Genomic DNA, 224204 nt, shown 5'->3' on the forward strand with positions numbered 1-224204 from the left:
AAAAGACTTTGTATTGTAGGTGGGGGGAGGAAAGAAGACCGGCCGGAAGACCAAGGGGTGTCTGTGTGTGCATGTGTGTGGCTCTTGCAGTTTACTAGGCCACACGCACCACTAGTAAGCGCCCCTTCCATTGCCTGGCCTGGGATAGCTGGAGCTGCCTAGGTGAAGCCTTTCATTACATTGCGAAGACCTGGTGTGGGGCTGAGCCTGGGCATTCTCCAGCTTTCCCAGGCAAAGACATCTTCTCCCCCTGCCTGAAGACCACCCACAGAGACTTTATTTATTTTTCCATCGGGGAGTGCACCCCCTGCCGACACCCACCCACCTACCATCCTGAGTGGCGCCCCTGCCTTTGCGGCTTCCCTCCTTCCCACCAGCCCCCCTCTCCCTCTCTTTGTCTCTCTCTCTGTCTCTCAGGAGGCACCTCTTTTTCAAACTTTTTACTAATTGCCACTTGAGCAGAGGGGAGAAGGCCCCTCTCCCAATTCCAATCAACAAGGGGAGAGGTGGGCCTTTAGTTTAACAGCTCCCTCTGCTCAAGGGAAGACTTTAATTTTCCGGAGGCCATTAAAATCGTAAGGCCTGTGACTTGGGGTGGGTGTAGCTTTTTCTTTTAAAAAGAACCACCCCATAATGGCGACTACATCTTCGCCGGTGGCGGGGTCAGCCAGGACTTATGCGGGAGTGGCAGCCACAGCCACAGCTGCTCCCGCTTCTTCTGCTGCCCCGTCACCTTTTAGATTAATTACAAAAAAGCTTGGGGTGAAGAGCTACACCCACCCCACCATGACAATTGAGGCGTGCGTAAAGGCCATGGCTGGGGTTGTCGGCCCTTCAGCCATCCTCGCCGCCTCAAAAATGTACGGGAAGGCTGTGTTCTTCCTGGGGTCGGAGCGGGCGGTGTCCCTGGCCGTCACCAAGGGGCTCACTGTGGGCGGGACCTTCCTGCCGGTGGATCCTCTTGAGGCCAACGCGCGGAGGATTGTTATCTCCAACGTCGCGCCCTATATTTCTGGTGAGCTCCTCCTCCCCCACTTGCGCCAACTTGGGGAGGTGAGGTCGGGGATTGCAGCTATCCCGCTCAGCTGCCGGGAAGCCAGCCTTCGACACGTCTTCTCCTTCCGGCGCCAGGTCTACATTCAGCTGGCGCGGGAGGAGGACACCAACGGGGCTTTTGTCGTCCTTCATGAGGGGACCGCCTACCGCGCCTTCTGGACGTCGGATGGTGTGCGGTGCCACGCCTGTAAGGAGGTGGGGCACATCCGAAAGAACTGCCCCGCCTCCAAGGCCGCCAGATCGTCTGGTGCGGCCGAGGCTGGCGCCGCCGCCGCCCCCCCCGGATCTGTCCGTGCGTCGGGTACCACTGATGCGCGGTCGACGTCGGAGGCCGATGCCACCGGGGCCTCCGGCGGGGGGGAGGGAGCCCGTCCGGGCGGAAAGAAGTCGCGGCGCAAAACCAAACATCTCAGGGTGGGTCCCCCCATGGAGGGCGAGCCCTTGGACCTAGAGCCCCTGACACCCGTGCTCATCGCGGAGTTGTTCGGGGCAGACGAGGGTGGGAGGGGCCTCGTGCCCGAGCCTGTGGCCGCCGCCGCCGTGGCGGAAGCTCCGATACTTGCGGCCGGGCTCGGGCCCGAGGAACCCGACGAACCTGCTCCGCCGGAGGGAGCGGAGGAGGAGGCCCCTGCAGGCATGGAGGTCTCCCTCGCTCCCTCTGCGCTAAAAAGAAGGCGCGACCCCCTGGAAGAGGAGGAGGACCGGGAGGAGGAAGGTCCCTCCGATCAGGGGGAGTCATCGCCCGCCGCGGGTACTGTGCCCCCCCCACCGCTGTCACCATCACCTGCGATCGGCAGGGGTCGCCTGTCCCTCGGGAGGCTGAGGCAGATGTGTCTGTCCAGCACGTGCCTCCCGGGGATGGGGACGAGACCCTGCCCGGGGGGGGGGTCGCGGAACAACCCGCGGCAGAAATAGACGTTCTTTCAGTGCCATTACCCCTCGACGGGTCGGGCGGCCTGGGGCCTGGGTCGGGCGAGTTCGAGGACAGTAAGCTCGCCCAAAGCGACCCGGACATTTCCCAGGGGCTGCTCGACCTGGTTGAGGTTTTAGCTGAGGACACCCCATCTGCTGGGTCGGAGGCCGGTGGCGGGGAAGAGGAAGGCCCTCTGACTATGTCTCTGGCGCCGGACGTCTTGGAGGTATTCGGTTTTGTTTTTTCTCCGATTTCTCCGGTCGTCCCGGCGTCTGGGGCGGAGGGGGGCTCCGAACCGCCGCCATCTTCTGGCCCGGCGCCCCCAGAGGAGCCCAGGGAGGATTCCTCTGCCACCGATCCTGGGGGTGGGATCCGGGCAGAGGCGGGGCCGGCTGTTGCGGCCGAGCCGTTCGCTGCGCACTGCGCGACGGACGGGTCGGTTGCCGGTGACGACCCCCCGGAGGAGGACGGGGACTCGGTGATGGGCGCGGAGGATGAGTTGGATTCCATCGCCGACGAGGCGATGGATGGCCTCGTGCCCCTCGCCGAGTCTCCCCTCATTTCCGTCAGGGAACTCCGGGATTTTGTGGCCGTGTGCCAGGGTCGTCCAAACAAGACCCGGCTGGCCCTCGCCAGGTGGTCGGAGCTGGCGCTGCTCATCGGGTCGGTCCACGCCGACATCAAGACCATGGGCGCGGACGCGGACGTGAGCCCGCTCGAGCTGCGTCGGCTCAGGTCGTTCCTCACTGGGCTGCTGAGGGAGTGGCGGTCGACTAGCGGCTGCGCTCCCTCCCCCCGTTAGTTGTAGGTAGAGGTTGCACTATGCTTCTGAGATGAAGATAACCATAGCCAGCCTCAACATCAATGGCAGCAGGGAGGCTCGCCGCAGATTTAATAGTCTTTCGGTCCTTCGGGACGGGAAGTATGTGGTGTGCTTCCTGCAAGAAACCCACACCGTTCCGGGAGACGAGGCCACGTGGCTCCTGGAGTGGCAAGGAGGGGTCAGCATGAGTCACCTCTCCAGCGTTTCCAGCGGGGTGGCTATCTTGCTGGCCCCGCATTTTCAGCCGGAGATCTTGGGGGTCAAGGAGCTCGTGCCGGGCCGCTTGCTCCAGGTCACTGTTCACCTGGGGGGCGTGCCGCTCCATCTAGTGAACGTGTACGCCCCTCAGGCCGGTGCACAGCAAGTGCGCTTCTTTGAAGAAGTGTCCGCTCTTCTGGGCTCCATCAACGCGGGCGAGTGCGTCATCCTCGGGGGGGATTTTAACTGCACCATCGAGGCGAGGGACCGTTCGGCCCCCCAGCGATGCCCGGCGGTGATGGAGAAGTTGAGGGACCTGGTCGGGTCCTTCGACTTGGTGGACGTCTGGCGACATCTCCACCCCGACTCCAGCGCCTTCACTTGCGTGAGGTCTGGAGGAGGATGGTCCAGAATCGACCGCCTTTATATTTCCCGGGCGTACGTCTCCTGCGTTCCGGCGGCTTCCATGCGGCCGGTGCCGTGCATGGACCACCACCTGGTGTGGGCGGAGCTCGTTCCGCTGCGCGCGCGGATGGTGTCCGCGTACTGGCATTTTAACAACCTGCTGCTGGAGGACGCGCGGTTCCAGGATTCGTTTTGTCGGTTCTGGGCCGACTGGAGAAGGAAGCGGGGGGGGCTTCCCCTCCTTGAGGCTATGGTGGGACGTGGGCAAGGCTCACGTCCGTCTCTTCTGTCAGGAGTACGCGAAGGGGTCGACTAAGAGGCGGGAGGCCCGGGTCGGGCGGCTGGAGAAGGAGGTGCTCGACCTGGAGTCCCGTCTCGGTCAAGTCGTCAAGGACCCGGCCCTGCGGAAGGTGTACGAAGAGAAGAAGGGCGCGCTGAAGGGCCTGCAGCTCGTCGGGTCCCGAGGCGCGTACGTGAGGTCGCGGATCCAGTTCCTGCGGGACCTGGACCGCGGCTCCCCCTTCTTCTACTCGCTGGAAAAAAGACAGTGGGTCTGTAAGCAGCTCTTGGGGCTGCTGGCCGATGACGGATCTCTGTCCTCGGATCCGGAGGGAATCAGCGCGGAGGCCCACGCCTATTACGGGGCTCTGTTCTCTCCGGATCCGTCCAGCGAGGATGCGCGCAGAGTTTTGTGGGAGGACCTGCCGAAGGTCGGCCTGGAGGGCGCCGAAAAATTGGACGCTCCTCTGAGTCTGGAGGCGCTGACCGGCGCCCTCCGCCAGCTCTCCAGGGGAAAGTCCCCGGGGCTGGACGGGCTGACCGTGGAGTTCCACAGGGCGTTCTGGGACGTCTTGGGGGGCGACTACGCGCGGGTCCTGGGGGAAAGTTTGGTGACCGGGGAGATGCCCCTCTCTTGGCGCAGGGCGGTTATTGTCCTGCTGCCTAAGAAGGGTGATCTCCGCCTCCTTAAGAACTGGCGCCCGGTCTCCCTCCTCAGCACGGACTATAAAATTTTTGCCAGGGCCATGTCTGCTCGCCTTGGCGCTGTGCTGGCCCACATGATCCACCCCGACCAGTCCTACACGGTCCCGGGCTGGTCTATTCACGATAACATCCATCTGGTCCGGGACCTGGTCCACCATTCCCAGAGGGCTGGTCTGTCGGTCGCCTTCCTTTCCCTGGATCAGGAGAAGGCATTCGACAGGGTGGATCACGAGTATCTCTTCGGGACTCTGCGCGCATTTGGGTTCGGGACGCATTTTGTCGCCCGGATCCGACTTCTGTACGCTGCCGCAGAGTGTCTGATTAAAGTTAACGGGTCCTTGACGGCGCCCCTTCGCTTTGGGAGTTGGGTGCGTCAGGGATGCCCCATGTCCGGTCAGTTATACGCCATTTGTGTAGAGCCTTTCCTGCGCCTCTTGCGGAAGAGGTTGACGGGACTGGCTCTGCAAGGGCCGGGCGTGGAGGTGGTCCTCTCGGCTTACGCCGATGACGTGCTCCTCACGGTCACGGATCCCGCTGACTTGCGGAGGATGCGGGAATGCCAGCAGATTTACTCGGACGCATCCTCCGCCAAGATCAACTGGGAGAAATGTTCCGGACTCCTGGTGGGTCAGTGGCGGGTGGACTCCCTGCCGGAGGAGTTCAGGCCCTTCGCCTGGAGCACCACGCACCTCCTCTACTTGGGAGTCTACCTCTGCCCTGCCGAGGACGCCTGGCCGGCGAACTGGCACGAGTTGGAGGCCAAAGTCGGCACTCGCTTAGGACGCTGGACAGGACTGCTCCGAGTGTTGTCCTACAGGGGTCGAGCGTTGGTCATAAACCAACTGGTGGCCGCCATGTTGTGGTACCGGTTGGTCACTCTGATCCCTCCCCCTGCTTTTGTCGCCAAGATACAGAAGAAGCTCATCGACTTCTTCTGGGACAAAAGGAGGCACTGGGTCTCTGCCGCGGTTCTGAGTCTCCCGCTTAGGGAGGGCAGTCAGGCGCTGGTGTGCCTTCACACCCAGGCTGCGACTTTCCGTCTTCAGACGCTGCAGAGATACCTATACGTCGAGAATCCTCCGAGATGGTGTGCGCTGGCGACGTATTTTTTCCGCCAGCTGCACGGCCTCAATTACGACATGCAGCTCCTGTTTGTGAAAGTGGGCGGCACGCGTGCCAGCCTGCGGGTGCTGCCTGTCTTCTACCAGGAACTGCTATGGGTTTGAAACTACGTCGCTTCCAGGCGGAGCTCTCCCCCGTCAGGAATGGCGGCTGTCCTTCGGGAGCCACTGTTCAGGAATCCGCACCTCCACGTCCGCGGGTTCGAGTGGCTGGCGGAACGCAGGGCTGTGCCTGGCAAGGTGACTAGAGTCGGGGACCTGCTCGATGGCGGAGGAGCGGGCTGGATGGCGCCGGGGAAGTTGGCGCGGCGCATGTCTTGGGCCAACGTCCGGCTCGCGGTCAATGCCATCGAGTCGGTGAAAGCGATGCTGCACCCCGGCGCCACGAGGTGTATCGAGGCAGCTCAAGCGCGTGGGGCGATCCCGTCCGAGCTTTCCCCCGTTCGGACGGAATTCCTTATCGGCGCCCAGCCCCGAAACCCCCCTCGGGAACCGGCGCCTCACAACTTGAGCCGCCTCGAGGATATACCCTCCGTGCCTTTTCATTCTGCGCGGAGGGGTTTCATGTACGGGCTGCTCCTGCACACTTTCCACTTTGTCATCTTCGCCTGCTGTCCGGACATGCCGTGGTGTGCCGTTTTGCCTTCCGGCGGAGGCGGAGGTCCCCAATGGAGGGCTCTCTATGTGGGAGTCCTCCCTTGTTCTATTGGGGACTTGGCCTGGAGGGTGTTGCACGGAGCAGTCCCGTGCAATATATTGTTAAGCAGGTTCACGGACTCCCAGACCGCCTGTTCGTTCTGCGGTCTGGAGGAGTCCGTGTTTCACGTGTATGTTGAATGTGAGAGGTTGCAGCCCCTCTTCCATTATTTGAAGGGACTGCGCCTCGATTTTTGGTTGCACTTCAGTCCCACGCTCTTGATCTACGGTCACCCAGTGCGGAGGGGAGCGGGCAGGTTGGGGGACCTCCTCGTGGGTCTGCTCCTGGGCCTGGCTAAGAAAGCCATCAATTGGTCCAGGCAGTGGGCGGTCGAGGGGGTCGTCCAGCCAGATTGTCTTCCTCTCTTCCGCAGCCATGTTCGCGCCCGGATGGCCCTAGAAATGGAGCACGCGGTGTCCGCCGGCGCGCTCGAGCACTTCCGTGACCGGTGGGCACCGCGGGGACTGGAGTGCATAGTTGGATTGGATTACCAAATTTTAATTTGATTTTGCTAAGGGTTATTAAAGTCTTAGAGGTTTAGTTACAGTTTGTTTATTTGTTTTAATTTACTTGGTCTTTTAAAAGAGGGACAAAACTGAACAACTTTATTAACTAGCCTAATTACTCTGATGAGATCAATTACTCAAGAAACAGGTGAGGAGAGGGGCCCAGAAGGCACAGCAGCAGCGCACCGAAGCCTCAAAAACCACCCTCAGACGGCGAGCAGAGGGAAGTGCCGCTGAAGCCGTTACAATTTTAGTTAATCAGCAAAGTGAAATGGAAGGACTAAGCACAATTCGCATGATTAATAGAGCTCAGAATTTCAGTGACGATGACAGCACACTCCTCAATGAGGTTGAGGCGAAGCACCCGCGGTTCCTTGGGAATGAGAAGTCCAGGACGCCACGCAAAGGGCAGATGACAGCTTGGTCAGAAGTTGCCCAGGCTGTCAGCGCGAACTCCACCATTTCACGGACAGCGGAACAATGCATTACTTTGACTCCCGCAGAACTGCCCTTACCTGCTCCCAGTGCAGAAACAGTGCAGGCCCACGAGACAGCAGCTCCGCCAGTCCTGATGCAAGCAAATGTTGTTTTTCAGTAGCAGCAGTGGCAGCAGCAGCAGCAACCCTGTCACAAGGCAATTGCTGAAGGGCAAGAGATGGCACACAGAGGCCTTTCAATTGGCAGCAGAGGGCTCCGGTCACGGGGAAGGGGAAAGCGCAGGAGACAGTAGGTTGTCACCTTTTGCACAATCCACCTCCTTTGACCCTCAGGCACAGATGCGAGGGGGCAAATCCTTCAATTCTTTAATGTTTCATTTTATTTCAATGTTAAATGTTGTCATTGTTTTTTTCATATATTGTAAATATATATTGTAAGCGGTTTTGATCCTAGCTCAATTGCTAGACGGACGGCTCGACTCGCCCCCGCCTTACGAAAGTTCTATACCCGGGAATTATTATTCAGAGTGTAAATGGAATAATCATGGTGAAAAATCAGACTTATATTTATTTGGTCGGACATACACTGGCTAAAACATGCACTACTAAACAAAATCACTGTCTCCGTGGAGAATAAGATCCAGGTTACAAACAACATACATACAGTGCACAACTGGGGACTATAACATGCAGTAATTCCCTTGTTGCTATGGTGGACTCTAACTCCACCCCTACCAACAAATTACAGAGTCGCATTAGCCCCTTCGCCAGGCTGAACCAAACAAAGCTTCTACCCCGGAATAGCCCAAAAACTTCACTTCTGAGAAAAACTCTGAGCCCTTACAGCTAACCCAGCTCACCAGGGATATCTGGTTACCGGCTTGGGACACTCGAGACCATGCTTACCACCACACACAGTCGGTCTCGATCGCTCTGCTCAGCGGCATCTTCCTCTGGTACTTCTTGTTAGGTAGATCTTGGTGGAGCGGGAGCGAGTGAGAGAAAGAATGGTGGAAAAGGATCTATATTTATAGGAGTCTGGCTACCCCTATCTTTCCCGCCAATCTTTAAAATCCTTTTGTTTCTAAGCACTCCGGTGCTTAATCAGTGATGGGTCATCAGCGGACCCATGAGTATTCCGTGATTGGACTAATGGCCCTAAGTCTGGGACATATCTTTTGGTCTTTGTGTTGGGAAAAACTGGCTCCTCTTCGGCTGGCTAGACTAGTGGGTTCATTGTTCTGCTTCTCTTCTGAGATGGCGGTGAGGAGTGCTTTTGCATATTAGAGTGGCTTTCTAATAGGTTCAAGTTCAACGGGTGCCTCAGGGCCCTCAGCCCCTTCGTCAATGGCCCCCTTCCTTTTTCCAGGACTGTCGGGCGAACCCAAATATTCTGGATGACTGACAGTTCTTTTGTCACAGCCAACTGCCATGCATTCTCTGGAGTTTTAACAAACCAGTCCCCCACGCATCTGCACAGGGCGATCCCACCACAGGGAAAATGCCCTCAGAAAAATCCCATAAAGTCCACAAAATATTCTCAACTGAGTCCATTCTTCAAACAGAGATTTTGCGATCTCTTCAGTTCCCCGTTTGAGCATCTGGCTCCGTCGCCTGCAGCTGGTGTAAAACAAGTAGCTTACAAGCAACAATTGTATGATAACTAATGCATGGGAACAGATGCGGATCCAGGGAGGAATCTCTATACTCAGACTGATGTTGCACCATGGTGACGAGACAATCCCCTTGATCCCCTCCCCCACTTCTACTGTCTTTTGCTCTAAAGTGTAAAAATGTTTCTGGGAGAGCTCAACGGTCTTTATTAACTCAGTGAGGTGTTCCGGCAGAAAAGGAATCGGGTACCCGAAATGCTCCACATAGCCCTGGAGACACGTGAAGGTGTTATTCACAGTGGGGTGAATGGTCGAGGATTCGGGGATGGGAGTAATTCGCTCTTGTGCCACTTGAACCTCAGCCTTGGGTTTGAAGTAAAAACTGCTCTCGCTCACCAGACAGCACATGTCCTGGCTGTACTGGTAGCGGAGCGCACTTGTGGTGACACAGTATGTCCCACTCCCTACGTATACTACCTGTGGAGGTACGTGATCTGGTGCCATCACTTCCATAGTGCAATTGATAGGCTCCGCGTCTGCAGAAGCAAACCCACATTCTGGTCGCGCAAAAGCATTCAAGTGCTGGGGACACAGTATTACGTGTGCACCCCGGCTCTGGCATCCGGAGAGATCAGTGCCTGTCATAGCATGCTCCCACTTTATGACATACGGCGGGACCGTTTTAAAACGAACATGTGCTCCTCCACGAATGACCCCGATATTCACAAACCTGTATACTGGTGCCGGCCGGGATGACCCGCCCATTACCAGCATCCTCACTACAATTCCCATCACTGTATGGTTGGGCTGCCCGCAATCTACAGGGATAGGGTAGGCTTCAGAGGCTAAGCAAAGCTGGCATGGGCTCAACGAATTGCTATACAGGTGCAGCGCGGCAAGATGCTTGTTGTTTAAACATGAAGGGACGCGACCTTGCCTCAGGTCCTCCAAGTTACTGCGGCCCTCGCCCAGCAACCATGCTCCATACTATACACACACCTCATTCCGTGCAGCCTGCTCCAAGGCATTCCTGTCCTCCCGTATCAAATCATTAACAGTTTTTGTGTACCTCTCCAGCTCCGCAATGACCTCCTTTAAATGAACGGTCATTGCCTGGTCCTCATGAAGCTCTGAACCCACCACTGTATTCTCTTCCCCTAGAATCTTACGCAGTTGGTTCTTTAACCCAGTGATCTGCATCTGGAGTTGTGCATCATCCATACTATTAACAATACCCGTTCCTATACTGAACGCTGTGGCTACATCATTCCAGGTCCCTCTTCTCTGCCTCCCGGACCCCACACTATCCCCAACATTCTTTCTCTACATTTCCATAGTCCAGTTCATAAAATTCCTGAAACATCACTTTTAACGGAGCTTCATAAAGCTTCTCCGTTGCAGAAAGCGGGGGGTATATATATACTGGGGTTATTGTCTCTGGCCAGACAGAAGCATCTGAGCTGCTCCAGAGGCCCATGCGGTTTCGAATCGCTCCCCTTTTCTTGGTTCTGACCGCCGGACTTATTCAGTAGCGATGTAGACAAAACGAGACTCGTGGTTGGGTGCAAAGAAGACCAGTATTTATTGAAATAAAAGAAATAAATTGAAAATAACCAATACAGCACACCTATGCTTAATACAGTACACTTTTGCTTACTACAGCACTCTTTTGCTTAGTACAACACTCTTTTACTTAATACAGCACTTTTACCTAGTGCGGCACACTTTTACTTAATACAGCAGACTTTTCTTAGTACAGCACTTTTACTTAATACAGTACACTTTTGCTTACTACAGCACTATTACTTAATACAGTACACTTTTGCTTACTACAGCACTCTTTTGCTTAGTACAACACTCTTTTACTTAATACAGCACTTTTACCTAGTGCAGCACACTTTTACTTAATACAGCAGACTTTTCTTAGTACAGCACTTTTACTTAATACAGTATACTTTTGCTTACTACTGCACTTTTACTTAATACAGTACACTTTTGCTTACTACAGCACTCTTGTGCTTAATACAACACTCTTTTACTTAATACAGCACCTTTACCTAGTGCAGCACACTTTTGCTTACGACAGCACTCTTTTGCTTAGTACAACACTCTTTTACTTAATACAGCACTTTTACCTAGTGCGGCACACTTTTACTTAATACAGCAGACCTTTCTTAGTACAGCACTTTTACTTAATAGGGGAGAGGAAATGGACACATCGAGGGAAAATTGACTAAAATTACAATTTAACAAAAATTCCCCTTAATTCCCACCCCTAATACCTATCTAGGTTGCCTTGTAATGGGCCAGAAAATCTATGCTCACAGCCTGCTCTGTGCTCTTGCGGTCTTAGATTCTTCACCGCCCCGAAGTAGAGATACCCCAGTATTTAAAAGTAACTGCTGGTATTCCACTTCCTTGGGCGGGCTGTAGAGTTGTTCTTCTTGCAGGCAGAGCATGGAGGTGAGGCGGCAGAGAGAGAGAGATGGCTTCCTGAGAGGCTATTTTATACCCATTGGGAACCATAATCTTCGTGCCCAAATCTCAATGTATCTGGGCTATACAAAAGGGAATCAATCTGTCCCCATTGACTGTGATGGGTTTTAATGTATTACCCCATTCATTGACTGGTTTGAATAAAGCTGTCTTAGTTTGAAAAAAACATGTCAGTTTCCTTAAGTGCTGAGTAAACAGCCCTTGGATGTTAGTGTAAACAAATCCATTGTCCTGCGGTCACGCCCAACCGCAATTGATTGACAGTTTCAAGTACTTAATCTCTTGAGTCAACATTGTAAAGAGTTCATGTAAACAAAGTTCATTGTTCATGTTGCAGCTTCCCAAACCGTATTTGATTGACAGTTTAAATACCTCATTACTTCAGAGGCTGGGTTTTTTTTTCAAATCCTTTATCAGCCATCTTTGATTTTCCTTCCACATACACATAGGCTGTGTTGTGTCTTTTGCCACGAGACTGGACAGCCATCTTTGATTTTCCTTTTCACATACACACAGGCTGCCTTTTTTTCTTCTGCCACGAGGCCTGACAGCCATTTTTGATGCCCTGGATTTTTAAGGTATGTTCTACCCAGGTTTTCTTTAATCAAAAATATAATCTTCGGGGCTGTAGAAATTTTGGAAATTCTTGCGAAACCTTACACCGTCTTCCTTGGACACCACACAGGCAGATGGACTTCAGTCAGTTTCAGGATCACGGATGCCACGGCATAGTGCACGTTCTGAAACAACACTTTGTCAGTAGGGATTAACACCAACCCATTCTCTGGACCCCTGGTGGTGGTGGGACACCCATCTACAGTCATCTGTACCATCGGGGCTCTGGGCGGGGGCTTCCTGGTGTATGAGCTGAGCTGGTGCGAGGTGAGGCCCGATCAGAGCATCAGACCTGTGAGGGGGCAGTGACCAGCGGCAGAGCTTAAATACCGGCAGTTTGAAAGCGGCGGCAGTTGCGAGGTGAGGTCCGATCAGAGCATCGGACCTGTGAGGGGGCAGTGACCAGTGGCAGAGCTTAAATACCGGCAGTTTGAAAGCGGCGGCAGTTGCGAGGTGAGGCCCGATCAGAGCATCGGACCTGTGAGGGGGCAGTGACCAGCGGCAGAGCTTAAATACCAGCAGTTTGAAAGCGGCGGCAGTTGCGAGGTGAGGCCCGATCAGAGCATCGGACCTGTGAGGGGGCAGTGACCAGCGGCAGAGCTTAAATACCGGCAGTTTGAAAGCGGCGGCAGTTGCGAGGTGAGGTCCGATCAGAGCATCGGACCTGTGAGGGGGCAGTGACCAGTGGCAGAGCTTAAATACCGGCAGTTTGAAAGCGGCGGCAGTTGCGAGGTGAGGCCCGATCAGAGCATCGGACCTGTGAGGGGGCAGTGACCAGCGGCAGAGCTTAAATACCAGCAGTTTGAAAGCGGCGGCAGTTGCGAGGTGAGGCCCGATCAGAGCATCGGACCTGTGAGGGGGCAGTGATCAGCGGCAGAGCTTAAATACCGGCAGTTTGAAATCGGCGGCAGTTGCGAGGTGAGGCCCGATCAGAGCATCGGACCTGTGAGGGGGCAGTGACCGGCAGAGCTTAAAAGCGGCGGCAGTTTCAAACCGGCGGCAGTTGCGAGGTGAGGCATACCAATTCAACAGCAGAGGAGAGAAGTAAAAAGTAATCCAAGTGTGACGTCACCAGGAAGCAGGTAAGTGATTGGTTGGTGAGTATTTCTTTTATTACAAGCTTAAATTCTGCGGTTTATATTTTCTTGGATCTCTGGTGTAGTGGGGACAGTTGGTAAATAAGCACCCTAGAGTATATCTTTAACTGGTGGTATTGAATTAATTTAAATTAATTAAAGGGGTAAGTCATGCCAGGAGAGCCCAGCCCCGTGTTGTGCTCCTCTTGCTCTATGTGGGAATTCAGGGACGCTGCCAGTGTCCCTGATGACCGCGTGTGCCAGAAATGCATCCAGCTGCAGCTACTAACGGGCCGTATTGAGACGTTGGAGCTGCGGATGGATGGGTTGTGGAGCATTCACGATGCTGAGAGGGTCATGGATTACACGTTTGATGAGTTGGTCACGCCGCAGGGTAGGGCTGCACAGGCAGGAGGGAAATGGGTGAACACCAGGCGGCGCAGTCGAAGCAGGCAGGTAGTGCAGGAGACCCCTGTGGCCATCCCCCTTTCAAACAGGTATACCAATTTGGATACTGTTGAGGGGGATGACTCACCAGAGGAAGGCAGCAGCAGCCAACTTCCTGGCACCGGGGGTGTTGCTGCTGCTCAGGAAGGGAGGAAAAAGAGTGGGAGAGCAATAGTGGTAGGGGATTCTATCGTAAGGGGAACAGATAGATGGTTCTGTGGCCGTAGACGTGACTCCAGGATGGTTTGTTGCCTCCCTGGTGCCAGGGTCAAGGATGTCACTGAACGGCTGCAGGGCATTCTGAAGGGGGAGGGTGAACAGGCAGAGGTCGTGGTTCACATTGGGACCAACGACATAGGTAGGAAAAGGGATGAGGTCCTGCAACAAGAATTTAGGGAGCTAGGTAGCAGATTAAAGAGCAGGACCTCAAGGGTTGTAATCTCTGGATTACTCCCGGTGCCACGTGCTAGTGAGTATAGGAATAGGAGGATAGAGCAGATGAATGCGTGGCTAAAGAGTTGGTGCAGGAGGGAGGGCTTTAGTTTCCTGGATCACTGGGCCTGCTTCTGGGAAAGGTGGGACTTGTACAAGTCGGACGGGTTGCACCTGAACCAGAGCGGGATAAATATCCTTGCGGGGAGGTTTGCTAGCACTGTTCGGGGGGGTTTAAACTAAAATGGCAGGGGGTTGGGAACCTGAGCAGGGAGACAGAGGAAAGGAAAACAGGGATAAAAGCAAAAGATAGGAAGGAGAAAAACAAAAGTGGCAGTCAGAGAAATCAACGGTTTAAATCAAACGTGGCCACAGTAAATAATAATTCTAATAGGTCTAAGAGCGTTAAAAAAACAAGCCTGAAGGCTTTGGCTTTGTGTCTTATTGCGAGGAGCATTTGTAATAAGGTGGATGAATTGGCTGCGCAAATAGAGGTAAACGAATACGATTTGGTTGGGATTACAGAAACGTGGCTCAAGGATGGCCAAGACTGGGAACTCAACATCCAGGGGTATTTGATATTCAGGAAAGATAGGCAAAAAGGAAAGGGAGGTGGGGTAGCATTACTGGTTAAAGAAGGGATTAATACAATTGTAATGAAGGATATTAGCTCTGATGATGTGGAATCTGTATGGGTAGAATTGAGAAATACTAAGGGGAAAAAAACATTAGTGGGAGTGGTATATAGACCTCCAAACAGTAAGGTGGAGGTTGGGGATGGCATTAAAAGGGAAATTAAAGAAGCATGCAATAAGGGCACAGCAGTCATCATGGGTGACTTTAACCTACATATAGATTGGGCCAACCAAATTAGTAACAATACTGTGGAGGAGTAATTCCTGGAGTGTTTACGGGATGGTTTCCTGGACCAATATGTCGAGGAACCAACCAGAGATCAGGTCATCTTAGACTGGGTATTATGCAACGAGAAAGGATTAATTAGCAATCTTGTTGTACGAGGCCCCTTGGGTCGGAGCGATCATAATATGATCGAATTCTTCATTAAGATGGAGAATGAAGTAATTGACTCAGAGACAAGGGTCCTCAATTTAAATAAGGGAAACTACGATGGTCTGAGGAGCGAGTTGGGTAGGATTGAGTGGGGAATGGCACTCAAAGGGTTGACGGTGGATAGGCAATGGCAAACATTCAAAGACCGAATGGATGAGCTACAGAATTTGTTCATCCCAGTTTGGCGTAAAAATAAAACAAAAAAGGTGACTCAACCGTGGCTAACAAGGGAAATTAGGGATAGCATAAGATCCAAGGAGAGGACATATAAATTGGCTAGAAAAAGCAATAATCCTGAGGATTGGGAGCAGTTTAGGAGTCAACAAAGGAGGACAAAGGGATTAATTAAGAAAGGGAAAATAGAATATGAGAGTAAGCTATCAGGGAACATAAAAACTGACTGTAAAAGCTTTTATAGATATGTGAAGAGAAAAAGATTAGTGAAGTCAAGCGTAGGTCCCTTACAGTCAGAATCAGGGGAATTTATGATGGGAAACAAGGAAATGGCAGACCAACTAAATGCATACTTTGGTTCTGTCTTCACAAAGGAGGACACAAATAACCTCCCAGAGATGCCGGGGAACATAGGGTCTGATGAAAGCGAGGAACTGAAAGAAATCAGTATTTGTAGGAAAGTGGTGTTAGGAAAATTGATGGGACTGAAGGCCGATAAATCCCCAGGGCCTGATGGTCTACATCCCAGGGTACTTAAGGAAGTGGCCCTAGAGATAGTAGATGCATTACTGATCATCTTCCAGAACTCGATAGACTCTGGAACGGTACCCATGGATTGGAGGGTAGCTAATGTTACCCCACTATTCAAAAAAGGTGGTAGAGAAAAAGCAGGGAATTATAGACCGGTAAGCCTAACATCGGTAGTGGGGAAAATGCTAGAGTCTATTATAAAAGATGTAATAGCAGAGCACTTGGAAAGCAGTGACAGGATCGGACAAAGTCAACATGGATTTACAAAAGGTAAATCATGCTTGACTAATCTACTGGAATTTTTTGAGGATGTAACTGGTAAAATAAATAGATAAGGGAGAACCAGTGGATGTGGTATTTGGACTTTCAGAAGGCTTTCGATAAGGTCCCACACAAGAGATTAGCGTGCAAAATTAAGGCACATGGGATTGGGGGCAAGGTATTGACTTGGATAGAGAACTGGTTGGCGGACAGGAAGCAAAGAGTTGGAATAAACGGGTCATTTTCCGAGTGGCAGGCAGTGACTAGTGGGGTACCGCAAGGATCGGCCCTAGGACCCCAGCTGTTCACAATATACATTAATGATCTGGACGAGGGAATAGGATGTAATATCTCCAAATTTGCAGACGACACAAAGCTGGGCGGGAGGGTAAGCTGCGAGGAGGATGTCGGGAAACTCCAGTACGATTTGGACAGGTTGGGTGATTGGGCAGAAACATGGCAAATGCACTATAATGTGGATAAATGTGAGGTTATCCACTTTCGTGGCAAAAACAGGAAGGCAGATTATTATTTGAATGGCAATAGATTGGGAGAAGGGGAAGTGCAAAGAGACCTGGGTGTCCTTGTGCACCAGTCGCTGAAGGTAAGCATGCAGGTGCAGCAGGCGGTTAAGAAGGCAAATGGTATGTTGGCCTTCGTAGCAAGAGGGTTCGAGTACAGGAACAAGGATGTCTTGCTGCAGTTGTACAGGGCCTTGGTGAGACCACACCTTGAGTATTGTGTGCAGTTTTGGTCACCATACCTGAGGAAGGACGTTCTTGCCATGGAGGGAGTGCAGCGAAGATTCACCAGGCTGATACCTGGGATGGCAGGAATGACGTATGAGGAGAGATTGTGTCGATTGGGCTTATACTCACTGGAGTTTAGAAGATTGAGAGGGGATCTCATCGAAACCTATAAAATTCTGTCAGGTCTGGACAGACTAGATGCAGGAAGGATGTTTCTGATGGCCCGGGAGTCCAGAACCAGGGGTCATAGTCTAAGGATAAGGGGTAAGCCATTTAGGACTGAAATGAGGAGGAATTTCTTCACCCAGAGAGTGGTGAACCTGTGGAATTCTCTGCCACAGAGGGCGGTGGAGGCCAGTTCATTAAATATATTCAAGAAAGAGTTGGATATGTTTCTTGAGGCTGAAGGGATCAAGGGATATGGGGAAAAGGCAGGGACAGGGTACTGAATTTGGATGATCAGCCATGATCACAATGGGCCAGAAATTCCAGGCCAGAAGCGTGAGTACAGTCGGCTTACTCACGCTTCTGGCCGTTGGAAATGCCGGCGTTCAGCATGAACAGCGCATGCGGGGAACGCCGGCATTTCCAGACCTCGAGCGCGTGCGACTGCACAGGCAGCGCTTGCGCAGTGAACTTCGTGGATTTCATTCATGAAATCCGTGAGGTTAAGCCCTTAGAAGTTACACTTGAAAAAAGCAAGTGTAAAGTTGTTCATTGGCTGCGGAGGAAGATATATTTTATCGTGGAGCTTTTGAAATGCAATATTTTTGTTTGGGAAAGGGAGGGAAGTTATTTTAAGAAATTTTAAGTAAGTTTAAAAGTTTAAATTTTTTTTTAAAAGGGTTTTCAGAACGGTAGGTAGAAGGAGCAATTGTGGCTGTGTGAATGGAATGTGAGAATGAGTTATGTATGTATGTCCACATATATTCCTTTACGTATATGTATGTATGTTTTATATTCCTTTACTAATGTGTATGAATGTATGTTTTTAATTATGATTTTCCAATAAGTTACTTTCTCTGAAAGTCATAATTAAATAATACATTCATACACACAAGTAAAGGAATATATACATAACACGCAAAGGAATATATACAGACATACATACTTTCAGAAGCTCCACGATAAGAAATATCTTCCTCCGCAGCCTCTGTAGCAACTGTACCCATGCTTTTTTCATGTGTAAGTTGTAATGACTGGACCTCACTGAAAGCATTAATGAAAGTGGCAAATTATACTGCGCACGCGCTGCCTTTGCAGTCGCACGCGTTCTGCCTCTCAACCCCTTCGTTCAGAGGACAGGAAATGCCGGTTTTCCCCACATGCACTGTGCATGCTGAAAACCGGCATTTCATCCGGCCAGATGCGTAAGTACCCCGACCGTACTAGCGCATTTGGAAGGGAATTATTGGGCCAACATTTTACATGTCAATCAAATAAAAAATTTAACAATTGCACGACTTGCCCCCTCGCATCTGCGACTGAGGATCCAAGGAGGTGCATTGCGCAAGAGGTCATCATCGCTGGATGTCCACCCAGACTTTAAAGTTGGAGCTCCGACTCCACTTGCCGGGACTGTCTGGAGTGGGGCTCAAAACCCTACTCCTTCTGGCCCAGCGGCGGGGATGCTTACTGTTACGCAAAAGGCCCACTCCGCACAAAAGGTGACACCCATACGTTTCCTGCGCCTTTTCCCTCCCCGTGACTGGAGCCCTATGCAGCCATTTCACGTTGCTAATCGGATTGGGCCTTTGTCATAGCGGTAGGATCCCCGCCGCTGGGCCAGATCAGGGTAGGGTTTCGAACCCCGCTCCAGACAGTCCCGGCAAGTGGAGTCGGAGCTCCGGCTCTAAATTCTGGGTTGACATCCAGTGGGATATTTGCGTCCGTGGGTGTGGGTGGCCCCCCCTCCTTGTATAGCTTGTGGGAGCCCGTAAAACCCTCCCGCCATAGGACTAACCGCCCTAATGGCTGGTTCAAAGATGGTTACGGTCACGGAATGAGCGTTAATCACGGCCATAAATCCTTCCATCACTTCATACAGTTCCCCAAAGGGAACAGTGTGAAGACACGTATGACGACGACATTGCTAAATAAATAAATGGAATTTAAAAAATTCTTTTAGGGCTTTTAAAAGTCTTTAAATTGCTTTAATTCTCTTTAAAACTACTTCAGATTACTCAAAATAATGTAAACATTTTAAAAAGTTTATAAAAGTTACCAAAATCTTCAAAAAACTTCCAAAAACCTATTTAAACTGCTGCTTTGCATGTAAAAAAGCAAAGCAGCTTGACAGAAACATTGGGGGCGTGTCCAGTGAAACTGAGACCTCAAGGGGCGTGTCTCACTTACACTGCACGCTCCTGGATCCGCGCTGGCTGCACTCCTGGGCGGCGTGACGTCATATGCTGCCCGGGATTCTTCTTTCAGTTTCTGCAAGTGCAGGCGTCCCTGGAGCTGATCGGCAGGAGCGCGGGGTAAGTGCAAATATGGGGCTTGCACGCGCTGCAAGCCCCGTTCTGGAATTTCTGGCCCATTGAATGGCGGAGTAGGCTCGAAGGGCCGAATGGCCTACTCCTGCTCCTATCTTCTATGTTTCTATGATGGTGTTCGGGGGTTTTGGGATCACACAGGAGTCCACACTCCGATCCCAACCGATCCCACCCCCGGCGTCCTGCCATCGCCTGCTAAACACGATCGACACACCCGCGGGGCAGATCTTTTCTGACCCCCAAATACACACATAAATCCCTTCCTTGGATTCCCACCACTTATCCCAACACACATTCACTCCTCCCTGAGAACCCATGATTGTCCGGTACGTGTCATTACTTAGTCTTTCCGAGTCAGCATGTTTGGTCCCCTGTATCCATGCTCAGTTTCCTGAACCACCACCACCTTCCCAATGGAATGTGTCCCCTACAGCTAAGGCACACCCGTTTACCCTCTATTACACTAATCCGGGAGGTGCGAACTGCTATTCTCAGGCATAGGATGGATGCTTCACCATAGGTGAACTTGTCATGGCTGGAATACCGGGTGGAATTCAACCCCAGATATCCAGGCCATCTTCCCTCATGGAGATAGACGCTCGTCCCATCCTTCGAGCCACCTCCAGTGGTCACGGTTGGTCCGTCTCCGCCGGTGCAGCCAAAGACAACCAATTCCTCGGTGTCGCCCCTGTGACTCGTGCTGGCTTCAATCATGGCGATCAGGACTACCATGGCTGACCTCATCTTGTTCTTAGGCGTTCCCTGAAAACACATAGGCCTAGAAATTCAGTTGTTTGCGCCAGCCGCTAGCGCCTTAGGAGGAGGAGAAGTGGGGCGCTAAGCGGCTAGCGCCCGGGCGCAGCGCGATCTGCGCCTCTCGCGAAATTCAGTTAAGATTTAGCGGCGGTGCAAAACCTTTGCGCGCGCTCAGCTGCGCGCGAAAATCCTGACGTCATTTCATGGTGCAACGCCCTTTGTGTGCCCCAAACCGGAAATTCAGTGGTGCCGGCCTATTGTGCGCCTGGCGCCCCCTGCGACTGGTAGAGGGGAACGGTTCCCAGTCGCTGCTGGGTGTGGGGGCCGCTAATTAAAGGGGATTCCTCCTGCAGTATAAATGGCAGCCATTTTGCTCCACTCCTTCTTTGTGAGAGATGGATATTTGGAGAGAGACAAAGGTAGAGAGCTTTCTGGTTTGGCTCAACACTCGCACAGGTACTTGTGGCTTCAGGCCAGAGCTTTGCACTTGTCTTTAACTTCAGTGTCATAGCATTGATTGGAAACATATAATGGGGGCTGCAATGGGTGGAAACGTTGGGCTTCTCCATTGCATTCAAAGGGCTCCGAGACGCCGTGAGAGTGCCAGTCATGGCCAGACGGAGAAGGGCCAACAGGCGTCGGCAAAGGAGGCCTTACCCACCCAGGGTATACCGGCAGCAGTTCTCATATCTGAACATATCTGAGGAGCAGTGTGTTCGGAGGCTGCGATTCAGAAGGGCGGTGGTCATTGAGATCTGCCACCTGCTTCGCGGAGATCTGCAGCCACAGCTGAGGAGCAGGACATCTCTGTCGGTGGCAGTGAAGGTGACGGTGGCTCTCAACTTCTATGCCACCGGCTCCTTCCAATCCGCTACTGGGGACATTTCCAACATCTCCCAGTTCGCGGTACATTGCTGCATCCACCAGGTGACCAATGCCCTTTTCAGAAGGAGACGTCAGTTCATCTCCTTCCCCATGACCGTGGACAAGCAGCAAGAGCGTGCAATGGGCTTTGCAGTATTAGCGGGCTTCCCCATGGTGAAGGGCACCATTGACTGCACGCATGTGGCTTTGCGGGCACCTCTAGAGAATGCTGAGGATTACCGCAACCGGAAGGGCTACCATTCACTCAACATGCGGTTGGTGTGTGACCACAGGCAGCTCATCCTAGCTGTCAGGGCCCGCTTTCCAGGCAGCAGCCACGATGCCTTCATCCTGCGCCAGACTTCTGTGGCAGACATGTTCGAGGCCCAGCCTCACCCACGAGGATGGCTTCTCGGGGACAAAGGCTATCCTTTGTGCTCCTGGCTGATGACCCCACTCCGTGCGCCCAGCACCCCTGCTGAATAGCGATACAATGACAGCCATCAAGCAACCAGGAACATCATTGAGCAAACAATTGGCATCCTGAAGCAACGGTTCCGCTGTCTGGATCACTCCGGGGGAGCCCTACAGTACTCGCCTGAGCGAGTCTCCCATTTCGTTGTCGTGTGCTGCATGCTGCACAACCTGGCTATCCGCAGGACTCAGGCACTGCCAGTAGACATTGGAGGACCACCAGAGGAGGAGGAGGAGGACCAGCACGGGAGGGAGGCAGAAAGTGCAAGGGCCGCCCGTCGGCAGCTTATTGCAACTCGGTTCTAGGCCCCCTCTCAGGGAATGGCTTCTGCCAATGGCAGAAGATGAATGTAGCTACTCCACAAGCCCTCAGCTGAGCAGGGCAACCAGAACTTCCAAAAGAAAACATGGACAGTGCGATTTAAGAATTTTTTTTACTGTGATAGCTTTGTGCCCTTCCCACATGACAAACTAATGGAGAGAAACCCCCCCCCCCCAAAACACAAATACACCAGTCTCTGCCTTTATATATAAAAGAAATACACCAGTCTCGGCCTTTATAAATAAAACAGATATACCAGTCTCGGCCTTTAAATATAAAACAAATATACCAGTCTTGGCCTTTAAATATAAAAGAAATATACCAGTCTCGGCCTTTAAATATAAAAGAAATATACCAGTCTCTGCCTTTATAAATAAAACAAAATATTTGGCCACACCTTCGACTTTTTCGCCTGCGAGGGTGATCCGTCTCGCTTCCGTGGCTGGCCCCTACCCGCCCTGCAGCTCCTCCTCAATGGGACCCCAGTGGCTGCAGCAAGGCTGGTGGTAGGCTGCTGAGGGTCAGATGGTGAGATGGCAGATGCCCTTGGGGGTCGGCCTGGAACAGCTCTGGGCCTGGAGGGGCCAGCTGCTGACTGCTCCAACTCTGCTTGGGCGGCATCAGTCTGTCCAATGGCTGGTGGCAGCTGCAATGGAGGAGTGACAGTGTTGGCTGCAGGAATGCTGCCAACCTGACAGAACACAGGCACTCCCTGGTCAGCTGATACATTGGCACTCGCACGGGCCAGCACTGCAGCATGCGCAGCAATCTGCTGAAGCACAGACTGCTGGGCTACTGCGGCGCGGCGAGTGCCCCGGCGATGCCTGGCCAATCCAGCGAGGGTGGCAGCAGTTAGTGCCCGTGTGGCCCTGGTCTGTGTCTGCATGACACCAGCCAGTGAATGCACGGCATGACTGAGCACTTGGCTAGAAGCCGTCTGTGCTGCCGCGAAGTCCTGCAGACTCCTGGCCTGTGCTGCACTGAATTGTTGCTGACTCCTGGCCTGTGCTGCCCCGACTTCCTGCACACTCCTTGCCAGTGACTCTATGGAGTCAGGCATCCTTGCCACTGCAGCCATGAGCTCAGTGTGCCTGTGCTCAGCCTGGGTGCCCATTTCTGCTAGGAGCTGCACCTCCTCTGCGCTCACCGTAGCAGGACTGGAGGCCGCACTCACCCTCCGGGGAGAAGGCCGCCGAGCTTCCCCACCCCTCCCACGTTGCTGCAGCCCGCTGGTCCCCGGAGCTTCACTCTCCTCCGACCCATCCCCACTGCTCCCCTCCAGGGAAGACGTGTCACCATCATGGCCATGGGCTGCCTCGGCTGAGGGTGTCCCTGATGGGCCGGCTTCCTCTTTCTCCTCCTCTATGTCTGACTCGGACACAGTGCCAGCTTGAGGGGCTGCCTCCTCACCTGGCAAATCACCATCTGAAAGCAGGGAGGCACAAGAGTTGCTTTAGAGTGAGGACAGGGTGGCAGCGAGGCAGGCATGAGTGCTGCTATGCACTGCATTGGTTCGATATTGGCAAAGGATGCTGGTGTGAGGCGCAAGTGGAAAGAGAGAGGTCAAAAAGGTGATGACCTTACCATTGGTGCCCAGAACAGAGTCAGTATCTCCAGTGGCGACGGGGCCACTCAGCCGGCCTGCCATGATCCGCTCCACTCGCTGCTCGAGGTCGCTCAGCTGTTTCAGGTCAGGACGGCCTTCCCCAGTCTGTCGCTGCTGTCTTCTGTTATGCGCCAGCTTGCCCTGCAAGAGAAAGGACGGCCTCTAAGTAAAGCGCCGAGCCCTGATCTTGCCCGCACTGCCTCCCATGGTTGAATAGCCCTGACAGTGTCAAGCCCTGATCTCGCCTGCACTGCCTCCCATGGTCGAATAGCCCTGACATTGCCAAGCCCTGATCTTGCCCGCTACTGCCTCCCATGGTCGAATAGCCCTGACATTGCCAAGCCCTGATCTTGCCTGCACTGCCTCCCATGGTCGAATAGCCCTGACAGTGTCTAAAGTCCTGAATGTGCAAGTGCTTTTCATGACAGTCCCAAAGCTGCTGGATGAGGGCTGGCCATTAGGGCTTTCAGGCCCCTTTGGCCATAAAGTGAGATGCACATGCAGGGATGAGGAGGATACTGGAAAGGGTACTCACCCTGACAACCCGAGTGAGGTCGTTGAATTTTTTTCGGCATTGGGTTGGTGTCCTGCCAACCACGCTGTTGGACGTGACCCTGTTTGCCACCTCCCTCCATGCTTTCCGATATTCGGCGGGCAGCGGCCTCCTGCCACCCTCAGGGAAGAGGATATGGCACCTGCGGTCCATTGCGTCAACCAGCAGCCTCAGGTCACCCTCGCCGAAGTGCTGCGCTTTCTCCCTGGCCTTCTCCATTCTCCTGGGCGTGGAGCAGTTCCAGGAGCAGTGTTCAGGTCTTGCCTTAGGGTTGCAGTGTGCAGGGCGTGGCAGCCAAACAATTCCACCCTCCCCCTTTAAGTGCTGACCGGCGCCTGACTGTCTGCCCTCAATGAGCAACTCGCCGCACCTGCGCTGCGCCCGCCTTCGGTGTTTGCGCCCCGGATCGCCGGCTTAGCGCCTAATGATAGTCGTGCATCACCTGCTTTAGCGCAGCAGCAACCTCTTGGGGCGATGCAGCTGAATATTGGCGAAGGTGGTGCTAAGTTGCGCCGGGTGCAAAAGTTAGCGAACGCCATGCTATAGCGCCCCAAACGTGGCTATACTGAATTTCTAGGCCATAGAATGCAACGTTGCCCTTGGGTGATGCCTCACCTTTCCAGACGCAGCTACACACGATTACATTTGGTATCCACAGCATACATGTAAATCCAAACTATACAGACAAGCTAAGACAACAGACAGGAGAGAAAGAAGTTATGTGCAGCGCCACCCGTCTCCGGGTGGCCAAACTAGGTCTCCTCGACACTGGGCCTCTTACGACTCCGGCTTCCTTCGTTCACCAGTGTGTAAGGAGGCATCCACGGCACCCTCGGCCGTGGGATCCTGGCACTCCTTCTCACTCCTGCCCCCACAGGCGGAACGACTGGTCCCTCTATGGGCTTCTCACAGTCCCAGATTAGGGGCTGGAGACCCACACCTGTAGTGCAGCTCACCACTCCCTGCTGTTTCCTCCTCTTATCAGCTCTTTCCCCAGGGTTGAAAAACTTGCACTGATTGATATGGAACCACTTAGTGCGTCGGGGCATTTTGACCGCATATACCATTGGACTTGCCCTATCCACGATACTGTACAGTCCCATGTATAGCGGTTCAAAAGTCCCTACCCTGGCGAAGTTTCTAACCATTACTTGATCTCCGACCTTCCACTCGTGGTGCCTCTGAGGCTCAAGCAATAAACGATTTCTATGATGTTGCTTCCCCATGTTACTGGCAGCCTGCCAATGGATCTGTCTGAGATGCTCAAGCAAATTCTTAACAGACCTGTCCCGGTTTACCTCTCTCAACTGACCTTCCGTGAGAACCGGGGCCAGTACATGGCTGGGCATTCTCATGACCCTACCAGTCACAAGCTCATGCGGGGAATGTTGTGTCCGTGTATAATAAGACACAGACTGCAGGAGAATGGTACAACAGGTGTTTACTCAACGTGGCTCACACTGGAACTGGTCTGTACAGTTTACTACTCAGTGCTATATACAGGTGTGGTCACTGCCGGTACTGCAGTATACATGAGCTGTAAAAGATAGTACCCCCTTAAAGGTATATACATTACAATTCCTCCCCTTTTAGATTAACAGTACCACAACACTCATTTAACAATTAAATATCAAACTAATTACAATTAACACTTTTAACATGCAACATTAGTTGAAAATAGTCTATTTATATATTCAGTCTTTGGGGAGGCTTCCTGATCCTTTCTGGATAGCGCCTTTCCCGAGTGTCTTGCTCTTGGTGCGGAGGCGATTCTGGCCCCCTGTTGTCGGTTGGTTCATCAGCTTCCGATGCTACTGTTTCTGGGGTAGATGCTACCTGTACGTCGGGTTCATCACCAGGTACGTATGGGCGAGGCATGGGGTTGACTTGTTCCTGTGACTCTAGGATCTGGTCAGCATGGTGTCTCACGATGCTCTCCCCAACGTCCACTGTGTACATTAGTGGGCCCTGCCGTGTGCATATCGTTCCTGGCTGCCATTTTTCTGTTCGGTAGTCGCGGGCCAAGACTGGTTGCCCTACATTGAAGCTCCTTGTTGGCTTCTCATGGATGTGCTGGAATTGCTTACTCTCAACATCTCTTCGTATGTTTGGTCTGAGCAAATCCAGGCGAGATCTTAACCTTCGGTTAAAGAACATCATGGCTGGGGCCTGGTTGGTGACTGCATGTGTCGCATTCCGGTAGGCGAACAGGAAATTGTCCACCTTGTGCTGCAGCGGAATGTTGTCATTGTACATAGCCTTTATTGCCTTCTTAAAGGTTTGTACGAACCTCTCAGCCAATCCATTTGTGGCTGGATGATACGGGGCGGATGTGTAATGCCTTACCCCATTCTTTTTCAAGAACCTCCGGAACTCTTCGGACACAAACTGTGGTCCGTTGTCGGAGCAAATCTGTTCTGGCAAGTCATTCCTGACAAAAATGGTCCATAGGACTGCAATAGTTTTCTCCGTGGTGGTGGAGGACATTTTGATGACCTCAGGCCATTTCGAGTGGGCATCCACGGCTATTAAAAACATTGAGTCCATGAATGGACCAGCAAAATCAATATGCACCCATTGCCATGGAGATGAGGGCCACTCCCATGGGTGTAGAGGGGCCTGTGGTGGTGCATTTTGGACTTTCTGGCATCCTGAGCAGCTCTTGGTCAGGTCCTCGATTTGTTTATCGATTCCCGGCCACCACACATAAGCCCTGGCTAGGCTTTTCATTTTTACCCCTCCCAGATGACCCTCATGAAGCTCATTGAGCACTCTATCCCTTAACTTGGGTGGAATTACCACTCGGGATCCACATATCAAGGTCCCCTGGCACACTGACAGCTGTTCTCTCCTTGTCGAGAATGCTGGCAACAGTGAGTCGCCATGTGCTGGCCATCCCTTCACCGTCAAATCATATACCCGAGACAGTGTCGGGTGATTTCGGGTTTCCTTTTCGATACAAGCGTTAGTTACCGGTAGGTATTCAACTATAGTCGAATGGAATATTTCGACAGGATCCACTGCTGGTGCTTCCTCCGCAGTAGGCAGTGACAGGCGTGATAGCCCATCAGCATTTCCATGCTGTTTCATGCCCTTATATTCAATCTCATAGTGGTGCGCCCCTAGAAAATTTGACCATCTTTGTAGTCGTTGCGCAGTCATCACCGGAACGCCCTTCTTTGGATTAAAAATGGAGACAAGAGGCTGGTGATCAGTCAGCAAGGTGAATTTCTGCCCGTGCAGATAGTGATTGAACTTTTTCACTCCCCACACTAGGCTGAGGGCCTCCCTGTCAATCTGGGCATAGTTACGCTCGGCTGAGGTTGGTGATCGTGACGCAAAGCCTATTGGCCTCTCTGAGCCGTCCGAGAATTTGTGCGACAGCACCGCTCCAATGCCGTAGGGTGACGCATCACATGCCAACCGAATTGGTAATGCTGGGTTGTAATGGGCCAATACCTCTTTTGATGTGATTAGTGTTTTGCTCTTCTGGAAATCTCGTCTACATTCGTCACTCCACTTCCATGGCATCCCAGTTTGCAGTAGGGTGTTCAGTGGGTGTAGTATTGTAGACAAATTTGGCAAGAAGTTATGGTAGTAGTTTACCAGCCCGAGGAACGACCTCAGTTGTGACACATTTTCCGGTGCTGGAGCCTTGACTACTGCCTCAATCTTCTTTGGGGACTTATGTAAACCCTCTTTATCGATAACGTGGCCACAATACGAGATCTGTTTTCTAAAAAACTCGCATTTGGGGTGGTTAGCTCCGAGCCCATAGCCCTGCAATCTAGTGAGCACCTGTTCCAGGTTGGCAAGGTGATCACTGTCATTTTCGTCCGTGACCAGGATGTCGTCCAAATAACACTGGGTCCCTGGGATCCCTTGCAGGACTTGTTCCATTGCCCTCTGCCAAATAGCCGGAGCTGATGCTACCCCGAATACCAGCCAGTTGTATTGGTAGAGACCTTTGTGAGTGTTTATCGTGAGGTATTTCCTAGATGCTTCTTCCACCTCCATTTGTCGATACGCCTGGGCCAGATCAATCTTAGTGAAGCGTTTCCCTCCAGATAGTGAGGCGAAAATATCTTCAATCCGCCGAAGTGGATATTGTACGGTGTGAAGGACCGGGTTCACTGTTACCTTAAAGTCCCCACAGATGCGAACCTTCCTTGGTTTCCCAGGCGTGCTGCTCAACGACTTTTTCATCACAGGGACGATGGGTGTAGCCCACTCGCTCCAGCCTATCTTGGACAGTACACCTGAACGTTCCAGACTCTCCAGCTCTGCTTCGACGGCTGGGCAGATCGCATAAGGTACCGGTCTGGCCTTAAAAAATTTTGGGCTTGCGTTTTCTTCAATTTTAATCGTCGCTGTCATGCCTTTTAGTGTTCCGAGTCCTTGCTGGAACACTTCTTTCCCGTCAGTTAGGATCTTTGACAGCTGGCCAGGTGTGACGTCGTCATCCTTTTTGTCAGCCACAGTCAGTGCCTGTATGGAATGCCAATCCAGTTGTATTTTCCGGATCCATTCACGTCCCAGTAATGGTGGTCCTCCATCTTGCAATACATACAGGTCTAGTTTTGGTGTTTCCTTACCGTTATATATAACGGTCACCCTTATTTTTCCTTTGGGGTAGACTTTTTGCCCCGTGTATGTCTTCAAAATAATTTTTGTGTCTCTCAAGGGTATGTGTGAGAATAGCCGCTCATAGTCCCGTCAGTTTATGACTGTTAGGGCTGATCCTGTGTCCAATTCCATCTTTACCTGGACTCCTGCTATCTTGAGAGTGACCCAAATGGTTCGGTGATCCTCCGTTGTGATCACATTATGTAGTTTCAGACAGCTCAGTTCCCTGCTTTCGGAGTCGTTATCACTCTTTTGTTCGTCTGAACTATTCTCCGTCATCTTGTGTACCTTCTTGTACTTTTCTTTGGTAGGTTTCTTGTTGCTGGTTTTCTTTCCCGACCTGCAGACTCGTGCTATGTGTCCTACTTTTCCACACTGTCTGCACACGGCCTAGAAATTCACTGGCCTTAGCGCCGCTTTTGAGGCGCTAGAGGGCCTAGCGCCGAAGTTATGGCCAGTTTAGAACTTGACAGGGGCCCTAAATCGGCGTTAGGCCGGTAGCGCTGCGCCGGCACCGATGACGTCATCGGTGTGCGCAGCGTCCCGGTTGCCATGGTAACCCGCCCGAACTCGGAAATTGGGTTGCGGCCACCTCGCCCGTGGCAGCCGCAAGCAACGTTCTGGCAGAGGTGCCTTACAGAACTTTGCGCCGGCGCATTAAAGGCCCCGCGGCGGCCGGCCGCTTTCCCGCCGGCCGCCTGGCCGCAGCTCCCTCCCCGGACTCACCCCCCCCCCCCCCCGCCGGAACAGAAGCAAGCCCGGCACTTGTCCGAGGTGCCGGGCTCATTTTTAAAAAGATTATCGCGGGCCGCGGCCGGGTGCAGGCAGCTCCTCCTTAACGGAAGGAGGAGGCCTGCACTTCCCGAGCCTGCCGCACCGCAGCGGGCGCCGTAGCGCCGCAATGCGGCGCGTGGCACCAGTTTTGAGGCACTGAGACCCCTCAGTAGCGCCAGCAGCCGTTTGGGCGCGGCGCTACTGAATTTTTGGCGGGCGCAGGGGGACTTAGCGCCGGCACTAACTTCCGGCGCTAAAGCCCTCGCTGCGCCAAAACCGAATTTCTAGGCCAGAACCAGCAATCATTCTTGTCGTGTGTTGTTCTGCCGCAGAGATAGCACTTCTCTGTTCCATATGACATTTCGTTTGTGCCATATTCTTGCGGTCTCTGTTGTATCTCTGCAGTGCCCCGTGCTGCTGCTTCATATGATACCGCAATGCTGAAAGCCTTTTCCAGCATAAGGTCCTTTTCAGATAAAAGCCGTTTCTGGGTTCCTTCACTTTGAAGCCCACACACAAACTTGTCCCTTAAGGTATCTGCCAGTCCCGCTCCAAACTGGCAGTGTTTCGATAGTTTGCGCAGTTCTGTTAAATAGTCAGCATTGCTTTCATCCTTATGCTGGTTCCGTTTGTGAAACTTGAATCTTTCTGCAATCAGCAGCGGTGTGGGGTTTAAATGTTCCTGTAGTATCGTTACTATGTCTTCAAAACTCTTTTCCATTGGCTTCGTTGGGGTTACTAGATTTCGTAATAAACCATACACCTTTGCACCCATTAAATTTAACAATACCGACGCTTTCTTGTCATCTGACACCTCATTTGCCGTGCAGTACACCTCTATTCGTTCGACATATGTAGTCCAATCTTCAACTTCATTGTCAAATGCGGTGATACTGCCACTCTTCGGCATTTTGGGTGTGGTTTAAAATGGCGTCTCCCAATGGCTTAAAATGGCGTCTCCTGTGCTTTCCTTCCTCCCCCGCTGCTGCCAACGCCGCTCTCGGCGGTCCTCGTGGCAATGGTGGCACCCTGTAGGTTTCGCGCGCTTCTCCTGCGCTGCTGCCAACGCCGCTCTCGGCGGTCCGCGTGGCAATGGCGGCGCCTCGCGGGTTTCTGCGCATCTCTCTCCCCCTCTCTTCGACGCTGCTCGGCCCCTGAACACCGGCTGCGCCCTGTGCGCTCTGCCCTGTCTCTCTCTCCCCCGTCGATGCTGCTCGGCCCTTTGCTGTGCCGCTCGGTCGGGCTCTAGCCCGCCGCTGTCCGGGAAGGGTCTGCGCACTACCTGTTGCCAGCCCGTTTCGCTGGACCACCTCGACTGGAAAACCAAGCCTGGCTCTCGACAGCCTCCCCCGCAATTCTCGAGTCTCTGCTGGATGACTGGGCGGTTGCCCGTGGTCGACGCCCGAGTCTCTGGCCTTGACCTCCAATCCACTGATCTCCAGGAACGAATCCCCGGGAGGTGATGCAGAGTTGCAGGTAGGTTCGAACTTGCCTTGCCTCCAATGTTGTGTCCGTGTATAATAAGACACAGACTGCAGGAGAACGGTACAACAGGTGTTTACTCAACGTGGCTCACACTGGAACTGGTCTGTACAGATTACTACTCAGTGCTATATACAGGTGTGGTCACTGCCGGTACTGCAGTGTACATGAGCTGTAAAAGATAGTTCCACCCTTAAAGGTATATACATTACAGGGAATACCCTGTGCTTCTGGACGGGCTGGCTCAGACCCCCATCAGAACTAACGGCAAGACCTCCGCCCATTTTCTAGGCGAGTCTCCCGTCTCCTTCCGTAACCTTTCCTTGATGGTCCTATGCATCCGCTCCACAATCTCCGATGACTGCGGGTTGTGTGCAACGTGCCATTTACCCTCTACACCTAGCATCTTCAGAGTCGCCTGCATGACTGCCCCTGTGAAGTGACTCCCCTGATCGGACTGCACATACTGTGGTAGCCCCCACCTAGAGAACACTTCTCTCACTAGAATCCTTGCGGTCCCCAAAGCTGTGGCTGTTCGGCATGGGAAGGCTTCTTCCTTTACCGTAATACCTGCCACTCCGTATGGACCCTCTACCTTATCATCCTTAGCCAGCGTCTCCAGAACAGTCTTTAGGGCGGGATCCCGTGCCTGGACCATCTTTAGTTCCCAGGCCAATGCTACCCCTGCACTCCCTTGGGTCCCACCTCTGTCTCTGATCGCTGCTATCAGACTCGACCCATATGGATCCCAAAACGTGCCCGTTCGAGCACCCTCTTTGGCCAGCACGTCGGCCTGCTGATTGCCCTCCGCACGGGGTTCTGTCTTAGAATGGGCCTTGACTTTGTGGATATAGAAATCCCCCTGGGTTCCTACCGATGTTATGATCTGTCATAACAATGGCTTGGTTGCTAGGGGTTTCCCGTCTGCAGATGTGAACCAGCGACGAGACCAAATGGCTAAATATTCTGTACACGAATTGCAAGTGAACATGCTGTCCGAGCAAATCATGTAGGGTGTAGGGAACTCTTCGGGGTGGGTAACCACATACACCACCGCCGACAGTTCAGCGTGCTGGGCGCTCATGGTGCTCAGGAGTTTAATGGCCTTGGCAATGCCTGCCTTTGGGTCAAAAATCCCACATCCAGTGAGTGGCTCCCCGGCCACCACTGTACTGGACCCGTCTACATAGATCTCACAGCCCGTGGGATGGATCCCAGCCCGAAACCCTGTCTACGTCCCATACCCCTTCAACAGAACATTTGTGGGCCACCCCTGGGTAGATCAAATTTGCGGCGAGCTTGGGCTCACAGAGGCCTTTCACACTCAAATTTGTCTGAGAGAGCAATAAAGTCCAGTGAGCAATGCGTGCACTGCTCACCGTGCCGTCCTTTATCCTCCCATCCAGAAGCATCTGAGTGGGAGTATGATGGGTTAAGAGAGTTATCGGGGATGCCCCCGTGAAGATTTGTGATCTCCTCACGGCCCAATGTGTGGCAAGCAGGTGCCTCTCACAATTGGATTACCCCCTCTCTACATCTGTGAGGATTCTTGATGAGTATACCACAGGCCTCAGCTTGCCATGCCGCTCCTGGAGCAGCACTGCGCTCAAACTGTCCCCTGTGGCAGCTACCTCCAAAAATAACTCCTTTCCCCCATCAATTGCTCCTAAAGCCAGTGCGGTCTGCAGATCTCTCTTCAGATGACTAAAAGCTGCCATGCAGTCCTCATCCCACTCCCAGCCCACTCCCTTGTGGAGGAGCCAGAGTAGAGGGGCTGCCGACCATGCCGGCATAGTCCTCTATGAAATCCCTGCAGTACCGTGTGAGTCCCAGGAAGGATCTTACCCCTGTTACCGTGGTCGGGGCAGGTAGCTCCTGTACCGCCTTCCTCCTCGCCTCATCGATGCCCCTCTCCCCAGCACGCACGGTCAGCCTGAGGAATTTTACTTCCTGCTGGCTGATCTGTGCTTTCTTGAGATTAACCTTGAGCCCAGCTTCCTTTAACAGACTCAGCAGCTCAGCCAGCAGTGGGCCGTGCTCCTCCCCCTCATTGAAGAACAAAAGCAGGTCGTCCACGTACTGCACAAGCCGCTGCGGTCTGCTGAACCCTTTTAAACAGTTGGCCATACATTGGTGGAAAATAGAAGGACTGTTGTGAAACCCTTGGGGAAGGCAGGTCCATGTGTACTGCTGACCCTTGAAAGTGAATGCGAACTTATACTGGTCCTCACTTTTGAGAGGGATGGACCAGAATCCGTTCGAAATATCCAGCACCGTGAATGTTTTCGCGGATGCTGGGATACTCCTGATCAGGTGGGCTACGGCTGCAACAGTGGGGGCACAGGCCGGGATGCTCTTGTTAAGAACCCGATAGTCCACAGTGGCTCTCCATGAATTGTCCAGTTTCCTAACCGGCCAAGTTGGAGTGTTCACATGGGTCGCTATGGGTCTCAACACACCCTGCTCAACCAGTGATCCCAATGCCGTCTCTAAATCCGTCTCTGCCTCTCTGGGGAAGTTGTACTGTTTCTGTGGTCGGGCCATGGGGTCTCCTTCTACTCTGACCTCCACCCCTATTACCCTCCCACAGTCATGCTTGTGTGTAGCGAATGCCGCGAAGTTGGCTCGCATATCCGCTATGTACTCCGCCGGGGTAGAAGTGACCAAAAGTTCAAGGTCATAACTACCCTTGGGCTTCATCGTACACACGGTACCCTTGCCTTGCTTCCCTGGTATAACTACCACCTCCTTCTCCTTTCCCGTGCATACTGCCCCCCAAAGACAGTGATTCCGGAAATCCACCAATATCTTGTGGGCCAGTATGAAGTCTGCCCCCAAAATGCCTATTCACTCCCACTCCCACCGCATCAGGACACATTTCCACTCTGTATGGAGTGTACCCAGATCGATGGCTAGCGGGATGGAGAAAGACCCAGCCTGTTTGTTCCCGGTGAACCCTACTAAGTTATATGGGACCCCGCTCAATAGAAGTGATGTGGTCGGGTTATCTGCATAGACAATGGTGCTTGAAGCTCCAGTGTCCAGCAGATAGGTCCCTTGCACCTTCTCCACCCCCGTCGTCACGCATGGTCTCTTCCAAGCATCATAACTTAGTGGGCACAGGTAAACGGGCTGAGAAGCCCCTAGTCATGGGTCGGGATTGTTCAGGATGGATGGGCATACGCTGCCCGCTGCCGCGTCCACCCTACGCTGCCCTGCCGGAAAGACTGCGCGGAGAGCAGCCACTAATACCGCGAACGGATCATTGCTGCTTCCTGCCACAGCTGCGGCTTTCTGCACTGGCGCTGGAGGATCCCCTTTCCCGCTCCTTTTGTCAGAGACTGGGCAGCCTTTCCTCAAGTGCCCTTTGCTCCCGCACCCATAACAGCCCTGCTTCTTCCCTGAGCTACCCCCTTCCTGGCGCCACTCTCTTCTAACGTTGCCTCCACTAGGCTTTAACTCGTGTACTCTGCCCTTTGGTTTGTCATCCTCACCACTCCCATTCTTAAAAGAGAGAGTTAACTGCTGGATCACACTCTCTCTTCTGTGGTCTGGGCTCCCTGGAATCGAACCAACCCTCTGCTTTGGCCTTGATTCTAGGCAGGCTGTTCGCCACCAGGGTCCTCAGCCAATGAGCCCTAGGCTCCCCCTGCAGCTGCGCCCGGTTGGGCACCCCGACACAGGCACTCCGGTAGACAGGCCAAAGCCTGTCCGCGAAAGCCTGCAGTGCCTCCACAGCTCTCTGCAGTGTCCTTTCCACTCGGGAGAAAGAACTTCCATCATTGAGGCCCATAGCCTCTAGGATATCATCCTTTATCCCCTCTAACGTACCCTGCCCCCTTTTGCTACCCGCTGAGAGTGACTGGTACAACCTACTATCCAGGGAAAATAAAAGTAATTTGGCTGTCTGTAGGGGGGTGGCGGGTGTGGCGCGTGCGCCCAGTCAGTTATGCCCCTGACTGTTTGTGAGCGGTTCGAATCGCTCCCACGCCCCTGGGTTCTAGACACCGGACTTAGGTACAGGCAGCGATACAGAAAACTCGAGTAGACAGGTGGTTTGGATGTAAGCAAAAACCAAGATTTTATTGAACAGGAAAATTAATACAGTCTTAAAAGAAGTTACCACTATAGCATTACAGGCAAATACACTTATACAGGGAATGGGGAACACACGGCACATCGAGGGAAAACAACTATCTTAACAATCCCCTTATCCTTATCCCACCCCCTATACCTAACTAGATTAAGCTATGAGGGGCCAGAATTCATGCTCACCAATCCAAAGATTAAAAAAAAAACAACTGTTAACGAGTGCGAGTTTTGAAGTCTGGTTTCTGGTCCTTCTAGGTACCTCGTCGCCACGTGGTCTTCAGGGGTGCGGTGCTGGGTCAGCTACTGCAACATACCTTCTCCCCTCCGCTACCGTCATCGTCTCGTCTCGATGGGTTCTCCTCTTCTCCCTCGGGCGATCGTCGGCGGTAACGTTATGTCGATGAGGCGATTAGCAGTTTTCCTGCTCAGATTTTACTACTCATCCTTCGAACGCTAGCATATTCATCATGGCGTGGACACCTGCGTTTATTTGCAGTGTTCAACAAGATACTTGTCTTCACCGTCCTTAAGGACTCTTCCCCAAGCGTCGGCTTATAACTAGGTGCTTGGTTTAATTATTGATACGTTTTTCGCTGCCCTGCTCTGCCTTTATCGAGTTATTATCGTCTTCTTCGTCTCCACTCGTCTCGTCTCGTCGGACTACTATACGAGTCCTGGGCTACCTGCTAAACTTCGTCTTGCCCCTTTCTGCGGCCTGGGCATCCTGGATGGCTGTGGACTTGGGCCTCGTTCCCCTTCCTAGCAGTTGGTATGGTGTTTCTGGCTACTGAAAATCTGCTCCGGGGAGAGAACCCGCCACGAGGCCAGGGCACGAGTATGAGCGGCAGCCCAAGAGGCCGGAGCCACGAGAGCAGAGTCAAGGGCAAGAGCAAGAGAGAGCGATTGCTACCCGGGGCCTTCAATTATACTCCTTTCGAAAATCCTTATCTTCGTGCCAAATCAGGCTAGTTCTTTGTCTTAAACTTGGCGGGCTAGTTTAAACAATGGTAGCAATCTATACTGACGGTTTTTAGATGGCCGGTAATCGCATCTACCGGCCCGATAATTGACTTGTATTGTCCTGAAAGTTCTTTGATGGGCTTGCCCAGCCTCGATGGCTGTGTTTAATCTGTTTCCGATTATGTATGCAGACTGTTTGATGGCTTTAACTAAAGGCCTCACTGAATTTAGATCTGTCTCCAATTCGGTCTAATACATAATTCAGAGTCCTGTCTCGTTCCAAAACACAAAGTTTCTCTTCACAGAAAACCTGCAGCCTTAGTTTCGATTTCTCCCAAGCTGTCTGCGCTGCAGAATCCATTTTGGAATCCCACAGGCTTTCTGCCACGAGGCACGGACGCCATCTTGGGTACCCTTTTTAATTTTAAAATGTCCATGCAGGGTCCCTTTTATTGATAATGACCTTCAGGGTGATACAGAAATTTTGCAAATCTTACAGTCTCAGCTTCGTTACAATTATTGATCCCCCCCACCTGCTCCACATCCTTAAAATGGACAGATGGGTCCCCTGTGCTGGTCAGTTTGGGCAGGTTAGAAACCATTGCCTGCATCTGGGGGGTCGTATATGGCACCACAAAGTCACTCTGCAGTGACCCTTGCGCTTGACCGTCTACGGGCACATCATATTTCCGCTGCCGGACAGGACACATGGGTCCTGGTCCCGGCACTTTGGGCGGTGGTCGAGCGTTCTCCTCTGCCCCACAGTCCTCCTTATCTCCCTCCTGCTCTTCCTCATCTACCCGGGCCATTTCCGGAGCTACCAAGCAGACCATCCCTTTGGCCTTAGATAGAGCATTGGTCAAATTCCGGATCTGCTCCTGGCAAGGACCATGATTACCCGTATCAAACCCTCCAGCACAGGTGACTCTGTATGCCACCTGAATATCTTTCAACTGCTCTCCCAGCACCTTTACCTCACTCGACAAGCGAGCGTTCTCCTCCCTAACCACCCTCTGGTTCCCCTTTGCTTCAGTTACCTGGCATTGCAGGAACTCCTTATAGTTACGGAAGATTTCCTCCTGGCTTATTCGTCCCTGCTTCTCATCCCTTAGCATAACCTGCTCCCTAATACAGCCCTTGCGTCTGACTGTGCCTTGGACTCCCTGAGCTCTGCCTCTAACTTCGCAACCTGCTTATCTGGCAGTTGGACTTGTCTTTGTAGACAGACGAGCCATATCGCCTTTTCAATACTGCGCCTATGCTCCTTGCCCTCCGTCCATTCGGCCGCTGCGTCCACTGGACGCTCAGCACGCAACAAGCCTAGCACCCACTTCTTAGTGACATTAACCTTCTTAAACACATATGAAGAAATACTTTCCTCCATTTGGGATCTTTCGCCAGACGCGCTGTCCATGACTGATTTACACTCCTTTAACCCAGGTCCTGCCACTAGTTGCCAAGAGATGTAAGCAGTTTTGATCCTAGCCCAATTGCTGGATGGATGGTTCGAATCGCCCCGCCTTATGAAAGTTCTATACCCGGAAATTATTATTCAGAATGTAAATGGAATAAGTCACGGCAGGAATGCTTCGGTGAAAAATCAGGCTTACATTTATTTGGTCTAACATACACTGGCTAAAACATGCACTACTAAACGAAATCACTGTCTCTGTGGAGAATAAGATCCAGGTTACAAACAACATACATACAGTACACAACTGGGGACTATAACATGCAGTAATTCCCTTATTGCTATGGTGGACTCTAATTCCACCCCTACCAATGAATTACACAGTCGCATAAGCCCCTTTGCCTGGCTGAACCAAATGAAACTTCCACCCTGGAATAGCCCAAAAACTTCACTTCTGAGAAAACTCTGAGCCCTTACAGCTCACCCAGCTCGCCTGGGATATCGGGTTACCGGCTTGGGACACTCGAGACCATGCTTACCACCACACACAGTCGGTCTCGATCGCTCCGCTCAGCGGCTTCTTCCTCTGGTACTTCTTGTTAGGTCGATCTTGGTGGAGCGGGAGCGAGTGAGAGAGGGAATGATGGAAAAGTATCTATCTTTATAGGATAGCAAAATACTGCAGATGCTGGAAATCCAAAATAACAACAGAAAATGCTGGAAAAACACAGCAGGCCAGGCAACATCCGTGGAGAGAAATTAGAGTCAATGTTTCGTGTCAAAACCCTTTATCAAGACTAAAGAGGCACAGGGAATGAAATAGATTAAGAGGCTGGGCTGGGAGAGAACAAAAGAGAAGAAGAGACATTAAGAGACATTTATAGGAGTCTGGCTACCCCTATCTTTCCCACCAATCTTTAAAATCCTTTTGTTTCTAAGCACTCCGGTGCTTAATCAGTGATGGGTGTGGTAAACCACTGTTCTACCTGCCTGTGTGTGTGTTTGTATTCCACTGTGTACATGTCTGTACATGCCTCGGCTGACTCCGCCCACGAGTCCAGGTATAAAGGTGACTGCTCCACAGTCCCTCTGTATTCTGGACTGGTCGACCACTCAAGGCACACCTTCATTCTCTTGTTAATAAAAGCCTGTTAGTTACTCGCTTAACCTCAGTCTTTTGAGTAATTGATAGCGCATCAATTTTATTAACAAGATTTTTTTATAATGGAGAAGATCCTCACACCAGCATGCCTGGACTTAGACCATCGGGAGGCGGACGCATCCACCAAGTTTGCTCACTGGCTTAAGTGCTTTGAAAGATTCCTGATCGCCTCCGCTGCAACGGTCAAATCGGATGAGGACAAACTGGATGTCCTGACCTCCAAAGTGAACCACCGAGCGTACTCGGTCATCCAGGACGCGACCTCGTACACGGCTGCTCTCAAGCTCCTCAAGGACCAGTACACGCGCCCAGTGAACGAGGTGTATGCCAGGCACCTCCTGGGGAGTCGTAAACAACAACCTGGGGAATCGACCAAGGAATACCTTCAGGCACTGTCTGTGCTTGGCCGGGCCTGTGGTTGTAAGGATGTAAAGGCCGCCGTGTACACAGAGGAACTTATCCGGGATGCTTTTGTGGCAGGCCACAGGTCCAATTACACCCGACAGCGACTGTTGGAGCAGAGTGACCTCGACCTCAACAAGGCCTCTGAACTCGCACTATCATTGGACGCAGCCTACCGGAGCATGGATGCCTACTCCTCTGCACCGTGGACGCCGCGGGGAACGACAGCCTGGGACATGGTAGGACCATCTCATAGTGCCGTGCCACCCCAGCCACATCCCAGCAACGGCCCAACTACCGCAGCAGTGTCCCAAGGCCAGAAATGCTACTTCTGTGGCCAGGCCAAACACCCCAGAGCGTGCTGCCCGGCGAAAAATGCGATCTGCTCGGGCTGCGGGAAGAAGGGACACTACGCCAGCATCTGCAGGGCCAAAGCCACCCCGAACCCCAGCAGCGCCGCGTGTGGGCCGTGCGGGCCGCCATCTTGGGCCTCCCCAGCCATGTGCGAACCACCGGAACAGCAGCCATTTTGGATGCCTCCAGCCACATGGGGATCATGGATGCCGCCATCTTGGACACCAGCCGGGACGCAGCAGGCCCCCAACACCGCCTCATCTGATACCCGCAGCGACACACCGACCCCTACGCTGGCCTCCGTTACGCTGGACCAAGCGAGACCGCACCAACTGGCCCGGTCCACAATGGACATTAAGGTAAATGGTCACAAAACAACCTGCCTTTTTGACTCTGGGAGCACGGAGAGCTTCATCCACCCCGACACGGTGCGGCGTTGCTCTCTCCCAGTCCTGCCTGCGCACCAACGGATTTCTATGGCCTCCGAGTCCCAGTCGGCGGACATTGGCGGCCACTGCGTGGTGACACTCTTAGTAGATGGGACTGTGTACGATAATTTTAAACTTCTGGTCCTGCCCCACCTCTGCGCTGCCGTTCTACTGGGGTTAGATTTTCAGTGCCACCTTAAAAGTGTTACGATGGCGTATGGTGGACCCCTCCCCCCACTCACAGTCCGCAGCCAGCAGCTTCCAAATTGCCTGCCGCGCACCAGGTGCAACCTTTCCACACTCAGAGTCACCCCCCCCCCACTGTTTGCTAACCTCACCCCCGACTGTAAGCCCATCGCCACAAAGAGCAGGCGATACAGTGCCGGGGACAGGGTTTTCATTAAAACCGAAGTGGAGCGGCTCCTGAAGGAGGGGATTATTGAGGGCAGCACCAGCCCCTGGCGAGCCCAGGTTGTGGTCGTTAAGACCGGCGAGAAGCAGCGCCTGGTCATCGGCTACAGCTAGACAATAAATCGCTACACCTTGCTGGACGCTTACCCACTCCCCCGCATAGCTGATATGGTCAACCAGATCGCGCAGTACCGCGTCTTCTCGACCATTGACCTGAAATCAGCGTACCACCAGCTCCCCATCCGCCCTGAGGACCGCCAGTATACTGCCTTTGAGGCAAACGGCCGCCTCTACCACTTCCTTAGGGTTCCCTTTGGCGTCACCAACGGGGTCTCCGTCTTCCAAAGGGAGATGGACCGGATGGTCGATCAAAATGCGTTGCAGGCCACTTTCCCATATCTGGACAATGTGACCATCTGCGGCCATGACTTGCAGGACCATGACGCAAACCTCGAAAAATTCCTCTGCACCGCCCAACTCCTGAACCTGACGTATAACAAGGAGAAGTGCATATTCCACACAACCCGCCTCGCCATCCTTGGCTGTGTTGTGGAACATGGAGTCATCGGTCCCGACCCCGACCGGATGCGTCCCCTTATGGAACTCCCACTGCCCCACTGCCTCAAGGCCCTGAAGAGGTGCCTAGGGTTTTTCTCCTATTACGCCCAGTGGGTCCCCTACTATGCGGACAAGGCCCGTCCGCTGATCAAGTCCACCTCTTTTCCCTTGACGGCAGAGGCCCGCTTAGCCTTCCACCGTATCAAGGAAGACATTGCCAAAGCCACCATGCACGCAGTGGACGAATCCATCCCCTTCCAGGTGGAAAGCGACGCGTCCGACTTTGCCCTGGCCGCTACCCTTAATCAGGCGGGGAGACCCGTGGCCTTCTTTTCACGAACCCTCCAGGGCCCGGAGACCAGACACTCCGCTGTTGAGAAGGAGGCCCAGGCTATTGTGGAGGCTGTGCGTCATTGGAGGCACTACCTGGCCGGAAAACGATTTACCCTGCTCACTGACCAGCGTTCAGTTGCTTTTATGTTTAACAACAAGCAGAGGGGCAAAATCAAAAACTACAAGATCTTGAGGTGGAGAATCGAACTTTCCACCTACAACTACGAGATCTTGTACCGGCCTGGGAAGCTCAATGAACCCCCGGATGCCCTATCGCGTGGCACCTGCGCCAGCGCGCAGATCGATAGACTGCGGGCCCTCCACAATGACCTCTGTCACACGGGGGTCACCAGGTTCTTCCACTTCATCAAGGCCCGCAACCTGCCTTACTCTATTGAGGAGGTCAGGACCATGACCAGGAACTGCCAAGTCTGCGCTGAGTGCAAACCGCACTTTTATGGACCAGACAGGGCTCACCTGATAAAAGCCACTCGCCCCTTCGAGCGCCTGAGCGTTGATTTTAAAGGGCCTCTCCCCTCCTCCGACCGCAATGTGTACTTCCTCAACATTATTGATGAGTACTCCCGTTTCCCGTTCGCCATCCCCTGCCAGGACATGACCAGTGCCACGGTCATTAAATGTCTGAACGACCTCTTCACCCTGTTCGGTTTCCCCAGCTATATCCATAGCGACCCGGGCTCATCGTTTATGAGCGACGAACTCCGTCAGTACCTGCTCGCTAGGGGTATTGCCACAAGCAGGACCACCAGTTACAACCCCCGGGGGAACGGACAGGTGGAAAGAGAGAATGCGACAGTTTGGAAGGCCGCCCTGCTAGCCTTAAAGTCTAGGGGCCTTCCGACCTCCCGCTGGCAGGATGTGCTCCCCGATGCGCTCCACTCTATTCGGTCACTGCTCTGCACTGCCACTAACGCCACCCCTCATGAGAAAATGTTTATCTTCCCAAGGAAGTCCACATCGGGGACATCTCTACCGCCATGGCTGACGTCCCCAGGGCCGGTCCTACTGAGAAGACACGTGAGGACCCATAAAATGGACCCCCTGGTCGAGAGGGTCGACCTCCTCCACGCCAACCCCCAGTATGAAACATAGAAACATAGAGATAGGAACAGGAGTAGGCCATTCGGCCCTTCGAGCCTGCTCCGCCATTCAATGAGATCATGGCTGATCTTTGTCTGAGATCATAGCTGATCTTACCAGTTCAGTACCCCGTCCCCGCCTTTTCTCCGTAACCCTTAATCCCCTTAGCCTTCAGAAATATATCCAATTCTCTCTTGAAAATATTTATTGAATTAGCCTTCGCAGCCCTCTGTGGCAGGGAATTCCACAGGCTCACCACTCTTTGAGTGAAGAAATTCTTCCTCATCTCTGTTTTAAATGATTTGCCCGCTATTTTTAGACTGTGGCCCCTGGTTCTGTGCTCCCCGGCCATTGGAAACATTCTCTCTGAATTCAGCCTGTCCAGGCCTGCCATAATTTTATATGTTTCGATGAGATCCCCTCTCAATCTTCTAAACTCCAGTGAGTACAAGCCCAAACTATTTAATCTCTCTTCGTAGGTCATTCCCGCCATTCCAGGTATCAGCCTGGTGAATCGCCGTTGCACTCTTTCCATGGCAAGAACATCCTTCCGCAGATGGGGCGACCAAAACTGTACACAATACTCCAGATGCGGTCTCACCAGCACCTTGTACAGCTGTAGTAAGGTATCCCTATTCCTATACTCGAACCCCCTTGATATGAAGGCCAACATACCATTTGCCTTCTTAATCGCCTGTTGCACCTGCATGCTCTCCTTCAGTGACTGGTGCACAAGAACACCCAGGTCCCTCTGCACTTTCCCATCTCCCAATCTATTGCAATTTAGATAATAATCTACCCTCCTGTTTTTACCCCCAAAGTGGATAACCTCGCATTTATCCACATTATAGTGCATCTGCCACGTATCCGCCCATTCCCCCAACCTGTCCAAATCGCACTGTAGCCTCCTGACATCCTCATCAGAGCCCACCCCTCCTCCTAGTTTAGTGTCGTCAGCGAATTTGGAAATATTGCATCCAATTCCCTGATCCAGATCATTTATATATATTGTGAACAGCTGGGGTCCCAGGACAGATCCTTGCGGCACCCCGCTGGTCACTGCCTGCCACTCCGAAAACGAGCCGTTTATTCCAACTCTCTGTTTTCTATCCGCCAGCCAGTTCTCTATCCACGTTAATACTTTGCCCCCAATCCCATGAGCCTTAATTTTGCATGATAATCTTTTGTGTGGAACCTTATCGAAGGCTTTCTGGAAGTCAAGGTACACCACATCCACTGGCTCTCCCCCATCTATTTTACCAGTTACTTCCTCAAAAAATTCCAGCAGATTAGTCAAACACGATTTACCCTTTGTAAATCCATGTTGACTCTGTCCGATCCTTTCCCCATTTGTCAAGTGCTCCGCTATTTTATCCTTAATAATGGACTCTAGCATTCTGCCCACAACCGATGTAAGGCTTACTGGTCTATAATTCCCTGCTTTCTCTCTACCCCCCTTTTTAAATATTGGGGTAACATTAGCTACCCTCCAATCCACGGGTACTGTTCCCGAGTCAATGGAGTTCCGGAAGATGATCCTTAGAGCATCTGCTATCTCCAGGGCCACCTCCTTAAGTACCCTAGGATGTAGTTTATCAGGCCCCGGGGATTTGTCGGCCTTCAGTCCCCTCAACTTACCCAGCACCATATCCCTAGAGATACTAATTTCTGTCAGCTCCTCCCTCTCATTAGTCCCTATGTTTGCCGATATTCCTGGGAGGTTATTTGTGTCCTCCTTTGTGAATACAGAACCAAAATATGAGTTTAATTGGTCTGCCATTTCCTTATTCTCCATTATATATTCTCCCGAATCGGACTGCAAGGGACCGACTTGGGATTTTACCAGTCTTTTCCTCCTGATATACCGATAAAAGCTTTTGCAGTCTGTCTTTATGTTTGCTGCAAGTTTACTTTCGTATTCTATTTTCCCCTTCCTGATTAATCCCTTTGTCCTCTTTTGCTGTATCTTGTACTGCCCCCAATCTTCCGGTCTGGTGCTTTTTTTTGCCAGTTGATATGCCCTTTTTTTAAATTTTATGCTGTCCCTAATTTCCCTCGTTATCCACGGTTGAGTCACCTTTTTAGGTTTATTTTTGTGCCAAACCGGTATAAACATGTTCTGGAATTCTTCCATTCTATCTTTGAATGCTTGCCATTGTCTATCCACTGCCAATCCCCCCAGAAACACCACCCAATCAATCTTACCCAATTCCCGTCTCATACCCTCGTAATTCCCTTTATTTAAGTTCTGGACCTTAGTCTCTGATTCAATTTCCTCACTCTCCATCTCGACTGAGAGCTCGATCATATTATGATCGCTCTGACCCAAGGGGCCTCGTACAAGAAGATTGCTGATAAGTCCCTTCTCATTGCACAATACCCAGTCTAAAATGGCCTGATCTCGAGTCGGCTCCTCGACATATTGGTCCAGATAACCGTCCCGAAAACATTCCAGGAATTCCTCCTCCTCAGAATTTTTACTAGTTTGGGTAGTCCAATCAATATGTAAATTAAAGTCACCCATGATGACAGCTGTGCTCTTATCGCACGCTTCTCTAATTTCCCTTTTTATGCCTTCCCTCACCTCCATATTACTATTTGGAGGCCTATATATCACACCCACTAACGTTTTCCTCCCCTTGCTATTTCTCATTTCTACCCATACAGATTCCGTTTCATCCGAGTTAATATCCTTCCTTTCCATTGCATTAATCCCCTCCTTTACCAGCAATGCTACCCCACCTCCCCTACCTTTTTGCCGATCCTTCCTAAATATTGTATATCCCTGGATGTTAAGTTCCCAGCCTTGCCCACCCTGCAGCCACGTTTCTGTAATCCCAATCAAATCATACTTGTTTACCTCTATTTCCACAACTAATTCATCCACCTTGTTCCTAATGCTTCTAGCATTAAGATACAAAGCCTTCAGGCTTGCTTTTTTCACACTCTCATTATGAATTAGTTTGGCCCTTTGTGTTTCTCTCCTTTGCTTATTGCTTCTCACCTTTCTACCATCTATTTCTGACTTCATATGACTTCCCTCTTTTCCACTACCTAGGTTCCCATCCCCCTGCCAAATTAGTTTAAATCCTCCCGAACCGCCCTAGAAAATATTACCCCGAGGACATCGGCTCCCTCACAGTTCAGGTGTAGACCGTCCCCTTGGTACAGGTCACTCCTCCCCAAGAACTGGTTCCAATGCCTCAAGAATTTAAATCCCTCTCCCTTGCACCACTGCTCAAGCCACGTATTTAGCTTATCTATCTTACTCTCTCTAAACTTATTAGCTCGTGGCACTGGTAGCAATCCAGAGATTACTACCTTTGAGGTCCTACTTTTCAATTTAGCTCCTAACTCCCTAAATTCAGCTTGTAGGACCTCCTCCCTCTTTTTACCTACATCGTTGGTACCTACATGTACCACGACAACTGGCTGATCCCCCTCCCCTTTCAGAATGCTCTGCACCCGCTCCGAGACATCCTTGACCCTTGCACCAGGGAGGCAACATACCATCTTGGAGTCTCGGTCTCGGCCACAGAAACTCCTGTCTATCCCCCTTACAATTGAATCCCCTATCACTATAGCCCTATCCCTCTTTTTCCCGCCCTTCTGTGCAGCAGAGCCAGTCATGGTGCCCTGAACCTGGCTGCTGGTGCCTTCCCCTGATAAGTCATCTCCCCCAACAGTACCCAAAACGGTAAACCTGTTTTGGAGGGAGATGGCCGCAGGTGACTCCTGCACTACCTTCCTGCCTTTACCCTGCCTTTTGGTCACCCATTTACTGTCTGAGCTAGCCTTTACCTGCGGTGTGACCAACTCACTGAGTGTGCTATCCACAAGATCCTCAGCATCGCGTATGCTCCAGAGTGAGTCCATTCGCAGCTCCAGCGCCGCCATGCGGTCCGCTAGGAGCTGCAGCTGGACACACTTCCTGCACACATAGTTGCCAGGGACAGTGTCCCTGATTTCCCACATGGCACAGGAGGAGCATGACACGGGTCTGAGCTGCCCTTCCATGACTTAACCCTTACAAGACCCTTTTATTTACTACGATTTAGCTTAATTATTGAATACTACTTAGAATAAGTTTGTGAAAGTACTCACCAACCAGTCACCTACCTGTTTTCTGGTGTTGTATTTTCACTGCCGCCTCCTGTCCTGGAACCTTTTCCACCTAGGTTAGGCTCCTGAAATAAAATAAATTGAACCTACCTTTTCAACTTCCCCTAACCCCTAAAAGGTTAGAGGAGGTGGAAGGGTGGGAGACACTACACTGTAGTGTTTCGGGTTTAGCAACAGCTCCACTTATATAAGAGTTACTGGCCTCCTGCTCTCCTGACTGCACCAGCTGTGAAAGAAAAAGCCCGCGAAAGGTGAGCTTATAAACTCACCAGTTACTGGCCTCCTGCTCTCCCGACTGCCCCAGCAGTTACTGGCCTCCTGCTCTCCCGACTGCACCAGCTCTCTCCTGGAACCTGGATTGGTCGGTGCCTCTGACTGCTCCCTCTCAAGCCTTTAAGCTCTCCCGCCTCGGGCTGCTCCCGCGCAGGTCCGCTGCTTCTCCGGTCTCGGGGCTGTGGGCCTCTCTGCTCTGCTGTTGATTTGGTCCCGCCTCTGCTGAACCCGCCGGTTTTAAGTGCCGCCGGTCGCGCTGCTGCTCTCCCACAGGTCCAAGCTCTCTGACCTCGCCTCTGCTGGACCCGCCGGTTTTAAGTGCCGCCGGTCGCGCTGCTGCTCTCCCACAGGTCCAAGCTCTCTGACCTCGCCTCTGCTGAACCCGCCGGTTTTAAGTGCCGCCGGTCGCGCTGCTGCTCTCCCACAGGTCCAAGCTCTCTGACCTCGCCTCTGCTGAACCCGCCGGTTTTAAGTGCCGCCGGTCGCGCTGCTGCTCTCCCACAGGTCCAAGCTCTCTGACCTCGCCTCTGCTGAACCCGCCGGTTTTAAGTGCCGCCGGTCGCGCTGCTGCTCTCCCACAGGTCCAAGCTCTCTGACCTCGCCTCTGCTGAACCCGCCGGTTTTAAGTGCCGCCGGTCGCGCTGCTGCTCTCCCACAGGTCCAAGCTCTCTGACCTCGCCTCTGCTGAACCCGCCGGTTTTAAGTGCCGCCGGTCGCGCTGCTGCTCTCCCACAGGTCCAAGCTCTCTGACCTCGCCTCTGCTGAACCCGCCGGTTTTAAGTGCCGCCGGTCGCGCTGCTGCTCTCCCACAGGTCCAAGCTCTGCTTACATTGCATACCCGGACAGGCGGGAGGACACAGTCTCCATACGAGACCTCGCACCCTCGGGGGCCCCAGTAACCCACTACCCACTACCACCCCCCCCCACGATCCAATATCCAACCCCAGCAGACGGCATGCCTGGGCCCCGCGGCCCGCTCGACACCCACGAGGACTACACACCAGTGCCCCAGCCTACGCGGGACTCGACGCCGGAAGCTTCACTACCCCTGCCGTCGCCACGTCGATCACAGCGGCAGACAAGACCTCCGGAGAGACTCCAATACACAAACTTTTAATACACTTCACCCCGCCGGACTCATTTTTAAACAAGGGGTGAATGTGGTAAACCACTGTTATACCTGCCTGTGTGTGTGTTTGTATTCCACTGTGTACATGTCTGTACATGCCTCGGCTGACTCCGCCCACGAGTCCAGGTATAAAGGTGACTGCTCCACAGTCCCTCTGTATTCTGGACTGGTCGACCACTCGAGGCACACCTTCATTCTCTTGTTAATAAAAGCCTGTTAGTTACTCGCTTAACCTCAGTCTTTTGAGTAATTGATAGCGCATCAATGGGTCATCAGCGGACCCATGAGTATTCTGTGATTGGACTAATGGCCCTAAGTCTGGGACATATCTTTTGGTCTTTGTGTTGGGAAAAACTGGCTCCTCTTCGGCTGGCTAGACTAGTGGGTTCATTGTTCTGCTTCTCTTCTGAGATGGAGGTGAGGAGTGCTTTTGTATATTAGAGTAGCTTTCTAATAGGTTCAAGTTCAACGGGTGCCTCAGGGTCCTCAACCCCTACCTCAATGGCCCCCTTCCTTTTTCCAGGACTGTCGGGCGAACCCAAATATTCTGGATGACTGACAGTTCTTTTGTCACAGCCAACTGCCATGCGTTCTCTGGAGTTTTAACAAACCAGTCCCCCACGCATCTGCACAGGGCGATCCCACCACAGGGAAAATGCCCTCAGAAAAATCCCATAAAGTCCACAAAATATTCTCGACTGAGTCCATTCTTCAAACAGAGACTTTGCGATCTCTTCAATATTTGTGACTGAAAGTATATGTAACCGTTTCATTTAAAAAGTACAGCCTCTAATCACTTTGAAAAAAATGTCAACATTTTTATTTACAAAAATATTTAAAATTACAACTGATTGAAAATGAGAAAATAGCTAGTTTTCATCTTGAATGTCTTTATTGCACTAAGAAACAAAAAAAGTCACTTTAAACTGTTTACAAATTTTATTCAAAAAAAATTATGTTTGAAAAGTAGTAAATAGCTAGTTAACATTTAAAAGTTAAAAATTAAGAACATCAAAACTGAACCTGAAAAGTCTTTGATGCTGCATTATAAGTTCAGTGTTTCACTTTAATTTGTGTCTGTTGCTTTCTTTGCCTTGCTGGGGGAGGGTGAGGGGGAGGTACAAGGCGTCACTATCATCACCTCGTGAAGGTGTTGGCTACTAGCAGTTCCTGAGCAGCCTTACTTTCAGCAGCACTTGGCTCCTCTGTGTCAGGCCTGGCCTCAGGCACATTGGCATCGTCCATGTCCTCCATTTCAGCATGGAGCTCCTTTGCAGGGGTAAGGGTCAGTCCTTCCCGCAGGGCAAAGTTATGCAAAGCACAACAGGCCACCACAATCCTTGCCACTTTCAGAGGAGAATACTGCAAGGTCCCCCCGACCTGTCCAGGCACCGGAAGCGTGATTTCAGAACCCCGATTGTCCTCTCCACCACTTGCTGTGTGGACACATGTGCCTGGTTGTATCTCTCCTGAGCCTCATTATTGGTCTTGCGGTAGGGAGTCATCAGCCATGGTCTTAGCGGTAGCCCTTGTCACCCAATATCCATGCGGATCCTGGAGGCAATATGCTGAGGGTGCCATATAAGCCCGAGTTATGGAGGACGAAGGAGTCATGAGCACTTCCCCGATGATCTGCATTCACGTTTAGGATCCTGAGGTGTGCATCACAGACTATCATGACATTCAATGAATGAAACCCCTTCCTGTTGATGTATGTCACAGGTGCATCCAGTGGTGCCTTCAATGCAACATAGGTTCCATCGACGGCCCCAATCACTTTGGGGAATCCAGCAATGCTATAAAATGCAAGGGCCATCTCCTTTTGATGGTGAGTGGACAAGTCAACGTCTATGAACTCTGAAGCCCTACGGAAAATGGCATCTATGACCTGGCGAATGCAGGCCCTCGCAGCACTCTGGGAGATGTTTGAAATGTCATTGGTGCTTGCCTGAAATGACTCACTTGCAAGGAAGTTCAATGCTGTGGTTACCTTCAGGTTCACTGACAAGGCAGTGCAGGTCTTCGAGCGTGTTTGAAGGTCCTCCTTTAACATGTCACATAGTCGGCCGATTGCCTCTTTACTGAAGCACAGCCTCCTCACACACAACTCCTCCGACAGCATCTCAAATGACAGCCTCTCCCTGTACACTCTCTAGGGTGGGCAGTAGTTCCTCCTGATCAGGAGATGGTGATGGTTCCTCAGTCTTCTTTGTTGTTCCCTGACGTTTCCAATTCTCTGATGCACAAACGCACCGAGGATCAGGGCAGCATCATCAAAGGGCATGTTTCTCCCTCACAGGCTTCCTCTTTAAACAGATGAAGTACTTGTAAGGAAAAAATGGAAAGAGTTGGAAAAGTAATTTTAATAAAATGAGTGGCTAGAAAATCACGTCAGGCTGTGGTGGGAAACGTGCGGTATCGGATTGGGAACAATGTCATCTGATGGCCTACATCCTAGGGTCTTGAGAGAAGTGGCGGTAGGGATTGTGGATGCATTGGTGATTATTTTCCAGAACTCCCTGGACTCAGGAAAGGTCCCGGCAGATTGGAAAACTGCTAATGTAACACCCTTATTTAAGAAGGGAAGTAGACAAAAAGCTGGAAATTATAGACCAGTTAGCCTAACATCTGTGGTTGGCAAAATGTTGGAGTCCATTATTAAGGAAACAGTAACAGAGCATTTGGATAAACATAATTTAATAGGACAGAGTCAGCATGGTTTTATGAAGGGGAAGTCATGTTTGACAAATTTGCTCGAATTCTTTGAGGATGTAACATACAGGGTGGATAAAGGGGAACCAGTGGATGTAGTGTATTTGGACTTCCAAAAGGCATTTGACAAGGTTCCACACAAAAGATTACTGATCAAGATAAGAAATCACGGGATTGGGGGTAATATACTGGCATAGGTGGAAGATTGGCTATCTAACAGAAAACAAAGAGTTGGGATAAATGGTTCATTCTCGGGCTGGCAATCAGTAACTAGTGGTGTTCCGCAGGGGTCAGTGCTGGGACCCCAACTCTTTACAATCTATATTAATGATTTGGAGGAAGGGACCGAGTGCAACATATCCAAGTTTGCCGACGATACAAAGATGGGAGGGAAAGCAGTGAGTGAGGAGGACATAAAAAACCTGCAAAAGGACATAGACAGGCTAAGTGAGTGGGCAGAGATTTGGCAGATGCAATATAATGTTGGAAAGTGTGAGGTTATGCACTTTGGCAGAAAAAATCAAAGAGCAAGTTATTATCTAAAGGGAGAGAAACTGCAAAGTGCTACAGTACAAAGGGATCTGGGGGTCCTGGTGCATGAAACACAAAAAGTTAGTATGCAGGTGCAGCAAGTGATCAGCAAGGCCAATGGAATCTTGGCTTTTATTGCAAGGGGGATGGAGTATAAAAACAGGGAAGTCTTGCTGCAGTTATACAGGGTATTGGTGAGGCCACACCTGGAATACTGCGTGCAGTTTTGGTTTCCATATTTAAGAAAAGATATACTTGCTCTCGAGGCGGTTCAGAGAAGGTTCACTCGGTTGATTCCGGAGATGAGGGGGTTGACATATGAGGAAAGGTTGAGTAGGTTGGGACTCTACTCATTGGAGTTCAGAAGAATGAGAGGCGATCTTATCGAAACATATAAGATTGTGAGGGGGCTTGATCGGGTGGATGCGGTGAGGATGTTTCCACTGATGGGTGAGACTAGAACTAGGGGGCATAATCTAAGAATAAGGGGCTGCCCTTTCAAAACTGAGATGAGGAGAAACTTCTTCACTCAGAGGGTAGTAAATCTATGGAATTTGCTACCCCAGAGAGCTGTGGAAGCTGCAACATTAAATAAATTTAAAATGGAGATAGACAGTTTCTTAGCAGATAAGGGAATTAGGGGTTACGGGGAGAGGGCAGGGAAGTGGACGTGAGTCTAGATTCGGATCAGCCATGATCCTATTGAATGGCGGAGCAGGTCCGAGGGGCCGTATGGCCTACTCCTGCTCCTACTTCTTATGTTCTTATGTTCTTATACCCGCCTGATGAATATCACGGCCCGAGATTATTTTCTATGAACTTTAATATTTTCACAATCATACATACAATTTTTAAAGGGCATGGAAAAGTTAACATATAACTAATTGATATTTTCTGGCATAATTTTTTTAAACTTTAGTAAATGTTAAATAATTCATTTTTAAACAGGCATTTTCACATTTAAGAAAATTAAATCTAATTCAATAGAATCATTACCTTGCACACAGCAAGAGTTGCTCTTTATATTAACTGCACTACTCAAAACAAGATCCAAAACCAATAAAGTTTTTAACAAATTAAAGTTGATAAAAACTTACCTCAGGCTTTCCACAAAGAACTTTGCTCACTTTCACAATTAAAAATGTTCCGTTTCCAAGCCCACTGCTGAAAGAGTTCTTCTTCCTGCAGCTTACACCTGCTTTTACTAGGCGCTGCTGTTTCGGATGTACCTGGACTGAAGCATTTGAGAAAAAATTGGAACTTTGAGCCAGTCACGCTGCCTTTCCTGCGCATGCGTTTGATCTGTCAAGCGCTTTCTTGACAGATCGGAAATGCCAGTTTCCAGCGGATGCGCTGTGCATGCCTGAAAATGGCATTTCCGATGTCCCTACGGTTGAGTACACAGCGCGTACACACCCGTAGCGATTGGAATATCCGGGCCATTACCTTTTGTACTGTTTCTGATCCAAACCGGAACATCCCCCCCATATGTCTCAGATGAACCACTATGGTTCTTTGATTGTTTATGTCCGCCAATAATTTGAGGTTCCATTCCATAGATGGGGAGTGGAGCGCATTCGCCTCCTTGATCCAGTGTACAGATGTTGATGGTAAAGTCAAAAGTTGTTGTTACCTCCGTAGAGCTCGCTGCACATCCAATCATCAATATCAGTATACAGAGCCACATCTTTAACCTGTGGGTAGACCAAAATGTAACATCTTAATTCTTAACAGTTTTCATCTGATTGACATGGAACCATTTTAGTTTAGGTTCTCCCTTCGGACCATATGGCACATTCAGTAGATACACAGTTGGATTTAATTTATCTACTATGGTATGAGGGCCCGTCCATTTTACCTCAAATGAGTGTTTTTTGGAAAGTTTGTAACATTACCTGGTCCCCAACCTCATACTCAAATGGTTTTACCCTCTTATCATAATATCGCTTGATTTGTTCACGTGATTTGTCTGTGTTAATGGCCACTAGCCTGTTCACCTCGTCCATATGATCTATCAAGGTTTGTAACCATTTTTGGCTACAGGGTTGTAACTTTAATGGTGTGTTATTTCCCAATGTTAAGTGTCCTGGTATCTGCATTTGTCTCCCAGTCATGGCCTCATATGGACTTACCCTCGTAGTTCCGTGTGGGGTAGAACGTATTGCCATCAAACATAAGGGCAATATGTTAGTCCACTGAGTGGGTGTTCTGTACACAGCTTCTGCAGCATTGTTTTTAGAGTTCGATTCCCCCTCTCCACAATCCCTGATGATTGTGGATGGTGCGCGATATGCAATTTATATTTTATCTGTAACATTTCTTGTAGGGTTGTGAAAACTTCCTCCATGAAGTGTGGACCCTGATCACTATCCACTTGTAGTGGTAATCCCCACCTACAGAACACCTCACTCAGGAAAATTTGGGCAGCAGTACACGCTTTATTATTTCTGGTGGGAAACGCCTCGATCCATTTAGTGAACTGATCAATTACCATGAGTGCGTACTCGCAGTTACCCTTGGATTTTGTTAGCGGGCCAATAAAGTCAATCTGTAGGTGTGTCCATGGTCCCTCAGGAGGGGGCTGTGACCTAAGCAAGGCACGATTAGAACATGAAGGAGGGTTTGTTTGTAGGCATGGCAGGCAGCGATTAACATATTGTTACACATGCTGCTCCATTTCAGGCCACCAGCAAGCGGCTACTAACTTTTGTAGTGTAGTGGCTGCTGAATAATGTCCCGCCGTCGGGTGAGAATGGAAGAGGGCCAGAATTTCCTCCTTCAACTGAGAAGGAATACAAACTACTAAGTCTCCCTCTTTATTTTTAACCATTAACAGGGGAGGGTTTTTATTCACACCATGTTGCACTACAGTTGCGTTTGCCCATGGGGTGGGTGCTGGTAGTGGGCATCCCTGTTCATGCCAGGCCATTACTTGCACATAGGGAGTGTGTGAATCCTGAAGGGCCAAAATATCAATGGTTTTAGTTTTAGTTACCGCCCCCACTACGGGTGTCTGAGTGTCATTCATCACCCACCAAGGCAATAGACAGCCGTTTTCCTTAGCAAGGCGATCGGCTGCCTGGTTACCTCGGGAGTGGGGAAATGAATCTTTCTGATGGGCTGCTACCTTTCCTACATGACAAGGGGCGACTCGCTCCTGGAGCACTTTCCAGAGCTTACAGAGGAGACCAGAATGTAATAAAGATTTACCATCTGATGAGCAAAACTCAGTTGTATGATATAGGGAAGGGCCATAACCGCATTACAGACGTAGCTGCTGTCGGACCAGATATTAGTTTCATCCGTAGTCGTATAGTGAGCAGTGAGAATTACAGCAATTAGTTCTGCTTGTTGGGAGCAGTGGGCGGGAACCTGGAATCCTACTGACCAATTGGGAGCATCCATATCAATGAGGGCACATTCAGTTCTAGGATGGCCGTCTATACAGTATGATGATCCGTCTACGTACACATTTCAAGCTCCAGGTATGGCATTGGCCTTTACCGGGTTTGGTTCCATATCTAGGACTGGTAATGGACACTGGTGTGGGCTTCCCTCATAGGCGAGCATAAAAGATAACAGTGTAGTTCATTTAGGAATAAGGTCCAGGTCTCGCTGTAACAATTCAAGTGTCCATTTACTGATTCGCTGAGAGGACACTGTAGTGTCCGAGTATAAATAATACACGGACTGCAGGAGAACAATAATAACAGGTATTTACTGAACAGAGGGTACTCTTTTTGTTTGGACCCAAAAAAAAACCCAATTGGACTGTAAATAAACAAAAGTTCAACTAAAACTTAACAAATCAAATTAAAATTTGGTTTTCCGGGTTGATAATGCACTCCAGTTCCCGCGGCGCCCACCGGTCGCGGAAATACTCAAGCGCGCCGGCGGACACCGCGTGCTCCACCTCCAGGGCCACCCGGGTGCGAACATGGCCGCGGAAGAGAGGCAGGCAATCCGGCTGGACGACCACCTCGACCGCCCGCTGCCTGGACCAATTGATGGCTCTTTCAGCCAGGCCCAGGAGCAGGCCCACAAGGAGGTCCTCCAACCTGTCCGCTCCCCTCCGCACCGGGTGACCGAAGATCAAGAGCGTGGGACTGAAGTGCAACCAAAAATCGAGGAGCAGCCCCTTCAAGTAGTGAAAGAGGGGCTGCAACCTCTCACACTCCATATAAACGTGAAACACGGACTCCTCCAGGCCGCAAAACTTGCAGACGGCCTGGGAGTCCGTGAACCTACTTAAAACCTTATTGCACGGGACCGCTCTGTGCAACACCCTCCAGGCCAAGTCCCCGATGGAACAAGGGAGGACTCCCGCGTAGAGAGCCCTCCATTGGGGACCTCCGCCACCGCCAGTCGGCAAGATGCCACGCCAAGGCATGTCCGGATGGTAGACGAAGATGGCAAAGTGGAGAGTGTGCAGGAGCAGCCCGTACAGGAAACCCCTCCGCGCAGAATGAAAAGGCACGGAGGGTATTTCCTTGAGATGGCTCAAGTTGTGAGGCGCCGGTTCCCGAGGGGAGTTTCGGGGCCGGGCGCCAATGAGGAATTCCGTTCGAACGGGGGTAAGCTCGGACGGGATCGCCCCACGTGCTTGAGCCGCCTTGATACACCTAGTGGAGTCAGGGCCCAGTGCCGCTTTCACAGATTCGATGGCTTCGACCGCGAGCCGGACGTTGGCCCAGGACAGGCCCCGCGCCAGCTCCTCCGGCGCCATCCAGCCCGCTCCTCCACCATCGAGCAGGTCCCCGACTCTGGTCACCTTGCCAGGCACAGCCCTGCCCTCCGCCAGCCGCCAGAACCCGCGTTCGTGGAGGTGTGGATTCCTGAGCAGCGGCTCCCGAAGGAGAGCCGCCGCTCCTGACGGGGGAGAGCTCCGCCCGGAAGCGACGTAGTTCCAAACCCATAGCAGTTCCTGGTAGAAGACAGGCAGCTCCCGCAGGCCGGCACGCCTGCCGCCCACTTTCGTGAACAGGAGCTGCGTGTCGTAATTGAGGCCGTGCAGCTGGCGGAAGAAAAACGTCGCCAGCGCACACCATCTCGGAGGATTCTCGACGTACAGGTATCTCTGCAGCGTCTGAAGACGGAAAGTCGCAGCCTGGGTGCGAAGGCACACCAGCGCCTGACCGCCCTCCCTAAGCGGGAGACACAGAACCGCGGCAGAGACCCAGTGCTTCCTTTTGTCCCAGAAGAAGTCGATGAGCTTCTTCTGCATCTTGGCGACAAACGCAGGGGGAGGGATCAAAGTGACCAACCGGTACCACAACATGGCGGCCACCAGCTGGTTTATGACCAGCGCTCGACCCCTGTAGGACAACACTCGGAGCAGTCCTGTCCAGCGTCCTAGGCGAGCGGTGACTTTGGCCTCCAGCTCTTGCCAGTTCGCCGGCCAGGCGTCCTCGGCAGGGCTAAGGTAGACTCCCAAATAGAGGAGGTGCGTGGTGCTCCAGGCGAAAGGCCTGAACTCCTCCGGCAGGGAGTCCACCCGCCACTGACCCACCAGGAGTCCGGAACATTTCTCCCGGTTGATCTTGACGGAGGATGCGTCCGAGTAAATCTGCTGGCATTCCCGCATCCTCCGCAAGTCAGCAGGATCCGTGACCGTGAGGAGCACGTCATCGGCGTAAGCCGAGAGGACCACCTCCACGCCCAGCCCTTGCAGAGCCAGTCCCATCAACCTCTTCCGCAAGAGGCGCAGGAAAGGCTCCACGCAAATGGCGTATAACTGACCGGACATGGGGCACCCCTGATGCACCCCCCTCCCGAAATGAAGGGGTGCCGTCAAGTACCAGTTAACTTTAATCAGACAATCTGCGGCGGCGTACAGAAGTTGGATCCGGGCGACGAAATGCGCCCCGAACCCAAATGCGCGCAGAGTCCCGAAGAGATACTCGTGATCCACCCTGTCGAATGCCTTCTCCTGATCCAGGGAAAGGAAGGCGACCGACAGACCAGCCCTCTGGGAGTGGTGGACCAGGTCCCGGACCAGATGGATGTTATTGTGGCTGGTCCGGCCCGGGACCGTATAGGACTGGTCGGGGTGGATCATGTGGGCCAGCACGGTGCCAAGGTGAGCAGACATGGCCCTGGCAAAGATTTTATAGTCCGTGCTGAGGAGGGAGACCGGGCGCCAGTTCTTAAGGAGGCAGAGATCGCCCTTCTTAGGCAGCAGGAAAATGACCGCCCTGCGCCAAGAGAGGGGCATCTCCCCGGTCGCCAAACTTTCCCCCAGGACCCGCGCGTAGTCGCCCCCCAAGACATCCCAGAATGCCCTGTGGAACTCCACGGTCAGCCCGTCCAGCCCCGGGGACTTTCCCCTAGAGAGCTGGCGGAGGGCGCCGGTCAGCTCCGCCAGGCTTAGCGAAGCGTCCAATTTTTCGGCGCCCTCTGGGCTGACCTTCGGCAGGTCCTCCCACAAAACTCTGCGCGCATCCTCGCTGGACAGATCCGGAGAGAACAGAGCCCCGTAATAGGCACGGGTCTCCGCGCTGATTCCCTCCGGATCTGAGACCAGTGATCTGTCATCGGCCAGCAGCCCCAAGAGCTGCTTACGGACCCCCCGTCTTTTTTCCAGCGAGTAGAAGAAGGGGGAGCCGCGGTCCAGGTCCCGCAGGAGCTGGATCCGCGACCTCAAGTACGCGCCTCGGGACCCGACGAGCTGCAGGTCCTTCAGCGCTCCCTTTTTCTCTTCGTACACCTTCCACAGGGCCGGGTCCTCGATGACCTGACCGAGACGGGACTCCAGGTCGAGCACCTCCTTCTCCAACCGCCCGACCCGGGCCTCCCGCCTCTTGGTCGACCCCTTCGCGTACTCCTGACAGAAGAGACGGATGTGAGCCTTGCCCACATCCCACCATAGCCTCAAGGAGGGGAAGCCCCCCCGCTTCCTTCTCCAGTCGGCCCAGAACCGATGAAACGAATCCCGGAATCGCGCGTCCTCCAGCAGCAGGTTGTTAAAATGACAGTACGCGGACCCCCCCCGCGCGCGCAGCGGAGTGAGCTCCGCCCACACCAGGTGGTGGTCCGTGCATGGCACCGGCCGCATGGAAGCCGCCGGAATGCAGGAGACGTACGCCCGGGAAATGTAGAGGCGATCGATTCTGGACCTTCCTCCCCCAGACCTCACGCTAGTGAAGGCGCTGGAGTCGGGGTGGAGATTTCGCCAGATGTTCACCAAGTCGAAGGACCCGACCAGGTCCCTCAACTTCTCCATCGCCGCCGGGCTTCGCGGGGGACCCGAACGGTCCCTCGCCTCGAGGGTGCAGTTAAAATCCCCCCCGAGGATGACGCGGAAGAAAAACGTCACCAACGCACACCGTCTCAGAGGATTCTCGACGTACAGGTATCTCTGCAGCGTCTGAAGATGGAAAGTCGCAGCCTGGGTGCGAAGGCACACCAGCGGCAGACCGCCCTCCCTAAGCGGGAGACACAGAACCGCGGCAGAGACCCAGTGCTTCCTTTTGTCCCAGAGGAAGTCGATGAGCTTCTTCTGCATCTTGGCGACAAACGCAGGGGGAGGGATCAAAGTGACCAACCGGTACCACAACATGGCGGCCACCAGCTGGTTTATGACCAGCGCTCGACCCCTGTAGGACAACACTCGGAGCAGTCCTGTCCAGCGTCCTAGGCGAGCGGTGACTTTGGCCTCCAGCTCTTGCCAGTTCGCCGGCCAGGCGTCCTCGGCAGGGCTAAGGTAAACTCCCAAATAGAGGAGGTGCGTGGTGCTTCAGGCGAAAGGCCTGAACTCCTCCGGCAGGGAGTCCACCCGCCACTGACCCACCAGGAGTCCGGAACATTTCTCCCAGTTGATCTTGGCGGAGGATGCGTCCGAGTAAATCTGCTGGCATTCCCGCATCCTCCGCAAGTCAGCGGGATCCGTGACCATGAGGAGCACGTCATCGGCGTAAGCCGAGAGGACCACCTCCACGCCCGGCCCTTGCAGAGCCAGTCCCATCAACCTCTTCCCCAAGAGGCGCAGGAAAGGCTCCACGCAAATGGCATGTAACTGACCGGACATGGGGCATCCCTGACGCACCCCCCTCCCGAAGCGAAGGGGCGCCATCAAGGACCCATTAACTTTAATCAGACACTCCGCGGCGGCGTACAGAAGTCAGATCCGGGCGACGAAATGCGTCCCGACCCCGAATGCATGCAGAGTCCCGAAGAGATACTCGTGATCCACCCTGTCGAACGCCTTCTCCTGATCCAGGGAAAGGAAGGCGACCGACAGACCAGCCCTCTGGGAGTGGTAGACCAGGTCCCGGATATTATGTCCGTGAATGATTGAGACACGGACAGCAGGAGTTGAACAAAACAAGTCTTTACTGATGGAAGTCAATAGTGAAACTGAAAACAACAGAGGCTCACTAGCGCCTTTTATACAGGGGTGGTCACTGCCGGTACTGCAGTTTGAGACCAGTTATTCTCTTAAAGGTACATACACAACAATTCCTCCCCTTTTAGATAAACAGTACATAACATTCATTTAACAACTAAATGATAACTAATTACAATCACAATTACGGTTGCTAGATACATTGGTTAAGTTTAAGCAATTATAAGTTCAGTCTTTGAGGAGGCTTCCTGATTCTGTCTGGATAACGCCTCTTTGGGGTATCAGGTTCTTCTGGCAATGTTGAGTCGGGATCAATGTCGTTGTTTGGTTCATCTGCTTCCAATATCACCGGTTCTGCAGTAGCTGCAATTGGTACGTCGATTTCATTGCCAGGTGTATCAGATCGTGGTGTGGAGTTGACGTTTTCCAGTGACTCTAGAATCTGGTCAGCATCGCATCTTACAATGCTCTCTCCAACGTCCACGGTATACATGAGAGGTCCTTGCCGTGTACAAATCGTTCCTGGCTGCCATTTCTCAGTGTGGTAGTCCCGGGCCAAAACTGGTTGACCTATCTTAAAACTCCTGGTCGACCTTTCATTCAAATTCTGAAACTGTCTGTTCTCCACATCTCTTCGGACGTTTGGCTTAACCAAATTCAAGCGGCATCGTAGTCTTCGATTGAAGAACATCATGGCTGGAGTTTGGTTGGTAACCGCATGTGTTGCATTCCGGTAGGCAAACAAGAAGTTGTCCACCTTGTGTTGTAGGGGTATATCTTCATTACACATTGCCTTGATAGCTTTCTTAAATGTTTGGACAAACCTCTCGGCCAATCCATTAGTGGCTGGATGATATGGGGCAGATGTGTAATGCTTAACACCATTGTTCTTTAAGAACCTCCGGAACTCTTCAGACACAAACTGTGGTCCATTGTCAGAGCAAATCTGTTCAGGCAGCCCATTCCTGGCGAATATGGTTCGTAAAACTGTGATAGTTTTTTCCGTGGTGGTTGAGGACATTTTTATTACCTCTGGCCACTTTGAATGTGCATCCACCGCAATTAAAAACATCGAGTCCATGAAGGGACCAGCAAAATCAATGTGCATCCTTTGCCATGAAGATGAGGGCCACTCCCATGGATGCAGAGGAGCTTGTGGTGGGGCGTTTTGGACCTTCTGGCATCCTGCACAGCTCTTGGTCATCTCTTCGATTTCTCTATCGATTCCCGGCCACCACACAAACGCTCTGGCTAAGTTCTTCATTTTTACCCCACCCAGATGGCCCTCATGAAGCTCATTGAGCACTCTATCCGTCAACTTAGGTGGAATTACTACTTTGGATCCACACATCAAGGTTCCTCTGCACACTGACAGCTGTTCTCTTCTCAGCGAGAATGCTGGCAGCAGTGGTTCGCCATGTGCTGGCCATCCCTTCACCGTTAAATCATAGACCCTTGATAGTGTCGGGTCATTCCGTGTTTCCTTTTCTATGTTTGCATTCGTCACAGGGAGACATTCGACTATGGTCGAGTGGAATAACTCCATTGGATCCACTGCAAGGTCTTCTTCTTCGACCGTCGGCAACAGTAGGCGTGACAATCCATCAGCATTCCCATGCTGTTTAATTCCTTTGTACTCGATGTCATATTGGTGCGCCCCTAGGAAAAGGGACCACATCTGCAGCCGTTGTGCTGTCATTATCGGTACGCCCTTCTGGGGGTTGAAAATGGAGACAAGAGGTTGATGATCGGTTAGTAGAGTAAATTTTTGACCGTGCAGGTAGTGATTGAACTTCTTCACCCCCCACACTAGGCTGAGGGCCTCTCTGTCAATCTGGGCGTAGTTACGCTCGGCAGAAGTTAACGAGCGTGACGCAAAAGCTATCGGCCTCTCTAAACCATCAAGGAATTTATGTGACAGTACCGCCCCAATGCCGTAGGGAGATGCATCACACGCCAGTCTGATCGGCAGCGCTGGGTTGTAGTGAGCCAATACTTCCCTTGAAGTGATTAAGTCCTTACTCTTCTGAAAGGCCCGCTTACAATCATCGCTCCATTTCCATGCTACCCCCGTTCGTAGCAGGGCGTTCAGTGGGTGCAGAATTGTCGACAAATTCGGCAAAAACTTATGGTAGTAATTCACCAATCCAAGGAATGACCTCAGTTGCGACACATTTTCAGGTGTTGGGACCTTAACAACCGCTTCAATTTTGTCAGGGGACTTATGTAACCCCTCTTCATCAATCACGTGGCCACAATACGATATCTGTTTCTTAAAAAACTCGCACTTGGGGCGGTTGGCTCGTAGCCCATGTTCCCGTAGTCTAGTGAGCACCTGTTCTAGGTTGTTAAGGTGTTCACTGTCATCTTCACCTGTCACAAGGATGTCGTCCAAGTAACACTGAGTCCCCGGAATCCCTTGCAGGACTTGTTCCATCGCTCTTTGCCATATCGCCGGAGCCGATGCTACTCTGAATACCAATTGATGATACTGGTAAAGACCTTTGTGAGTGTTTATCGTGAGATACTCCCTAGAGGATTCTTCAACCTCCATCTGCAAATATGCTTGTGCTAGGTCAATTTTTGTAAAACGCTTCCCTCCAGACAGTGAGGCGAAGATGTCTTCTATCCTTGGAAGAGGATATTGTACTGTGTGAAGGACTGGGTTCACCGTCACCTTGAAATCCCCACAGATGCGAATCTTCCTTGGCTCCCCGGACTTATTGCTTAACGTTTTCTTCATGACAGGAACGATGGGTGTCGCCCACTCGCTCCAGTTGACCTTAGACAACACGCCTGCCTTCTCCAGATTCTCCAGCTCTGCCTCGACGGCTGGGCGAATTGCATATGGTACCGGTCTTGCTTTCAAAAACTTGGGAACTGCATTCTCTTCTATTTTTATCGAGGCGGTTACGCCTTTAAGCGTGCCCAGTTCTTGTTGAAATACCTCTTTGGCGTTAGCTAAGATTGTTGACAATCGTCCAGGAGTGACGTCTTCATCTTTTTTACCGTCCACCGTCATTGCATGAATGGAGTGCCAATCTAAGTTTATCTTCCTGATCCATTCATGTCCCAATAATGGTGGTCCCCCATTTGGCAGTATGTAGAGATACAATTTCCGTTGTATTCGACAGGCACCCTTATTTTTCCTCTGGGGTATACTTTTTGCCCCGTATACGTCGTCAAGACGATGGATGTCTCTCTCAAGGGTATGTGTGAGAATAGCCGCTCGTAGTCTCGTCGATTCATGATGGTTAGCGCTGATCCTGTATCCAATTCCATTTTAACTTGGGACCCTGCTATCGTGAGGGTGACCCAAATGGTTCGGTGATCCTCTTTTGTGATTACATTGTGAAGTTTGAGACAGCTTAGTCTCCTGTTCCTGGATTCACTATCGCTCATCTGGTCTTCGGAACTACTGTCCGTCATCTTTTGTACTTTCTTGTACGGTCCCTTAGTAGCCTTTTTGTTGTTGCTGGTCTTCTTCCCAGACCTGCAAACTCGTGCAATGTGTCCCATCTTTCCGCATTGCCTGCATATTTTGTCTTTGGACCAGCAGTCCTTCTGGTCATGGTTAGTTCTGCCGCAGCGATAACATTTTGCAAATCCCCGTGTCATTTCGTGGGTGCCCTATTCCTGTGGCTTTTGTTGAATTTCTGTAGCTCCCCTGGCTGCTGCTTCATACGATACTGCCACGCTGAAAGCCTTATCTAGCGTTAACTCTTTCTCTGATAATAACTTCTTCTGTGTTCCTTCACTCAGGAGTCCACAGACAAATTTGTCCCGTAGGGTATCTGCCAGTCCTTCGCTGAACTGGCAGTGCTTTGATAGCTTGCGTAGTTCCGTAAGGTACTCAGCATTGCTCTCATCTTTATGCTGAGTTCTCCTGTGGAATTTAAATCTTTCTGCTATCAACAGCGGTGCAGGGTTTAGGTGTTCCTGTAGGACAGCAACAATTTCGTTAAAACTCTTCGCCTTCGGTTTGGCTGGAGTAATCAGGTCCCGCAATAGGCCGTACGTTCTAGCGCCCATTAAGTTTAGCAATACCGATGCCTTTTTCTCATCAGCTATTTCGTTTGCCTCGAAATATAACTCGACTCTTTCCACATACGTGGTCCAGTCCTCTATTGTATTATCAAAAGCAGTGATACAGCCAGTCTTCGGCATCTTGCAAATCTAAAATGGCGCCTCCCGCGCTTTGCCTTCTTTCCCGCTGATTAAGATGGCACCTCCTGCGCTTTGCCTTCTTCCCCGCTGTTGCTAGCGCTGCTTTCCGCGGTTCCCGTTGCAACCTGCAGCTCCTCGCGGTTTCTTGCGCGTTTAATATTTCTTTTCTTTTATTATTTTCCCGTCGTGGAACAACCCTGTGGGACTCTTGCGTCCCTCTTCTCGGGTCTATACGCAGCCCGGCTTCATAGCACCGGCCGCGCCCTGTGTGCTCCACCCTCTCTCTCTCTTCTTCCTGACAACGCTGCTCGGCCCCGTTGCAATCCATCCGCTCGAGTTCGCGACCGCCGCAGCCCAGGAAGGATCAGTGTACTACCTGCCACCAGCCCGATTAGCTGAAGCACTGTCAACAGGAACCAGGCCCCGCTTCCGACAGCTTCTCCAGCAATCTTCAACTCCGCTAACACAGGGGCGGATGCCCACGGTCGACGCCCATTTCTACTGCCTCTTACTTTCTTTTCTTTCTGGCCTCGACCTCTGCTCACTTCACTGTAGGAATGGATCCCAGGAGGTGGTGCAGACTGTAGGTAGGTTCGTATCTGCTCGTCGCCAGTATTATGTCCGTGAATGATTGAGACACGGACAGCAGGAGTTGAAAAAAACAAGTCTTTACTGATGGAAGTCAATAGTGAAACTGAAAACAACAGAGGCTCACTAGCGCCTTTTATACAGGGGTGGTCACTGCCGGTACTGCAGTCTCAGACCAGTTATTCTCTTAAAGGTACATACACAACACCGGACCAGATGGATGTTATCGTGGATGGTCCGTCCCGGGACCGTGTAGGACTGGTCGGGGTGGATCATGTGGGCCAGCACGGTGCCAAGGCGAGCAGACATGGCCCTGGCAAAGATTTCCGTGCTGAGGAGGGAGACCGGGCGCCCTTCTTAGGCAGCAGGACAATGACCGCCCTGCGCCAAGAGAGGGGCATCTACCCGGTCGCCAAACTTTCCCCAGGACCCGCGCGTAGTCGCCCCCCAAGACATCCCAGAACGCCCTGTGGAACTCCACGGTCAGCCCGTCCAGCCCCGGGGACTTTCCTCTAGAGAGCTGGCGGAGGGAGCCGGTCAGCTCCGCCAGGCTTAGCGGAGCGTCCAATTTTTCGGCGCCCTCCGGGCTGACCTTTGGCAGGTCCTCCCACAAAACTCTGCGCGCATCCTCGCTGGACAGATCCGGAGAGAACAGAGCCCCGTAATAGGCGCGGGTCTCCGCGCTGATTCCCTCCGGATCCGAGACCAGTGATCCGTCGTCGGCCAGCAGCCCCAAGAGCTGCTTATGGGCCCCCCGTCTTTTTTTCCAGCGAGTAGAAGAAGGGGGAGCCATGGTCCAGGTGCCGCAGGAGCTGGATCAGCGACTTCACGTACGCACCTTGGGACCCGATGAGCTGCAGGTCCTTCAGCGCGCCCTTCTTCTCTTCGTACTGCTTCCGCAGGGCCGGGTCCTCGACGACCTGACCGAGACGGGACTCCAGGTCAAGCACCTCCTTCTCCAACCACCAGACCTGGGCCTCCCGCCTCTTGGTCGACCCCTTCGCGTACTCCTGACAGAAGAGATGGATGTGAGCCTTGCCCACGTCCCACCATAGCCTCAAGGAGGGGAAGCCATAGAGTCATAGAGTTTTACAGCACAGAAAGAGGCCCTTCGGCCCATCGTGTCTGCGCCGCCCATCCATCCCTGTCCAGTCTAATCCCATTTTCCAGCATTTGGTCCATAGCCTTGTATGCAATGGCATTTCAAGTGCTCATCCAAATGCTTCTTGAATGTTGTGAGGGTTCCTGCCTCTACCACCCTTTCAGGCATTGAGTTCCACATTCCAACCACCCTCTGGGTGAAAAAGTTCCTCCTCAAATCCCCTCTAAATCTCCTGCCCCTTACCCTGAATCTATGCCCCCTTGTTATTGACCCCCCTACTAAGGGGAAAAGTTCCTCTTTATCTACCCTATCTATGCCCCTCATCATTTTGTACACCTCAATCAGGTCCCCCCTCAGCCTTCTTTGCTCCAAGGAAAACAACCCCAGCCTGTCCAGCCTCTCTTCATAGCTGAGGCGCTCCATCCCAGGTAACATCCTGGTGAATCTTCTCTGCACCCTCTCCAAAGCAATCACATCCTTCCTATAGTGAGGCGACCAGAACTGCACACAGTACTCCAGCTGTGGCCTCACCAGCGTTTTGTACAGCTCCATCATAACCCCCCCGCTTCCTTCTCCAGTCGGCGCAGAACCGATGAAACGAATCCCGGAACCGCGCGTCCTCCAGCAGCAGGTTGTTAAAATGCCAGTACGCGGACCCACCCCGCGCGTGCAGCGGAGTGAGCTCCGCCCACACCAGGTGGTGGTCCGTGCATGGCACCGGCCGCATGGAAGCCGCTGGAACGCAGGAGACATACGCCCGGGAAATGTAGAGGCGGTCGATTCTGGACCTTCCTCCCCCAGACCTCACGCTAGTGAAGGCGCTGGAGTCGGGGTGGAGATTTTGCCAGACATCCACCAAGTCGAAGGACCCGACCAGGTCCCTCAACTTCTCCATCGCCGCCGGGCTTCGCGGGGGACCCGAACGGTCCCTCGCTTCTAGGGTGCAGTTAAAATCACCCCCGAGGATGACGCACTCGCCCGCGTTGACGGAGCCCAAAAGAGCGGACACTTCTTCGAAGAAGCGCACTTGCTGCGCACCGGTCTGAGGGGCGTACACGTTCACTAGATGGAGCGGCACGCCCCCCAGGCGAACAGTGACCTGGAGCAAGCGGCCCGGCACGTGCTCCTTGACCCCCAAGATCTCCGGCTGAAAATGCGGGGCCAGCAATTTAGCCACCCCGCTAGAATTGTTGGAGAGGTGACTCATGCTGACCCCTCCTTGCCACTCCAGGAGCCATGTGGCTTCATCTCCCGGAACGGTGTGGGTTTCTTGCAGGAAACACACCGCATACTTCCCGTCCCGAAGGACCGAGAAGTTGTTGAATCTGCGGCGCGCCTCCCTGCTGCCATTGATGTTGAGGCTGGCTATGGTTATCTTCATGTCAGAAGCATAGTGCAACCTCTACCTACACCTAACGGGGGGAGGGAGCGCAGCCGCTGGTCAGCCGCCACTTCCTCAGCAGCCCAGTGAGAAACGTTCTGAGCCGACGCAGCTCGAGCGGGTCCACGCCCTCGTCCGCGCCCATGATTTTAACGGCGGCGCGGACGGACACGATGAGCAGTGCCAGCTCCGACCACCTGTTGAGGGCCAGCCGGATGTTATTTTGCCGACCCCGGCACGTAGCCATAAAGTCCCGAAGTTCCCTTACGGGAATGAGGAGAGACTCGGCGAGGGGCACGAGGTCATCCAGCGCCTCGTGGACGGTGGAGTCCAAATCATCCTCCGTGCCCATCACTGAGTCCCCATCCTCCTCCAGGGGGTCGTCACCAGCGGCCGACCCATCCGTCGCGCAGTGCGCAGCGAATGGCTCGGCCGCACCAGCCGGCCCCGCCTCCGCCCGGATCCCACCCCCAGGATCGGCGGCAGAGGATTCCTCCCTGGGCTCCTCTAGGGGCGCCGGGCCAGAAGACGGCAGCGGTTCGGATTCCCCCCCCCGCCTCAGACGACAGCACGACCGGAGAAACCGGGGAGAGAACAATTCCCAGCTCCTCCAGTACGTCCGGCACCAGAGATGCAGCCAGGAGGCCATCCACCTCCCCGCCACCAACCTCCGACCCAGCGGATGGGGTGTTTTCAATTAAAACCTCCACTGGGACGAGCAGCCCCTGGAAGATGTCCGGGTCGCATTGGGTGAGCTCATTTTCCTCGAGCTCGCCCGACCCAGACCCCAGGCCGCCCGACCCAGCGAGGGGTAATGGCACCGATAAAATGTCAATAGCCTAGGGTTGTTCCGCGATCCCCCCCACGGGCAGGGTCTCGTCCCCATCCCCGGGAGTCACGTGCCGGACAGACACATTTACCTCAGCCTCCCTAGGGACAGGCGACCCCTGCCGATCGCTGGTGATGACGACAGCGGGGGGGGGGGTGCAGTACCCGCGGCGGGCGACGACTCCCCCTGCTCGGAGGGACCTTCCTCCTCCCAGTCCTGCTCCTCTTCCAGGGGGTCACGCCTTCTTTTTAGCACGTTGGGAGCGAGGGAGACCTCCATGTCTGCAGAGGCCTCCTCCTCTGCTTCCTCCGGCGGAGCAGGTTTTTCGGGTTGCTCGGGCCAGAGCCCGGCTGCAGGTATTGGCGTCACCGCTGCGGCGGTTGCGGCCACAGGCTCGGGCACGAGGCCCCTCCCACGCGCATCTGCCCCGATTAACTCCGCGAGGAGCGCGCGTGTAAGGGGCGCAAGGGGCAAGGGCTGGCCATCCACGGGGGGACCCGCCCTAAGGCGTTTATTTTTCCACCGCGCCTTCTTTCCGGCCGGACGCGCTCCCTCCCCCCCGCCGGAGGCCTTGGTAGCATCGGCCACCGACGTCGACCATGCATCAGACGTTCCTGACGCGCAGGCGGATCCGGGGGGAGGAGCGGTGGCGGTGCCAGCCTCGGCTGCACGAGATGATCCGGCGGCCTTGGAGGCGGGGCAGTTTTTCCGGATGTGCCCCACCTCCTTGCAGGCGTGGCACCGCACACCGTCCGAGGTCCAGAAGACGCGATAGGCGGTCCCCTCGTGGTGGATGACGAACGCCCCGTCGGTGTCCTCCTCCCTCGCCAGCTGGATAAACAGCTGGCGCCGGAAGGAGAAGACGTGGCGAAGGCTGGCTTCCCGGAAGCCGAGCGGGATGGGCGTAATCCCCGACCTCACCTCCCCAAGTTGGCATAAATGGGGGAGGAGGAGCTCACCAGGAATGTAGGGCGGGACGTACGAGATGACGATCCTCTGCGCGGTGGCCTCGAGAGGATCCACCGGCAGGAAGGTCCCGCCCACGGTGAGCCCCTTGGCGACGGCCAGGGACACCGCCCGCTCCGACCCCAGGAAGAACACAGCCTTCCCGTACATTTTTGAGGCCATGACGATGGCTGAGGGGCCGACAACCCCAGCCATGGCTTTAACGCAGGCCTCAATGGTCATAGTGGGGTGAGTGTAGCTCTTCACACCAAGCTTTTTTGTCATAAGTTTAAAAGGTGACGGGGCAGCAGAAACAGCGGGAGCGGCTGTGGCTGTGGGTGCCACTCCCGCATAAGTCCTGGCTGGCCCTGCCACCGGCGAAGATGCAGTCGCCATTATGGGGTGCTTTATAAGGGCTACACTCACCCCAAGTCACAGGCCTGAAGGTGTTAATGGCCTCAGGTATTTTTTGGTCCTCTATTGAGCAGAGGGAGCTGTTTAAAATGAAGACACACCTCTCCCCTTATTGATTGAAATTGGGAGAGGGGCCTTCTCCCCTCTGCTCAATAGGCAATTAATAAAGAAAGATGAAATTGAGGTGCCTCAGAGAAATAGGCAGAGAGAGACAAAGAGAGAGAGAGAGGGGGGGTGGGAAGGAGGGAGGCCGCAAAGGCAGGGTTGCCACTCAGGATGGTGGGTGGGTGGGTGTTGACAGGGGTGCACTCTCCGATGGAAATTTAAAATCTTTGAAGGTGGTCTACTGGCAGGGGGAGAAGATGTCTTCACCTGGGAAAGCTGGAGATGCCCCAGGCTCAGTCCCACACCAGGCCTTAACGATGTAATTGTACTTCACCTAGGCAGCTCCAGCTGTCCCAGGTCAGGCAATTGAAGGGGTGCTTTTTAGTGGTGTGTGTGGCCTAGCTTTTAACAAGAGCCACACACACACACAGACACCCCTTGATGATCCGGCCTTGTTTCTTCTTTTCTCCCCCCACCTAAAATACAAAGTCTTTGGGAGAGTGCACCAAATAACACCCACCTGTAGATGTTCAGAAAAGATGATTTTGTTCTTCCCTCCTTCCAAACAGTTGGTGGTTGTTGGTTGTTTCTCTCCCCTCTCTCCCTCTCCTGAAGTGGAGGCCAATTTGGGGAGGCAGTAATGGAAAGGCCTCTCCCCTGGTTGGTGTTGTTGCTGGCCTCCATTCTCCTCCTCTGTCCTCTCTCTCCAGGCACCTCAGTTGCTGTGATGATGGTGGAGGAGGTGGTGGTGGTCTATCGTTATCCTCCTCTTCCTGGTCAGGAGACCACCACTTTACACTCTCCACTCTCCTGGTTTGGCTGCTCCTTCTCCTCCTGCTGACTGAGGCAACTGCACAGCCAGAAATGCTGGAACAGAGGGTAACTTAAGACTAACATACAAGACCCTGCTATGGCTTCATATACAGGAGTGGTCACTGCCGGTACTGCAGTATAGAATCAGTTCTTCTCTTAAAGGTACATACACAACAATTCCTCCACTTTTAGATAAACAGTACATAACATTCATTTAACAACTAAATAATAACTAATTACAATTACAATTTTCTCTGTACTATATACATCAACTGAAATAATCATTTATAAGTTCAGTCTTTGAGGAGGCTTCCTGATCCTGACTGGATAGCGCCTTTCTCGAGCATCCTGTTCTTGCGGCGGAGTTGATTCTGGCTCATTGTCATTAGTTGGTTCGTCAGCTTCCAGTACCACTGCTTCTGAGGTAGACGCAATCTGTACTTCGGGTTGATTACCAGGTGCACCTGCTCGTGGTATGGGTTTGGCTTGTTCCTGTGACTCTAGATTCTGGTCAGCATGGCGTCTCACGATGCTCTCTCCAACGTCCACTGTATACATTAGTGGTCCCTGCTGTGTGCATATCGTTCCTGGCTGCCATTTTTCTGTTCGGTAGTCGCGGGCCAAGACTGGTTGCCCTATCTTGAAGCTCCTGGTTGGCTTCTCATTTATGTGCTGGAATTGCTTATCCTCAACATCTCGTCTTATGTTTGGTTTGAGCAAATCCAGGCGACATCTTAGCCTTCGGTTGAAGAACATTACGGCTGGAGCTTGGTTGGTGACTGCATGTGTCGCATTCCTGTAAGCAAACAAGAAATTATCCACCTTGTGTTGTAGTGGTCTGTCGTCATTATACATTGCCTTTATGGCCTTTTTAAAGGTCTGAACAAACCTCTCAGCCAATCCATTTGTGGCTGGATGATATGGGGCAGATGTGTAATGTTTCACCCCATTATTCCTCAGAAATCTCCGGAAATCGTCGGACACAAACTGTGGCCCATTGTCGGAGCAAATCTGTTCTGGCAAGCCATTCCTGGCGAAGATGGTCCGTAGGACTGCAATAGTTTTCTCCGTGGTGGTGGAGGACATTTTGATGACCTCTGGCCATTTCGAATGGGCGTCCACAGCGATTAGGAACATTGAGTCCATAAATGGACCAGCAAAATCAATGTGTACCCGTTGCCATGGAGATGAGGGTCACTCCCATGGATGTAGCGGGGCCTGTGGTGGAGCGTTTTGGACCTTCTGGCATCCTGTGCATCTCTTGGTCATATCCTCGATTTCTTGATCGATTCCTGGCCACCACACAAACGCCCTGGCTAGGCTCTTCATTTTTACCCCTCCCAGATGACCCTCATGAAGCTCATTGAGCACTCTATCTCTCAACTTGGGTGGAATTACCACTCGGGATCCACACGTCAAGGTCCCCCGGCACACTGACAGCTGTTCTCTCCTTGGCGAGAATGCTGGCAACAGTGAGTCGCCATGTGCTGGCCATCCCTTCACCGTCAAATCATAGACCCGAGAGAGTGTTGGGTCATTTCGGGTTTCCTTCTCTATACTTGAGTTTGTAACAGGTAGACATTCAACTATGGTCGCATGGAATATCTCAACAGGGTCCACTGCAGGTGCTTCCTCTACCGTAGGCAACGGTAGGTGCGACAGCCCATCAGCGTTTCCATGCTGTTTCGTACCCTTGTACTCTATGTTGTACTGATGTGCCCCTAGAAAAAGTGACCATCTTTGCAGCCGTTGCGCCGTCATCACCGGAACGCCCTTCTTTGGGTTAAAAATGGAGACCAGGGGCTGATGATCAGTCAGTAGGGTGAATTTCTGCCCGTGCAGATAGTGATTGAACTTCTTCACCCCCCACACCAGGCTGAGGGCCTCCCTGTCAATCTGGGCGTAGTTACGCTCGGCTGAGGTTAACGAGCGCGACGCAAAGGCTATTGGCCTCTCTGAACCGTCAAGGAATTTGTGTGACAGCACCGCTCCGATGCCGTAGGGAGACGCATCACATGCTAACCGAATCTGTAGTGTTGGATTGTAGTGGGCCAATACTTCTTTTGAAGTGATTAGGCATTTACATTTCTGAAAAGCACGCTTACACTCATCACTCCATTTCCATGTTACTCCAGTTTGCAGTAGGGCGTTCAGTGGGTGCAGAATTGTAGATAAATTGGGCAAGAACTTATGGTAGTAGTTCACCAACCCGAGGAACGACCTCAGTTGCGACACATTTTCCGGTGCTGGAGCCTTGACTACAGCCTCAGTCTTGTCCGGCGACTTATGCAACCCTTCCTCATCAATCATGTGGCCACAATACGAGATTTGTCTCCTGAAGAACTCGCATTTGGGGCGGTTGGCTCGTAGCCCATATTCCTGTAATCTCGTGAGCACCTGCTCCAGGTTGGCAAGGTGTTCACTGTCATTTTCGCCCGTAACCAGGATGTCGTCCAAATAACACTGGGTCCCCGGGATCCCGTGCAGGACTTGTTCCATCGCCCTCTGCCAAATAGCCAGGGCTGATGCTATCCTGAATACCAGTCGATTGTACTGGTAAAGGCCTTTGTGAGTGTTTATCGTGAGGTATTTCCTAGATGCTTCTTCCACCTCCATTTGTAGATACGCTTGGGCCAGATCAATCTTTGTAAAGCGTTTCCGTCCAGATAGTGAGGCGAAAATATCTTCTATCCGTGGAAGTGGATATTGTACTGTGTGTAGGACTGGGTTCACAGTTACCTTGAAGTCCCCACAGATGCGAACCTTCTTCAGTTCCCCAGGCGTGCTGCTCAATGATTTCTTCATTACAGGAACGATGGGTGTGGCCCGCTCGCTCCAGTCCACCTTGGACAGCACACCCGAACGCTTCAGACTCTCCAGCTCTGCTTCAACGGCTGGGCGGATCGTGTAAGGTACCGGTCTGGCCTTAAAAAATTTTGGGTTTGCGTTATCTTCGATTTTTATTGTTGCCGTTACTCCTTTTAGAGTCCCAAGTCCTTGTTGGAACACCTCTTTCGCGTCAGTTAGAATCTTTGACAGTCGTCCAGGTGTGACGTCATCATCCTTTTTGTCAGTCACAGTTAGCGCCTGAATGGAATGCCAATCCAATTGTATTTTTCGGATCCATTCACGTCCCAATAATGGTGGTCCTCCATCTGGTAGTATATATAGATACAGTTTCTGTGTTTCCTTGCCGTTGTATTCAACTGGCACCCTTATTTTTCCTCTGGGGTAGACTTTTTGCCCCGTGTATGTCTTCAATACAATGGACGTGTCCTTCAAGGGTATGTGTGAGAATAGCCGCTCATAGTCTCGTCGATTCATGACAGTTAGGGCTGATGCTGTGCCCAATTCCATCTTTACTGGGGACCCTGCTATCATGAGGGTGACCGAAATGGTTCGGTGATCCTCCTTTGCGATCATGTTGTGTAACTTTAGACAACTTACTCTCCTGCTCCCAGAGTCCTTATCACTCTCCTGATCTTCCGAACTACTGTCTGTCAATTTCTTTACTTTCTTGTACTTTTCCTTAGTAGTTCTTGTAGTGTTGGTTTTCTTTCCCGACCTGCAGACTCTTGCTATGTGTCCCATTTTCCCACACTGCCTGCATACTTTGTCCTTAACCAGCAGTCCTTCTGATCATGGGTTGTTCTGCCACAGCGATAGCACTTTTCTGCTCCATACGCCATTTCGTTAGCGCTGTATTCCTGTGGTTTCTGTTGTATTTCCGCAGCTCCCCGTGCTGCTGCTTCGTAGGATACTGCCACGCTGAAAGCCTGTTCTAGCGTCAGGTCCTTTTCCGAAAGTAGTCGTTTCTGGGTTCCTTCACTCTGGAGCCCGCAGACAAACTTATCCCGTAAGGTGTCTGCCAGTCCTGCTCCGAACTGGCAGTACGTCGATAACTTGCGTAGTTCCGTAAGATAGTCAGCATTGCTCTCATCTTTGTGCTGGTTTCTTTTATGGAACTTGAATCTTTCTGCTATCAGCAGCGGTGTAAGGTTTAGGTGTTCCTGTAAGATATTAACAATCTCCTCAAAACTTTTCTCCATTGGTTTAGCTGGGGTAATTAAATTCTGCAATAGGCCGTACGTTTTCGCGCCCATCAAATTTAATAATACCGACGCCTGCTTTCCATCGGCCACCTCATTTGCCTTGCAGTACACTTCAATTCTTTCCACATACGTGGTCCGGTCTTCTACCTCGTTGTCGAAAGCAGTGATACTGCCACTTTTCGGCATCTTGGGTGATTTAAAATGGCGCCTCCCACGCTTCACCAATGGATTAAAATGGCGCCTCCCGCGCTTTTCCTTCTTCCCCAATGGAATAAAATGGCGCCTCCCGCGCTTTTCCTTCTTCCCCTTGCTGCCACGCTGCTCCTAGCGTTCTGCAGGGTAATGGCGGTGATCCGCGGCTTCGGCGCATCTCACTTTTCCTTCCCCTTGTTTTATATTCGCTACGCTGCCCGGTTCTTGAGCACCGACTGCGCCCTGTGCGCTCCACCCTCTCTCTCTCTTTTCCTCCCGACGACGCTGCACGGCCCCTTTGCAGAGCCGCTCAATCGAGCTCGAGCCCGCCGCAGTCCGGAAGGGTCAGCGCACTACCTGCTACCAGCACGATTTGCTGGAACACCTTGACTGGGGAGCCAAGCCCAGCTCTCCACAGCCTCTCCTGCAACTCTCCGAACTCCGATGGATCCTTGGGCGGTTGCCCGCGGTCGACGCCTGTTGTTCTGACTTCGACCTCCAAAAGCTTCTTCTCAGGGAAAGATCCCCGTGAGGTGATGCAGTACTGCAGGTGAGTTCGAACCTGTTTGTCGCCAATGTAGTGTCCGAGTATAAATAATACACGGACTGTAGGAGAATAATAATAACAGGTATTTACTGAACAGAGGGTAACTTAAGACTGACGTACAGAAGCCTGCTATGGCTTTATATACAGGGGTGGTCACTGCCGGTACTGCAGTATAGAATCAGTTCTTCTCTGAAAGGTACATACACAACAGATACCTTAGTCTCACTTGGTTTTAACAACAGATTAAGGGGCGTGTGTGGTGAATGCAAAATCACTTTCTGCAGTCCGGTTTTTTAAGTAAAATGATTGACTGCCCAAAATGTGGCCAACAGGTGGCGCTCGCAAGCTGAGAATGTGCTTTCTACCCCCTTGTAAGATACGTGAGGCGTACGCGATGGGGTGTAGTGCCTCGCTGATTGCTTGGCTCTGACTTAAAATGGCAGTTAGGCTGGTGGGGTGAAGCCTACTTCAAGATGGAAGGGCTGGCTGTGATCTGGGGAAATGAGAGCAGTAGCCTGCATCGTGGCTTGTTTCAAAGCACCAACTGCAGCAGTATGGTGGTCTTCCCATACGGACTGTATCTCTTCCGCATCGCCCTTTAAAAGATCATACAAAGGTTTAGCCAAGTCTGCAAAGTTCAGAATATAATTTCACTGATATCCAACCAAGCCTAAAAAGGATCGCAGTGCGGTCTTTGAAACTGGCAGTGGAAGTCTCTGAATAGTTTCTACCTTTTGGTGGTCCGGACTGTGGCCGGTCGCTGAAATCTTTACTCCCAGAAAGGTAACCTCATCTTTTGCCAGCTGAGCCTTTTTTGGATTTATTTTCAGCCCTGCCTTCTGTACTAACCCTATTAACTCTAAATGTAAATGTACACTATCGGGAGCCGCAAGCCTACATTTCGTTGTACTGCACTTGTGCACAAACAATGACAATAAAGTTGATTATGATTATGATTATGATTACGATTAGAAGTTCTAGGTGTTCCTCCACTGTTTTGGTAGCCAGGAGCAGGTCATCAACATACTGTGGAAGGGCTGATGGTTTAGAAAAGCCTTTAACTGCTCATGCCATATATTGATGAAAGATTGATGGTGAGTTATGAAACCCTTGCGGTAAACACGTAAACATGTAGCCCTGCCCCTCAAACGCGAAAGCAAATTTGTACTGGTCCTCCTGAGCAACTGGGATACTCCAAAAACCATTCGCTATGTCTAGGGTAGGGAAGACAGTAGCTTTGGGGGGTATGGATGTCAGTAGCAAAGGGGCTTGACTAACAGTCGGACTTTGATGTGGGGAAGCTTTGTTTAGGGCTCAGTAATCAATAGTAAGCCTCCAGGATTCATCTGGCTTCTTAACTGGCCATGCAGGGGAATTGGTGGTAAACGAACCTTTGCGCAGTACTCCCTGCTCTTCTAATGAGGCAATGACTGTTCGCAAATACGGAATACTTTCCCAGGGAATCACGTATTGTTATAACTGTGGAAAGGTGGGACACTTTGCAAAGGATTGCCGAGGTCCTAGACAGACAGGCTTTGGAGGTTGGAGGAATAATAATAATTACTCGCGATATGGTCAGTCCCGTTCACCCAATCCAATGGAAAGTAAAATAGACGCCCTAGGCTCATGTATGGAGAGAATGTCATGTATTATGCAAACTCTTGCATCCACCCAGATGTCAGGGTGCCCCATGGGGTGGACCATTAATTTGCGTTTCCCCTTCCATTCCCCCGCAATCGTGTTTAGACTTAGCAAAGGCTGCTGCATGTTTAGTCACTAAGGAGTTAACAGCAGGCAAGGAATGTGTCGGCAGCGCGATCTGCTCAGGCTTCTTTATAGCAAACACCAAGTGGGCGTCTGAGATTTGCACTACATCTCCCTGTTTAGACTCAACTCACAAACAGTTCTGATTGTAATCTATAATGGCTGTTATTCCCCATAGGGTGTCATTGCCAAGTATTCCCATTTCGTTGATCATACACATATATAATGGATCAGTGATTTTTATGGGGAAGGCCTCAAGGGGAATACTAACTTCCTCTCCTGGATATGCTAGTGCCTGTGTGCCAGTGACTCCTGTTATTACAAAACTACTTTTGCCTATTTCAAGCTGGTGTTCAGGGTCTGGGGAATGCAGGATTGTAACAGATGAACCAGTGTCTATTAGCATAGTCTGCTGTCGGCCCCCAGGCAGCAAAGTTGAGACCACAGGTTGACCATGGCCATCTCGTCTGAACCCCACTTCAGACCAGGCCGGTGGGGCCGGATCCCATCATAATGGGCTGTTGGGGCAATGGTGGGGACGGGTATGACAAGCTCAAAGTTGGAGCCATGGGGCATCCCGACATCTGGGTGGATGCAAGAGTTTGCATAATACATGACATTCTCTCCATACATGAGCCTAGGGCATCTATTTTACTTTCCATTGGATTGGGTGAACGGGACTGACCATATCGCGAGTAATCATTATTATTCCTCCCACCGCCAAAGCCTGTCTGTCTAGGACCTCGGCAATCCTTTGCAAAGTGTCCCACCTTTCCAGTTATAACATATCAAGGGTTGCTTATGGGGTGGTGACGCTGGGGAGGCCTGGGGTCTCTCAGCTACATGCACTGACGTCTCTGCTGTTGGTACCTGAACCTGAGTTTTAGCGTAGGCCCATGCAGCGTTAGCATCTCTTAAAAGGTCTGTCCATTGCCAGCTGTGGCTGACAGTGTGCCCTAAGGCTGCTCGCAGTGAGGCCTGAATATTTTTAAAGCATATTTTCTTAAATGCTGCCTCATTCTTCCCGTTTAAGACATTATCATTGGGGCATGCCTGCATCATCTCATAAACAGTGTACAACCGATCCCCAAATGCAGTAGGGGTCTCATGAGGCCCTTGGTGAGACTGGTTTAATTTCTGAACCAGATCAATAGAGTCCAAGCCCAGAGCTGTTTGTATAGTTGTGATTAAGTTATTCAGGGGGTTCCCCACATTAAAGGCCACGAAGGGCTGATTAATTCGTAGGTCCAGGGTCAAGGCAGACAGTATAACATTTTTCATGTCACTGTCCTCAAAATTAGGATGGTAATTCTGGAACCCCATTATACGTTGCCTTAGCTCTATGGGGCATGTTTGTGGGTTAACTGGTCCAAATTGCTGGACATATGCCTGTAGTTCTGCATAGTTCAGGGGCTGAGATCGTTCATAAGTACCCGCCCATAGCATTCCCAGGTGGGCTGCCGCTAGTTGTGCTCCTGCTTGTGCCTGGTCACAGTCAGCAGCTGGTGGCGTGTTAGGAATCACCTGGGTACGAGTCAGAACATTAACTTTGGCTTTAAAGGGTGCAGGCTCGTCCACTGAGGTTTTTATGATATTGTTATCAGCATAGGCTGGGGGCCTCTTAGCCAGGTCGATGGTGGTATACGAAACGGGGGCCTTTTGGGAAGGGTGTAGTAAGGGAGGTATAGTTCTCCACTGATCTTCTCGCATTGTTTATCATAACTGGCAGGAGGGGTGCGTGGGGTCTACTCCAGTGACTGCCGCTATTACAGCCCGTTGTTTACTCAGCTGGTTTTCCAACTGTTGTATATAGTAATATGACACTGCCTGTGGTCCGACTCCCTTTGGGGGTACTGAAGAGCCTCTCTTAGGGCTCCTCGTGAATCATTTAATTGTCTGGTGAGATGGTCATTGTCTTTTGTTAAGGAGGCTACCTGACACCTAGCCTCCTCAAGGTTCTGCATTGCAACGCCAGAGTGAACTGCATTAATACTCTGTTGCTGTATTATTGCTGTCGAGACACCGGCCTGGCCCTGAAGAACTTCATTCTTACTTTTTAACTCTACAGCCTCTTTTTCCCAGTTTGACTTCTGACCCGTTAACATTTTTGTTATCTCTGTTAACGTTAGATTCTCTTCTATCAGCCATAGCTTGTCTTTTTCTAATTTATGTAACTTGGTTTTATTATTTTCCATCTCTAGGAGGGTCTCTTTATCTTGGTCTACATAAGACACTGCCGCATAGGCCATTCTGACTTCCTCAATGAATGCAACAACGTCCTCAAAGGATACTCTGTTATCCTTTGTTAGACATTCTACTACTAACGTCTGTAACTTTGCATCCCTGCACTTCTTCATTAACTTCGTTTTAAAGTCTACAAAAATATTCTCAGTCGACATTCTGCTGTGCGTTAAAGAGACACGGGGAGAAATTCGGTTGTTAGCGCCACAGATTAACGCCTAAAGAGGCCGAGAAGTAGGGCGCTAGCTAATTTCTGGGCGGGCGCAGGGCGCCTAGTGCCTCGCCCCATATTGAGCATGCATTTAGCGCCGGCGCTAAATCTTAGCGCCCGCTCATGGGCGCAGGCTGATTATGATGTCATTTGAGTGTGCAACGCCTTTTGGGCGCCCCGGACCAGAAATTCAGTGGCGCCCCCCTCCGTAGCGCCTGGTGCTAATAGTGACAGCTTACCTGGACCTTACCAAGTCGCTCTCGGGCTGCAGGAGCGTTATTTAAAGGGGACTGGTGTGGTTTAAACGCGGCAGCCATTTTTGGAGCACAACTTCCTCGAGAGCTACAAAGAGTTGCTGAGCTGCACACTGAGAGCCATTTGACCACCGTGTAATGATATCAGCAAATAGTGATGGTATTTGCCTGTTTGATTATTATGCCTTACCAGCATATTTGCCTGTTTGATTATTTATGCCTTACCAGCAGAGGGCATGTGAGAGAGGCAAGGTAGTTTCATTTTGGATGGATCTCTAAGATGGTGTCTCCTGTAAAGCAGTTAACTTACTTGAACACACTTTAGATTAAAAGACATTGGCCTTGTATTTAGCAGCAATCGGAGCTGACGAGAAAAGTGATAAAATGAAAGCGTCAGTGTTCTTACATGTCGTGGGTGATGAAGCGCTGGAGGTGTATAGTAACTTCACATTCGCTGCTGATGGAGACAAAATGAAGCTGGATAAAATAATGGAACAGTTTGAGGCCTACTGCATACCTAAATGTAACGTGACGTTTGAGAGGCACAGATTTTTCACATGTGTACAGAAAATGGGAGAGACTATTGATCAGTATGTGACTGAACTGAGAAACAGAAGCAAAATGTGTGAATTTGGGGGACTGACAGACTCGCTGATAAAAGACAGACTGGTGTGTGGTATTCCAGATAATGGTCTAAGGGAAAGACTGCTAAGAGAGCAAAATCTAGACCTGGGGAAAGCCATAGCACTGTGTAGGGCTACAGAGACTGTGAGGTCGCAGGCAAAGGAGCTGTTCAGTGACAGTAGCTGCAACGTGGATGCAGTGAGAAAGAACGGACACAAACAGTTTAACAAAAAAGCGCCAATGTGAAAAAAGAGGCATGGCCAGCGAACAAAAATGAAAGGGGCAATCGAAAGTCATGTAGTCGATGCGGTACACAGCATCCACCAAAAAAGTGTCCAGCATATGGTAAAACATGCAATAGTTGCAACAAAAACAACCATTATGCCCGTTGCTGTATGAACCAAGCGCAACAAAGCAAGGTCCATGCAGTAGATGAAAGCGAGATAGAGGAGTTCTATGTGGATGTTGTGTCTGAAAACAAAAAAGAAAAAAGAGACTGGATGTTGACACTAAAAGTGAATGACATACACATTCCATTTAAATTGGATACTGGAGCACAAGTTAATGTGATATCAGAGACTGAGTTTAAGAAAATTAGACCCAAACCATAGATACATGGAACAAAAGTAAAAGTGACAGGATACTCAGGTACTGATATACCAGTGAAAGGAAAATGCATTGTCAAAGTGACACACAAGGACAGAGAGCACACGCTAGCATTCATCGTGGTGCCAAAGGATGTGCAGGCCATACTAGGCTTAGTAGCCTGTGAGAGACTGAACCTGGTAAAGAGAGTCCTCGTTGTGGAAAGCGAAGGAGAGACAGTCTATGATGAACTCATGAAAGAGTACAACGACCTATTTCAGGGTCTAGGCTGCCTTCCAGGAGAACACACGATCAGAGTAGATATAAGTATGCCAACGGTCATACATCCATGCAGAAAAGTTCCGTTTGCTCTTCAAAAGCAACTGAAGGCAGAGTTGGACAGGATGGAAAGCCTGAACGTGATTCAGAAGATAGATGAGCCAACTGAGTGGGTGAGTTCCCTCGTCGTTGTGGACAAAAAGAATGGAAAGCTCAGAATTTGCCTGGATCCAAGAGATCTAAACAGAGCAATAAAGATGGAGCACTTCAAGCTTCCTACACGTGAGGAAATCATGTCACAGTTTGCAAATGCAAAGTATTTCAGCAAGTTAGATGCATCATCAGGATTTTGGCAGATGAAACTGGACGAGGCAAGTTCAAGACTGTGCACGCTCAACAGTCCATTTGGCAGATACAGATTCCTAAGGTTACCATTTGGCATTGCCTCAGCTGAAGTGTATCACAAAACTATCCATATGATCTATGAGCACCTGGAGGGAGTTGATACCTCAATGGATGACATCATAGTATGGGGAACCACGAGAACTGAGCATGACGAGAGACTGAAAAAAGTGCTGGAAGCAACAAGGAAAACAAACCTGAAGCTGAAGAGAGAGAAATGCCAGCTCGGGGTGACAGAACTGACATTCGTGGGAGATATCCTTAGCAGTGAGGGCATCAGACCAGATCCCAGAAAGGTGTCCACCATTGAGAATATGCCAAAGCCACACTGCAAAAAGGACGTGCAGAGGTTTAATGGAATGATCAACTACATGGGTAAATTCATATCCAACCTCTCAGAAAAGATGGCGCCACTGAGACGACTAACTGAAAAGAACATAGAATGGGAATGGAATCATGAGCATGAGAAGTCATGGAGCGATCTAAAGAAGCTGCTTACAGAGGAACCAGTTCTGAGGTTTTATGACCCAGCGAGATCCATCAAGATATCATCAGATGCATCACAGAGTGGTCTTGGTGCCGTTCTTCTGCAAAAATATGACGACTGGCAACCTATTGCATATGCATCGCGCTCAATGACAGACGCGGAGATGCGAAATGCTCAAATAGAAAAGGAGCTGCTCAGCATCACATACGCCTGTGAAAGATTTCACCAGTTTGTGTCAGGACAAGCAATCAGTGTAGAGACTGACCATAAGCCCTTGATTGCATTGTTCCAAAAGCCACTAAATGGCTGTCCGCTTAGAATACAAAGAATGATGATCAGGCTGCAATGCTATACACTGAATGTTGCGTACACCCCGGGTAAGCTGATGTATACAGCAGACACGTTGTCCAGAGCTGTTGACCCAAGAGAGCCCGCAAACACCAAAGTGGATGAAGACGTGAACGCCTACGTGGACATGATCACAAGTGCACTGCCCATAGCAGATGCAAAAATGGAGCTCATAAAGACTGAGACAAACAAAGATGAAACACTGAGACGACTGAGGAAAAGCATCTTGGATGGATGGCCCAACATGAAGCAAGACTGCTCACCTGACATGGCAGAGTACTGGAACTGCAGGGCGGAACTATCAGAGGTCGAAGACATCATCTACAAAGGAAGTAAAATAGTTATCCCAAAGAGTCTGAGAAAAGAGATGCTAAAAAGGATCCATGGAGGACATCTGGGAATCGAAAAGTGTAAGAAAAGAGCATGAGAGGTGATGTACTGGCCACGAATCAACCAAGATGTGACAAATGAGGTGTCAAACTGCACAATATGCCTGAAATATCAAGCAAGCAATCCTGTAGAACCACTAAAGCCACACACAGCGCCAGACAGACCTTACCAGAAGGTAGGCGCTGACCTATTCGTATGTCAAGGGAAGGACTATCTTGTAGTCACAGACTATTACTCCCTGTATCCAGAGGTTTGTAGATTGTACACCACCACTGCAGATGCTGTGATAACATGTATGAAAGCCATATTCTCCAGACATGGTGTGGCAAGCGAGGTCTTCACAGGCAACGGACCCCAGTTTTACAATGCAAGTTTCCGACACTTTGCCAAAGAGTGGGACTTTGTCCACACAACGTCAAGTCCTCACTTTCCACAGTCCAATGGACTAGTGGAAAAATCGGTCCAGACAGTGAAAAGACTGATGTACAAGGCAAAAGACAGTGGAACTGACTTCTACCAGAGCATGCTTGTATACCGCACAACGCCGCTCGAGTGTGGTATGTCACCAGCCCAACTCCTTATGGGACGTCTGCTAAGGTCAAACCTACCCATCCCGGAGAACCTCCTGAAAACAAAAGAGGGGGAGAAAGTGAGGAAGTTCAAAGAACAACAGAAAGAAAAGCAAAAGTACTACTATGACAGAGGAACACAAAACCTACCTGAACTCCACACTGGTGACCAAGTAAGGTTCAAAGACAAAACAAACATATGGACTCAGAAGGGAACTGTCCTGAGTGAAGTCCAACCAAGATCATACACCATTCAGACAGATGAGAGTGCTGTGCTGCGAAGAAATCGTCGGGATCTTCTCATGGGACCAGCCTCAGCAGGTCAAAAGACTGATACTGTTGAACAACCTGATCACACAGCTGAGAACCCATCATCTGAGGCAACAACTCAGATTCAAGGACAATCAATCAGAAAATCCTCAAGACACGTGAAGCCTCCTGAGAGACTCATTGAACAAGTTTAAGGACTCTTTTATAGAAGGAAGTAATGTTATCTTATTCTCTCTTCAAGTTCTAGTGTATTTACATATTTCATGTGAACACACAAAACAAGGTTAAAAAACCTTGATAATGATAATGTAAGTTCATTAAGTGTTACAGTTAAAATGCAGGGTAATACAAAGAAAACATGTTGTTAGATAAAAGTAAAATACTTTTGTTTTAAGAAAGGGAGATGTAATGATATCAGCAAATAGTGATGGTATTTGCCTGTTTGATTATTATGCCTTACCAGCATATTTGCCTGTTTGATTATTTATGCCTTACCAGCAGAGGGCATGTGAGAGAGGCAAGGTAGTTTCGTTTTGGATGGATCTCTAAGATGGTGTCTCCTGTAAAGCAGTTAACTTACTTGAACACACTTTAGATTAAAAGACATTCTCTTTCATCAATGTTTCGTCATTGAACCCACATAGAAAACGATACACACTGAGCCAGCGCAGGCAGACGATCTTCAGCCTTCTGACCATCACCTTGCTGTTGGTGAGCCTTGACAATGGGGAACCTTCCTGTGGGCACGTATTATGGGGGCTGCATTGGAGGGGAACGTCCTGCTGCTGAATCATCTGGAAAGGGCACTGAGACGCTGGGAGAGGGGGGCGGGCATGGCCAGATGGAGGAGGGCCAGCAGACGTCGCCTCAGCAGACCTTACCCTGGCAGGGTTTTCCGACAGCAGTTTTCCTACATGAACATGCCGGAGGAGCAGTGTGTCAGAAGGCTGCGATTTAGAAAGGAGGTGGTGACTGAGCTGTGCCAGCTGCTTCAGCCAGATCTGCAGCCTCAGAGAAGGTGCAGGACATCTCTGTCGGTGGCTGAGAAGATGCCCACTGGCCTGAACTTCTACGCGAGTGGCTCTTCTCAGGCTGCGCGTCAGAGGCTGATCAGAAGTAGCTTCTAGGCCCCTCTCACGGAATGCTTGCTGCCATTCCAAGACCAGGAATGGAACCGGTCTGATACCCCCCAAGCCTGTGAAGGGCAAGATGCATGTAAATAGCAGGCATGGCCATTGTAAATGAAGAAAGTGTTTCATTACACAAAATGTGGTTCCTTCAAACATGAGAAAGCTATGGCAACAGAAAGCAAAACTAATACACTGACACATAACTGGCTCTCACACCCGGGAGACTGTCCAAAACATAAATCACATTCCGACCATCTTCCTTGGCCTTGATTTCACTGCGCCAACCAAAGCATCCAATGCCCCATCAGTGAGGCGTTCCGCCCTCTGCCTCACCCTTTCCATGTCTTGCTAGGCTGGTACGCCACAGGTAGGCTCCCACCGCTTTGAAGGCCTACAAGGCAGTGTGTCTGGTGATGCCAATTGACCTGCCCCTTTAAGAGCTGGCCGGCGCCAGTGTGTCTCAGGGAAAGTGATTATTGACAGCACCGTCGCTGCGCCCCGCCGCCGCGAAATTGGGTTGCGCCGCCGAGTTAGCGCCTTGAGTAGTGTGCAGCGCCTGATTTAGCGCCGCAATCACCATTAAGGGTGCTGCAACCCAATATCGCGCTAGGTGGTGCTAAATTGCGCCTGGTGCTAAACTTTGCACATCGCCAGGACTAGCGCCCCAAACGCGGCTATACTGAATTTCTAGGCCACTATCTGCTCGATAACCTAACTTCCCACAAGGAGTTTCATAGAAAAACAGAGAAATCCAAGCAAAAATCCAAGCGCCTGCCTTATGCACACTACCCCTTGTTTCAGTTAACAGTCACAGCCCCACGTTGGGCGCCAATCTGTAGCTTTCAAAAGCTCTTATAATAATTTGTCCTTGACTACACAAACCACTCTGGTAAAGGTATATTGTGTATAAATAAAACAGGTTTATTAAGCATTAAACATCCAGTACAAAGAAGTAATATTTAACAAGATAGTCGTCGCAGTTTGTTCATTGAACCCCGGCGTTCCTTCCGAGTGAATGTGGCATGGTCTCTTTAACTCTTGCTGTGTTCTGTTGACTGAAGCTTCTCATCCTCTGGTTTCGCGCTGCTTTCAGTGTTCAATAGTTGTTCCTTTATACCTTTTTTTCCCTTTCAAAATACATAGCAACTTGCAGCTGCTTGGGCTATTACACAATTCTGACCTTCACAAGTACCGTCTATGACTCCCTCCCCTTTTTCTGCTGTGAGCTTTGAGTATGAGAACTTTTACATCTTTTGCCTTTCTCATAGCCCATTATCTAGACTGGTTTGAAACTTCAGCGATAAGGGATGTTAGGTATTGAAAACCCTCTATCTTACTTTGAGACTTAATGTTTTGTCCTTCACTGGCTTTTTGTTTTTAATATACAGTAACAGAAAATCTGCACTACCTCAGCACTATTCTTGCAGTTAACATAATGTTGGCTTAATTTTACCATAATGCTTTGGTCTCAGCTATTCGCCATTTTTTACAGCCTTTTTAGGTTTTTAGCATACAATTTCACATATTATAGTTACATAAAAATGGTTATAGAATCTTAATAATGTTTACTAAATCCTACAGGTAGATTCTATCCTACAGATTATATTTTATTTAAGACATATCACACTCAGAAATCTATTTGCATTTTATAAAGCTAATCTTTTTTGTACCATCTCCCATAGAGTGCTGCAGTCACAAGTCCTGCTGGCATCCTCTTCTTAGTCATGTAATAATTATTGTCATACCAGCCTCTGGTATCTGCACGATAAAGTTTCATCTCAGTAGCTAGTATTTCTGGATAAATATGGTGCGTGCTAAAATTCCCCCACAACGTAAAGTCTATGATGTCAGAGGCAGTTGTAACGCTTTGTCCACAGGTGTCATAGCTAGAGCCTGCACACTTCACCAAGGCACATACTTGCAGGTAGTAGGTGCCATGTCTTGTATGAAGCCCATCAAAGGCTCCTAAAGCATAGAGATTACTGGTTGTGTAACTACGTTCGTAGGTTACATGGCAACACAGGGTGTTGGAACAGACGTGGAGGTTACCTTCCATGCCTGTCACAGAGATAAAAGTATAATTATCATGCATCATCAAAGCATGGAAGATACTACCAGGACCATCCATGTGGGACACTGTTGAACTTGTCAATGGGCCAATGTTCCTCTTAAGAAATGATGATGTCATCTGAGACTTTGACAGTTCCAGGCTGTGGACTTTGCTGGGTGTATTTATAGGAACTTTGGCCACAAGAAGTTTTCCTTTGCTGCTCTCCATGTTGTAGTAATAGAGGGAATCTGAAGGCATGTAGATGCCACTTCCTGTCATTCTGTATTCTGGATGATGCTGATTGGCTGCAAGAAGATTAATACTGAATGCAGTTGCAAATGCTTGATGAAACTCTATTGCAGACAAAAGTGGGAGCGAGTTCATCCAGGCTGTGGGAAATATAATTTGTTTCACACCATAGTTCTCAATCAAGCTTACTGCTGGCTCATAGAACAATATATCAAAGCAGGTAAAGATGCCAAATCTTCCAGCAAAAGATGTATTAAAGATGACGTGCTGCACAGTCTTAGGTGTATCAAAAGCAACCTCAAAGAAAAGGTTCTGTTTCCGGTATTTAGCTATTAGAACACCATCAGCATCAAAAACCACATCTGTATTAAACTGATATCTTCCATCTGATGGACACCCACAATCACTATGCTCACAGGTCTGTCTTTCCCCCATGTTTGCTATCAAGTACATATTGCTGTTATTTGCCATACAGCTCAGTTGATGAAGGACCTACAATAAAACAGATATGAAAATATTACCAAATTTTGTGATTAATGTACATTTTATTTCAACAGAGGATTAAAGAACAAGGAACCATGGCATACCCTTCTCTGCAAAAATCTCATCCCTCACTAAAGTGTGTTTAAAGCAGCGGTTTACTTAAGTCAAAATGGTGAGTTATTCCCCTCATGCACTGATATCTAGGGAACTAGGAAGCAAATTTAAGGTGGTTCCCTGAGGAAAGAGGGAGAAAGGAAAAGGGAAGCAGTTAGACACAGACCCCAGTTTAGAATGGTGCTTTCTAATGCTTGGAGGCAAGACAGCTCCTGTGATCGGTCATGAGGTACAGAACAGGTGGAGGGAAAACTGAAAAGCATTGGTAACCCAATTCCAATTCGGGATATTTCTAAGTTGCTGCACTTGTTTGCTATTAATTGTTTGCTTTAAATATATTCCAAAATACAGTAGAATAACTCCAGAGTAAGAGTAGCCAGTTAACAATTGTTTAATCAAGTGCAAAACATACTTCAGTAAGTAGGAAAAAATTGAGATCGATGCAGTAAAAATTTCAGTGTCAAAACTAGACTCCAGATTAACACAAAAATTGACCTAGTTAAGATAGCTAAACAATAATGCACATCTGCAAGAGCACCTGATTAACAAGATTTTAAAAATGTATCCCTGTGCCAGTCTTGCCATCTTGGAGACGAGCTGGTGTATGAAGCTGTACGTTGAAGTTCTCATACTGTTGTAATCTGACTCTATTTCCGAAACAGTGCATTGTACAAGTGCAGACAGAATCTGCAGACAGAATCCTCTGCACAACTCCACAATGATAAAATCAGCATTATACAAATGCAAGTACTTTTGTTAAACATTCGCAGTTTAACCTGTCGTTATTTTTGTTGGAAGTAATGGCAGATGGATTTTAATGTGGCTAAACGTAAGATAATGCACGATGGGAAATAAAACATGAAACAGGTACACAATGAAAGGGCAAGTGGACACTACTGAAGATTCACCAAAAACAGCCAGTCAGCATAAAGCATATACTCAAGTACTTGGTGGATCTTCAAGGCATTTAAATACAAGTTAAAACAAGTCATCTTCTATGGATCATTGGCGAGATTAGACTTGGAACTTTATCTTATACCATTCTTTGGGATGTGGTCATTGCTGGCAAGGCTGGCATTTATTGTCTATCTTTAGTTTCCCTTGGAGGCATAGAAGGCATAATTCCTCAATTCCCCTGCTCCCAGTGGGGAGCCATGCCTGCAGGGTACATGGCTTGGAGAATTGGAACTATCATGTCGCAGCGCTATTTCCTAACTGCTCTTCCAGCAAGTGCAACACCTCGCTGGGAGCAGAGAATCACCCCTATAGTTAATACCACTGATTTATCATTTTCAAGGAAAAATGGATAGATATATGGAGTGAAATCCCCCCAAATCCTGGTAAAATCCCAGAAAATCCTGTAATCACATGAAATAAAATGAGAGTATGACTTATTCATGTTCCATAAATCAATAGCCCTAATTAGAAATACAGATTGTGGAATGCAACCCCTAAAATATAGGAAAAATGCCAGAATCCGATTAAATGAAGCAGAATTTGATTTCTTCAGTCACCATAAAACAGTGGCCCTTTATATAGTGTGTGGCTTTAGGCATCAAAAAGATTTCAAAATAGACTGGGAGGGTTCAAAGAGGTATGACGAGATTTCTTCCAGGACTCAGAACTGAAAGTGACAGATAACATAGATGTAAATCTGCTGTCTAACCTGGACTGTGAGCAAAGAATGAAAACAGGCATTAAATGATCAAATCATCCCCATCTGACTACCCACCCCTCACACTCACCCTCATCCTAATGTAGTAATACCAAGTAACACCACAGAACGAGGCCATTTGGCATTGGCACCACACTCCCTCATAGTCACCCTCTACAGATGTAACCTACACATTCCTTACTCATATTCCATCGCTCTCACTCAAAGTTTTCTTATTTCCTTCCTTTAAGGAAAAAAGAGAGCCCGCAATAAGAGGAAGAGGGAGAGAACAGGAGGTGGCCCTCCATCCTTCAGTAACTTTGCTGCAGCAGAGGAGGTGGCCCTGGAGGTCTAAAGAGTTGCAGAACAGCTGGCGGTGGGAGGAGAGAGGGGGACCTCCCAGCAACCTGGTGACAGAATTACATGTCATACAGCCACATGGCATACAGCAGTCAGTGAATGTTCATCACGTGCATAATGGTATCGTTACCCATTCTTAATAACATTTCTAAATCATCTCTTTACTCTCCCACAGGTCCATCAAGAGGCCCCCCCACAGGAGGAAGGTGACTCCTCAGAGGTGTCTCCAGCCTCTGAGGGTGCACCATCAGCACACCCAAGCGCACCCAGCACCAGCGCAGATATGCACACTTCGGTGGGTCCTATGCGAGATAGAGTAGTGTTGTCACCTGGTGAATCTCACATCACAAGTGAACAAGAGCAGATGGTATTCACAGGAAGAGCAGTGGAGACTCCTCGCCGGAGGTTGCAGGACGCTCTAAGCTCTGCTCAGCTGTATGCAGACACTGAGCTCGGGGCCATCGACAAAAAGGGTGATCCTGGAAGGGCAGCAAGAAATGCAGGAGGCTCTGACAGGTTTTGCAGCCGCGGTGTCTGCAAATGTGCAGAGAATGGAGGAGTCCATCTCCAACATGAGCACTACCATGTCGCAGGTGATGGGAACGATATGTTCTTCCATGGAGCTAATACCACTCACATGAGCACATGCTAGCTATGGAGAACAGATGGCAGAGCCTCATAGACCTCTTCTCTAGGAGGGATATAAATGTAGACTTGGGTCTTCACGGCCCCACTGCTGTGCATACCAGCAGGGAAGCGTGGGTGACACATGAGAGGGATGATGGTGAGAGGGGACATGGAAGTGAGGGCTCTTCTCAAAGCACTCACACTTCTCCCCCATTGCTCCCCCGACCCCAGTCAGAGCCCCAGATGCTGCCTCGGATCCCGATGGCCGAGTCTGCCCTGGACAGTTGCAGGAGAAGCAGATTTTGGCGGGGCCCTCACAGGCTCCAAAACCCAGAGGACGTCCGCTAAATGTGTCAAAGCATTCGCAGCAGGGCCATGAGCAGCCTGCCTCTACCTCTGCTGAAGCCACAGGGGTTGCACCTCGTAGAAGCACACGTAAAAGAAAAATGACACAGAAGTAGATGCATAAGGTTAAGCAAATGGGTGCATAGAGATGTCATAGAGTCATAACGGCACAGAAGGAGGCCATTCGGCCCATCGAGTCCATGCCGGCTCTCTGTAGAGCAATCCAGTCAGTCCCATTCCCCCGCTCTATCCCCGTAGCCCTGCAAGTTTATTTCCCTCAAGTGCCTATCCAGTCTCCTCTTGAAAACATTGAGTGTCTCCGCTTCCACCACTTCCGTCTGCAGCGAATTCCAGGTCATCACCACTCGCTGTGTAAACACATTTTTCCTCACATCCCCCTTGTATCTCTTGCCCAAAAACCTTAAATCTGTGTCCCTTAGTCCCTGTACCATCAACTAGTGGGAACAGCCTTTCCCCATCTAGCCTATCCAAACCCGGCATAATCTTGTACACCTCTATCAAATCACCCCTCAACCTCCTTTGCTCCAATGAAAACAAATCTAGCTTCTCCAACCTGTCCTTGTAGTGAAGATATCCCCCATCCCCGGAACCATTCTGGTAAATCTCCTCTGCTCCCTCTCAAGGGCCTTCACATCCTTCCTAAAGTGTGGTGACCAGAACGGGACGCAATACTCCAGTTGTGGCCTAACCAGTGCTTTATAAAGGTTCAGCATAACTTCACTACTTTTGTACTCAATACCTCTATTTATGAAGCCCAAAATCCCATATGCTTTGTTAACCACTCTCTCAATGTGTCCTGCCACCTTCAGGGACCTATGCACATTAACTCCCAGGTCCCTCTGTCCCTGCACACTCTTTAAAACTGTGTCATTAAGTGTATATTGCTTCTCCCTGTTCCTTCTGCCAAAATGCATCACCTCACACTTCTCTGTATTAAATTCCATCTGCCACTTGTCTGCCCATTCTGCTAGCCTTTCTATGTCCTGTTGCAGTCGATTGATATCATCATCACTGTTTGCCACACCCCCAAGTTTGGTGTCATCGACAAATTTAGAAATTCTACTCTGTATTCCAATATCCAGGTTATTTATATATATCAAAAAAAAGCAGTGGCCCCAGCACTGACACTTGGGGAACACCACTGCCTACCATCCTCCAGTCTGAAAAACAGCCATTTAACACAACTCGCTGTTTTGTGTCCTTAAGCCAATTCCTTATCCAAGCTGCCACTGACCTACCTATTCCATGAGCCTAAATTTTGTTAACCAGCCTTTTATGTGGTACTTTGACAAACGTCTTCCTAAAATCCATGTAGACAACATCCATTGCATTCTCTTCATCGATCCTCCCTGTTACTTCATCAAAAAATTCAATTAGGTTATTCAAAACACATTCTTCCTTTTACAAATCCGTGTTGGCCCTCCTTGATTAGCTTAAACCTCTCCAAATGCCCGTTAATTTTTACCTTGATTATTGTTTCTAAAACTTTCCAGACCACTGATGTTAAACTGACCGGCCTGTAGTTACTAGGATTGTCCTTACACCCTTTCTTGAACAATGGTGTCACATTTGCCACTTTCCAATCCTCAGGCACCTCCCCCGCATCTAGGGAAGATTGGAAAATTATGGCAAGCCCTTCCGCTATCTCCTCCCCCAATTCCCTTAGCAACCTGGGATGCAAGCCATCTGGACCAGGCAACTTGTCAACTCTAATCATACCCTTTCTAGTACATCCTGTCTATCAATTTTCACCCCCTGTTATTGTTAAGTTTCTGTTACTGTTATCACAAATATAAATCTATTTATGTTCACCACTTTCAGGTCATGCCCATTTTTGTCTGCTACTTTGGAAGTGGCTTTGTGAGTTGGAGTGAATGGTGAGACACAACATTACCTCCAGCAATAGTGGTCAGTGTGAAAGGAATGGTTCGGTCATTGTAGGAATGCTTTATGCTAATGTTGGGGGGGCGGGGAACTTGGCAAAACATGTGGCAGCCATATGGGTGCAATGCAGGAAGTTAAGTAAATCTGGCCATGGTGAGCCCATCCCTGGCCTCCTGGGCAGCAATGTGCTCTGGTGCTGGTGCCTTCTGGACCTCAGGTTCGTCCAGCTCCTCCTCCGTGTCTTCCAGCTGATGCTCCTCCTCCTCTGAAGAGGCAGTGCGCTGTGCGTCTTGCTCCTCATGCAGCTCTAATCCTCATTGCTGCGCTATATTGTGCAGCATCTAACAGGCTACAATGATTCTAGAGACCCTGGTTGCTGCATACTGAAGGATTCCTTCAGATCTGTCAAGGCATCTGAAGCGCATCTTGAGCATGCCTATTGTCTGCTCTATGACACATCTGGTGGACATGTGGCTTTCATTATAATGCTCCTCAGCCTCATTGGCCACGTCTTCAGTGGATAGCCCTTGTCTCCAAGCAGCCAGCCAGTAAGTGTGTTTGGCGATGTAACGAGATGAGGGAGAGTGGACTGGCGCAGGATGAGTCATGACAGCTGCCAGGGAACTTGGAGCACACATGCATGATAATCTTCCTATGGTTGCAGATGAGCTGCACATTGAGGGAGCGCAGGCCCTTCCAGTTCACAAACACTCCTGGGTGATGTGGGGGTGCTTTGATGACATGTGTGCAGTTGGTGGGATGCCGCAAATGTCTGCTGCCACTCCCTGGAAGGAGCCTGAAGCGTAGAAGTCAAGGGCACTGGTGACTTTGACAGCCACTGGTAAGGCATGTCCACCTGGTCCTCTGTGCTTCAGGTCTTGCTCCAGCAAGCTGCAAATGTCTGCGACGATCTGGTGCAATAGCCTGAGCCTCCTTTGGCACTGCTGCTCAGTCATGTTGAGGAAGCTCATCCTCTGCCTGTATACCCTGTGTTGGGGGTATCACCTCTGGCGCGGTGCAGCCCTGCGCTGATGTCTTCTCTCCTGTGGAGCATCAGGTCGTTGAGTGGTGGGGCTCATCCTGGTCCGATTGTGAGGACCAAGGTGAGGCAGTATAAGCGTCACCCATGCTGATGTAATAGATGGCAGGTCAAATAGAGATCAGAGGAGTAATCTGTCAATGTTGAGATAGTTACTAGCAATGTGGTGAGAGTGGCTTCCAAGGTTGCAGAAAAGACTTGCAAACTCTAGACACCAAAATCTGTGTTCAAAATGGAGTCAACACGAGCCTTTCCCTTAGACAAGTAATGAGGTGTCACATGGGAGCATTTATTTCGATTTCCATGCTCTGCATTAATGACCTCGATCAATGGCCACTCAACCTCCGCCTCAAGTTGACAGATGTGGTTCCCGAGCTGTTAAGGGTCTTCCAACAAGGATTTAATGAGATTAATTAGGTCGCCTGCCTCTGCCATTCAGGTCTGTGGCACATGGCCCGAGTTAAAGGCGTGAGGAGGAGGGATGACAGCGCGTTCCCGACACACTTGCATTTTATGCAACCTTTACTGCTGACCCGACTCCAAACCCAAAATTATTGTTATTCTGCTAATAATGAAATGTATGGGGTATTTTTACAAACCCGCGCTCAGTGGGAAGCCGCGCCTGCCGTGAGTGCATATTGGGAATTCCTGCCATGGATTTCTGTCCATTAAAAGGAATGGATGGAAAATAGTGTATGGCACACAAACCAATTCCCAATATACACTCCCAGTGGGCAAGCCCCAATGCCAGGAGCGTGATTTTGCAAGCCCACCCCATTAAACTCAAAACCATTTTTAAAATCCAAATATGAATAGATTCTACACAAACACAGTTCTATATGGAATGTGCTGTAAAATTTGGAGAAATTTACAGTGAAACCAATGCAATGTTACAATCAGTAAATGTCCGCTTTATGCAATGTATGCTGGGTAAGTTGATTAAATGCTTACAATTAAGAGTTGCAAAAGAGATACAAGATTTATTAGGATGTAACAAGATACTTTAATTAAGTGCAGACTTTGTACAGCCCCTACCTCTGTATTATTAAATGTCGTCGGATCCAGACAGGGATTCCATTTAATAACAGTAGGATCTGGGATAGGCTCCAAATATGGAAGAATAGAATCTCTGCTGAAATCAAAGCCATACAGACCATCCTCTGGAAATACAATTATCTTAGCTCCCTGTAGTATGGATCAAAAAGAAGAATTTGATGCATTAGCATGATCACATTTATAAACAAAGCCCTAAAAAATAAACTGAACAACTGTAGTGACTGGTTTGTCAGAACAGTGCTAATGCTGCACTTACTGGCAGGATAGTACTAATGCTATACTGCGTTAGCAAGACCAATGCCAAGCTACCAACTATTATAACCAACATCACTGGAACTGTGACATGCTAAGTTACATGTCAATATGAGGCAGCTCATGAGACATGAGGAAAAACTTTTTTACGCAGAGAGTGGCTAGGATCTGGAATGCACTGCCTGAAAGGGTGGTGGAGGCAGACTCAATCACGGCTATCAAAACGAAATTGGATAAGTACCTGAAGGAAAAAAAGTTGCAGGACCACAGGGAAAGGGCAGTGGAATGGGACTAGCTGAAGTGCTCTTGCAGAGACCCGGCACAGACTGGACGGGCCTAATGGCCTCCTTCTCTGCTGTAACCATGCTATGATTCTATGGGCTAGAAATTCAGGGCCTTAGCGCCTCCCGTTATCGTCTCTGGGGGGGTGATAACGGGGCGCTAAGGTTTTACTGCCTTGGCGCGGTGATGTTACCGCCACCCGCAAAATTCACCTGCCGGTTTGCGGTGGCGGTAATCCCTATCACCACGCCCGCCTGCGGCCGGATATCGTGACGTCATCTGGCCACACATCATCTCGGTAGGAGCCAAAATTCATTTTCATTTCTGCCCCCTGAAGCATCGCCGGGTGAAAACAACGCCAGCTTCAGGGGACGTGCATCAGGCGACCGGACGCTTCGAAGGCGATGCTTAAAGGCGAGTTGGCCGAGGTAAGTAAAAAAAAAAGGTACCTTTTTTGATCTTTTTTTTGCGGGTTCCTGCCCGCGATCGATCTGCCTGCCGCTCTGAGTGAGTGCCAGGCTGATCGCGCAGGTTCACCGCTCCCTTGGTGGTCCAGGTAGGTGCCCTTTCTTTTGCAGAGCCTGCCATTTAAGGGAGGGTCGGAGCCTTTGAACGTGGCAGAGCTGCACGGCCCAGTGTGCAGTGCTGCAGAACTCCCCGTCCCGCCTGCTGCCGATCGTGCTCCAAGAAGGAAGTGGAGCGCTTGATTTAGTGCCCCACCTCCCTCTTGGAGCGGGAAAACTGAATTTTAAAAAACATAGCGCTTGCCGCTAATTTTCCAAACTTTTAAAAGTTATGGCCCCCAACCCAATTTCACCCCCTATGATTCTAAAAGCCATGCATGTAGCTAAGGATGGGAGCCAAATCAAATTTAAACTGGAAATGGGCTACTTGCAGTGTGGATTGGCCTGTTCAACAAAAAGGGGCAAATCATTCTTCTGCCCACGTAGGCCTTTATTGTGGATCTTAGCATTAATTTCCTCTCTCCTCCGACTCAGAACGACATAGGTTCAAGCCCAACTCCAGAGACTTGAGCACATAAGGTTTAGAGTAGTTATGCAAAAGGACAAGGAAAAATCAAATGTGAAAATATTCAGCTGGAGGAGTGCTAATTTCAGTGAGTTGAAAAGGGATCTGGCCCAGGTGGATTGGAATCAAAGATCGGTAGGTAAACCAGGAAATGAGCAATGGGAGGCCTACAAAGAGGAGATAGTTCAGGTACAGACTAGATGCATTCCCACAAGGGGGAAAGGAAGGGCATCCAAAGCTAGAACTCCCTGGATGACTAAAGATATAGAGATTAAAATGAAACAGAGAAAGGAGGCTTACGATAAATGTCGGGTTCAGTAGAGAGCCAAGCTGAAAACAAAAAGTATGGGGGAGAACTGAAAAAGGAATTAAGAGGGAAAAAGACAGTGTATGAGAAAAGATTACCAGGTAATGTAAAAGGAAACCCAAAAGTCTTTCATAAATATATAAATAGTAAAAAGGTTGTCAAAGGAAGGGTGGGGCCAAAAAGCAGATCTTCTGGTGGAGGCAGGGAGCCAGGCTGAGGTATTAAATGAATACTTTGCGTCGTCTTCACTAAAGACGAGGATGATGCCAATGCCACAGTAACGGAGGATGTAGTCGAGAAATTGGATAGGATAAAAAGATAAAGGAGGTATTTGAAAGGTTGGCCGCGCTCAAATTAGAAAAATCACATGGTCTTGCAGAGATTGCAGAAGCTATGGTCACAATCTTCCAATCTTCCTTAGATATGGGAGAGGTGCCAGAGGACTGGAGGAATGTGTTTAAAAAAGTTGAGAGGGATCAACCCAGCAGCTACAGGCCAGTCAGTCTAACGTCAGTGGTGGCAAAACTTTTAGGGGGCGAAATTGGGTGCCTTTGTGCCTCCCGTTAGCGCCCCCAGGGGTGCTAATGGAGCGCAAATGGCTTTGCGATCGGGTGCAGCGCCAACATTGACTCCCGCCATTTTCAGCAGGAGTTTTGCGGCGGCACTGTGGCGTTGCACCCGGATCTCCTTCGTCCGGAGATCGTGATGTCATCACCGTACGCATCGCCCCGGTAGCACCTCGACTGAGTGGCTGCCTCCTCCCTCGCACCTGTTCTCCTCCTCTTCGTCCTCCTCATTGTCATAGAAATATTGAAACATAGAAGATAGGAGCAGGAGTAGGCCATTCAACCCCTCGAGCCTGTTCCGCTTTTAAATGAGATCATGGCTGATCATCCAAATTCAGTACCCTGTCCCTGCTTTCTCCCCATATCCCTTGATCCCTTTAGCCTTAAGAAATATATCTAACTCCTTCTTGAATATATTTAATGAATTGGCCTCAACTGCCTTCTGTGGTAGAGAATTCCACAGGTTCACCACTCTCTGGGTGAAGAAATGCCTCCTCATCTCAGTCCTAAATGGCTTACCCCTTATCCTTAGACTGTGACCCCTGGTTCTGGACTCCCCGCCATCAGGAACATCCTTCCTGCATCTAGTCTGTCTAGTCCTGTTAGAATTTTATAAGTTTCAATGAGATCCCCTTTCATTCTTCTAAACTCTGGCGAATACAAGCCCAATCGACCCAATCTCAGAGAAGGTAAAGGCACATGTAGGATGAAGGCATTGTGGCTGCCGCCAGGATAGCGGGCATTGACGATCAGGATTTGCCATGTGTGATCGCACAGCACCTGCACATTAAGTGAGTGGTAGCCTTTGCGGTTACGGAATAGTTTAGGATTGTTATGAGGTGCCAGCAAAGCGACATGGGTGCAGTCAATGGCGCCCTGCACCACGGGGAAGCCCACTATCCTGGCAAAGTCACATGCACGTTCGCGCTGCCTCTCTCTGGTCACGGGGAAGGAAATGTAGTCCCTTCTCCTTCTGTACAGAGCATCTGTGACCTCGCGGATGTAGCAATGGATGGCAAACTGGGAGATGTTGCCTATCGCACACTGGTATGATCTGTTGGTGTAGAAATTGAGGGCGACGGTGACCTTGAGTGCCACTGAGAGAGCCGTGGTGGTCCTGATCTGAGGCTCGAGGTCTGGCTGTAGGAGGTGGCAGAGCTCTGTGACCACGTCCTTGCTGAAGCGGAACCTTCTAACACACTGGTCCTCAGTGAAATTCATGTAGGAGAACTGGTGCCAGAATACCCTGGGTGGGTAAGGCCTCCTGTTGAGAGCCCTATTGGCCCTCCTACCACTGGCCACATTTTGCACTTTTTCCCTGTGCTTCAGTTGCCTCTGACGTTGACGCTGGAGGGCGAGGTCCAGTGCCAGTACAGCCCCCATGAAAGGATCCAAATATTGCACTTTCCAATTTCCCCTCAACGAAACTGAAGAATCTTTATGTGCCAGAACACTCGTTCAAATGCAAAACGCCAAAATTGGTCAAAAGGCCTCTTTGCCCATGTGAAACTAACAAAGCAGCATTGTTGGCCAACAAAAAATAAACCGGATGTGGACGCCTTTAAATAGCGCTCCTCCCGGGGATATATGACTGAAAGCCCCCTCCTCTACCTGTCTTTGTTAATGGCAGGCGCACAAGCATCGGGCGAGAGGGAATATTTCATCCAGGGCGCTGAGCACGGCAATGACGTCACGATCTCCGGCTGCAACTTCTTACCGCCGCCGCAAAATTGCTGAATTTAGCGGGAGGCGTTGATATCGCCGCACCTGGTCGCAAACCCATTTGCGTCCCGTTAGCGCCCCCAGAGGCGCTAATGGGAGGCGCAAAGGAGCCCAATTTCTAGGGTATACAGGGCAGAATTTCAGTTTCCAGATGACCCAAAACTCAGAAATGTAGTAAACAATGAGGAGGAGAGTGTGGGCAGAGACATGGAAGATGAAATTTAATTCAGAGAAGTATGAAATGATTAATTTTGGTAGGAAGAATGAGGGGAGGCAATATAAACTAAATGTACAATTTTAAAGGGGGTGCAGGGGCAGAGGGACCTGGGGGTGTACGTACACAAGTCTTTGAAGGTGGCAGGACAAGTTGAGAAGGCTGTTAAAAAGGCATATGGGATCCTGGGCTTTCTAAATAGAGAATAGAGTACAAAAGCAAGGAAGGTATACTATACTAAACATTTATAAAGCACTGGTTAGACCCCAGCGCATGTGCGGATGCCAGAAGTTACTTTCAGTTTTACACAGTAATGATGTTGACAGTTCCGTCGTCGTTACAACCACAAATCCCGGGCCGATATGAAATGCCTTACAAACAGGAAGTCGCGCCCTAAAATAAACGCTTATTATTCCTTTGTGAACATTTTGCTACAAACTGAGTTTATATTCCTAGCCCCTGAAGTTATAAGGTTCTAATTCAGCCGCACTTTACCCCAAAGGGTAAATAAATGCGTCTGAACAGGCAAATCAAGTTTCAGGAAGCACTGAAGTTACTTTACCAGCTCACACGCTGCAAGGACTTGCTCTCGGTAGATGTCCAGGTTTTCCCCCATGTGCCTCAGTGCCGCCTGACGTGTGGAAGGGATCCTCGACGTTGGATTCAGCACCGTATTGTGTTCATAGACCGCCGCAGTGTAAACATCCAGCCCGCACACCGGGATTACAGAGCATTGCCACATCAACAACAGCCACTTCAAACAAAATGTCTCCATAACTGAAGCTAGATGTTTCGGTGCAACGGTAAATGCCAACACTGGACTCCCGAGGTTAGTACAGCTACTTGTACTTGAAACGTTAACGTCAAACGCTTATGGTGCAGGAGGGGTGGGGCTGGAAGTGTTCTGCCCGCCCCCACATCATCCCTTATGAACTGTGCAGCATTGCATTCTGATCTTGTCAACAGGATATCAGCTGGACTATCTGGACACTAACTTTCGATGGACTTTACTGCACCATTTTAATAGCTTGCTTATTCTTGCCTCTGCAGCGTTTCAAGTCATTGTGAAGTTCAAAGTGCAAGCCTCTCTACTGAAAATAGTATCTATTTTCACTGCTGTTTGCACCAGTTGCAGCAAGGGCTTTTCATTCTGTTTATCAACTAAAACAAATGTGTAAAACAGTTACAATAATATATATGGACATTATATATCATGGAACAACAACAAAAATTAAATGCAGTCATTGATTTTAAATAGTTTGTTCATTCTACAGGATAGCATGGAACAGCTAGTCAATTTTAGAAAAAAACAAAATTACAATAAAATGAGATAACAATCTTTTGTTCCAGTACAGCTACAACACTGGCATCTATCCGATAATGTGGAAAACTGCCCAGGTATGTTCTGTCCACAAAAAGCAGGACAAATCCAACCCGCCCAATTATAGCAAAATACTGCCCATTACCAGTTCGTCTGGTTTTGAATACCTTTTATTGTCTCTTTTACTTCTTTTGTTCGATCGCAGCCCTGTCTTCGATCTATTTTCTTTTCTTTCCAGTTTTGAAGAAGGGTTTCGACCCGAAACGTCAACTCAAATTTCTCTCCACGGATGTTGCCTGACCTGCTGAGTTTTTCCAGCAATTTCTGTTGTTATTCCGCCCAATTACCACCCCATCAGTCTACTCTCAATCATCAGCAAAGTGATGGAAGGTGTCATCGACAGTGCTATCAAGCGGCACTTACTCACCAATAACCTGCTCACAGATGCCCAGTTTGGGTTCCGCCCAAACCACTCGGCTCCTGACCTCATTACAGCCTTGGTCCAAACATGGACAAAGGAGCTGAATTCCAGAGGTGAGGTGAGAGTGACTGCCCTTGACATCAAGGCAGCATTTGACCGAGTGTGGCATCAAGGAGCCCTAGTAAAACAAGTCAATGGGAATCGGGGGGAAAACGCTCCACTGGCTGGAGTCATACCTAGCACAAAGGAAGACGGTTGTGGTGGTTGAAGGTCAATCATCACAGCCCCAGGACATCGCTGCAGGAGTTCCTCAGGGCAGTGTCCGAGGCCCAACTATCTTCTGCTGCTTCATCAATGACCTTCCCTCCAACATAAGGTCAGAAATGGGGATGTTCGCTGAGGACTGCACAGCGTTCAGCGCCATTCACAATTCCTCAGATAATGAGGCCACAGAGGCCAGTGTTGGGAAGAGTAGAGAGTGGCGGTACAGTGAGTATTTAAACTCAGTTTCGCGGGCTTTTTTCCTCAGAGGCTTACCAATCTCACATTCCGGAGCCACGTCACGATTCAAAAAGTGACGCGGGCAAGAGGAAGCAGCTGATTGGGTGAATATGGCCAGGTGAGTATTTATACTATATAGGTTGACAGTTAAGATTAATAGTTTATCAAATTTAGACGGTCTTAAATTTTTGTGGTTATAGTTTCTAAGGTCTCTGTTGTGTATCGGGGAGTGCTAGTAACCAAGGGCCCTTGAGTATATCATTTAATTGTAGTGTAATTAGTGGTATTGATTTGATTTAATTTAATTTAAATTAATTAAAGGGTAAGTCATGGCAGGACAGCTTGGCACCGTGTACAAACTGGACGGTTTGCACCTGGGCAGAACCGATGTCCCAGGGGGAGTGTTTGCTAGTGCTGTTGGGGAGGGTTTAAACTAAAATGGCAGGGGGTTTGGAACCTGTGCAGGGAGACAGAGGAAAGGGAAGCAAGGATAGAAACAAAAGACAGGAAGGAGAAAAGCAAAAGTGGAAGGCAGAGAAATCAAGGGTGTAAATCAAACAGGGCTACAGTAAATAATAATTCTAAAAGGACTAAGCGTGTTAAAAAAAACAAGCCTGAAGGCGTTGTGTCTTATTGCAAGGAGCATTCGCAATAAGGTGGATGAATTAGCTGCGCAAATAGATGTAAACAGATATGATGTAATGGGAATTACAGAGACATGACTTCAGGGTGACCAAGGCTGGGAATTTAACATCCAGGGGTATTCAGTATTCAGGAAGGACAGGCAAAAAGGAAAAGGAGGTGGGGTAGCATTGCTGGTTAAAGAGGAGATTAACACAATAGTAAGGAAGGATATTAGCTCTGATGATGTGGAATCTGTATGGGTAGAGCTGAGAAATCAAAGGGGCAGAAAACATTAGTGGGAGTTTTATACAGACCCCCAAACAGTAATGCTGAGATTAGGGATGGCATTAAATGGGAAATTAGAGACGCGTGCAATAAGGGCACAGCAGTTATCATGGGTGACTTTAATCTACATATAGATTGGGCTAACCAAATTAGTAACAATACTGTGGAGGAGGAATTCCTAGAGTGTATACAGGATGGTTTCCTGGACCAATATGTCGAGGAACCAACTAGAGATCAGGCCATCTTAGAATGGGTATTATGTAATGGGAATGTGAGGGTGCCAGTCAGTTCCTTTTTGTAACCTCTAGATGGCACCTTCACTGTCCCTTTGTTAATGTTCCTAGTTTTCTTTGTTAATTGCTCCTTGCTTTCTGTGTTAAGTCTTAAACAGCCTGTTAGCTGTTTATGGGTGGCACCTGGTTTTCTTGGTATATAAGTTTTCTGGTTGTTTCATTCTTTGCTCAGTCCTCACTAGGGTGTTAGTCTTGACAATGTTCCTTGTCTTGACTAGGTTCTCTGTGTGACTAGCCTTTCCTCTATGGCAGCTTGCCTTCACAAGCTGGCTGCCATAGTTCTCTTGAGCTATGTATCTAAGTCTGTGTTCTAGTTCTCTCGAGTTATGTATTTAAGTCTGTGTTCTAGTTCTCTCGAGTTATGTATCTAAGTTTGTGCCATAGTTCTCTCGAGTTATGTATCTAAGTCTGTGTTCTAGTTCTCTCGAGCTATGTACCTAAATCTGTGTTCTAGTTCTCTTGAGCTATGTATCTAAGTCTGTGTTCTTGTCTCTGGATTTAAGATGTATTTAAGTCTTGTTCTGTTGAGCTGCTTGTCTTGGTAAGGTGCTGTTTGGACTAGCGTGTTGCTATGTGGGAGCCGTTGGGATCTTGTCTTGAGCCTTGCATTGATAAGCCGATTACCCTCGGGGTAGCTTGTCTGGAGTTGTGCCTCGGCAAGCCGGTTGCCCCTTGTGGTAGCTTGTTGCAAGCTCAGTATAGACAAGTGGGCTTCCTCATGGAAGCTGTCCTGAGTTCCTATCTTGACTAGCTGTCTTGTAACTTGTCTCTAGTTCTCTTGTCTCTAGTTCTTATGTATATTGCTGTGTCCCTTGTGTTAATCTGGTTATGTGTGCATTTAGTAAAGTTCAAACAAAGTACTGTATTTGTCTCTTGTCTGGTTTCTGCACTTGGGTCCAGAACCTACCTTTGCCTGGAGAGCACGGCCTCGTATTTATACGGCCCCGTGGCTCCCCAACCCTGACAGTAGAACTGAGCCATACATGGACCCAGCAGAAACCAACCGGCTAAGGTTTGAAACTCTCGAGCTAAAATTTCAAGTTCTCTTAGGCGATATAAATTCTTGAGTTAAATTTTCTAGTTCTCTTGGGCAATTTTTTGAGTCTCCTAGGAGTAAGACCCCCCACTGTGTTAAAATTTCAAGTCTCTTGTGTTTAAATTTTTGTGTGAACTTTCGAGTCTCCTGGGCCTTCATAGTGTTAAACTTTCAAGTAAAATTTTTGAGTCTCCTGGGCTGTTACTGTATTTAGACCCCCAGGTGAACTCTCAAGTCTCCTGGGCCTCTATTGTGTTAGACTCCCCAGGTGAACTCTCAAGTCTCTTGGACCTTCATTGTGTTAGAATTTCGAGCAAACTTTCAAGTTTTCTGGGCCTGTGTTATATTTTCAAGCCGACCTCTCAAGTTTCTTGGGCCTCTACTGTTAGACCCCCAGGTAAAGCTTTCAAGCTTCCTGGGCCTCTACTGTGTTAAACCCCAAGTAAATTTTCAAGTCTCTTGGGCCTCTACTGTTAGACCCCCAAGTAAATTCTCAAGCTTCCTGGGCCTTCTGTGTTAAATCCCAAGTAAATTTTCAAGCTTCCTGAGTCTCTACTGTGTTAGAATTTTCGAGAACTTTCAGGTCTCCTATGTTAAATTCAAGTGAATTTTCAAGGCTACTGGACCATTACTGTGTTAAACTTTCAAGCTTTTCCTGGGCCTTCTGTGTTAAATCCCAAGTAAATTCTCAAGCTTCCTGGGCAAATTAAGTTTTCAAGCTCTCTGGGGCAAATGACTCCCCCCTTGTGTTTTTGTGTTTAATTCTCGAGTTCCCTAGGAAGAAGACTCTGTTGTGTTTTGTTATTCTCCTGGACAAATGAAACTTTCGAGCTCTGCTGGATAAGACATTCTCGAGTTCTCCTGGACAATTGAATTCTCAAGCTCTCTTGGACAAGTTAAATTCTCGAGTCTTTGCCTTTCTTGCATCCCTTCGGAATATAATTCATTGAGCGTGCTAACTCTGGAGAATGATGACTTCGTTGCTTATAAAGATTTTGGTCATATGATTGCCATGATATGTCCATGCTGCTAGTGGATGAAGAGGATGATTTCGTCTCGTGATTTCTGAACATCTGCAGTTCGTGAAAAGTTGGAATGGGAGATATCATTGCTTGAGAAGCTAAGAGGATTCGCCATGTGTACTAAAACAGACTTTCAGTTTTTTGACTTGGTTCTAAATGCCCTGGAGGGTGTGTGGTTGCCTCTGTTTTACACGTGTGACTTCGGATTGATCTAGCTTAAGCCTTTAAGTCTTTTCCCCACTTGGTTATCCATACCACTAATTCAGAAGTTTAGAGAATTTAAGTATTTGCTCTATGTTCATTTAAATGAGCGCCCAGTGTCTTAGCGCCCAGTGTCTTAGCGCCCAGTGTCTTAGCGCCCAGTGTATTTCGTGTTTAGTGTATTTTTCGTCCTGTGTCTTTCGAGCCCTGTTTGTCTCTCTCTCGAGCACTGTGTTTGGAACGTCAGGAGCCGTTCCTTGGGGAGGGGGTCCTGTGAGGGTGCCAGTCAGTTCCTTTTTGTAACCTCTAGATGGCACCTTCACTGTCCCTTTGTTAATGTTCCTAGTTTTCTTTGTTAATTGCTCCTTGCTTTCTGTGTTAAGTCTTAAACAGCCTGTTAGCTGTTTATGGGTGGCACCTGGTTTTCTTGGTATATAAGTTTTCTGGTTGTTTCATTCTTTGCTCAGTCCTCACTAGGGTGTTAGTCTTGACAATGTTCCTTGTCTTGACTAGGTTCTCTGTGTGACTAGCCTTTCCTCTATGGCAGCTTGCCTTCACAAGCTGGCTGCCATAGTTCTCTTGAGCTATGTATCTAAGTCTGTGTTCTAGTTCTCTCGAGTTATGTATTTAAGTCTGTGTTCTAGTTCTCTCGAGTTATGTATCTAAGTTTGTGCCATAGTTCTCTCGAGTTATGTATCTAAGTCTGTGTTCTAGTTCTCTCGAGCTATGTACCTAAATCTGTGTTCTAGTTCTCTTGAGCTATGTATCTAAGTCTGTGTTCTTGTCTCTGGATTTAAGATGTATTTAAGTCTTGTTCTGTTGAGCTGCTTGTCTTGGTAAGGTGCTGTTTGGACTAGCGTGTTGCTATGTGGGAGCCGTTGGGATCTTGTCTTGAGCCTTGCATTGATAAGCCGATTACCCTCGGGGTAGCTTGTCTGGAGTTGTGCCTCGGCAAGCCGGTTGCCCCTTGTGGTAGCTTGTTGCAAGCTCAGTATAGACAAGTGGGCTTCCTCATGGAAGCTGTCCTGAGTTCCTATCTTGACTAGCTGTCTTGTAACTTGTCTCTAGTTCTCTTGTCTCTAGTTCTTATGTATATTGCTGTGTCCCTTGTGTTAATCTGGTTATGTGTGCATTTAGTAAAGTTCAAACAAAGTACTGTATTTGTCTCTTGTCTGGTTTCTGCACTTGGGTCCAGAACCTACCTTTGCCTGGAGAGCACGGCCTCGTATTTATACGGCCCCGTGGCTCCCCAACCCTGACAGGGAAAGGATTAATTAGCAATGTTGTGCGAGGCCCCTTGGGGAGGAGCGATCATAATATGATAGAATTCTCCATTAAGATGGAGAGTGAAGTAGTTGACTCAGAGACTAGGGTCCTCAATTTAAATAAAGGAAACTACGATGGTCTGAGGCGCGAGTTGGCTAGGATGGATTGGGGAACATTACTCAAAGTGTTGACGGTGGATAGGCAATGGCAATCATTTAAAGAACGCATGGATGAACTACAGAATTTGTTCCTCCCTGTTTGGCATAAAAATAAAACAAAAAAGGTGACTCAACCGTGGCTAACAAGGGAAATTAGGAATAGCATAAAATCCAAGGACAGGACATATTAATTGGCATGAAAAAGCAGCAAACCTGAGGATTGGGAGCAGTTTAGGATTCAGCAAAGGAGGACAAAGGGATTAATTAAGAGGAGGAAAATAGAATATAAGAGTAAGCTTGCTGGGAACATAAAAACTGACTGTAAAAGCTTCTATAGATATGTGAAGAGAAAAAGATTGGTGAAGTCAAGTGTAGGTCCCTTGCAGTCAGAATCAGGGGAATTTATAATGGGGAACAAGGAAATGGCTGACCAATTAAATACATACTTTGGTTCTGTCTTCACAAAGGAGGACACAAAAAACCTCCTAGAGATGTCAGGGAACATAGGGTCTAATGAGAGGGAGGAATTGAATGAAATCAGTATTTGTAGGGAAATGGTGTTAAGGAAATTGACGGCATTGAAGGCCGATAAATCCCATGGGCCTGATAATCTACATCCGAGGGTACTTAAGGAAGTGGCCCTAGAAATAGCTGATGCATTGCTGGTCATCTTCCAAAATTCTATAGACTCTGGAATAGTTCCCATGGATTGGAGGGTAGCTAATGTAACCCCACTATTTAAAAAAGGTGATAGAGAGAAAACGGGGAATTATTGACCGGTAAGCCTGACATCGATAGTGGGGAAAATGCTAGAGTCCATTATTATAAATTATATAATAGCAGAGCACTTGGAAAACAGTGACAGGATCGGACAAAGTCAACATGGATTTACAAAAGGCAAATCATGCTTGACTAATCTACTGAAATTTTTTGAGGATGTAACTGGTAGAATAGATAAGGGAGAACCAGTGGATGTGGTGCATTTGGACTTTCAGAAGGCTTTCAATAAGGTCCTGCATAAGAGATTGGCGTGCAAAGTTAAAGCACATGGGATTGGGGGCAAGGTACTGACTTGGATGGAAACTGGTTGGCAGACAGGAAGCAAAGAGTTGGAATAAACGGGTCTTTTTCCGAGTGGCAGGCAGTAACTAGTGGGGTACCGCAGGGATCGGTGCTAGGACCCCAGCTATTCACAATATATATTAATGATCTAGACGAGGGAACTAGATGTAATATCTCCAAGTTTGCAGACGATACAAAGCTTGGTGGGCGTGTATGCTGTGAGGAGGATGCAGAGAAACTCCAGTATGATTTGGATAGGTTGGGTGATTGGGCAGATGCATGGCAGATGCAGTATAATGTGGATAAATGCGAGGTTATCCACTTTGGTGGGAAAAACAGGAAGACAGATTACAGGAAACTTTGTGCTATCCGGCACCGACGGGACCGAGCTGCTGCCGTTCCCTCAAAACTGCCGGACACTCCAGAGTTAATGTTGAAAGATACGGAGATTCTTATCTCCGTATCTGACAACAAACACTGTTGCTTAGCAACAGCTTCTAAACAGTCTGGTGCAGCTGCAAGCGTCTGTAGCTAAAGCTGTTGCTATAGCTACAGACCTTGCAGTGCTTGACTGGGGAAAAAAAAGCAAAGAAAACAAATGAAAAGGATAAAAAACGGCTCCTGATTTTGGCCGGTGGCTCCAGCTTGCTGGATGGTTCGCCGCCGGATAACTCAAAGTTTCCTGTATTATCTGAATGGCAATAGATTGGGAAAAGGGGAAGTGCAACGAGACCTTGGTGTCCTTGTGCACCAGTCGCTGAAGGTAAGCATGCAGGTGCAGCAGGCGGTTAAGAAGGCAAATGGCATGTTGGCCTTCATAGCGAGAGGATTCGAGTACAGGAGCAAGGATGTCTTGCTGCAGTTGTATAGGGCCTTGGTGAGACCACACCTTGAGTATTGTGTGCAGTTTTGGTCACCTTATCTGAGGAAGCATGTTCTTGCCATGGAGGGCGTGCAGCGAAGATTCACCAGACTGATACCTGGGATGGCAGGAATGATGTATGAAGAGGGATTGGGTCGATTAGGCTTATATTTGCTAGAGGTTAGAAGAATGAGAGGGGATCTCATTGAAACTTATAAAATTCTAACAGGACTAGACAGACTAGATGCAGGAAGGATGTTCCCAATGGCGGGGGAGTCCAGAACCAGGGGTCACAGTCTGAGGATAAGGGGTAAGCCATTTATGACTGAGATGAGGAGGAATTTCTTCACCCAGAGAGTGGTGAACCTGTGGAATTCTCTACCTCAGAAGGCAGTTGAAGCCAACTTATTAAATATATTCAAGAAGGAGTTAGATGTATTTCTTAAGGCTAAAGGGATCAAGGGATATGGGGAGAAAGCAGGGACAGGGTACTGAATTTGGATGATTAGCCATGATCTCATTAAATGGCGGAACAGGCTCGAGGGGCCGAATGGACTACTCCTGCTCCAATCTTCTATGTTTCTATGAAGCAGTCCATGCCCGCATGCAACAAGACCTGGACGACGTTCAGGCTTGGGCTGATAAGTGGCAGGTAATATTCGCGCCACAGAAGTGCCAGGCAATGACTATCTCCAACAAGTGAGAGTCTAACCACCTCCCCTTGACATTCAACGGTATTACCATCACCAAATCCCCCACCATCAACATCTTGGGGGTCACCATTGACCAGGAACTTAACTGGACCAGCCACATAAATACTGTGGCAATAAGAGCAGGTCAGAGGCTAGGTATTCTGCGGCGAGTGTCTCACCTCCTGACTCCCCAAAGCCTTTTCAGCATCTACAAGGCACAAGTCAGGAGTGTGATGGAATACTTGCCAATTGCCTGGATGAGTGCAGCTCCAACCACACTCAAGAAGCTCGACTCCATCCAGGACAAAGCAGTCTGCTTGATTGGCACCCCATCACCACCTTAAACATTCACTCCCTCCACCACCAGCGTACCGTGGCTGCAGTGTGTACCATCTATAAGATGCACTGCAGAAACTCGCCAAGGTTTCATGGCAGCAGCTCCCAAACCCGTGAACTCTTCCACTGAGAAGGAGAAGGGCAGCAGGCGCATGGGAACACCACCACCTCCAAATTCCCCTCCAAGTCACACTCCATCCTGACTTAGAAGTATATCGCAGATCCTTCATCGTAGCTGGGTCAAAATCCTGGAACTACCTCCCTAACAGCACTGTGGGAGTACCTTCACCACACGGACTGCAGCGGTTCAAGAAGGCGGCTCACTACCACCTTCTCAAGGGCAATTAGGGATGGGCAATAAATGCTGGCCTTGCCAGCGACGCCCACATCCCATAAACGAATTTAAAAAAAAATCTGTTGGAGCACAGATTGCTGGCCTGCTGCGAAATCATGAAAGCCCTGGTCGACGGTGGTAGACCCAGCCACGATAGCAGCAGTCAGAGCTTGTGTGGCATCAAGTGCAGTCTGAGATTGGATGCCAGCAACCATAGTCTGCATTACAGCACTAAGACATTGTTGCAATGGAAGCTGCCAGATCGCCCATCACACGTGGCATTAGGTCTGGGTCGCCATGGTCTCTCTGGGAGAGTACCATCCTTTGCCAACTGGGAATGATTGGCTCCATGACCTGTGCAGAGCCTTGTATGATGTTGGAGGCTGACTCCTCCACGCACCTTATCATTGCCGAGAGGCTCTCGGGCACCCTTGCCATTGCACCTATCATCTCCACGTGTATGCCCATCACCCTTCTTCTAAAGGCCTGCCCATTGAGGTCCTCATCTGAGTGCTGTGCAGCAGAACTCGCCCTTCAGGGAGCTGGGCCACAAGCTACCCATTCCCCCTGGCCTTACTGCTGCCCACTCGAAACGGTGCCTCACCCTGTGCAGATCCCGCTACTATACTAGCCTCTAAAGAATGCGTAGTGCCATTATCTGAGTTTGTGCCTGCGGGTGAGACATTCAGTGATGCGGTGTGTTCTTCCTCCTCCTCTTCTCCCTCCTCGCTCTCTACGTTGCCGCCAGGTACAGGCTGCTCAGATGCTTGCTCATTATCTGAAAGCATAAAGGCACAATAGTCGGGTTAAGGTGTGGAGAGGGGGGCAGGAAGGGAGAAATGCATGCATACAGCATGATTAGCTGGAAACTGCGAAACGCTTGTGGGCTGAGGGGGAATTGGGATATGAGAAGAAGGAGCAATGATGAACATACCGTTGTTGTCCCTAAGGGGGTAAATGTCGCCAGTGGCCACATCGCCCATCACCTGGCACCCAATAATCTGCAGCACGTGACTCTCCAGTGCAGACAGTGATTCGGTGTCGGCTTGTCCTCCGTCTGTGCACTCCTGCTCCCTCCTGTTGTGAGCCACCTTGGCCTGAAAGAGACAGGAAAGTGTGTAAGTGAGTGTGGAGCAATGTGTCTGGGTGATGTGCCTGCCATAGTTGAATAGCTGTCACTGTGTGCAAGGTGTGAGATGTGAGTGTGAGCGTTGGTAGATAGAGATTGTTGGTCGGTGAGTGCTGGGGGTGTGGTGCTTTGGGCAGTGTGTGAAGATTGTGGCTCAGATGGTGGTATGTAGCATTTGTTGAAGCATTTACTCACCCTGACCGCCGGAGTGAGGTCATTAAATTTCTTCCTGCACTGTGTGTGGGTCCTGGGGACAACAGTGCTGCCTGAGATGTGCTGTGCTACCTCCTTCCACATGGTGCGGAAGATTTGTGGTGACAGCCCCCTGCCACTTGCTGGGTAGAGCACCGCTCTCTGTCTCTCTACAGCGAAAACCAATGCCTCCAATGCTTCATCGCAGAATCTGCAGGCTCTCTCCCTGGTGCGTGGATCTGCCGTGAGCACACCTGGTTCAGTCCTCCGGCTCCGGCTCCGGCTCCTTCTCCTTGTCCTGCTTCTGCTTGCTTAGGCAGCTGCACAGCCAACAATGCTGAGAATGAGGTGATGCAGCATCAATGAACCTCCCCTTTAAGTACTGAAAAAAGCCTGGCAATCATGACTTGCGATTAGACTGCACCTGATATTGGTCCACCGTTTGAGTGTAATGCCAATGAGCTTGGGCTTTAAGACTTGAATCAGGACTCCAATCATTTTTTAGGGCAATGAGCACAAATTTTGCACCTGTCGCTGATTCTCCAACATTTCTATTGACACTGCCCATTCCTTGGCTATAATTAATTTCTAGCCCTTTACAATATTTAATCACAAAAATTCATGACCATTCTCGGAAAAGTTGGACGAATCATAACTGCGTTCACTGCATGTTCATCATTACTCCTTCTTTTCACATCTGTGTATTTTAGACTGTACCTATCCAGTGGGGTCAGGCTAGTCACACTTACTTTAAAATGTGTAACCATATAGCATTGAAGCAGACATTCAGTCACCATTTAACATGACTAGTGCAAATGCGAACCTCTGGCGCTGAAGTTATATCCAAGTTGCAGACTGCAGTCTGTTCTGCGAGACTGTTGGACTCCTTCTCAATTGCTGCCAGACCACTCGTGCTACCACACCTTGGGACTCCCAGCAAATTCTTCAACTTACTGTGAGCTAGTACAGGAAACTTTGGTTTATCCGGAGGTTGTATGTCCGGAATACTCGATCTAACGGCAAAAATCAGGAGCCGTTTTCTATATGTTTTTTTAGTTCTCGTTCTTTTTTTTTCCCAGTCAGGCACTGCAAGGTCTGTAGCTATAGCAACAGCTTCAGCTAGAGATGCTTGCAGCTGCAGCCGACTCTTTAGAAGCTGTTGCTAAGCAACAGTGTTTGTTGTCAGATACGGAGATGAAAACCTCCGTATGCTTCAACATTAACTTTGTATGTCCAGCAGTTTTGATAGATCGGCAACACGCCGGTCCCGTCGGTGCCGGATGTCACAAAGCTTCCTGTAATCCATTCAAAATATAGTCAGGCTTTTGGAATATTGTGGTGTGTGTTTGTGAACATTATTGGATTCTCAAAGAATTACTGAAAAAATTGCAATTAATACATAAAATATTCTAATACTAAAGCTTAGTCTGCTCAAATAATAAACCTAGGTTGCTGATCAACATGTTGATTATTTCAAGTTTTTTTTAGCAATAATATCTTTGGTTGACTATTCTTTGTTATGACCATGAGCATAATTATAATGTCAACTTGATGCTGTTTTGATCTTCTTGATAAATAGTAGTGATGTGCGTCAAATTGTTATTTTATCAATCAGGTGCTGCCAATGCATGCTCAGCAAGTACATAAAAAAGGCAGCTAACAAACATCCTACATAATCGCAATTACTCTAAGAATAACATTAATAAAGACACTTTTATGTACAAATAATGTCTCTTCTTCTCAGTCTTAGGTTCACGAGTGTCGAAAGGGGCTTGCAGGGTGTCGCAGCAGGCCAGCAATCTGTCCTCCAACAGATTGCTTGGAATTCTTAGGTGCCACCCTGGGGGTGTGGCAGTGGGTCTGTGGAGCAAGAACCTGCTGTCCTCTCTCAGGATGGGAGCATTCATACTCTCACTACTACCACTCCAGCAGTGCCCTTGCCGCTGCCTGTCAGCCAGACCAGACTGCTGCAACCGATGTCGAGGTGGTGCAGTCTACAGCCGGGCCTTCTAGGTACAGAGCAGCTCGAGGCTGTTGTGCAAGCACTAGAGAAGGTAAAGGCACATGAACGACAGACACTAAGGGAATGCACACTGTTGAATAGTTGATAGTCATTTTAATTGCAATTGGATAAATTTAATAATTTTGTTTGGAATCTTGAGGTCCACTGGCAGCGCTGTCGTCACCCTGCTCTGAGGCTGCAGGTCTGCTTTCAGGAGGTGGCAGAGTTCTGTGATCACCTCCTTGGTGGAGTGGGGCCTCCTAATACATTGTTCGTCGCTTAAGTGGAGGTAGGAGAAGAGCTCTCGGAAGGCCCTAGTTGGGTAAGGCCTTCTGCTGAGAGCCCTCCTCCCTCTGCGAGCACCTTCTCCTCTTCTTCGCTGCCTCTGCTCCCGCACCTGAAGATACTTGAGCGCAAGGGAGACTGCAAGTAGAGCCCCCATGACCGTGTGCAAGTGGTGTGAGCAGAAGCCTTGAAATGAGAATCAAGGTGATGTCCACTTTCAGCAACACTCCCTGTGACCTCAGCAACTTAAAACAAGTATAGAAAGCTGCAAGAGTTGCAGAAACTTAGAGCCAGTAAAACTGGAAACCCATGTCAGCTGCAAGTTGCAGTTGATGATACCTTTAAATAGTGCTGCTGGGGGCTCCTTCCAGCTGCTGAATGCTTGGTCAGCTGGTTGTGATTAAGAAAGGACGGTAAGTGGAGCGGTGATGTCGAAAAAGGCAGATCGTGCATCAAATCAGTGTTGCACACTCATTGACGTCACAATCTGCCTCGTTTCCATTTCTCTCGCAAGCTCTGGCAGCGACAATGCTGGTGGCCTCCTCAAACTGGTGGCCGCATCGGGACCCGCCAGAAGTGGGCGGAAGCGAGTCATCCGTCAATTTTTCATCAAAATGGGCATTAACGTCCGGCTCTGAATCCCCGAATTTCTAGACCTCGAAATCCTAAGTTTGTAAGAAACAGATTTGAAAATGATAGTCAGTGTAAAGTGTTTAAATTAACCTGCATTTTATTACTTGCAAGTTCCTCCTCTGTATTAAGAATTTTCAAAAGGATTCAGTTTAAGGCCTAGAAATTGGATAAGGCCTGAAAACGGGAGCAGGTATTGTGATGCGCGATTAGCCCACGCCCGTTGAGTCTGATGCAGGCAGCAGCGAAACTTTGTGATAACTGCTAATTAAAATGTTTGCAGAATTAAGGAAGCGCTAAACGCGTTGTTCAGTGGCTTAGCGCCTCAGCAGGGGGCCAAAGTTCATGCGAGGCTAGCACCAAGTAAAGCTCGCCTACAGTTCTTAAAGAACATAAGAACATAAGAAATAGGAGCAGGAGTAGGCCATACGGCCCCTTGAGCCGGCTCCGCCATTCAATAAGATCATGGCTGATCTTTGACCTCAGCTCCACTTTCCCGCCTGATCTCCATATCTCTTGATTGCACCAGAGTCCAACAATCTATCGATCTCAGACTTGAATAAACTCAACGACGCAGCATCCACAGCCCTCTGGGGCAGAGAATTCCAAAGATTCACAACCCTCTGAGTGAAGAAATTCATCCTCATCTCAGTCTTAAATGGTCGACCCCTTATCCTGAGACTATGCCCCCTAGTTCTAAACTCTCCAGCCAGGGGAAAAAACCTCTCAGCATCTCTCGCCTGTCACTTTCATTCTCCACTTCATTCCCACTCTGACCTCTCCATCCTCGGACTCTTGCATTGTTCCACTGAAGCTCAGCGTAAGCTTGAGGAACAGCACCTCATCTTTCGATTAGGCACTCTACAGCCTTCTGGACTCAACATAGTGTTCAACAATTTCAGATCATAACCTCAGCCCCTATCATATATATTTCTTTTATATCCACACTTATTGTTTGTGTCTTTTCTTCTCTCCCACATGGCAGCTGTCTTTCATTCTGCCAGCGCAATTTACACTTCATCTAGAGCCATCCTTTGTTTCTTAACCTGTCCCATTACTATCTCCTTTTGCCTTGAATATCTCTTAATGGCCTAGAAATTCGGTGGGCTGCGCCACCAGTTAGCGCCTAAAGAGGGCACCCAGTAGCAGAGTGGCGCAGCGGAAGCGTGCTGGGTCTATAACCCAGAGGTCGATGGATCGAAACCATTTTCGGGCAGCACGGTGGCATAGTGGTTAGCACTGTTGCCTCACAGTGCCAGGGACCCGGGTTCGAATCCGGCCTCGGGCGACTGTCTGTGTGGAGTTTGCACATTCTCCCCGTGTTTGCGTGGGTTTCCTCCGGGTGCTCCGGTTTCCTCCCACAGTCCAAAGATGTGCGGGTTAGGTTGATTGGCTATGATAAATTGACCCTTAGTGTTAGGGGGATTAAATATGTGGGGTTACGGGGATAGGGTGGGATATGTGTTGGTGTAGGGGTTACGGGGATCGGGTGGGATATGTGTCGGTGCAGGCTCGATGGGCCGAAATGGCCTCTATCTGCACTGTGGGGTTTCTGTGATTCTGTGATTTAGCACCACTGGCCACGCCTCCCGCGATATTTAGCTGAGGCGCTAATGGCGGCGTTAGCCTGTTGCGCTGCGCCGCCACCGATGACGTCATCGGTGTGCGCAGCGCCCCGCTACCGCCCCGATCTCGATATTCGGTAGCGCCCGCCTCTGTAGTGCCGTTCGCAAATTGCGCCCGGTTCACGGGGCCTTCCTGTGGCGGCAGTGGCGCAAATTAAGGTGGAGGTGCGGGGCGGCTGTTTTTTTCGGCGGCCGCCTGCCAGCACCTCCGTCCCCGGCCTCCTGATCTCCCCCCGCGGCAGTGCCGGCTGTTTTCCGAGAGCCCGGCACTTCTCCTCGGTGCCGGGCTCTTTTGCCAGCACTTGTGATCTCTGATCGCGCTGGTGCAGGCCCCTCCCCCTTATGAATGGGAGGAAGGCCTGCAGTACCGCAGCGCGCCGTGCCACAGCGTGTGGTGCTGCGGCACGTTGCGCTGCGATATTCAGTTTCAGCGCCCTAAGAGGGACGCGGAGCGCCTTGAGCCTCGCCCCATGTCCCTCTTGGGGCATTCAAGCTGAATTTCCGACGGTCGCAACTGCTCCGATCGCTGCGCTAATTCCGGCGCCCAGGCAAGCTTGGCGCCCCGTTTGCGGCCCCACCGAATTTCTCCCCCAATGTCTCTTAATCTCTCCTGCCTTCTATCCTTTCACAGACCTTCCCTTTTGTTCTTTCACCCCTCCCCCCTTTCCCAGCCCCTACACTTGCTTAAAAATCTGTTCCATTTCCTGCTTTTTTCCAGTTCTGACGAAAGGTCACCGACCTGTAACATTAACTCTGTTTCTCTCTTCACAGATGCTGCCTGACCTGCTGAGTATCTCCAGCATTTTCTGTTTTTATTTCAGGTTTCCAGCATCTGCAGTATTTTCTTTTTGTCTCTCAGCATCTACCCTGTCAAGCCCCCTCAGAATCTTATATATTTCAATGAGATCACATCTCATTCTTCTCGGAGGCCTGGACAGGTGATCGGAGGCCTGGGGGGTGAAATCGGAAGCATGGAGGGGTGATCGGAGGCATGGAGGGGTGATCGGAGGCCTCGTGGGGGTCTCCAATCACAGGGTGGGTTAGACAGGGATCCTGGATCCAGGAGGTCAGCGTAAAGGCACTTTCCTCCTAGATCTAGCAGTTCTCACCTTGCATTAGCTGACGGGTTTCACGAGTCGTACAAAACCTGACCAACTAAAGTTAAATACAAAATGGAGGTTAAAGCCAGAGGCTTCCAGTCTCATTATAATATTAAAATCGACAGCCTGCCACCTGGCAGCGGATTGGCTGCCTGCCCCATCTTCGTTAAAACCGGAAGTGGGAGGGTTAGAGGTGGGTTCAGGTTGGGATTCACGTTTTGAACACTAAGGGCTCGAATTGCATCATGCCGTTGAGGCGGGATTGGAGGCGTGTGGGGGGTTAAGATCGTGAAATCGGGGGGGCACGAACCTATCCCGCCCCCAAACCGCCTCCATGCCCATTTCACAGGAGGCGGGTATCCGACCTGTGCTGGGAACCGCCTCCCTGAGGCGGTAAGGGGATTAATGCCAATTAACTGCCTGTTAACAGGCAGTTTTTAGCCTAATCCCTATTTTTATCCCTGACGTGTGGGCTTCCCGACGGCTCCAAACCACGCCAAGTTAGCGAGGCGAACCGTCGGGCTGAAGGGCTTGGAGGGTTCGAGATGTCCGGTGTTCAGGTGAGTGATGGGTGCATGAGTGCAAAGGTAAGTGTGTTTGGTGTGTGTAAAGCTCTTAAATAAGTTTTACTTACCTTTTTACTTAATAATGCAGCTTTCCTTCCTTCAGGTCTCAGGAGTCCCTCATCTCACCGGCACAGAAAGCAGAATGGCTGCGAGCTGTCAAAATCTGCAGCCTCTGCTTTCTGTTCTGGAGAGATCTCTAAATCAGCCTGAGAGGAAGGAATTAACAAAGAGCTGTCAAACACTGATATTTCACCTGTCAAAAGCTCTTGACAGATGAAATGTCAATCTGTGATGTCACCTGTTGCCGGGTGGCCCTTAATTGGCCTGCTGAGCCTGCTGGGAAAATTGAGTGGGTTGGTCACAACTTGATGGAGGCGGGACTACAACCCCAAAAGTGGGAGTCCCGCCTCCTACATGCCTCCATTGATAAAATCCAGCCCTAAGGCTGCAAATTTAATGCTGGAGGTGGGATGGGGCGGGGCAGCTGGTTTCCAGGTTCCGGTCCCGCTCCCAGCTGCCTCCACTCTGAAGATGTGACTTTACCTTGATTGGCCTTGTTAAGTCCGCCCTGCGGGCTTACCGGCCAATTAATAGGAAGCAGGTTTTATGACGTCATTTGATGACGCGTCATCAGCCGGTTTCCTTAAAGGGACCACGGCCACATGGAGTTTGACAGTTGTTCTGTCAGTGTTTGACAGCATTGAGGTACTGCAAACACTGACAAGCACTGCACAAAGGTGAACCCTTGCACCCAGGCTCTCCAATGACTCCCTCCATATGCTTATGGAGGGAGTCACAGCACGCAGGGAGGTTCTCTTCCCTTCCAAGGGTGGAAGAGACCTCCCCAGGACACCAACTTACCTTGCACCTCCACCCAACCCTCTCTATCTACTTTATTATTTCCCCATCTCACTAGTGACCCCTCACACACACCCTTATCCTACTTATACCAACTAACAACACACAAGGGTAGGCACTTGAGAGGTTTAGCCAATGTCCTTGTGAAGTTTCTGATAATGTGTTATCATACAGTGAAATCTCTTTTTCAAAAAGTGCCCCTTATTGGACAGATCTGAGCAAACCTTGAGAAGTTGTGAGGAGGATGCAAAGAGGCTTCAAGGCGATTTAGACAAGTTGAGTGAGTGGGCAAATACATGGCAGATGCAGTATAACGTGGATAAATGTGTAGTTATCCACTTCAGTAGGAAAAACAGAAAGGCAGAGTATTGTTTAAATGGTGAAAGATTGGGAAATGTTGATGTACAGAGGGACCTGGGTGTCCTTGTACACCAGTCACTGAAAGCAATGGGGTATGGGGAGAGAGCGGGAATATTGTATTGAGATAGAGGATCAGCCATGATCATATTGAATGGCGGAGCAGGCTCGAAGGGCCGAATGGCCTACTCCTGCTCCTATTTTTCTATGTTTCTATGTTGCTAAACATGCAGGTGCAGCAAGCAGTTAGGAAGGCAAATGGTTTGTTGGCCTTTGCAAGAGGATTTGAGTACAGAAGCAAGGATGTCTTACTACAGTTATACAGGGCCTTGGTGAGTCTACACTTAGAGTACTGTGTGCAGTTTTGGTCTCCTTACCTAAGAAAGGATATACTTGCCATAGAGACAGTGCAGCGAAGGTTCACCAGACTGATTCCTGGGATGGCAGGACTGTCGTATGAGGAGAGATTGGGTCGACTAGACCTGTATTCACTAGAGTTTAGAAGAATGAGAAGGGATCTCATTGAAACGTATAAAATTCTGACAGAGCTAGACAGACTGGATGCAGGGAGGATGTTTCCCCTGGTTGGGGGGGGGGTCTAGAACGAGGGGTCACAGTCTCAGGATATGGGGTAGGACATTTAGGACTGAGATGAGGAGAAATGTCTTCACTCAGATGGTGGTGAACCTGTGGAATTCTCTACCACAGAAGGCTGTGGAGGCCAAGTTGCTGAATATATTTAAGAAGGAGATAGATAGATTTCTAGACACAAAAGGCATCAAGGGGTATGGGTAGAGAGCGGGAATATGATATTGAGATAGAGGATCAGCCATGATCATATTGAATGGCGGAGCAGGCTCGAAGGGCCGAATGGCCTACTCCTGCTCCTATTTTTCCATGTTTCTATGTTTCTAAGTGTTTTACTGAGTTCCAGTGATTGTTCAGTCATAACTTCCCCCCCGCCCCACCCCGTCCGACCCCGCTATAGTGATGAGTGTGCATGGAATGGCTTGGACATTAAAGGGATGCTTCACGGTGCTGGTGTGGGATGGTGTCAACCTGGTGCATCATGTGGCAGCCAGGGTTTACAACATCAAGTGAAGAAAATCTGGCCATGGCGATGCCATCGCTGGCCTCCCGGCCAGCAATTTTGTCTGGGGCTAGTGCCCTGTGTCCAGTGCAGTATCAGGTGATGGCGGAGAAGGTTGGTGATAAGGTTGGTGATGTTGGTGTTGGGGCTGATCGTGGAAGGATTCGGTGGACCAAGGTCGGATTGTTTCAATGGCTCTGATGTTGTTGCAATAGATGGCAGCTGCAGGTGAGATGACAGAAACGATCTGTCACTGGTGAGAGAGGTTCTCCCAATGAGGTGGCACTGGACATACAGTTGGATCTAAAAACTTGTAAGCTAAAGAAATCTCTATTTACATTAAAAATGCAGTAACCAACATTTTCTGTGCACTGAAACTCACCATTTACAACATGGCATCCTTGACACCACTTCTGCAGCTGTCAGCTTTTTACAAACATCAGAGCAGACTCAAAACACGGCAGGTTGAGCTGGTTTGTTCCCCGAACAGCGGGTAACCCGTGGGTAAGAAGTAAAATTACAAGTAAGCCTCAAAATACTCTTAAATTGGCTCTTAACAAGCGATTTAAGTAGGTGAATTGTCTCCCCGCCAATTGGTGTCGGATCGGTTCTGCGCTGACAGACCCGACACCTGGGAGACGTGCATGGAGGCGGGTTGACAGCGGGTTTCCTACCCGCTGTCAATCTTTGCGATTTTGACAGTGGACCCGCCTCCAAACCCGCCCCCTTAGCATGATTAAATTCGCGACCTTTAACTTCCTCCATGTCCCCAACCCACCTTTTTTTGGGGTTAAAATTCCCCCCTTTCTGTCCTCCTTACAGCTCACTTTCCACCTAGCTTTGTATCGTTAGCAAGCTTGGATACATTACACTCGGTCCCTTCACCTAAGTCATTAATATAGATTGTGAATAGCTGAGGCCCAAGCATTGATCCTTGCGGCACCCCACTAGTTACAGCCTGCCAACCTGAAAATGACCAGTTTTCCCTACTCTCTGTTTTCTGTATGTTAACCAATCTATCCATGCTAATATATTATCTCCAACCCCATGAGCCCTTATCCACTGTAACAACTTTTTATGTGGCACCTTATCGAATGCGTTTTGGAAATCCAAATATACTACATCCACTAGTTAAAGGCAGCTTGCATCTCTTAAAGGGGAGGTGCATTGTCCTTTCAGCAGGTGGTGGAAGTGGCCAGAAAACCAACTGAGTGCTGGCCCAACATGGCAAAGAGAGCTCCCAGATTTTCAGGCGCAGCACTGGAAGCCTTGGTGCGGGATGTGGACAGGAGAAAAGAGGTCCTCTGTCCACAGGAGGCCAGGAGGCCCGGCAGACAAGCTATGAGAAGGTATTGGGACCAGATAGTCCTCGCGGTCAATGCAAGCAGTGTAGCCCCAAGTACCTGGATCCAGTGCTGGACGAAGTTCAATGACCTCATACGAGTGGTTAAGGTCGGTGAATTCATCTTTAAATGCCATATCCCACCATCTGCACCACTAGTCTCACACATTGCTCAATTCACCACACTCCCCTTACTCACCTACCAACAATCTCTAAGAAACATGACTCATACCTCAAATTCATAGCTTCACCTCACCCTCACACCCTTAGCACTGCTGCAAGCCTCACACCCACATCTCACGCCTTGCACACAATGCCAGCTATTCAACCATGGCAGGCACATCAGCCAAATACAGTGAACCACCCTCATTGACACACTTCCCTCTCTTTTGCAGGACAAGGTGGTGCATAACAGGAGGCAGCTGCTTCTAACTGGTGGGGGACAGGTGAGCCTCCATATCCTGTCCCCGCTCAAGGAGATGGTGCTCGCCATAATTGGAGTGGCTGTGACTGAGGCCATGGCCAGCGGCGGTGCCGATAGCATTGAAGACGACGGTTTGCTCATACGTAATCCTCCTTCTCACGTCCCACTTCCCCCTCATCCCACAATCTCTTCTGATTTATAAGCTGCAGATGGTGTAAGCATGCACCTCTTGCTTTCCCCCGGACACCCCCTCACCACAACCCTACCCTTGTGCCTTTCTCATTTTAGAGACCCAAGAAATCCAACCTGGCCAGGCAGTGGTGCAAGAGGAAGAGGAAGATTAGAGTGATGATGAAGGAGAAACACCGTTACTCGATCCGACAGTTGCAAACACCAACTCAGATACTGTCACTGCACAGACTTTAGAGGGTTGCTTAGAGGTGGGATCTGCATGTGGTGAGTCACTGGGCACGAGTAGGCTGCAGCCGGGGCAGGGGGAAAGGGTAGCACAGGTGCCAGCTCCCCGGAGGGCAAGGTCGCACATGAGTTCTGCTGTACAGGACTCGGATGAGGATGTTGATGGGGCGGCCTACAGAAGAACGCTGATGGGTATGCACAATGAGATGCTTGGTGCATTGGCAGGCCTGCCAGAAAGCCTGAATGCAATGTCAAGGAGCATGGAGGAGTTCGGCACCAACCTTGCACAGGGCTTTGCGCAGAGCATGGAGCCCATCCTTTCCAGCGTGGAAAGGGTGGGGTGATCCATTAGTGCAATTGTGGACCCAACCATGGTGCAGCGTCTGATGGTCAATGTCTCAGCTTCCATTGCAGCACAAGCAGCATCCACTCAACGTCTGAGCGCTGCAGTGGAAGCTCAGGCTGATGTCATGCAAGCTCAGCTTGCTGCCACGCAAGCACAGGCTGCTGGCATCATGGCTGGGTGTTAAGTGTTGAACGGGGCTTGCAAGGTGTCACAGCAGTCCAGCAATCTGTCCTTCAGCAGATCACTAGGCTTGCTGAGGCACCGCCCTGGGGGAGTGGCAGTGGCTCCATGCAGGATGAATCTACTGTCCTCTCAGGATGACAGCATTCATCCTCCCATCACTGCGACACCGCCAGTGCCCTTGCTGTTGCCTGTCAGACGGCCAGCCTAGGCTGCTGACACCCATGCTGATGTGTAGTCCGAAGCCAGGCCTACTAGGCCCGGAGCTGCTCGAGGTCATCCTGAACTGCCATCTGCAATCTCCCCCACTAAAAGTCAGCAGCCTTCCACCAGCCATGCGGCAGTCACTGGGGTAGCACTGCATAGGAGCACGAGGACAGGCAAAGGCACACTGAAGACAGACACTAAGGGAATGTACAAGGATGATTAGTTGACTGTTGATTGAAATATTTTAATTGTGTGATTCATAAAATTGGTTTGGAATCTTTGTTTTGTGGTGGCTTTTATTGTAGCATTGTGGTGGTCACTTACAGAGGGAAGGGAAGGTGTGGGACTCATGTTGAATGAGGAATTGGGGTTGCTTTCAATGGTACTGCAGTCGGATAATTCGATCATGGACAGCCCAGGCAAAAAGGGGCTGTCTGGGTTGCCTCCTCCCTTCTGCTTCCTCCACTTCCGCTTCCTCCTCCCCCTCTTCAGCTGGTCGCCATATGGCTTGTGGCAAGGGCTGTGCTCTCATGATGGCGAGGTTGTGGATCATGCAGCAGACCATGACGAATCTTGAGACACGCTCTGGTGATTCACAGATTCACAGAAACCCCACAGTGCAGATAGAGGCCATTTCGGCCCATCGAGCCTGCACCGACACATATCCCACCCGATCCCCGTAACCCCTACACCAACACATATCCCACTCTATCCCCGTAACCCCACGTATTTAATCCCCCTAACACTAAGGGTCAATTTATCATAGCCAATCAACCTAACCCGCACATCTTTGGACTGTGGGAGGAAACCGGAGCACCCGGAGGAAACCCACGCAAAAATTACTGCAGGGCTCCTCCAGAGTGGTCCAGGAAGCAGAAGCTTAAGGACTCCAATGATCTGCTCTATTAGATTCCATGTGGCAGCATGGCTTTTGTTATATGCATGTTGTCCATGCGTGTTTGTGTAGCGCAGTGGAGTCATGAGCCAGGTGGTCAGCGGATTGCCCTTGTCACCCAGTAGTCACCCTCTGGTTTGTCGTGGCGGCTCAAATGCTGATGGTACAGTGGACTGCCGCAGAATGAAGCCATCATGGCTGCTACCAGGATAATGAGCATTGACGTGCATGATGCGCTGAGTTTTGTCGCATACCAGCTGGACATTGAGGAAGTGGAATCACTTCTGTAGTGTATGTGCCTTTAAGAGCCCCATGTGTACTGTACTGCCGGTAATGGCCACTCGGCTATATAAGCCTGAGTATTGTTTGTATCCGTTAGTTCCCCTCCAGACTTTGTTTCGTAAACACCTATCAAACCAACTCCTGTCTTCAGTGTCTCTATCAACACACAGACACAACAGTGGCGACGAATTGGAAACGGACTTACCTACAATTCGGCAGCACCTCAAGGACATCGATTCCTCTGGCGTCCAGAAGAATCAAGAAGTGAAAGAAGCTGTTGTTTCACCAGCTGGCCAAGCTGGTGGCAGGTACTGCGGTAACCCTTCCTGGGCATCAGGCTGGGGCTCCAGCGGCTGGCTCTACAGCTGGGCCAAGCAGCGAAACAGAGGCAAGCAGTAACATACGGGGAGGGAGCACTCGAGAGACGGCCGGCGCTGCAAGCAGGTCGGTGTTCAGACCTAGAGAGAGAGTCCGGCGGGAACGAGTCTCCAACTGTAAATAAATAAATAAATAAAAAAGAACGGAAACCGCGGGAAACAGCGTTGTCATCGGCAGCAGCGGCGGGAAAGTGCGGGAAGAGCCATATCTTTTCTGCAGAAAAGAAAGAAAAGCGCGGGAAGCGCCATATCTTTTCTAAGATGCCTAATTCTGGCAATATTGATAACGAGGTAGAGGATTGGACCACATATGTGGAAAGAGTGGAGGTATATTGCACCACAAATGGAATAGAAGATGAAAAAAAAGCTTCAGTACTTCTAAATCTAATGGGCGCAAAGACATACAAGCTGTTACGAAACTTAATCACTCCAGCCGAACCGATGGACAAGAATTTTAAGGAGATTGTTGATACCCTACACTGCCAATTCGAGGCAGGACTGGCAGATTCTCTACGAGACAAATTCGTCTGCGGTCTCCTAAGTGTAGGAACACAAAAAAAGCTACTTTCTGAGAAAGATTTAACACTGGACAAGGCTTTCAGTGCAAGAGGAGCTGCGGAGATACAGCAAAAGCCGCAAGACTTCAGCACCCATGAAATGACACGGGGTTTCGAGAGATGGTATCGCTGCGGCAGATCTACCCATGACCAGAGGGACTGCTGGTTCAAGGACAAAGCATGCAGGCAATGCGGAAAGATGGGACACATTACACGTGTATGCCGATCTGGAAACAAAAAATCCACTAACAGGAAAAAAATCAATAAGGAAAAGCACAGAAAGGTACAAATGATGACGGACAGTAGCTCCAAAGACCAGAAGAGCAATAGCGACTCCGGGAACAAGAGACTAAGCTCTCTCAAATTACATAATGTAATTGCCAAAGAAGATTACCAGACCATTTGGGTTACCCTCACAATAGCAGGGTCCCCAGTTAAAATGGAGCTAGATACAGGATCAGCTCTGACAGTCATAAATCGACGGGATTATGAGCGGCTATTTCCGCATATACCTTTAAAAGACACATCCATTATCTTGAAAACATATACGGGGCAGAAAGTATACCCCAAAGGAAAAATAAGGGTGCCTGTTGTATACAACGGCAAGGAAATACAGAAGTTGTATTTATACGCTCTACAAGATGGTGGTCCACCGCTGTTGGGACGTGAATGGATCAGGAAAATACGTTTAGACTGGCACTCCATTCAGGCACTGATGGTGACCAGTAAGGAAAAAAATGATGACGTCATACCTGAACGATTAAAAGACATCTTGGCCAACGCCAAGGAAGTGTTTCAAGAGAAACTAGAAACCTTGAAAGGCATCACCGCCTCAATAAAAGTGGAAGATGCAGCAATTCCCAAGTTTTTTAAGGCAAGACCGGTGCCATACACAATTCGTCCAGCAGTCGAGGCAGAGCTGGAGAATTTGGAAAAGGCAGGCGTATTATCTAAAATAGATTGGAGCGAGTGGGCAACACCCATCGTCCCAGTCATGAAGAAAGCATCGAAGAATGATAAATCTGAAGAACAGAGAAAAATTCGCATCTGTGGAGACTTCAAGGTGACTGTAAACCCGGTCCTTCACACGGTACAGTATCCTATTCCGAGGATAGAAGATATTTTCGCCTCACTATCCGGAGGGAAACGTTTCACCAAAATTGACTTGGCACAGGCATATCTACAGATGGAGGTTGAAGAGGCCTCTAAAAAATATCTCACGATAAATACACACAAAGGTCTGTACCAGTACAATCGGCGGGTTTTCAGAGTAGCATCCGCCCCAGCTATCTGGCAAAGAGCTATGGAGCAAGTCCTCCAACGAGCACCTTGCCAATTTGGAGCAGGTGCTCACTAGGCTGAGAGAACGGGGCCTACGAGCAAATCGCCCCAAGTGCGAATTTTTCCAAAATCAAATATATTGTGGCCACATAATTAATAAGGAAGGGTTGCATAAGTCACCTGAAAAAATTGAAGCGGTCATAAAAGCCCCAGCACCTGAAAATGTTTCACAATTAAGGTCGTTCCTGGGATTAATAAATTACTATCATAAATTTTTACCGAACTTATCAACTCTTCTACATCCTCTTAATGAACTGCTACAAACAGGAGTAATTTGGAAATGGAGCGAAGACTGTAAACGTGCCTTCCATAAATGCAAAGACTTAATCACGCCCAAAGAAGTTTTGGCTCATTACAACCCATCACTGCCAATCAGACTGGCGTGCGATGCATCCCCTTACTGCATAGGAGCAGTATTATCGCATAAATTCCCTGATGGCTCGGAACGGCCGGTAGCTTTTGCGTCACGATCATTGAACTCAGCTGAGCGTAACTATGCCCAAATCGACAGGGAAGCACTCAGCCTGGTATGGGGAGTGAAGAAATTCAACCATTACCTACACGGACAAAAATTTACCTTGTTGACTGACCATCAACCCCTCATCTCCATATTCAACCCTAAAAAGGGTGTTCCCATTATGACAGCGCAAAGGCTACAGAGGTGGTCCCTTTTTCTAGGGGCACACCAATACAACATAGAATACAAAGGATCAAAACAGCATGGGAATGCTGATGGTTTATCGCGCCTACCGTTGCCAACGGTAGAAGAGGCACCTACAGTAGACCCAGTGGAGATGTTCCACTCAACCATAGTGGAATGTCTACCAGTAACAAATTCTGCCATTGAAAAGGAAACGAGAAATGACCCGACTCTCTCACGAGTCTACGACTTAACGGTGAAGGGATGGCCAGCACATGGCGAACCACTGTTGCCAGCATTCTCGCAAAGAAGAGAACAGCTGTCAGTGTGCCGAGGAACCTTGATGTGTGGATCCAGAGTGGTGATTCCACCCAAATTCCAGGATAAAGTGCTGAAGGAGCTTCACGAGGGGCATCTGGGTGGAGTGAAAATGAAGAACCTAGCCAGAGCGTTTGTATGGTGGCCAGGTATCGATGGAGATATCGAAGAAATGACCAAGAGCTGCCTAGGATGCCAGAAGGCCCAAAACGCTCCACCCCAAGCCCCTCTACATCCATGGGAGTGGCCCTCATCTCCCTGGCAAAGGGTACACATCGACTTTGCTGGTCCATTTATGGACTCGGAGGCCTAAAAATTCAGTTGGCTGCGCCAGCCGTTAGCGGCTTAGGAGGAGTAGATCTCGAGCGCTAGGCGCTTAGCGCCCGGGCGCAGCGCGATCTGCGCCTCGCCCCAACTTCAGTAGACATTTAGCGCCGGCGCAAAGTCATTGCGCGTGCTCATCTGCGCGCGCAGATCATGACGTCATTTCGTCGTGCAACGCCCTTTGTGTGCCTGGAACCGGAACTTCACTCGCGCCGCCCCATTGTGCGCCTGGCGGCCCGAACGACTGTGAAGTGGAACGGTACACAGCCGAGGCGGGCCGCGGGGAGCGCAAATTAAAGGGCACTTACCCTGCACTATAAAGGGCAGCCATTTTGCAGCACTCACTCTTGTGCAACGGATTTTTGGAGAGAGACCAAGGAAGAGAGCTTACTGCTTTGGCCCAACACTAGGACAGGTATTTTTGGCTTCAGGCCAGAGCTTTGCAATTCTCTTTGCCTTCATTGAGATCTCAGTGTTTGCCAGCATATTATGGGGGCTGCATTGGGTGCCAACGCTGAGTTTCAGCATTATGTCCGAAGGGCTTACAGACGCCGTGAGAGAGTGACAGCCCTGGCTAGACGCAGAGGGGGTAACAGGCGTCGGCAACGGAGGCCTTACCCACTCAGGGAATACCGCCAGCAGTTCTCCTATCTCAACATGTCTGCCGCGCAGTGTGTTAGGAGGCTGCGATTCAGAAGGGAGGTGGTTGCAGAGATCTGCCAGCTGCTTCACAGAGATCTGCGTCCACAGCTGAGGCGCAGGACGTCTCTGTCGGTGGCAGTGAAGGTGACGGTGGCTCTCAACTTCTATGCCACCGGCTCCTTCCAATCCGCTGTTGGGGACATCGCTAACATCTCCCAGTTCGCCGTGCATTGCTGCATCCGCCAGGTGACCAATGCCCTTTTCAGAAGGAGACGTCAATTCATCTCCTTCCCCATGACCCTGGACAAGCAGCAGCAGCGTGCAGTGGGATTTGCAAGAATAGCGGGCTTCCCCATGGTGCAGGGCGCCATTGACTGCACGCATATAGCTTTGCGGGCACCTCTGGAGCATGCCGAGGATTACCGCAACCGGAAGGGCTACCATTCCCTCAACGTACAGCTGGTGTGTGACCACAGGCAGCGCATCCTAGCTGTCAATGCCCGCTTTCCAGGCAGCAGCCACGATGCCTTTATCCTGCGACAGACAACTGTGGCTGATATGTTCCAGGCACAGCCTCACCCAAGAGGATGGCTTATCGGGGACAAAGGCTATCCTTTGTGTACCTGGCTCATGACCCCGCTCCGCGCGCCCAGGACCCCTGCTGAAGAGGCATACAACGAGAGCCATCAAGCGACTAGGAACATCATCGAACAAACAATCGGCGTCCTGAAGCAACGGTTCCGCTGTCTGGATTGCTCCGGTGGAGCCCTCCAGTATTCGCAGGAGCGAGTCTCCCAATTCGTCGTCGTTTGCTGCATGCTGCACAACCTGGCTATCCGCAGGACTCAGGCACTGCCACCTCACGTTGGACCACCACTTCAGGAGGAGGAGCATAAGGAGGAGGAGGAGGAGTACCAGCCCAGGAGGGAGGCAGAAGGTCCAAGGGCCGCCCGTCGGCGGCTTATTGAACGTCACTTCTAGGCCCCCTGTCAGGGAATGGCTTGTGCCAATGAAAGAACATGATTGCAGCCGCTCCGCAAGCCCTCAGCCGGTTAAGGCAACAAACACTTCAAAGATCAAACATGGACAATCTGAATAAAGAAAATGGTTTATTGTACAAACTCAGGGCCCTTCCCACATGAACACCAAAAACAGACGAAACCCCCAAAAAACACTCACACACTTGACTCACTCCCACAACCTGGGGAGGATTAACAAAAGATGTAAACAAAAATGGCCTTCATCCTCGGCCTTCACAAAACACCCATTCCAAAAAACAAAACATTTGGGCACACCCTCTACTTTGTGGCCCGCGAGGGCGATGCCTTCTGCAAACTTTTGCGGCCCCTGCACGCCCTGCTGCTCCTCCTCAAAGTGAGCCCAGTGGCTGCTGCAAGGCTGGGGGAAGGCTCCTGAGGGGCACATGTCGTGACGGCAGATGCCCTTGGGGGTCGGCCTAGACGAGGTCTGGCCGTCGAGGGGCCGGCTGGTGAATGCTGCAGCTGTGGCTGGGCAGCATCAGTCGCTGCAGCAGCTCGTGGCAGCTCCACTGGGGGAGTGGCAGTGGCGGCTGGAGGAATGGGGGCAAGCTGGCGGATGGCAGGCGCTCGCTGGCCGCCTGAGACACTGGCACTCGCCCGGGCCAGCACTGCAGCATGCGCAGCAATCTGCCGAGGGACAGACCGCTGTGCTGCTGCAGCGCGGCGGGTGCCCTGGCGATGCCTGGCTGACGCAGCAAGTGTGGCAGCAGTGAGTGCCCGTGTTGCCCTGTTCTGTGACCGCATCAGAGCAGCCAGTGACTGCACGGCACCACTGATCACCTGGCCACTCGCTGCCTGAGCTGCCCCGAATTCCGCCCGACTCACTGCCTGATCTGCCCCGAATTCCGCCAAACTCGTGGCCTGTGAGGCCCCGAATTCGGTCACACTCCGAGACAGGGACTCGATGGCCTCAGGCATCCGTGCCACTACCCCCATGAGCTCCGTGTGCCGGCGCTCCGAGTCCGCGGACATGTCCTCGAGGAGGCGCAGCTCCTCGGCGGTGACCGTCTCCGGACTGGAGGCCGGACTCTCCCTCTGGGGAGAAGGCCGCCGAGCTGCCCGACCCTTCCTGCGTTGCTGGACACCGCTGGGCCCAGCAATTGGACTCCCCTCCGACCCTTCCCCCCTCTGGGGAGAAGGCCGCTGAGCTTCCACCCCCCTCCCGCGTTGCTGCAGGCCGCTGGTCCCAGGAGCTACACTCCCCTCCGACACTTCCCCCAGGCTCCCCTCCAGGGAAGACGTGTCCCCTACATTGGCATGGCTTGCCGCGGCTGAGGGTTCCCCTGATGGGCCGCCTTCCTCTTCCTCCTCCTCCTCCTCCTCTTCTGAGGGGCTGTCACTGGCAACTTCAGGGACCTCCTCCTCACCATCTGAAAGCAGGAAGGCACAAGAGTAGCTTTAGAGTGAGGAGAGGGCGTCAGCGAGGGATGCATGAGTGGTGGCATTCAGCGCATTGGTCGGACAGTGGCAAAGGATGTAGATCTGATGCGCAAGTGGGACGAGAGAGGTCCAAAAGGTGATGTCCTTACCATTGGTGCCCAGAACAGGGTCGGCATCTCCAGATGCAACGGGGCCAATCACCCGGGCACCCATGATGCGCTCTATGCGCTGTTGCAGCTCGGTGAGCTGCTGGATCTGGGGTCCGCCTCCCCCGGTCTCAGTCCGGCTCCTCTTATTATTGGCCAGCTTGACCTGCAAGAGAAAGGATGGCCTCTAAGTACAGTGTGTAGCCCTGATCTTGTGTGCACTGCCTCCCATGGTGGAATAGCCTGGCCAGTGTGTAGCACTGATCTTGTGTGCACTGCCTCCCATGGTCGAATAGCTTGGCCAGTGTGTTAAGTGCAGAATGTGCAATTGATGTTCATGCCTGTCCCATAGCTGCTGCATGAGGGCTGGCCATTAGGGCTTTCAGGTCCCTTTGCCCATAATGTGAGGTGCACATGCAAGGATGAGGAGGACACTGGAAAGGGTACTCACCCTGACAATCCTGGTGAGGTCATTTAGCTTTTTGCGGCATTGTACAGAGCTCCTGGGGACCTCACTGTTGGATGTCACCCTGGTGGCGACATCCCTCCAGGCTTTCCGGTAGACGCGGGCCGCCAGCTTCTTCCCATTGTCCGGAAACAAGATATGGCGTCTCGTCTCCACAGCGCCAACCAGCACCCTCAGATCATGCTCTGAGAAGCGCTGCGCTCGTTCACGGGCCTTCTCCATCCTTTCAGGCGCTATTTGGGTCCAGCAGCAGTGTTCAGGCCCAGCTGGAGGGCTGCAGTGTCCAGGGCGTGGCAGCAGACCAACTCGACCCTTCCCCCTTAAGAGCTGGCCGGCGCCAGGGTGTCTGCTGTCAATCAAGAAATGACCGCACCTGCGCTGCGCCCAGCCTCGGCGGTATCGCTCAGCACCGCCGGCTTAGCGCCTAAAGATAGTCGTGCATCGCCAGTTTTAGCGCTCGAGCAAACTCTTAGGGCGAAGCTACTGAATATCGGCGAAGTGGCCTCGACTTTGCGCCGGGCGCAAACTTTAGCGGCCGCCCGACTTTACCGCCCCAAAAGTGGCTATAATGAATTTCTAGGCCAATGTTCTTAATCGCGGTTGATGCACACTCCAAGTGGCTGAAGGTAATAAAGATGTCCTCCACCACCACGGAAAAAACCATCACAGTATTAAGGACCATATTTGCCAGGAATGGGCTGCCGGAACAGATCTGTTCTGATAATGGACCGCAATTTGTGTCCGAAGAATTCAGGAAGTTCTTAAAAAACAATGGGGTTAAGCACTAAACGTCCGCCCCATACCATCCCGCCACCAATGGATTGGCTGAAAGGTTTGTCCAGACCTTCAAGAAGGCCATAAAGGCCATGGGTAATGAAGACATAAAACTTCAGCACAAGGTGGATAACTTCTTGTTCGCATACAGGAATGCAACACATATGGTTACAAACCAAACTCCCGCCATGATGTTCTTCAATAGAAGCCTAAGATGCCGGCTGGATTTGATCAAGCCCAACATCAGAAGGGACGTGGAGAACCGGCAATTTCAAGGCATGAATGAAAGGCCAACTAGAACCTTCCAGATAGGTCAACAAGTTTTGGCCCGGGACTACCGTACCAAGAAATGGCAGCCTGGAACTATCTGCACACGACTAGGACCGCTGATGTATACCGTGGACATCGGAGAAAGCATAATAAGGCACCGTGCTGACCAAATCATAGAGTCATCCGAAAAGGGACAACCTACACCACAACTCTATACGCCTAACGATGAAGCAGAGATACCCATATCTACCTCCGATCCAGTGATACTGGAACCCGATGAACCCGACACTGGCATTCAAGCCGAATCAGCCTTGCTAAAAGAACCTACTACACCACCAGAAACTACTACACCACCGAGGCGTTATCCGGACCGAGTCAGGAAGCCTCCAGAGAGACTGACTTATAATTAATTAACTGCAGCAATGTATAGATTATTTTTCTTGTAACGTAATTAATAATTACTTAAAATATTATGTACTGGTTAGCTAAAAGGGGAGGAATTGTAGTGTATGTGCCTTTAAGTGCCCCATGTGTACTGTAATGCCGGTAATGGGCACTCGGCTATATAAGCCTGAGTATTGTGTTGTATCCGTTAGTTCCCCTCCAGACTTTGTTTAGTAAACACCTATCAAACCAACTCCTGTCTTCAGTGTCTCTATCAACACACAGACACAACACCTTCCGTTTGCGGTACATTTCTGAATTGTGTGTACAGTCAATGGCACCCTGCACCATGGGGAAGCCTGCTTTCCTGGCAAAGCCGTGTGCTCGCTCCTCCTGCTTCTCTCTGGCAAGAGAACATAAGAACATAAGTAAGAGCAGGAGTAGGCCATACGGCCCCTCGAGCCTGCTCCGCCATTCAAAATGATCATGGTTGATCATCGACCTCAACTCCACTTTCCCGCCCGATCTCCATATCCCTTGATTCCCCTAGAGTCCAAAAATCTATCTATCTCAGCCTTGAATATGTTCAAAGACTCAGCATTCACAGCCCTCTGGTACAGAGAATTCCAAAGATGCACAACCCTCTGAGTGAAGAAATTCCTCCTCATCTCAGTCTTAAATGGCCTACCCCTTATCCTGAGACTATGCCCCCTAGTTCTCAACACTCCAGCCAGCGGAAACAACCTCTCAGCATCTACCCTGTCAATCATCTTCAGAATCTTGTATGTTTCAATGAGATCCCCTCTCATTCTTCTAAACTCCAGAGTGTAGGCCCATTATACACAATCTCTCATCATAGGACAGCCCTCTGATCCCAGGAATCAATCTAGTGAACCTTTGTTGCACCGCCTCCAAGGCAAGTATATACTTCCATAGATAAGGAGACCAGAACTGTGCACAGTACTCCAGGTGTGGACTCACCAAGGCCCTGTTCAATTGTAGCAAGACTTCCTTACTCTTATAGTCCAACCCCCTTGCAATAAAGGCCAACACACCGTTTGCCTTCCTTATTGCTTGCTGTACCTGCATGCTAGCTTTCTGTGTTTCTTGCACAAGGACACCCAAATCTCTTTGAACACCAACATTTGAAAGTTTCTCACCATTTAAAAAATATTCTGTTTTTCTATTCTTCCTACCAAAGTGAATAGCCTCACATTTCCCTACATTATACTCCATCTGCCACTTACTGCCCACTCACTTAGTCTATCTATATCCCTTTGCAGGCTCTTTGGCCTAGAAATTCAGTTGCTTGCGCCAGCCGGTAGCGCCTTAGGAGGAGGAGATGTTGGGCGCTAGGCGGCTAGCGGCCGGGCGCAGCGCGATCTGCGCCTCTCCCCAACTTCACTCAAGATTTAGCGGCGGCGCAAAGTCTTTGCGCGCGCTCAGCTGCGCGCGCAGATCCTGACGTCATTTCCTCATGCAACGCCCTTTGTGCGCCCCAAACCGGAAATTCAGTCGCGACGCCCTATTGTGCGCCTGGCGCCCCTAGCGACTGGTAGAGGGGAACGGTTCTCAGTCGATGCGGGGCGCGGGGCGCGCAAATTAAAGGGCACATCTCCTGCAGTAGAAAAGGCAGCCATTTTGCAGCACTCCTTTTTTTTGAGAGACGGATCTTTGCAGAGAGACAAAGGTAGAGAGCTTTCTGCTTTGGCTCAACACTCGGACAGGTACTTGTGGCTTCAGGCCACAGCTTTCCACTTGTCTTTGCCTTCAGTGTCATATCATTGTTTGCAAACATATAATGGGGGCTGCAATGGGTGCAAACGCTGGCCTTCTCCATTGCATTCAAAGGGCTCACAGACGCCGTGAGAGAGTGGCAGTCCTGGCCAGACGGAGAGGGGGCCACAGGCGTCGGGAAAGGAGGCCTTACCCACCCAGGGTATACCGCCAGCAGTTCTGCTATCTGAACATGTCTGACGAGCAGTGTGTTCGGAGGCTGCGATTCCGAAGGGAGGTGGTCACTGAGATCTGCCACCTGCTTGGTGGTGATCTGCAGCCACATCTGAGGAGCAGGACGTCTCTGTCGGTGGCAGTGAAGCTGACGGTGGCTCTCAACTTCTATGCCACCGGCTCCTTCCAACCCGCTACTGGGGACATTTCCAACATTTCCCAGTTCGCCGTGCATTGCTGCATCCGCCAGGTGACCAATGCCCTTTTCAGAAGGAGACGTCAGTTCATCTCCTTCTCCATGGCCCTTGTCAAGCAGCAACAGCATGCAATGGGCTTTGCAGCATTCGCGGGCTTCCCCATGGTGCAGGGCGCCATTGACTGCACGCATGTGGCTTTGCGGGCACCTCTGGAGAATGCCGAGGATTACTGCAACCAGAAGGGCTACCATTCGCTCAACGTTCAGCTGGTTTGTGACCACAGGCAGCTCATCCTAGCTGTCAATGCCCGCTTTCCAGGCAGCAGCCACGATGCCTTCATCCTGCGCCAGACTTCTGTGGCAGACATGTTCCAGGCCCAGCCTCACCCACGAGGATGTCTTCTCGGGGACAAAGGCTATCCTTTGTGTACCTGGCTGATGACCCCGCTCCGTGCGCCCAGCACCCCTGCTGAAGAGGGATACAATGACAGCCATCAAGCAACCAGGAACATCATTGAGCAAACAATCGGCGTCCTGAAGCAACGGTTCCGCTGTCTGGATCGTTCCGGTGGAGCCCTACAATATTCGCCGGAGCGAGTCTCCCATTTCGTGGTCGTGTGCTGCATGCTGCACAACCTGGCTATCCGCAGGACTCAGCCACTGCCACCAGAGATTGGAGGACCACCTGAGGAGGAGGAGGAGGAGGACCTGCACAGGAGGGAGGCAGAAAGTGCAAGGGCCGCCCGTCGGCGGCTTAGTGAACGTCGGTTCTAGGCCCCCTCTCAGGGAATGGCTTGTGCCAATGTCAGCAGATGAATGTAGCCGCTCCACAAGCCCTCAGCCGAGCAGGGCAACCAGGACTTGCAAATATAAAGCATGGGCAGTGCGATTTAAGAACATTTATTACTTGGAAACCTCTGCCCTTCCCACATTACAAACTAATGGAGAGAAGCCCCCTCCAAAAACACAAAATGAACAGTCTTGGCCTTACAAAACAAAGAAAGACACCCGTCTCGACCTTACAAAACAAAGAAAGACACCCGTCTCGGCCTTACAAAACAAAGAAAGACACCCGTCTCGGCCTTACAAAAACACAACTACACCAGTCGCGGCCTTTCAACAAACACAAAACATTTGGCCAGACCTTCTACTTTTTGCCCTGCGAGGGCGATGCCTTTTGCATCCGTGACTGGCCCCTGCCCGCCCTGCAGCTCCTCCTCAATGGGACCCCAGTGGCTGCAGCAAGGCTGGGGGAAGGCTGCTGAGGGTCAGATGGCGAGACGGCAGATGCCCTTGGGGGTCGGCCTGCACCAGCTCTGGCCCTGGAGGGGCTGGCTGCTGACTGCTCCAACTCTGCTTGGGCGGCAGCAGTCTGTCCAGCGGCTCGTGGCAGCTGCAATGGCGGAGTGGCAGTGTCGGCTGCAGGAATGGTGCCAACCTGACAGATCGCAGGTACTCCCTGGTCACCTGAGATATTGGCACTCGCACGGGCCAGCACTGCAGCATGCGCAGCAAACAGCTGAAGAACAGACTGCTGGGCTGCTGCTGCGCGGCGAGTGCCCTGGCGATGCCTGGCCAATCCAGCGAGGGTGGCAGCAGTTAGTGCCCATGTGGCCCTGGTCTGTGTCCGCATGACACCAGCCAGTGAATGAACGGCACGACTGAGCACTTGGCTAGAAGCTGCCTGTGCTGCCGCGAAGTCCTGCAGACTCCTGGCCTGTGCTGCACTGAATTGTTCCAGACTCCTGGCCTGTGCTGCACTGAATTGTTGCAGACTCCTGGCCTGTGCTGCTCCGAATTCCTGCACACTCCTTGACAAAGACTCAATGGAGTCAGGCATCCTTGCCACTGCAGCCATGAGCTCAGTGTGCCTGCGCTCAGCCTGGACGGCCATTTCCTCCAGGAGCCGCACCTCCTCTGCGCTCACCGTCGCAGGACTGGAGGCCGCACTCACCCTCTGGGGAGAAGTCCGCTGAGCTTCCCCACCCCTCCCGCGTTGCTGCAGCCCGCTGGGCCCCGGAGCTTCACTCTCCTCCGACCCTTCCCCCCCGGCTCCCCTCCAGGGAAGACGTGTCCCCTTCATTGCCATGGGCTGGCGCGGCTGAGGGTAGCACTGATGGGCCGGCTTCCTCTTCCACCTCCTCGAATTCGGAATCGCTGACAGTGGCAGCTTGAGGGCCTGCCTCCTCACCTGGCGATTCACCATCTGAAAGCAGGGAGGCACAAGAGTTGCTTTAGAGTGAGGACAGGGCGGCAGCGAGGGAGGCATGAGTGCTGCCATGCACTGCATTGGTTGGACAGTGGCAAAGGATGCTGATCTGAGGCGCAAGTGGAAAGAGAGAGGTCAAAAAGGTGATGCCCTTACCATTGGTGCCCAGAACAGGGTCGGCATCTCCACTGGCGACGGGGCCAATCAGCCGTCCTACCATAATGCGCTCCACACGCTGGTCGAGGTCGGAGAGCTCTTTGACGTCAGGACGGCCTCCCCCGGTCTCACGTAGCTTCCTACGGTTGTGCGCCACCTTGGCCTGCAAGAGAAAGGACGGCCTCTAAGTACAGTGTGAAGCCCTGATCTTGTCTGCACTGCCTCCCATGGTGGACTGGCCCTGACAGTGTGAAGCCCTGATCTTGGCTGCACTGCCTCCCATGGTGGACTGGCCCTGACAGTGTGAAGCCCTGATCTTGGCTGCACTGTCTCCCATGGTGGACTGGCCCTGACAGTGTGAAGCCCTGATCTTGGCTGCACTGCCTCCCATGGTGGACTGGCCCTGACAGTGTGAAGCCCTGATCTTGGCTGCACTGCCTCCCATGGTGGAATAGCTTGTACAGTGTGTAAAGTGCTGAATGTGCAAGTGATTTTCATGACAGTCCCATAGCTGCTGGATGAGGGCTGGCCATTAGGGCTTTCAGGTCCCTTTGCCCATAAACTGAGGTGCACATGCAGGGATGAGGAGGACACTGGAAAGGGTACTCACCCTGACAACCCGAGTGAGGTCGTTGAACTTTTTCCTGCATTGCACAGGAGTCCTGGCAACCACGCTGTTGGAAGTCACCCTGTTTGAGACCTCCCTCCAGGCTTTCCGGTAGTCGCTGGGCAGCGGACTCCTGCCACCTTCAGGGAACAGAACATGGCGCCTGCGCTCCAGTGCGCCAACCAGCACCCTCAGGTCACCGTCGCTGAAGCGCTGCGCTCTCTCCCTGGCCTTCTCCATAGCCCTGGGCGTTGCACAGATGAAGCAGAAGTGGTCAGGCCTAGCTTCAGGGCTGCAGTGTGCAGGGCGTGGCAGGCAAACAAATCCACCCTCCCCCTTTAAGAGCTGACCGGCGCCAGCGTGTCTGCCGTCAATCAGCAACTCGCCGCACCTGCGCTGCGCCCGCCCTCGGGGGTATCGCCCCGGACCGCCGGCTTAGCGCCTAAAGATAGTCGTGCATCGCCTGTTTTAGCGCAGCAGCAGCCTCTTGGGGCGATGCGACTGAATATTGGCGAAGGTGGCGCGAACTTGAGCCGGGCGCAAACTTTAGCGGCCGCCCGACTTTAGCGCTCCGAACGTGGCTATACTGAATTTGTAGGCCTTTGTGTTCTCCTCACAGCTTACTGTCCCACCTAGCTTTGCATCATCAGCAAACTTGGATACATTACACTCGGTCCCTTCATCTAGGTCATTAATATAGATTGTAAATAGCTGAGGCCCAAGCACTGATCCTTGCGGCCCTCCACTAGTTACAGCCTGCCAACCTGAAAATGATCCGTTTATCCCTACTCTCTGTTTTCTGTCCATTAGCCAAACCTCTATCCATGCTACTATATTACCCCCAACCCCAGGAGCCCTAATCTTGTGTAACAATCTTTTATGTGGCACCTTATCGAATGCCTTTTGGCAATCCAAATATATTACATCCACTGGTTCCCCTTTATCTATCATGCTAATTACATCCTCAAAAAACTCTAATAAATTTGTCAAACATGATTTCCCTTTCATAAAACCATGTTGACTCTGCCTAATCATGTTATGATTTTCTAAGTGCCCTGATACCACTTCCTTAACAATGGATTCCAGCATTTTCCCGACAACTGATGTCAGGCTAGCTGGCCTGTAGTTCCCTGTTTTTTCTCTCCCTCCTTTCTTGAATAGCTGTGTTACATTTGCGACCTTCCAATCCGCTGGGAACTCTCCAGAATCTAGGGAATTTTGGAAGATCAAAACCAATGCATCCACTATCTCTTCAGCCATCCCTTTTAGAACCCTAGGAAGTAGGCCGTCAGGTCCAGGGGATTTGTCGGCTTTTAGTCCCATTAGTTTCTCTAGTACTTTTTTTCTACTTATATTAATTACGATAAGTTCCTCACCCTCATTAGACCCTTGGTTCCCCACCGTTTTTGGTACGCTTTTTGTGTCTTCTACTGTGAAGACAGATACAAAATATTTGTTTAACGTTTCTGCCATTTCCTTATTCCCCATAATAATTTCTCCTGTCTCAGCCTCTAAGGGACCAACGTTTACTTTTGCTACTCTTTTCCGTTTACATACTTGTAGAAACTCTTACAATCTGCTTTTATATTTCTTGCTAGTTTTCTCTCATTCTATTTTTTCCCTTTTCTTCAATTTTTTTGGTCAACCTTTGTTTGTTTCTGAAACTCTCCCAATCCTCAGCTGTCCTATTATTCTTTGCAACATTATAAGCTTCTTCTTTCAATCTAATGCTATCCTTAACTTCTTTAGTTAACCACGGTTGGATCACTTTTCCTGTGGAGTTCTTGTTTCTCAATGGAATGTATTTTTGTTGAGAATTATGAAATATTTCTTTAAATGGTAGCCACTGCTTATCTACCGCCATACCTTTTAATCTATTTTTCCAATCTACCTTAGCCAACTCACCCCTCATACCTATGTAATTGGCTTTATTTAAGTTTAAGACTCTAGTTTCAGACTTAGGCAAGTCACTCTCAAAATTAAGGTGAAATTCTATCATATTATGATCACTCTGGTCAGAAGAGCCTTTACTATGCGATTGCTAATTAACCCTGTCTCATTACACAATACAAGATCTAAAATAGCCTGTTTCCTGGTTGGTCCCATGACATATTGTTCGAGGAAACTGTTACGAATGCATGCCATGAACTCGTCCCCCCAGACTACCTTTGCCTAATTGATTTGTCCAGTCTATATGAAGATTAAATCCCCCAAGATTGTTACTATTTCTTGATTAATATTCTGTCCAACGGTATAGGTACTGTTAGGGACCCTATATATTATTTCTACCAGTGTTTCCTGCCCCTTGTTATTCCTTATCTCCACCCATACTGATTCTACTTCCTGATCTTCTGAGCCGAGATCCTTTCTCGCTACTGTCCTTATGTCATCCTTTATTATCAGGGCTACTCCCCCTCCTTTTTCATTCTGCTTGTCTTTTCAAAACGTCAAGTACCCTGGAATATTTAGTTCCCAACCTTGGCCACCTTGCAACCATGTCTCTGTAATGGCGATTAGATCAAACCCATTTATCTCTATTTGTGCCACTAGTTCGTCTATCTTGTTACAAATGCTTCGTGCATTCAGATAAAGAGGCTTTAATAAAAAAAAATTTTTTACCATTAATCCCTGCTTTGACCTTATTCTCTGCTGCACTGCTACCATTAAACTCTCTGTCCCTTCCTGTCACCCTCTGCTTATTTTTACCCAAATCGCTACACTGCTCTATTACCTTGATCTTTCTCTTTAGTTTTCTAATTTCCCCTTACCTGATCCCTCACCCCCTTTTTTAGTTTAAAGCCCTATCTACAGCCCTAGTTATTCGATTCGCCAGGATGCTGGTCCTAACCCGGTTTAAGTGGAGCCCGTCCGGACGGAACAGCTCCCTCTTTCCCCAGTACTGGTGCCAGTGTCCCATGAATTGAAACCTCTTTTTCCCACACCACTCTTTGAGCCACTCATTTAACTCTCTGATCTACTTGACCCTATGCCAATTTGCACGTGGCTCAGGTAGTAATCCAGAGATTATTACCCTTGTGGTTCTGCTTATTAATTTAGGCCCTAGCTCCTCAAACTCCCTCAGTAGAACCTCATTCTTGGTTCTACCTATGTCGTTGGTTCCTACATGGACCACGACAACTGGATCCTTCCCCTCCCACTCCAAGTTCTTCTCCAGCCGCGAAGAGATATCCTTAACCCTGGCACCAGGCAGGCAACACAGCCTTCGGGACTCTTTTTCACAGCTGCAGAGAACAGTATCTATCCCCCTGACTATACTGTCCCCTACTACTTCCACATTCCTTCCTTCTCCTCCCACTTGGATGGCCCCCTGTACCGCAGTGCCGTGGTCAGTTTGCCCATCCTCCCTGCAGTCCTTTTCCTCATCCATACAGGTAGAAAGTACCTCGTACCTGTCAGACAAGGTCCAGGGCTGAGGCTCCTCCATCACTATATCCTGGGTCCCCATGCCTTCCTGACTCACAGTCATGCCCTCCTGTCCCTGACCACTGATGAACTCTAAAGTACTACTTAACCTAAAGGGTGTGACTGGCTCCTGGAACAAAGTATCCAGGTAACTCTCCCCCTCCCTGATGCATCGCAATGTCTGTAGCTCGTGCTCCAGCTCAACAATTCTGAGCCGAATTTCCTCGAGTTGCAGACACTTACTAGAGGTGTGGTTGCTCGGGATCGCGCTGCTCTCCACAGAGAATGAAATGTATTCAGCTCTCCTTCCATACAAAGCCTCACTCACCTCCTTTATACAGGAGTGGACAGCAAACTGGGAGATGTTACAGATGTTGCCTGCTGCAGCCTGGAACGAGCCCACTTTGAAGAAGTTCAAGGTCACGGTCACATTTACAGCCACTAGCAATGCCATCCTCACTCTGGACTGAGGCTGCAGATTTCAGTGAGCATCTCCTTAGTGAAGCGGAGATGTCGCCTGCACTGTTTCTCGCTGAGGTTGTGGTAGGAGAAGTGCTCCCTGGGTGGATATGGCCTCCTGCTGATAGCCTTCTCCCCCTCCTCCCTCTTCGGGCAGCTTGTCCTCCTCTGTGTCGTGTCCCTATCAAGCCAAGGGGTTTCAAACTGCAGCAGCCATGGCTGGGAGGAACTAGCCTGAGCAGAAGTCTTGAAGTAACCTGAGTAACTTGAGATTTCAGCATCTTCAATTAAGACACCAAACTAAGCAACATCTCTACAAACTCTCCAAGAGCCAATAGAAATCAATCAGCATCTAACCTGAAAGCAGGTGATGATCCCTTTAAATAGCGCTGGTGCGGGTTCTCCCTGCTGCTGAATGTATGTTCGGCTGTGCGCCTTTAAGAGAGGGCATTAGCTGGAGCGCTGAGGTCGAAAATGGCAGCTCTGGTGTCAAATCAACTACACGCTGACTGACGTCATGATCTGCGTACTCTGCATACTTCCTCCGCACGCTCCCAGTGCCCGCTCAAGCGACATCACCAACATGTCGTTCACACGCCCCACAGAAGAAGTGTGTGCGCACGGTGCGGAAGCCATTTTGGGCACGAAACAGCACACGTAACACCAAACAAGTGAGCGCTACAGAGTCTGATTGCAGTGGGAAGCTCCCAATGGATAGTGGTTAATAGAGAAGTCAGCAAGGCCTAAAGGCTGTCACCCAAGCTGTCTCAGTCACTCCCAGAAACAGCTTGCATGGTAGTGGTACCTTCTGAAATGGACCCACTGACAATTCAGATTGATCAATGTGACAGAGGGCTAATGTCTTACATCTTCAAGTGGAGGTTTTTTTTTACTGTCACCAGTGTGTGTATTTCTAAAGTTCTCTTTTCCTGATGGAAGTAACTGGCCAAATTTCAGGGTCCCACCTAATTATGTGTACTCTAATTGTAAAATATCTGCAAATGATTTGCAAAGATGATGGCTCTGAAATTGCTGTCGGCGGCGTAGCTAAGGAGTAAGGTGCCGACCTCAGAGAAATCCGCACTTACCTGGTGCGAGGCCCCCTTCAAAAACTTGCATTCTTTCGCTGCAGAGTTGTCCGCAGCGCAGTGGCCCACGGATCCCAGGGGCGCACCGTGTGAATAAGCGTACCTGGGATCACGTGGGGCGGTGCGCCAATCAGGAAACAGAAATCCCCAATGCCCATTCATGATTTTTTAATGCTTAATTTTAGCGGAGGCGATGCAAATATCCTGCGTGTGTCTAGATTTTTTGTGTGCAAATATTTCACTGCAGGGAAATTGCATTTCATTATTTGCTTGGTTGATTGGTTCAAATCATGAAAGCCTCAGGGAATAGTCAGCTATGTCATCGGCATTTCAAACAGTTACCCGAAAACGTTAGCCGCTTGTTTTCCTTTTTTTTCTGCTGTTGAACCAGTTTTGTGAAATACTTCGCAGCTATTGCATAAAGGGCATCTTTTTCCAATAAAACATCCTTGTAATCTTGCTCTGAAATGAAACAACGTCGGAGCTTTGGTAGTTTGTTTTCACCCTTTGCCTATTTGTCTCCGCGAGTTGTGTTGGGATCAGTTGTAATAATTAAAAAGAGGAGATATTTGTTAGGTGGATATAGATATTTATTTTGACGATAATTTTTAATTACATTTTTATTATGAAAATAATTGGTGTATATTTCAAGCTGCTGCATATCCTCTGATGTGCCTCAATGAATCCGAGACTCGACATTAACGGAGCAAAGCAAGGCTTTTATTAACTAAGAAAGTAATACACAGTGGAGAAGTGTCTCCCATCCAAAGATCTGCTGCACTGTCTGTGAAACAGTGCAGCCTGCTTAAGTAGTGGCCAGGTATGGGCGGAGCCCTACACACAATACAGTACCGGAGGGGAAATGAAACTGAAACTAAACTAAACACAGAGAATACAGTGCCTGATGAACGGCATATTTCATCACATTCACCCCTTCTATAGATTTAGTCTGTTCGGGGGTTTGATAGTCCTCTTTGACCGACGTGGTGCCGCGGGTGTCGGCTGGGTGTCCCCGGTGGCCTCCTGGGTCTCTGCCGGGGGCGCCGCCAGGGTTGTTGAAGTGGTAGTTGGTGGGGGCACCGTTGGTCAATGTTCTTCCGGGGGTGATGAAAGAGTAGTGGGTGGGTAAGAGTTGCTGTGATCACTGTTGCTGTTGTTGTCGTGGTTGTTGTCGTTACCGGCTGGGGCGACGTCTTTTATGGACACGGTGTCCTCCCTTCCGTCGGCGTGCCGGACATACGCGTATTGGGGGTTGGCGTGGAGTAGGTGCACTGACTCCACGAGAGGGTCTGTCTTGTGGCCCCTCACATGCCTTCGTACAAATACCGGACCTGGAGTGGAGAGCCATGACGGCATGGATACGCCTGAGGTGGATTTCCGGGGAAAGACAAACATTCGTTCATGAGGCGTGGCATTAGTGGCAGTACACAATAGCGACCGTATCGAATGGAGCACATCTGGGAGGACTTCCTGCCAGCGGGAGATAGGGAGGCCCTTGGTCCTTAGAGCTAGAGTGACTGCTTTCCATACTGTCCCGTTCTCTCGCTCCACCTGGCCGTTACCCTGGGGGTTGTAGCTGGTGGTACGGCTCGTGGCGATCCCCCTGGACAGCATGTACTGGCGTAGCTCTTCACTCATGAAGGACGCCCCCCTATCCGTGTGGATGTAGCTTGGCATACCGAACAGGCAGAACAGGCTGTTGAGGCATTTAATGACCGTGGCGCTGGTCATGTCTGGGCAGGGGAAGGCGAATGGGAAACGGGAGTATTCGTCCACAATGTTCAGGAAGTAAACATTGCGGTCGACTGACGGGAGGGGGCCCTTGAAATCTAAGCTGAGCCGCTCAAAGGGCCGTGTAGCTTTGATTAAGTGGGCTCTATCTAGGCGGTAGAACCGAGGCTTGCACTCAGCGCAAGTGCGGCAGTTCCTGGTCAGAGACCGAACTTCCTCAATCGAGTAGGGTAAGTTGCGAGACTTTATGAAGTGGAACAGCTGCGTGACCCCCTGGGTGGCAGAGGTCATTGTGGAGGGTCTGTAGCCGATCCCCAGTGGCGCTGGCACACATCCCTCGTGAGAGGGCGTCGGGGGATTCGTTAAGGGCCCCTGGCCGGTAAATGATGTCATACTCGAAGGTGGAGAGCTCGATCCGCCACCTGAGAATCTTATCATTTTTAATCTTCCCCTTCTGTTTATTATTAAACATAAACGCTACCGACCGCTGGTCGGTAAGTAGGGTGAAGCGTTTGCCGGCTAGGTAGTGGCGCCAGTGGCGCACTGCCTCCACGATGGCTTGGGCCTCCTTTTCCACGGAGGAGTGTCTGATCTCGGGCCCTTGGAGGGTCCTCGAGAAGAAAGCTACAGGCCGCCCCGCCTGGTTGAGGGTGACCGCCAAGGCGAAGTCAGACGCATCACTTTCCACTTGAAATGGAGTGTTCTCGTCCACTGCCTGTAGCGTGGCCCGCTCAATATCCTGCTTAATGCTTTTGAAGGCGGCGTGGGCCTCAGCAGAGAGCGGAAAAGAGGATGCTTTCAAGAGGGGGCGGGCTTTGTCGGAGTAGTTGGGGACCCATTGGGCATAATAAGAAAATAACCCCAGGCACCTTTTCAGGGCTTTGCGAGTGTTGGGCAGGGGCAGCTCCCGTAGGGGGCGCAATCGGTTGGGGTCTGGTCCGATTTCCCCATTCTCCACCACGCTGCCTAGTATGCAGAGGCGCGTGGTGTTGAAAACGCACTTGTCCTCGTTGTAAGTGAGGTTGAGTTTTTGTGCGGTTTTCAGGAACCTCTCGAGGTTCGAGTCATGATCCTGCTGGTTGAGACCGCAGATGGTGACGTTGTCGAGGTAGGGGAAGGTTGCCTGCAAGTGGTGGTCATCGACCATGCAGTCCATCTCCCTCTGGAAGACCGAGACCCCATTCGTCACCCCAAAGGGGACTCTGAGGAATTGGTAGAGGCGTCCGTTCGCCTCGAAGGCGGTGTACGGGCGGTCCTCTGGTCTGATAGGGAGCTGGTGGTACGCTGACTTGAGGTCGATGGTGGAGAACACCCGGTATTGGGCGATTTGGTTCACCATCTCGGATATGCGGGGTAGCGGGTAGGCGTCTAGCTGGGTGTATAGATTAACCGTCTGGCTATAATCTATCACCATCCGCTTCTTCTCGCTACCCCTCACCACCACCACTTGGGCGCGCCGCGGGCTGTTGCTGCGTTCGATAATGCGCTCCTTCAGGAGCCTGTCTACCTCGGTCGCGATAAACCGCCTGTCCTCCCAGCTGTACCTCCTGCTTTTGGTCGCTATTGGCCGGCAGTTGGGAGTAAGGTTCACGAATAGCGAAGGCGGCTTTACCTTCAGGGTAGCCAGACCGCACACTGAGGGGCGGCTGGGACACACCGTAATTGAGCGTGATGCTTTGGTGGTGGCACTGGAAATCCAGGCCCAAGATCACGCTCGCACATAGATTCTTCATGATTAACAATTTAAAATTATCGTATATAGTTCCGTTAACGGACAATTGTACCACGCAGTAACCCATAACGGTCGATGTCTGGGTTTTATCAGCCATAGAGATGGTGCCCCGAGCAGGGACCACCGTTAGAGAGAGTTGTTGTGCTAGTTCAGGGTGGATAAAACTCTCCGTGCTTCCACTGTCAATTAAACATTTAACCCCGCACCCATTTACCTCGATGTCCACCATTGATTTGGATAGCGGGTGCGGTCTGGTCTGGTCCACTGTGACCGATGCCACTGTAGGGCCCCAATCAAGACAAGATGGCGTCCACGCTGTCTGCTCACAAGATGGCGGACCCCACGAGGTCAGGCAAGATGGCGTCCAAGATGGCCGCTCCCACGGCGCACACGCGGCGGTGGCGGGTTTTCCAGCAGGGTTCCCTCTGCACACCTTCCCAAAGTGCCCCTTCTTACCGCACTTAAAGCAGGTGGTGCCTTTCGCCGGGCACAGGTTTCTGGTGTGCTTCGGCTGCCCGCAGAAGTAGCAGTTGGGGCCCCGACGCGTCGCGGCTGTCGTAGGGCTTCTGGGGGGAGAGCGGGGCCCCGACGGTGTCGGGCTGCCAGGCAGGGAAGATGCCTTCCAAGATGGCGGCACCCTTGGTGCACATGTGGCGGCGTGGGCGGTGCGGGCTGAAGAGTAGGCGTCCGAGTTTCTCTGGGCCACATCGAGGGATCGCGCTGTGTCCACAGCCTGTTTCAGGTCCAATCCCGTTTTTTCCAGTAGTCTCTGCCGGATGTAAGTGGAGCTGAGGCCTGTGATAAAGGCATCACGAACAAGCTCGTCAGTGTACACTGCGGCTTTTACATCTTGGCACTTGCAGTCTTTGCCAAGCGTTTTCAGGGTGACTAGGAACTCATCCAGCGATTCCCCAGGTCGCTGTGCACGAGTAGCGAGCAGATGCCTAGCGTACACCTCATTCGTAGGCTGCTGGTAATGCGCCTTTAGGATGTCGCAGGCGGCCGGGTACATGTCGGCGTCTTGGATGAGGGGGTAAACTCGGTGGCTTACCCAATTCCGCAGGATTCCGAGTTTCATACTTTCGGCGTCCGTAGCGCCTGTGACGCCTACGGAATTGTCCAGGAAGAATTCCATACACTTAAACCAGTGTCCGAAGCGTGCCGATGCGTCCGAAGCATGCTGGTCCAAATCCAAACGTTCGGGTTTCAAGAGTTGATCCATTGCGTTGAAAATTTAGTTAATAAAATTGATGTGCCTCAATGAATCCGAGACTCGACGTTAACGGAGCAAAGCAAGGCTTTTATTAACTAAGAAAGTAATACACAGTGGAGAAGTGTCTCCCATCCAAAGATCTGCTGCACTGTCTGTGAGACAGTGCAGCCTGCTTAAGTAGTGGCCAGGTATGGGTGGAGCCCTACACACAATACAGTACCGGAGGGGAAATGAAACTGAAACTAAACTAAACACAGAGAATACAGTGCCTGAGAACACAGAGAATACAGTGCCTGATGAACGGCATGTTTCATCACATCCCCCCTCCCCTTTAATCTTTTTCATACCATCTCCCATAGAGTGCTGCAGTCACAAGTCCTGCTGACATCCTCTTCTTAGTCATGTAATAATTATCGTCATCCCAGCCTCTGGTATCTGCATGAAAAAGTTCCATCTCAGTAGCTAGGATTTCTGGATAAATATGGTGCGTGCTAAAATTCCCCCACAACGTAAAGTCTATGATGTCAGAGGCAGTTGTAACGCTTTGTCCACAGGTGTCATAGCTAGAGCCTGCACACTTCACCAAGGCACATACTTGCAGGTAGTAGGTGCCATCTACTGTGTGAAGCCCATCAAAGGCTCCTAAAGCATAGAGATTACTGGTTGTGTAGCCACGATCGTAAGCTATATGACAACACAGGGTGTTGGAACAGACGTGGAGGTTACCTTCCAAGCCTGTCACAGAAATAAAAGTATAATTATCAAACATCATCACAGCATGGAAAATACTACCAGGACCATCCATGTGGGACACTGTTGAACTTATCATTGGGCCATTGTTCCTCTTAAGAAATGATGATGTCATCTGAGACTTTGACAGTTCCAGGCTGTGGACTTTGCTGGGTGTATTTATAGGAACTTTGGCCACAAGAAGTTTTCCTTTGCTGCTCTCCATGTTGTAGTAATAGAGGGAATCTGAAGGCATGTAGATGCCACTTCCTGTCATATTGTATTTAGGATGATGCTGATTGGCTGCAAGAAGATTGATACTGAATGCAGTTGCAAATGCTTGATGAAACTCTATTGCAGACAAGAGTGGGAGCAGGTTCATCCAGGCTGTGGGAAATATAATTTGTTTCACACCATAGTTCTCAATCAAGCTTACTGCTGGCTCATAGAACAATATATCAAAGCAGGTAAAGATGCCAAATCTTCCAGCAAAAGATGTATTAAAGATGACGTGCTGCACAACTTTAGGTGTATCAAAAGCAACTTCAAAGAAAAGGTTCTGTTTCTGGTATTTAGCTATTAGAACACCATCAGCATCAAAAACCACATTTGTATTAAACTGATATCTTCCATCTGATGGACATCCACGATCACTATGCTCACAGGTCTGTCTTTCCCCCACGTTTGCTATCAAGTACATATTGCTGTTATTTGCCATACAGCTCAGTTGATGAAGGACCTACAATAAAACAGATATGAAAATGTTACCAAATTTTGTGATGAATGTACATCTTATTTCAACAGAGGATTAAAGAACAAGGAACCATGGTATGCCCTTCTCTGCAAAAATCTCATCCCTCACTAATGTGTGTTTGAAGCAGTGGTTTACTTAACAGTGAAGTTCTCATAGTGTTGCAATCTGACTCTATTTCCGAAACAGTGCATTGTACAAGTGCAGACAGAATCCACAGACAGAATTCTGCTGCACAACTTCAAAATCATAAAATCAGCATTATACAAATAGTAATGGCAAAAGAATTTTAATGTGGCTAAATGTAAGATAATGCACAGTGGGAAACAAAAGGGCAAGTGGACACTACTGACGCTGGCATCTAGTGGGGAGCCATGCTTGCAGGGTACATGGCTTGGAGAATTGGAACTATCATGTCGCAGCACTATTTCCTAACTGCTCTTCCAGCAAGTCCATCACCTTGCTGGGAGCAGAGAATCACCCCTATAGCTAATCCCACTGATTTATCATTTTCAAGGAAAAATGGATAGATACATGGAGTGAAATTCCCCAAAATCCTTGTAAAATCCCAGAAGATCCTGTAATCACATGCAATAAAAACAGAGTATGATTTATTCATGTTCCATAAATCAATAGCCCTAATTAGAAATACAGATTGTGGAATGCAAGCCTTAAAATATAGGAAAAATCCAAGAATCCTATTAAATGAAGCAGAATTTGATTTCTTCAGTCACCATAAAACAGTGGCCTTTTATATAGTGTGTGGCTTTAGGCATCAAAAACATTTCAAAATAGATTGGGAGGGTTCAAGGAGGTATGACGAGATTTCTGCCAGGACTCAGAGCTGAAAGTGACAGATAACATAGATGTAAATCTGCTGTCTAACCTGGAGTGTGAGCAAAGAATGAATACAGGCATTAAATGAACAAATCTCAAATGAGTGTTTAGATTAGAAGAACATTTCCCCACAAATAATGGAAATGAGAACCAGACTCCCTGAAAAACCAAGTTAATGTATCATGTATCTCCTTCATTTCCCACATTATAACAGTGACCACACTTCAAAAAGTACTTCATTGGCTGCAGAGCGCTTTGAGATGTCCGGTGGTCATGAAAGGCACTCTACAAATGTAAGTTTCAAAAAAGAGCTAGGCAAGTACTTGTTTAGGAGGGGTTTAAAAGTCAAAAACTTGAGCAATATTGATAAAAAAGAAAAACTACAAATGTTGGAAATTTAAAATAAAAACAAATTGTGGGAAATGCACAACAGGTTAGTCAACATCTGAAAGAGAGAAGGTTAACTTTTTGGAAGTTGACCCTTCATTAGTTTGGCTGAATGCCCTTTCTTCTGTCAGTGTCCCGAACGTTATTCTACTAATAATGAAATATATGGGGTATTTTTACAAACCCACGCTCAGTGAGAAGCATCACCTGCTGTGAGCGCATATTGGGATTTCCTGCCACGGATTTCTGTCCATTAAAAAGAATGGATGGAAAATAGTGTATGGTGCACAAACTAATTCCCAATATAAAGTCCCGGCGGGCAAGCCCCAATGCGAGGAGCGTAATTTTGCAAGCCCATCCCATCAAACTCAAAACCATTTTTAAAATCCAAATATGAATAGATTCTACACAAACACAGTTCTATATGGAATGTGCTGTAAAATTTGGAGAAATTTACAGTGAAACCAATGCAATGTTACAATCAGTAAACGTCCACTTTATGCAATGTATTCTGGGTAAGTTGACTAAATGCTTACAATTAAGAGTTGCAAAAGAGATACAAGATTTATTAGGAAGTAACAAGATACTTTAATTAAGTGCAAACTTTGTACAGCCCCTACCTCTGTATTATTAAATGCCATTGGATCCAGACAGGGATTCCATTTAATAATAGTAGGATCTGGGATAGGCTCCAAATATGAAAGAATAGAATCTCTGCTGAACTGAAAGCCATACAGACCATACTCTGGAAATACAATTATCTCAGCTCCCTGTAGTATGGGTGAAAAAGAACAATTTGATGCATTAGCATGATCACAATTATAATCAAAGTCCTAAAATATAAATTCTACAACCGTAGCGACCGGTTTGTCAGAACAGTGCTAATGCAGCACTTATTGGCAGGATAGTGCTAATGCTATACTGCATTAGCAAGGCCAATGCCAAGCTACCAACTATTAATAATAATAATAAAATAATCAACTTTATTGTCATTGTTAGTGCACAAGTGCAGTACAACGAAATGTAAGCTTGCGGCTCCCGAGAGTGTACATTTTGATTAAGACATTTAACATACATTTGGCTTGTAACATAAACATAAACATAATAAAGTGCATTGACAGATGTGCAGGCTTTAGAGTTTATTAGCAGAGTTCAGTAGGATGACAGCCCTGGGAAAGAAGCTGTTCCTAAATCTGGTCGTGCGGGTGCGAATGCATCTGTAGCGTCTCCCAGATGGCAGGGGGGCGAACAGACTGTGGCTGGGGTGGGTAGGGTCTTTGATGATGGTCAGTGACCTCCGTAGACAGCGTTTCTGGTAGATGTTCTCAATGGTCGGTAGCCGGGTGCCGGTAATGCATTGGGCAGTTTTGACTACCCACTGCAGGGCTTTCAGGTCATAGGAGGTACAGCTGCTATACCACACTGTGATACAGTTCGTCAGGATGCTCTCTATTGTGCAGCGGTAAAAGTTAGAGAGGATCCGGGGTGACAGGTTGCATCCCTTCAGCCTCCTTAGGAAATATAGGCGCTGCTGGGCCTTCACCAAAGAGGAGGTATTGAGGGACCAGGAGCACTGGAACTGTGACATGCTAAGTTACATGTCAATATGAGGCAGCTAAAAGGCCATGCATGTAGCTAAGGATGGGAGCCAAATCAAATTTAAACTGAAAATGCGTCATTTGCCATGTGGATTGGCCTGGTCCTTAACAAAAAGGGGCAAATCATTCTTCTGCCCATGTAGGCCTTTATTGTGGATGTTAGCATTAATTTCCTCTCTCCTCTGACTAAGAAGGTCATAGGTTCAAGACCAACTCCAGAGATTTGAGCACATAAGGACTGGAGTATGCAAAAGGACGAGGGAAAATCAAATGTGAAAATATTCAGCTGGAGGAGTGCTAATTCCAGTGAGTTGAAAAGGGATCTGGCCCAGGTGAATTGAATCAAAGATTGGTAGGTAAAACAGGAAATGAGCAATGGGAGGCCTACAAACAGGAGATAGTTCAGGTACAGACTAGACGCATTGCCACAAGGGGGAAAGGAATGGCATCCAAAGCTAGAACTCCCTGGATGACTAAAAAGATAGAGATTAAAATGAAACTGAAAAAGGAGGCTTATGATAAATATCGGGTTCATAATTCAATAGAGAGCCAAGCTGAATACAAAAAATATGGGGGAGACGGTAAAAGGAAATAAGAGGGAAAAGAGAGTGTATGAGAAAAGATTTGCAGGTAACATAAAAGGAAATCCAAAAGTCTTTTATAAATATATAAATAGTAAAATGGTTGTCAAAGGAAGGGTGGGCCAATTAGAGGCTAAAAAGGTCTTCTGGTGGAGGCTGAGAGCATAGCTGAGGTATTAAATGAATACTTTGCATCAGTCTTCACTAAAGAAGAGGATGCTGCCAATGTCACAGTAAAGGAGGATGTAGTAGAGAAATTGGATAGGATAAAAATAAGTTAAAGAGGTGGTACTTGAAAGGTTGGCAGCGCTCAGGTTAGAAAAGTCACCTGGTCCAGATGGATTGAATCCTTGGCTGCTGAGGGAAGTAAGGGTGTAAATTGCAGAGGCAATGGCCACAATCTTCCAATCCTCCTTAGATATGGGAGAGGTGCCAGAGGACTGGAGGGTTTCAAATGTTACACCTGTGTTCAAAAAAGGGGAGAGGGATCAACCCAGCAACTACAGGCCAGTCAGTTTAACATCAGTGGTGGGGAAACTTTTAGAGATAATAATCCAGGGCAAAACTAATTGGCACTTGGAAAAATATGGGTTAATAAATGAAAGCCAGCACAGATTTATTAAAGACACATCGGGCCAGAAATTCCAGGCCAGAAGCGTGAGTGCGGTCGGCTTACTCACGCTTCTGGCCGTTGGAAATGCCGGCGTTCAGCATGAACAGCGCATGCGGGGAACGCCGGCATTTCCAGACCTCGAGCGCGTGCGACTGCACAGGCAGCGCTTGCGCAGTGAACTTCGTGGATTTCATTCATGAAATCCGTGAGGTTAAGTCCTTAGAAGTTACACTGAAAAAAAGCAAGTGTAAAGTGGTTCATTGGCTGCGGAGGAAGATATATTTTATCGTGGAGCTTTTGAAATGCAATATTTTTGTTTGGGAAAGGGAGGGAAGTTATTTTAAGAAATTTTAAGTAAGTTTTAAAGTTAAAATTTTTTTTTTTTTTTTTTTAAAAAGGGTTTTCAGAACGGTAGGTAGAAGGAGCAATTGTGGCTGTGTGAATGGAATGTGAGAATGAGTTATGTATGTATGTCCACATATATTCCTTTACGTATATGTATGTATGTTTTATATTCCTTTACTATGAATGTATGTTTTTAATTATGATTTTCCAATAAGTTACTTTCTCTGAAAGTCATAATTAAATAATACATTCATACACATAAGTAAAGGAATATATACATAACACGCAAAGGAATATATACAGACATACATACTTTCAGAAGCTCCACGATAAGAAATATCTTCCTCCGCAGCCTCTGTAGCAACTGTACCCATGCTTTTTTCATGTGTAAATTGTAATGACTGGACCTCACTGAAAGCATTAATGAAAGCGGCGAATTATACTGCGCACGCGCTGCCTGTGCAGTCGCACGCGTTCTGCCTCTGAACCCCTTCGTTCAGAGGACAGGAAATGCCGGTTTTCCCCACATGCACTGTGCATGCTGAAAACCGGCATTTCATCCGGCCAGATGCGTAAGTACCCCGACCGTACTAGCGCATTTGGAAGGGAATTATTGGGCCAACATTTTACATGTCAATAAAATAAAAAATTTAACACTTGCACGACTTGCCCCCTCGCATCTGCGACTGAGGGTCCAAGGAGGTGCATTGCGCAAGGGGTCATCATCGCACGTATCCTCACACTGTTCCCTTTGGGGAACTGTATGAAGTGGTGGAAGGATTTATGGCCGTGATTAACGCTCATTCCGTGACCGTAACCATCTTTGAACCAGCCATTAGGGTGGTTAGTCCTATGGCGGGAGGGTTTTACGGGCTCCCACAACCCATCTGAGGGGGGGGGGCCACCAACACCCACGGACGCAAGTATCCCGCTGGATGTCCACCCAGAATTTAAAGTTGGAGCTCCGACTCCACTTGCCGGGACTGTCTGGAGTGGGGTTCAAAACCCTACTCCTTCTGGCCCAGCGGCGGGGATGCTTACTGCTACGCAAAAGGCCCACTCCGCACAAAAGGTGACACCCATACGTTTCCTGCGCCTTTTCCCTCCCCGTGACTGGAGCCCTATGCTGCCATTTCACGTAGCTAATCGGATTGGGCGTTTGTCATAGCGGTAGGATGCCCGCCGCTGGGCCAGATCAGGGTAGGGTTTCGAACCCCGCTCCAGACAGTCCCGGCAAGTGGAGTCGGAGCTCCGGCTCTAAATTCTGGGTTGACATCCAGTGGGATATTTGCGTCCGTGGGTGTGGGTGGCCCCCCCTCCTTGTATAGCTTGTGGGAGCCCGTAAAACCCTCCCGCCATAGGACTAACCGCCCTAATGGCTGGTTCAAAGATGGTTACGGTCACGGAATGAGCGTTAATCACGGCCATAAATCCTTCCACCACTTCATACAGTTCCCCAAAGGGAACAGTGTGAAGACACGTATGACGACGACATTGCTAAATAAATAAATGGAATTAAAAAAATTCTTTTAGGGCTTTTAAAAGTCTTTAAATTGCTTTAATTCTCTTTAAAACTACTTCAGATTACTCAAAATAATGTAAACATTTAAAAAAGTTTATAAAAGTTACCAAAATCTTCAAAAAACTTCCAAAAACCTATTTAAACTGCTGCTTTGCATGTAAAAAAGCAAAGCAGCTTGACAGAAACATTGGGGGCGTGTCCAGTGAAACTGAGACCTCAAGGGGCGTGTCTCACTTACACTGCACGCTCCTGGGTCCGCGCTGGCTGCACTCCTGGGCGGCGTGACGTCATACGCTGCCCGGGAATGTGCTTTCAATTTCTCCAAGTTCAGGCGTCCCAGAAGCTGATCGGCAGGAGCGCGGGGTAAGTGCAAATACGGGGCTTGCACGCGCTGCAAGCCCCGTTCTGGAATTTCTGGCCCATCATGTTTTGACTAACTTGATTGAGTTCTTTGATGAAGTAATGGAGAGGTTTGACGAGGGTACTGCAGTTGATGTTGTGTATATGGACTTTCAAAAGGTGTTTGATAAAGTACCACATAATAGACTTGTTAGCAAAATTGAAGCCCATGGGATTAAAGGGGCAGTGGTTGCATGGTTATGAAATTGGCTAAGGGACAAGAAGCAGAGAATAGTGGAGAACAGTTTTTTTTAGACTGGAGGAAAGTGTGCAGTGGTGTTCCCCAGGAGTAGGCATTGGGACCACTGCTCTTTTTGATATATATTAATCACTTGGACTTGGGTATACAGGGCATAATTTCAAAGTCTGTAGATTACACAAATCTCGGAAATGTAGATTACACAAATCTCGGAAATGTAGTAAACAGTGAGGAGGAGAGTATGGGCAGAGACATGGCAGATTAAATTTATTGCAGAGAAGTGCAAAGCGATTAATTTTGGTAGGAAGAACGAGGATAGGCAATATAAACTAAATGGTACAATTTTAAAGGGGGTGCAGGAACAGGGAGACCTGGGGGTGTACGTACACAAGTCTTTGAAGGTGGCAGGACAGGTTGAGAAGGCTGTTAAAAAAGTATATGGGATCCTTGGCTTTAGAAATAGAGGCATAGAGTACAAAAACAAGGAAGTTATACTAAACATCTATAAAACACTGGCTAGATACCAGCTGGAGTATTGTGACCAATTTTTGACACCACGCTTTAGGAAGGATGACAAGTCCTTCGAGAGGGTACGGGGAGATTTACTAGAATGCTACTAGGAATGCGAGACTTCAGTTTAAGGGGAGATTTGATAAAGGTGTTTAAAATCATTAAGGGTTTTGATAGAGTAAACAAGGAGAAACCAGCTGACACAGGTTTAAGGTAATTGGCAAAAGAGCCAGAGGCGACACGAGGGGAAAAAAAATTACGCAGCGAGTTATGATGATCTGGAATGTGCTGCGTGAAAGGGTGGTGGAAACAGATTCAATAATAACTTTCAAAAGGCAATTAGATAAATAATTGAAGGAAAAATGTTCAGAACTATGGGGAAAGAACAAGGTATTGGGACTATCTCATTCAAAGAACTGGCACAGGCATGATGGACCGAATGGCCTCCTTCTGTGCTGTATCATTCTATGATAATCAAGGTAGTAACCAGTGCAGTACTGAAGAAGGGTTGTAGTGTTAGAGTGAGATACTAACCCGAGCCCCATTTGCTCTCTCAGGTGCATGTAAAAGATCCCATGTCGCTATTCAAAGAAGATTAGGGGAGATCTCCTGGTGTCCTGATCAATATATCCCTCAACCAACAAGAGGTTCATAAGCCACAATATTGCATTTAGCAGCAGACTTAAGTTTCACGGGAGCTTTCTCACTTGTAATGCAGAACAGATACATGTTCACTTTGGCTCTATTGGGATTTCCACTGTCCCAATATGCAGTAAAATGAAAGTTTGTGGCCCGGATTTTGCAGTCAGCGACAAAGGGACGGTGCTCGCTGCTGACCCCGAAAAAAGCTACCCACAAAGGTTTAGCAGGCTCTATGACATCGATTTCCCCTATTACTATGCCAATTTAATTCTGGCACCATTTATAGGGGATCTCTGGCATCTGGGAACAGTGAAGTCATCAAGCCCGCTGAGCAGCCAATCAGATTGAAGAATTATCACAGACAGCAAATCAGGAAGCAAAAAGCACGGATTATCATTTACTTTTTAATTATTTTACAGAGAACGAAATAAAGATTGGGACATACACATGGAATTAAGGTAGAAGCTGAAATATCATAAACAAACTTTAAAAAAATAAAAGAAAAATTAAGTTTTGTAATTTTAAAAATCTAATGGCCCAGAAATTCGGGTCGGGGGCTTCCCGCGGGTGCAATACTCCATTAATAAGTCTGACAGGAAGTGCTGTCAAGACTTATAAATACTATGGCCCCAAAATAGCACTAAATCTTCAAATAATTTTGTTTTTTAAAATCACATTTTTAAAATAAATATAAATTACATGAAATAACTATTTTAAACAATAATTTAAATTTTTGAAAAAAATAACTTTATTTTCTAACGGGGCTAAAAATAAACTTACCTTGCTTTAAAGTATTAAAAAATAATAAACCTGTGGAAAAATTGTTTTAATTTAAATTAATTCACCACTTACCTTGTAAAAATATTTCTAACTTCCTCGCGGGAAAACCTGTAAAAAAAAACTAAGTTCGATGCGCTCACGCAGCCTCTCCCGCGCATGCGTTCGACCTCTGAACCTCTTCGTTCAGAGGAACAGGAGTGCCGGTTTCCCGTGCATGCGCAGTGCATGCAGGAAACCGGCACTTCCATTGGGCCTACGGGTGAGTACCCCGTGCGTACTCACCCGTGGAGACCCGAATTTCTGGGCCATTCATTGTCATGGAATGGATGAAATGACACTCCACACTTATAAAATTCATTTTTGAGAGTCAGAGAGATTTTTCAGCAGTAGTTATGACTTAGTACGTCATTAAAAACTCAGTTGCACCTTATTCAGCAAGGCTTAACTTTTACAATGGTTTTTATGCCGCGAATAGTGTGTAAGCAGTTGAAGTTCACGTCAATTCATTGATTCTGTGTTGATTGCATCTGCGAAGACTGCAACAGCGCACCCTGTGGAGGAGCAGGGTTTCACTGACAGCAACCTCCAGATTTCCGCGTTTAACTGCGCATGTGCGGACGCTAGAAGTTGCAGTCAGTTTTACACAGTAATGACGGCAAACGCTAACAGTTTTGTCATTACAACTGCAAATTCCGGGCCGATATGAAATACTTTACAAACAAGACATCTCCCCCTAAAATAAATGCTTATTATTCCTTTGTGAACATTTTGCTACAAACTGAGTTTATATTCCTAGCCCCTGAAGTTATAAGGTTCTAATTCAGCCGCACTTTACCCCAAAGGGTAAATAAATGCGTGTGCTGAACAGGCAGATAAAGTTTCAGGAAGCACTGAAGTTGCTTTACCAGCTCACGCGCTGCAAGGACTTGCTCTCGGTAGATGTCCAGGTTTTCCCCCATGTGCCTCAGTGCCGCCTGACGTGTGGAAGGGATCATTATCATTGGATTCTCCACCGCGTTGTGTTCATAGACCGCCGCAGTGTAAACATCCAGCCCGCACACCGGGATTACAGAGCATTGCCACATCAACAACAGCCACTTCAAGCAAAATGTCTCCATAACTGAAGCTAGATGTTTTGGTGCAATGGTAGATGCCAACACTGGACTCCTGAGGTTAGTACAGCTACTTGTACTTGAAATGTTGATCAACAGTTAACATCAAATGCTTATGGTGCAGGAGGGGTGGGGCTGGAAGTGTTCTGCCTGCCCCCACATCATCCCCCTTATGAACTGTGTAGCATTGGATTCTGGTCTTGTCAACAGTATATCACCTGGACTATCTGGACACCATGTGAATCGATTGTTGACCTTGACTTGTACACTAACGTTCGATGGACTTTACTGCACCATTTTAATAGCTTGCTTATTCTTGCCTCTGCAGCGTATCAAGTCACTGTGAAGTTCTAAGTGTGCAAGCCTCACTCTAATGAAAATAGTTGTATCTATTTTCACTAGTTGCAATAAGGTATTTTCATTCTGTTTATCAGCCAAATGAATAAAACAGTTAGAAAAAGTCTCTGGAGTGGGACTTGAACCTACAACCTTCTAATACCAGAGGCGAGTGTGCTACCCACTGAGCCACAGCAATAATATGTATATATAATGGCCCAGAAATTCAGGTCGGGGGCTTCCCGCGGGTGCAAGCCCCCGACCTGCACTTACCTTGCATGCCGGCAGTTGAGCTGTAGGGCCCCATGGAATTCTGCTCCGGGGCCTGGCCCAGCTGCCGGCGCGCTGTGCTTGCGTGTCCCAGGGGCGTAGTTAGTGCGATGCGTCCCCTGGGATCACGTGAGCCATGGGCAGCCAATCGGAGGAGGGAAAAGCCCATTCATAAGATTGACAGGAAGACCTGTCAAAACTTATGAATACTACGGCCCCAAAATAGCAGTAAACCTTCAAATAATTGTTTTTTAAAAATCACACTTTTTAAATAAACTATAAATTACATTAAATAACTATTTTAAACAAAAAAAAATAATTTTATTTTCTAATGGGGCTAAAAATAAACTTACCTTGCTTTAAAGTATTTAAAAAATAATAAACCTGTGGAAAAAATGTTTTAATTTTAATTAATTGACCACTTACCTTGTAAAAAGCAGGCCTTACGCTTGCTTTTTACATTTCTAAATACTGCAGGCTTACGATCCCGGGAAAACCTGCAAAAAAAAACGAAGTTCAAAGCGCGCGCGCATTCGACCTCTGAACCCCTTCGTTCAGAGGATCGGAAGTGCCGGTTTCCCGCGCATGCGCAGTGCATGCAGAAACCCGGCACTTCCATCAGGCCTACGGGTGTGTACCCCGTGCGTACTCACACGTGGAGACCCGAATTTCTGGGCCATTATAACCAAGAGGTTTAACTGCAAATCATGGAACAATAACAGCTAATCAATTTTAGAAAAAACAGGATTACAATATCATCAGGTACAATCTTTTTAAATTGAGAAACTGAGCTCAAGGTTCACGGCCAGTTGTGCAAGACAGCACTAAAGTTGGAGAGTAAAAGGGGAGGAAGCGAAGCTTGAGTTTTAATAGGCTGTCAAATATAGGATGAAACATGCATGCCAGCCAACAAAACTTAGAAAAGCTGACTGAACAGTTTCAAAACAGCTGGCAAAGCCCCCAAAAAGCTGCCAACTCAAAAACCAATATATATATAACAGAAAATAGTCCTGAATAAAGGCATGTGACCAAAGCCCTTCCTCAGTGTGACTGAATAAGTCAAATTCCTTTTTATTCCATTCAATTTCAGGATTTTTAGAATTGTTTTGAGATTACATTCCACAATTTGTTTTATTTTCCATTGGAAACTGAAACCCAATGGCCTCAAAAATGACATGAAAATAAATAATTACAATGGGCATGAACTTGTTATAACTCAAGCTGAGCTATAACCATAGTTGCCAATCATCCAGTTTTTGTATAAACGTTAGCTTTTCCAGCCCCCATTCACACTATCAATACAAGGACTGGGAAAACAACTGTTCATGGGGCTCTTCACTTCCCTTCCTCGACATCTCTGTCTCAATTTCCGGTGATAGGCTATCGAACAATATCCAGTATAAACCCACTGACGCCCACAGCTACATAGATACATAGAGATAGGAACAGGAGTAGGCCATTCGGCCCTTCGAGCCTGCTCCGCCATTCAATGAGATCATGGCTGATCTTCGTCTGAGATCATAGCTGATCTTACCAGTTCAGTACCCCGTCCCCGCCTTTTCTCCGTAACCCTTAATCCCCTTAGCCTTCAGAAATATATCCAATTCTCTCTTGAAAATATTTATTGAATTAGCCTTCACAGCCCTCTGTGGCAGGGAATTCCACAGGCTCACCACTCTTTGAGTGAAGAAATTCTTCCTCATCTCTGTTTTAAATGATTTGCCCGCTATTTTTATACTGTGGCCCCTGGTTCTGTGCTCCCCGGCCATTGGAAACATTCTCTCTGAATTCAGCCTGTCCAGGCCTGCCATAATTTTATATGTTTCGATGAGATCCCCTCTCAATCTTCTAAACTCCAGTGAGTACAAGCCCAAACTATTTAATCTCTCTTCGTAGGTCATTCCCGCCATTCCAGGTATCAGCCTGGTGAATCGCCGTTGCACTCTTTCCATGGCAAGAACATCCTTCCGCAGATGGGGCGACCAAAACTGTACACAATACTCCAGATGCGGTCTCACCAGCACCTTGTACAGCTGTAGTAAGGTATCCCTATTCCTATACTCGAACCCCCTTGATATGAAGGCCAACATACCATTTGCCTTCTTAATCGCCTGTTGCACCTGCATGCTCTCCTTCAGTGACTGGTGCACAAGAACACCCAGGTCCCTCTGCACTTCCCCATCTCCCAATCTATTGCCATTTAGATAATAATCTACCCTCCTGTTTTTACCCCCAAAGTGGATAACCTCGCATTTATCCACATTATAGTGCATCTGCCACGTATCCGCCCATTCCCCCAACCTGTCCAAATCGCACTGTAGCCTCCTGACATCCTCATCAGAGCCCACCCCTCCTCCTAGTTTAGTGTCGTCAGCGAATTTGGAAATATTGCATCCAATTCCCTGATCCAGATCATTTATATATATTGTGAACAGCTGGGGTCCCAGGACAGATCCTTGCGGCACCCCGCTGGTCACTGCCTGCCACTCCGAAAACGAGCCGTTTATTCCAACTCTCTGTTTTCTATCCGCCAGCCAGTTCTCTATCCACGTTAATACTTTGCCCCCAATCCCATGAGCCTTAATTTTGCATGATAATCTTTTGTGTGGAACCTTATCGAAGGCTTTCTGAAAGTCAAGGTACACCACATCCACTGGCTCTCCCCCATCTATTTTACCAGTTACTTCCTCAAAAAATTCCAGCAGATTAGTCAAACACGATTTACCCTTTGTAAATCCATGTTGACTCTGTCCGATCCTTTCCCCATTTGTCAAGTGCTCCGCTATTTTATCCTTAATAATGGACTCTAGCATTTTGCCCACAACCGATGTAAGGCTTACTGGTCTATAATTCCCTGCTTTCTCTCTACCCCCCTTTTTAAATATTGGGGTAACATTAGCTACCCTCCAATCCACGGGTACTGTTCCCGAGTCAATGGAGTTCCGGAAGATGATCCTTAGAGCATCTGCTATCTCCAGGGCCACCTCCTTAAGTACCCTAGGATGTAGTTTATCAGGCCCCGGGGATTTGTCGGCCTTCAGTCCCCTCAACTTACCCAACACCATATCCCTAGAGATACTAATTTCTGTCAGCTCCTCCCTCTCATTAGTCCCTATGTTTGCCGATATTCCTGGGAGGTTATTTGTGTCCTCCTTTGTGAATACAGAACCAAAGTATGAGTTTAATTGGTCTGCCATTTCCTTATTCTCCATTATATATTCTCCCGAATCGGACTGCAAGGGACCGACTTGGGATTTTACCAGTCTTTTCCTCCTGATATACCGATAAAAGCTTTTGCAGTCTGTCTTTATGTTTGCTGCAAGTTTACTTTCGTATTCTATTTTCCCCTTCCTGATTAATCCCTTTGTCCTCTTTTGCTGTATCCTGTACTGCCCCCAATCTTCCGGTCTTGACTACACATCCTCTCACCTCGCCTCCTGTAAGGACTTTATTCCATTCTCACTACTCAGTGTTCTACCATTTAATGTGTATTCCCTTTCCTTCTTAGCCCTCCCCAAATGCATTACCTCACACTTCTCCGGATTGAATTCCATTTGCCACTGTTCTGCCCACCTGACCAATTTATTGATATCTTCCTGCAGTCTACAGCTTCCTTCTTCAGTATCAACCACACAGCCGATTTTAGTATCTGCCGCAAACTTTTTAATCATACCCCCTATATTCAAGTCAAGATCATTGATATATACCACAAAAAGCAAGGGACCTAGTACTGAGCCCTGCGGAACCCCATTGGAAACAGCCTTCCAGTCACAAAAACACCCATCAACCATTACCCTCTGCTTCCTGTCTCCGAGCCAGTTGTTGAATAGATGCCAGTGTTGTAGCTGTACTGGAACAGCTTGGCTAGAGGCATGGCTAGTTCTGGAGCACAAGTCTTCAGCACGATAGCCGGGATGTTTTCAGGGCCCATAGCCTTTGCTGTATCCTGTGCGCTCAGCTGTTTCTTGATATCATGTGGAGTGAATCGAATTGGCTGAAGACTGGCTTCTGTGATGGTGGGGACCTTAGGAGGACGCCGAAATGGATCATCCACTCTGCACTTTTGGCCGAAGATGGTTGCAAACGCTTCAGCCTTGTCTTTTGCACACACGTGCTTGGCTCCACCATCATTGAGGATGGGGATATTCATGGAGCCTCCTCCTCCTGTTAGTTGTTTAATGGTCCACCACCATTCATGACTGGATGTGGCAGGACTGCAGAGCTTTGACCTGATCCATTGATTGTGGGATCGCTTATCCCTGTCGCTTCCGCTTTTTAGCATGCATGTAGTCCTGTGTTGCAGCTTCCCCAGGTTGGCGCCTTATTTTTACTTACACCTGGTGCTGCTCCTGGCATGCTCTTCTACACTCCATATTGAACCTGGGTTGGTCCCCTGGCTTGATGGTAATTGTAGAGTGAGGGATATGCCGGGCCATGAGGTTACAGATTGTGGTGGAATACAATTCTGCTGCTGCTGATGGCCCACAGCACCTCATGGATGCCCAGTTTTGAGCTACTAGATCTGTTTTGAATCTATCCCATTTAGCGTGGTGGTAGTGTCACACAACACGATAGAGGGTGTCCTCAGTGTGAAGACGGGACTTCATCTCCACAAGGACTGTGTGGTGCTCACTGCTACCAATACTGTCATGGACAGATGCATCTGCGACAGGTAGATTGGTGAGGACGAGGTCAAGTAGGTTTTTCTCTCGTATTTACCAACAACTTGCATTTATATAGCACTTTTAACATAAAAAGATGCAATCAGATGATTCATAGAGATGTGATCAGTCAAAAATCTATGCCAAGCCAAAGCAGGATGTATTAGGAGGGGTGATCAAAAGTTTGGTCAAAGGGGTTGCTTTAAGGAGGACCTTAAAGGAAGAGAGGGAGATGGAGAGGTGGAGGAGTGTAGGGAAAGAAAGAAAGGAAGTAGGAAAGAAAGAAACTAGGAAAGAAAAAAAGTTAGAAGGAAAGACTTGCATTTATATGGCATCTTTCACAACCTCAGGACATCCTTTACTTCAGTAAATGAAGTACTTTTGAAGTGTAGTCACTGTTGTAATGTAGGAATTGCAGCAGCCAATTTGCACACAGCAAAGCCCCACAAACAGCAATGTGATAATTACAAGATAATCTGTTTTATTGATTTTTTTTTGTATTTGTTTATAGGATGTGGGCGTCACTGGCAAGGCCAGCATTTATTGCCCATCCCTAATTGCCCTTGAGAAGGTGGTGGTTTTTAAACCACTGCAGTCCGTGTGGTGAAGGTACTCCCACGGTGCTGTTAGGTAGGGACTTCCAGGATTTTGACCCAGCGATGATGAAGGAACAGCGATATACTTCTAAGTCAGGATGGTGTGTGACTTGGAGGGGAAGGTCTTCCCATGCGCCTGCTGTCCTTCTCCTTCTAGGTGGAAGAGGTCACAGGTTTGGGAGGTGCTGCCGAAGAAGCCTTGGTGAGTTGCTGCAAGTAGTCTGATGGAAAAACATTTGCTAGGATGCTGGGGATAACTTCGCTGCTCTTCTTCGAAATAGTGTCATATATAAGAACATAAGAACATAAGAAATAGGAGCAGGAATAAGCCACTGAGGGTAGACGGAGCCTCGGTTTAATGTTTTATCTGAAAGACAGCAGCTCGAATGGTGCTGCGCTCCCTTAGTATTGCCCAATCATCTTCAGCTGCTTCATCAATGACCTTCCGTCCAACATAAGGTCAGAAATGGGGCTGTTCTCTGATGACTGCACAGTGTTCAGCGCCATTCACAACTACTCAGATAATGAAGCAGTCCAAGCCCGCATGCAACAAGATCTGGACGACGTTCAGACTTGGGCTGATAAGTGGCAAGTAACATTCGCGCCACAGAGGTGCCAGGCAATGACTATCTCCAACAAGCGAGAGTCTAACCACCTCCCCTTGACATTCAATGGCATTACCATCGCCGAATCCCCCACTATCAACATCCTGGGGATCACCATTAACCAGAAACTTAACTGGACCAGCCACATAAATACTGTGGCAACAAGAGCAGGTCAGAGGCTGGGTATTCTGCGGCGAGTGTCTCACCTCATGACTCCCCAAAGCCTTTCCACCATCTACAAGGCACATGTAAGGAGTGTGATGGATTACTCTTCACTTGCCTGGATGAGTGCAGCTCCAACAACACTCAAGAAGCTCAACACCACGGGCAGCACGGTGGCATAGTGGTTAGCACTGTTGCCTCACAGCGCCAGGAACCTGGGTTCGAATCCGGCCTCGGGTGACTGTCTGTGTGGAGTTTGCATATTCTCCCCGTGTTTGCGTGGGTTTCCTCCGGGTGCTCCGGTTTCCTCCCACAGTCCAAAGATGTGCGGGTTAGGATAATTGGCTGTGATAAATTGACCATTAGTGTTAGGGGGATTAAATACGGGGATAGGGTGGGATATGTGTCGGTGCAGGCTCGATGGGCCGAAATGGCCTCTATCTGCACTGTGGGGTTTCTGTGTTCTGTGTGTTTACCATCCGGGACAAAGCAGCCCGCTTGATTGGCACCCCATCCACCACCTTAAACATTCACTCCCTCCACCACCGTCGTACCGTGGCTGCAGTGTATACCATCTACAAGATGCACTGAAGCAACTTGCCAAGGCTTCATCGGCAGCACCTCCCAAACCCGCGACCTCTTCCACCTAGAAGGGCAAGGGCAGCAGGCGCATGGGAACACCACCACCTCCAAATTCCCCTCCAAGTCACACATCATCCTGACTTAGAAATTTCATACAGACCCCAGCATCTGCAACATTTGACACCTTGTGACCCCACCTCATTGTTCTTTGATGTAATGTTTTCCTGACTGACCTGTTTGGACACCATTTACACCTTTGATTGCTGTGATTATCTCTCTGCCGAGGTGTGATAAATGGCAGTTAGAAAGATTACCTGTAAACATCTGACATTATTCTCTGACTATATAAGCTATGTTTTTATGCATCTCTCCACTTCACCTGACGAAGGAGCAGCGCTCCGAAAGCTTGTGATTTCAAATAAAGCTGTTGGACTATAACCTGGTATTGTGTGATTTCTTACATTTGTCCACCCCAGTCCAACACCGGCATCTCCACACCATAGAAATATATCGCTGATCCTTCATCCTCGCTGTCTCAAAATCCTGGAACTCCCTACCCAACAGCACTGTGGGAGTACCTTCACCACACGGACTGCAGCGGTTGAAGAAGGCGGCTCACCACCACCTTCTCAAGGGCAACTAGGGATGGGCAATTAATGCTGGCATTGCCAGCAACGCCCTGATCCCAGAAATGAATTTTAAAAAGTATCAGCTTAGATTCTTGTGCTAAGGAGTGGGACTTGAACCCACAACCTTCTGACTCAGAAGTGAGAGTGCTACCACTGAGTCTCAGCTGACACTTAGGAAGGGAATTCCAGCACGTGAGACCAAAATGGCTGAAGGCACAACCGCAAACAGTAGGGAGGAGGGAAGGGGATGCAGAAGATGCCAGAGTCAGAGGAATGGAAAGTTCAGGTGGAGGGGCAGTTGTAATGCTGGAGGAGAGACATCTCGAGAGACAGGGAGGGCTGAGGCCATAAAATAATTTAAATACGAGGAAATTTTTTTTTAAATTAGAGGCATTGGGGGACTGGGTGACAATGTAGGTCAGCAAGGAGTGATGGTTGAGCAAGACTGGCGCGGTATTGGATACGGACTTATGGATGAGCTGAACTTTATGGATAGTGGAGGATGGGAGGCCAGCTAAGATGGCACTTTAATAGTCGAGACTAGAGGCGACATAGGCATAGATGAAAGTTTCAGCAATAGTTTGGGCTGAGGAACGGGCAGAGGCAGGCGATGTTATGGAGATTGATGGAGAGGATATGGCATTAGAAGCTTAGTTCTGGGTCGAATAGGATGCCAAGTTTGCAAACATTCTGATTCAGCCTGAAACAATGGCTGGGGAGGGGGATTGAATTTGAGGAAAAGTTACTGAGTTTATGGTGGGAACTAAAGACAATGTTCAGCTGGAGGAAGTTGCAGCTCACCCAAGACTGGATATTGGACAAGCTGTCTGACAACACAGAGGCACTGGAGGGTTCAAGGACATAGTGGAGAAGTAGAGCTGGATGTCATTAGAATATATGTGGAAGCAGACCCATGTGTGAAGATGGTGTCGTTCAGGGGCATCATGTAGATGAGGAAGAATAAATCCTTGGAGACTCCAGAGGTAATGGTACGGGATAGGAAGAGAAGCCATTGCTGGACATGCTTTGGCTATGATTAGAGAGGCAAGAGTGGAACCAAATGAGGGCATTACCACTGAACTGGATAATGGAGTAGAGGCATTGGAGGAGGATGCTGTGATTGACCATGTCAAAGGCTGCGGAGAGGTCGAGGAGGATGAAGAGGGATAATGCACCATAGTCATAGAGGATTTCATCGTGACTTTGATTAGGGCCGTTTCATCCTCTGCCAGGGACAGAAACCTGATTGGAGAGATTCAAACCTGGAAAAGATGGCATGGATTTGGGATGGGGATGGATTTGGAATGGAGATAAAGCAGTAGTTTGCAAAAACAGATGGGTCGAAGCTGGGTTTTTTGAGTAGGGGATGATGACACCAGTTTTGAAAGGGAGGGGGACAGTATCCTAGGTGAGGAAACCATTTACAATGTCAACTAGCGTGGGGGCCAGGAAGGCAAGTTGGTGGTCTGCAGTTTAGTGGGAATGTGATCAAGGGGTCAGGAGGTGGGTTTCATTGATAAGATGAGCTGAGAGAGAACATGAAGGAGATAGGAGAGAAACTAGAGAAAGATGCAAGTTCAGGGCTATGGATCGAAGGAAGTTTAGTTTGGTAGTCAAGGGGAAGGAGGAGAAGCAGCAGAAACGGAAGAACGGATGGTCTCAATCATAGTGACAAAGAAGACCATGCGTTTCTCGCACTTATTGTTGGAGTGGGGGCAGAGGGTAGAGGATTTAAGGAGATGGTTGGTAGAAACCACGCCTCATAATTTAACCCTTTAAGCCTGCAGGAATTATTATCGACTTTCACACCTCCCACATGTTGAGTTTCTGTGTCTGTGCCAATTAATCCTTTCACACTTAAGTTCCGAAAGTTTCGACTTGACCCGTATTGGTGACAGTGATTATACTTTATCCAGTGTAAGCAAGACTTGATACATTACAGTATCTGAGCAGTAGTTAACAAGGCGGAATCAAGTGTTATATTACACATTATGCCCTGGGTAGAAAGGTTGCAATCTCCACGAGTCCACCCCTGTCGGCCCCTGGCCTCCTGGCTTGCTCATTTGCCCGGTGAGACAATGTGGTTCCTCCTCCAGCCCATCCCTCCTTGGCCCGTCTGTTGGATGGTCCCAAGCTTTCAGCCGAATACCTCTACAACCCTTGTGTCTAAGGGACCCCCTTCTTATACCTCTTCTTCACAGCAAAATCTATGGGGACCAGTTAACCCAATCATGGACTTACATCTGAATTTCGCTACCCAATTATAGGAAGGCCATGTACTCACTGTCAGGCCTTCACCCTTATGACCTCCATATTCTCCTGACACCATTTGTTTTTTATTCCTAAGCAGTGTCTAATTCAAATGAGACATGATGTCCTTGTCCTGGGAAGTGAACAGTTATGATTTTGTAATGGCTTCGCTATGACTTAGCCTTTATTCCTTATCAGGGTCTCTGGAATCATGCCAAGCCGGCCTTGTTGTTTTGCCGGCAGCTATTCTTTTATGAGAAAATGCTGAAATGGCTTTTTAAAATTTTGGTCAAGAAGGGCCCATGAGCCTTTAGTTTTCCTCCATCTTCGCTCCCAAACCAGGGCCACTCAGGGCATTTCACAAAAGGTTTACAAGTATAATTATAAGTGCAACAGTTACATAATGAAATCTTTAATCTACAACTAATAATAGTCTGAATTGATTATATTTCAGCTTAGTTAGTAAGTGAATGTGAAGTGGAGACTTTCCCAGTGTTCTCACACATGTTAGGGGGGGAAAAATTCAGTTGGTTAGCGCCTCCAGTTAGCGCCTGTTGGGGGCGCTAATGGGGCGCTGATGCAGTAGTGCCGGGGAAAATCCAGTGACGCACGCCAAATCCGGCCACCCCCTGCTACAAGTTACCGCCGGGGACCTCAGTGCCAGGCAGATCGTGATGTCAGTGAGCATTCTACACTCACTGGGCGCCCGATCTGCAAAATTCATTGCTGCCCCCGCCTGAGCGCCTCACCCCAACAGCGACAGGGAGAGGAGGTGTCAAGCAGGCAGATGCCAGCTTCAGGGGTGCTACTTAAAGGGATCATGAGTAATGAGTCGCAGCTGTCATGTTAGTGCTGTTACACTGCTTCCTTGTCAGTTTGACATTGTGCAACAGTTTAATTCAGTCATTCAAAGTTTGTTTAGTATCAGGAGAATTGTGGCTACTAACAATTATTTACATTTATTCTCACAACATTAATATGGGCTGCACTGGCAGTCGACTTCACCCTCCGGGATCTATAGTGGAGGGAGCGGAGGCAGTGAGAAAGATTGGAACATGTGGCCAGAGGCAGCAGAAGGGCCATGAGGGCTCTCAACAGGCGGCCTTACCCTCTGAAGGTATTCCGATGGACTTTACTGCACTATTTTAATAGATTGCTTATTCTTGCCTCTGCAGCATTACAAGTCACTGTGAAGTTCAAAGTGTGCAAGCCTCACTCTAATGAAAATAGTTGTATCTATTTTCACTAGTTGCAATAAGGTTTTTTCATTCTGTTTATCAGCCAAATGAATAAGACAGTTAGAAAAAATCTCTAGAGTGGGACTTGAACCCACAACCGTCTAATCCAGAGGCGAGTGTGCTACCCACTTTTTTAAAAATAAATATACTTTATTGAACATTAAGAACATTTACAACATCTTGATCATTTCACTGTAAGATACAAATCAATTCCGCCGCTCTGCACAGCCATTCCGCCACCACATTTTAACATCAAAACCTGAAGTTTAATTTGTCTCCTGTAACATATATTAATCGATTGTACTTTAAAAATTGGTTGTAAAATACTATCCTTAAATTCCTTTCTGAATGAAACATCCACAGAGCCTTATAATGATCTTTTAGCTTATATTTAAAATACTCTTTTAGATTGATTCTCCTCCCCTTAAAAAACAGAGCATTCCTTCTTTGCACAATCAAGAATCTAGCCAAACTGAACATTAAATTAATTGCCACTCCGCTAGACTCGGGCAGACTCTCCTGCAATCCCCATCTCAAAATTGAGTCTGTAGGAATTATTAACAGGGATGGGGTTATTGTCTCTGGCCAGTCAGAAGCCTCTGAGCTGCTCCAGAGCCCTGTGCGGTTTCGAAGCGCTCCCCTTTCCTGGTTCTGACCGCCGGACTTATTCAGTAGCGATGTAGACAGAAACGAGACTCGTGGTTGGGTGCAGAACAGACCAGTATTTATTGAAACAAAAAGAAAACAACTTAAAATAATGAATACAACACACCTCCATCTTAATCTGGATTTCCAAATAGCAGCTTAAATGTTGTGGGCATCTGCCTCCTGCAGACCCCTCCGGTCGTGGGCTAGGGGTGCTCCTTCCTTGAGCATCCAAAAACATGCTGGTCCTCTGTACCTCCCGGAACTCTGAAAAAACCTTTAAAAAGAAAACATCTAGCCAGGTCCCCTGGCTCGGGGGAGTGTGATCAGGTCCCGCGACCTTGACTCACATAGACACTCTGGGACGGTTCCATACTTAAAACTTATACACTAATAATTAATACTACTGAAAAGAAAACATCTAAAAATTTTAAAATTAACACATTCTACCTTAATCCTCTATCCATATTACCTGGACAAAGCTATACACAAGCGCCGCCCGTCTCTGGGCGGCCAGCCTAATCCCTGGTTGGGCTGCCACAGGCTGCTCCCTGCGGCGTGGCTGGACTAATTCCAATTTCTGGTCCCTCGCAGCTTAGGGCTGCTGGTTGGGGACTTCTGCCTTTTGGCTTCTCCCTGACTCGGGAGCCCACCCTGTTCCATTGGAAAGCTGGTGACCATACTTTCTTGGGCTGGGGTACCCGAAAAGACCTCCTAGGGAGTGTCACTGGTGGGGCTACCCCGGCGAGCAGACCCTTAGCTCGGGTCACACTTCCTGCTGGCTGGGGACCTCCTCCTTTGGGTCCCTCCCTTCCCAAACCTGGGCTGGGGACAGGCAATCCCTTGCCACCGGCTGCCGGTGGCTGAGAGCCTTCCCCTTCAGGTCTAAAGCCTGGTTCAGGCTCCTCCCCAGAGTCCCACAAGAGAGGGGGAATCGCTCGGGCCAAGTGCTGGGGAGCTTCTCCTCTCATGCACGCGACTGCGCCTGTGTGTGCAGTCTGTGTGTGCCTACGCGCTGCAGGCTGGGGATTTCTAATCTCGGGTACAATCCCAGCTGCCTGTTCCCCTGCCCCCTGCTTAAACAACCCGCATTGTTTAATATAACTGGCAGCCTGCCAGTAATTCTATTCCAAATCCTTTTCCCTTACCAGGGCGGCCTTGAAGGTGGAGTCTTGGGCTTGGACCTGCTTTTGGTCCAGGGCCAAAGCTATCCCCTGTGTGCCTCCCTTGTCCTGGATTGTTGCTACCGGGCCTGCTCTACAGGGGTCGCAGAACTCTCCTTCCCTGTTCCCCTGCTTGAACAACTTACACTGGTCCTGCATGGCTCCTCCCCTAACACAAGCCACAGTGCCTGCCTGTGCAGTCTGTGAGCTTGTAGCCATTGTGGGCTGAGGATTTCTATTCTCAGGTTCACTCCCAGCTGCCTGTTTCCCTGTGGGTCCCATTAAGCTAAATGGGACCTTGTTAGACCAGGGTGAATTGGTCAGGTCTTCCGAGTGGGCCACCATGCTGGAGGCTCCAGTGTCCACTGAATATCTCCCCTGCACCATCTTCACCCCCATCTCAACGTAGGGCCTGCTCCCCTCCACATTTTCACGGGGACACAGGTCCACAGGTTGCAATGGCTCTAGTCATTGCTGGGAGAGAGGTGGGGCAGACGGGGTCAAAGCACCGGTGGTGGCTGCTACTCTCCCCTTGCCAGTCAGAAGAGACCGTAGGGACTGTAAAAATGACTCAATCGCTGCGGGAGGGATATCTGGCCCTGCTTTATGGGCTGGGGCTGTGGGATCCTTTCCCTTGCTATCCTTCCAGGGATTCTTACAGTCTTTTCTCCAGTGACCATCTTTCCCGCACACATAGCAATTTAACCTAGCCTGGGAGGGACGGTTCCCCTCCTGGTGCCACTCTTTCTTACTCTGGCTCCCAGGTTTAACCTCATGGACTCTTCCCTTGGGTTGGGGCGTCTCGATACCCCTCATGTTCCTGAAGGCTACTGTGAGCCGGCGGATCACCGCTTCTTCGGTGGTCTGGGGGTTTCGGGGGTCGAACCAAGCCACTACCTGGGCTTGGATCTGGGGTAGGCTGTTTGTCATGAGACAACGGAGCCAGTGAGTCAATTGGACTGGGTCCAGGGCTGCCCGCCCTGGCATTCCCGGGCATGCGCTCCGGTAGACTGGCTACAGCCTGTCTGCGAACGCCTGCGGGGACTCCCCTGGGAGCTGCACCGTTCTTTCTACCCGGGCGAACGGGCTACCATCATTGAGTCCCATGGCCTCCAATACCTCATTCTTGAGACCCTCATAATCCCTCTGCACCCTTTTGCACTCGCCAGATAGGGCCTGGAGGAGATCACCTGCCAGGGAAAACAGCAGCATTTTTGCTTGCTCTGCGTCATCGCAGTCATTTACACAAGCTGCTTGCTCTATCTCCCTGAAGTGCAGAGAGGGGTCTCCCTTTTTAGTGAGCTTGGGGATGTGGCTAACCATGTCCCTGAGCTGGTGGGTGCCATACGGCACCACAAACTGATTCTGGATGGCCCCAGGGTCATCTTCATCAACAGGCGGACCGTACCTCCATTGTCGGAGGGGGTACACTGGTCCTGGTCCCGGCCTATCTAGTGGGGCCTGCTGTGCTTCCTCTAACACCTCATCCTCCACCCCCCTTTGCTGCCAGAGCTCCTGAAAGCTCAGAGCCGTGGGTGGCAGTAGTGGGACCTCTGATTCCCTGACCAGCCTTTTCCTGGGTGTTGCCAGTGGGACGGTTTTACTTGGGTTGCTGGTAAAATCCGACTGACCTGCCTTCAGGCTGATCAGACATATCATCCCCTTTGCCCTCTTTAAAGCCATATTCAAGCTTTCTATCTCTTCCCTACAGGGGCCATGATCTGCTTCCTCGAACCCTTGCTCGCAGGCCGACTTATATGCTGCCTTTACCTCCCTAACCTTTTCCTCCTGCTCTTTTACTTCTTGTATGAGGCGAGCGTTCTCCTCCCGCACCCTCATCTCATTGCTCTTGGCCTCTGCAACTAGGCACTTCAGGTACTCTGACTCGTGCCTCGTGTGGCTTTTGCCCTCACTAAACTGGACCACCAGGCGCTCTATCTTGGCCTGGTATTCTTCAACCTCTCTTTCCCTATCCCAACTCTCTGCTCTAGATTCTCTAAGCATGCGGGTAACTTCCCCAACCCTGCAGGCACCTAACCACAAACAAACCAGTGGGATAAAAAGAAAACCAATAACTGCTGCTCTCTCCAGACCCAAACCACCATCTGCTACATCACACACCGTTGCTGACGGTCCTGTCGCGGTCGTCATTTTGTAGGAATTATTAACGGGGATGGGGTTATTGTCTCTGGCCAGTCAGAAGCCTCTGAGCTGCTCCAGAGCCCCGTGCGGTTTTGAAGCGCTCCCCTTTCCTGGTTCTGACCGCCGGACTTATTCGGTAGTGATGTAGACAGAAACGAGACTCGTGGTTGGGTGCAAAACAGGCCAGTATTTATTGAAACAAAAAGAAAACAACTTAAAATAATGAATACAACACACCTGTGCTCGATACAGCAGTTTGACTTAGCACAGTACACTTATTGTCCACTACCACACACTTTTGCTTAGTGCAACACTGTTACCTAACAGGGGAGGAGAAAACAGACACGACGAGGGAAAATTGACTGAAATCACAATTTTAACAAAATCCCCCTTAATTCCCACCCCTAAATACCTATCTAAGTTGCCTTGTGATGGGCCAGAAAAACTATGCTCACCATTGAAACGCCTGCTCCGTGCCCCTGCAATCTTAGATTCTTCACCACCCTGAAATGGAGATACCCAGTGTTTAAAAGTAACTGCTGGTATTTCACTCCCTTGGGCGGGCTCCTGAGTTGTAGATAGGGCACGGAGACGAGGTTGCAGAGAGAGAGAGATGGCTTCCTGAGAAGCTATCTTATACCCCATTTGGAGCCGAAATCTTCCCGCCCAAATCTGGATGTATCTGGGCTATACAAAAGGGAATTGATCTGTCCCCATTCATTGTGATGGGTTTTGGATGAATTACCCATTTCCCTTGTGATGGGTTTTTGAATGTATCCCCATTCATTGTGATGGGTTAAATAAAGCTGTCTCCGTTTGAAGAGAACATGTCTATTCCCTTAATTGCTGAGTAAACAGCCCTTGGATGTTAGTGTAAACAATCTGATTGTCCTGTGGTCATGCCCAACCGCAAGTGATTGGCAGTCTCAAGTGCTTAATCTCTTAAGTCAATATTGTAAAGCGTTCGTGTAAACAAAGTTCCTTTGTTCATGCTGACAGTCTCAAGCACTTAATCTTTTGAGTCAACATTGTAGCAGTTTCCCAAACCGCATTTGATTGACGGTTTAAATACCTTACTACTTCAGAGGCTGGTTTTTTTAAAAATCCTTTGTCAGCCATCTTTGATTTTCCTTTTCACAGCACACAGGCTGTGTTGTGTCTTCTGCCACGAGGTCGGGCAGCCATCTTTGATTATCATTTTCACAGACACACAGGCTGCCTTTTCTTCTGTCACGAGGTCTGACGGCCATTTTTGATCCCTGGATTTTGAAAGGTGTATTCTACCCAGGTATTCTTTAATTAAAAAATAAATCTTCGGAGCTGTAGAAAGTTTCAAAATTATTGCAAAATCCTACAAGTCCCACGGGATTCCCATTCTCGCTCTTCGGTCCCCACCCAGCAAAAAAGCTTCACACAACTGTCGAACATAGTACTTAAAGTCATTTAACTGCGGACATAACACCAGTAAATGGGACAGAGTCTCATCCCGTGTCCCACACACTGGGCAAGTTGCCGCCTCCACTCGCCCAATCTTGCACAAGACTGTCATGGTAAAAATCCGGTTATGAGCCAATTTGAAATCCAGTTCAATCCACTCTGGACATCTAAAAATTGCCCACACTCCCTTCCAAATTCTGTGGGTATATACTCTGCCAAAACTCCTGACCAGCAGGTGTCTTGAATCTCCATTCTCTAAATACCTCATAGAAATCTCGAGTAGTACAGTTGTCAAATTGTCCAACTCTCCCCCTTTCTCCCGTACAAAGCTTGGAAAAGCAGGACGCATTTTACTTCCTTTGGAGATTTGCGCATTTATTTCTTCCATCCAATCCTGTGGCATTGCCCTCACAATCTTCTCATACATAATTCCTATTGCATTTTCCTCTACCTCCTGATCCTCCTCCCACACCATGTCTCTCACTATCGCTTCCGGCAACCAACCTGGAATCACCTCGGATAATACATCTTTCACAGATATAATCCCAGCTTTTATAAAAGCTTGATTAAATAAAACCTCTCCTTCGATGTTGACCCACCAGTTCAAAAATAAGGGCTGTTCTAAAAATTCCTCAGCCCCCTTGGGCATAAACTGCACACTTTTTAAAAATTGGGCCCAAGTCTCTAAAACCCCCTTATAAAACCTAGGGAGAAGTTTAATCGATTTCAAAAACATATTATTGTATTCCATATACAATATCCCCTGCCCTCCTATCCCACTTCGTTTAAAAAAATGCTCAAAACAACTCTTCCAAAAACTTGTATTTGACTTCTGAAGAAATCTCTGCACCCATTTGATTCTAAAGGATTTTTTCTTCAAATCAATATCTGGGAAATTGAGTCCTCCCTGATTTCTCCGTCCAATGATGGTATTGTAAGCCACCAAGGCTGGTTTCCCTTCCCATAAAAACCTCACACAAGCCTCTCGGATGGACTTTTCCACACACTCAGGAATATCCTCCGCCGTCAATAAGTACCATAGCTTAGATAGCAGGAGGGCAGACACCACTGTCGCTCTTCCTTGCACTTTCAACCTCCTTTCCCATCTTCCCAAAATCTTTTTAATTTTCATAACCTTCGGTTCCCAATTTAATCGATCCACTTCATCCCTGTCTTTCTTGCACCCCATATGCACCCCCAGAACTTCCAAAACCTCTACCACCTTAAAGGGACATTCCCCCAACCATTCCCCCCTACCCCTCCCTGCAACCAGGCATTGGGACTTACTATAATTCACTCTGGCTCCTGAAGCTCTACAATATTCCTCCACTACCTCCATAGCTTTCCTCACTGACTCCCCATTTCTCAATGTTAAGGTTGTGTCATCTGCATATTGGTGTATCACTGACACCAGCCCAGAACTGGGGACCACAATCCCAACTACACCTTGTTTCTTTCGCATCATGTAACCTAATGGTTCTGCTACCAATGTGTACATCAATGGGGACAGGGGACAACCCTGTCTCACTGATCTCTGTATCGGAAAATACTTGGATAAAAAACCATTACATTTAACACAGCTAAATATGTTTGAATAAAAAATCCTTATCACTGAATGAAATTTTCCTTGAAACCAAATGCTTCCAAAACCTTCAATAAAAACTCATGAGAGACCCTATCAAAGGCTTTCTCTTGATCTATCTTTAATACATAAGCTTCCCTCCCACTCTCTTCCATGAGCTCAATTGCATCTCGGATTGAGACCACAGAGTCTGCGATGTCCCGGCCTATGACTCCATAGGACTGAGAAGGCCAAACTATCTGCAGTAACAACTCCTTCAAACGATTTGCCATAACCCTCGCCAAGATCTTATAATCCACATTTAATAACGTGATGGGCCTCCAATTCTTCAGATCCCGTCTATCCCCTTTATTTTTATAATAAGCTAAGCTTATGATCCCTCGCCTCATAGATGGGGCCAGGCTTCCCTCAATTTTAATTTCCTTAAAAACTTCTAAGAGCAATGGACTTAAAATCTCACAAAATTCTTTATAAAATTCTACACTTAGTCCATCGGACCCTGGGCTTTCCCCCCCCCCCCTTCATTCCACTTATTGCTACTTTTATTTCCGCTAATCCTACTTCTTTGTCACACATGTGATGCGCTATCAATTCTAATAAAAGGCTAGGCAGAGTTCAGAACAACAGGCTTTTATTAACTACTGAATTGCACTTCAGACAGATCAGGACTATGCCTCTAGTGGACGACCGAATGCCAGGAGCTGCCATGCGGCCGCTCTTATACTCGGTAGCCCAGGGGCGGAGTCAGCTGAGGCATAGTCAGGCACAACAGTGAAACAAGAGTGAACGACAACAACAACAACAACAACAGTGAACACAGTGAACTACAGTGGTTTACCACATTCACCCCTCGTTTAAAATTAAGTCCGGCGGGGTGAAGTGTATCAAAAGTTCGAGTAGGCGAGTCTGTCGGGCGGCCTCGTTTGCCGTCGAGATCTTCGTGGCGACGATTGCGATGGTACAGCTTCCCACGACGCGTCTTGAGCGGGGTCCAGCACCGGCGTATCGTCCCCTTTGGTGTTGGGTGGGCGAGTGGGCTCCGGCTGGTCCTGGGGGCGCGGCATGCCGTCTACTGGGGTGGAATGGACGGGGTGAGAATTGGGTCTACTGAATTTTGGGCCGTGTCGGAGGGGGTCGTAGTGGGGGGCAATGGTGGCGGGTCAGTGGACCCCGAGGGTGCCAGATCTCTAATGGAGACTGTGTCCTCCCGCCCGTCCGGGTATGCCATGTAGGCGTACTGGGGGTTGGCATGGAGGAGGTGAACCTTCTCTACCAGGGGAGCCGTTTTGTGGGACCTTACATGCTTCCTCAGCAGGACGGGCCCTGGGGACGTCAGCCAGTGTGGTAGTGAGTTACCGGATGTGGACCTCCGGGGAAAAACAAACATTCGCTCATGGGGGGTTGCGTTGGTGGCTGTACACAGCAGTGACCGGATGGAGTGGAGCGCATCGGGTAGGACATCCTGCCAACGGGAGGTCGGAAGGCCCCTAGATTTTAAGGCTAGGAGGGCCACCTTCCAGACCGTCGCGTTCTCTCTTTCAACCTGTCCGTTCCCCCGGGGGTTGTAGCTGGTGGTCCGGCTTGAGGCAATACCTCTCATGAGCAGGTACTGACGGAGTTCGTCGCTCATGAAGGACGAGCCCCGGTCGCTATGAATATAGCTGGGAAAACCGAACAGAGCAAAGAGGTTGTGCAGGCATTTAATGACCGTAGCGGTGGTCGTGTCCGGGCAGGGGATGGCAAAAGGGAAACGGGAGTACTCATCAACTATGTTGAGGAAGTACACATTGCGGTCAGAGGAGGGGAGGGGCCCTTTAAAGTCGATACTCAGGCGCTCAAAAGGGCGGGTGGCCTTGATCAGGTTTGCTCTGTCAGGCGTATAGAAGCGCGGCTTGCACTCTGCACAGACTGGGCAGCTCCTGGTCATGGTCCTGACCTCCTCGATGGAGTAAGGCAGGTTGCGGCCCTTAATGAAATGGAAGAACCTGGTGACCCCCGGGTGGCAGAGGTCGTTGTGGAGGCCCCGTAGTCTATCGATCTGCGCGGTGGCGCATGTGCCTCGCGATAGAGCGTCTGAGGGTTCGTTGAGTTTCCCTGGCCGGTACAAGATGTCGTAATTGTAGGTGGAAAGTTCGATTCTCCACCTCAAAATCTTGTCATTTTTGATTTTACCCCTCTGCTTGTTGTTGAACATGAAAGCAACTGAACGCTGGTCAGTAAGCAGGGTAAATCGTTTTCCAGCCAGGTAGTGCCGCACCGCCTCCACAATGGCCTGGGCCTCCTTTTCCACAGAGGAGTGTCTGAGTTCGGAGCCCTGGAGGGTTCGTGAAAAGAAGGCCACGGGTCTTCCCGCCTGGTTAAGGGTAGCGGCCAGGGCGAAGTCGGATGCATCGCTCTCCACCTGGAAGGGGATGGACTCATCTACCGAGTGCATGGTGGCCTTGGCAATGTCATCTTTTATACGGTGAAAGGCTAAGTGGGCCTCCGCCGTCAGGGGGAAGGAAGTGGACTTGATAAGTGGACGGGCTTTGTCCGCATAATGAGGGACCCACTGGGCGTAATAGGAAAAGAAGCCCAGGCACCTTTTGAGGGCCTTGAGACAGTGGGGCAGGGGAAGTTCCATCAACGGGCGCATCCGGTCAGGGTCAGGACTGATGACTCCGTGTTTCACCACGCAACCAAGGATAGCGAGGCGGGCTGTGCGGAATATGCACTTTTCCTTGTTGTACGTGAGGTTTAGGAGTTGGGCCGTGCGGAGGAACTTATCAAGATTGGCGTCATGGTCCTGCAGGTCATGGCCGCAGATGGTCACGTTGTCTAGGTAGGGAAACGTGGCCTGTAACGCATTCTCGTCGACCATCCGGTCCATCTCCCTCTGGAAGACGGAGACACCGTTGGTGACGCCAAAAGGAACCCTGAGGAAGTGAAAAAGGCGGCCGTTTGCCTCGAAAGCTGTGTACTGGCGGTCCTCAGGGCGGATAGGGATTTGGTGGTATGCTGCCTTGAGGTCAATGGTCGAGAAAACGCGGTATTGCGCTATCTTAACCATGTCGGCTATGCGGGGGAGGGGGTATGCGTCCAACTGGGTGTACTTGTTGATAGTCTGGCTGTAGTCGATGACTAGGCGCTGCTTGTTGCCAGTCTTAACGACTACCACCTGGGCTCGCCAGGGGCTGGTACTATCCTCAATAATCCCCTCTTTCAGGAGCCGCGTCACCTCAGATCTTATGAAGGATCTGTCCCCGGTGCTGTATCGCCTGCTCTTTGTGGCGATAGGCTTGCAGTCGCGGGTGAGGTTGGCGAACAGGGGGGGGGGTGTGATTTTGAGGGTGGAGAGACTACAGGTGGGGCGTGGCGGGCAATTTAAAAACTGCTGGTTGCAGACAGTGAGTGGGGGAAAAGGTCCACCGTATGTCAAGGTGACACTCTTAAAGTGACAATGAAAGTCCAACCCCAGTAGAACGGCAGCGCAGAGATGTGGCAGGACGAAGAGCTTTACATTTTTATATACGGAGCCCTTCACCGAGAGGGTCACTACGCAGTAGCCGCCGACGTCTGCTGAGTGGGATTTCGAGGCCATGGAGATCCGATGGCGCGTTGGCCGGACCGAGAGAGAATAGCGCCGTACTGTATCAGGGTGTATGAAGCTCTCCGTGCTCCCGGAATCAAAAAGGCAAGTTGTGGCGCGGCCATTTACCTGGATGTCCATCGTGGACCTGGCTAGCTGATGGGGTCTGGATTGATCCAGCGTGATGGAGGCCGCTGTGGAGTCGGTAGCGTCGCTGTAGAACCCCGGTGAGGCGGCGGTGGGTGAGTCGGGGGCCCGTTGGCAGAATGGCAGACAAGATGGCGGCGTCGGAGAGGAAGGACAAAATGGCGGCGCCCATGACGATCCCGATCCCCACGAGGCTGGAGGGAGGCAAGATGGCCGCTCCCACGAATCGCACGCGGCGCTGCTGGAGGTAGGGGTCTTCTGGCTTCTGCAGACGCCAGCGTAGTGTCCCTTCTTACCGCAGGCAGAGCAGACCGCGTTTTTCGCCGGGCAGCGCACCCTGGGGTGATTGGTTTGGCCACAGAAATAACTTTTCTGGCTCGGGCGGGACATCGCTGCAGCAGTTGAGGCCAGGGCCCGTGGCGGCGCCGCGTCCCAAGGTGGCGGCGGCTGCGGCATCCATGAGGCGGCCGCGCGGTCCGGGGAGTAGGCCTCCATGTTCCGGTGGGCTACGTCCAACGAGAGGGTGAGTGAAATTGCCTTCTTCAGGTCGAGCTCGCTACTTTCCAGCAGTCGCTGCCGTGTGTGAGTGGACCTGAGGCCCGCCACGAGGGCGTCCCGGATGAGCTCCTCCGTATGTTCCGTGGCTGTTACTTGCTTGCATTCGCAGGCTCGGCCGAGTTCCTTCAGCGCCCGTATGTATGATTCTGTGGGTTCCCCGGGCTGTTGTTTGCGAGACCCCAGGAGATGTCTTGCGTAAACATAGTTGACCGGGCGTGCGTATTGCTCCTTCAAGATGTCGATAGCCCCCTGGTAGCTCGTAGCGTCCCGGATAAGGGCAAAAGCTCGGTGGTTTACTTTAGAGTTCAGCACCCTGAGCTTGTCGGCATCGGCGGCGACGGTCTCGCCGGATGCAGTCAGAAAGGACTCAAAACAGTGCAGCCAGTGCGAGAACTTAGCAGTCGAGTCCGGTTCTTGCGGGTCGAGTTCCAGGCACTTGATCTTAAGAATCTGCAGCATCGTTTTTTTTTCAGTAGTTAATAAAATTGATGCGCTATCAATTCTAATAAAAGGCTAGGCAGAGTTCAGAACAACAGGCTTTTATTAACTACTGAATTGCACTTCAGACAGATCAGGACTATGCCTCTAGTGGACGACCGAATGCCAGGAGCTGCCATGCGGCCGCTCTTATGCTCGGTAGCCCAGGGGCGGAGTCAGCTGAGGCATAGTCAGGCACAACAGTGAAACAAGAGTGAACGACAACAACAACAACAACAACAGTGAACACAGTGAACTACAGTGGTTTACCACAACATGCTTCTCCCATCCTCCTTTAAATGCTCTTCAATAAAAGCAGTAACCTTCTCCATCGCCAAATTGGAAATGTCTTCTTTAGTATATAACTCTTGATAAAAGCTGCTAGCCGCCTCCAAAATCTCCCCACTTTCATGAATGATCTTCTCCCCAACCTTTAACTCTTCAATTAACGATAATCTCTGTTGCAGCTTTTCTTGCTCCAGAAAATATCTAGTGCATCTTTCGCCCTCCAATGCATCTCTAGCCTTTACACGGAGAATGGCCCCCTTGCGTTTTTCAGCTTGCAATAATTCCCACTCTTCCTTTTGCACCCGGAACTTAGTCTCCGCTCCCTTATCCCCTCCGTCAACTGCTTTACAGACATCCGTAAACCTTTTGTTTATATTCTCTTTTCGACGCTGGTTAGCTGCCGCCCTCTTTTTCCCATAATGTACCGAAAAAACTTTTACCTCATATTTGAAATTATCCCACCAAACTCTTCTTTCTTTCAAGAACAAAGGTTCCTTCCGAGCATCCTTTATTATCTTTATAATCCCTTCTTTATAAGCAATTTCTTTCAGGTATTGATTGTTTAAAATCCACACCCCTGAACCGATCTTAACTCTGCTGTTCCTAATTCTAAGACCCAAAGCCGAGTGATCACTAAAAAATACTTTTTTATAATAAATCTCCATCACCTCAGAACTTAACCCTTCCTGCATTAACACAAAATCTATTCGGCTCTGTTTTAAAACATCACCCACCCAACCTGATCTGGAGAACTCCCTTTTTATGGGTTTCCGGTCCCTCCATAAGTCTCTCAAATTTAAATTTGCCATCATTTTTACAATCATCCCTCTGGAGTTATCATCCTTAAAGGTCATCTGGGCTGAAATGTCCATCTGAGATAAAAATACATTAAAATCCCCCACTGTACCAGGATTTTCCACCTCTGCCGCTTCAGTGAATAACCCCCGAAAAAACTCACGATGCTTGCAATGGTCGTTCGTGTTGTGTCCGTCAGTAGTAAGACACAGACTGCAGGAGAACGGTACAACAGGTGTTTACTCAACATGGCTCACTCTGGAACTGAACTGTACAGATTACTACTCAGTGCTATATACAGGTGTGGTTACTGCTGGTACTGCAGTATACATGAGCTGTAAAAAGTAGTTCCCCCCCTTAAAGGTATATACATTACAATTCCTCCCCTTTTAGATTAACAGTACCATAACACTCATTTAACAATTAAATATCAAACTAATTACAATTAACACTTTTAACATACAACGTTAGCTGAAAATAGTCCATTTATATATTCAGTCTTTGGGAGGCTTCCTGATCCTTTCTGGATAGCGCCTTTCCCGAGTGTCTCGCTCTTGGTGTGGAGGCGATTCTGGCACCCTGTCATCGGTTGGGTCATCAGCTTCCGATGCTACTGTTTCTGGGGTAGATGCGACCTGTACATTGGGTTCCTCACCAGGTACGTATGGGCGAGACATGGGGTTGACTTGTTCCTGTGACTCTAGGATCTGGTCAGCATGGCATCTCACGATGTTCTCCCCAACGTCCACTGTGTACATTAGTGGGCCCTGCCGTGTGCATATCGTTCCTGGCTGCCATTTTTCTGTTTGGTAGTCATGGGCCAAGACTGGTTGCCCGACATTGAAGCTCCTTGTTGGCTTCTCATGGATGTGCTGGAATTGCTTACTCTCAACATCTCTTCGTACGTTTGGTCTGAGCAAGTCCAGGCGAGATCTTAACCTTCGGTTAAAGAACATCATGGCCGGGGCCTGGTTGGTGACTGCATGTGTCACATTCCAGTAGGCGAACAGGAAATTGTCCACCTTATGCTGCAGCGGAATGTTGTCATTGTACATAGCCTTTATTGCCTCATTAAAGATTTGTACGAACCTCTCAGCCAATCCATTTGTGGCTGGATGATACGGGGCGGATGTGTAATGCCTTACCCCATTCTTCTTCATAAACCTCCGGAATTCTTCGGACACAAACTGTGGTCCGTTATCAGAGCAAATCTGTTCTGGCAAGCCATTCCCGGTGAAAATGGTCCGTAGGACTGCAATAGTTTTCTCCGTGGTGGTGGAGGACATTTTGATGACCTCAGGCCATTTCGAGTGCACATCCACGGCTATTAAAAACATTGAGTCCATGAATGGACCAGCAAAATCAATATGCACCCATTGCCATGGAGATGAGGGCCACTCCCATGGATGTAGAGGGGCATGTGGTGGTGCATTTTGGACTTTCTGGCATCCTGAGCAGCTCTTGGTCAGGTCCTTGATTTGTTTATCGATTCCCGGCCACCACACATAAGCCCTGGCAAGGCTTTTCATTTTTACCCCTCCCAGATGACCCTCATGAAGCTCATTGAGCACTCTATCCCTTAACTTGGGTGAAATTACCACTCGGGATCCACACATCAAGGTCCCCCGGCACACTGACAGCTGTTCTCTTCTTGTTGAGAATGCTGGCAACAGTGAGTCGCCATGTGCTGGCCATCCTTTCACCGTCAAATCATATACCCGAGACAGTGTCGGGTCATTTCGGGTTTCCTTTTCGATACAAGCGTTAGTTACCAGTAGGTATTCAACTGTAGTCGAATGGAATATTTCAACAGGATCCACTGCTGGTGCTTCCTCCGCAGTAGGCAGTGGCAGGCGTGATAGCCCATCAGCATTCCCATGCTGTTTCGTGCCCTTATATTCAATTTCATAGTGGTGCGCCCCTAGAAAGAGTGACCATCTTTGTAGTCGTTGCGCAGTCATCACCGGAACGCCCTTCTTCGGATTAAAAATGGAGACAAGAGGCTGGTGGTCAGTCAGCAAGGTGAATTTCTGCCCGTGCAGATAGTGATTGAACTTTTTCACTCCCCACACTAGGCTGAGGGCCTCCCTGTCAATCTGGGCGTAGTTACGCTCGGCTGAGGTTAGTGATCGTGACGCAAAGGCTATTGGCCTCTCTGAGCCGTCCAAGAATTTGTGCGATAGCACCGCTCCAATGCCGTAGGGTGACGCATCACACGCCAACCGAATTGGTAGTGCTGGGTTGAAATGGGCCAATACCTCTTTCGATGTGATTAGTGTTTTGCTCTTCTGGAAAGCTCGTTTACATTCGTCACTCCACTTCCATGGCACCCCAGTTTGCAGTAGGGTGTTCAGTGGGTGTAGTATTGTAGACAAATTTGGCAAGAACTTATGGTAGTAGTTTTCCAGCCCGAGGAACGACCTCAGTTGTGACACGTTTTCCGGTGCTGGAGCCTTGACTACTGCCTCAATCTTTTCTGGGGACTTATGTAACCCCTCTTTATCGATAACGTGGCCACAATACGAGATCTGTTTTTTTAAAAACTCGCATTTGGGGCGGTTAGCTCGGAGCCCATATTCCTTCAATCTAGTGAGCACCTGCTCCAGGTTGGCAAGGTGATCACTGTCATTTTCGCCCGTGACCAGGATGTCGTCCAAATAACACTGGGTCCCTGGGATCCCTTGCAGGACTTGTTCCATTGCCCTTTGCCAAATAGCCGGAGCTGATGCTACCCCGAATACCAGCCGGTTGTATTGGTAGAGACCTTTATGGGTGTTGATTGTGACGTATTTTTTTGATGCTTCTTCTACCTCCATTTGCAGATACGCCTGGGCCAGATCAATCTTAGTGAAGCGTTTTCCTCTAGATAACGAGGCAAAAATATCTTCAATCCGCGGAAGTGGATATTGTACGGTGTGAAGGACTGGGTTCACTGTTACCTAAAGTCCCCACAGATGCGAACCTTCCTTGGTTCCCCAGGCGAGCTGCTCAACGACTTTTTCATCACAGGGACGATGGGTGTAGCCCACTCGCTCCAGTCTACCTTGGACAGTACACCTGAACGTTCCAAACTCTCCAGCTCTGCTTCGACAGCTGGGCGGATCGCATAAGGTACCGGTCTGGCCTTAAAAAATGTTGGGCTTGCGTTTTCTTCAATTTTAATTGTTGCTGTCATGCCTTTTAGTGTTCCGAGTCTTTGCTGGAACACTTCTTGCGCGTCGGTTAGGATCTTTGACAGTCGCCCAGGTGTGACGTCGTCATCCTTTTTGGCAGCCACATTCAGTGCTTGTATGGAATGCCAATCCAGCTGTATTTTCTGGATCTATTCATGTCCCAGTAATGGTGGTCCTCCATCTTGCAATACATACAGGTGTTTCTTTACCGTTATATATAACGGTCACCCTTATTTTTCCTTTGGGGTAGACTTTTTGCCCCGTGTACTTCTTCAAAATAATTTTTGTGTCTCTCAAGGGTATGTGTGAGAATAGCCGCTCGTAGTCCCGTCGGTTTATGACTGTTAGGGCTGATCCTGTGTCCAATTCCATTTTTACCTGGACTCCTGCTATCTTGAGAGTGACCCAAATGGTTCGGTGATCCTCCGTTTTGATCACATTATGTAGTTTCAGACAACTCAGCTCCCTGTTTTCGGAGTCAGTATCACTCTTTTGTTCATCTGAACTATTCTCCGTCACCTTATGTACCTTATTATACTTTTCTTTTGGAGATTTCTTATTGCTGGTTTTCTTTCCTGACCTGCAGACTCGTGCTGTGTGTCCTACTTTTCCACACTGTCTGCACACTTTGTCTTTGAACCAGCAATCATTGTGGTCGTGTGTTGTTCTGCCGCAGCAATAGCACTTCTCTGTTCTGTATGACATTTCGTTTGTGCCATATTCTTGCGGTCTCTGTTGTATCTCTGCAGCGCCCCGTGCTGCTGCTTCATATGATACCGCAATGCTGAAAGCCTTGTCCAGCGTAAGGTCCTTTTCAGATAAAAGCCGTTTCTGGGTTCCTTCACTTTGAAGCCCACACACAAACTTGTCCCTTAAGGTATCTGCCAGTCCCGTTCCAAACTGGCAGTGTTTCGATAGTTTGCGCAGTTCTGTTAAATATTCAGCATTGCTTTCATCCTTATGCTGGTTCCGTTTGTGAAACTTGAATCTTTCTGCTATCAGCAGCGGTGTGGGGTTTAAATGTTCCTGTAGTATCGTCACTATGTCTCCAAAACTCTTTTCCACTGGCTTCGCTGGGGTTACTAGATTTCGTAATAAGCCATACGTCTTTGCACCCATTAAATTTAACAATACCAGCGCTTTCTTGTCATCTGACACCTCATTTGCCTTGCAGTATACATCTATTTGTTCGACATATGTAGTCCAATCTTCGACTTCATTGTCAAATGCGGTGATACTGCCACTCTTCGGCATTTTGGGTGTGGTTTAAAATGGCTTAAAATGGCGTCTCCCGTGCTTTCCTTCCTCTCCCGCTGCTGCCAACACCGCTCTCGGCGGTCCTCGTGGCAATGGCGGCACCCTGTAGGTTTCGCGCGCTTCTCCTGCGCTGCTGCCAATGCCACTCTCGGCGGTCCTCGTGGCAATGGCGGCGCCTCGCGGGTTTCTGTGCTTCTCTCTTCCTCTCCTCGACGCTGCTCGGCCCCTGAACACCGGCTGCGCCCTGTGCGCTCTGCCCTCTCTCTCTCTCCCCCGTCGACGCTGCTCGGCCCTTTGCTGTGCCGCTCGGTCGGGCTCTAGCCCGCCGCTATCCGGGATGGGTCTGCGCACTACCTGTTGCCAGCCCGTTTCGCTAGACCACCGCGACTGGAAAGCCAAGCCTGGCTCTTAACAGCCTCCCCCGCAATTCTCGAGTCTCTGCTGGATGACTGGGCGGTTGCCCGTGGTCGATGCCCATGTCTCTGGCCTTGACCTCCAATCTACTGGTCTCCAGGAACGAATCCCTGGGAGGTGATGCAAAGTTGCAGTTAGGATCGAATTTGTCTCATCGCCAATGTTGTGTCCGTCAGTCGTAAGACACAGACTGCAGGAGAACGGTACAACAGGTGTTTACTCAATGTGGCTCACTCTGGAACTGAACTGTACCGATTACTACTCAGTGCTATATACAGGTGTGGTTACTGCCGGTACTGCAGTATACATGAGCTGTAAAAAGTAGTTCCCCCCTTAAAGGTATATACATTACAGTTCGGTGCATAGATATTAAAGAGATCGCAATTAAATCCCTCCATTTTTACCCTTAGCCGTAAAAATCTCCCCTCAGCGTCCTTGTCCATCAAGGCAACGTTCTCTTTTATGGACGGATTCACCAAAACTGCCACCCCTCTACGGTTATTGTTTGCACAACTTCCAAACACCTCTCCCTTCCAAACCTTCTGAACTCTTTCTAGGATATCCTCATCCCAAAAGGTTTCTTGCAGACACAACAAGTCCATACGTTTAAAACCCTGCAACAACTGCTACAATTTCTTCTCACCCCTCAGTCCGTTCACATTAATCGAGACCAATGTAATCATGACTCCAAAGAAGGGAAGTATGCCTGATAATCTCCCCATCATTTAATCTCTAGCCCTTCCCTCCTCACATGCTCCTTCCCAAATTCTCGGGCTGTTGTTGCTTTTTCCTGCAGCCTCCGACTCTTTTTCCCCTCCTGTTTAAACTTTCCCTGCTGTTTCAGCCTCTTCCTTGCATTAAGTTTGGGCCCAGGAGCTGCCCTTCCTCCCTCCTTCTGCCCCTCACTAACCTTTCCCTTTCCACATGATGCCACCCCACCCCCGACTTCCATGTCTCTGTCCCCCTCTAATTCCTCACACTCAAGCTCTTCTGCAACCCTCTGTGCCTGCTCCCCGTCCGATACATAATCCTGCTCCCCGTCAGATATTTCATCTCCCATAGAGAGTCTTCCTGCTATCGCAGTTTCTCCCACTGTGCCGCTCCCTTCGACCACATCTCCACCTCTGACCCTTGCACCCTGTTCCCTCTCTCCATGGGACAATGGCGCACCTAAATTGTTCCCTTCTGACGTCTCTATCTCGCCGATCCCATCCTGTTGTCCCTTTAAGGCTCCTGCCTCTTGCTCCCTCTCCCCGTCCTGCCCCCTCCTGCTCACCAAGATATCCAACTCCCCACCTCTCCCCAGAGCACCCACATCCACCACACACCCCGCTCCCGCCTTCTCTCCCCCCGCAGCCACCCGACTCCCCAGGGGGAGCCGAACCGCACTAAGGCTCGAGTCTGCACTCGACCCTCGCTGCCCGCTGCTGTCTTTGTTCCCCTGCACAGCACTTGGCGTGTTTTCTGCCATCTCCACCCCGTCCTTCACTCTGCCATCCTCTGCCTCTTCCTGTGCTCCTTTCTCCTTCATTTTACCGGCTGTGTCCTCCGGCTGCACCGCTCCTCCGGCTGTTCCACTCTCATCTCCTTCTCCTTCTCCCATCTCCTCATTACTTTGTTCCCCTTCTGCCACACACTCACAGCGGGTGGGGCCTTTGTGACACACCCCACAGCTCTCCGCCTTGCAGCTCCGAGCGATATGTCCCGACTCACCGCAATTGTAACAATACAAATCTGGACAGTTTCTTAACGAGATGGTCATGTCCCAGACAATAATAGCACACCTTTACTTGGTTATCATGCAGCACACAAAAGTACTGCACTCCTTCCAGTGTCTCGAACTTCATACTGTACGGCAAAGACGTCACCCCCTCTGGGAACCGCACCTTTACATACCGGGTTCCGTCTGCTACCCGTGTTCCCGGATAGTACTTTATTTCAGAACAGATTTTAATGTCCAATGATTCCAACCTTTTGCTCAGCACTTCGTCACTGGCAAGTTCAAAAATGAAACCACCACCTCCTCTGAATATAGCAGAGTCACCTCCAAGAATTTCTCACCAACTTTCAGATAGAGTAGCAGTTTTTCCACCTCCTCACGGCCACTGACCGTCACCTCAAATCCCACATTCGGCTTTGGTCGGCAGGCAAAGCAGCTTCCCTCGCCACAGTCCTCATGAACCGTGTGGATTTTATCACAGGCTCGAATTTTCTTATCCTCACACTGCACCACCACCATGTTTTCTTTACCAAACCTCCTTTCCCACCACAGTTTCTTCCCTAATTAAATTCCTCTCGGGAACACTGTCCTCCGAGGGGCCCGGCTCTCCGGACCCCTCAGCAGCCATCTGGCTGTTTTTTGTGGGCCAAAAAGGTCCTAAAACTTGAAAACAAAACCCCAAAACCCACCACCAACTTTTTACAAAACTCCCTCCAACACCCAGCTGCAATTAAGCAACCAGTAACACCTGGCTCACTCCTAGCGCCTCCCACCTAGAGAGTGCTACCCACTGAGCCACAGCAATAATATGTATAGATATTATAACCAAGAGGTTTAACTGCAAATCATAGAACAATAACAGCTAATCAATTTTAGAAAAAACAGGATTACAATATCATCAGGTACAATCTTTTTAAATTGAGAAACTGAGCTCAAGGTTCACGGCCAGTTGTGCAAGACAGCACTAAAGTTGGAGAGTAAAAGGGGAGGAAGCGAAGCTTGAGTTTTAATAGGTTGTCAAATATAGGATGAAACATGCATGCCAGCCAACAAAACTTAGAAAAGCTGACTGAACAGTTTCAAAACAGCTGGCAAAGCCCCCAAAAAGCTGCCAACTCAAAAAACAATATATATATAACAGAAAATAGTCCTGAATAAAGGCATGTGACTGTTAGATCCATGTGTTAATGGAGACATGGAATGCAGGAGTTGATTTAACAAGTGTTTACTGAACAAAGTCTGGAGGTGAACTAACAACACAAGATGCTACACAGGCTTATATACCCGAGTGGTCACTACTGGTACTACAGTATACAGGGGCTTCAAAAACATAGTTCCTCTTAAAGGTACATACACTACAATTCCTCCCCTTTTAGATAAATAGTACATAACATTTTAAGTAATCATTAAATAACATTTTTACAAGAACAATAATATACACATTTGCTGAAGTTAATCAATTACAAATTCAGTCTCTCTGAAGGATTCCTGACTCGGTCCGGATAACGCCTCGGTGGTGTAGTAGTTTTTTTTGGCAAGGTCGATTCGGCTTAAATGCTAGTGTCGGGTTCATCTGGTTCCAGTATCACTGGATCGGAGGTAGATACTATGGGTATCTCTGCTTCATCACTAGGCGTATAGAGTTGTGGTGTAGGTTGTCCTTTTTCGGATGATTCTATGATCTGGTCAGCATGGCACCTTATTATGCTTTCTCCAATGTCCACGGTATACATCAGTGGTCCTAGTCGTGTGCAAATAGTTCCAGGCTGCCATTTCTCGGTACGGTAGTCCCGGGCCAAAACTGGTTGACCTATCTGGAAGGTTCTAGTTGGCCTTTCATTCATGCTTTGAAATTGCCGGTTCTCTACGTCCCTTCTGACGTTTGGCTTGACCAAATCCAGCCGGCATCTTAGTCTTCTATTGAAAAACATCATGGCGGGGGTTTGGTTCGTAACCACATGTGTTGCATTCCTGTACGCAAACAAGAAGTTATCTACCTTATGTTGTAGATTTATGTCTTCATTGCCCATGGCCTTTATGGCCTTCTTGAAGGTCTGGACAAACCTTTCAGCCAATCCATTGGTGGCGGGATGGTATGGGGCGGATGTGTAGTGCTTAACCCCATTGTTTTTTAAGAACTTCCTGAATTCTTCGGATACAAATTGCGGTCCATTATCAGAACAGGTCTGTTCAGGCAGCCCATTCCTGGCGAATATGGTCCTTAATACTGTGATGGTTTTTTCCGTGGTGGTGGAGGACATCTTTATTACCTCCGGCCACTTGGAGTGTGCATCCACCGCGATTAAGAACATTGAGTCCATAAATGGACCAGCAAAGTCGATATGTACCCTTTGCCATGGAGATGAGGGCCACTCCCATGGATGTAGAGGGGCTTGTGGTGGGGCGTTTTGGACCTTCTGGCATCCTAGACAGCTCTTGGTCATTTCTTCGATGTCTCCATCGATACCTGGCCACCACACAAACGCTCTGGCTAAGTTCTTCATTTTCACTCCACCCAGATGCCCCTCGTGAAGCTCCTTTAGCACTCTATCCTTGAGTTTGGGTGGAATCACCACTCTGGATCCACACATCAAGGTTCCTCGGCACTCTGACATCTGTTCTCTTCTTTGCGAGAATGCTGGCAACAGTGGTTCGCCATGTGCTGGCCATCCCTTCACCGTTGAATCGTAGACTCGTGAGAGAGTCGGGTCATTTCGCGTTTCCTTTTCAATGGTAGAATTTGTCACCGGTAGATATTCCACTATGATCGAGTAGAATATCTCCACTGGGTCCACTGTAGGCGCCTCTTCCACCGTTGGCAACGGTAGGCGCGATAACCCGTCAGCATTCCCATGCTGTTTTGTTCCTTTGTACTCTATGTCATATTGGTGTGCCCCTAGGAAAAGGGACCACCTCTGTAGCCTTTGCGCTGTCATAATGGGAACGCCCTTTTTAGGGTTGAATATGGAGACGAGGGGTTGATGGTCAGTCAACAAGGTAAACTTTTGTCCGTGTAGATAATGGTTGAATTTCTTCACCCCCCACACCAGGCTGAGTGCCTCCCTGTCGATCTGGGCATAGTTACGCTCAGCTGAGTTCAATGAGCGTGACGCAAAAGCCATCGGCCGCTCCGAGCCATCAGGGAATCTATGCGATAATACCGCTCCCACGCCGTAAGGGGATGCATCGCACGCCAGTCTGATTGGCAGTGATGGGTTGTAATGAGCCAGCACTTCCCTGGACGTGATCAAGCCTTTGCATTTATGGAAGGCACATTTACAGTCTTCGCTCCATTTCCAAACTACTCCCGTTTGTAGCAGTGCGTTAAGCGGGTGCAGAACCGTCGACAAGTTTGGTAAAAATTTATGATAGTAAGTTACTAATCCCAGGAACGACCTTAATTGTGAGACATTTTCAGGCGCTGGGGCCTTTACGACCGCTTCAATTTTTTCAGGTGACTTATGCAACCCTTCTTCGTTAATGACATGGCCACAATGGGCCAGAAATTCCAGGCCAGAAGCGTGAGTACGGTTGGGTTACTCACGCATCTGGCCGTTGGAAATGCCGGCGTTCAGCAGGAACAGCGCATGCGGGGAACGCCGGCATTTCCAGACCCGAGGTCTATTCACTTCGCGTGCGACTGCACAGGCAGCGCTTGCGCAGTGAACTTTGTAGATTTCACTGATGGATTCAGTGAGGGTAAGTCCCTAGAACTTGCACTTGAAAAAAGCAAGTGTAAAGTTGTTCATTGGCTGGGGAAGGAGATATATTTTATGGAGGAGCTTATGAAATGCAATATTTAGGTTTGGGAAAGGGAGGGAAGTTATTTTAAGAAATTTTAACTAAGTTTTAAACTTTAATTTTTTTTTTTAAACGTGTTTTCAGAACGGTAGGTAGAAGGAACAATTGTGGCTGTGTGAATGGAATGTGAGAATGAGTTATGTATGTATGTCCACATATATTCCTTTACGTATATGTATGTATGTTTTATATTCCTTTACTAATGTGTATGAATGTATATTTTTAATTATGATTTTCCAATAAGTTACTTTCTCTGAAAGTCATAATTAAATAATACATTCATACACATAAGTAAAGGAATATATACATAACACGCAAAGGAATATATACAGACATACATACTTTCAGAAGCTCCACGATAAGAAATATCTTCCTCCGCAGCCTCTGGAGCAACTGTACCCATGCTTTTTTCATGTGTAAGTTGTAATGACTGGACCTCACTGAAAGCATTAATGAAAGCGGCGAATTATACTGCGCATGCGCTGCCTGTGCAGTCGCACGCGTTCTGCCTCTGAACCCCTTCGTTCAGAGGACAGGAAATGCCGGTTTTCCCCACATGCACTGTGCATGCTGAAAACCGGCATTTCATCCGGCCAGATGCGTAAGTACCCCGACCGTACTAGCGCATTTGGAAGGGAATTACTGGGCCAACATTTTACATGTCAATAAAATAAAAAATTTAACAATTGCACAACTTGCCCCCTCGCATCTGCGACTGAGGGTCCAAGGAGGTGCATTGCGCAAGAGGTCATCATCGTACGTATCCTCACACTGTTCCCTTTGGGGAACTGTATGAAGTGGTGGAAGGATTTATGGCCGTGATTAACGCTCATTCCGTGACCGGAGCCATCTTTGAACCAGCCATTAGGGTGGTTAGTCCTATGGCGGGCGGGTTTTACGGGCTCCCACAACCCATCTGAGGGGGGGGGGGGCCACCAACACCCACGGACGCAAGCATCCCGCTGGATGTCCACCCAGAATTTAAAGTTGGAGCTCCGACTCCACTTGCCGGGACTGTCTGGAGTGGGGTTCAAAACCCTACTCCTTCTAGCCCAGCGGCGGGGATGCTTACTGCTACGCAAAAGGCCCACTCCGCACAAAAGGTGACACCCATACGTTTCCTGTGCCTTTTCCCTCCCCGAGACTGGAGCCCTATGCTGCCATTTCACGTTGCTAATTGGATTGGGCCTTTGTCATAGCGGTAGGATCCCCGCCGCTGGGCCAGATCAGGGTAGGGTTTCGAACCCCGCTCCAGACAGTCCCAGCAAGTGGAGTCGGAGCTCCGGCTCTAAATTCTGGGTTGACATCCAGTGGGATATTTGCGTCCGTGGGTGTGGGTGGCCCCCCCTCCTTGTATAGCTTGTGGGAGCCCGTAAAACCCTCCCGCCATAGGACTAACCGCCCTAATGGCTGGTTCAAAGATGGTTACGGTCACGGAATGAGCGTTAATCATGGCCATAAATACTTCCACCACTTCATACAGTTCCCCAAAGGGAACAGTGTGAAGACACGTACGACGACATTGCTAAATAAATAAATGGAATTAAAAAAATTCTTTTAGGGCTTTTAAAAGTCTTTAAATTGCTTTAATTCTCTTTAAAACTACTTCAGATTACTCAAAATAATGTAAACATTTTAAAAAGTTTATAAAAGTTACCAAAATCTTCAAAAAACTTCCAAAAACCTATTTAAACTGCTGCTTTGCATGTAAAAATCCTTAGCAGCTTGACAGAAACATTGGGGGCGTGTCCAGTGAAACTGAGACCTCAAGGGGTGTGTCTCACTTACACTGCACGCTCCTGGCTTTGCGCTGGCTGCACTCCTGGGCGGCGTGACGTCATACGCTGCCCGGGAATGTGCTTTCTATTTCTGCAAGTTCAGGCGTCCCAGAAGCTGATCGGCACGAGCGCGGGGTAAGTGCAAATACGGGGCTTGCACGCGCTGCAAGCCCCGTTCTGGAATTTCTGGGCCAATATGATATTTGTTTCTGGAAAAATTCGCATTTGGGGCGATTTGCTCGTAGGCCCCGTTCTCTCAGCCTCGTGAGCACCTGCTCCAAGTTGGCAAGGTGCTCGTTGTCATTTTCTCCTGTTACAAGGATGTCGTCTAGGTAGCATTGAGTCCCCGGAATCCCTTGCAGGACTTGCTCCATAGCTCTTTGCCAGATAGCCGGAGCTGATGCCACTCGGAAAACCAGTCGATTGTACTGGTACAGGCCTTTGTGTGTGTTTATCGTGAGATACTTTTTAGAGGCCTCCTCAACCTCCATCTGTAGATATGCCTGTGCTAAGTCAATTTTGCTGAAACGTTTCCCTCCGGATAGTGAGGCGAAAATATCTTCTATCCTCGGAAGAGGATACTAAACCATGTGAAGAACCGGGTTTACAGTCACCTTGAAGTCCCCACAGATGCGAACTTTTCTCTGTTCTTCAGAGTTATCATTATTCAACATTTTCTTCATGACCGGGACGATGGGTGTTGCCCACTCGCTCCAATCTACCTTGGATAACACGTCTGCTTTTTCCAAATTCTCCAGCTCTGCCTCGACGGCTGGACGAATTGCGTATGGCACCGGCCTTGCCTTAAAAAACTTGGGAATTGCCGCATCTTCCACTTTTATTGAGGCGGTGGTGCCTTTCAGGGTTCCTAGTTCCTGTTGAAACACTTCTTTGGCGTTAGCCAAGATTTCTTTTAATCGTCCAGGTATGGCGTCATCATCGGTTTTTTTCTTACTGGTCACCGTCAGTGCCTGAATGGAGTGCCAGTCTAAACGTATCTTTCTGATCCATTCACATCCCAACAACGGCGGACTACCATCTTGCAGAACGTATAACTACAACTTCTGTATTTCCTTGCCGTTGTATACAACAGGCACCCTTATTTTCCCTCTGGGGTATACTTTCTGCCCCGTATATGTCTTCAAGACAATGGATGTGTCTTTCAAAGGTATATGCGGAAATAGCCGCTCGTAATCCCGTCGACTCATGACGGTCAGAGCTGATCCTGTATCTAACTCCATTTTGACTGGGGACCCCGCTATCGTGAGGGTAACCCAAATGGTCTGGTAATCTTCTTTGGCAATTACATTATGTAATTTGAGACAGCTTAGTCTCTTGTTTCCGGAGTCGCTATCGCTCTTCTGGTCTTCGGAGCTACTGTCCGTCATCATTTGTACCTTTCTGTACTTTTCCTTATTGAACTTTTTACTGTCAGCAGATTTGTTTCCAGATCTGCTTACACGTGCAATGTGTCCCATCTTTCCGCATTGCCTGCATGCTTTGTCCTTGAACCAGCAGTCCTTCTGGTCATGGGTGGATCTGCCGCAGCGATAACATCTCTCGAAACCCCGTGGCATTTCATGGGTGCCGAAGTCCTGTGGCTTTTGCTGTATCTCTGCAGCTCCTCTTGCTGCTGCTTCGTATGATACAGCCACACTGAAAGCGTTGTCCAGTGTCAAATCTTTCTCAGAAAGTAGTCTTTTCTGTGTTCCTTCGCTTAGGAGACCGCAGACGAATTTGTCTCATAGAGAATCTGACAATCCTGCCCCGAATTGGCAGTGCTTTGACAGCTTTCGTAATTTGGTGAGGTAATCAGCGTTACTTTCATTCTTGTGCTGATTCCTCCTGAATAATTTGAATCGTTCCGCTATCAGCAGTGGTGTTGGGTTTAAGTGCTCCTGTAAGGTATCAACAATCTCCTTAAAATTCTTGTCCATCGGTTTGGCTGGAGTGATCAAGTTTCGTAACAGCCCGTATGTCCTTGCGCCCATCAGATTTAGAAATACCGATGCCTTTTTATCATCCGCTACTTCATTCGCCTTGCAATATACCTCCACTCTTTCCACATATGTGGTCCAATCTTCTATATCACTATCGAAAGCAGTAATATTGCCAGTCTTCGGCATCTTGAAAATCTAAAATGGCGCTTCCCGCGCTTTTCTTTCTTCCCCGCCGAATTAAGATGGCGCCTCCCGCGCTTTCCCGCCGCTGCTGCCAATGCTGTTCTCCGCGGTTCCCGTTGCGACCTGCAGCTTTTCGCGGTATTTCTATTTTTTTTATATATCGCTTCAATAGTTTCTCCGTTACTTGCAGAACCGTTCCCGTCGTGGAGCGGACCCTCTGGGACTTTCCCCTCCCTCTGCTCGGTCCGAACGCCGACCTGCTTTGCAGCACCGGCCGCGCCCTGAGTGCTCCACCCTCTCTCTCTCTTTGCTTCTGCTTCCCGACTCGCTGCCCGGCCCCGTTGCAGAGCCACCCGATCGAGCTCTAGCCCACCGCAGCCCAGGAAGGATCAGTGCACTACCTGCCACCAGCCCATTTAGCTGGGGAAACCACAGACTGGAGACCAAGCCTGGCCCTTGTTTTCGAGTTTCTTCGAGTTATTATTTATTTATTTTTGTTCTGGCTTCGACCTTCATCTGAGGAATCGATCCCCTTGAGGTGCTGCCGAATTGTAGGTAAGTTCGTTTCTAACTCGTCGCTACTGTTAGATCCATGTGTTAATGGAGACACGGAATGCAGGAGTTGATTTAACAAGTGTTTACTGAACAAAGTCTGGAGGTGAACTAACAACACAAGACGTTACACAGGCTTATATACCCGAGTGGTCACTACTGGTACTACAGTATACAGGGGCTTCAAAAACATAGTTCCTCTTAAAGGTACATACACTACAGTGACCAAAGCCCTTCCTCAGTGTGACTGAATCAATCAAATTCCTTTTTATTCCATTCAATTTCAGGATTTTTAGAATTGTTTTGAGATTACATTCCACAATTTGTTTTATTTTCCATTGGAAACTGAAACCCAATGGCCTCAAAAATGACATGAAAATAAATAATTACAATGGGCATGAACTTGTTATAACTCAAGCTGAGCTATACCGTAGTTGCCAATCATCCAGTTTTTGTATAAACGTTAGCTTTTCCAGCCCCCATTCACACTATCAATACAAGGACTGGGAAAACAACTGTTCATGGGGCTCTTCACTTCCCTTCCTCGACATCTCTGTCTCCATTTCCGATGAAAGGCTACCAACCAATATCCACTATAAACCCACTGACTCCCACAGCTACCTTGACTACACATCCTCCCACCTCGCCTCCTGTAAGGACTTTATTCCATTCTCCCAGTTTCTCTTTCTCCGTCGCATCTGTCCTGACGATGCCACCTTCCATGCCAGTGCTTGCGATGTGTCTTCCTTTTTCCTCAACCGAGGATTCCCCTCCACCCGTGGTTGACATGGCCCTCGACCGTGTCTGTTCCATTTCCTGCACTTCTGCCCTCAACCCTTCCCTCCCTCCCAGAACCACGACAGGGTTCCCCTTGTCCTTACCTTCCACCTCACCAGCCTTCACATTCAATGGATCATTTTCCGCCATTTCCGCCACCTCCAGCCTGATCCTACCACCAAACACATCTTCCCATCCACTCCCCTTTCAGCATTCCGAAGGAACTGTTCGCTCCGCGACACCCTGGTCCATTCTTCAATCACCCCCAACACCTTCACCCCTTCCCACGGCACCTTCTTGTGCAACCGCAGGAGATATAACACCTGCCCTTTTACTTCCTCCCTTCCCACCGTCCAGGGCCCCAAACACACCTTCCATGTGAAACAGCAATTTACTTGTACTTCTTGCAATTTAGTATACTGTATTCACTGCTCACGATGAGCTCTCGTCTACATTGGGGAGACCAAATGCAGATTGGATGACTGTTTTGCGGAACATTTCCATTCAGTCCGCAAGTGTGACCCCGAGCTTCTGGTCGCCTGTTACTTTAATTCTCCGCTCCCCACTCTGACTTCGGCCTCCTGTACTGTTCCAATGAAGCTCAATATAAGCTCAAGGAACAGCACCTCATCTTTTGATTAAGAAGTTTACAGTCTTATGGACGCAACATTGAGTTCAACAATTTCAGATTATAACCTCTCTCCCCATTTTTTTGTTCAGCAGCTGTTGATGATTCTGCTATTCCCATTTACACCTCCTCTAGATCAATCTATTGCTTCTTTACTTGTCCCATTACCATCTCCTTTTGCCTTTAGTCCTTTAATCTCTCCTGCCTTCCATCCTATCACAGACCTTCCCTTTTGTTCTTTCCTCCCCTCCCCCCCTTTCCCTGCACCTGTACTTGTTAGATCTCTAACTTTTTTCAGTTCTGACGAAAGGTCATCGACCTGAAATGTTAACTCTGTTTCTCTCTCCACAGATGCTGCCTGACCTGCTGAGTATTTCCAGGATTTTCTGTTTTTATTTCAGATTTCCAGCATTCGTAGTATTTTGCTTTTATATTGTTTATGGGGCTGGTTGGAGTCACCCCATAATCTGTAATGGCCGTACCGCGATATGGGGTGGCTTCAGGCAGCCTTGAAATTAGCTATTTTTCCGGGTCCCCTACAAAACTGCACAAACAGGCCCCAGGACAGCTGACTGTCTACATGAAACTGGACGATTGGTAACTATGTAAAATGACATGCCAAATTGAATTTAGCCGCTATTTAATTCGATAGTGTAAACCTTCACAGAAAACATCATAAACTTAAGAACTTAGGAAGGATCTTGTCTTCTGTCATTATACCTGAACTTCCTGACACCTGAAAAAAGAGCTTTTTTTGTTCTTCCTTCATAAAGAGGGACTCAAGGCGGATAAATCACCTGGACCTGATGGCTTACATCCTAGGGTCTTGAGGGAAGTGGCAGTATGGATTGTGGATGCATTGGTAATAATTTTCCAAAACTCCCTGGACTCAGCAAAGGTCCCGGCAGACTGGAAAACTGCTAATGTAACACCCTTATTTAAAAAGGGCAGTAGACAGAAGGCTGGAAACTATAGACCGGTTAGCCTAACATCTGTGGTAGGTAAAATTTTGGAGTCCATTATTAAGGAGACAGTAACAGGACATTTGGATAATCATAATTTAATAGGACAAAGTCAGCATGGTTTTATGAAGGGGAAGTCATGTTTGACAAATTTGCTGGAGTTCTTTGAGGAAGTAACATACAGGGTGGATAAAGGGGAACCAGTGGACGTAGTGTATTTAGACTTCCAAAAGGCATTTGACAAGGTGCCACACAAAAGATTATTGCTTAAGATAAAAAATCATGGGATTGGGGGTAATATTCTGGCATGGATAGAGGATTGGCTATCTAACAGAAGGCAGAGAGTTGGGATAAATGGTTCATTCTCAGACTAGCAATCAGTAACTAGTGGTGTTCCGCAGGGGTCAGTGCTGGGTCCCCAACTCTTTACAATCTATATTAACGATTTGGAGGAGGGGACCGAGTGTAACATATCAAAGTTTGCAGATGATACTAAGATGGGCGGGAAAGTAATGAGTGAGGAGGACATAAAAAACCTGCAAGGGGACATAGACAGGCTAAGTAAGTGGGCAGAGATTTGGCAGATGGAATACAATACTGGAAAGTGTGAGGTTATGCACTTTGGCAGGAAAAATCGTAGAGCAAGTTATTATCTTAATGGCAAGAAACTGGAAAGTACTGAAGTACAAAGGGATCTGGGGGTCCTGGTGCACGAAACTCAAAAGGTTAGTATTCAGGTGCAGCAAGTGATTAAGAAGGCCAATGGAATGTTGGCTTTCATTGCTAGGGGGATAGAATATAAAAATAGGGAGGTATTGCTTCAGTTGTACAAGGTATTGGTGAGACCGCACCTGGAATACTGCATACAGTTTTGGTGTCCCTACTTAAGAAAAGACATACTTGCTCTCGAGTCAGTACAAAGAAGGTTCACTCGGTTAATCCCGGGGATGAGGGGATGGACATATGAGGAGAGGTTGAGTAGATTGGGACTCTACTCATTGGAGTTCAGAAGAATGAGAGGCAATCTTATTGAAACATATAAGATTGTGAAGGGGTTGGATCGGGTGGATGTGGGGAGGATGTTCCCAATGATGGGTGAAACTAGAACTAGGGGGCATAGTCTTAGAATAAGGGGCTGCTCTTTCAAAACTGAGATGAGGAGGAACTACTTCACTCAGAGGGTGGTAGGTCCATGGAATATGCTGCCCCAAAAAGCTGTAGAAGCTACATCATTACATAAATTTAAAACAGAAATAGACAGTTTCCTAGAAGTAAAGGGAATTAAGGGTTACGGGGAGCAGGCAGGAATTTGGACATGAGTCTAGGTTTGGATCGGTCATGGCCCTGTGGGTAGCGGAGCGGGCCCAGGGGCCGTGTAGCCTGATCCTGCTCCTATTTCGTGTGTCTAATTCTGTTAGATTCAGGAGATGGTTCTGTGATAGTAGATTGGCGGTTAGGATCAGATCAGCCATGATCTTATTGAATGCCGGAGCAGGCTCGAGGGGCCGATTGGCCTATTCCTGCTCCTATTTCTTATGTTCTTATGTTCTTATGTTCTTATGTAAGAGGGGCTAGCTGCCTATCAGTGAGAAAATGAGAAAGGCCATCTGCTACAAACTAAAAATTAAAATAAACATGTTTATGACTTTCAAAGTATAAAGAGATCACATTTATTTGATATCACTTTTCATAACCTATATGATACAAATCAGGCTTTAGATTGTGGAAACTTTCTTCAATACAATTAACTAGCACACATTGAAAATCATTCTTATCAAGCATATTTATCAGAGCCAGTTTAGGATCCTTTGATCAATCACATAAAAAGTTTGGTCTGCACCAACCAAAGGCATTTCAGTACCTTCAAATAAGACGTTAATATCAGTGGCTGGCCAATGAGCCCTCTAATCCATCATCCAAAAGCCATTCTGTTTATTCTAAATGAAAGCCCTTTGTGTTTGCTGCTTTCTGTTTAGACACAGCTTTGCGACACGTGTGTAGAATCATAGAAAGTTACAACACGGAAGGAGGCCATTTCAGCCCATCGTGTCCACGCCGGCCAGCAAAGAGCTATCCAGCGGACACGATGGGCCGAAGTGGCCTCCTTCCGTGCTATAACTTTCTATGACTCTATGAGTGCTGTGCAACTTCAGCATGACTTCTGGGGATTTGAACTCAACTGGTGTAGCCATATACCCTAGATAATTAAAATGCTTTTATTTATCACTGCCTCACACTGTTTAGGCGTGAGGGGTAATTTTATGAATTTGTGCTCCTGTCATGGAGCTCTGCCCATCAGCTCTCTCTGTTGGGAATTTGGATGCACAGCCACAATGATTTTCCATCCATTAATTTTAGAGGAATTTTTTGGAAGACAAAGATTTCCCTGAATTTATTGCACAAGATCATTAAATAGGTTCAAATGAAGAAGACGCTGTCTCCAGACATGGAGTGCAAAGTTGTAAACTTACTCCTATGGTGATCAATGAGACAACTAGCACTATGGTAGGGCTGCTGGGGTACGGCAGCCTGGGGAGGGGAGTGGGGTGCGAATCCTTTTGTCTGACCTCACTGTGGAGGCGAAACCTGAGATTTGGAAGAAAGGGTTGGAAAGTGCAGTGTGGCTCACTGCTGGAGTCCTGATGGCCATTGAACTTACCTACCCTCTCTCTTTTTACAATTTTACCTAATTAACGGTGTTATGTTCATAAATAAATAGACGTTTTCATTATGAACAGCTAGCTTGAGCTAGTCATTTATTCAGCCATGTGGACTAGTGTACAGGCATCCATCTTGACTACTGCCTTGTGGGTAGCCCCCTACTAAACATACAGCTCCACCTAGTGTACCATTCTAGAATGACATGTTACTGATCATTACAAACGGGAGCAGTACTCAGCTACTTCAGCCAGCCAAAATCAGCTGTTTTTACTGTGCAAGGAAAACAGACCCAGCCTATCCAGTCTTTCCTCATAGCTAAGATTCTCTACTCCTGGCAACATCCTTGTAAATCTCCTCTGTACCCGCTCTCGTGCAATCACATCTTTCCTGTAATATGGTGACCAGAACTGCACGCAGTACTCTAGCTGAGGCCTAACTAGTGTTTTATACAGTTGAAGCATAACCCCCCTGCACTTGTATTCTATGCCACGGCTAATAAAGGCAAGCATTCCGTATGCCTTCTTAACCACCTTATCTACCTGGCCTGCTACCTTCAGGGATCTGTGGACGTGCACGCCAAGGTCCCTTTGTTCCTCTACACTACTCAGTGTCCTATCATTTAATGTGTATTCCCTTTCCTTGTTAGCCCTCTCCAAATGCATTACCTCACACTTCTCTGGATTGAATTCTATTTGCCACTGTTCTGCCCACCTGACCAATTTATTGATATATTCCTGCAGTCTACAGCTTCCTTCTTCAGTATCAACCACACTGCCGATTTTAGTATCATCTGCAAACTTCTTAATCATACCCACTATATTCAAGTCTAGGTCATTGATATATACCACAAAAAGCAGGGGACCTAGTACTGAGCCCTGCAGAACCCCACTGGAAACAGCCTTCCAGTCACAAAAACACCCATCAACCATTACCCTCTGCTTCCTGTCTCCGAGCCAGTTTTAAAACCGACTTGACACTTTGCCCTGGATCCCATGGGCTTTTAACTTCGTGACCAGTCTGCCATGTGTAACTTTATCAAAAGCCTTGCTATAGTCCATATACACTACATCAAATGCCCTACCATCATCTACCCTCCTTGATACCTCCTCAAAAAATTCAATCAAGTTTGTCAGACACGACCTTCCCGTGCTGACTACCCTTGATTAATGCGTGTCTTTCTAAATGAAGATTTACCCTGTTCTTCAGAATTCGTTCCAATAATTTTCCCTCAACCGAGGTTAGGCTGACTGGCCTGTAATTACTCGGTCTATCCTTTTCTCCCTTTTTAAACAACGGTACCACATTAGCAGTCCTCCAGCACCACACCTGAAGCCAGAGAGGATTGAAAAATGATGGTCAGGGCCTCTGCTATTTCCTCGTTTAACAGCCTGGGATACATTTCATCCGGGCCTGGGGATTTATCCACTTTTAAAGTTGCTAAACCTGCTAAACACTCTTGTCAAGCTGGACTGTGCAGTCTGTTTTCCACAATATAATGAGACCATTTAGCCCCTAGAGGTAGTACAGAGGAAATCAATGAGGTTGATTCCAGATTTCAGAGGAGAAAGAGCTACGATGAAGCACTTGATAAGTTAGGGCTCTTTAGTCTCAAAAAAGATATCTCAAATCAGGCATTATAGAGATATATAAACCAGTTAAGGAAAAGAAAACATAAATACTTTCAAATACACCAGGGCAACAAGGCAAGAGGGCACAGGTTCAGTGTTGTGATGGGCAAATTTAGGACATAAGCCAGAAACTATTTCAGTAATAATCATTAATTAATAATTAATATATAATCATGGAAGATGATTAATAGTTGCAATGGAAGAATGGTTGAGGCCAGAATATTGGCTCATGAGAAACAACTAGATGCTGTAATGGGAAGCTGGTAGGGTTAATATTCAGGAAGGATGAAATGAATCAAATGGGTTGAAAGTCCTCCTTCATCTAAATCTATTTTATAATCCTGTGACATTAATTATGGGGAATCTTTACCTCCCAAAAAACTGTTCCATGCACACATGTAATCAGGAAATGTTCCTGAGTTCACATCAACAGCAATTCGATCTGTAAGAGTTGGAAGGTAAATTTAGAGAGGATTTGTTGAAATGGGAAGATTGGTGGGTGCATGGAAGAGCTGGGATATCTGCACAATTGCTATCCAAGTGGTGGCCTGCAGGCACAATTACCAAAACAATGCTAGTGATTAGCACACCCACCAAAGCTTCCAAGCATCCAGACTTTCTTCACCGTGCTTCTCAACAATCGGTTTTAATTGGAATATCCTGACATCAGAGAGTGCAGCTGAAAAAAGTACTGTGTAAAACTCCCATGGTGAAAAACCAACTGCTTTGTTGTTTCTACAGACAAACAACCCCAATCATCTACCTGAATTTCAGCCTATCGACATTAAAAGTTGAGAGGTACGTTCTTCATATTCTGACCTACTGTTTGAAGTGGCAGCTATGCTTTTACTTCTGGTCTAGCTGAATTACAGTTGCTGCTTCAAAGAAAATTAGAAATACATAAAATATAAGACATATGTGTTAAGTTATTAAAACTGTATTGTAGATATACACTTTTGAAAATTATTTTATCTCAACTGAATTTAGGGGATCTCAGTTTTCTTTGAATGGTCTCGAGAAAATTGCATCCCATAATTCAAATAAAAATGGTTGCTTAAATATTTATTTTAATCAATACAATATAAAAATATTCCAAGCTTTCAATATAACAGCAATTACATTTTCATAAGAAGTGGTTCCATAATTCAAGTTATAAAACTAGCTAATTAATTGAATTTCATTATTTTAATATCGTTCTAAATTATAATGACAGTTTTCTTTAATCCATATTTATACTTTCAGTTAACAATCTCAGTTCTCCATAAATTCATTAGGAACACATGCTCTAAATATAAAATTTGTCTAAAAAGGCAGGTAGAATAAATTCTGAGATTTTCAAAGTCTTATGTTGCTGTCTGGTCTGGGTATCTGACAATGGCATATTGTCTGTGATCAGTGAGTCATTCAGTCATTCATATATCAGTGAGTATGTTTGTGAGTGGGTTGGAGAGGGTGTATAAATTGGAGCAATTCTACATATCGCAGAGCAGAGGCAGCAGCAGGGCCTTCGTTTGTACACAACTTTCAATCTCCTAGACAGGTAAGGACAACAAACCGTGATGTGGAAATCTGCTGCTGCTATCTTTATACTGCAGCTGTCTTTCTTTCCTTATTCATTCATTATTTGTATCATTGCCTATTACTTGTCTTCAATTTTCTCTGTACACACATCCAACTTTTATATCTACCTCATTCTGCCAATATACAAATGCAATGTAGAATCTATTGTGCCTGGCCCATGTGAAATATTGATTACTGTTGCTACCTTTTATTACTTTATTTGTGTTTATCCATCTGCATAGAATAGTGCATCATTATTTGTCCATTTTATTCTTCTTTGCACTGTGGCAAATGTTTCAATTTCTGTTATCTCTACCTTATCAGTACAATTATAACTGGTATATATCATAAACTGTAAAATGTTATCCCATTCACATTAGAGTATATTATCATCTAGAATGTGATGCTATTTATTTGAATAACTTATTCATCACCTAATTTAATCTACTGCATTGCAGTTCTAGAATTGATCTATTACAATTTGGATGGAAAGTCTCAGCACTAATACTTCTGTTGGCTAGTCTCTTTTTGTAGTAGACAAGGTTACTAATTTCTCCCAGCTCATTTTAGTTACCCCAAACGTGATACTTGGCCTACATAATTCTCCGTTACAGAGGCCGCAATCACCCAGTTTCAGACTATTCTGTCTCGCTGTGTTGTCTTGCTCAGGGGAGAAGATGATTTCCTTCTCCAGGGTTACTATAAGAGATCAGAGACGAGTTCAGATTTCCCATCATCAATCAGCACTTCATTACTCTACTTGGATTTTAGACTGGTTGTTAGATTAGAGCAGCTTCAGCGGGTTATCTCCAGAGATGGCGTGTTAACCTATTCAGCAGACCAGAGATTTTACCTTAAAGTACAACAGCATGCTCATTAAATGAAAAGGGGCCATGTTTTCTGAGTGCTGGGTGTGAAGCACTGTGGACAGGTTAGTAGCAGTGATAACAACAGAAAACGCTGGAAAAATTCAGCAGGCCAGGCAACATCCGTGGAGAGAGAAACAGAGTCAACATTTCGGGTCGAAACCCTTCTACAGAACTGAGAGAAAAGGCAGGAAATGAAAAGATTAAAAGGCAGTTTGGGGGCTGGGAAATGGGGGAGGGGATTGAAGAAGAGACATTAAGAGATATTCAAGGTGAGACGACATAGTACTAGGACAGGTAAAGAAACAAACAATGGCTCTAGATGAAGTGTGAAATGCGCTGGCAGCGTGAAAGACAGCTGTCACATGGGAGAGAGAGAAAAGGAAAAGGCACAAACCAAAAGTGTGGATATAAAATATAAAAATATAATAGGGGCCGAGGTTATGCTCTCATCTTCCGATTAGGCACTTTACAGCCTTCTGGACTCAATATCGAGTTCAACAATTTCAGATCATAACCTCGGCCCCTATTATATTGTTATATTTTTATCCACACTTTTGGTTTGTGCCTTTTCCTTTTTTTCCTCTCTCTCCCATGTGACAACTGTCTCTCACGCTGCCAGCGCATTTCACACTTCATTTAGAGCCATTGTCTGTTTCTTTACCTGTCCTAGTACTATGTCGTCTCACCTTGAATATCTCTTAATGTCTCTTCTTTCATCCCCTCCCCCATTTGCCAGCCCCCAAACTGCCTTTTAATCTTTTCATTTCCTGCCTTTTTTTCTCAGTTCCGTAGAAGGGTTTCGACCCGAAACGTTGACTCTGTTTCTCTCTCCATGGATGTTGCCTGGCCAGCTGAGTTTTTCCAGCATTTTCTGTTGTTATTTCGTATTTCCAGCATCCGCAGTATTTTGCTATCGTATTAGTAGCAGTGATTGTGTATAGTCAACAATGAGTTGTGGTTCAGTCAGCAGTGTCTGTGCTTGAACTGTGCATATTAATCAGTTCCTTCACACTGTCAATCTCAGTATCCTCTGCAAACCACTTCTCACCATTAACAGGAATGACTGAACAGACTGGGGCTTCTTTTCTCTAGAGGTCTTTAAAATTATGAAAGGGTTCGATAGAGTAGATATAGAGAAGATGTTTCCACTTGTGGGGGGAGTCCAAAACTAGGGGCCATAAATATAAGATAGTCATTAATAAATCCAGTGAGGAATTCAGGAGATAATTCTTTACCCAGAGTGGTGAGAATTTGGAACTTGCTACCACAAGGAGTACGATAGCAAAATACTGCAGATGTTGGAAATCCAAAATAACAACAGAAAATGCTGGAAAAACTCAGCAGGTCAGGCAACATCCGTGGAGAGAAATTTGAGTTGACGTTTCGGGTCGAACCCTTCTTCAAAACTGGAAAGAAAAGAAAATAGATCGAAGGCAGGGCTGCGATCAGACAAAAGAAGTGAAAGAAACAAAAGAAGTAAAAGAGACAATAAAAGGTATACGAAGCTAGACGAGATGGTAATAGGCTGAGATTAGGTGAGAAGTGTACTGGCAGGGCAAGAGATAGCTGCCAGGTGTGAGAGAGAAACAAAAGGAAAGGGTGGGGGGGGGGGTGGAAGGAGTGGAAAAATACAAGAAAAAATGTAATAGGGGCCGAGGTTATGATCTGAAATTGTTGAACTCGATATTGAGTCTGGAAGGCTGCAGAGTGCCTAATCAGAAGATGAGGTGCTGTTCCTCGAGTTTACGTTGAGCTTCCGTGGAACAATACAAGAGGCCAAGGGCGGTGAGGTCCGAGTGGGAATGGAGCGGTGAATTAAAATGACAGGCGACCGGAAGCTCGGGGTCACCCTTACGGACTGCATGGAGGTGTTCCGCAAAGCGGTCACCCAATCTAGGTTTTGTCTCCCCAATGTAGAGGAGACCACATCGTGAGCAGCGAATACAGTATACTAGATTGCGAGAAGTACAAGTAAATCGCTGTTTCACCTGGAAGGGGTGTTTGGGGCCCTGGACAGTGGGAAGGGGGGAGGTATAGGGGCAGGTGTTACATCTCCTCCGCTTGCACGGGAAGGTGCCAGGCGAAGGGGAAGGGCTGTTTGGGGTGATAGAGGAGTGGACTAGGGTCCCTACGGAAGTCTTCCCCCCACACAACTGACCCTTTCTCCCGCTTGCAGAATTCCCGTTCTACCTGGACCCCTCCCCCTGGCCTCTTACCCTCTCTAGATCTTTTCATCGCTAACTGCCGCCGTGACATCGGCCGTCTCCATTTCTCTGCTCCCCTCACTCACTCCAACCTACCTCCCTCTGAACTTGCAGCACTCCATTCTCTTAGATCCAACCCTGACATTGTCATTAAACCCGCTGACAAGGGCGGTGCTGTTGTTGTTTGGCGTACTGACCTCTACCTAGCGGAAGCTGAACGCCAACTCTCCGACACCTCCTCCTACCTCCACCTGGACCATGACCCCACTACCGAACATCAAACCACCATTTCCAAGATCTTCCCCCCGCTGCCACCAACCTCATAGTTCCCCAACCCCGCACAGCCCACTTCTACCTCCTTCCCAAGATCCACAAACAGGACTGCCCTGGTAGACCCATCGTTTCAGCCTGTTCTTGCCCCACGGAACTTATCTCTTCCTATCTTGACTCTATCTTTTCTCCCCTTGTCCAGTCTCTTCCCACCTACATCCGCGACTCTTCGGACGCCCTCCGCCACTTTAACAGTTTCCAGTTTCCTGGCCCCAACCGCTTCCTTTTCACCATGGACGTACAATCCCTCTACACCTCCATCCCCCACCATGATGGCCTGAGGGCACTCCGCTTCTTCCTTGAACAGAGGCCCAACCAGTCCCCATCCACCACCACCCTCCTCCGCCTGGCTGAACTTGTTCTCACATTGAACAACTTCCCCTTTAACTCCACTCATTTCCTCCAAATCAAAGGTGTTGCCATGGGTACCCGCATGGGTCCTAGCTATGCCTGCCTTTTCGTGGGCTATGTGGAACAATCTTTGTTCCAGTCCTACTCGGGTCCCCTCCCTCACCTCTTTTTCCGATACATTGATGACTGTATCGGTGCCGTTTCCTGCTCTCGCCCCGAACTTGACAATTTAATTCACTTTGCCTCCAATTTCCACCCTTCCCTCACCTTCACATGGTCCATCTCTGACTCTTCCCTTCCCTTCCTCGACTTCTCCGTCTCCATCTCTGGGGATCGGTTATCGACCAATATTCACTACAAGCCCACTGACTCCCACAGCTACCTGGACTACACTTCCTCCCACCCCGCCTCCTGTAAGGACTCTATTCCATTCTCCCAGTTTCTCTGTCTCTGCCGTATCTGCTCCGACAATGCCACCTTCCACACCAGTGCTTCAGACATGTCTTCCTTTTTCCACAACCGAGGATTCCCCTCTACCGTGGTTGACACTGCCCTCGACCATGTCAGTTCTATCTCCCGCACTTCTGCCCTCACCCCTGCCCCTCCCTCCCGGAACCACGATAGGGTTCCCCTTGTCCTCACCTTTCACCCCACCAGCCTCCACATTCAACGGATCATCCTCCGGCATTTCCGCTACCTCCAAAGTGATCCCACCACCAAACGTATCTTCCCCTCCCCTCCCCTTTCAGCATTCCGTAGGGACCGCTCCCTCCGAGACACCCTAGTCCACTCCTCTATCACCCCAAACAGCCCTTCCCCTTCGCCTGGCACCTTTCCATGCAAGCGGAGGAGATGTAACACTTGCCCCTATACCTCCCCCCTTCCCACTGTCCAGGGCCCCAAACACCCCTTCCAGGTGAAACAGCGATTTACTTGTACTTCTCGCAATCTAGTACACTGTATTCGCTGCTCACGATGCGGTCTCCTCTACATTGGGGAGACCAAACGCAGATTGGGTGACCACTTTGCGGAACACCTCCGTTCAGTCCGTAAGGGTGACCCCGAGCTTCCGGTCACCTGTCATTTTAATTCACCGCTCCATTCCCACTCGGACCTCACCGTCCTTGACCTCTTTTATTGTTCCATGGAAGCTCAACGTAAACTCGAGGAACAGCACCTCATCTTCCGATTAGGCACTCTGCAGCCTTCCGGACTCAATATCGAGTTCAACAATTTCAGATCATAACCTCGGCCCCTATTACATTTTTCTTGTATTTTTCCACTCCTTTCCCCCCCCCCCCCTTTCCTTTTGTTTCTCTCTCACACCTGGCAGCTATCTCTTGCCCTGCCAGTACACTTCTCACCTAATCTCAGCCTATTACCATCTCGTCTAGCTTCGTATACCTTTTATTGTCTCTTTTACTTCTTTTGTTTCTTTCACTTCTTTTGTCCGATCACAGCCCTGCCTTCGATCTATTTTCTTTTCTTTCCAGTTTTGAAGAAGGGTTCGACCCAAAACGTCAACTCAAATTTCTCTCCACGGATGTTGCCTGACCTGCTGAGTTTTTCCAGCATTTTCTGTTGTTATTACCACAAGGAGTAGTTGGGGCAAATAACATCGATACATTTAAGGGGAATCTAGATAAGCACATGAGGGAGAAAGGAAAAGAAGGATATGCTGATGGAGTGGGATAATTAAGGTGGGTGGAGGCTCGAGTGGAGCATAAACACCGGGTGAACCAAATGGCCTGTTTCTGTGCTGTAAATTCTATGTATGTAACTGTGTAAAAATGTTTCTTATACTTTAGGATGAAAAATATTCAACTCCTCATTACCTTTGCATCCATCTTCCTGCTGGTATGTGTAACCCCTGAGCCAGTCATCAGTGAAGGTGGATGGAAATCTTTAGAAAAACAACAAAACAGGGACCTGGTAAGTAATCAGTAGCCCTGGAGTGTCTGGATGAAAATCTAACTTTACTCAGAACAGCTTTCATTGGAATAAGAATGTATGAGGAAGGAAGCTTTGCTTAAGGCATTACAGTTGAGGATAGAAATGTATGGTGTTTGTGTTATGACCCAATTTTACTCTCCCTAATCTCATAACCATAATGTGAAAAGGGTATAAATTATTCTCCTTCTGATGCCTTTGAAGTAGCATTTCTTTAATAATTCTTATACAATTTATATGCACAACAGCAAATTTCAATATTCAAAAGCAACACTTCTACATTTTCTTCAATTGTATTTGTGGAGCCTTCAGTACTGATAATACGATAAGTATGACAATATTACAAAATACAGGAAAGAGCAGCTCATTTTCTAAGGATTTTTCTCAAATGAAGTATTAAATAAATCATGAAACAGGAGAATCATTGCCATTAATATTTAATTGGAAATGCTGTCTTTTTTGTTATCTGAAATACAACATGTGACATAACTTATATTAAAACTGACTATTGTATGGTAGAAATGTCATTTTGTTGTTTACTGTTGCATGTCACATGCCTGCATCAACAAAACAACAATGATCCCCTTTAACATGTTGAGTGAAATGACGATTGTCACTTTATTTCTTTTTTATCAACAGCTTCTGATTAACAAATAGAAATCTGGTAATTTGGCAATTTAACATAATAATGTACACATAGGGCTGGATTTTCCAAGCCCCGAGGAGGTGGGCATGGAGGCGGGACAGCCAGTAAATTCAGAGAAAGTGGGGGTGGATGGCAAACCTGCCCCCATCCCGCCTCCGTGCCCTTTTGCCAGGAGGTGGGAAGATGTGCAGCTTCAGATCCTGTCTCCTGGAGGTGGGAAAGGCATTTAATCCTTTTAACAGGTGAAGGCTTCCCGACCGCGGAGAACCCCGCCGGGTTGGAGGAGACGTGGAGGAGGTCTGCGGCGGTCGGAGGCACCTGGAAGTAAGATGTAGAGATGAATGATGGGTGCAAGTGTGGAGTGGTACGTATGCAAGGTGAGTGATAAATTAAAAAATTTACCTTGTTTTCTTCCTACAGCCTTCAGCCGCGGTGGATCGGGAGAGCCGGCATCCTCCTCATCAATTTCACAGACTGGCTGTTGGAACCTCCGATCCAACAGCCATGTGAAATTTACAAATTTGAAAGGTTTGATGAGTCCTGAACACAAAGACTCATCAAACTAAAGAGAATGACAGTGTTTGACAGCTTCACAGAGCTGTCAAACGCTGACATTTCTTCTTTCAAGAAGTCTTGACAGATGGCACATCTGACGTTGATGTGCTCTGTTAGTGACTTTCTCCCTAATTGGCCTGCTGAGCCCGCAGGGCGGGCTTAACAAGCTCCATCAGGGGAAAATCCCTTTGGTTGGTCAGGCGAGGATGGAGGCGGGACATTGACACGACAAGCAGCAGTCCCGCCTCCAACTCACCTCCATTCACAAAATCCAGCCCATAAGATCTAGAGTCTGAAGTTCTAGAAAGATTGTAGATAAGCTATGTAACTGCTGAATTTATGGTCTATAATTCATAAAACAAAATTAGAGATTTTTTCACACATCATAGAAATAGTTAAGATAAACAATTTCAAAGATTAATTTTAGCTTCAACCAAGATCAGGAAAATAATATAATTCATAGCTAGTATGACTAATAAGTATCCTCTGTTACAAATCATCTTTACCTGAGCTAAGGGATTTCTTTAATTTCCACTTGCAACTCTCAACTGTTGATTTGTTACTGTTGATTTGTTGCAAAGATTTTGATGTAATTCTGCATTCAAATATTATGACCTGTTTATCTCTATTATCTATAATCTTGTGCGCTTGAACATGGGCAATATTAAAATTAGATACTGAGCAAGTACAAAATCACTGATTTATTATATACTGATTTATTAGTTTGTGTCCTAGTCATGTTTATTTCTGAACATATTTCGCACAATTCTAATCGCCACTGGTCTAATTCGATGATGCTTTAAGTGGTCTTTTGTCTACCTTCATTTTGCCATAAGTGGCCATTCAAGCAGAAGCTGGAGAATTAACCTGTCTGGCACATTCAGGAAGACAGGTTTCATTCTTTATTTATCTATATTTTATATTTGGTGCCAATGGTGACTGGCTGGAAATCGATTTTCAAGTTTACTCTGCTCTTCTGTTAAATATTAGTGAAAATATGGTGAAGAGGCTACTCTCCTTTTTAGTTCATTGGACCACAGCATGCTAAGGTGTAAGAAATCTGAGTGGCACTGGTACCATGAAATCAGTTGCAAAAAAAATTAAAACCAAAGGAAAAGATTTATAGACTGAGGGTGCATTGACTCTTCTACCAGTCTGAGACCAATTGCTGAAGTTTGGGTTCCAGCCAGGCAAAACCCCTGTTTTCATTCTTGGTTCCTACCTGGCTGTAACTGTAACTGTCCTGTTTGGGGAAAGAGCCGTGTGTGCACCTGTGCAGATCTATCTTCCAACATATAAAAAAAAATCTCCAACAATAATTAAAATCTGAAGGATTGACACTCCACACTTGTAAAAGTAGTTTTTAGTGCCAGAGAGATTGGTAGTAATTAAGATTTATCACACCATTAAAAATTCACTAACACTTGAATGGACAAGCCCTAACTTCTTCTGGCGTGTTTAGTGGGTAAGTACCGCAACTTCATGCCCTTCATGTGTTTTAATGCCGAGTCTATCTGGTGTAGCGAAGCTTGTGGAGGAGCAGGGCAATTCAGACAGCAACTTCCTGATTTCCATGTTTAACTGCGCATGTGTGGACGCCAGAAGTTGCTGTCCAATTTACTCCATAACTGATAGCCTCACTGTTATTTCCACTGCAAAATCCGGGCCAATGTGTTTAAAGTTACTTACACCCCACAATAATATGGAGTTATGTAATAAACATTATTTAGATTGACTGGGATTTGTTCACCATACTTTGGTTAGGATGCTCCCAATGGATACTTCACAATAATATGAGCCACAAGCAAGAGATGAGTCAGACCGTGACTTCAACTGAAGTAAGTTTGGTCCTTGAACTTTATTGGAGTTGCTCCTGCTGCTTGCAAAGGATCTTATTTTCATCAGCGTATTAAGGACACTTGAATGAGTTATTTCTTATTTGTATAAAGCAGCAATTTTTATTTCCCAGTAAAACTGAAACTAGTTCACCACATTATATAGCTGACCACAGCAACTGCAAGTGTCCAATTTCAGACTGCTCTGGCATACCCATTATTCAGAGAACATTATTGGAATGAAACTGTAAGAAAAAATGCTAGCTTGGTGAATTAAAAAAAATACAATAAACCTTGCACTCTGCAAGGACAGTCTTTAAATAACTGAACAACACAAGAGGAATTAATGTTCTGTCTTGTTATGTAGATACCTGTGTCAGGCTTTAGATACAAGGTCACCAGTATCTGAATACATTTAAAAAGAAATCTGCTGTCTTGGAAGAAAGAAAAGAAAGAACTTTCATTTACAAAGCACCATTCACGATGTCAGGACGTCCCAATGTGCTTTACAGCCAATGACGTACTTTTAAAATGTAGTCACTGTTGTAATACAGGAAGTCAATTTACACACAGCAAGGTCCCACAAACTGCAATGAAATAAATGACCAGATCATCGGTTTTAGATGTTGGTTGAGCGACAAATGTTGGCCAGGACACCAGGAGAATGCCCTTCTCTTCGAATAGTTCCATGGGATCTTTTACGTCCGCCTGAGAGGACAGACAGGGCCTCAATTTAACGTCTCATCCTAAAGACAGCACCTTTGACAGTGCAGCACTCCCTCAGTACTGCACTAGAGTGGCAGCCTGGATTATGTGCTCAAGTCTCTGGAGCATGACTTGAACCAACAACCTTCTGACCTAGAGATGAGAGTGCTACCACTGAGCCATGGCTGACAATAGCTGTTACTATATTAGATATTATGGTTTCAGGTTTATAATTATGTAAAAAATAATCAGGCACTAAGTGATTATGTCTAAAAAAAGAAGAAAAAGAAAACAAATTCATCTAGGCTGCAAAAGGGTGACAAGCCCTGCTCACCCACCCATCGCCTCATTTTGGAAAAGGCAAATGATATACAGTACATGATTCGGCTGGAACGAAGATTTTTGGATTATTTGTTACATTTTCATCAAGAAGTTGCGAGTATACTTTAGACATACTAATTCCCCAAAATGTAATCTTTGAACAGATCGGTTACTGTCTGGACTTGATTATTTGCCCGCTTAAATATATTATTTTCTTTTCCCTACTAAACAGTTTTTCCGAATCCTCCAGTCCTACTTCACTGGCAGAGGGATGAACCTGGGACTTGGCAGAAAAGAAAAACTTCAAGGGGGATATGGAAGCAAAATTGGTTCATATGCTGATAAATTCAACAACAATTTGGACACTAAAGACATCTTCACTGGTTAAATGTCTGTACCATGGTTAATGAATATATTTGATTATGCATTCAATAAATATCAATGGATTTTCAGAATTAACAAGTATAATCCTGTTAGATTCAAGAGGAGCATCTACAGAAGTTGAGAAGCAGTTAATTGGTGTATTTGCGAACATTTGTTATTTGTTTAGTAAATGCTGCACTCTCTTGGAATTGTTACAGCAACATTTGCAGCCGATGTGTAACAAAAAAGGTTAATCAATCAAAGTCAACTTCTGTAGTTTTTAAACAGTCATAATAAATAAATATGTATGTCCTTTATATCTTGGGGTCTGTTACATACCGGTGTTTGAACATTGCTATTTGGTGCCCTGGTCACCTAAGCAGTTGAATTCAGAATAATTCCTCAATCCTATTCATTAATTACCAGGTAAAAATGAATCCACAGGTGGTTTATTTTATACTGCCTGTTGTAATCAAAAATATTAATATTTTATAATCTATCAATCTTCTACTAAAAGAATATATTACAATAATCGTACCATTTCATTACAGTTTGTTAGAAGGGTTAAAATTTGGGATCTCTCTCCCATATCTCCCTACTCCATCCTGTCCCTCTTTTCATCCTCCCCCTCCTCCTTCTGAGGAACTTAGTTTGCATATCCAAGTCTTTTATGTAGATGTGAAATGAATTTAGATAGGTTTATACAGCTGGGATGACGCATGGTAAATAACATGTAACACAGATAAATGTAAATATTCTACATAGGTGGGGAAAATGTGGGTCATAAGTGTAGAATGAATGCAACTAAATTAGCATATTCCTATGTAAGAACACTCGGATTGATACCCAGACAAGAAATATTCATTATGGGCACGAGATGAATCCTTAACTCTTTTATCTTAACTCCTCATCAAGGAACTGTCTGGGGTTTACCACCCAGTCTATGCCTAAATCTGGTTTGTCAAACTGCCCTACATTAACTAGTTCAGATATTAGCATTTACTCTACCAACCCATCAGGATCCACACAAGCTACTGAGTAATTTAATTAACCCTTTAAAATCAAATAAGCTAGACAAAGTTGTGAACTAATAATTGTTTAATCTTACAATCATAGTTAGTAGCATTTAAACATTGAGTATGCAAATAATTAGTAGACAGGATTAATTGGAAAAGTAATAGGTTATAGGGGCACTTCAGTTATGTCAAAGTAATTCAGCATTAACTGGTTACTGATTATAAATTTACAGTTGCAATCAGTGTCTGCAATTGATATAAATCGGTGAGATTATGATTAGACTCCTTAGGTAGCTGGCAAGGTAACAGCATCAATAGCCAGTCTATTGACTGGATTAAAGTGTATATGCTTATAGTTTGCATAATTTATGACATCATCCTTTTGAGCTGGCACGGATGAACTGATTGCCATGCCTTTCCTCTGGGAGGATGGCATTAGACTCCTGAAACATCAGTGTGATGAACCCCCATCTGTAGAGGTGCTGTTTCTCCTGGATCCTCTGCTACTGGGGAATTTCACCTACTGTGCCAGTAGCAATATCTGGGCTAGCTGGCTTAAAACTCACCTCCCTTGATCTTAAGGAAACGTGTGCATCTAAGCAACACATATATCTGCCTGTATCTGGCTGGTAGAGCCATACAGTTTTAACTCCTGTAGCCCCTCTCTCTCAGAGATACACATTCCAATTCTACAACGACAGCATTCCACGCTGTAGGAGACAGCAATCTACAAGAACTACTAAAAGAACTAGAACTAAACTAAGGACTTTAGTGGGGGAAAAAACACACTATTTTATATATCTTTAATAATTTCCAAAGAAACCTCCTCAAATCTATTGATCAATCTGAGTGACTTGTTCGAAAGGTTCAGCCCTTTTGGTGTCAATGACCTCACACAGCCATACTGGTACCCGATGAGCTCCAAATCACCTAGATATGTCAGGTCACTCGATTACTCCCTTACTTCTCAGGTCTTTGCTCAAAGCGTCTCACACAGGTCTACACAGCAGTATTGCCAACCCCACTGCCTCATAAATCAGGAGTCAAACTCTTCAAAATCATGAGATTTTGTAAGAAATCATGAGTTGCTATTTTTTTCTCAACCCGACCCCTCGCTGGCCTTTGCTTTCAGACAGGAAGCGCATTCTGCGACCTTTGCTGCTGGACAGGAAGAGCATTTGGCCGTCGCTAACCGATTACTGGCATAAGAACATCAGAAATAGGTGCAGTAGGCTGTACGACCCCTCAAGCCCGCTCCGCCATTCAATAAGATCATGGCTGATCTTCGACCTCAACTCCAATTTTCCGCCCGCTTTCCATATCCCTTGATTCCCTTAGAGTCTCACCAGCAATTTAATGAATAAAAAATCTTTAACTGTAAATGATTTGTCAAGTTAATTCACATCTTTGGCAAATAGTTTCATAGAGAGTTTAACAGGAGAGCAGATCTTAAGTTTTATAAACTGTAACCTTTCTGCAGGGATGGCTTATTTCTAGAGCGTTACCTCTAGACTTGACTATTCCAACACACTCCTGGCTGACCTCCCACACTCTACCCTATGTAAACTTGAGGTCATCCGAAACTCGGCTGCCTGTGGCCTAACTCGCACCAAGTGCCGTTCACCCAGCACCCCTGTACTCGCTGACCTACATTGGCTCCCGGTTAAGCAACGACTCTATTTCAAAATTCTCATACTTGTTTTCAATTCCCTCCATGGCCTCGCCCCTTACTATCTCTGTAATCTCTTTCAGCCCCACAACCCTCCGAGATATCTGCGCTACTCTAATTCTGCCCTCTTGAGCATCCCTGATTATAATCGCTCAACCATTGGTGGCCGTTCCTTCTGCTGCCTAGGCCCTAAGCTCTGGAATTCCCTCCTTAAACTTCTCCGCCTCTCCACATCTCTTTCCTCCTTTAAGATGCTCCTTAAAACCTACCTCTTTGATCAAACATTTGGTCATTTGCCCTAATTTCTCCTTATGTGGCTCGGTGTTAAATTTTTTTTTGTCTTGCCGTACTCCTGTGCAGTGCCTTGGGATGTTTTACTATGTTAAAGGCGCTATATAAATACAAGTTGTTGTTATTTTACATAATTGTATCTTACAGCAGTGTATCTGCAGGTTTTTGCATGGATATATAAACATTTTTTAAAAAGTCAGGACAGACTTTATTACAAACTGTTAGTAAATGACAGGGGAAAGAATCGCATTCAATAATGAAACATTAAAAAAAAGCCCTGCTAAATTGTGACAATACAATACAATACAATACAAATCGCTTTATTGGCATGATAAGGTACATCTTATGTTGCCAAAGCATCAAAATACATTTATGGTTGAACACATAAACGTGGTTCCATTCATACAGTGTATAAACAGGTATATCCCTGAGTTTATAAATATATTTTCGCCTTGTTTATATATACTCTTGTCTTAGTTTACTGGTTGTCCCTCTGTTCATGGCAAGCTGTAACATAGTGTGCCGCCAGTGTTACACAGCTTCTCTCCTCCCCCAGTAGGAATGGGAGTTTTTGGTTGTCAGTCAGATTTCTGAATTCAGGGCATATTTGTGAGAATTTTTGATAGAAATTCTCTCTGATGCCCTGATATTTTCCACAGGCTGTGAGGAAGTGCATCTCTGTCTCAACTACTCCCTGACTGCAGTGAGAGCATATCCTGTCTTCTCTTGGCAGCCTGGTCTGCCTGTGTCTGCCTTTTTCGATCGCTAGGCTATGTTCGCTAAGTCTGTACCTTGTCAAGGTTCTTCTCAGTTTGTTATCCTTTACCATGGTCAGGTAATCAGCTATGTTGTATTGTCTGTTTAGGGCCAAGTAGCAATTGAGTTTGCTTTGGGTTTTTGTTGTTTCTGCCCAATATGACAGATATTTTTCCTTTTGCTTAGCGACGATTGTGTTGGGTCGAATTCTTTGTGTTACCCTGTCACTGTCCTGGGGCTGGTTATTGTTAGTATTGTTATTAGTTACTTTATTGAGTCCCAGGACTAGTTGACTGAGGGTATTCTTCTTTATGCTCAGCTCTTGGCATTTCAGGGCGTCGTAGTGATAGCATTGGGGGTTGCTCATTTGTAGGTGATTCCAAAATTTGGTGGCTCTTTTTTGGATAGTGATTATTAATGGGTATTGGCCTAGTTCCGCCCTGCATGCGTTGTTTACTGTTTTCCTTTGAGTCCGGAGGATACTTTTACAGAATTCCGCATGTAGGATCTCAATTGGGTGTTTGTCCCATTTTGCAAAATCTTGTTGTGTTAGTGGTCCCCAGACCTCACTGCCATAGAGTGCAATTGGTTCAATTACTGATTTGAAAATTTTGAGCCAAATGCTAATTGGGATTTCTATTTGGATTGATTTTTTGATGGCATAGAAAGCCCTTCTTGCTTTCTCTTTCAGTTCATTCACAGCCAGTTTGAAGTTTCTCGTAGAACTGATTTTTAAGCCCAAGTATGTGTAGTGAGTGGTTTGTTCAATTTTGGTTGTTCCTACTGTGAAATTTATTGTGGGTCCATGTTGTTTGGATCTTTGCTGGAACACAAGGACTTTGGTTTTTTGGGGATTTATTGTCAGGGCCCAAGTCTGGCAGTACGACTCCAGCAGGTCCAGGTTCTGCTGTAGACCCTCCTTAGTTGGTGACAGCAGAACCAGGTCGTCGGCATAGAGGAGGAATTTAACCTTGGATTCATATAGGGTGAGGCCGGGTGCTGTAGATTGTTCAAGTAGTTTTGCCAATCCATTAATGTAAATATTAAAGAGTGTCGGTGAGATTGGCGAGCCCTGCGTCACCCCCCGCCCCTGTGGGAAGTATTTTGTTTGTTTGTCTCCAATTTTAACTGCACATTTATTGTTTGTATACATTGATTTAATTACATCATATGTTTTACCTCCTACCCCGCTTTCGATAAGTTTCAGGAATAAACCGTCATGCCAGATGGAGTCGAAAGCCTTCTGGAAATCTACAAAGCATGCGTAGATTTTGCTTTTGTTATGGTGAACGTGTTTGTCAATTAGGGTCTGTAGGGTGAAGATATGATCGGATGTTCTATAGTTTGGCAGGAATCCAATTTGGCTTTTACTCAAGACATTGTGCTCTTCAAGGAAGTTTATAAGTCTTTTGTTTATGATGCTACAGAATACCTTCCCCAGGTTACTGTTTACACAGATGCCTCGATAGTTGTTTGGGTCGATTTTGTCCCCACTTTTGTATATGGGTGTTATGAGTCCTTTGTTCCAGATGTCAGGGAAATAACCGACACTCAGAACCAAGTTGAAGAGTTTTAGGATAGCCAGTTTCAGTTTGTCGTCTGCGTGTTTAATCATCTCGTTTAGTATGCCGTCTGTCCCGCAAGCTTTTCCTGGTCGCAGGTCCTTGAGTTTTTCAAGAAGTTCTTTTTCTGTTATTATGGCGTCTAGCGGGTTTTGGTTATCTTTTATGGCCATTTCAAGCTTTTCAAGTTTTTTGCGTATTTGGTGTTGCTCTGGTCCTAGTGTGTTTTTCTGGTATAATTTTTCAAAGTGGTTTACCCATGTGTCCCCATTTTGAATGGACAAATCGTCGTGTTGTTTTTTGTGTAGTGTTTTCAAGTTGTCCCAGAAACAATTCGACTCAATGGATTCCTCCATGGAGCTGAGTGTATTCTTAATAAATTGCTCTTTTTTGGTCCTGAGTGTGTTTCTGTATTGTGTTAGCGTCTGACAATAAGTAAGGCGTAATTCCTCGTTTTCTGGATGTCTGTGTTTTTGGTTTGATAGTTTTCTAAGTTTTTTCCTCATGTTATGGCAATCATGGTCAAACCATTTTTCATAGTTTTTTGTTTTGGGTTTGTTCTTGCGAGCTTTCAAGTTTGCATTTGTTGCCAAATTATCAAAAATATTGTTTAGTTTACTAACTGCCCGGTTTACGCCTTCTTTATTGTGAGTGTATATGTTATCCAGAAAGGTGTCTAAGAGAGCTTGAGTTGATGCATTGCTAATTGTTTTCTGGTATTTTTCCGTGTCGTTTTTGGCCCATCTGTACGATTTTTTGGTGTTGTACAGTTTACTGGGTTGTGTTTCTATGTTGTTTGTTTCTGTCTTTTTGAGAAACATAGTAATTTGACTGTGATCTGACAGTGTTGTTTGTGGTTTGACTGTGAATGCTCTGAAAGAGGATGGGTCCAAGTCTGTAATCATATAGTCTACTGTGCTGCAGCCAAGAGGTGAGCAGTAGGTCGATCTTCCTAGGAGGTCTCCTATGAACCTACCATTGACAATGTACAGACCCAGGTTTCGACAGAGCTGTAGTAGCTGTTTACCGTTGGTATTTGACTGCTTGTCGCAGTTATGCCTGTATGGAAGGGAAGGGATGTCAAAGTGGTTATTCCCGAATACGTAATTGTTTCCCTGATTATTGGTGAAGTCTGGTTCTTCGCCCGTTCTTGAATTGAGGTCCCCACAGATCAACACGTTCCCCTGGGCCTGGTATTGGATAATTTCCCCCTCCATGTTGGAGAAGGTGTCCTCTTTGTAGTACGGGGAATCGATTGGAGGGATATAAAGTGCGCAAATGTAAACATCTTGGGTGTTTGAGATAATCTCCCTCTCAAGTTTGAGCCACATATGGTTTTCGCCCTTTTTTATAAATTTGATGTAATTCTTAAGTTCTGTTTTAAACCAGATCAGTATGCCTCCGGAGTCTCTGCCTTGGGTTACACTTGGTAATTTATTGGAGGGGACCACTAGCTCAGTGTACCCTTGGGGACAGCCGGTGTGTCCTTTTCCTTTATACCAAGTTTCCTGTAAAATGATAATATCTAGATCTTTAGTTTCCTCTATGAACTCTGGGGTCCTACTCTTCACTTCTCGCAGTGAAGAGCGTAGACCTTGGATATTCCAGGTCGAAATATATAAGGATTTCATGTTAAGTTTTATCTTTTTCTATGATAGGTTAAAGAGTGGTACGTGTTTGTCGTGTCTAAGTGTGGGGAAAAAAAAAGATCACCCCAGTTGTCTACAAAAGTTAATACAATTTGGTTACAGTTCTTTCTATTAATTAGTCCTTGATCCATAAGGCGGAAGTAGATGCTGCTGCACATCTGCTTATTGTCTCTTAATGGATTGTTTCTGTCTGAGGTATTGCGTACGTCCTGTGCATCTCTCCCTCTGTCTGGCTGGTAGCGGTCCTGACACCACCTCGGTACACTGAATGACAAGGGGATCCAATATAGCCCTGCTGCTTGCTATTAGCTACATCCCAAATGAGCAAGTTTAATTTAAAAAAAAAATTTAAACATTAATCTTTGTGCAGAAGTTGTGTGCATTGGGCTTGAGCCCGGGAATATGGTCGCTGTGTGTGTATATAATGTTCTGGGAACAATGCCTTTCCCAGGTCTCTGTTGTGTATGTAATATGTATGTTACTTTAAACCTATGGCCAGGGCGGCACTACTTTGTAGGGCGTAGTGATACCATAGTACCACTCCTGGCCATAGGGGTATAAATAGTACTGTGGGTACTGATCTCCCCTCAGTTCCCGCCTGTTGGTATTAAGTAAAGACCTATGTTGAATCTTCCAAGCTGTCTCTTCATTATTGGATTAAGTATAGACACATACTTTACAGTCTCCATTCCAATTTTCTGCAACAAGCACTTTTCCCACATATGCTTCCTCGGTAACATTTTTTTCTCGCTCATTTATTACCAACAAGAATTGGTCGCCTCAGGTTGTCCGCTCCCAGCGAAAGAGCGTGCAGTTTTTCAACAGGGCCACCAGCAGGAAAACAAGTCGCCGTTCAGCAGGGTAAAGCTCCAGCCTGTTAGTTCGGCATCAAACTCACGATTAGAGGTTTTGTGGGAGTTGATTGAAGCATCCTGCTTGTTTATCAATCTTATGGTGGTGGAATTTTATTTTATTTGTACAGTTCGGTTTATCCAACTGCTAAGTCACAGATAAAATAGAGTGCATCGACCATGGCTTGACTCACTGTGTGTCCGAGGTGAACACTGAGTGTTATCCTGCTGCCGAAGTAAGCTTTATGTAACTGGTGTCCTTCAAATGACAGAAGGTGTCATTGTTGTCTTAATTTAAAAAAGATAGTAACAAATTCTTAATTTTTAACCTGGGAATAAGAGAAATCAAGATTGCCCTTGCAGCTTTGCTTAAAACCTGACTGTCTGCCTATTAGTGTCTCTATTTTTAATCTCCCTGTGTTCACAACCTGAATGGAAAGCCTTCCAGACAACCCTTGCTGAGCACCTGAGACCGGAGACTTCCCAAGACAAAGGGTGTGAGGTGTTTACTGATTACCAAAACAGGCTAAAGAATTGCTTACATTCTTTGGGGAACATTTGCATTTAAGCCACCTTTCATCTCAGCATCTTTTTTTTAAAAGCTAAGCACTTGTGTGAATACAGCTTTCTTTAAAATGCCAACATTTAACTTTCACCAAAATGGTCAAAAAATTCCCAAAATATGACACTACCTTGACTCACTTTCTCTTTTTCTCACTTTCTTTCCATTCTCACTCACTCTGCTGCTTATGTTCCATCCTCACTTTCTGCTTCCCCTCATTTAATCTCCCCTTCTTACTCTTTCTCCCCAATCCTTACCCATTCTCTGTCTCTCCTCCTTTCTTTTTCGTTCAATTTCTCTCACCTCTCTTCTGTTTATATGTCTCTTCTCTCCCTTCTGGTTCTCTCTTCCTTTCATCTTTAGGCAACGGCTTCTCTTCCCACTCCCGCATCATTACCTCTGGTGTTCCCCAAGGATCTATCCTTGGCCCCCTCCTATTTCTCATGTTGCCCCTCGGCGACATCATCCGAAAACAAGTCAAGTTCCACATGTACACTGACGACACCCAGCTCTACCTCAACATCACCACGGTCTCTAAATTGTCAGGCTGCTTGTCCGACATCCAGTTCTGGAATGAGCAGAAATTTTCTCTAATTAAATATTGGGAAGACCGAAGCCATTGTTCTCGGTCTCCGCCACAAACTCCGTTTCCCAGCCATTTACTCCATCCCTCTCCCTAACATCTGTCTGAGGCTGAACCACACTGTTCGCAACCTTGGCGTCATATTTGACCCTGAAATGAGCTTCCAACCACATATCCGCATAACAAAGACCGCCTACTTCCACCTCTGTAACATCGCCGTCTCCGCCCCTGCCTCAGCTCATCCGCTGCTGAAACCCTCATCCATGCCTTTGTTACCTCTAGAATTGACTATTCCAACACACTCCTGGCTGACCTCCCACATTCTACCCTACATAAACTTGAGGTGATCCAAAACTCGGCTGCCCGTGTCCTAACTCGCACCAAGTCCCGTTCACCCATCACCCCTGTGCTCGCTGACTTACATTGGCTCCCGGTTAAGCAATGCCTCGACTTCAAAATTCTCATCCTTGTTTTCAAATCCCTGCCTGGCCTCGCCCCTCCCTATCTCTGTCATCTCCTTCAGCCCCACAACCCCCCCCCCCCCCCCCCCACCTCCCGAGATATCTACGCTCCTCTAATTCTGCCCTCTTAAGCATCCCTGATTATAATCGCTCAACCATTGGTGGCCGTGCCTTCTGTTGCCTAGGCCATAAGCTCTGGAAATCCCTGCTTAAACCTCCCTGTAATGATATCAGCAAATAGTGATTATTTGCCTGTTTGATTATGATGCCTTACCAGCATGTTTGCATGTATTGATTTCTTTGTGGGTTCAATGACGAGACATTTATGAAAGAGAATGTCTTTTAATCTAAAGTCTGTTCAACTCTTTATACAGCATTTACAGGAGACATCATGCTAGTGATGCATCTAGAACGAAACTGAAACTAAACTCAACTGCTTGTCTCTGTCACATGACCTCTGCTGGTCAGGCATAAGTAATCAATACATGCAAACATGCTGGTAAGGCATCATAATCAAACAGGCAAATAATCACTATTTGCAGAAATCAATACACTTCCCCCCCCTCTCTCCTCCTTTAAGATACTCCTTAAAACCTACCTTTGACCAAACTTTTGGTCACCTGCCCTAATTTCTCCTTATGTGGCTTGGTGTCACATTTTTTAATCTTATAACACTCCTGTTAAGCGCCTTGGGACATTACTACGTTAAAGGTGCTATATAAATACAAATTGTTGTTGTTGGTTCATTCTCTATCCTTTCTAGTTCATTCTTGCTGCCACTTTTGTGGTTTGCATGCTCTCTCCCCTTTCTACAAATTTACAAACTCTCTCTCCCCGTTCTACTCATAGAATCGTACAGCACAGGCCATTCAGCCCATCGAATCTGCACCAGCTTTCGAAAAGCAATCCCATTAGTCC

The 224204-nt window shown here is 48.5% G+C and overlaps 3 protein-coding genes and 1 long non-coding RNA gene across 10 annotated transcripts; 2 read left to right on the forward strand and 2 right to left on the reverse strand.

Moving 5' to 3' along the window:
* Positions 1 to 84469: 84469 nt before the first annotated feature.
* On the reverse strand, positions 84470 to 98598 carry LOC147117233 (biotinidase-like). Of its 2 annotated transcripts, XM_085988041.1 has the most exons (3): positions 98386 to 98598; positions 93431 to 93580; positions 84470 to 86360 (listed from the first exon to the last, which is right to left on the reverse strand). In XM_085988041.1, the coding sequence occupies exons 1-3, from the start codon at positions 98596 to 98598 to the stop codon at positions 85224 to 85226; spliced, it is 1500 nt and encodes a 499-aa protein (XP_085844167.1). In that variant the 3' UTR covers positions 84470 to 85223. The 2 variants fall into 2 exon arrangements, with proteins under 2 accessions (XP_085844167.1, XP_085844168.1); XM_085988042.1 differs by lacking the exon at positions 93431 to 93580.
* Positions 98565 to 214203, forward strand: LOC147117234 (uncharacterized protein C2orf66-like). 5 transcript variants are annotated; one of them, XR_015078400.1, is made up of 6 exons: positions 156562 to 156652; positions 167679 to 167800; positions 197298 to 197543; positions 202939 to 202995; positions 209320 to 209443; positions 213756 to 214203. XR_015078400.1 is itself a non-coding variant. In XM_085988043.1 (4 exons), exons 1-4 carry the CDS (start codon positions 156624 to 156626, stop codon positions 213909 to 213911), a joined length of 366 nt encoding a protein of 121 aa, XP_085844169.1. In that variant the 5' UTR covers positions 156569 to 156623; the 3' UTR covers positions 213912 to 214203. The 5 variants fall into 5 exon arrangements, 2 of the variants coding, with proteins under 2 accessions (XP_085844169.1, XP_085844170.1); XR_015078399.1 differs by lacking the exon at positions 197298 to 197543; XR_015078401.1 differs by lacking the exons at positions 156562 to 156652; positions 167679 to 167800; positions 197298 to 197543 and adding an exon at positions 98565 to 98652.
* LOC147117235 (uncharacterized) lies at positions 101252 to 104653 on the forward strand. The gene is made up of 2 exons (XR_015078397.1): positions 101252 to 102526; positions 102573 to 104653. It is a non-coding gene; the product is annotated as an uncharacterized LOC147117235 (long non-coding RNA).
* Positions 141610 to 168980, reverse strand: LOC147117236 (biotinidase-like). 2 transcript variants are annotated; one of them, XM_085988040.1, is made up of 4 exons: positions 168694 to 168980; positions 148912 to 149061; positions 144589 to 147055; positions 141610 to 142275 (listed from the first exon to the last, which is right to left on the reverse strand). In XM_085988040.1, exons 1-3 carry the CDS (start codon positions 168805 to 168807, stop codon positions 145919 to 145921), a joined length of 1401 nt encoding a protein of 466 aa, XP_085844166.1. In that variant the 5' UTR covers positions 168808 to 168980; the 3' UTR covers positions 141610 to 142275; positions 144589 to 145918. The 2 variants fall into 2 exon arrangements, with proteins under 2 accessions (XP_085844166.1, XP_085844165.1); XM_085988039.1 differs by lacking the exon at positions 168694 to 168980 and adding an exon at positions 156386 to 156598.
* Positions 214204 to 224204: the final 10001 nt, after the last annotated feature.

The sequence above is a fragment of the Somniosus microcephalus genome, chromosome 5 (genome assembly GCF_052327205.1).
Source record: "Somniosus microcephalus isolate GS21.2 chromosome 5, FLI_Smic_1.0, whole genome shotgun sequence".
Lineage (NCBI taxonomy): Eukaryota > Metazoa > Chordata > Chondrichthyes > Squaliformes > Somniosidae > Somniosus > Somniosus microcephalus.

Coding starts and splice junctions, on each gene's coding strand:
- LOC147117233 (XM_085988041.1), bottom strand. CDS start 98,598: ATGGAGACATTTTGTTTGAAGTGGCTGTTGTTGATGTGGCAATGCTCT. Junction 93,581..98,385: donor TCCTTGCAGCGTGTGAGCTG/GTAAAGTAACTT, acceptor TCCATACTACAG/GGAGCTAAGATAATTGTATT. Junction 86,361..93,430: donor CGACATTTAATAATACAGAG/GTAGGGGCTGTA, acceptor GTTTTATTGTAG/GTCCTTCATCAACTGAGCTG.
- LOC147117236 (XM_085988039.1), bottom strand. CDS start 156,598: ATGGAGACATTTTGCTTGAAGTGGCTGTTGTTGATGTGGCAATGCTCT. Junction 149,062..156,385: donor TCCTTGCAGCGCGTGAGCTG/GTAAAGCAACTT, acceptor CCCATACTACAG/GGAGCTGAGATAATTGTATT. Junction 147,056..148,911: donor TGGCATTTAATAATACAGAG/GTAGGGGCTGTA, acceptor GTTTTATTGTAG/GTCCTTCATCAACTGAGCTG.
- LOC147117234 (XM_085988043.1), top strand. CDS start 156,624: ATGGTAGATGCCAACACTGGACTCCTGAG. Junction 156,653..202,938: donor GCCAACACTGGACTCCTGAG/GTTAGTACAGCT, acceptor TTGTTTCTACAG/ACAAACAACCCCAATCATCT. Junction 209,444..213,755: donor AACAACAAAACAGGGACCTG/GTAAGTAATCAG, acceptor CCTACTAAACAG/TTTTTCCGAATCCTCCAGTC.